We start from the raw sequence: 250,989 nt of genomic DNA, 5'->3' as shown, positions 1-250,989 counted from the left end.
GTGTTGAGTTAATTGAATCCTGTTTGTTTGGTGTGTTTGGTGCGCTAGGAACATGCGAGTGTCGAAGAGAGGGGTTTTTTTCTTTGTGGATGGCAGATCAAGTTCGATTGAGTTGTCCGAACATTGGTGAACATCATTCTATATTTTTTGTATTATTTTTAAATACTTTTCTGACAGTCTATTGCCCGAAACCAAAAAGGATGTAAATCAACACCCTTATTTATTCAACGCTTTTCCCACCACCTACCAGTTGTTGATTCTATCGCTCTCGTTTTCCATCCACTGAAAGAAAAAAGCCAGTCGAAGAAAAGAGGGAAACCAGTCGATCAAACATTCATAACACCTTTTAATGATGCTATTAAACGGTTTGCTTTTCCTTCGTACAACATTGCCCACTCCCACGCCCCCAAACTTTTTTCCCAAACTCTCACTTTGCACCACGCTTGCGGAACTGTTGGCCTTAATAGCCGTGAAAAGTGTGACGCACACGGACGGGTGCGTCATAAAATCCTTACCCTTGGAAAAACTCACCCCCCGTAGTAGGCGAGTGTTGGTGTTTTCGAATGCGCTCCTATTTGTACAACAACGACTGTATCAATCCGGGGGGAAAAAAAGGAGGGAAAATCCCGCCGAACACAAACAATATGTTTCTTATCGGTGCTAATGGGAGTTTTGGGAAAAATCCCTCCCCCCCCCCCCCTTGTTTCGCAGCATCAAGCGAGCAACAATCAAACATGGTGATTGCGGTTGCCGAACGGTTGCCACCAGCAACAACCGGTCGCATCAACGCCCACCAGACACAGGGCTGTTACCGCAAAAGGAAGGCTGGAAAATGGGTAATGAAATTTGGTTTTAATTTCAAATCCAATTTTTCACCAAAGGGGCTGGCCCCGCTTTTCCGAACTCAATTGTCAACGAACGAGGGAGCGAAGAATGGGTTTTCTCCCTCCATTAAGCAGTGATTGATGACGAGTAATGTGCGTGTGTTAGATTGTACTGGATTTTTATTAAAAATGTAATAAAATATAAAACAAAATCAAAAACGGCTTGCTATGATCCAGCAGGACATTCCGGGAAAAACTTCTAAATTAACTGTCATTTAAATGGAGGATGGAAAACAAGAAGAGAAGAAGAGGGACTCATGGCCTACTACAAGTAGAAGGAAAACATTCTCTCAAAGAACAAGTTTTTGGCCGTATAAATCAGTGAGGAAAAGTTTGTCTGAAGACCGATCCAGCATCCAGGCACCATATTCCTCGTTCAACGCACCAGAGGGATTTAGGGAACTGTCCTGGAGTTTCCACCTTCCACCGTTTGATGATTGGAAGCTGGAATGCAATAAGAGTGGAGCAGTGGTTTGATGCTTATTAGATTTGTTTTCTGTGAGCTGCCCGGGAAACGGTTGACATGAGCGTGAGTGAAGGGTAAAGCTGACTTAAAGCCGTCTCAATGTAAGGGCATGATGATGTTGGGGCCCACTCCATGCAACGCACTGACGGAAGTATTAGGTTGAGAAGATTGTCTTACTTTGCTGTAGCGGAAATGTCCAATAGAACGCTTGCTTGTGAGAGATTCAGAAGACCTGAAGGAAATGAGGCCCATAGAAAGAAAAGCTTGAAGGTAAATGCTTCTCCATTTGCATCTCATTTTCAGATGTAATTTTCTTAAACGTTATCCCGATGAAAAATTCGCAATAGGAATAGGAGTCCATTCACGCTCACTGATCTCTATCTAATGCCGAGCTTCTGGGCAGGACTTTTTGACTAACTGCTGCCTGCCTGCTCAAAGCCCGCCAGCCACCGATAAGCAAATTAGCTCCGAAGGACGGTGGCAACCAGCGACCGCAGAAATAATTAACCAAACACCAAAGACAGAGCGATCTCCGAGCAAACTTGCTTCTGCCCGGGATCGTACACCTTACGATTATCGACGATTATCGACAGCTTACCTGGTAGGGATGTAGATTGCTAATGCTTACACCAAAAACAACACAACAAACCCGATTTCCCATTGCTTCCGTGCTTTCGATCCAATTGGTGCCGAACTTTCTCACGTTTTTCACACCTTCCGCAGCAGTAAAACAATACATGCCAGCCAATGTGTCGCCCTGGCCCCGGGGCCGCCCTGGTGCTAAGCTTTTGCGGGTCGCTGGCAAATCCGCTGCTAAGAAGCCACTGATCCTTTATTACATGACCCTTGCTGACGTTGTTGTGTACGGGCGATACACATCCTTGGACTGCTCGTCTCGCAACGATTAGCGCGAATGGGTCGGACGGGACGGATCGGCAGCACACCAAAACACAGAGCGCAATTATCGGATTGAATTTCCGCAAAACGCAAACAGTGACCGCACGCTCGGTCGAACGTAAGGAGCGCAGAAAGGGCGAAAACAATTCCAACTGACAAACACAGACGATCGATGCTGGACCGACCAAGCGACCAAGGAGGTCTGTTTGGTTAGTTTTCCAGTGAAGGAAACTTTAACACTGGTTGATTGGTTTTTTTGGAGATTTTTTCGTACCTTTTTTAAGACATTCGCCTTCCTATTAATATCCTGTCCTGTGTTGCATCCATCTCAGCGAAACATGACCATCCGTCGGAAAACAACAACAAATAACGGGCGATAAGCCGCAAATTGATCCTATTAAAAGTTTTTGTTGTGTGGTTTTTTTACCTTTTCTTTCCAAACGGGATTGTTTTGGACATTTACTTACTCTTGCGAAATAGGTTTCTTTACTTTGGAATGCGATTTGTAATGCGCCTACGAGCTGAAGGGAAAAAGAGGGAATAAAAAGGTTGAACAGAAGTAAAAGAAATTGTAAAATAAATATTAAAGGTGTTTTCAATTTCTGGGCTTTTGAGGACAAATTTGAGGAAATCATTGTATGCTTTTTTTATATGAATTTGTGTATAAAAAATTAAACTCTTCATATCATCTGGTCCAGACAACATTATCTGGAATCGAGATGAGGTCATGCATCGTGAGGCCTTTCTAAATAGTTACCTTCAATGAGTCGCAATATGGAACGTTTTCTAGGCAATATGGGAAAAATCTTGAAGAAATGTTTCTAAAAAATGGTGACATGAATAAGGGTTAAATAAGTTGATCTTATATGCAGCGATTTCATTTCGATTATTTGCAAACCCTTGTACTTTTACAGCCTTAACTAGATTCATACTTCACAATGTTGTAGTCTTCATGCCAAGAGGAGTCTTCATGCTCAGGGAAGCATACTGGGACTCCTATTCCCGATGGATTACAATTGTACCAGCTCTGACGTCACTATACCTTGCTCTGAAGTAGAGAGAGATATAGACCTTCTTCTTCCACTCAAGCTTCAGTTAAGATCAACTTCTACAATTTCAATAAATTTTATTAGATTATACATCAGCATCATCAGATTGGACTCCTACAATTAAGCTATTAAATTGGCAGTAGACATAGGTCTAAATAAAGGTCACACGTGATGTATGTTGATAAGCCTAAAAACGGCTCATTGATGCTCCTTATCAGTATTCGCGAGTCAAATTCAGCCATGTCCTATTTTACTGATGTTTCATACGTTTAATAAATATTTTAATGTTGTTGATCTTTGCTTGTCTAAAAAAAATTAATTTGTCTAAAAATGTTTGCATTTTGAGACAGGGCATAAGAAATACTTTTTAGTGTTGTTCACGCCAAACAAGCTAGTTTCTTATCAAGCTTCCCCTCACATGTGCCTTCGATAGCTCAGTTGGTAGAGCGGTGGACTGTAGAGCAGAAATCGATAGAGTAATCCATAGGTCACTGGTTCAAATCCGGTTCGAAGGAGAGAAGACAATTACTTTTTATTCGTTTGTAGTTTTTTTAGTACTTTAATCATATTTTTTTAATTAGATCTTTAAGTAAAACAAAGTAAATATTTAACAATTAAATCGAAACGCATATAAATAGCCGTATCAATAATTTTTCACAAGCTTTTAATCTACAAGCTATTAGCTATTAATTAATTAATGTAAAAACTGATTTGAAAACTGAACTAGGAAAAGTATAAAAACTATATTAAAAAGAGTAAACCAAGAAAGAACAAATCGATACACCTTATAAAAAGCTCGAAAAGATCAGACTTAATTAAACAACAAGGTGTATTACAACACCGTGCTGATTTAGGACCGAGTGATGATCTGTATCTGCAGTTTTTTTTCCCTCAGAATTTCCCATTGTTTGTGGGAAAATTCTAAGACCCTGACCGCACCAACCAAACCCACACTAAATCATTATACTCATGGGAGCGACGTTTGATATGATTTTGGGTGATGAAAGCGAAAACGCACCGATAGCAATCATTCACTCGCTCGTATTAGAAAAGCTTTCGGTTTATGCGCTCAGTCGTCCCAAAAAAAAAATTGAGGTGGCTCATTTCGTATGCCATTGCGATACGACTTCTCCGTCGATACGCAGGAGAAGATTTATCTCGCTCTAGTTTATCACTTAATTAACACGTTAACACGTGTAAATGATCTGCTTGTTGATAATTAATTGACACCAGCCAGCCAACCAGCCAGCTCGGTCGTTTTCCCGCACCGAAAATCTGTGTTCCACCTTCGGCGTGTGTTTTAGCCACGGGGAATAACAAATGGGCTAGTCTAAGCTAGAAGAATGTGCTACAGTGTGTGTCAAAAATGTAGGATTAGTGATTTAAATTTTTTCAATTAATAAAGTTTTCTTGAAAATGTTAAAGATTTCCCCATTAAATAGAAAATCATAATACAAACACACAGTTTAACAATAAAAAAAATAATATAAAATCTTTAAGAGCAGCACTGTAAAATCCGGTGCTTCATTCATTTCTAACCCTCCGAGAAATCGTCCTCCTTCGCCAGCAATCTCGGCCTTACTCGGCAGCAGAACTCACGTTCGTAAGGGTGGTGTATCAAGCTCACCCCCTCCCGATGGCCTAGAGGGTGAACTCCATGCCATACGCCTTCTCGCCCTATCCAGCCGTTCTAACAACTTTATTAAATTTGTAGCAAATCCCTTACGCACCACAAGAGCCATCATCCGCACACCCATTTCCCTGGGAAGCAAACCACGCGTACGCCATTGCAATTGCAACAGGGGAAAGAAAACGAAGGCCAGAAGCAAACGGTGAGGTGTATTTTCATCAAACCACAAAATGAATATATAAATAATCCCCGAACGAATGGCGACCACCACCACCACCACCGCGTGCATACCATACGGAAATCCCTTTCTGCTTCTTCTGCTCTGCTTCTTCCACCGACGAAACCCGGCCAAAGGAACCAAAGGACGATAATAGAGTGAAAGGATGCTTGAACATTGAAAGGTACTCCAAAGTGGCCGGGAAAGCAAGACGGCAGGTGCCGGTTGCGTAGGCAAAAGAAAATGGCGCTTACGGGCTGGGCTGGCCGGAGGCTTGTGGCAAAACCACTCGGCAAAGTTGTCTCGGTGCCAAAGGCAGTGGAGCACACAGCACGGGCGTATGGAAGCAGACCGGAAGGAAGTCAGCCATTTTGGAGGTATCGCATTTGCTTACTGGAGCTTGCTGTGTTTGCCAAAAGAAAAAAACGCAGCGATTCTTAGCGATATTGATATCCCTCAGTAGGAGAGCTTACTAGCGCAAAAATCGATGAATGGAGTATTTTCTTTCGTCATTTTTTTCATCCTGAAGTCACTTCAATGTAGGGCTTGAATAGGAACTTTTAGCTACAATGTATCTAAGGACATTAATCGAACCTTAGAGACTTCAACTGAACAGAAAACGAACTTTATAGGAAATAAAGGTTGATAGGCACGACAATTAAGTCCTTCGTGCAGCCTGTTTAAAAAAAATAGAAAAGAAAAAAATAAAACTACAAGTCACCGAATAAGAATTTATGAATAATAACCGAGATTTTCTTGCAAAAATTTTTGGGGGTAAGAATAAACGGTAAGTGGTAAGATTTGGTGGTTAGAATAAATGCGGTTCAGAGAATGTAGGAACCTTGTAAGGGTTGTAGAACTCACTCTAGAAACTCACTAGATCACTAGAAAAGATCTATACTGTTTAAATGTTACTTTTTGCGCCTGTTCCTAGGCAATGCGCATTACATGCATTTAGTACATTAGTACTTAGCATGAAGAATACCGACAACGGAATTGGCTTCACATTTGCCTCAGCAAAGGCACCTTAATTTGTAATTAACAAGTACTTTTGTTAAATATTGTGATTATAACTATAATTACACTATAATTGATAGCAGAGCAACAAAACACAACCTTCCTTTACAGGATAGAACAACGGATCTTTAATATGCCTACTTCGATTGATTGGTTGGTTGATTCATCAACAATAAAAATGGACAACATAATAACTACTTTTAAAACCCATTTTGCTAACTTCCCCTTTTTATATTTCTTCTATGTATAAAGTAGGTTAAAAGCAGAAGAGAGGGATGCCTAAAGCTTTGTTCGGATTTGATAGTTGATAAATGCTCGAATTTTGTTGTTCATTATGTTTTGGTCATATTTGCAAGAGAAGGGCCAAAAGATACTCTGAATCAATTTTTTCATTGATCCAACGATAGAATAATTTTCAATTCAATTTTACAACAAAGAAATCTAACTCGCGTCGTGGAAAATCGGCATCATACCCTTAATATTATTATTAAAACTACCATCATTGGGCCACATACTATACAAAGGTCTTCAAAGATGTTCCTCTAAGTGAACAACAACTCGTGACTTTATCGACTCAGTATCAACGCCCATTTGTACATCGTTCATAAAAATCTTAATGATACACCTGCTAAGGCCTGAAATATCAGACGCCGCGGATGAAAAATCAATCCGATAGGAATGGTGTAGAAGTAAGGATACCAAAGCTGACTAATCGATTAATTCTTCTGTGAAAAAGAACTATAAGAAGGGATTTGTAAAAGTTTATTCAAAGCCCCATTCATGTGTGCATACAAACATTAAACGGTGGGACCAGCTAGATGTTATTTACTGTGAGCTATTATAACACGACGACGGCAGCTACAATTTCTTTTTTGGAAAGAAGCTATCACTTCTAATAAAATAAACTTTTTCAGGTTATTTACAAGGTAGTTAAGGATTAAATTAATCAAAAAAAATCCCAAATTTTAAATAACCTAAAGCCGATAGTTTCTTTTATACAGTAGATATGAGAAACATTCTTATAGCGAAGACATAACTAAGTCAGTCTTGTATGTTTTCTATCTTGAAAAAAAAACTCAACACTTGTCTAATGAAAAAGAAGAACTATTTTATACTTAATATTATAGTTGATAAAATTTCGATAAATTCCTAAGCAAAATATAAGATAACCTTGAATAAAAAAATATTTTCGAATCAGAGGTTCAATAGAATAATAATACAAGCTCACAGGACAAAAAAAACCCTTCCATTGAAGACCAACAATTGCGTCTAGCAAAGATGTGAACGAAAAGAAAGCAATCGACTAGCAGCCACCAATCGTTCTGCCGACGGCACAATTTTATTATCAGTCATGCGTAGCACCGGACTAAATGTACCATAAATTATGCATTCAGCCGTCGAACCAGCAGCCTTTTGCTGGGCTTTGCAACACCGGCACCGGGTCATCCAGTACTCCAACGACTCCCAAAGAGACAAATGATTAAAAGGACAGTTGCGCAAAGAAGTAAGCAAAAAACCGAGAAGATCAACCAGCAAATCAGGCAAATAGTAAAATATGCGTTCACTGTCAACACTGAATGAGATAGATGGCTAATGAGCATTAGGGGGCTATCACAACTGCAAGCGGGAAATGGACTGGTTTTTTTTGCGAGGAAAAAAGTCCTCCACCACCCGAAACTATGAGGGCGTGTAAAGAACTTACCCAAAATCAATTCACTCAATTGAATTGGACGTGTGTGCCTCTTTTATTTTTGGGGTTTGTGCAAAAAGTAGGGTGACCAAGGCAAGGGTCAAATAACTGGTAAAGTAGGGTGCATTAATAGAAAAAAATTAACTTAATAAAATTAGGTCAACAGAAGGAACATTTTCGATAGTTTTAACCTTAAAAAGAGCATTTTTTGGATAACCCTTTGCAGCACTGTTAGTGGCTTATCTTCACTGACGTGACCATAATACTACAAGCAGATGAAGGAATTCATCATCCCGATGCCACATGTGCGTCATACCGATGATGATGCCGTCCACAAGGACACGAGAACCACGGCCAACGACAGATTAGTATGTGTTGACCAAATAGACCGGAAAAAGTGATTTCTGCTCATCGTTTACTTCAGCGTCTCGTGTGCCGGTTTTTTACGTTCCCTTCCACGGTCCTACACGTGGACGCACGCATTCCGGACGGAACAATCCGGCAGTCAACAATAAATTCCGGTCCGGCCATTCGGCAGCCGCTGACAATGGCACTTTAGATCGCCGCCGGGTCGTAACGGGACGAGCTGGTACTGCTCCGGTGATGGCACATAAATTACGATCCCTTTCATTGACGGTCTAATCATGTGAGCGATTCCATCCTGCCGGCCTCTGCGGACGTAGGACCGTTGCCTTTTTTTTGGAACGGCCAGCGGTTATGGTCGAACGGTCGTTTGATTGTCGTTTGTGTCTCTGATGTTTTTTTTTTTTGTTCTGTCCTGTGAGACACTTTTTTGCTGTTGTTGCTACACTGGGGTTAAGCATTGTTATGGCGTATATCTACTAGAAACGATTATTACCAATGTTTGGATGTGCCCGTGCTATCGTGAGGCAGATAGGAGATGTTAGGCAGCATAAAGCGATGGAAGTCAATGAGAAGAGCAATGTGATAAGCGTAAGAAACTCGGAGATAATGAAAACTCGTTGAAGAGATTCTTAAGCAAACTCCAAGAAAAAGTGTAATAAATTGTAAGAAATGAAAGAATGAACTTTAAGAAAACATAGATGAAAAACAGTTCAAAAAGTAAAAAATGGAAATACGAACGAATAAGTAGAATGAAAAAAAAATAGCGACAAAAAAAACTAAAAAAATAAAAAATATTACATAAAAACACTAAAATAAGAAAGACTAAAAATAGATAAAAATAAACTCGTATAAAAAATCATTTTAAAATGCTAAAAAGTCTTTTTAAAAGTAACAATTAAAGTAAAACTTTGTAATGAAATAAGAAAACATATAAATCGAAACATAAAAAAAAAAACAAAACACAACAAAAACTAGAAGATTAAAAAAACCTTAAAAAATACAAAAACAAACAACTAAATTAAGAAAATCTTGAATAGAAAAAAAACGTCGCGGAATACCTATTGAATGCTAATAGTCTTATCAGACTTCTTAAAATTATTAGAAATTGAAGGAGGAATCTGTAATGTATAAACATGATCAATAGAGAAGAAAGATAAAGGACGTTTGAAAATTGATGTAACAGTGGACTTATAAAACAGAAAATAGAATAGAGCACTAAGAACAAAAGCTAAGAAAAATAAACTGATGGAAAATATCTCAATCATTAAAATAAAAAATGTAAGATGACCTACAGTGATAAAAAAGCAATAGAAGACAAAACATAAGAAAACAATATGAAACACAATAAAGAATAGGTGATTTACGAAGTGTCAATAATCAAAAACAGAGTATAAAACGAGTATTTAAAATATAAAACAGTATTGGAAATTTTGAGAAAACAAAAAAAAACAAATATCAATCTGGACCCAGAAAAACAAAACACAAATCTGTTTCGAGATTGAAAATATGAAAAAGTAAAAAGTAAATAAAAGAAAAGAAACGGATATAGGAGAACAAAAATAGAACACAAAAATGAAGGGTAGAAAGACGTAACAAGCGTAGTAAAAAGATAAAAATACATACTTTGAAAGTACCTCAATACGCAATTACGGCTTTTATCCCACAAAAGTACACAAAACCAATTGCTTTTTTCTCAACTCTGCCCCATAAGTGGACAGTACAGTAGGAGCGTTGAATGTCGGTGACGCGTGCCGACCATAACGCCTTGCGTTATGCTATGCAAACACGTAGCCTCCCTGCGCTGGTGATTCCGGTTGTCATCGCCCTTGCAATCTTCTCCGTCTCCGGGCAGTTCTCGGGTTGACAACAAATCTCCCTCCGCCGAAGCATGCTCTTTGACCGGATTCGGTCATCCGAATTGCTGTCCAGACGGGGAGAACGACGGGGTGTCATGCAGATTGCATACTCATCCATTACGATGTGTTCTCGTGTCGGTTGACTGTATTGCGAAGCAGTTAGTTACGATCCTCGATCCACTTCCCACACTTCTTTGTCCTACAGGGCGTTTTTTTTATTGTTGCAAATGGTCAAAACCGTCCCTTGACCTCGGGCGCAAACTCGTGGAAAAAACAAACAAATTCCGGGCTCCGCAAGGGTGTGTGTGTGTTTGCGTACATTAGGAAAATTGGTTTGTTTTAACTTTGCTGACACGCTGGGGTCACCGATGTTTGTTCGCGATCAAATTGCGATAGCTTGCCAGGGGGTGGGGGGGGGGGGGGGTGGAAACTGCCGTGCTGTCGATGGCCAGTTTTGGTGGATGGTTTTACGGATGTGCCGTGTGACAGTAAATATTGACTTGTTTTACGAGCAACAAATTGATTTGTTTTTTTTTCCTATTCGTTGTTGCTTTTAGGGGAGGGAGTGTCCCTGGAACTCGGGTGTTGTACAGTGGGGGGCGTTTTTTTAAGAGACGACAATAAACAAATATGTCGTGGATATTGATTTCGATGACACTTTGTTTTGGAGAAAGGCGTGAGAACTTGTCGTCAAACGAAATGGGCAGCAAAAATGGGACGATAAACTAGTGCCAGCAGTACAATTTATCTCACAGTACGGCACACTGCAAGGACATTGAACCACACCATGAACAGCGCCAGTTGATGAGTTGTCATAAAATGGTTAGCTGACGTTGAAAATGGTGCACAAAAGGACTTGGCAGAAGTGCTCTAAAAAATTGCTGATGGTCGAGCGCCATCCTCTGGCAATCCAAAACCCAGGCCTTTTTGGATGACTTTACTGGATAGACTGTTTGGTGCCATTATCATGACAGCCTGGCGAGTTTAAATCGCTTCACAATAATAAGGTTTTCGTGAAGCTAATAGAGCTCTATCGTCTTTTCACATGTAAGGGGTTTAAAATTCCTTCCGAGCATCTCCCACTCGACCGCGAAAGGAAGTCCAAGTGTCTCCAAGTCTTACTTAGAGGCATATTTAAGCACTGGACGCGAAGTACGCATCCGAAAATGGTCCCATCCGCTACCCTGTATAACTTCTTGGCCTAACGACGTCTTGAGGTCATGTCTGCTATTTCTGGCTTACTTACTGATACCGGATAGTCAGTCCGCACTATGGGGGGAACGACGCAGTTGGGATTTGAAACTCGGTCTTGCTGTGTAAAGACCGGCGCCGCTGTCGTCTCGGCCACCGGAACGCCCCTGGCTACCTCGAACTGGAGGCCTTGAATAAGAAGTCTTTTCAAGTTTAAAAGGCTTTGAAGGGGCCCTAAGCATTACGTTGAAAAACACGCAGACAGGATCTCTACTGTGGAGGGCTTGAACTGTCATTGCCGATAGGATTTTTGAGGGGAGAATTTTCCTCAGTCCAAAACTTCCACCTGATACAAGATACATGAAGTATTGGTCAACTTTGATGGTATGATCTTCTTCTTCTTCTTATATTATATTTTAGGATAATGGTATCTCCCACTTCAAGCACCTGCTACACAGAAAAGCTTCAAACCAATGATACCAAAGATGACCATCAAAGTATGCCAGGATCTGAACTCTTCTATTACAGGAGAATTCCACTTCCAAGTCTCGAACTGTTAGGACAGCATTACTCCAATCCATTTTATTATCAGGATAGTTTAGAATTTAGAATTATCAGGATAATTCACATTATTCCATTTTCAATTCAATTCAGCATTTAGTGAGCACTAACGAAGCTTTCAGCAAGCCCTCGCACCGTTGAACTTTCCATCACCATAGAAGCTTTCCAGCGAAAAAGACTATACTTTGACACGCCTGCCTTTGACAGCTGCCGTCAGCTGTTTGTCGCTCCACATTGTTTACATCGACTCGTGCCGTGCACCGTAAACAGACGCACAATTTATCGTATTTCGTGTTGTTTTAACTCAGTTTTCCCCGTTATCGTTTCGCTATGAGTACCACCGAAACAGTAGCCAACGTGCCGAGCGATGCACCGGCCCACTGTCCCGGCACACAGAGTGAGGATGCCGGGAAAGCTTCCGCGTGTGCCGGATGTCCGAATCAGCAGCTGTGCGCAACCGGCCCGAAAGGCCCCGACCCAGCAATAGCCCTGGTGAAGGAAAAGCTAGCGGACGTACGCAACAAGCTGCTGGTCCTGTCGGGTAAGGGCGGTGTAGGTAAGAGCACAGTGACGGCCCTTCTGTCCCGGGCCATGGCCCACCGCGCCCAGCACCAGAACTTCGGTGTGCTCGACATCGACATCTGTGGACCGTCGCAACCGCGCGTACTCGGTGTGCTGGGCGAGCAGGTCCATCAGTCCGGATCGGGCTGGTCACCGGTGTACATCGAGGACAATCTGAGCCTGATGTCGATCGGGTTCCTGCTCGGCAGCCCGGACGATGCAATCATATGGCGCGGGCCGAAGAAGAACGGCATGATTCGACAGTTCCTGACCGAGGTGGACTGGGGACAGCTGGACTATCTGCTGCTGGACACACCGCCCGGCACCTCCGACGAGCATCTGTCCGCGACGACCTTTCTCAAGGGTACGGATGGTTCGTGGGGTGCGATACTGGTGACCACACCGCAGGAGGTAGCACTGCTGGATGTGCGGAAGGAGATTTCCTTCTGCAAAAAGCTTGCCATACCGGTGGTGGGTGTAATCGAAAATATGACCGCCTTCGTGTGTCCCAAGTGCACGACCGAGACACGCATTTTCCCCGCCCGAACCGGTGGCGCCGAACAGATGTGCACGGAAATGGAGGTGCCGTATCTCGGGAAGCTTCCGCTCGATCCACGGTTAACGAAGTGTTGCGATGAGGGTAAAGATTTCATCACCGAGTTTCCGGACAGTCCGGCAGTGAAAGCGTTGGATGATATTGTCGCTAAGGTTAGACAGTTTTTTGGAGATGAAAAGGGACAGTAATAAAGCCCTTTAAATGCCTATCGAATCCTGCCAAGAGTTAGTGGGATGCGCCGTATTCAATTAGTAGATTTGTTGTTTTATTACTTGGTTATACGTGTGTGTGTTAGTTTTCTCTCTCTCTCTCTCTCTCTCTCTCGCTAATCCATTTCCCGTTCCGCAAAGGACAACCACTCCCTGGTCCGGTCTATGAGTCTACATTGCTTACAAAATCCGCCCACATTGGGGTCGATGAGGGGATGAGTCAGGGACGATGATGATGATGATGATGGTTGGGGAGTTGATCATTCACACACATATCGCCGATTGTTAGAAGCAGTAACACGTCCACCGTATCTCTCCTTATCGCGCTTGCGTGACCATGAAGTGCGTGTGCCGAAGAAGTCCGCTAACCGCGCAACAACCAACTTTCGAGTTTGATTCGACTTAAGGAAGGAAATCATACAACTAGCGGAAGAGGATTAATTTAAAATAAAATGACTATAAGTTCTACCAAAGCGTACCACCAACCGACACACACACGCACACAGAAGACACCTGTTGCGATCGGTTATCTTGCTCCACTGAGCCTTTTATCAGAGCACGAAGAGCTGTAAGTCATCAAGCGTGTATCCAAATGCAACTATCTTCCATCCAAGCAAGCTTAGTTATCTAAGCAAAATAGCAATCATCATCAGAACAAAACAGAACAAAAAGAAAATATTCTCATCGGTCATTTAAGTTTGACCAGGTCCGTTTGATTTGATTGATGATCCTTGGAGCGACAAGTGGCATCTCTGTGTGAGTGTGTGTATCGGTTATCGGAGGCACGCTCACATTTATTCGATGTTCGGGAAAACTAAATCAGGGTCCGGGATACAAACTTAAAGTAAAAGCAGGAACTAAAGAATAGGTTAGGGGGGTAGGGTACACATCAATTTTCTCTCTTTCTCTTCGTTGTATTATACTGGTGAAGGTAAAAGTATGGCTATTTCTGTTTTTAGGGGTTTTCTTTTTTCAAATGAGGGAGGTGGAAAAATAGATTGAAAAGTGTACTAAAATAAAAAAAAGGAACAGAATCCAAACTAAACGGAAAGGAAAAACTATGTAGAGGAAATACTTTGCTGCTGCTGCTGCTACTTAACACAAATGATATCATATAATAATATTAATAATGAACTTAGCATCCATAATTACACGCAATAATTACAATGCAATCCTGCAGCTCCTCTAAAACTCCCCTCCCTGCGATACTAAAACCATAAATTGCATTTCTACTAACAACTTACTTAGAAGGCGCGTTCATAGTCGCGTATACGCTTTTTCGCTTGCCCATTTTTTAAATGATTTTCTTCATTTTTGGTTGCTGCTTCTTTTCCCCTTAAAAAAGAACTTGTTTTTTTTATATTCCAACACGTGTGCGGATAGTATCGTATAGTTCAAAAAAATCAAAACCCGCCCGCTTCTTCCAATAAGCCCATTTTAGCCGGGAACACTACTATTGGAAGGAGTTTGTTGTTTGGGATTGAAGAAGGAAAAAAAAAACAAGGGAAAGCATTTGTGTTGTAGCACTAAAAGAAGGAAGGAAGGAAAACAAACAAACGATACAATCGAAACCATTAAACTCAACATGTTTTTTGTTTGCTACGGACGACGTAAGCACAAATCAATACCAGCGCCATGGGGGGATCGGTCCGCCATCGGTCGGTACTACTGCTGCTGGCTGGCGGTTCTAGCGAGATACCTTGGACGCGGACATCGTGGGAATGGTGAAGAAAGAAACCGTAACCGCACGCGACGCATCGAATTTAAAGAAAACACGGATTGAACGACCGGGCATGTGTGTGTGTTTGTGTGTGAAAAAACGGAACTCTATATGCTGTACAAAACGGATTCTATAGCGGAACGTCTTTCAGGCGAATGGAGAGAGGAGACTGTCTTACGGATGGTACAGGCTCTGTGACGACACGGGTCTCTCTCCACGTACGCGTGGAGTGTTTTTCTTCATTATGGTTTCCCATTCCCTGTCCCATGCTTTAGACGGTAGTCACCGAAGCAGCCGACGGCATGCCCGCCACCGCTGATGGGTGAACGCCCGCCAGAACCGTCGTCGTGGTTGGTGCACCGGCGGACGACGTACTGGCACCGGCTGGCATCGGCGACACACCGCCGACACCGGACACGGACGCCAACGAGGACGTGGACGAGGATGCTGGTAGAGTTTGTGCTTTTAATTGTCACTTTTCCGTCGCCACCGGCTGGTAGCGGGGCTTACTGTGGGTGAACGGCAGGTATCGGTACTTAATCATATGCTAAAATGGGAAGAGAAAACAGGAGACGGGTTTTAATAAACTAGTATTGGGACCGTAGGTATAACGTAAGACACGGAGGACCTTTTACGGCCATTTTTTGGTCAAGCCGAAGCATTGACCGATCACCAAAGGTCCTCAAAAAAGCCAAAAACACATGATAACTTCGTGTTTACAACCATTGCAATAGTGCAGGTGCCACCTATTTGCTGCAAGATCCTATGAAAAGTGGCCTTCAAGGAAGATGTTAGCTTAGCAACTGCACCCACAACACATACCTTTATCTGCCGCTTCATCGTAATGCAGAACAGCGTGATGAAGTAAAGCACCAGGATTGGCCAAAAGACCGGCACGTCGAACATGTCGAAAAAGGTGCAGACGATACCGATCACCGTACTTTTGCTGATGGCGTACCAGAATTTAAACTCCGGTAACCGCCGGATGAATGGTCGGAACTCTTCGTTTGCCTTCGTTGGCAGCTCGGGACCTTGGTCATCTGCGCGGGTAACAGAGAGAAGGAAGTTTAAAAATGTGCTCTAGGGAGAAAGAAGTAGCTTCGTTATCGTCATCTTACCGTCCAAATCGAATGCCGGATCGATTTTCGGCGTGAGGAAAGCGATGAATAGATTTAGATGATAAATGCCGAGCGCGTACGTGACAATGTACCAGCCCTGTTTGGTGAATACGCGCAGGAGAAAGAGACCTATCAAGCCGAGGGCGGCCGCCCACCGTACCTTCGTGTGCGGTGTCCATTTGTCCAGTTGAAGTTGATAAATCTGCAACCGGGTTGTAGCAGGATGCAAAAAGCAATTAAAATGCGATTACAACGGTCGCCAGCCAGCGCTCGTCCCTTACCTGTCCTAATCGCTTGAAGAATTGTGCTACCACATTACTGCTAGCCGGCGATGAAGATTCTTCGTTCATCATCTTGCGTGATGATACACTGTGCTGCCGTTAGTTTAGAGCTACTACCGACCACGCCAATGTGCTGCGTTCGCTATCGCACGTCAAGGGGAAAACTTAAATACGCCTACGGTGGTGGTGCGATGGTGCACACGGTGGCATAAATAACCGTGCAATCGCGCACAGTGTGTAATGCTGCAGCTGCGGTTCAATTTACTGGCCTTCTCGCTTCCCCCGCCCTCTGTCGCGGGCACTGTAATCCAATTATGTTGTGTGACGTTTCGAGAAGGGTGCCCCTACCCAAAGCGACCTGCAATCCGAGAGACAGAATAAAAACGGGAGCTGAATGAATTTATGTATCCGATGCATTTCGTGCATCAAACTTACCTACACAGACACGCGCCGCGATTGGTAGATTATGCAGGTTCGAGAGCAATGTAGATGGATCCCGGGGCAGTACAGAACAGAAATGGTTTACAGATAAACACACGATCAATATCAGGTCAGGTGTATTGTAAGAACAGGGCACAACAAAGCTTGCTTATTCTACTCTAGCCACGACTATCCCCTTGTAGAATCAAAACAATATGTAACACAATCAACGACAATGGGGTAAAGCAAGTGTACCGAAACTGATTAGATGTGAGTATCGGGGGGGGGAGCAAAAAAAAATCCGTACACCCAGGCTGCCTTCTTCTCGGCCAACTTCGAGCAGGCGAGCTGTTACATAGCGCGTTGCCTTTTTCTTCCACTGGTATGGGACCGGCTTTCCCTGCTGCTTCCCCGGTGGCCGCGAAAGATGGATCCGATAATTGCTCCGTTTTCCACCGTCGCGAATCGTGCGGGGGCGAACAAATTTTGGAAACAAATTGCACGGTAAATTCGCGTGATATTCTGGGAATGACGAAAAAGTGATGACCGTCACAACCACGTCAATCTTGCCGGAGAGCTGCGGTGGCTGTCAGTGCGATGTTTGCCGTGTGGCGTATGTCTGTTCTGAGAGCCGTGCGCAGGGAAAGGAGCAACGTTGAGTGTACGTTTTGCTTAGAAAAGGCATACTGGATGATGGGCCATTCAACAATACCAAATTCTGTAGAGCTGTCAAGTTGATGATGTGCGAGGAGCATGCTCGCGCAGTACAAATGAATTGTTTTTATGTTTAATTGCATAAATTTGTAATTTTTAGTGTCCCTGGGCTAGAAAATTACACATGTTCTGTTTCTTAAATTATATTATGATAAAAAAATGATATTTTATCAAGTAGACAGGCTTGAGAATCCGTACTATTAAATTCATCTGATGGTGGTGTAGCGTGTAATCACCACTTCAGCATCGACTGTGTCTGGCGTGCTTGTTTCTCTAGAATTTAGTGCCAGAGATTCTAGCGGACACTTGTTTGGGAAACATATGTAAGCCACTCGGCATATTCCAAAAGAAATTAAGGAAAGATAACCACAAAAGCAACGGAAAAACTTGGAAAACTGCCCTGCTTGTGCTGCGGCGCGACGATTTTGCGTACTGTCAAACGGCGCATTTGACATTCACGCTGTTAAAGGAAAACTGGTCAGAAAGAATCGAAGCGATGAAAAAACACGCAGAAAAGTGAAGGTGGTTCTGCAGAACGAGTGTGTTCATAGTTGGTAATAGGCATTTTTCATTCTGCTTCTTGTTTCCCCGAAACGATCGTGATAATCGTGATGTGAAGCTTTGGGTGAAGAAAAAGCGAACGAGTTAGTGTTGCGTGTGCATTGTGTAGAGAATAATTGAGCTTTTCGGGAAGTGAGGGTCCGGACGGGATATGGGCTGGTTGGTATGTTAAGCTGCGGGAAGCGTGCGTCGGTAGCTTGCACATTATGGTGATTTTCGGAAGAAACGAACGAGTTGGTGCATTTTGGTCTGCGGGCTGAATGAAGTGGTCGTCAAGCATTACCATGGAAAAGCAATTTATTTTGCATCAAATGCAAAATTAAATCGCTTCCATTGCTAGCAAGCTGAAACCTCACAGCCAGAAGACGGTGGTCAAAAAAGGAAGAAAATGTAATTGAACCACCGAAGCGAGCGAAAAGAAGAAGAGAAAGGGTCCGCGCATAGGCATGTGTGTTGGAGCGGTGTGCTTGCCCTCGGGAGGGTGTGTGTGTTTGGGCAAAGGGGCGGGCGGGGAGACGGAAAACGGTGCAAAACGGATCGATGCGCGTGCCAAAGGTAGAGAAAGCAGGGAAGCAGCAGCAGGATCCATTGCCCTGGAGGGCACCCGACACGGGAAGGGAAGATGGCGAGCAGCGAGATTTGCAAATACAATTCGCGCCGTCCTGAAGAGGGGTGGCACACGCCAACAAAGAAAAAAGAAAACAATGAAATGTCGTAAAAAGTTCCGTATAAAGAACTCGAAATTTGCTCTCAAAATCAATTCGCGCTTGCAATGTTTTCAGAAGCACCCGACAAAGTAGCGTAATACAAAGAAACAAGCGAGAGAGCGGATGGTGTTTGTAGAGCAAGAGCGAGATCGCACGTCAGGCAAGCCTGTGTGCGTGTGCGTTGGTATGTGAAGGAAGCTCGGGAGAGTGGTGTGGAAAAAAGGGAAAAATCGTTCAGTGTGTGTATTAGTGTGTGTGCGAGTGTGGCCCTAGTATATGTGTGTGTGCGTGTTATTAGAAGCGGAAAATATGATTGTTTGAAGAGAACATTCGATGCTCGTGCTTTCTCTCCCTCTTTCGTTCTGTTCTGTCCGTTTCGGATTAGTGTGCGTTAATACGAATGATGATGATGATTTTTGAACAATAGGTGTTCCTGCTCGCTCGCTCGTTCTCTTTCTACGCTGATGGCGTTTTTGGAATCACTTCCAAATTCACGTTTATTCCAATTCTTTTCTGTAATTTGTGATGCGTTTTGGGTAGAATGGCGCTGCCACCGAATCTTTCCTGGTCATTCAAGAAGAATTAATTGCAATTCGTGTTGCAAAGGGTCAGTGTGAGGAAAATGTGTGTTGTTTGTGATTGAAGGAAGCGAAATGATGAAATTAGAGTAGAATATTTCTTTTATTCCTACTCGAATTAGTCGTCAGGCGTTGTAGTGGTGCTATTACTATGTTAATACAATTCGTATGCAGCAAACGACAAGAGCGATAGAGAGAGAGAACGAGAAAGAGCATTGCGCGTATTGTGTAGCTGGTGGTGTTGGTGAGCTGTCGACGACGTGTTCAGCAGCGACCGTCGCTAGCTGTAGCGCAATATTATGCCATCCATCTCTAGCACACTGTGTACGCGCCCATGTGTGAGTGTGTGTGTGCGCGCGTGACAGCCAGTGTGTGCAGCGTGATTGTTTCGTCGAGTGCGTGTGTTTTCATTCTTTCCGTAGAAGAGCAAAGCGCTTGAAGTTTTATTGTTTGTTGTGTTCTTGTTTCGTCGGTGTCACCACGTAGGGTAAAAGGGCAGTGGGAGGAACATACGGGAAGTGCAAGGCAAGAGAAAAAGGAAAAGAAAGCGCACCGCTAACGGTGCCAAAAGCGTGCACACATACACTCGCAAGAGAGAGCGAGAGAGCGAGAGCAAAAAACGCAGTGAATAAAACCAAAAACAAAAGAATGGTGAAAATGATAGAATTCTTAAGATAAGCATGCAATGAACTCATAATACGACTTTTTTTTTTGTTCATTTTCAAAGAAGCAATAAGAAGTCAAACACCATTTCGTGTGTAGTTCGAGTTTGAAGCAATGAAAATGGTTCACTGCGAATGTTTCGGCCGTGTCAACATGGAAGTGTAGTGTGAAAAACAAGAGAAGCTTTTGGTGAATAACAAAGCAAAAAGGAAAAACACAGTGTGTCCGGCGTGGATGGCAGCTTCTCCGGTCATTTTCACGTTCTAGTGGGAGTTTTTCTCCGGTCGGTGAAAAACAAAGCCACCACCGCCACGCATTTCTCCCCCATCCATTCCAGTGTGTGTGTGGCGCCCGTCCGTTTGTGTCCCGATTGCTGTGGAGTCCATCCTGCCGGTGGAGGAGTGAGGAGGGAGCGCGTGTGTGTGTGTGTGCGTGTACCTCCCACCCGTTGGATTTTCTTTCTTCTGTCTGTCCGACCCCAACAACCGTAGCGCTGGGCCAATGTTCTGCGGTCGTCGTGGACGGTGTTTCACTACTACCATCACCATTACTTCGCTGGTAAGTTGTGTGTGGCGTTTTGTGTTGTTGTCACTTTGTTGCCGCGTCATTTCTACTACTCCTGTGGCATTGCATATGTTCCACGGCTTCCTATGGTTTTTTACAGCGTTTTGGAACATCGAACGGGAAATGAAGGGCCAGTGATGATGGGTTGGGGCTGGAAAAAGCTGGCCGTGGCTTGCTTTGATTTTAAATATGCTTTTGAGCTAACTTTGTGTTACACATGTTTAAAACGGTGATTGGCTGGAAATTGTCCTGTTCTGAGGAATTGCGCAAGAAAATAGTTGGAAGAGATTGTTCGTCGCCATTAGATTAACTTTGACATACTTTGTCCTCAGATGGTCCCATTTGCTGTGATGTCTTGTTTATCCAGTCTATTTAAAATGTTTTTCAATCCATCCAACAAGTGCCTTCTTGTTTAAAACAATAAGCTATATTTCATATGACACACACGATCCAAGTAATCGATGTCCTATAGTTGTTTTTTATCCCACAGTACATTGGTTTAAATATGCAGACACTTGTTTTATCATCCGAGAAACACTTTTATGAAGACCTTTTATTGTTACTAATTATTATTCAACAAGACAAATGCTTGTCCAGATACTGTTCAAAATGGAGCTATTGATTTATGAAACCTCTCTTATTAAGTTAATATATTTGGATTTTTTTCGCAAAATTTCTCCAATTCTTAAATTATTAAACATGTGCTTGGTTGCATTGTTAAAAGCGTCATTTAATTTCCCCCCCCGTTTCCAATGGACATGCAACAAAGAACAATGGAACTAAATGCGTAAAATATATCCTAAACACGCATTCACGCACGTGGTGGCACACACGCTCTATTTCTAATTGCGCCATTGCGTGTGTTTAAAAGAAATTTGCGTATTAGTTTTTTTTCTTCATCAAAATGTCCTGACCAGAATCTCCAGCCAGAAAGGGTCAGACAAAGGGTTTGATGAAGGTTGTACTGTTGTTTTTTTTTTTTGTATATTATTCTTGGAATTATTTAAAAGAACGACTGCCGTATTGTTTTAAAATTAAATTTAATATTTTTGTCTTGAAAAGATTGACATTTTGCGCTCAGCAACATCGTAACGTTGGCTTCCTATTGTCGAACTCGAATGTTAGAGAAAATCTGTCTAGCAGGCCTAAGCAGAGTTCGAGTCCTCCGATGTACAGAAAATGCTCTCTAGAAGATTTTGTTATCGGTTACAGCTTAGTTTTTGTCAGATTTCAACGTTTTTAAAATATAAAATTTATTACAATGAATGCGAAAGGTTACTGTCAGAATAATACAATGAGTTCTAATTTAACCTTGTGGATCCAAATCTTGCTATAAATTTGAACAACTCCGTTTTCCAAGTTTATAAAGATCAGAGGGGTTAGATTATTTATACTGTTTGGAAAGGATTTTTTAATCTAAAAAAAAAAGAAAAAGCTGTAGACGCTTCAACATGCTCTGTTTTTTGCGATGAACTCCAAAATTTTCTTGCTTATCGCAAGTCTTACGATCATTAACATAAAAGGGCATACACATTTAATAATTAGACCTAACTTAAAGATATGATACAGTTTTTTTTTTATTCATGTAGGACGGCCTGGCCGTATTGCTTGAAGACACAGTTTAACCGGTATAAAAATAACAAAATTCGTAGAGCTCGAAGCAAGACCGTTACGCTAATTGGCTCGACTGCAGTTCAAACAATTTAAGAGCCCGTAAAAATCGCTCGTTACAGTTTAACTATTGCTTCGGAACGGAAACGGGTTAACGATAGCAAATTTCTTCTTTGGCTGTTGAGCATTAAGAGTTTTTGGCCTGTTATTACTGGGCTGCCTTGACTTGATTTTACCCTGAGCTGGACTCAATCCTTACCTAAAATATCTGAACGAAAGTTGGTGTTCTTTAACCAAAAGGCAATCAAACTAAGTGTTTAGTTTCCACGTTAATTGCTAAAGTTCGTTCGAGAGTTCTCCGTGCGAAAACGGCAATACACACTTGGTAGTCTCTTTCTACCGGTTTCTTTTTTTAATTATTTTGGTTGCAATGGAACTGTAAAGGAGTTTAAATTTTTTGAAACAAAATGCTGTTTCTTCTTCAGGAAAGCAAATGATGGTAATTTGTTTCGTTTCCTTTACTTTTTTTTTCGTTTGCGCCTTACGCACGTCTGCGTCTGAGGGCGTAAAATTGGGCTCTCCTGGGAAGGAGAGGTCTTCTCGAAGGAGGAAGGCACATTGCAGTCATGTTCATGGGTGGTGGTGTTCTTCTTGGCCGTCCTTGTATATCGCCTCATGGTGGTGGCATAATGGCCGAAACGGTTACTTCCTTTTACAACACACCCGCCTTGGTTGGTTGGTAATGAACATTCTTTTGCTGGTCATGTCTTGGGATAAAAGGATTTCGTTTCGTGAGTCCTGCCGTTCTGCTATCGCTCTCTCTCTCTCTCTCTCTGTCCTTCCTTACAACCTGGCAGGTGTTTTTGTTAGGTCATTGGGACTTTCTTTACGGAAGGTTACGCTGTGATGGAACGTTTTCCATTTCTTTTCTGTATCGATAAGAAAGTTATCAGCATGGGGGAAGGAATGTTTCTCTATAGATTTTATGGTAATTTTTTTTAATGCTCTTAAGGTTAAATTGTATTGTAATGTAACCATTTTAAATTCGAAAAGAATACTTTTACATGTAAGGACTTCCCATTTGAAAATTTTCCTGCAATCTAAACATACGGCAAGGTTATTGATTGCCTGCGTTTGTAAATTGCATGATGGCGCGCTCTCCCCCGGTTTGTTCGTTCTCAAATTAATTGAATGTAGTTATTCCCATTCCTTGCTTCCCAAAAAAGTGCATACGGTTGAATCTTTAAGATAGCGAAAATAAAGCATGTGCGCGCGCACTCTCATCATGGTGCTGTTTTTTCTTTTTTATTTGGTCTAATTTATTCATCCTGCCGTCGTCTTCCTTCGGGATTGCAAGAGTAATTTTCGTACGTTGCAGTGATTCTGTTGCTTTAGTCCATCTAAAAATTTTTAATTAACGAGGAAGTCGATGGGCGTCGCAGGTTTTCCATCCTAACAATCGTTAGTTATCATTCAAACTAAACGAGTTGATAGAAATCGTTCTTAGAAGAAGGACTCATCGAGACAACAATCTTAAAACTAATGGCATACTCGAAAAAAGATGCGCTTTGCCCGAAAGTGCATTGATTGTGCACGTAGAATCTACATAGTTTTGGGTGTGTACAGAGCAAAAGTAAGCGTTAAGGAACCGTTCAAGTATTAGTATCTGTAACGGTAATGGTTATTACTGTGGCGTACCTTCAATATTCTTGTTGGCGAAAGACGAACGACGGGCGATGATCTAATAAAGCAAAGTATGCCTTGGAAAAAAAATGCTTACCATGAGAGTGAGAGAGAAAGTAGCTCTGGTTGAAGAAACAGCGAGGTTGTGTGTGTGTGTGTGTGAATGAAAGAGAAAAAAAAGAGAGCGAGAAAGAGAATGGAGGCAGGAAAACTGATGAAAATTGTGCCGATTTCCAGTGTTGCGCTCTTGCCATGTGCTGCTGTCCGCGCCTGGCATGGTGGTCAAAAGCGTATGCACAGGTGTATTTGCTTTTCAAATGCTATATGTGTGTGTGTGCGTGTAAATACAAAAATTGCAAAAGGATGTGCATCTCGCGCGCACTCGCTCCCGTATGCCGTTTTTTTTTTCTTTAAATTTTCCTCTCGAAGGTCTTCCTCACCTCATAAAGGGCGGCTTCTTAAGATGGTGTGCGTTACAAATCGCACTAAAGAAAACGGGGAAAATAAGATTCCCTCCTCAATTATCATCGCTCGGATGGATGTGTATGCGGGAGCAAGATGGTGTGAGAGTGAGAATAAATAATGCATCGTGCAAGTTACGAGTAAACTGCAATTGACTATTCGCATACACCGAAGAAGGGATATGATACACGCATACATAACACTCTCTCCTGCTTGAGAAAGTGCATCATCGCGCGCGCCCACTACACACACGCAATTGCAACGGTATGTGAGAAGCGCGTTAAACGAGACAGAAGCAAAAATGAGTGGTGGTGGTTGTGTGTGGCTCGTTCGTCGTCATCAGAATGCAGTATAAAGTTCCTTTGGACTCGTGATGTTTGCGGATCGGAGTTGCGGATTGAGCGAAATGGTGTTAAATTGATCGTAAGGATTATTAAATTAAACCGAGCAACAATGTGCGCGGAGTATGGAGAACGGTTCTTTTCACGATTCATTTACAACTGTACTGGAGGAGCCGACCATCTGCTGAGTTGTAGGAGTCCAAATGTGTAGATTCTTGACAACATGAATTCAGTCGTACTGGCTATTTCAATCAACAATAAACAGGGCTCGGGTATCGAATCTCAGCGTGGACTGTAGGCAGCGAGAAATGTAGACCAAGCAGCGAAGCGGGAAGCAAGCTGTGTAGAGATTGTCCTCCCAAATGTGTCTCCAGGATGCCCAATTTTGCACCAGAAATCCAATATGATTGCTCTTATCAGCAGTCCTTTTTCCTCACTTTTTCATCTCTCGCAATTGGGAGAAGTATTTCCTTGGCATGCTGCGATTACTCCATCCGAGAAAAGGATCTGTCCATATTGCTGTCTCTCTTCAACAACAACAAAAATTGCAGAGAGAAAAAAGCGATTATTCGAGAGGTCGTTGTGCGCCTTGCGCGCGTGTGTGTGCAACTGTGCGAAACATATTGGTATGCGTACAATCGTATACCACACACATTTGACAGTTGCGTCGAAAAGCCGGCAAACGATTGACAGTACGAATTCTTCTTAATCGTAGTGGCCATTGGTTGATTGCTGGCTGTCCGCACAACAGGGAATTGCAGATTTTGCAACATTAGTACTGAAGACGGAAATGATGAAGAAGGAGCTCAAATGCTTATAATTGTGCATTTAATATTGTTACTGTAGTCATTAATCTAAATGGGGCAATCGATTAGGTTGCTAAGTAAGATTTTTTTGTTACTTGTTCACTAAAGTTTTACATTCTGTCTGTTTCATTTTAGAAAAGTGCATCCAACAATGGAATGCGATGTGTCGCCCGTTCCATCGGTGCAGGCGAACCGTCCGACGATACAGCAGCAACACAGCATCGGTACAGTGGTGGTAACAGCGGTAGCAGCGAAAGGATCCACTAACAATGGCAATAGTAGTACTGGCAGCGGCAGCAGTACCACAACCGCATCGTCCACTACACTCATCACCTCCACCACTACTACTACGGGTACTCCGGACATCGGAACGGCCGACGGCACGGTGGCAGAGTCCACCACCATGGAACCCACGACGACGACGTCGGAAGAGGACGATGCGACACCGTCCTCGTCATCGGTGGTGGTGGTGGCCAGCGCGTCAATGGGCACTGCCGCAGAAGCCGCCGGAATCATCTCCGCACGGAAAAGTATCAGCAGCAATAATAGCAGTAACGCCGCCCGCAAGACACCACTCCACGGTTCCTCAACGGTGGTGGTACCGTCGGAACCGGTGGCGGTGATCGAAATCAGCGATCATAGTACGACGGACGACATTAGCTACCCGGAGCTGGTCTCCTGCGTCGATTCCGACCTCAACTGTGTGGTTCTGTCGGACGAGTACGATTCGTCGGTACCGCTGAGGGAAGACGATCCACTAAATGTTTCGACCGGTTCGATCGATATGCTATCGTCTTCGCAGTGCAGCACACCGGTACCACCGTCGGTCAGCGTCGTGGGAACAGCAGAGGCTATTACACCGGGTCGGACAAGGATAGCGACACCAACCATCACCACCAGCAACAGCAGCAGCAGCGCAGCAACACCGAAACACAATCACCATTTGCGGCGAAATCTGCCCCGAATGGCGGCGACCAGTAGACAGCAGACGGCGGCGAAACAACCGCAATCGGGTGCGGGCAGTCGGGGCGGTGCCTCGTCGTCGGAAAAACGTCAGCTTCGGCAGACAACGTCGGACGGGAGTAGTTCCGGTGGTGCTGCGTCAACGATGCGTGAGGTGCTTGCATCGATCCCGGGGTTTAGCATAAAGCCGAGGCGGCGCACGAACAAGAAGCTGTCCACCGCGGCCCAGCTCGAACAGACGCGCGAAGGTTGCGTCGATCTGGAAACGCCGGACTCGATTCTGATCCACACGAATCTGCGCGCCCTGTTGAACAGGGAAACGTTTCAGCTGCTGCCACCGCTGTATCAGTACAAACTCGTCCAGCTGCTGCCGCCCGTCGATCGGCCAACGCTACCCGAAGCATCCCAGTGCGAGCGTAACGGCATCCGGTTGAATCCGTCCGGCTTGAACAACGAATTCTTTGCCCGCGCCTGCCACGAATGGCGGGACCGGTTAGCGGAGGGTGAATTTACACCGGAGGCACAGCTAAAGATACGCTCGGAGGCGGAGCGCGAAAAGAGCAAGCTCGATCCGTGGAAGCTGAAACACTTCGAACCGATGTGGGGTGATAGGAAGTATGCGTCGGCGTTTTTCGGAGCGGCAGGCACGGTGGCAAATCCAACACCACCGACACCACCACCACCACCACCACCACCACCGACGGTAGAAGAACAGCAGGTGCTGGTACAGTCTTCACAACCACCCGTATTAGCTGTAGCACCGGCGCACCAACACCAATCGATACCGGTACAGCTACCGGTACATGCTCCCGTGGCCGTGAGCTGCTCGACAGCTCCGACCGTATCGATTGTTCCGATGTCGAAGGGTGCTACGATCGTTACTGTTGCACGACAGGCGCAGCAACCGGTAACGCTCGGGGCCCATCCGACCAAAGTTGTGCATCCCGCCGTGACAGCAAAGCTCGATCCAAGCTCCCGATCGTTAGGGAAAATGCAAGCAATCACCTTTTCCACTGCGGCCGGCGTTGTGCGACCCACGGCGAACGTTGCTAGCAGTAGTAGCATTAGTAGTAGCAGCAGCAGCAGCAACACAATCATCACGTCCTCCACCGGCACTATCATCCTTCCCTCGCGGACGACAATAACGGTCACTTCCGGCAGTGCGCCTAAAACCGGCGCTAGTGGCGGTAGTGGTGGCATGCTAAGAGGAAGTGCTGGAACCGGTGTGGCGAGCGTGGCTGCTGTACCGATCAGCAGCGGTATAACTGTGGTCCCTATTAACATCCTTACCGGAAGCGGTAGCAGTAGTATCAGTAGCAGTGGTGCAAGTAGTTCCATTAACACGAATCGACCCGCGCTTAAGACTACGATAAAGCTGCGACCAACGACAGCGATTGCTACGAGCACGACGGCGGCCGCAGCGATTGGTGAGGGCGGCAAACAGCATCCCTATGCCGTAGGTTGTTCGTCGAATGCAGCGGTTGTGATTGGAAGTTCCACGGCAGCTGTCGGAGGCACCAAACGAATTCTTCCGCCGGCTACGATGAGTGTTAGCAGTAGTAGCAATAATGGTAGCAGCAGTACCGCCATTAGCAGTACTAACTGCGTTGAGCAGAGCAGTGGCACAACCAGTTCGTTGCCGATGTCTCCGAAACGGTTCCGTACCGTGGGTGCCGTTACGCGATCGGCTTTGGCGGGCACGGGCACGCAACAGCTACCACCAGCGCAACACAATCCCCTGCCGACCACCACCTCGGCCGCGATGGCTGCCGGGTCAACGATAACGCTCGGATCTCGGCCGGTCGTTGTGAAGGTGGTGGAACCGTACCGTCCATCGGCGATGGTTCGTGCCGTCCCGATCGATCCGACGGTGATTCAGACAAGCTCAAGCTTAAAGCGAACCCGTGCACTAACGCCCGAACTCAGCAGCATCAAGATGTCGGCGAAGCGGAAAGTGGATGGCGACGATGGTGGCGGCCCGCCACAACAGCATCCGTTCAGCAGCAGCAGCAGCAGCTTGCAGCACAATAATCCGCGCCGAATGGTGGCTGTTGTAACCGGGACCGCGACTACAACCGGCGGGGGGGAAGTGAACAGCATCAGCATCGGCAGCAGTAGTAGCAGCAGCAGCAGCAGCAATGCAGCAATGTACATAAGCAGTAATAATAATAGTATCAATCGCCTTATCACCGCCACCGGCAGCCGCACCACTATGCCGGCCACCTCTACGGACAGCAGCAAATGCAGCAAAAGGAGCATCGGCAATGCTGCTGGTGGCACTAGCAATAGCAATAGTAGTAGAATCAATATTAGCTGTAGCAGCACCACTACCATTAACAGCTCAGAGGGCTTACTAATCGATCCCACCACCACAAACACCACCACAACCACCACCACCACCGCTAGCAGCCATGTCGGAGCTGGTGCTACGGCTGCTGCGGCTGCTGGGATCTTTCTGCAGTCGGGTGGCAGGAAGGGGGGACACAGACAGCAGCTGGTGGAATGTGATACACGAAAGACGGCGCCTCCGATGGATGCGACCAATCGGCTGGTGTTACTTGACGGAGGAGCGCACGAGAAACGACGACGAGGGCTGCTTCCGTACGAAGTCGTTGTTCCACCGGTGGCGGCTGTAGTTGGTGGTGGTCCGTCTAAGCGGAGAGTACCCCGCCAAGGGCTTAAACCGAACCGCAATCGGGCGGTGGCGACCACTCCAACCACAACAACGATCACGATAGTGGACGACGAGGTAGACGGGTCACCACCGGCGTTCGCGGGTCAAGCGGTCGAAGAAGATAGTCACGAGCTGGACGAAGCGGAAGAGAATCCGGAAGTGTTACGAAGAAGAATCGTAGCACCGATGGTAAATGGTGATGTGGCGGAAGTACACGAGCAGCGACGATCGTCCTCGCCGCCACTTGTCCCTTCGTCCGATATTATTCTCGAAGAAGCGATCGACTGTGGGGACGTTGCAGATAGTGGCGAACATCGGCTGAAGGGTGATTTCATCGAAGCGAACTCCTCCTCCCTGCACTTGCAGGACACGGGCGAGCAGCAGCGAGTGATGAATCTGAACCACCTGCACTCGATAAACGATACCGGTGGTACGACACAGATGATCTACGATCAAAACACCGGCCAGGTGTACAGTGTGATGTGTCTACCGCAGCCGCAGAATAACACGACGCTTGGTGCCGCCGGTGGTGGGTTAAGCCTCCGATCGCTTCCATCCTCGCTGACCGTAACGGCTTTACCGCAGCAACAGCATCCGCCCCAGCAACCGCAGCTATCGATTTCCAACGATAGTAGCAATAGTAGCAGCGTATCGACCACCGCCATGATGGCAGCGAGCGACAATCATCTGGATGGCGGGGCAGGCGGCGCCGGAGGAGGAGCAGGCGGTGCGGGAAGTTCCGGGCCGGGTTTGAGTACGTTTGAGAATGTGCTGCGCCAGAATGTGATGGATGGGTCCGAGCTGGTGATCGTTAACCATCATCAGGTACGCCCGGACCAGGAAGGTGTGATCAGTGTGAAGGAAGCAGATGAGGAGGATGAGGATGAAGAGGAGGAGGACGAGGAAGAGGGTGATGGAGAGCAGGTGCATACCACAACCACTACCACCAACACTGCCGACGAAGAGGAGGAGGAAGACGAGGAGGAGGTGGAGGATGAGGAGGAGGAAGGAGAGGAGGTGGGGGAGGAGAATGGGGAAGAAGATCCGGATGCGCATGAGCAACAGATCCTAAGGCGGCATGGGTTACAGCTGCACGAAGCATTGGCGGGGGCTTGTGAAGATGACGACGATCACCAGGCTCCAGGCGAGTGTTTTAATGGTGAAGTGATACGAACCGCCACCGGTGTAGCAGCAGCAGCAGCATCATTCGGCAACAAGCTGGGTAACTATGGGCCCGCGAACCTACAGCAACATCATCTGCACCTGCAGCAGCATCACAACAATCATCTGCACCACCGGGTGCAGGGTGCGATGGCTGGCGGAGTTGGCGGGATGATGAGCATGAATCTGACCGGCTTTCATCACGACCACGAGCTGCTGCACCAGCAGCAGCAGCAGCAACTGCAGCAGCTTCAGCATGCTACCACCACCACCAGCTCACCGTGCTCCGTGTCCTCGGAACAGCCGGAGGGGCTCATGATGATGGTGACGACTACCGCGGACGGTAACGAGGAGGACCCGGCTGCTGGACTGTCGTCGAACAGCGGCGATGTGATGGTGATGACGACGAGCAACTACTGTGATAATCTGTCCGCCGCCGACGAAGCTGACGGTGAGGACGAGGAGGAGGAAGAGGAAGAAGACGAGGGGCGACAGCTGGCCGAGGAGCACGATCAACTGCTGCTGGACGGTGGAAGTAGCGTCGGGATGGAGGAGGAAGCTGTCGGTACGATCGTGGATCAGTACGGCAATCATCACCATCCGAGTGATCTGAACCATCGTCACGGTGGTATGATGGTGCACGATGGATCGGAAGAGGAGGAGGAGGAGGAGGAAGAGGCCAGCTTCGTAATGGATCAGATGCAGCAGCAGCAGCAGTTGCAGCAACAGTTTCATCTCGCTAGTGGACAGAACCATCAGCAGCAGCTTCACAATCACCAATCGCTGGTGACGTCTTCTGGAGGTGCAGACGGAACGCAGATGCATCTGCACCCAGGAGGTGTCGGAGGAATGCTGCTGGATGGTGATGGTGCTGGCTGTGTGGAGGAGAGTTTTGAGAATGAAGATGATGTAGAGCAACATCAGCAGCAACAGGCCGAAGATGAGGCTCAAGATGGCCAACAGCTGTTGCAGCAGCACCAGACATCGGTTGTTCAACATCAGCAACAGTACACAAACAGTCACAGCCACCATCACCACCAACAGCAGCTAGTGGAGAAGTATATCGACGAGATGGACACTATCGGCGGTGGAGCAGCAAGTGTTGTCGGCGATGGAAGCGATCCTGGCGCTGGCTACGTCATGGATGCGGGCAGTGGCGAAATGATGCGGACAGAAAGTGAGTATAAATGTGGCTGACGTTTACTGAGAACTGTTACGGGCAACATTCGGTAAAGAATACTGCAGCGGTGGGGGGATGAGTTGTGGATATCATTGATTTACAGGGTGTTCGAGATAAATTTGACAGTTCCTGAGGGAATAGGAAAGTAATTTTTATCAAATTTATGTTAAATATTAAACCCGCTTCCGGAACTGCGCGCAAGCCCGGACAACCATGTCTCTGGGGATGACCGCAAACACGGCCTTTATTCTGGCCACCAGCTCCGCTTTTTGGTATTGCAGGACGCCCTGTTGGTGTCCCGCTCAACTGTGCCCCCACACAAAGTAATCCATAGGATTAAGGTCAGGGGAGCTGGGTGGCCAAACGTCGGTGCTGGTGTATCGGTCGAAATTGGCAGTGAGCCATTGGCGTGTTTTTACGGCCGTATGGCATGGTGCAGAATCCTGCTACCAAACGTGTACGGCCGCCCATTGGCCACCGTCTCAATCCACGGCTTCGCCACGGTGGCCAGCAGGTCAATGTACCCGTCAGCATTCAGCCACAGGCCCTGGAGGAAGATGTGAGGCGGCATCACGTCTCCCTCCGGCGAGACGCACCCGAACACCATCACCGTCTGAGGAAACTTCATCTGCGGCACACGGGGGCACATCAGCAGCACAGTAAGCGAGCCAGCGGTTGTTCATGTACGTTGTGCTTCTGGTCTTGACAAAAGTTCTTATCGTCAGAGAAAAACCACAGCGTGCCTGGCCGCTTTTCGCGCGTTTTTGCTGTTATGGGCTGTCCCCTACGTCGCTTGTACGACGCATACCGCAGGTCCTCATTTAACGCCACCTTGACGGTGCTCGGGGGCCACGCCAACGTCTCGCGCCAGGGGCCCGAATGCCGACGCCGGGATCGGCCGTCGCCCGCTGCTGCAATCCGGCCAGGAACGCGTCCGGGTCATTTGTTTACACTTGTTCGCACCAAGGTGTATGTATTTAGAAGGTGGATTTTTATCGATTTGACAGGGCGACATTTTAGTCGAGTTATGTCAGAGTTTGTTTACAAAAACATATGGTATGGGGCAACAAACATGAACAAACAGCCTCGATTCTCAATCCCTTGAGCAATTTCGCTAATTTATGGGTCATCTTCGCATATCAAATGTTGTTCCACAGAAGATTGACGATATTTGGTTGCATTTTTCGTCAAAAAATCGCAAGCGATGCCACCACCGGTGGACGCTGCCATCACTCTTCTCAAAACCCTTCCCCTTGATCACCACGGAACTGTTATGTCAGGTCGAGAAATGTCAATTTGCTCTAAACAACTCTACCTTCTATATCCATATACCTTGGTTCGCACAGCTTTTAGCAATCGAATGACATATCAATCATTTCGATACGTCAACTCAACCCTGAGATATAAACCCAAAGGTCAGATGTCAAATTTATCTCGAACACCCTGTATAACGTTAGGTTTATAGGGTTTGAAACGTTGGTGTTGAGGTTTGGAGCTGTAACTATTGTAGCTGCTCCGGGTGATTATTATTGCCTGATATCTCCGGAACTGAGGTTTGTCTGTTGAGAGTTGAGCAGTTGATTCTGGTTCGAAGGTCGAAGCAACAGCCGCGTCATATTCGGAGGAACATCAATTTTCTCAATGTGCAATTATTCCTGCTTACTTTTTTTCTGCCATACTAACTAAAGCTGATTTCTTCATTGTATGCACTTGGGATTAACCTTAAAACGGCGACGCTCAACCGAATATTTGCCTCCCTTCCCCCGGTTCTGAGTGTAGTTGTGGTGGAGCATAATCACGACGATCACGGGACGATAGCGTTGGAGCAGGTGGGGACTCTTAATCAAGAGGAACACGATGATGTGGGAGATGGCAGGAATGGTGCTTCCTCTTCTGTGTTTGATAATCGGTACGTCAATCAGTCGGACGACGTTGGTGGTCCGATCGTGGAAGTCGCGCACGACCCTCGGCACCACAAAGCACCGGAATTTGATGAATCCGACGATGGAAGGGGGGAGATGATCGATGAACGACGCGTCGTGGACATGCTGGAAGAGACCTGCGCCGAACGTGGGATGATACAGCAGTCCGTACCACGGGAGCATCTGCCGACACTGCTCGTACCGGTGTCGGGTGTCGCTAATGTGTCGTCACAGTCGGCCGAAAGTTCGTTTGCAGCGACGATGAGTGGTGGTGGCATGCCAGTGCTGGCCACCAAACGTACCACCATACTGGTGGTGGAAGATTGCATATCAACGAATGGGCTGCATTCCCCGTACGGGCCAGCGCCGCCATTCGCTCGGAGACGTTCGCTGAACGGTGTAGAGCACGTACTATCTTCGATGCAGAAGTACGAACCGAGGGAGGAAGACACGGATCATGATTTACCGTCGGGGAGGAATGGTAACAACGATCTTTTTCACGGTGAGGAAGAAGGTTCAGGTGCACCGGAAGTGGATGAAGATGATGGTGGAGCAGGACACGAACATAAGGGGGGCGGCGGCCATGAGGAAGTACTTGCAGCATCCTCCTGTGGTGGTAAGTTTGGTTGAGAAGTGCCAACATGCACACTCCAGTGCAGTCCACAGCGCGCGGCATCTTCTCTCTCTATTTCTCTCTCTTTCTCTCTGTGCCTTTGTCACTGTTGTTTGTGATGCGGTCTTGAACGATTTTGAAACGTTTGATTGGGATGGGGTTTTCAAAATTTTCCAAAATTCTGAACTCGGATCGGATTATCGGTTTGCGTTTCCTATTTTTTTTCTAGTGTTTTGTTGCTCTGTTTGTCTGTCTCTGTTTTATGTATTGTTTCGCTACGTTTAACAGCGAAAGGGAGCATGAAAGAAGGATATATTTGCTTGTTGTGGTTAGGTTGGTTTCGATTGGTTTGCTTTTTTTTTTGTAAATGGGAATAATGTTGCTTGTTACTGTTAAACTTCATCTATAGAATGGTTAAAATGCACGAAACCCGTCAAAGCAATGCAATTAACACAGTTTTTCACTGATCTCTCGTTTTAGATTGGCCACAGTTCAAAATAGAAATGATGGGTACAACGAAGATGATGGTAGTAGATCATCATCAGCTCGTAGATGGCAATAACAGTATTATCATTTCACCGCTCGGCACGCCAGGATCGGCCACGATGATACCCTCGCCCGGTGCAACAACACTACAGCAACAACAACAACAACAGCAACCGCAGCACCACCACCACCAACAGCAGCAGCAACAACTGCACAATTCTCAATCGCTTCATCAACACCTAACAACAGTGAATCAACAGCAACGCACGGCACTACAGCAGCCAACATCCATATCGATGGCACCGACCGCAACGCTCGTGCAGCAGATAGCGCCCCACAATCCGCTTCAGCAGCAACAGCGCCCCCCGCCGCAACAGTTGCATACATCCGGGGGCGTTAATGCGGCCACCACGACAGCAGGGATCAGTTTTTTAGCTCACCATACACAGCCCACCGTACCAACCATGACACCCGGAACAACCGTGCTAAACTCGCCACAACAACACCAACCTCCACAGCAAGGCTTAAGCATATTTCAACTGCACCCGCAGCAACAGCAACACCACAGCCCGCAGCAGCCGGTGCTAGGGTGCGGCAACAGCACGATTCAGCTGACAACAGAGGCGAGTCCGGTCATACAATTTTTATTTTCTGTTTCCGTTTATGATTTGTAGAGTGTTTATTTGCGGGATTTTCTTGTATCGTTTTATACGTATTTTTGAGGGTTTTAGTTAACAAATCGTTTCGGTGCTTTCGTTACAGATTAAGGATGGCATTCGGAACAGTATGGTGAAGACGGAACCGGGCGTTAGTTACACCACGATCCGTCAAGGTAATCAGCTCGTAACGCGCATCAAGATGGAAAATGATGATAGTCAGCAGCAGCAGCAGCAGCAACAGCAACCGACACAAACGACTCAACCAACCTTTCAGACGCAACTGCCCAAAGTGAACGTGGTGACGTCTTCGCCGCTGATATCGATCGGGCCCGGAAGCAGCAGTCAGGACAATTTGTCACGCGTGATAGAGAGTGTTGCTGGGAATTATTCATCCGCTGCCTCTCCTGTGGGTAGTCAGCAGCAGCAGCAGCAACAGCTTGTCACACACCAGCAGCAACAGCAGCAGCAGCAATTGATACAGCACGTGCAGACCGCGTCCGGGCATCAGCTACGCTACGAAATGGATCCGACCACCGTCATGCAACAGCAATCCGTGTCTCCATCGCAGCAGCAGCAACTCATTGCACAACAGCAACAGCCAAAGTTCATCATAACGTCTCGACCGCTCGGTGGTGCGGTGAATGCTGCTGGGTCTGCGCCCGGCACCAAGCTGCCCCTTACTGTGCAGGCCGCCACCAATGTGCTACCTCATATGCAGAGTCCGCAACAGTTTATCCAAGCGCAGGACCAGCAGATGCAGCTTGCAACTCAACCCACCGTACCGCCGCTACAGAAACCGATCCAGCTGCAGAAGATTATTATGGCAACGTCAGCGATTAGCCAGCAGCAGCCGCAGCAGCAGCAGCAAAGACCCCGATTGCCTCTACAGCAGCGTACACAGTACAGTGTGCAAGCTATTCCCCAGCAGCAGCAGCAGCAGCAGCAGCAGCAACAGCAACCGCAGCAGTTCCAGCAAGCACCAAAGGTACCGCCACAAGCTGCTACACCTCCAACCCAATCGCAGCAGCGCTTTCAGCAGAAATATGTGACGAACCAGCTGATACGTGGCCAGAATGCGTTTCTCATGAACAATGTGCACCATCTGCAACAGCAAACGCAACAGCAGCAGGTCGCAGGTACGGTTGGAGCGAATGTGATCGTTGGAGCGACGAGCATCAACCGAGGTAAACGATCGAACGATGTTGGTGGCGGCTCGTCCACCGGACCGCATGCTGCTACAAACTCGACCGGTAATGGTAGTGGCAGTAGCAGCGGATCCAGCTCATCGTCCAGCGGCAGTAAGCAGCGAGGTGGACGCACGAGCAGCTCACGGTTACCGCCCGGTGCGGTGAATCTTGAGCGCAGCTACCAGATCTGCCAGGCCGTAATACAGAACAGTCCGAACAGGCATCAGCTGAAGGCGCAGCTAAAGTCACCGCAAGCGTTTCTGGCCGCTTCAAACTCTAATTCGAACAGCAGCATTAGCAGCATCGGTAGCACGGGGAGCAGTAGCAGCAGCAGCAGTAGCAGTAGTAGTAGCAGCAGTAGCAGCGGTGTCTCTGCGAGCAGTATTATTGGCAACAATACCAAAGAGGATGCGAACAGCAACAGCAGTGGCAACGGTAGCAGTGCCTTTGGTGGAGTGTTGGGTATTGGAGGAAATAAGGTAAGCGCCATCCCCCTTTTAAACGGTGACCGGTGCAGTGTTAAAGATCTGCTTCTTTCGCATTCTACCTCTCTCAGATGTCCCGTTTGGTGAACTCGTCGAAGCGCACCGTCTCGGCCGGCGGCGTTCGACCGCATTCGTCCATCGTTGTGCGGCAGGTGAATGCGTCAGGTGGGTCTGCCGCCGCCGCTACATCCGCTTCGTCGGGTCAGTCAAACCCAATCAGTATTATCGCGGCCGCACAATCACAGCACCACCAGCAGCAGCTCCATGCTCTCGCCGGTGATCAGCAGCAGCTTGGTCAGATCATCAGCGTGAGTGCTGCTCCAACGATCGTGCATGCTGCGGGTGCTGCTTCCGTCGCTGGTAATAACAGCGGGGCTAATGCGCATTCTGGCGGTGCGGGTGGTGCTGGGAACTTTGCTGCTGGCGGGAAGTATTTGCTGGTACAGCGTACAGCAGCGGCCCACATCGGGGAGATTGTAACGCCACGGGCAGCCAGTGCACCACCGACACACAATCAGGTAACTGGTTCTTTGTTAAACTTCTACCCCGTTAAGAAGATCCTCAACTGAAAGGTCTAGGTCCTGAGCGAGTTTTTCGTTCAAATAATACTTCTGGCGAAGATATATCTGGTTAAACACTGACCCAGATCTCCATATTTATTAGCTGCAGCAGGTTCCTATGAACTCGGTGAGCAATCTCGTCTGAGCCGTAAAGAGTGCTCTGCGCATGCCCGCGCCTTCTTTACCGCTGTTGCACTGCTTGGAATGCGCACGGCTTTTCCATGTGATGCAGCCACATCTGGTATTGTCCCCGAACCGGGTGGTGGTGGGAGTTTGGTGTTGCCATAGCTCATAGATCATTCTGCCATTCGGTCGGAGTACTTTACTTACTTACTTATCAGGCGCTACAACCGCTTTGCGGTCTTGGCCTGCTGCAACAATCCTCGATACCGCTCACGGTTCAGCGCCGTCGTCTGCCAATCCGTTATCCCGGCCGTTCTGGCGGACGCATCAACGCCATCACTCCATCTTAATTTGGGCCTACCACGCCTCCTCTGTCCTTGTGGACGGCCTAAAAGGACTTTACGGGCTGGGTCGTCCGGTGTCATTCTCATCACGTGACCAGCCCACCGGAGCCTGGCGAGTCTAATGCGCTGTACGATAGTGAGATCATCGTACAGCTCGTAGAGCTCGTCATTGTAGCGGCTCCTCCATTGTCCTTCCACACATACGGGGCCAAAAATCCTTCTGAGCATCTTCCTCTCGAACGCGGCTAAGAGGGCTTCGTCAGTTTTGGACAGAGTCCATGTCTCAGAGGCGTATGTGAGTACTGGGACTATAAATGTTCTGTAAAGTCCCAGCTTCGTCCGTCGTGACAGGTATTTAGAGTGGAGAAGTTTCCTCAGGCTGTAGTATAACCGGTTGGCAGCCAGCACCCGTGCGCGTAACTCAACATCAATGTTGTTGTCGGTGCTGACTTTTGACCCCAGATAGGTGAAGTTTTGGACGACTTCGAAGGTGCGGTCACCTATCTGTACATCACCCCTGCGTAAATCAGTGTTTGTTAGCAGGGCCGCTGGTGGTGCCACCATCATTTTGGTTTTCGCCTCGTTAATCTCCAACCCGAGGTTCTGTGCCGCACGCTCGATCCTTTGATAAGCTTCTGCTACATAGGAGAGCCTCAAACCAATGATGTCTATGTCATCAGCGTATGCCAGGATCTGGATTGACTTATAGAAGATGGTCCCCGAAGTTTCCACCTCTGAGTCACGGATGGCTCTCTCTAGCGCCAGGTTGAAGAGGAGACAGGCGAGCCCATCTCCCTGGCGCAGGCCCTTGGTGGTAGCAAAGGGCCCTGAGAGTTTTCCATCCACCTTCACCTGGCATGTGATGTTGGCCATTGTCATTCGTACAAGCCTGGTAAGCTTGGCCGGGATTCCAAAAGAGCTCATTGCGTCGTACAGTTTTACCCTGGCTATGCTGTCATAGGCGGCTTTGAAATCAATGAAGAGATGGTAGGAGTGGAGCTGTTGCTCCGCCATCTTCTCCAAGATTTGCCGCATCGTGAAGATCTGGTCAGTGGTTGATTTTCCGTTTCGGAATCCTCTCTGATAGTTTCCGACTATCTCTTCAACGAATGGGACAAGTCGATCTTGTAAGATTAGGGAGAAGATCTTGTAGGCGGTATTCAACACCGTAATACCCCTGTAGTTGCTGCACTCTAGCCTATCTCCCTTCTTGTATATAGGATAGATGATGCCAAGATTCCAATCACAAGGCATCGATTCGCTATCCCATACCTCAGTAATAATTTGATGAATTTCCTGTTCGAGTGCTGCACCACCGTTTTTGATCAGTTCGGCTACTATTCCGTCGGTGCCTGGTGCCTTGTTGTTCTTGAGCCGACGGATGGCCATTCGTGTTTCATCTATGCTAGGTGGCAGTAGCATGATATCATCTGCTAGTGGAGCCTCTAGCTGTTCGTTGAACTGATCATTTAGCAATTCATCAAAGTACTGAGCCCATCGCGAGAGGACCTCTGGCTGGTAACTGACCAGATCCCCATCCTTATTCCGACAGCAGGTCACCTTAGGTCGAAAGTTATTTCGGCGACCTGCTATCTCCTGGTAAAACTTTCTTCCTGGTCCGTAACGAACTCTGATTTCTTGAGATGATTTCGTCGCAGTACTTTAGACATTAGTTAATTGTCCTCTGCAGCTACAACACGTGATCTATCTGGCCTCTGTAGAAGTCTTGTTCCAAATTAAATTTAAGAACACAATTTATTTGTTCAAAAAAGGCATATGACTAACATAAAAAAACCCATGCCCGCTCTTTTCCATCAACAGATACAACTTCACCACGTTCCTGCACCGCCGCAGCAACAGCAACCGCCGCTCCACAATCCACAAATGGCCACCGTGCAGCAGCAACAGCTATCACACCAGGTGCAGCATCATATGCAGCAACAGCAGCACCAGTTGCAGCAACAGCAGCAGCAGCAGCAGCTAGCGGTCGGTGCGAACGCCGTTGCGCCCGCCACCACCAGCCTACAGGCGGCAATCACCCGCCGAATACCGTCCACCCACGGTGAGTATTACCCGCCGGGAGGTGGTGGTGTACTTCGGTGAGCGTGAACGATGTGCGTGTCGGTGTGGGGGTGGGTGGGTGGCGTGTGTGTGTGGTTGAGTTGGTTCGTTCTTTTCCGATCTTATTTGATGAAGCATATCAGGCTGGTCCTTCCTCTAATATCCCTCCTGTGTACAGTGAATACTACTACCACCACCACCGACACCATCTCCTACGGTCAGGAGGAGGATACGCATCCGATCGATCCAACGGTAGCGGCGGACACGGTGGCAGCGCCGCCGCCATCGTCCGATGGTGCTGAAGAAGAAGGTACGATGGCGGATGATGACACGGGTGATGCCGATGCACACCAACAGGAGCAGCAGCAGCAGCAGCAGTACTATCAGCAGGAAGGAGGAGAACTTTTGGACGCCGGTGCTGCTGCGCACGAGACAATGAACGGACAGGCAATAGAATATGCTGTCGAAGGGAACGAACATCAGCATCACTTTGCGGAACAGTTGATCGGTGGTCAGCATATCGCACAATCACACAACGATAGAATGGCCCTAGACGACGGTGTGGATGTGGTCGTTGATGGATTCATCAATCATGATGATGCAGGAGGCAATCATCATCACACCGCTACAACCGCAGAGCCACCACACCAGGACATGGCCAACGGTACCGACGCGTCCTGTTCACCGCAGCTCGAGACGGACGACTACGATGACGATGATCGGGACGACGGTACGGCAGACCCAGCAGCCGGGGAGGAGGACGACGAGTGTTCCTGCTCGCTCAATGCGATGGTCATCTGCCAGCAGTGTGGTGCCTTCTGCCACGATGACTGCATCAGTGCAACGAAACTGTGCGTGTCCTGCGTGGTACGCTAGGTGTTGTGGGGGTAGGAGATGTAGCCCGGTTTGAGGCCATCGGTAAGGAACTTCTTTGGAACATCTACACACACACACACAGCTTCAGGAAAGTGTGGTTGAGCAAGAAAAGGACAGGGAATACATAATACGGTTTTTTCTTCCAAATTTTGAATTTTTAACGAGCAAGCAAAACTGAATTTAAGTTTGCTTTTACGCAATTATTACGGTGCTTTCGGAACAGGGGACAGTAGTTAGTGGAAGCTGTAGTGGTGGCACCTTGCGTAATTTTCTGTACACAATGCCTTGCGTGAAAGGCATGTCCGGTCTCTGGTAAAAAAGGGAAGAATTTACTTGAATTATCGACATCATGAAGATAAGAAGATTTTTTGCTTGTTTTGTCCTTTGTTTTTGTATAGTTTGTATAGAAGAGGAGCATATCAACAGGAAGTGAGGAATCGGGACCCCGACCGAAGTAGATGAGGTTCAACATTTCCGCGCTAGAGAGAGAGAGAGAGAGAGAGCGATTCACGATTGGTCCGCTTAAATAATTTCGTTCTCTAGAAGATGACGAGTTTTCGCGCACACCGTAATGAACTCAAAGATTAATGGAAAAAAGTGTAATGCAAAGAAGACTTTCGCGTACTTTTTTCCCTCCCTTTCGCTTTCGTATAATGTATTTATTATGTTAATTATTACTGGTTTATTTTATTAGTTCCGTATCGCTCGTTGATGATGATGATGAAGGGATTGAATTTTACTCCTAATTTTCTCCTACTGGCTCATTATGGCACGGACCTATGTGATCACATCCTCTGGAGAAAGGAAGCGAAAATGTGGGTGTGGTGGGTAGGGACACGGGGGTGCGAGAGGAGGGAGGGATACGCTATTGTCGTTGATATATGTATATCTTCTTCAGTTAATGTTTTGCAAAGTTAATGCTACGCCCCGTCATACACACACACACACAAACACACTCATCCCCCCCCCCCCTTTGTATGATAGTAGGAAAATTGTGTTTCCATGTACATTTTATCCATTAAAAAAAAAAAGAAAAACTCACATCATGAATCTTCTTTGCGCTAGTTTGCCGGGGGAAATAATGCAAAACGCGGGAAGATTAATCATTTGTTTAGAATAACTTAAAGATACGATTAATCTAGGGACGCAGTAGTGGTTAGAAGAGCAAAACAGCAAAACGAAAAAAAAGGAAACACAAAGACAAGAAAACGGCTAACGAGAGAGAGAGAGAGCGAGCGATGATTGCTGAAAACCTGTGGTGCACAGTGATAAAGCAATTTAGGAACAGGAAAATAAGCAGCGGGCGGCGCTCATTTGCACAAAAAAAACGATGGAAAAGAAAAGAAAAGCCGAGAGATTAGAGAAAGAAGATGTTGCAAATAATGCTAACGACAAAGTAAGGTAATTTATTATCACACTACTGTGAAAAAAAAACAAACACAGCAGAAGAAGCCACACACAAACGATACAACAGCTAAAACTGACACAATAAGCAGAGAAGCAAAAGAGAGCAGCAAACTGATAATAAAACTCGTGCGAAAAGTATGAACAAAACAAAACGAAGCAAGAAAAACACATAAAGTGAAAACAACGGGGAGAAGAAAAGCTACATTTGTGGTAGCACGATAAGAAGAGATTCATAAAGAAAATATGTAAAAACGAACACATTGTTGTGAACCACATTTCGAATTGAATCAACGAACAGAAATGAAAGAACCGCGGTGACACGAACTCAGCAGCACGTTGGAATGTTTCGGTGTGTAAGTTTGAATGCATTTCTCTATCTGTATGTTAAAACAATCATCCCTGTTCTAGTAACGTTTCGCGGACCGTACTAACGATCGTGTCTACCTCGGCCATCGCTCCCAGTCCCGTATCACCGCACATGAGCGTTTTCGCGATGCACGGTATCTCCCGGTGGCCCCATGATTTAAGCGTCGCTATCTGCGCTCCCGTAATCGGATGGTCCCACATGCGCGTGTTCATGGCCGGACAGAAGAGTAACGGTTTCGCCGGATCCCAGGCCCGGGTGGTGCAGAGCAACAGATTGTCACACAACCCGTTGGCCATCTTCGCTAGGCTGTTAGCATCGAGTGGTGCAATCACCAGCAGATCGGCCCATTTTCCGAGCTCGATGTGTAGTACCGGGTCACCGCGCTTCTGCCAGCTGGTCCACTCTTCCTCGTCGGTGTGTAGGGTGACCGTACCGGGAAGCTCATCGGGGGTGAAGAAATGCCGCGCACGTTCGGTTACTATGACGTGTACTTGCAGCTCAAAATCGACCAACTGAAGTAGCTTTTCCACAAGCAGGGGAAGCTTGATCGTTGCCACACTGCCGGTACATCCGACGAGAATGTTTTTCTTCACTTTCATTGTGTGTGTGTGTGTGTGTTTTTGATGATTTGTTGGGGGAATATTTACACGGTGATTGAAGGGTTGAACTAGGATTGTTCTGGTTTCCTCTTTTCCGACTCACTGTAACCTAGCTTGGCAAAGTCTTCCTTTGCCATCAGGTCGTTATCCATACGGCACTGCAGATAGGCTTTCGATTCCTCCCGGCATGCAGAATTATCGTCGGCGTTTTCGCGCAAACAGCGCATATAGAACAGCATCAGCTTGCGGCACTGGCCGCCGTGATCCAGCGGGAAGCTTCCCTTATCCGGTGCAGTTGGAATGAACTTTTTCTGCCCAAATGTCATAGACGTCATCGTTACGGTGCAGGAACAAGTGCTGGAATTGAAATTAAAAGCAGATTTAAAGAAATATTGAGAATGAAGTAAAGAAGGAGAAGAATGGCAATACGGAATGGGTTGTTGTGAGACACCCTGTGGCTGAGGTTTGTTTTGGGTTATTTTCTGTGCCATGAGGAGTACAATTTCTACAGCATTTTTTTACATGAAATTAAGCATTTTATGTTGATAAAAGCGTTGCCAATAACGGTAAAGGGTTAGAGGGAAACGAAAGGTATAAAACAAAAGATGAGAAAGCATTAATAAGTATTTACTTACATCGTGTTGCCCAATCGCTGGCAATGTTACATAAATTTCATGACTTTTTCTATGTTTGTAGTTGGATTCGGTTGATTTACAGCAAATTTAACTAAAGTAACGCTTCACCGCCCACCCCAAGATGCTTAACTATCGCAAAAACCAGTTTCAAGAACGAATTTACACAAATCTCTTATTTTACTCACTGCAGCACACCACCGAAACGATTGCAACGCGGGATATTTTGTGGGGATGCTGTGACGGCCGAAAATATCCCTGTTTGACGCGCGAGAGGGAGCAAGAGCGAAAAAACCCGACGGAGTGAAAGAGACAGTCCAAACGTCTGACACTGTCAGATGGTGGTGTGCAAACGTCTGCCACAGGCTAACGTCACCTGTCAGATTGTGCTTTATTCGTCGCCGTCGGCCGAGTATTTTGTGTTGTGCGCGTGTTTATTCTTTTTTCAGTTTTGTGCATGCTAAATTGTTCCGGCATGTTTGTTTCGCTATCGTTAGTATCGGAATGCGGCGTGTTTAATGCGTCGTGCATGTATTAAATCGAAAGCGGTTACGCGAAAAAGACGCCACAAGGCTAGCAGTATTCGTTGCCCTCCACAACACATATCGTCCCATTCGTTTGATGTGTGCGATCGTAGAGTGCATTGCCGAGCGCGAACAACGGATTGCACTGCATCGCTTTCTTTGAGGTGCACAACAGAATCTTGATTGAATTTCGGTTCCGGTGTGTGTTACGGTACAAATTTCGGTGCGTTTCCGGTTTTCTTCGGCAGGGTCCCCCCGTGTGACGCATTGGTGGCTGCGTTTGTGCGTTTGTGTGTGTGTGTGCGCGCCTAGTTTTGGTGAGAGTACCGTTTTGATCGTTGGCCGCCGTGTTGCATACGTACGAAGAGCTCTGAGCACAAGGTGTCACAGTGTGTGGTGGTAGCATTTGTTTACACTAGCGACCACGGTCTTTCTGCCTTTCGGATAAGGGAATGGTGATAAAGGGCATAAGCCCCCGGAGCGGTCATCGTTTTTGGTGCAAGTGAAACGTTTAGTGTGTCCGGATTTTGTTAGCAAAATCACGAAACGAAATGATTTTTGGCTAACGTCACAAGCAGGGTAAATTTATCTAGTAATCATCGTTTGCTGAAATTTAGACTGTGCCGGTGATGGTGAGCAGTTTGATATTGACCACCTGTTAAACGCATCCGAACAAGCGTTGTGACGTCATCCCATCGGAACATTGGACGCGACGCGGTGAAGAACGCATTCAAGGTGGTAAGTAATAGTCATCGTAATAGTAGGCGAAGATTACCAGCAACTAACTACTGCCCCACGAAAAAGACTCATTTCAGCGGGCTATCTTAGAAGCCATTTTTTATGGGTCAGTTCCTACCGTTCCGGTACGGTGCATTGTGCTTGCCTCTGCCACTTGTGTACAGAGAGCAACGCCTACTACGACTGCTGGAAGATGTCGTACGGTGTGCGTTTGTTGGTGTGTGGGATTCGTTCCATCGCTTCACAATGGTTTGTTGTGATCGATGATGAGTCAGAAAATTGCATGAAATTATACGGAAGCAGAATAGGGCTGATCGACAGCGCACTGAAGGTATTCCAGTCGCCTGCTAATTGCTAGTATACATAAAAGACGGAAGAATATTAATTACAAAAAAAAAAAACCATTCCCAGTGAGAGTTGATCACGGATGGCTATTGTAATTATTGGATAAATGATTGATATTGTCTGCACAAGGGGCGTTTCGTTGACCGAGAAGGTAGCGGCGTAGATCTTTACAGGGCAGGATCGGAAATCGAATCCCGTCTAGACCGGTAAACTAACCGAGGCCTTTCGAAGTCAGTTTTAGGTTACTCGATAGTATTTTTCAAAGTTACTTGAGAGAGGACCAAAGAGCCTTATCGCTGTACACGTTGCACCCGCAAATATCAGAGCATTCGTCCAAAAAAATACGAATTTCCTGAATAAGATGGGCATTGTTATACAAAAAACTCCCAGTCGAAAACGACCGTGTCTGAGCCACCCTCCAAATGGAGAAAAGACAATAGCAGAGTTTAGAGGCCAAGTGGAAGATATTATACGAGGCTTCTTATGGAGTTCGGGGACTTCCAAAATGATCGAATCTTCCAGGACCTCACAACCTGCTAATAGGAAGACATTCCTTGGGGCCTCTTGAATGCTCGGGGTTCCCATCCATCTACTAAGTCCTGGCTTGGCTTGGTCCGTCCAAGAAGAAATCCGTTGTGAAGAAATATCCTTCCGATAGTGAAAGCGTTTTCGATAGAAGATACTCTCAAATCACCAAAGTTTTTCTTGGAGATTCTAGAGGATCTTTGACCGTAATGTCACCCCAGAGATGAGAGCCACTGTTTCCATGGAAAACTTCTCCAACGTTGATTTCGATTGTCATCAATAATTTCAATTAATACTGACCAGAGCAGTTCCCAGCAAAGCTAACCATTTACTCGGTCTTTTTATACTGCAAACCTTCAGTCTTCCTGCAGTGACACAATCACCATCAAATGGGTTAATTTTCATTTCTCGCTAGACGCTCTTCTAGATCGCGTGTCACCGTGCAACAATATCCATTGCTGCTAAAGGGTACAAATGGCACACATCTGCTGGAAGGCAGTTGGAAGGTGGCGACATATCCCCTTCGAAGCTCCACCAACTTTCCACTGCACAAACTCCCAACTCGAGCTGGTACAGTACCGGGAGTGTAATTTATTTTTCTTGCCTGCTAACCTACACACATTCAGGCATGCACGGATACATACAAATGTATGCTAGCTGTACGCAACAGCGAGTGTAGATGAAGTGCAAATAGGAAGCCACACAAAACAGAATGAAACTTAAAGTACCGGTACACATACTGACTGGCTGGGCTGGGGTACATATTGCGGTTGCAACAACGCTGGCCCGTTCGTGTTGGGTGGCTTTGTGGGAGTGGGTGGGTGTTTTATTGACCCGGCAAAGAAAGATAGTTCTTCTTGCTGCCGATGGTTTTCATCGCGCATTTGTGCTATTGGTTTTTATGCACACACAGACGATAAAGTGCCTGTTGCCCGCCTGTTGCTAACATTCTTGCTACAGCTGGCCGCATAAGAAAGCATTAGAATGTAAACGTTATGCGAAGAAAGAGAGAGAGAGAGAGAGAGAGAGAGACGGAGCTGATGGGGAGAGTGAGACTGGAGTGAGCTGAAGCGGGTGCCCATAATTAGTACTCCGTTTTACAGCAGGGCCACAGTCCAAATTTTTGTGCTGGTAATGTTAGCTAACCCTTGAATGGACCTGTTAGGAAGTATGATCATGGTTTTCAGTTTATTTTCTCTTAAGTAGGTGCAAGAGCTAGCTCAAGTTTCAAGCTCTTCGGAATGGATTATGAGTCCGTAGGTGAGCTGATTTTTTAGCTCGAACAGGTTGGAAGCTGGACTACAACTCGCACAACCTGATTTAAATTACCTTAGATCAATTTCACAATTTAGTAGAGAAAGTGGCTATAACTCTTTTTAAGGGGTTCGGATAGCTCTTGGATGTTCTAATTCCTTTTCGATACCATTAACGCTTTTTAAACAATTATATTTTAAACTAGCACAGGAAATGTTAAGCATTCTCAGCCCTAGAACGCTCGAGTAACAGCCTCATCCCTCAAGAACTTCCAAGAGCTCGCACAAGCTCGTAAGTGACAGCTTCTCAGCCAGCCAGCCAGTGAACATAAAATATTTACAATGTCTGGTTTCGGTGATCACTTCTTAATTTATTTCATTTGTTTTAAATGAAAATATCAATCCACTCAAGGGTTAGTTCTACGGTTATCTGTAACGTTATTCATCATGCGCTGGTGGGACCGTTCCAACAGCAGTATTATTTGAAAATGTTCACCCATTCTGGGAAGCAATTCACGGTTATCGTTTGTTGGTTTAGTACGCAGATTTTCGCGCTGTTTCGTTCACAGCAGAGCACACCATCCGCATCCTGCTGGTGGGTGGTTTGGTAGCGGTATGTTGCAGCGAGCGAGAGATTCGCCATTAAAAGTAGCTTGTACACGCTTTTACGGACTACATCCATCTGTACGTAACTTGTGCGAATGGTGGTCATGATGAAAGGGCCTAATTTTAGCGAGTTTTATGGAGGCCTATTTTCGGTATTAGTTATCAAAGAGCTTTTAATGTTGTGTACCGTGTATGGTTCTTAGCGGTATGGAGAAAGCTGTTTTGTGAATACATGAAAGTTGAACTTGGTTCGTTGAATTTGGTCTTAAAATATTGAAAAAATAGGATCATAACAGCAAAACTCGTTAGTCGGCGAAAATAGAACACAGCAATTAACATTCTAGTGTTAACCCGCATGTTAGGCGAACATTCTACTCTTCAGCATTTGAATATTGCCTACCAAATGTCTAACTCGGTTTCCGTATTTTATTTTCCTTTTCATTTTAGGCCTTTTTCCATCGGAACACCGGAAGACTTCACCACGTCAGCCCGTCATTAGATAAGAGTGACCGTGTGTGTGTCATTTATTTGCCTGCGCAACTTCGGCGGGAACGAATGCGATTATAGAACGCACACCTGTTGGACATGGTATTTGCACAGTGGCGTAACTCTTGACACTGTTTGATGTATCATTGACGGGACATTGAGGAAAGCATATCTAGACTTAAAAGAAACGAAGACACAGTATTACTCTTACACATCAGTACACTCGAATCTCTCATTCACGGCATTAGTGATGTTACTGTGCGAAACAAATTGAATATTAAATCGGGCGTATTTACAAGGCATTTCATCGCGGAAAGTATTATTCTTCAGTTGTTTTGTGGGCGTCAAGCTAAGAAGTTGCCACCACGATGCCGATCCAAATCGCTAACGAGAGCAACAACAGTGGTGGCGGAGGTGGCGGCGGGCATGAGATAAAGGTGAAGATCGCGTACAACGGTGAGGTGATGATCACCTACATCGATGAAAGCATTTCGTACGAGGGTCTCTGCCGGGAGATGCGGGAAATCTGTCGATTTTCGCCAGATCAGGTAAGAAATTTGAGGAACAATATGCTTTATGGATATGGATGATGAAGTATCGTTGTGGTGGACTCGGTTTTGCAGGTGTTTACGATGAAATGGGTGGACGAGGAGAATGATCCTTGCACTATCCAGTCGGACATCGAGCTGGACGAAGCGATCCGGCTGTATGAGGTGAATCGTGACTCGGAGCTGGTTATTCACGGTGAGTGTTTGCGCTTAAGATTTCACGTAGAAGGATTTAATGTCGAACAGTCATTATTCTAGATCCAGAGCAGCACATAACTGCTGCAATTACGATATCATCTGAGAGCTTTGTCTGAAATTTAGGAGCCTTGGACATTGCTAAACTGTTGATTAATATTAACATGTGTATCGTTGTAGTATATCGGTGACATAACCTAATATTGTCAATCGCCCTCTTTCGGCTTGTAGTACGTACCAGGATGTTGCACCCAGTGGGGTCCTCATAAAACTCCTCCTGGTCCTTTCTTGATGCTTCCCACTACCGCCACAAAAGACACTCATGGGTGAAAAATTTGAAATGGAAAATTGCTCGTTTATTTGCTGTATGAAAATCATCCGGGCCACGTTGTTTTACGCTGTCGTGTGTCGCGTTTGAGGGTTTGGCTGTTGCCGTATGGAGGACTACGGGAGCTTGGACTCGTTGCCATGAATAAATATGAAGCTGCTAGACACAACGAGCCCCCGAACGCAAGACGCCAAGCAACCATCCGTCTGCCGAATATATGCACCCTCATTGTACATAGTACAGGCACCAGAAGTCCGGTTTCTTTTTCGCATTCCCACCCGGATATGGTGTCTCCTGGGTTCGGACGCTGCTCCACTTTTTTATGCAGCGTGAAGGAAGCCACCGGTTTATGTTTATCCTTTTTCCCTCCCCCCTGCTCGACTGTAGCAACCAACAAAGGCACTTCTTTTTTTTTTGGTTCGGTGTACCTGGATTATGTGTCCAACAAGGACGAGTTTGGGGACAATAGTTGTTCATGAGGGCGCGTCCGTACATATGTCGATCCTTCGCGCTGTGTACTGCCGCCCCGAGTCTTGTGTGTTCACCTTGCTGACCATTTATAATCTCTTGATCCCTTTTTGGATGTGCATAGTTTGCATATTTTGCTTGCCACTTGCACGGGCAGCGAATTGTTGGAGTCGGGTTCGGTTACGGAAGTTTTTATTTTGGCCTTTTTCTTTGGCATCCGGCGGGGAAGATTGCAAGAAGCTTTTGTTTAGAATTTCTCTTTTATTTCGTGGATGTGCTTTGGAATATGATGCTATTTACGATTATTTTTCTTTTACTTTATAAAACTCTCCCCAAACCGGACCGGAAAATCCTGTAAAGAGCATAAAAAACCCATCTATTAAATGGAGTTTGCTATGGAAATTGTATTGTATTTCTCTCAGTTTTCCGGCCAAACGGCCAATGGCTGTGTAGCAGACTGGTAGTGTGTGTTCCAGTTTGGAACGATCTAGGGAATCAACTGCGGATCACGTATAATGGTTGATGGCACAGGTCACCCAATCCCATACATTTGATGGCCAGAGCATGCTGTACCGGATTAAAAATTTGAACTGGTCCTGCGGTGCCTTTCGATTTCTTCTTTGGAATGTCTCTTGAATGAATTTTTGGCTGAAACACTGGAGACCATTATAATGATAACGCAAGAGAGAACTCTCATTTAATATTTCCACCATATCATATGAAATTTGCTGGCAGTAAGATTGACTCGATGGATTTGTAGAGGCATTTCTTCTTCTGTTTCTTTGGTTGTAGGAGGTAGAACCTCAAATAAGTTTTAATTTGAATAGTCTTGATGAACTTCATGAAAGCTCAAGCTCATGAAAATTTGTTAGAATTTTTCTCTAACGCTCGAGTTTAACAATAGACACCACAGGGTGTTCACATTTTCTTGAGATCCGTTGTGAGGTTCTTTGTTTAAGAACTGCTTCCGGCTATCCAACGTCACTTGTCGGATATATTCAAGACATCCGACAAGTGCGTCAAGACATATGGATGGTTTTCGAAAATCAAAATGCGTTATCAAAAATATGATTCAAAATGAGAAGAATTTACAAACAAAATCTTAAACTTGAAACAAAGGCTTTAATACCAAACAATCCACAATCAAGATACCGCGTGGTAGTAATTAGTTTATATTGCTGTAATAAATTCCGCAAACAATAATTACCCTTCCAATTTCCGTGCTTCCGATCGATAGTATGTAAATGTCGCCGAAGCAGAAGCACTTGTACGATAAGACATCTCGGGTAGGTCTTATCGCCGGCTTAAGCTAGACAAACCAGTGCATTGATATCGTTCCAAGATCTAGGCTAAAGAAACATTTACCCGACCGATAAGCTGGTGGCCCAAACTTATCGCGCGGGAACATGTTGCCCCATACCCAATGTAACGGCTGGCTAGGGGCGTCAACTGTGTTAGTCGACGTTGTACCTAGCCAAGAGTCGTTACAATGCCAAAGTTGCGACGGAAAGACGTTACGTGATCATCGAGCACAGTTTTGCGGTGTCTGTCTGTGGGGTGAGCTTCAAGCTTGGTGTCGTTTTTCGCATGCAGATGCAATCGGTGGTTTGCTAGTGCTGTACGCCTTACATTACGGGGTCCTGACGCGAGCTCTGCAGAGGAGCTTCTCAAGTTGGTTGAGGTTGAGTGTTTGAAGTGCAGATTGTGGCAATGTGAGAAAGGTGAAACGGTGCGAAAGTTTTCCAGCGGTTTTATACAATTTGGTGAATGCGTGTGAAATGTGAAATTTCAATGTCATTCGTGTGCGTTGTCTGTGGCTCAAGATTTTGAATATAGAAGAATTTGTGGTTGAAGAGTGGTTTCGTGTCCCCTACTTCATCAACTAACGCAACGAAGTAACGATGGCTGCTATCTACAGTCTGATAGGCGAGGTGAAGCTGATAAAAAATCTCCAAATGCAACAGGCAGAAGGCGAGTAAATGTTTATCTTACTCGTAACTATAACATCGCGAGGGCTCGGCCTGCACATTTCAGACTTCCATGATTTAGTTTTACCCGCCGCTGGATAGTCAGTCCTGCGTATGTGGAATTTAGTAATGCTTATTAATTTTAATATATTTTTGAACGTCATGATGTAATTTTGTGGATACGTTTGTGTGGAACTCAGGAAATTTCTATCTGGAAGCTCTCGGACCGCGAAGTCTCCATTAGTTTGTCTACAAATCCTACCACTGTGTCCTCCTATAGCTCTCTGTTGTGGGATATGATATGAGGTTTTCCATAATAAATTCAACTGCGTGGACACCATTTAAGATATCAGCTTCAAGCCCGCAAACCTCCGGAACGATGTGCTGCTTTATGTGTGTCAAGCGTGCGTTCCTGTATAAAGTGGACGAATGCATCGCGCGCTCAAGCAAAATAAGCAAATTCGCGCCCGCAGCATAATAAATGGCACAGAAAACTATCCGGATGTGTTTTTTTTGTTGCCGGTTCGGCCTGGGGTTTTACGGTTTTGATTTCTTTTCCATTTGGATGATAATTTAAGGATTTTATTTTCCGGATTATCTTCACCGCGCGCCAACCGACGACGCCGACCGGTGGTGGCTGGTGGTGGTGGTGATGTTTTGCTTTCATTCTGTGGTTTGCCTTGGGGAGGTTTATGTCGTCGCACTGTTTCGTTTTCTTGTGCGGGTTGTTTCTGGGTTTTTGTGTTAGCATTTTTTTTACAACTGTTTCGTGTGTGTGTGTGTGTGTGTGCGGGCTACTATTATATCACTAGCGCCTGTCGTAAACCGATGGCGCCTGCCTGAGGATATTTTCCGCTGTTTTTCTTTTTTGTTTTTTTACCTTTTCTTGTATGTTTTATACACTGCACTTAAGCTTTTCTCGCGAAGGACTTTTGTTTTAACGCGCGGTGCTAGAGGTTTATGGGTTTATGGTATTTCTTCTCGTTTTTAATTTTGCCATTACACTGGAGTAGAGTTTGAGATGGTGGTGGCTGGGGCGATTTGCGGGTTTGTAGTTTTTAATGTTTCCTTTTTGATTTTTATGTTGGTTTAATATACAATTCCTTTTTCAGTTTATTTATTGCCTAGTATCTTTACTGATGTTGGCTTGTTTTATTTTCTTTTTTCTTGTTTTCTTTTTTTTTATTTTTCCTTTTTTCTTGTTTTTTTAATTTTCCTTTTGTTTCTAGTTTTTTGTTTACTTTTTAATTCTGTTAGTCAATTTTCTTTTCTTTTATTTTGTTTTTTTTTATGTTGTTTTTTATGTATAGCGTTTAAAGTACTTATTTGTTTTTCAATCTTTTTTAAAAACAATTGTATGTTACTTATTCTTTATGATCTTGCACTTTTTATTGATTTGCCAGTGTTTGTTAGGTAAAAAAAACTTTTTCAGTTAATTTTTGGCACGAGTTTTGCATGACTGTGTGCCACTCTTCCGCTCTAGTTGTTTGGCACAAATTTGTTTTTGGTCTAATTGCAGGGAGAACTAGTTCTCTCTCTCTCTCTCTCCGCTTGGTTACTGTGTTTTGATAATTTATATTCATTTTGGTCATTTTATAGTTTGTTATCAGACTTATTCATAGCCCAATCAGCCTTTTTTGAGATTCGAGATTCGATACCCGTGTTTGGCATTAGAAAGACCGGTTCCACTGCCGTCTAAGCTTACGGACCACTTCCTCCGGGTTTCGTTGCGTTCATTGTTTTATTATCATTAGATGGAACAAGTAATTTATTTCAATTACGAATAATTTCACTTTTTATACTTTTTTCCATATTTTACTCCATTTTTGCGAGGGAAACAGTCAACAAAAACACATCCTTCATGGCAAGAAAAAGCTTTTCAAACTTTTGTTTTCTCGCTCATCACAACCGATCTTCATGTCCGTAAAGCTCGCTGCAATCTGGACCCGAGCACCATATTTGGTGCACCTTATGTTTTCTTCCTCTTCTCAGTGCGTGGTTCTTTATTTCTAGAGGATTATCTTTCCCTTTAATGACACTGTTATTTCACCCGAGGATCTAGAAAAAAACAGCTAGACGGAATAAATAATTTTAGAATTAATGGAGTGGAAACTATCCCATTCTCGTCGTAAATAAACTAAAGAAAATCACGCTTCTTTTTATAGTTGAGTAAGGTGAAGATCGTCCACCGTACTCACATACTTGAAGCAACAGCAAAAAAAAGTGGAGAGCGAGTAGCATGACGATGCAATGAAAGTAATGCATTCAAAACCATATTTGGTTGTCATTACAACCGCAAGCATGTGCCGTATGGTTGCCAGAGTAAAAGCTCCCCCGAATAAAAAGGCTTAAAAGGTGGACGAATAGACCGGCGATAGTGTATAGTACAGCGCGCGGTGGGTTGACATTAGGAAGGTATTTAAATAAGTTCGCCCTTAGAAAACCTCGTTCGAATTCAGTATGCTGCTCGGTGCAAATTTCCACATCATTTGTGGCACGAGTTTTTTGGTTATCCAAACCCCCGTTTTCCCTCCCCATGGATTGCCCTCTCCTGCTCGTTTGTAACTTTTATAAAACGAAGCTTCCAGTTCATTCCCCAGATGGGAAATGGTTGACTGTCGCGTCGGTGTGATGCAGGTGCGACTGCTGTACACACCGTTTGCAGCGCCACGAAGATAGTGAGATGCACCCGGGTGGAATGTGTCAGGTTGTACGGTGTGACAGTCGATGAAAATCCCCCAAAAAGGCGGTAGGATGGAAACCGAAAAAGACTCTCAACAACTCGGAATGTTGTCCGCTCGGTGTGAGGGTCGGGAGATAAAATCCCACCGAGAGCTAATATTGTCGACTACCTCCGCTTTTTTTATCGGGAACGGACCTGTGTTTGAATTCTGTTTTCCCGCAAAACGTGCGCTTCCCCCAATACACGTGTGCGGATAGTTTTGTCAAGGGTGCCGATGGGAAGGTCGCACTAGTTTGAAGCAGCTTTTGGGCTCTCGGTTGTCGCTAAACTGTCAGCAACATTACGTTACCGAGCTTTTCCTATTCTTTTGCGAACCCTTTTTTCTTTTGGCTGGTCGATTGCGACACATTCCAGCGGGACTTGACCTTCTTTTTTTTGTTCGACGTCCGACGGATGAGAAGGAACAAGCGAGGGAAACGACGGTGTGCACCGGTAGCCATCGGTATCGAACTGTGAAAATTCGTTCTGTATGTAAATTTGTGCCAACACTTCGCTGGTCGATATGACGCGGTACCTTCTTTGCACCTTTTTGCTGCGCGGTGACGATGTTAGCAAAAGGTGATGATGATCGTTACGTCTTTCTCTCTTTCTCTCTCTCTGTCGGTCCGTGTGTCCTTTGCACGTTACACAATTTCTGGGCGATTTAAGCATGTAACACACAATGGAAAACAAAACAAAACTAGCAAGAACTGCATCGCTAAACTTGTGGAGAAAATAGTTGGAAGAGCATGGGGTTTTTTTTTGCTACACAAACCAAGCACAGAAGAAGACAAATAAATAGAGCAGGAATGTTGGTATGCTTCTTCGGAGTTGAGATAAATTTTGGTCTACACTTTTGGCATTTTGTGGAGGCAGAAGTTTATTTTCTACCATAACATGGTGAAGTTTTTTTTTCTTGCAATGCAGATTTTTAAACTGCTTTTTTGTTGTAAGTTAATTTTTGCTACTGTCTTGTGCAACTTTATTGTTACCTTTACCTTAACCTTTTGGGAATTTTGAACAATCTTTTGTTTTTTTTTTCTTTTTTATTGTAAATGTTATCTGTTATTTTTTATATATTCCATCAGGTGCTATAATTTGTTTTTTTTATTTCTATTAATCTTTCTGATGAGTTCATGTTATATACTACTTTTTAATAGACATTTATTATCATTATTATAATTTATTTTATTACTACTGCTAAACGTTTTAATAGACATTTGTTGTTATTATTTTACAAATGTTATGATTTCATTGTAAGCTTCGCAACCAGCGCAATCAAGTTAAATAAAAGCAACAACTTGGCTGGCAAATCGTATTATCCATCGCATGCGCGCGCCCATCAAAAAGTAAATTGAAAATACGCAACGCCAAATTGAACGATGCTTTTGGGGATTATGTAAAATATTTTCATGCCATTTTATTTCTTTGTCGGCCGGGTCTGGTGACGGGGGGTGGCTTCCCTTTTTTTCTCTCTTGGCGGGATGGACAAGTGGGGGGATGAAATGGAGGTGTGAATTTGAAATTAGAATTTGCTTGAAATTGTAGCTAAACGAAATCAATTTGAAGAAAAGCATTGTGGAATTGTTGATAACAATACAGAGGCCGGTTGAAAATGTTTGTTTGGTTGATATTTGATTCGCTTGAATACAGTGCTTGGCAAAATTATATGAGTATTTGGGTTTGAGAATACCACGGGCACTTAGTTACTTACAAGGTCTCTTACTCATGGTCTGTTGCGGAGGTTCTCGATATCGCTCAAGGTCTAGCGTTGTCGTCTGCCAATCTAATATCCTGGCGGACGCCTCTACGCCATTACTCCAACGTAGTTTCACCCTTCTTCTGACTATCTTCTGACGGCCTTAAAAGAGCATTACGGGCTGGGTTGTCCGGTGTCATTCTCATGACATGACCAGGTGTCCTCGGAGAGCCTTCTTCTTCTTTCGTGGCCTAACGACCTCTTCGGTCATTCCTACCTTTTCTGGCTTACTAGACTTGTTTTTACCGCATAGTTGGTTAGTCAGTCCTCACCTATTGGGGAACGGCTCAGATGAGATTTGAACCCCGGTCCTGCCGTGTGAAGACTGGCGCCGCTCGCACATTTACCACCGGGCCACCCCATGGGCCCCCGGATCCTGGAGAGTCTTATTCGCTGCAGGATGATGAGAGCATCTTCTAGCTCGTAGAGAATGTCATTGCTGAGGCTCCATCAATTTTCTTTCACTCAAACGGAGCCAATAATTCTGAGCACGATCTTCTTCTCGAACACGAGTAAGGGAAATTCATCAGTTCAAGACAGAGTTCATGTTCATGTCATATCAATTCTTGTTGTCGAAATGACAACCCGAAATAGGTGAAGTTTTGGACGACTTCAAAGGTTTGATTATCTATCTGTAAACCGTCACAGCGTAAATCAGTGTTTGTTGGTAGGAAAACTAGATCATTCTTTTGGTTTTCACCTAGTTTATCGCCAAAACTTGGTACCACTTGTTCGACCCTTTGATTAGCTTCTGCTACATACGAGAGCCTCAAACCAGTGATGTCTGTGTCATTAGCGTATGCCAGGATCTGGAATAACTTGAAGAAGATGGACTCCGAAGCTACCACCTCCAAGTTTCATGTAGAGTCCGCTTTCTAACGTCAGATTGAAGAGACGATAGCCAAGCCCATCTCCGTGGCGGAAGTCCTTGGTGGTAGCAATAGGTCCGAATAGAATTTTTTACTAAGTTCACCTGATTTGTGAAAATGACTCGGTCTTGGTCATTCTTACTAGCCCGACTTCCTATAGTTTTAGATACAATTGTAGCATTAAGTTAATAAAAAATAGGTGTCAGTGTAGTTTCGTTAAGCACTGTACGAAGCTTCAATTTGTTTTCAGTCTCTTGTTTTCTCGTCTAAAAATATTTCGCTCAAAATGAATTCAACTCAAATGACAGAAAAGGCAACTCAATCAAATATGTTATCACTTTAATTCTTCTAGCAAATATCATCCATCTCACAATTAATACGGTCATATTTATCTTGCTCCAATCCCGTGCATGCTTCATACACAGCAATATGCACCGAATACCTTCATTGCCCTGCCCGTTCGGAAAGCGGAAAGTTTTCCAAACCCTTGTCCCCGCGAAGGTAAAAAAAATGAAACAGCAAACAGCAACAACAGTAGCAATTCATCTGTGTTAGCCTTTTCACTTTGTGAAAGTTATGCAAATGCTTCCGATCGTCGGTCGGACAGGAGACAAGGTAACGTACCTCACCGGGATACGTCTCCGGAAAAAGGGGATATGAAACCTATACACCGGTACGGGTGAATTAAGCTCAAGTTTAGCCCCACGAATGAAAAGTTAGCATCGTTAGTACGATAAGCTGGCATTTATTTCGAGAAAAGTCAACTACTCCTTACGGCCCTGTCGGCACTGGTAGAGCCCCGGACCCAGTGTATCACCGAACTCGTTTCGGATATTAATTTAAACGTCAACGATTGGTGCTAATTTGACGGATAAATATTAACGTGCAATGCATAGTGTGCAATGGTGAACGTTTGCTGTAGGAGTTTGAGTTAAGCGTCCGGGAAGCTGGATAAATGTTGCTCATTTAGCATTGGAACTTCAGCAGCAATGAAGTTGGGACTTTGTATGACTTTGCACTTGCCGAATACTAGCATGATGACAATGGGAAAATAAATGTTCCTATTGCTCTGGAGCAGATACGGTTGTGTTTTCGCTACATTGTCCATGCATTTAATATGTCCTTGGAAAAGTCTTTCTACTCGGCAAAGTCTTTCTACACTGCTCATTGTTATTCAGAAGATAGATGAAGAAAAAAAAGTAAGACTTCGATCGATTCTCGCCATTCCCTCGGGTCCCTTTTCTATCGTGCTATCGATAGGAATAGTTTTCTTTACATTATCATCTCATCATCACCTGGAGCCGGAGAGGAGGTCCAACTGTTTGTTGGAGCTTCTTTTTCCGCTTTTTTCCGCCACATCTGGAAATTGGCTTCACATGGCGTACCGTCTGCATGATTGGTGGCGAGGTGAGGAATTGTCCTCATTGTACAAACATTGCATTTTCAATGTAATGCAAAGTTGTCCGACATGATACCGTGCGTATTATGATGGATGAGTGGGTACGTGCAGTACGTTCTCGGGAGAATTGCGTTTTGTTGCAAACCAATGATGAGATCCAGCTGCTAGATAATTCTATTACTTGGACATTTAAAAAAAAAGGGCTCTGCCAAACCATGATGTCCAAAGATCGGGTGATTTAGACGTAGAGAAACTTATGTGACTGATGTTCAGGGCTTTGCAGAACCAACTATCTAAAGACGATTTGGTAGGTTATACGAAACAGGGCCTTAGGTTCGCCCTAAGTTATTCGAAAGCCCTGAGAACGAAAAAGGCCTCGGACTCATAGAACACAACCAAGTCCCTACCATTGCCGGTCGGTGTGCTGATAAATATTGCATGCCTTCATTTCGCTTATCTTGCCCATGTTACATGAGCAGCCAGAATACCATCCGTGTCCCTATCCTTTCGATCATCGGAGACCTCCTCGGTTCCGCAGTTCTACGGGGGGAAAGCCGAACCCCATGTGCTTCACAGTTCGCAGTGCTATTCCATGTTCGGCACATCATTTTGCCAGGACTCCGGTCGGTGTTCCCCGCCAGTGCCTTACTTGCCGACAACGAGGACGATGCAAAGATAGGGTACCTCGGGACAAACTGAATTCTGATGTCTTAGATTGAATTCAAATGACTGCCGGTGTGGGCCGGTCGGAAGGTATACTTTGCAGTGCTTATGCTGCAATAAGGTTTTTTTTTGTTGCTCTCTCTCTTTCTCTCTCCGCTAACCGGAAACCCTTGAGCGTACCTCTCGGGGTTCTTATTCATTCAGTAGCGCCAGTCCAGCCCCCCCCAGTATCGGGCTCTCGCTGGCAAGCAGCTCCAGTTTAGAAAAAAGCGAATCATGTGATCGGAATGGTTCGAGGAAAGCGATTACTTCAATTTTTCGATGTTTGCATCGATAAAACGGGAGCATCCTCCACAGCAAGGGTAGTAGTACAGTAGTACCCTTAACGAACTTCAGCCCCTTGCACAATGACTCTGATCCCGGGGTACGGTTGTGAGCGAATGTCCAACAAGATTCGTGTTTTTTTTTCAGGAACGCTTCTGTGTGTGTCTTTTAGATTCTAGTTCGTTCCATCTTCCCACCTAGAGTGGGAGCAGCTTCTCGGTTCTCTTGGAACCCATTCCGAGCTTAAGTAAATAAATAATTCATTTGGTAATTTCTTGGTTCGTTTCGCTTTCGTGCCATCCACACGATGTCTGAGCTTAGTGAGGTGGTCTCTGTGCGTGTGTGTTTGCTATGTCAGGACACTCAGGGGGGGGGGGGGGGGGGGGGTGGGATTTGATAAGGTTTGGCAACAACCGACAGAGAAAAATTGGGGTAAGGGAACAAGATCTTGCCTGGGAGAATGAGACATCAGACAGGTCGGCAGGCAGAATCTCCCCAATGCTGGATGAGGCGAACTTTGTGTTGGAATTAGTCGTTCAAGATTGAAGAAGATGATGGTGGCCGATTTTTTTAAGGCTAACCTGCTGGTGGGTGCTAACGTATCTCTGCTGTAACTTTATTTTTATCTTCCCATCACTTCTGCCCAGCAGTCTCTTATTGTTCTTTACTTTGTGTCTATCTTTCGTAAGTTCATTTTGCTCTCATTGGGATAATCCTCTATTTTCGGGCAAGGTAAAATTAGCGAAATGCATTCTTGGAAGAAGATATATATTTTAAGCTGCAGGTGGATTTTCTCTTTTCATACTCAAAAAGATGCTTTCCAGACATGTGATAAATGGTGTGTCTTATAGCAGAGGAGAGCTATCTTCATCATACCTCAATATCTAGATTTTGTGCTATTTTTGTAGGAAGAATTCCTCTATTTTTGTTTACTCTGTTTGGCCTAACACGCATAGGTGTAGGTGTCATCGTTTCTTCTTCTACGCAACTTTGAAAGGTCTCGGCCAGAAATGGCTTCTGTGACTTGATTTTACTGTACTTGTAAAAGCAAAGTAGTCAGCCCTGTGTACGGTGAGAAGCGATCTTGATGGGATTTTAACCCAAGTCCTGCCGTGTGAAGACCGGTGTCGCAGTCGTCGTCGGCGAGGGTAATCGTTAGAGGACCTTACCTTCCTTACCTTATGTATTGTAATTGCTTCCTAGGCTTACTCACAACAACATCCAGCGGCTAAACAGCCTGTCAATGTTTACGGCGAAATGATTCGGACGAGATTCGATACCAGGTCCCGTGGTGCGAACGAAATTGAACGCTGCCACAAAGCCACCGAGTCACCTCTCTTTACTGCTGCTAGCATTGAACTTAAATCTCAAGACTGCTGCAATGACCCGTCTGTACGAATCCAACCTCTAATCCTGGGTGACAATTTTAGTTTTTCTTCAAACATTTGCCAAATGCGTGCCCATCTAAGTCTTGCAACATATGTGCGAAAGGCTCGGTCGTATCGAATCTAGAAGTAAAAGTTTTTATTTGCAGCTGCGTTGTTTTTTTCACTTGATTCACCCGATACCTCGCTTTCTATTCTACACCGTCGTACGTACGTTCACACTGGTTCGCGTTGATCGTTGACACTTTGCAACTTTTGGGATGGCCAGATTTCTATCACCACTTCAATGCTTCCGCCAGCCTTACCGGCCCGCACCACCAAAAACTCATCCACCCAATTTGAGCCCAAACGAACACGAACGAAACCCGACGGCAGCAAAACTGCGGACTGTTGTTCTTAGCAGCGGCAACGTTGCAACTGCTGTGTCGCTTTCCAGCTCGGCTTCGAGCGGTGGGCTGGTTGTGGATGATGCTATATCCTGCAGCGAAAAGTCCTGCGCCAAGGACAACACCGGACCGGATGTACAACCACCCGGCGGGTCACCGTGACGATACCTTCACCACCGGAAACGCAAATGCTACACATCCGGTCCGAAACGAAAATTGTTCTTTTATTTGTTGTTGGTGCTTGAGCCTTTTTTTCGGAATCCCGAATTCGGTCCCGTACGCTTCTATGGTTCAGTGTTTGTGTATCCTGCCTTTGGTCGTTTCTTGCCTGCTGCAGAATTCTTTCGCAGGACTCTGTGCTTATTGCTTGCCTTTGCCGGGATTTTCACAGATTTTCAACTTCTCGACCGGTTTAAAGCGAATGCAACTCTGTAAGGTCCTCCTGATTCATTGGGCAACAGCCTGGTGTCTAAGATGTGGATTGGGGGGGCCGAAATTTGTAACGTATTCGGGGAAGAATTTTCAATCAGCGATTTTCTCGCTCTTGGAAGAGAGACATATTTTTTTTTTTGTTTTTGGAAAAGTAGAACGAATCCTGAGTAAAACGTTTTGTATGGATTTGAACGTGGATTGGATATACGATTCTTTTTTTGTTCTCTTGGATGTAAGTTATCTTCAAAGATCGTTGCTGTACAATACAGTCATCGAAGATTTGAATAGTTTTTCCTACTTCAAGGGTTTAAGGACCTGGCCATTTATTAAAATATCTTCATTAACGCCATACTCGTTTAATAGGTATTGTTCAACGCTCTTAAAGTTTGTCTGGTGCCTTCTCTTCTCGGTAATTCATAATTAATCTCGCTTTTCTCCTCAAATTTAAACATTTATAATTCACGTTGTTTCAATAAGATTACGATCACGATTAACTCTGGCGCTGGCTGGCTCAAAAGATGATCACCGGAAAGAAAACGGCTTTCAATATCGGCACCTCCAGAGAAGTACAGTTTAAAAAAATACAAGCCCACAACTCAAACTGCCGCTGACCAGCTTTTTGTCGATTTATTTGTTTAACCAGCGGGGCTTATGCGGCTTTTTCCACCAATCGTCGTGAGGGCGACGGGAGGAAAAAAAAAAATCTCTCACACCGACGAATATGAAAACGCTTTTCCGGTACGCGAGGAAAGCTTAGCACGTTTATCTTGCCGAGGTTTCTTTTGCAGCATTCTCAATTTCCGTCGAAGGGCCCCCGATCGTAACGCAGGGCCCAGTCGCTGCTCTGTCGCTGCAACGGCTGTCCGGAACGAAATATATTTATCATTCCCTAGCACTTTCTTCCGTGTGTGTGTGTGTGGCCTTCCAACGTTGAGCGTGTGGCCTCCCTGGTGCCTGCATTTTCGTATGACGTAGCTACTACTGTGCTGCAGTTAGGTTGCCTGCTTACGTTGCCACCGGAGAAATCCTGAGCGTATCGCGCTTTTTTTGTTGGCGTGTGCTTTCTCTTCATTTCCTTATTCCCCGCGGGTTCGCTGTATCCCGGGTGTCCGCAATCCCGGAGGGCACAGGGAGACTTAATTTTCCGCACAAATATTAGTATTCGTGAGCGTGTTTGAACTTTCTCCAGGCCCACCTCCTTGCCTGTAGTGTCCCCGGGATGGGATGGAAATCTTTCCCCGTTTGGCGCGTCGGTTGTGGAAGGCTTAGAATGGGTTTTTTTTCTTCCCACTTTTTCTCTTTCCATTGCATTCGATGCGGGTATATTGTGGCACACATGTTGGGCATTTGTGTGTCGTCTCTGTGTGTGCGTTTGAAGGAGAGATTTCCTTGAACGCTGGGATTTCTTGCTGTATATAATGGCGGGTAAATTGGAGATATGATGCAATTCGCATCATAAGCGCATTATGGGTAAAGGTTCAATTGGGGATTCGCTGTGTCTCGGGTATAATGGTGTTGTGTGGTGACCGCAAGTGAAGTGTAATTGGAGCTTTAAAGCTTGAGGGTCTTTAGGTCAGCTGGAAAGGAATTGCGTTTTACTTACACTTTGACTGTCGCATTTACAACGATGACACCATATTTAATGTTGCAAAAAATGCGTATTTTGGAAATTGTTCTCTTTTAATTTGGTTTTGGTACATCGCAGTTTGGCAGATGGAGGTCAGGTTCCTCTCCATGATATTTTGTGTGTGTATCTATTTATTTTCATTGGGAGAAGCGTCACCGTATAATGTTTAAATGCATTAAAAGATTGAACAGTGGGTGTAGTAAGCGAGACCCACACCCTTGTTGTCCTCATCTACCAAGAGGCGATTTTTCCCGACAGACACCAAGAGACCTTGCGTTCGAGGGACCATCGTATTCCAGGGAGTTTCGTCCTTCATGTAGGTCATCTGCTTCATCTGCTATAAGATGACATAGTCCTATGGGTTTTGTCGTCCAATTCTCGTTTTAGGCATCCAGATACCTTATAGTCGCTGGCATATCCAGCTTCAAGTTGATCTCCCCATCCTTGTACTCCTAACTCTCTACTAAGCGATTTCATAGTCGACGGGGTTAGGGGAAAAAATTGCTTGTAGATACCAAGAGACCTCGTAGTCGAAGGGCCCGACCGTTGTCTTCCAGATGATTTCGACATCCTTGTAAGCCTTAGCAATAAGTTTCATAGACTAATGGACTTTGTTAGTCAATTCTCCTTATAGACACCAAGAGATCTCTTAGTCGATCCTTCAGGGGGCCCACATATTTCAAAAGATCTCAACATCCCAAGACCTTTTCATCGAATAGGCCTCATTTCCTAAAAGCAAGACGTCTTTTCGTCGAAGTCTAGTTTATCAAGAGACGCCTACCAAGGAATCTCTTCTTGCTAGTGGTTTCATTCTCGTAGGACCTGGCTCTAACAAAAAGCCTCCAAAGTATCTACCACGCATCCTTGAAGATGAAGGTCCTTCGGCTATCTTTTCATCAACAGGAGACTTTTTCGTTCAAAGAGTCCTTTTTACAAGATATCTTTACGTCGCAGGGTAGAAGAGTCTACTTGTAATCGGGACCAAAAACGCTCCAAAAGTCATTCTCAGAGTCATTCTCCCTACGGACTTTCTCAAATTTTCGATCCTTCTCTGTCTTAATGTAGTCTTCTGGCACTAATAGTAAAAGAAAACCATTAGTAATTAATAAATTTCAATTCAAATGTTGTAGCCATAGTTAAGCTCATTTATTTTTATGTCACTGCAGCATAAAGGAATCCTTGAAACCTTGAAGACAGACAATTAAGAAGCGTTAGAAAACTAGACACTGAGGTAGAATGTAAATTTGTTAATTTCTCAGGTTCGACACGTGTCCTCATATCCCTATGCTTGTTGCCCAAAATATAGTATATTCTGAGAGGTCGTTTTCGGTTGGCCACAAATGTAATGCCCGAAGCCACGGCGCGTTTGCTCCATGCTCCATTTAGTGATCCATTACGTTCACCTTTCACCAATGGCCTTCCCCGTGCTAAAGGTAATCAGTAGGATTCGACACCGTGTTTTGCAAGCTCAAACGCCGATCCGAGATCCGATTGCCGCAGTCCGAACCAGCCACTGCTGCTGTGCCTTACGGTACGGGCGGAACTCTCGTCATCGCCCTTGATGATCATAATCATCATTTACGGTCGACAAAAACCGAAGGAAGGAAGGTGTTTTTCTTTTGCGTTCGTGACGTCCGTTGTTCGGTTCGGGCTCTGCGATCCATTTTCTCTCCTTCCCTAGAAAATGTGGGTATATGTGTGTTTGAATCGGTAACAGCGACAACCGAGAGCCCTTCGGGAGATGATAGCGTTTTGTTACAATAAACGGGAGGCAACTCCTCTTGCCGAGCAACACGGGACGGTTCGAAAGGCCGTTCGCGCGTGGCTGCGGCAGCGAATGACCACGTACGCGCCATAAACGCAAATTTATGACCGAAATACATGTCATAATCTGTCCGGCGTTTGCTACTAGCACAGGTTGGGAGGTTTTTTGGCTACGGCACGGTGATGCAGAACGGTGTGTACGTTGTCTAAGGTAAAACAAGGTGTGCAAAAGCAGGTGGTGAAGGAAGGTCGTGCAGAGAACGAAGGACAGGAAGTGATACATTTTTGATTTTGAGTCAAAACTCGGAGGTCAACCTGGTATCGAAGGTGGATTTTTTTAATGGGAAACATAAATATCTGTTTTTTTTTTTACAATCGGATGTAATTTATTGAAAAAATCAAGAAAAAAGACGGTTATGACTGCTAGAAATCTGTCGTAAGCTGCCGTTTGCTATTTTATGAATTTTATGACGGTAAATCTCTTGCCAAGAAGCAATTTTTTGTGCGTCGATGCTGTATTGCAATTGATAGCAAATTATTTAAATTCGGGGGTGATCATTTTTCTTTAAAAAAACTTTATATTTTAATTTTTTATAATACTTTTATTTATTATAAAAAGTGTAGTCTTCTAGTTTAGATTTTTTTCTAGATTTTTTGTCTCTACAAGCGCGAAATATTTTTTTTTATATATTTTATGCCTAAGCGACGCAATGCCACTCTATTCAAACAGCAATTCAACCCCTTCATACAAAACACAACACCCTAGAGCATCGCCAAAAGGATTATGCGCAAGGACAATGGAGTTTTATGATCGCAACACCAGCATCTCTCCAGATTAAACTCTCGCTCGACGATTTGCGGGTCGATTGGTAGAGGAGCTTTTCGTTAGGTTTCTTGGTAACGTTATTTTATGGTTTGATGGGCAGGAAAATCTTGGCGCAAATCGTCAACGAGCGCTTTCCTTGTGTTATGCGCTGCGTAATGTGCTGCGACGCTTTTCGGAAGTCTTGCTGGTTGTGAAATTGATTCAGCGTTTATGATTGAAATGACATTGCCGGGCATAAGTTTGATTGTTTATTTGCTTTGCATTGGCTGCACATGACACATATCACTGGAAATACTTTATGTAATTGATATTCAATTTCTTTTTTATTCGTCTCGTTACAGGTGAGTGTTTGATTCTGGTGCTATGCATAAGATAAAATAAGTAAAAATTCATGTTGATTGCTGTATGTAAGTATGGAAAAATGGTTCAATTTATAATGGATTTATACAGTGTTCTTCAGGGCTGAAAACAAGTCTCTACCTGTCTATAACGATAAGCGATTTTCAATCACATTTCTTGACTGGACAATCTACCTCTTTTAGTTGTCTGTTTTTTGGAATGAACCCCGTAGAGAGATTTGCATTTGCACGACACGCTTTTACTGTAGGTAAAGCTCGTAAAATGCTCTATTAAACTTAATTCTTTGCGATGGAGACGCATGGTCGCTCACGTGAATCTTCGCCGCTAAACCTATAAAATGGAAGACAAATCAGCCATCTTGTTAACTTAAACCTTTTTGTTTTCTTTACGAAATGAATTAAGTGTAAGACAAAAACCAAGACATTCCACACTTTACCATTTTTGTTGCGAGAGCAGGCCAAATGTAAACAAGCAACAAAACCCCGGTCTACACAAACGCTGCTTCCGATATAAAAATGTTCACAATCCCTAAGTGCATCGGACCGAAACAATCCCAGGTCCTTCAGAGGGCCCTTCCAGGGTGCCCAGCATCTGGCCGGCAAACTGACAAAAATGTCAAGCAGTAGCAGCCGAAACTTTCGCTATAAAGTCGTTTGATTAAAAAAGTTTACAGTGTTACTCCTTGGGAGCTGTGGAAGCCATCGTCTTAATGCTGTGTCCCTGCAGTGGGTGTACAGCACTGACCGGCATGGGAAAAATGCAATTCGATTGGAATTTAACGAGAAGCGCTGTCTACCGTATTTGGATTCAATTGTCACGAAGATAGTTGGACTAATTTAAAAATTTAGATTCTAGTTTATTTTTCAGTTTTTTTTTAATTGAATTATAAAATTTAAAAGGAATCTTCTGGATTCTCTCTGGATTCTAAATTTCCACTCTAATATATTATTTCGTCCTTGGCGAAACTACACTTTCTTTCAATGAAAAAAAAAATTAAATTTTCAAATCTTAACATACCATTCACACTGAACAGTACAATTTATGGCTTTATAAATAGATCTCGTTCGCGTCAATTTAGAACCATTAAGACCAAATCAATACTCGGCAAAGCAAGATATATTTGAAAAGTTTCCCTTTCAAACAATCGCAATCGGTCGACTCATCGGTCCGGAATGTAATTACGTACAATACGAAACATTTAACCTTTCGGAACCGTTTCCTGCGCACACGAAACATTCATCGTAGATTGGCGGAGGCTCTGTAACGATTGTATTGTTGTTTAAATATTTCGGAAACCACCTTCAAAACATTCCTTCCGAGAGTCTTCTCTTACAATTTTATTTGGTGCCTAAATTCCACGATCGTACAAATTTTGAAACAATTGACATCTAGACAAGCGTTGCGTTTACCGACCAAACAGCAATTGTTTGTACAGGTCTCAGTAAAAGGAAATGAAATTTATGAAGAACAATCTTGTCCGATTGCGAATTCTAAATTTGGCCTGTTTCTGCATATCATTTTCGTCGGAAAAACGATAAAACAATTGCCTCTAGTAAATAGCCGAGTAAGAGGCAGATTAGGCCGAGTAAGTCCTTGCAATGGGAAAGGCTGCAACTGTGTTAGTCTGTCACCTGCAGCTCTTTCCACGCGGTGAGGATTTTGTTTTATGTTTAAGTTGGAGCGTAAAGCTCTCTCACTCTCTCTTTAACATACTTCTCCTGTTTAAGGATATCCCATATTCCCTCCTACAGCCAGTTATGACGCAAACCAGGCAACCGTAGGAATGAATGACAGATAGTAAACTCTACCGCTAGCCGAACAGCTGAACTGTCAAAGTTGTCCCCCTTCTGGTTGGCTACACGCGACCATGCTACGCGTTTGCATGTATGTGTTGCGTTTGTACGTGTGTGAAAGGAGCTTTCAGCAAACGGCTGGTAACACTGCGCAGTGTCACACTCTCTTTCGCAGCTAGCACGGCTTCTTCTCTCAGCTCTTATTTGTTTGTACAGGAGCCAGCCATCTGGTGGCCGGTACTGCAACTCATCGCACATCCTTGCAAACACCTACATAGATGAAGCTTCTTCTCTCTGTCCCCCGGTGCACATGTGCGTGAGTGTGTGGGGGGTTCGATTGCGGGCAACTGGCTTCCTCCCCAAAAAAGAGATCTCGCTGGGAAACGCTCTCTGTTTTCTCCAAAAAACCGTTTGGGACCACCAATACAGAGCTGCTTGGTTTCGCCAGTTTAAAAGCAGCATGTCCGCAAACGTGTAGTACGTGCGGTTTTGTGCGTGTAGTGGTGTAACGTGATGGTCGGACAAAAAAAAAAAGTTTTGAAAGCACCCCGTGCGTAGCAGCAGCAAAAGCCACACAGTCTCTCAGCGACACAGTCTCGGGGCAGTTGTCCATAGATCGGGAAACCAGGGAAAATCTTTCCCACAGTTTAGCCAAAACGCCTACCACCCATCCACTGAGTCACATCCGATCCGTTAAAGTTCATGGGCAACTTCCCGAAAGTTTAGGGGGCCAGTGTAAAATTACGCCAAACATCCGCACGTGTCCCGGATACACTATCCACAAGCTTTGGCAGCTCGAAGTGATCCCGGTTCCCCTGGTGGTTATCCTTATCAGTCCGATATCTTGTGCCCGTATCTCTGCTGTGCTTCGTGCTTACAGTTCCACAGTTTTTGACACAACTTTAAACAGGGAAAGTGTTGTTCGAGAAAAAAAAGGTTCTATCTGTGCTGGTGTGTATTCGCTTACATTAGCTTCTAGTGTAGGATAGTTTCGGTTGTGTTGCGTGTGGTTCACCCTCTTCCTATCGAGTTGAAGTAAGTGTGCTTTTGGTGGTGTTGTGTGAGTTTCGTGTGTGTGTGTGTGTGTGTGTGTGTGTGTGTGTGTGTGTGTGTGTGTGTGTGTGTTTTTGCTGTGTAAAATCAGTTGTCAAAATAGTTCTTTTACTGAAGAAAAATATTGAAGTTACCGTAAGGACCTTGGAAGTTGGAAACCGTGAAGAAATCGTGCTTTAAGTGAACCCGAAGGAGCTACTCCTAGTGTGATAGGATTTTTCCTTTACAAAACCATAAACGGCTTTAACTGCTGCAGCTCCCCCCCTTTCGCACCTCTCTCATCTCTGCTGCTGCTGCTCCATCAGAGTGTCCTCGTAACTCTGCGCCCAAAATTTTCGGCAATACGGCACACCGTTTCTTCCCACTGGTGGACGACGGGGTGTGGTACGCGTCTGGTGTGAGATGATCTGTCGTGTGTTGTGTGGTGACCTGTCAAAACTAGAACCGTTCACTAGCGCCCCTGTGCGTGTGTGTGTGAGGCAAAGTGAGAAAGAGAGCGAGTAATTTGGAGAGAAAATTTCGGCAACCAAACAACCCTCCGCTAAATCTCCATGTGAAAAACAGAAGCATCTCCCAGGCGAGGATGTGCCTTGCGATGTGGACGAAGAGGAGGAGGCCCTCGTTTTAGGTCCTCTTTTTATTGTTTGCAGTTAAAAGTGTCTTCAATTGGAACCGATTATGCTGTTGTGTGCGAATTGCTCCGGTGTTTCTTTTTCTTTACAGCTCACTAATTCTAACGCGTGTTTGTGAGGCTCCAAGGCTTTAAATTAGTGATGAATGTCGTACAGCCTGACAACTGACTTCTCGCAAAATTTAGACATCATTTTCTACTAATCCAGCTCAATGTTACAACGAGCTAGGATGATGGTATGATGAAGCCGGTGCTTTTCTGCCGAAATAAAAACAAAGTTCAACCCTAGTTTTCACCATTCGACACCCATGCATAGCAGGAATGTGGTCGTTTGCCGATTTCCTTCCAAGAAATCGAAAATGAATATTTATTTTAGGAAGGGGTTTTAGCAATGTTTTACACCCGCCAAGAAGGAAAAAAAAAAACTCTCACCCGAGAAAAGCCGCTTTTACGCACTCAATTTGTTTTGTTGCGAATAATTTCCCACCACCGTGTGCGTAGGTAGGTGCGGACGAGAATTTTCCATCCTGCCCTGTTGGTGCCAGTTGGTGGAAAATTCAAACATTTGTGGGATATTTCTGATGGGAGAAGGGAGCTGAGATTGTGTGTTTGCGTTTGCTAGTAGTAGGAACTGTGGTGGTAATTCAACAGTTCCGAGAAGCGCGGTGGCTCAAATCCTTGCTTATGTTTACGCGATGAAACCCCCCTCCCCTGTTTTTCGCTCACAGGGACGCAGTGCGCCAAAAAACATGGTACCAAAGAAAAAACAAATTCAGCAGGAGAAGGAGTGTTGGCTTCTTCCGGAAAGCAAATCAAATATTGATCGTACAGCAAATAATCAGCTAATAAGTTATGTTCGCCGGATGTGTGTTTGGGTCGTCGTTTTTTTATTAGTAGGATTCTCTTAATTTAGTGTGTGTGTGTGTGGGAAGTTTCTCGTGGAAAAAACTGTATACACAGTTCCATCATCTAATTAGACCGCGGATTCAACGCCTTGCAGCGGGCACAATCAATGTGTAATAACGCCAAAATTTAATTTAGCCAAAAGATTAACAGCTCGTGCGCACCCTTCTACTCCGTGTCAATTTTCCCTCCTCTCCGTGTGAAAAACGGATCATTCTTCCGGTTTGTTTTGTGTTTGAGCATCGCGGAAAAATAAATCATTAATTTTCCGGATGAGTCAACCTAAACCCCGGTGTAAGGTGGGGTGGGCCACATTTTCTCTTCACCGTGGGCGTGGGGGGGGGGGGGGGCGCATACCGCAATGGGAGGAAAGGAAAAGCTGGGGTAAGCAATGAAGGTCATCCTTTGACCTTATGGGGTGGAAGCGAAGTTGTGTGCGAAGAACCCTAACCGTGAACTACTGTAACTGCTGCTTTTCCTTCGGGGCTTTTTTTTCGAGCATTTTCCTTCGCCACAACCGGAAAATGTCATTCGCTTTTCCCATCTCACCCCACCGGCGATCACCGAAACACTCTGGACGAACCATAGCCCAGCATGGTTGCAGTACCACCAACCGAAAGGGGTCAATCGTTACACTCGGCCTTGATATGTGTGTGTGTGTGTGTGGAGTCATTCTTTTACGGTGGACTTAAAAGCTTTGAAGAGTTCTTAACCATGACATCACTACGAGGGGTACGGTTTTGTTGTGCTGCCTTTATTTTACGGCTTCCGGAAGTCGGCCGGGCCTTGCTGTGTGAACGCGCTGCTTTAAAACTGACCTAACTGTGACCGATTTTTCCCCGAGCGCGCGTTAGTTTCCTGTGTAGCGCTAGAAACATGGCTAAATGGCAAAAGAAACCAGGAAAAGAGGCATAATAATTATCCGACGTGAAATACGAGTTTTAGGCATGGCTACTGTTTTTTTTTCGCTTCTTTTCTTAAGGACTCGGTTGTGAAGAAATTCAACTGTTGACAGCTTTCCGCAGCGAAAGCATGGGAAAAAGAAATTCGACCTGCTAAGGAAGAAGGGATGAAGGTTATTCTTTAAACCGTCGCGAAGAAGTTTCGCCTCGAGATGAAATTCTCGCATGCTTTTTTTGTGCTTCCCTGGTGAGCTGTTCGAGCTGCTCTGTTTCCCTTGTGCATTTTGTTTTTGAGCTTACTTTGAGTCTTGGTCCGCTGTTAGTAGTGGACTGGGTTGACTTCTCTTCAAACCACTCTTACTAACCATTTTGTTTTTCTCCTGCTGCATCACTCTCAGCCAGCTTAACTCGACAGAAACCTTCAACATTTCTTCACAGCTACACGTGGAAAACGAAAAAAGAAAAACCCGAAGGAGTTGTTTTGTTGTGTTAAAAGCATTTCTTTTTCGTGTTATTCTCACTAACGCCTCCCTCCCCTCGCCGCTAGCTTTCTTTTAAATTTTATTTACTCTTTATCCTCAGCCCCGGTTGTGCTTCCCGTTGGGTGAAAGTTTTTCGCAGGAAAATTTTATTCGCAACCACAATCGCAACACTTTCTCCATCCACCGGGTTTTCCAACCCTCGTGTTCGTGTTTACCGCCGGGAAAATTTAAAGCTCTCCGCAAGATAGAATTATGAAACAACATCGTATTGTGTGTGTATCGTACGGTGCGCGTGTGTGTGACTACACTTTCTGTTCGCATAAAAGGCGACGCCAAAGGGTTATTAATTTTGAACTTTATTAACCAACTTTTGCTCAAGATAAATGGGTTTTTGGGGTTGGCAGCTTTCGAGGGTGTGTTTGTGTGTGTGCGTTTTGTTTTTACTACGCTTCACCGTGGCTAGCTTTTTCAGGATATTTAGATGGTTCCACCTTCTGGTGACGCTTTTGTCGCTTTGTTGTGCAGAATTTAAATTTAATCGTCCGAATCATAATTGCTTGTAGAAGGGTGTGCTTTTTTTTGTTTTGCTCGGAGAAGCTTTTTCATTGCGAATTCTATGATGAGGGCAATTCAAAGAGAGTCCTGTTTGAGTGTAAAATCCAGAGCTATGGTTCCTTGCTCTAGTTTTGTCATAGTTTTGGGAATTTTTAAAAAGAATATTGCAAGTCCGCTGTGGAATTTTGCAATCATCTTGGAATCATCAGTCATCACAGTTCCCTTGTTGTGTTGCAAATATGACCTAGCTGTATGCAATATTCCATTGTATGATTGCAAAGCTCCATAATTGACGTGCAATATTCCACTACTCATATGAAGCATTTCCCTGAGTAATTCATTTGCCATTATATGGATCAAAACCCTGCATATTGATTCGCTAGTTGACGCGGTTACGAATGATATATAAATATAGGGAAAAAAAACTTGGTAAGAGAGTATCGTATTGTCGTTATTTAAATGGTAAACTATGACCCACAGTATTTGTATTTGCATTGGAAGCGTTATTTAAATAGGGCTACACATCCCAGCACTGTTGGCAGGCAGCGTCGTGGAGTGGACGATGCGCAAGTTTCGTTGAAAATGCGATAAATTGAACTGTGAATTAGATGATGAATGATTCATCCGATGGAGGCGGTGTGTGTGTTAATATTGATGAGTGATTATTTCCACCAGTGCGAAAGTGGCTTTCACGTGACCCGCGAGAACTGTACGCATGCACATGCTGCATTTCGCGGTGATTGTGTAATGTGAACACTCAGCATCTATTGCCGATTTTACGTATCACTGAACGCACTGCTAGTGATGGTTAGCGTGTCGGGAAATGGGGGAGTTCGTTATGGTTTGCACATGATTAAAGCGGACATTTAATATGCAATCAATGTTTCTCGGTAATCACCATCAGTGAGTGATGCGCAACGTTTTTTTTTTGTTTCTATTATTTCAAACTGTAATGTACACCATGTTTACATAATTGAGTAGGTTCAATTTATGGTTGGTTGCTGTTATTTTTATCCTTTAAATATGTGCTTCATACTGAAATGTTTAAAGTACAAATTTCCTGCTTAACCCTTCCAACGGATCCTTTTTTGGCATGTGGAAAAATTTCACCTGTTCAAATATTAGAGATTTTACAGGGTTTTCATGGGAAATTATTTTTTACTTGCTCTACGACATCAAATTGAACATTATGCCTGAACTTATCAATAGCGCGCTGAACATGCGGATAAAACCCGCGAAAACCCTGCATTTATTGGTGAGCAATTTCTAGAAAGCTTTCCGCTTCGAATTATCTTGCCGAATGGGGAAAAGATGTAAATGTATCTTGATTCTTAGGAAACCCCACAATAAGAAGAACTATTGTGGCAAAAGAAAAAACAGCATCCGGTCAGAAGTACCATTGTTGGCAACGCGTTCTAGCCGATGCAGCCCATACCCTCTAATGGATCGCTAGCCAGAAGCATTACCTTGTCACATTAACGATTTAGGTAAGGGTTAAGGGATCATTTCTGTGACCGTTTGTGCGATCTCCTTGCCCACTTTCACCACGTTTCTTTCGAGCTTTCAAAATTGATTCCCTATAGTTTCCGGAAGCTTTCAGGACCGATTTTGCCCGCTGCATCCGTTCTACTTCCGGATCGCTCGAAGAGGCACATACACACTTTAGGCAACGTTTTCGGTTCCACATCCTTCCGTCACGTGCGGCGCAGCAAAAGGATCTCTACCAGGGGATATAAAATCGAAATGTGTATGGAGATTGTATCTTGTTCTCCTTTTTACGAGGGGTTTTCTTACTTTTCCAAGGAAGAACAGGCTTTCCTTCTGGTTTCGGGAAAAGAATTTCCATTTGCTTATCCGAAGAATTCGTTTGATTAGGGAACATTTCATTGATTGTTGGGATGGTTTATGTGTTACGGTGGAAGATGGTTACAGTGTTATTTTGAATAAATTTTTGGGAAAACAAAATTGCCAAGAAAACAATTAACAAATAAAAAGTATTGAATAAGGGTTGCTGCTTATGAAATGGAGACGCCTGGTCATTCACCAGAAATTCAGTTGTAAAAATACCAAAATATATTACTCATTTCTTTACTATTGAATGATAACAATACTTCTTATTTTTTTAAACACGTACATATTCTAGGCTAGTTTTATGTTTCCGCGATAAGTGTATCAGCAAACTGTTGTGTCGCTGTTCCCCTAACAAGCACGCCGTGTATTAGCTGGCTGGCCTCGGCAAGCCTCCGTACGGGTTCGTATATGCAGCCAAAGCCAAAGCACCACTGCTGCTGTAGGAAACAACTTTGGCCTGCACAACTAGGTCAAGTGTGTTTTCTCCCCTTTCCCGGCTGCTGACATGGCTGAGGGCAGGAGTGAGTAGTTTAGCTCTGTGCGGTCCGACAAAAAAAAAATGTGCAAAGAAAAAACAAGCACCAAACGCTTCGGTGGTAGTGTGTTCGCTCGGAATGTGCTGACTTTTCGATGCCAAATCGATGACTGTTTGGCGATAACATTGGCACACATCGCAAAGCATCGAAGGACACATCATACACCTCCCCCCCCACACATACACACACACATTCACAGTATCCGGACGAACTGAAGCTATTGCTACCACTTGCTGCGGGATTGACCGGGCCCTTAGTATTGTGGAAATATGAAGCGGGCAGAAAACTTTTCGGCCGATTCCGCTGCTAAACGAGAGCGAGAAGCGAATTACATAAAGAGGAACAGCAAAGAAAAAGGGGGTAGCAAAAATCGAACCGGGAAAATTGTTACATCAAGCGATGGCGTTGTGGTTTGTGGCTAGTGGCGCTGAAAGAAAATTGGATTGGAAAAGTGGCAAACGTTTTTGAAAAACTGTTGCCAAACAGTTTTGTGATTTATGGGAGGGTTTGTTTTTTCATCCCTCACACAATTATCGGTTGAAATTAGGATAACACTTTTAAGTGGAGAGTTATGTTTTGGGGTATGATAAATTTATTGGAAATTACCCTTAAATTGGCCCTACGTTGTGCTGCTTCGTGGCTTCAAAAATGCATTTAAGGAAATGATATTAAAATTTCGTTGATATCAAACCAACCAAAGGACATTTTGAGCATATCGTAATGCAACTTGAGCTGGAAAATAACTTTCAATTATTAAAGGTACCACTTACGGAAGCCCGCAATGCCGTCATTCAATATTTTGCTACAAGTTATGCTTCAGGCCGATTTTTGTACCGATAATTTAGCTCACGAAGGCGCCCAGTTTAGATTTCTTTCCTCCTTGGGCCATTTATTGAAGATTTTTCGGTCCTTCGTCCGAAGGGTTGGAGCTTTTTCTTTGTCGGTAGTTGTTTCCTCGCAGTGTGTAATTCGATCGCAATGCGGTTGAAAAATTCGTGGATCCAATAAACCCTTGCTCTTAAACTGGCTCCGATGTTCCAGAGCCGTTTAAGAATGGATAAATGTCCTTAAGAGATGAGAAAAAAAGGTGCTATAAAATAGAGTGTTTATGGTTTGTTGCTTATTTTTAAAAGATCTATTGAGCTACATTTATAGCAAAGTTTCCTTTGCTGCTTTGTTTCTCGTCTGGAGGAAAATGAACTTGTTATGTATTAAAATAGGAAGTTATAAGAAATTAGTTTTATTTTGGGGGGAATCTCTTTTCCCAATTCCATCGTCCTCAAACTTCAGCCACGAATTTGAACTTTAAAGAGAAGCAAATACACCAATAACCACATACGTAACCGCACAGGTCCTCTGTAGCACATAATTAACGTACGTTTGGCAGACAAAAAATAACATCTGCCAGGGTGAGATGAACACCCGGTGGGTGGATAAAAACTTTTAGAAAATTCATGACCATTTGTAAGCGTGGTGAAGGGTGCAACCACCCCTCCCAGTTCGAAGGGGCAAAGCGAGACAGACTGAAAATTTGCCAAGTCATACTACTCCGCGCATCGGTGGTCGGTCCATTAGTGTTTTGCTCCCGGTTTCCGGCAGTTTTCGCGTCGGGTTTTAGCAAAGTAAAAAAGGCAAATGGTAGTAATTAATTCTGTAACATAACCTCAACGCGCGAGAATCGACTGTGGTCGACGTCGCCCTCGATGTCGGTCCATTGCAATATCCTGGCCCAGAGCTAGCTGATTAAACTTTGTGGTTCGTTTTCACCCACTTTATTTTAGCAAAACTGGAAAAAAACTGGGTTTGTACTGCTATGGAAAGGGAATAGTAGAAGGGATTGTTGTGGTGAGTGTATATATCTTCAAATGCTTGGAATCTTTACATTGATGACACCTTGTTTGTTTGATTTGCACAATTTAATTAATTACGATAATAATATGAAAACTGCAATGGCGGACTTCCGTTATAAAAAAGCGAGCAAAAACAAGCAGCATTTAAAATCACTTTAATTTTGGGTTCAATTTATCCCATTTCCCAGACTAACTTTCCCCGGTTCACTGAGCAACTGACTTCACCGCACCACCTTTCACAGCCAAACGGGAAAGCTTTCCTTTGAACGGGGGAGGGGTTGGTTTTAGGGTGCAGGGGTTTGCAAATTCCTCCTCAAACACGAAATCTGCTCGAGTTTTAACACCTGCTCACACAGACACACACACACACAAACCATTATTATCGCCCTCAGTGTCAGCCCGCGGTACTTTGCGCCATGCCGCTAATCACTAATGGTATTGAATGGGTTTTTGCGAAAAGTGTGGTGAGTGCAAGAGGGGGGCTAGTGTGGCGGAAGGAGGGTGAGAGGAGCCTCAGCTTGTTAGTAAGCTTTCCATCAATCTATCGAATCAAGTTTGGTGCAAAATGGCACAGGTTTCGAGGACGAGAGCTGCTGCTGATCAGACTCTCAGACACACTGACTGCGAGCTGTTTGGCTGTGCTTTGTGGTGCGGGGCTGGAGTGCAGGAAAGTGGACGCAATGGGACGGGAAAGATTGCCTTTTTGTGGGGGACAGCTATGGTAAAGCTCATTCCGCCACTAATTAGTATCCCCGGTATCGGTCCCTCTCCGCTACGGATGATGAAGATGATGTTGATCAGGTTGACGATTGTCGTCCAGCGGCGTTAGAGGCGGGATGGGTGGTGTGGGTCGGTGCTAGTGTCGGAAAATTCATCGGAACAGATAAACTGCCGGTGCTGGTGGTGCCTGGCTCGAAATGGTTAGAATTTCTCGTGGGGCTGTAATTAATTACGTGTACATCAGCTCTCCTAACAACGGCCATTGTGGTTCAGGTGGAATACTTGCGGTAAAGAATGATCCCGGACTGAGAGTGGTTTGGGAGAGGGATGGGGGAAGTGTGGAATGGCGGGGTGCGGTGATGAATCGATTTTGCACCTCTGGGATCTTTGCAGGTTGGTGGGGGGCCGTGGGAGTCTGGGGAGTCGGGTGAATTAGTGTGAGGTTTTTTTTCCTTTCACCGTATCTGTGTGGCAATCCTCTGCTCATCCAGCTAAAAGCGAGGAACGAAATGGCATTTGCCCATCGATCGAGTCTTGTTAGAGGGTGGAGGAATACGGTTCAATTATTTGTTAATTGAAATTGAATGAAATTAATTCTATTGATGGGAGTTATATGCTGGTCCTGCGTGCGTTGGTTGTTGTTTTTTATCGCTATGCATGATTTGTTTTTTGAAGTTTAAAACTAAAATTGAGCTAATTGGACAAGGTATTTGTGTTGCAGTAATTTGAGAACTGTATAAACCGAAATGACAGTTTGATCATGGTAACAACATACATTAAATAAATCGCTTCGCAATTTTTAGACATTTACTTACTTACTTATCAGGCGCTACAACCGCTTTGCGGTCTTGGCCTGCTGCAACAATCCTCGATACCGCTCACGGTTCAGCGCCGTCGTCTGCCAATCCGTTATCCCGGCCGTTCTGGCGTACGCATCAACGCCATCACTCCATCTCAATTTGGGCCTACCACGCCTCCTCTGTCCTTGTGGACGGCCTAAAAGGACTTTACGGGCTGGGTCGTCCGGTGTCATTCTCATGACGTGACCAGCCCACCGGAGCCTGGCGAGTCTAATGCGCTGTACGATAGTGAGATCATCATACAGCTCGTAGAGCTCGTCGTTGTAGCGGCTCCTCCATTGTCCTTCCACACATACGGGGCCAAAAATCCTTCTGAGCATCTTCCTCTCGAACGCGGCTAAGAGGGCTTCGTCAGTTTTGGACAGAGTCCATGTCTCAGAGGCGTATGTGAGTACTGGGACTATAAAAGTTCTGTACAGTCCCAGCTTCGTCCGTCGCGACAGGTATTTAGAGTGGAGAAGTTTCCTCAGGCTGTAGTATGACCGGTTGGCAGCCAGCACCCGTGCGCGTAACTCAACATCAATGTTGTTGTCGGTGCTGACTTTTGACCCCAGATAGGTGAAGTTTTGGACGACTTCGAAGGTGCGGTCACCTATCTGTACATCACCCCTGCGTAAATCAGTGTTTGTTAGCAGGGCCGCTGGTGGTGCCACCATCATTTTGGTTTTCGCCTCGTTAATCTCCAACCCGAGGTTCTGTGCCGCACGCTCGATCCTTTGATAAGCTTCTGCTACATAGGAGAGCCTCAAACCAATGATGTCTATGTCATCAGCGTATGCCAGGATCTGGATTGACTTATAGAAGATGGTCCCCGAAGTTTCCACCTCTGAGTCACGGATGGCTCTCTCTAGCGCCAGATTTTTAGACATTAGGCGTAATTATATAGCCTCACCTTGGTGTTGTATCCTTAGAAGCTGTTGAAGTGTTTTTTTCAAATTAATTTTTTACTGAAAAACTAAAAACTTTATTCATATTTCTGCGATGAAGCGAGTCTGAATAAAAAATTGGGGTTTATAAGGCGCCAGAAACGCTTTGTGTCGTTGACTGCCAATTTAATAACCCTTGCGGACGCAACGACGCCATCACTCCACTTCTGTCTAAGTCTACTTCATCTCTTCTTTTCACGTGGACGACAAAAAAAAAAATCAAGAGCAGGGTTGTCCAGCGTCATTCTCATGACTTGACTCGCCCCTGGAAGCCTAACGAGGTATAGCAGTGAGATCATCCTATAGTTCGTAATACTAGTCATCGTCTCCTTCATTGCCCTTCGACACTTGTAGAACCATAAATCCTGTTTTTTCGAATCGTAGATGATTTCGTCAGTTTTCCATGTGTAGTCTCAGAGGTGTACTTTAGCACTAGAACTAGAAAGGTTCATAATCCTACAGTCAGAGGTATTTGGAGTGAAGTAGTTTCTCCAGACTATAGTATGACCAGCCTCTTAGCATGAGATTTGATTATTTTAAACAAAGTTACACCTGTACAAATACATTAATACACCGACTTGGAACAATGGTATTAATACAGGAGCATGTCATTATGCCTAATGCGTTGCTGGTGAATAGCGAACAGGTGCTCTCTTAATTTTATCACTTAGAGTTGATTAGAATAACTTCCCTTACCGAGTACGAATGAAATATGATGGTGTCCTGTTCGAAAAAGGCTCCCCCTTTAAGCTTCCTGACGTTTCATTATTTCGAGTCTGGTAAAAAATGATTTCACCCCTAAATCTTGAGAAAAAAAGCTTCAAGCGCAAAGGGTACGTGAAAGCTTCCCTCAATTGCTAATTTGCGCCAAATGAACTCCTTGTTGTGAGCGATTCGATGTGGGTAAGGGATCGTTGGGGCTTCGCTACCTCTTCGGTGGAGGGTTTTTGCATGTTTCCGGTGTCTTGACTGATGCGCGTCCCAGTCTTCAAACCCCCAAATTGCTGCAAGCCAACGAAGCGAAGCGTACAACCAAAACCAGGGCGCACTCCAGGCGTTTCATATTTTATGCTCACTCTCCTACGAGAGCTGGTGCTTGAGTGGCAGTGGAACGCCACTTCATGTGTTCCATTATGTTTCCCGGGTTGTTGAAGTTGCTGTTGCGTACGGGGGAGGATAACAACAGTGTGTGTGTGTGTGAGAGTCTGGCGAAGGATTAAACTTGGCGCAAGTGTTTAACAGTAGTCGCATATGAGCAGATTACAGATGTGTTGATGGGTATTTCAAGGCTCAGTTCGAATACTTGCATCACTTTAAGGAGCTGTTGTGAATATTTTGATTTATTACATATTAATACATTGTATACTTTGCAAAGAATTCCTATCCCTGGTCCTGCAGTTTTTAGCATACAAATCTAAAAATATTGAAATAATCTGTTAGGTCCACATTAAATATTCTTAAAACATTTATATACTTCACTTTTTAGTAGACGAAACCCTGGAAATGTTACAACCATCATAATATGTAGTCGACTGTTCCAGGCAAAACTGTGATCCTCATGGACTTCAGGCCCAACGTTCTGCAGCACTGTTTCCCCCAGTCGAACGCACACATAAGCAGACGACTCTCCGTGGGTGCATGTGTTCGACAAAAAAGCTCATCCAACCGTATTTCGGATGAATGACAAGGCCATTGTGAGGCCCATTATAGGGTGCAAACGGCACTGCAGGATGCCACCACCATATCCTGCCTGCGCCGTACGGGGCCGCCGGTTGCGTTCTATTTCCGCAAAGCACCAGGCCCCAGGTTCACGCTGAAGTATAAATAAACAACCTTTTGTTTTGAGATTGATTTTTCTTGCACATCCGTGTTTTTCACCTTCACCGCAAACAACTTCCATTGTGTGCACGCTTTGGAGCGCCGTCGTCGAAAAGTCGTTTCACTGCGGGCGTCCTTTTCTTCGGTAATTTTCGTCTCACGTCGTTTGGTGGTGGTGGTGGTGCTTGTGGGTGTCCGCGACTCTCTATGTATGGAGCCAGTTAGTGCTCTCGCTTAAAACTGCACACACACACACAGGGACGACAACCTCGAACCCCTGCGCACGTGTTGCAGACGGGTTTTGCAAATATCCAAGGACCCGATGCTTTATTTTCACACGAAAACAACCGGGTCTGCTGCGGGTTGCTATTTTATTTTTCGTTCGGTTTGAAGGATGGATAGAGATGTAAATGATGTTACGCCGGTTGGTACGCTTCGTTGCGCTCTATCGGGGACAACAAGGAGAACGTACAGTGTGTACGCTGTGTTGTGGCTTTCTTAAGGGGCGGGCAAAAGCATGGAAGCGTGAGCGAGGAGACAGCCATGTAGATGGTCGGGATTGTTGGAATCGTTGAAATTCGTCGAGTCGAGCGGTGCGAGCTCGCCCGGAAAGGCAAGGACAAAAATGGGACGAGAGTGACTTTGAAGTTGGAGTGGTACAAACTGCATGCATGCAATTGAATTCCAGACGCGGGCAGCCATTGAATCAACATCACAGACAGAGCACAGAGGCACACATGGTAATGGAAGGCGGGTGGATCCGAGCGAGGAAGAGGTGGAAATTTGTAAAGTCTTAAGAGGATCACTGTGGGTGGCGACGTTGCGGACGTGGAGTGCGAAAGAATGTTGCGCAAATTATTAACTGGTTGCAAATGGGTCTTGAAACCAACGTTCGTTGGTGTACCGGTGAGCGCTTGCTGCCATTGTTGCCTGAACGGTGTGGACGGTGTTTCAGGACCGAAATATTAATGATTCACTTTGTTTTGACTGGGAAAATGGAATGTTGTTGTTCGGTGCTTAAGGAATTCATGGTATGAAAGCGAACTTGAACGTTGCACTTGATTGTTTTGGACGCAGTAACACACAACCACCACACATTTTAAATGCATGGTTTGAGTTATTGAGCAAACTTTTTTGTTGAAAATTTCCATAGTTGTAAAGCAAGCAGTCTCTATCATTGTTCTGTAGCTTGATTCATTTTACGGACTAGGCATCAAGAGGTCACGTTAGGTGTTCCCATAAGTATTCTGGTGAATAGTACCGTGAAGTACTGTTGTGTTGGGAGTTCTTATTTTTTTTTATCTTAGGATATCCTCAAACAGAGTCAACAAGCCTTGGACATGGAATTTTAGAAAATTTCCATTTGGTGATTTTTTTGTTTTGGTTATGAACTAGGTGCATGAGTTTTCCAACGGGTTTGAAAATGAAGTCTTGAGAGCATCAAATACCGAATATCCTATGGTCACTATTGAGGTGTAATCGCGTTATTATTTGACACAATTCAAATTCTGGGGGAGTTGTTGAGAGGTAGACGGTTGGTCCTGTCGACGTTAGACCTCGACATAGACTATGTCTTGAAGTTTTGGCAACAAGAGATGAGTAAGAGAAAGGACACTGCGATAGATCTATTTTGATTCATATAGTCATTGCATTTTTATCTTCTAGAGCTAGAATGGATCATATTGCTGAAGTCTACACACTCCAATTTAAAAAATAAAGTAAACCTATCAAAGAAATTATCCCGGTGTAAAGGACTACTTGAAAATTATGTGTATTAAAAATAGTGACATTACTTTTGGGAACACCTGATATATGACGCACATGACGTTGTCAGCTTGATTCAACTAGCAACGAATAAAAGCGGTAAACGAATCACAAGCTTTTGATGGGGAGCAGATTTACAGAATTTTCAATGTATGCTTCGGCTTTTTACGCTCCTTTAGGATTCTTTTCAAATTTCCCAGACATCTTTTGTTCGTGGCTGCTATGTATGTATAGATACCCATCATCACGGTCGTGAAATTGTAGCTTCTCAATAGTAGCATTATATGCACGCGCTTAAGGTCAATAACCTTCATCTTCCGAACTGTATCTCACTGCCATCAACCATCCACCCACAAACCATCTGTCACTAATTCTGACGGAGCGCGTAGTGGCGCTTCGTTGCGCCTGAAAGGGCTGCAATACACAACACATTAGCTTGGTTACAGTGTGACGAAGAAAGAAGCGAACGACACACACACACACATGAAGCACACAGCGGCAAGCAAAAGAAAACGCATTCACGATGAATAGTGCCAGGCGTGTGTAATGTCGTCTAGCCCCGGTGGGGTTTCCTTTTTCCAACGATACACACCCACACCCACGGCTCTGTGGCGTCTATGCTGCTTCAGGACCTGTTTTAGCCTTGAGCTTGAGATGAGATGTGATATGCGTGTTGAAGGGGGAAAAAAAACGAGCGGTGGAAAATAGTACACCGACGAGAGGGCAAGAGAGGGGACGAAGAGGGAGAAAGGAGTAGACTGCATGGGGTGTGTGGTACATTCCACATTTGATGATGTGTGGCTAAAGCCACTATTTCAGTACGTTCCATTGCATCGCTGGAGTCGAGCGACTCGGATACGGTGCTGCGGCATTCAGCCCCGACAAGGATTCGCTTTTGATGATGCGTTGAAAATAAGGATGGCTGGTGATGTTCCAGTGGCTGGGAAGAGCGCGGGGGGGGGGGGGGGAGGGGTGCCCGACTGCCTGGCTGCATACGAGATGCACATCATTATTGCAATATTTATTATTCACGTCGGCGTCTGTGCTGCGTCCACACACGGTGTTCGCACCGTCGAGGGAGCGCTAACGTTAACGTACCGCTTTCGCCCATCCGTTTCGTTCTTTGACCGTGTTTTGTTTCTGATGCACAATATGTATTCTTATTGCTATTTCTATGTGGCACCTTGCAACAGAAAAGGGGGTGCGCCAGAGCTATAGTAGATAGGTGGTAGCAGTGTTATTAAATTTGCTCAGTCCACCAGTTGCGACGGTACATTACTGGTGGTGAGCACAGATTGGAATAAAGTTATTACAAGCAGGTGTTTGTAGTGAGCTGTGTAGTTAAAGCTCACGTGTAGACTCTGCGAAGACGAACGATTGAGTAAGGTGCGTTTAAAGACTGTGCTTAAAGACCAACAACCGTCAATGTACTGCTTTATTGTGGAAGTCCTGATGAAGAAATGGACTTCAGGCTGGACATAAACACATCTGAAGCAAATGACAGGTGGTTACAACTGTACGTTTTTATCTTCCTAGGTTCTGAGTAGTCGTGAAAAGCAGTGTGCGTGTGTGTGTGTGTGCCTGTAATTTAGCAAGTGTGGTCTGAAATTCTCCATTCTCCCTCAGAATATAAGCAAAAAGCGTCGGCTAAAAAGCTTACTAAAGGTGCACACATCACGGTGTGCCAGTGTTGCGAGAAAGTGTTAATTAAATTGTTGCAGTGCTGAGTGGGCAATAGTGTGCGTTTGTGTGTGTGTGTGTGCGCGCTAGGTGTTTACCTTTGGAGCTGGTGAAAAAGCGTTAGAAAAAAAAAATGGCCTGGGGATACTGGAGCGCAACGGCGGTCGATCGTGGTCGATCACCGCGGCGCAATACACAGCTACCGCAAACCCAGTACCATGTCCAGGGCTATCAGCAGCCAGTACAGCAGCAGCAGCAGCAGCAGCAACACCAGCAATACAGCCTGGCGTCGAGCCAATCGCAGCAACCGTCGATGCACTGCAGTGCCCTGTCGCTCAACACCTGTCCGCAGGCGGTCGAACTGCCGACGCTTCAGCAGCAGCAGCAGCTCATCTGCAGCAACGGTTCCCAGCCGCAGCTGCACCAGCAGCAACAGCAACAGCAGCAAATCTGCTCGAGCCCGTGCCACAGTCCCTGTCACAGTCCGCAGTTTATCGAGCAGCTACCGCCGGAGCTGCCCTGCACCCCCTGTACCTTCTCGCGTAGACAGTCACTTGATAGTCCACAGGTAGATCGATGCCAATCGCTAGCACTACTGGGGCGTGCCGAGGTTTGTTACACGTTCGTGACGCGCTGCAGATGATGGGGTTCTGGGGGGGGGGGGGGGGGGGGACTTTTCTTCGTACGCCGATGTAACGCGATGCTTTGTGCACTTGCCACAGCTAAACTTGATAAGCGCTGGAAAGCTACACAAAACACACGATGTGCACAGAATGCCTGGTAGAATAGTACATGTAAAGATTCACTCAGTGGCAAGATCATCGGGCATCGGGGTCTCGGTTTTGAAGAAGTGTTTACTAATCGTAGGTGATAGTTGTAAAGTTGCTGTCATACTCAAGCGATGAATGCTTGGGTTATGAACTGTACCAAGAAGTTATTGAGCAACATTTTTCTTCAATTTTAATTGGATGTCCAAAGACGCTGATCAATTTTCCTCGACGCAAATAGGTTTCGACATTGTCTTGACAACTGTATTCGTTGTTTGGAATGGTGATTGGGTTGGCTGCAACAAATATCAGTATCTTGATGATTGATTCAAAATTGGAAAACAAAATTATATATTTGTATTCAATAAATTCTACGGCTCATATCCATCCTGTGAAGCTAGGGCTATCAAGGTTTGGACATGCCCTCAGAACGAAAATCAGCACGACTGGACTAGTGCACTACCGTACGTTGATCTTTGTCTTTGTATCCGGATACGGATTCTGATTCTCTGACGTCAATAATCTTCGATTATGCAATCTGTGATTACAAACATGTTTATCTTCCATCTGTATCGTACTTGAGGCCTTCCAGTGGGCGGTCTTTCCGATAGAAAAAAGAAACAGGCAAACCTCCTCCCACTGGGGGGTATGTTTCGATCGTTCATCAATGTCGAACGGTTGGACGAAAAAGCAATACATCACTTGAGCTCAGAAAAGCGGCACTTAAATCGAACCATGGATTTCGTGCGAAAACCGATGCAATCACGCACTGTTTCCGTGGTGGCAGACGAGACCGAGACCGAGACCTATGCCAACTCCATCGTATTCTACTTCCGCACCCAGCTGGTCGCTGTATGCGCAGCCAGGGAGGAAGCCCTTGCGAGAAAGAGATATACAGAGAAAACGTTGGAGTAGGTTCTTAGGAATGCCCGATGATCTCTGCCTGCTCCTGCATTCATTTATCCTTGGACTATAGCAATGGCTCCCTTCAGTGGGCTTCCTGATGCTTTTTTTTGGTTCTTCCGTTTTAATGTTCTCCTATTTGTTTGATGGTTTCACGACAACTTCCACCTTACCATTCCTCCTCATTTCTTTACAATCCATCTTAGTTGACCTTTTTTGTTTTGTTCCTTCGCTTGAGTTCAATTCTTGTTCTGTTGGGCGTCCTTTTATCCAACCCCGCCCGGTCCCATGATCCCATGATTCCTTCCCCGGGGTTCAAAGTTGCTGCTGTTGCTGTTGCTACAAACACGTTCTTTGTTGTGTTCCCCTATCTCTCTCTGTGCGTGTTTATGTTACGTCATGTGCGACCATCTTCAGGCGAACCAGCTTTCGGATATCATCTGTCGGGCGACGCAGCCTTCGATCCAGTCGGCGGGCAACACTTTGACGCGTGGGACATCGTTGCGCGATACTGGCGATTACGCGGTACCTCATCCACACCCGCACACGCACCACTACATGTCCACCTCGGCGACGCCGCCCTCGCTGAGTCGCGTCGGGTCCTGTCCGGGTTCGACGGGTGGATCGGGTTCGGGGCACGGGTCCGGTTCCGGCTCCAGCCCGGGCGGTGGTCCCGGGAGTGGTGGAGGAGGCAGCGGTAGTGTGGGTGGTGGTGGCGTGGGCAGTGGGGTGGGGATCTGCGGTGGTAGTATACTGGGTGGTAGCCAGGGCCGGTTGGAGTACATCGAATGTTCGCACTACGATCGGATGCCATTGCCGATCCCGGTACAGATACCGATCGTGCCACCGCCGCAACTACACTCGGAGGACGAAATTGAACCGGCGTATGCTACAGGTAAGGATGGTTTGAAAGGATTAGAGTTTTGAGACGATAAAAAACCATATCTTATCAATTTTTGTACTTCAGTTTTATTAATGCTAACCTTGTGAGAAATTATGGGAAAAATATGGGTCGTCGTCGTCGTCTTATATTATTGTCGATTCAATCTTAAGAACCTGAGCCATGGCCAGGTCTTGGTAGCCATGCTATTTTGCATGATAGGGAAGTAAAAATCGTAAAGATCATGAAGTATAGTGCAGAAGACATTAAAGTATTCAGTCCGGGATATCACAACAAATATCTTGGCTCGATGGTCCTAACGACTCTCAACAATTGACCTTAGAATGCATCTTTGCCAAGGTTCTGTTCCAAAAACTTAGTGGCCAATACCAGCCTGAGAAGTAAATCCTAATATCTCTCGGCTGGACATGGAAGATTTTTTGTTGAAGCCTCAAGACAAAAATCAAGGAAGTTCGCAAAGCACACGGCAATGGAATACACCTGCTTAATATCTCAACAATCTCTGCAAAAGAGCTTTTATAGCTTCCAGAAGTTACAGAAATGCCTCATCGCTTTCACGCATACAGGGAACCCATTTTGTTAGTATCGTTTCGCACCATAAAATAGCATGCATTCCGGCTCGGTACCCACGCGCAGAACGAAAAACTGATGAATTTATAGCTAACGGTTTGCTGTGTTCCAGTGTTTATTTGGCAAGGATCAATCGTTTTCGAATTTGTGGACCGCCCCCGCCACTGTACGTAATGGGTTTCTTTTCCAAACCCCCTCACAAAACTCGCCCGAATGTGAACCGAAACCGAAGGAACCAACTATCGGAAGCGCGAAAATGGCGTGGATGGCACGGTGAATTTGTGGAATGTTTTCCTGTTGCGAAACAAATCGTGGCGCCCATCGAGGTAGTGCAAGAGAGCGAGTCGCGAATGGTTCGAGGATGCGTTTCGCGCCAGTACACACAGCATCGCCGACTGGACGACATGTTAATGTCGGTCGTTGTTGCAACCGTTGCTGCAACGCTGGCTGCAAAGGGAACGTTTTCGCTCCAGTGAAGCGTAATCCTTCTAGTACGCTCGCCCGTCCAGCATAATGGGGCAACTGGACGGGCTGTTCGCGATTCGTTACGTAAAGGGTCGTTCCGATGCAAACGTGCAGAAAAATAGTTCCAGCTAGGGGATCAACCGATGCACTTGCAACGCAACGATGTTCAATTAAAGCTTGCCGGGGTTTTTTTTTGCGAAGCTCTAGAATAATTCTAGATACATCGTTTTCACACAAAACCGCTAATTGGGAATGATATTTGCAACAGTTATCTAATCGTATTAAATTTTAAGTGGACAACGTAACGTAATGATTCGCTAACAAAAGAGATTAAAGTTGAAACATTACGCAACAACGCTTCATACGGATATAATGCTAATCTCGCGAAAGTTCTTTCACGTAGCCTCTTTTGTGTACTGATACCGTATCCTGTATCCATTTTGGTGATGTTCGTTAGGCCGCCAACCACTCGCCAGCGAGCATTCTCCCTTGTGCGCTCGGTACGCTGCAGGTGATTAAAAAGAGAGGTAACGTTTGATGTTAAGTCGATAGACTGGTCGAAAAGGTTTTGCACAACAGCAGAGCAGACACGGAGGTTTTATCGTGCACATGTGGCATCAAGTACTTGGTACAGGACAGTAGTAGCCAAGGGAAAGAGATTTATATGAACAAGCGGATGAACACGGGTGAACACAGATCGCCTTTGTATGCTATTACATGTTGTGTAGAACAATCTCCGGTGACAGATAATATAGCATGGAAAAAGTTGTTCATGGGTTGCGCCAGGCCATCAACTGGCAATAGTTTCGTTGTTTAAGAGCAAAGTACGGAAATTATAGCATATTGAGATTGTGTGTTATTATAATGCACTATATTTTACTATCGGGAGCGGTTCGGTGGTAGAAGCGACAACGGCGCCGGTCTTCAAACGGCAGGACAAGGGGTTCAAATGCCATCCAGACCGATTCCTCGTACGTAGGGCTGATTACTTTACCACAGGTAAAATTAAGTCACAGAAAACTAGAAATGGTAGGCCGAGAGCTTTCGAGGTTGTAGTGCCCATGAAGAAGAAGGTTCTTATTGTTCGCTCCTTTATTTGAGAACATTTAAGCCCTGTCGGAATCATTTTATAGACATTTGTGAAAGGCGTCTTTGATTGTAATGAGTGATGTATGAAGCTCTCAGCTAAGTTTTATTAAATGAAGTTAGAAAATCTAAATTAAAGTCGTCATCTGTCAAAACTTTGAGCAGTTAATGTTAACTTACTTATCAGGCTAAAGAGCGGTCCGGTGGTAGAGGCGATAACGGCGTTGGACTTCAAACGACTGGAACGGGTTTCTAATACCATCTGGACCGTTAGCTCGTGGTGAGAATTGACTATACGAGAATTGACAGTCTAGTAGTAAGTCAGAAATGGCAGGCATGACCTAAGAGGTCGTAGGGTCAAGAATAGAGATACTTTTCCATCCTTGATACTAGTTGATATTCAAAACTCTAGCCTTTCTGGCGAATACATCAACGTTATCATTCCATCTCAGTTTCGGCCTAGCACGCCGCTACTGTTCATATGGACAACCTCAAAGCACTTTACGGGGCGGAGTAGTCCGGTAGCATTCTCATGACATAACTAGCACCAAGGAGCCTGGTGAGATATTTGCTCAGCCCGTAGAGTAGAGATCGATGTTGTGGCGACTCTTACATCGTCCTACCACAAATATGACGTCAAAAATTCTTCGGAGTTTCTTCTTCTCGAAGGCAGCTATGAGGTTTTGGTCGGTTTCAGATAGAGTCTATGTCTCAGAGGCGTATGTGAGAGTACATGAGACTATAATGGTGCTATACTGTTTCTGATTCACCCTCTAACTTCTTCTTCCTGGGCACTAAATCTTGAAGAGTCTCGGCCTGTCATTTCTATCAAATGGCAAAATGTCCTAATGTGTAAATGAGTACAAAGCATATCCTAGGCCCTCTCAGCATACAAATCAAAAAACAAATTTTGTTTTGACAACAAGCAACATTTGCAGACATTTGCAAGAAAAATCGACGTCCAGCAGAACTCCTTTTCACCGAGGAGACTTCTCAAATTAATGATCACTCACCTTGGTAAGCCGTTTTTTTCGGGGTCGGAAAAGCAAAACTTCCTTCAGGGAAACATGATGATTGTTCCACTCACACACACGAAAAGAAAAAACATTCTCTTCTCGATACAAGTCCAACAAAATACAACACCCGCCACGATTACCTCGTTCGTTTTCGTCGAATCGGAGCACGAATAAATATTTCAACCATGACGCGCGCGCTTCCGACCGGTTGCCGCATTTGCCGGGAGAGCCAATTGTCGCATCGTTAGGGGTTGCCCATCGGGGGCCTTTCATTCCGATTTCTGCGTTGATGGATTGAAATATTGGCAATTTTGATGGTTTCCTTGGCATGTATCTGTTGTTGTATTTTTTCTTTCTTGCCGAATTCTTCTTCTTCTGCCCGCTAAAGTCTCACACGATGGGTGGCGCGAGTGTGCGTATTTTTGCTTCAATCTCAACCGAAACATCTCTATTCCGGGGGAGAGGCTTCGGTAGGGAAATATTCAAATTTTATTGATGGTATTTGTTTCCTTTGACTTGGGTAAGGTTTTTACTTTCCCGGCGCGTAAATGGATCCTTCGGCCGGTTCTGGCGGCGAGGGCTGGGCCGTTGTGTGCTGCCCGTGCGAAGATGGAGGCATAACATGAGACATTTTTATTCGTTACAGTCAATTTCATTGGCGTAAATGGAGATGGAGAGAGAAAGAGCTTTCCATTGAGCTTCTCATATCGATGGTTTCCCATTGTCGCTTGCCAGCTACTTGCCACGGTGTCTTGTTCTTGTTGATGGCTTCAACTTAAATGTGCATACATCCTTTTTCGCCTCTGTGTGGGCGTCGAGAGAATGTTGGCCGATTTCGACTTCCATACGGTGTGACAGTAGACAATGTTTTTACGTGACAGGTTTTGTACACAGTTTCACCAATTCTTCTTGCTGCTTGCCCATAGTGTCCTTGAGCATAAAACATGAGAAATTTGATCCAAATTGTAGCCCACGGTCCTACATACACACCGTTGACAAGCGCGCGTGTAGGCACATTTGTTTCGGTCCGTTTGGTTTCGTTTAGCGCCGGTACATGTTCCTTTTTAGTTTGGCAAAAGAAAATCATGATGCATGAAAAACAGGCCCACAACTGGAAGGTCGCTTAATGGGCGATGGTCTATACCTATAACCGGCACGGGGGGGTTGTTCCCTCCCGAGCTTTTAAGGGGGTGAAGCAAGAGAAAAGCGAAAATCCCGGTGGAGAAGATAAATCATGCGGAGGTAGCGGGCCCCCATTCACGTGGGCCAAAGTTTTTCGCTTTGAAATATGAGACGCTTTGGCTTCTATATCGGGTCCGTCGGAAGAAGAAGCAGAAGCGGTGACATGGGCTATGGCGATGAAGGTGATGGAAGATTTGCTCCCAATTGAAGTAAATGCTAGGTTCAGTGAGAGAACAAACATAGAAATGTGCGTACAACTCAGGCATCCTTCGTAGAACTTCGAGTTTCAAGGGTAAGCTGGAACGCCAAAAAAACGGGGTCTTTCACTTTTGACGTGTAGTTGTAGGCTGTCAAAGTTTTGCTGGGAAGTAGGGAAAAGAATGGAACTTAGCAAAAGCAGCAGCAGCAGAAGAAGAGAGTGATCCTGCTTTGTGTTTATCATTGCCGGCTGTAATGATCATCGTCTGAGCCGGTTCAAATTCCTCTAGATGAAACGGTAATTGGTAGGAAAGGATGTACAGAAAACCAACTAGAAACAGCTCAAAACAAACGAAACCATTACTCTGTGCCAAAGAAAAATGGGGGAAAAAACAGCCTAAAAGTTTCTAAATTTGTCATGACAGTACGCTCGTTAGCTGACGTTTGTGTCAGACGTTGGCCTTGCTATCGTTTCCTTATGCGTCTGTGACATTTTCCGTCATTAGCCTCGCATGGATTTGGTTTTGCTGGTAAAATCTTCCATGGTTACCTGTTTCGCTTGCCACCCTTTCTTTACCACCGTGTACATTTTTTAATTCCAATATATATTTTGACGCGCGTGATACCGGCCAAACCCTCGCTCGCTACGGGTTATTATGATTTGCAAGCAGTCGGTGTGTAAATCATGCCGCGTAAGCCAAGCCGTTCGGGGAATGTCTTGGAAATTATAATAAAGTAATATTTATTTCCTGCTGACTGGTTGGGATTTCTTTCTGTTTCTCCGTTTTCCGCTTTTTATTCTCGTTCAGTGCCATAAAGGATGGGCCTGGATAAACAGGGGTTTTTGTTTTGTACGCGATGCATGTGGACGATGAAGTGAAAGCTTAGCTTGGAGGAATTTTTCGTTGTTTTTACTTTCTTCGCCCTAGGTTAGATGGATTCTACAGTGCTAATCATAAATGTATAACCATTTTTATTTTTTCAAATTTATTGTATATTGTGGTGATATTGTTTTAAAATTAATAATATTGTAGTTCATTAACACATTTAACACATTGGAGAATCTTGATATATGTTCTGAATATCACTGTTATTTTTTAACGTGTGCTTAACTGTGTTATTTACTCTTTTATTTATTAATATATTTTTTCGAGTGACTCAGTTCATTCTGTCTGTGGTTAGTATCGGTATGGATACTTTATGTATTTATATGTGTATGATGAATAATTATTTAAAAATAAGTTTTATCATGGCGCGGTCCAGTGACCGATTCGATAATGGCGCCGGTCTTCACACGGCAGGACCGGGGTTCAAATCCCACCTGGACCGCCTCCCCAAACGTAGAGCTGACTGCTTTATTACGGGTAAAATTAAGTCACAGAAAGCCAGAAATGGTTGGCCAAGACCTCTCGAGGTTGTAATGCCAAGGAAAAAGTAGATTATCATAGAATAATATATGTACATTGCTTTACAAGTAAACTGTTCTTTTACTGGCCGTTATTATAATAATTTAAACGTCTTTCCCGACATTTGCGTTTAATATTTTATTTTGGAGCATTAAATAAGGTTTAAAAGTTTGATTTTTTTTGTTGTTGATTTGATCTCAAATATTATATGGCCGGAATTACGTGAATTCTCATTTTTACTTAGGCTTAAAATTAATATTGAATTTGGAATTTTGAGTGGTATTATTTGTCAATGATCTATCTATTTTTTTTGTCAACATTTCGTTCATTGCAATCATACGATGTACAAGAAAATAGATAAAGATTGCGATATTAACTGTTCTTAAAAGTCTAATGTGCTTATAGTTATGTTGCAGACTGTAAAAAATATATAGTGGAATGCTTTTAAGTGTTTGTATAAATCTTTCAAAATGAACCTTGCTGTACGATGCTGAATTTAATTGAATTATTCGTCAATAAGCTGTGAAATATTCAATCAGTGCAAGGTGGAAACATTATAGTATAAAATAATGCTTTTAAAGCTACCCGAAAAATGCCACAGAAGGGTAGAAAATAATAATAAAATTAATCATAACCGTTCGCTTAACTACACACCATCCAACCATCGCTCATGCACTACCGGCCCACCGGGTAATGATTAATACCAATTGGCCATTAATTATTTCGTAACATAATTTTTATTATATTATCGACGATCGATCATCGATCTTCGCCGGCGTAACCGCCCAAACGAGGGGGGCGTGTACTTTGTCGTTGTGATAAAAAAACCCTCCAGCCAGCATCCCTTCAGCAAAGTTGGAAAAAAGAACGAGTACAAGAGAAAAAACAATGGCAATTGCTAGAGGCATCGCGCTTGGAAACACTTTCATCCTATCAGACGATTCTGGCACAGTTCATTTATAACGATTGGACAGTAATAATTCGTTTGTTGGGAACAAATAATTCACGTCCCTGTGATCAGATGGTTAATGTACGAGTGGTTTTTTTTTACTCTCTCACTTCCTACTGCACTTGTGTGCCTTTGTATTCTTGGTGAGCATATTTTTGTTCAGTATAGAATAGGTAATAGGGGGCCGTTAGAGAGAAGTTCATTGTTAAGTAACAGCACATTAAAATTCCATTTTTATGAGCTAAGTGTGATGCCTTGTAAATGTTTCTTTTCACATTGCTTTTACACACACTTTTTTCAAAGAGCCCTTAGAAAAATGCTGGGAAATGTTCTTGCATTGCCATTAATTTTCCACCATTATTGCGGTTGTACGATCGCTCTAGGGAAAGTCACTTGTTTCCATCTTCACTGTGTCTGTCTCCCTTTGTGTACTACACTAAATAGCACTTCATCAGCATTAAATCAACCGAACCTTCGACCGGTCAGAGGCTCACACAAAAGAGGCCCTTCATAAACCTAGAGTATATGTATCTGTGTGTGTGTGAGAGAGACTATTTTTGTGTAGGTGTGGAAGAGGCATAATTGATGGGCCATACGGAAGAAAAAGACTCTTCAATTCAAAGTAGAAGAATTTAAAACCTTGAGAGGCCTTGGACTACCATTTTTGGTAAGATATCCAGAAAAGAGACTCTGTAAAAAAGATCTTAAATGATAATTTAATAAATACCTACGTGAGAAAACTAACAATGTGAATAATTAAAAAATAAAACTAACAATGTGGATAATCGTTCAGGTTTCTACAAAAAGACAATCACCAGGAATCTCTGTAGTACTAAACATCTTGTCTATGACCATGGATACAAGACTATCATCGGGGCCAGATGTTTTAGGGGTGTCTTGAGCATATTACGATCAAACGAAGTCCATCGGTAATAATAAACGTGCGACTTCTAGAATCATTGCGACTTGTGGACTTCAGACTTCTAGAGCAAGAACTTTTTACTCTAGAACGCTGCGAGTCAGAGTAGCTGAAAGGTCAGAGTACAGACTCTGTCAAAATAGTTATGTGTTCGGATGTTTTCTTGATTATTAATTTAATAAATGCTTTGCTAAGAAAACCAACAACGTGAACAATTTAATATAACTTTCCTAGAATTTCGCAAAAAACCGCAAGGACCAGGAATCTCAATAAAACTAACCAAACACACAAGGATGCGTGACCATCACCGGACCCAGAGGTGTGTTGCCCACGGCCAAGAGTCTGATGTCCACGGTAGACACAGACAAAAAGAATCCCCGAGAAAATGTAATTTATTTCCCATTCTTTTCCCAAACATCATGGCGGCTACCCTATCCGTTGTGATGAGCCCTTCACGTCTGAGAGTGACGTGATGTGTCGGCGAAGGTTAGGATGATGGTTGAAAATTGTTGTACCCGGTTGTCTGTCCAATGTGGGCTAGGATGCTGTTGTGTTGTGCCCTTTTGGCGCGTATCTTCTTCGCACGTACCGTACATCCTTGGTTTATTGTTGCAATTTTCTCTTCTTTACTTACGCTTTAACCCCCCCCCCCCCCGCCCCCCTCCAACTTGAGGTGTGTTGTGGGAAGTAACAGGAAAAAAAGCGTCCACTTTCAGCACGACTTTACGGCTGCGAAATGTGATCGTGGTCACGGTAAGGTGTACATTTTCTCGCACCGGAAACCGTTCACGCGTCCTGGTTGGGATCTGTTGGAAAAAAAATTCTCACAACGATCGCGTGTAACGCTCGGGAAAACGCGAGACGTATTCATCTCGCAATTGCACACTGATTTATGGCTCGGGGGGGTTTTTTTCATCCCCACCCGTGACTCATGTTCGCGTTCATATTCAGCGCTTGTCCGTGTCGTTATGATGGGTCCGGTGTGGCTTTGTTTTGTCCCTTTTCGTCCCCAGAAGGGGTCCAGTCCCCTGCGATAAAGGTAAATAAAAACTCGGAAAAAACCGGGAAGATCTTGTAACGTGAACACCGTAGTCACCGTAGTTTAATTGTGAGACGGAGCTGAAGTGATGTGTACGGTGCAAAATAAGATCAATTTCATTGGCGAGGTTCCTTCACCAGCAGGACGAGAAACCATATTACATGTGCACGGAGAATGATGCATTGTTTGTTGGGAAAAAGGATGAGTTTTCACTTCGGTTTTCTTTTTGGTAGGTAAATTAAAACCTCCGTCACGTTTCCAATAGACAGGGCATTTTTTATTCCTTTTTTTGCTGTTGTGAACCATAGAAAAGAAAATTAGAAGTTTTTGTTAATAAAATAGACCAAAAACTGAAATTTTCTTTATGAGTATTTATATTTTCACCTTATCGCGATGTTTCACAAAGCTCAAATAGGGAATAATAAGGAGAAATCATTTTCGCTAGTTATGATGAAGGATTCTTGTATTTATCCCGCTGTGTGTACGATGACACGGAACAAGAGCAAATATCATCGTTTCGATGGAGGCGCCTGGTGGTTGAAGGTTTGAAGGCAACCGTGGTTACTGTAAATGATCGCTGTAAGAGCAACGATTCATTTTGTGGCACGAAGCAGAGCACACCGTTTGAGCTTGTAGTAGGAGCAATTTTTCATTTCGCTCTCCGAAGTCAATTCGTTTCGTGTTGAAGTCAATTGTGAAACGATTAATTTGGTTGATGCTGTTTTAGTTGGTTTGACCGTAGCTGTGTGTGATTCGTATCGCTCCGACTGTTTGTTAGCCATATTTTAAGTATGTTGCCCCTTTTGATTTAGATGTAGATGAGTTGGTGCTCTTGGTGGTGCATGCAAATTTCTTTTCAATTTGTCACATTGAAGCTGTTTCGGCTATTAACGACGATAGGTTATATCTTGTTTTCCCTTCCAAGAGAGTTTTTCTCCTTGAGTTCTGACTATAGAGTACCATTCGTTTCATTCACGTTTTTCATCACAAAATCTACTCACCAGATTGGACGTCCGTTTTTATTCACACTACGAAGCCACATAAATTTACCCCAACGCAAGAAGAAGTACACAGCTTACATCCGATTCTGTTCATTTGTCTTCCAGCAATGGCGCTTTATTATTCTCCTTTTGCATTATGGCCGCACGGTTCTTGGGTGGTGATGAATTTTCATTTACTTTCACACCTTCTCTACGCCTTGTTGACCGTAGTATCACGTGGTCAGTCCCGTACCGTACCGGTGCCGCTAGCTAGTTTCATTCTTACCTGGCGCGTCATCAACACAAAAAAAACGATACGTTACACGTTTAGCACCCTTAGCTTCGCGAGCTTATGCACTGGGGAGTGGTGTTTTTTTTCTTCTGTTTTGTATGGCTTTGGTGCATTGTCGTTTCTCCGTTTCCTATGCACATCGTGATAAAGATCGATTGCGAAACAGTAATAACAATAAACTTTCCTTGGCGCGAGCGTTCTTTCTCTCTCTCTCTCTCACTCGCTAGTTGGGACTGGTCTTTCGCTGATGTGACTGTGATGTGGAGAGATAGAGAGAGAGAGAGAGCCGCCGACGATGCACAACTTTTAGAAAAATTACTCGAGCAACCGGTCTGGAATAGTAAATAAATCGTACACGAAGGTCATAAATTATTAGCTCAACAAATGAAGAATACTGGTCGGTTTTGGGATTCGCCTCCTCAGGGTACCTGAGATGGGTTGGATTCGCTTCATGCTTTATTTTCCAATTCCAATCATTCACGGTTCATAATGATGATTAGTCACCGTGACGGATGGCTTTCAAGGTGCACTAAATCAATGGCCTCTTAAATGATTAGTTTTTAACGCGTTATTTGAACTCATTTATCACCGGTTAAATTTATCGGCGTCGTACTAGAGTAAGCATTTGAATTACTGTTGTTTAATTTTATTAGTACTACCAAACATGGAATAAACTTCTTATAAATACTAAACAATGTATTTTTCTTTTTCGTTACAGGTATGTTAAAGAGCACTTCAATAATCGATATTAGAATCGTATCTTAAGCAAGTATTCTTTGAAAGCTGTCAATAGTAAGTAGCTTGATTTTTTTCGACATGGAAAATAGAGAAATTTTGCTAGAAAATTGAAACACTTACGTTTGTCCGCTAAGAAATTTCTCCTCAGAAATAAGCGCCTGAATTTATGCAATACACGCAGACAAGCTGTAAGTTGGCAGTCGGTTACTTTGGGACTACTGGGCATTTTAATTACTTATTCTTAAGATAAAGTTAACAATTTATTGGTAGAACTGAACTCTGTCACATAAACTCGACCCTTGTTAAGACGAGGCGGACAATTTACCGATAGAACTGGTCAACCCCATAGCAAAATAATGATTTTCCATCTTGCAAACCCTGTCCTCCTACTTTTTAGTTCGAGCTGCTCTTCCCCCCACTTCGTAGAATCAAACCCCTCCACGTTGTAAACGTTGACATTTTCCGGCAGGTACTGACCGTTCAAGTCTGTCTGGGAACCAGACAATTGAATACACGGCTCGATTGCTCGCTTTGCTGTCGGAACCGGAACCGGAAAATGGTTAAACATTTGAAACGATCCTTCCCGATTCCAACTTAATGTGCTGGAGTTGGAAGAATTAGACCAGATTTCGCTGTTGGCAAGTTGAAGCGATGTTGATGTTATCATATCCGGTCAGTGGACACACTCAGACAGTGGAAGTGCATTGGGAAAGAAAAAAGAAGAAGAACACAATCAAAACAGGTTCGGGAAGTTTTGATACCGAAAGAATTCAAGTTCCTGTGTGGCGCAACATTCGTAGGAAGTTAGTTTTGCTTTCTTGTTAATTTTGAGACGCTCATTAAGAGACGAACGTTGTTGAGTGAAGTATCCGTTCGAGTGGTAACAAGAGAAGTAGTTATCGATCGAGTATTGTTTTTTTTTTTTCTTATCGAGCGTCTTCAAATATCTGTTTATGTATATTTAATCTCTGCGTGGAGCTCTCCAGAAGCGTAATGACACCAATTAAATGAAAGGTTCGTTGTTGTCTGGTGCTTTCCTATGTCTAGGCAGAGCTATTGAGGGCAAATCTTATTGCACCAACTCATTAACAACTGTAAAGGCTGAAGAATCAATTGTTATCTCCGTTTTTTTCCCGCTTTATTTCTTCAAGAACTTCTCATCCCGATAAGCAACACCGACATACTATCGACTGACTTTGTCCTAGATTTGTTTTAATTATGCTTTCCCTTGAATCTCTCTATCGTTGGCAGGACTAAGCTAAGTGGGAAGTGGAAAACCAGGATCTTTGTTGTGTGTTTGCAGCAGAAAATGTAATCTACACGAGATCTCAGGGAAAACCAGCATTCGTTTTCTGCTTTAATGACGTACAAAATGGTGGTGATTGCACTCAGCTGTAGATTGCATTCGGTTCATTGATTTTCTCACCATCTGATCTCTTTTGGGTCGGATGCATATTTCTTGGTCCTGTGCTCGAGAGTCGTTTCATATTACTTCGATTTAAAAGAGAAGAGTTGGAGTGAAAGGAATCCAGTCTATAAGGATTTAATGAGTACGACGTTTGTCAACTTGGCATAACCTAATTTTAATAAAATCCAAAACTTTTTATTGTCTGTACTTGGCTTGGTGGAGAGGTACTTTGCGCTCCAAAGCTCAAAAATTCTTGACCTGAATTACTCCTATCTGGAAAAAGTCTTTTTGCGTTAAGGAGCATGGTCGATATGGGATTCGAAGCACAGTGCTATCGTGTGAACGATTGACGTCACTAGCACATTACCTCCGAGCCTCGCCTTCGTTCTGTCTGCTTCATGTGAACAAAATCCTCATGCAGACATCGGTTTATGATAATTTAATGGCCCAATTTATGGGCCATTAGAGCATCACAAACTGGTAAAAAAATAGAGACAGAAGCACAAAAATTTCAAAAAAGTAATAAAAGTCCCACATGCGTGTAGTTGTTGTAAGGCAGAGTCGCCAATGATTTTAGCTTAACCCATCACTCAACTCAAGATGTGTATGTCCCATCCTCCGCCTAGTGCTGTATGTGTTCTGCAGACGATTAATCAGCGAAAAGCCACTCTTATGTTTACTCCCGTGGCTCGAAGTGTCGTGTGTGTGTGCCTCTCGCTCGCGCGTTTGAGTAGCTTTCGAGTGTAATTATATTCAATTTCATTAAGTCAAGTTCGATATAGCACCACACTGTCGTTCCATCTCTCTGCTCGTCTGCCAAACCTTTAACCCCGGCTGAAAGGATAATGGCAGCCACGTCGTTGCCTTTATGGGTTCGCCTTTTCGCACCAGAATCCGATCGAACCTCCTCGGACACTTGAGAGCGTCGATGTGCCTGTGATGATACCGTGCTTGGTGGTTGCTCTGCTTAAGCGCATCCATCCTCTGGAGATAATCAATATGGGGTAAAGTTTCTTCGTCCCACACCGATGGGTGCGCTTACGAGAACCACTCGGAGACCAGAGAGGACATCGACTTGAATCGCTTGCTTGTTTGTGTGTGTGTAGTGCCTGAAGGGTATTCCGTTCCACTCGAAGCGCGTGACAACATCATTCAACCTCAATTTTCTGTCACGCTTAAGAATGGTTTCTATGGAAGCGTTCGGGACCATAAATTAGCTCAACATGTCCTTTTTTCGTTGTTGGTTGGCTTCCTGGTGCCGCGTACCATATGCCTGTTATCAATATTTCTTGCTATAGCTAGCCATCAGCTCAATACAGGGGGGACGGGTTGGTTGGAATTTATTTATTGTTGGTGAGATCACTTTTACACTCATTAAACGGTGTCGTTCGTCTTTCTTTGTGGCAGAAACCCTGACGAAGCAAGGCATCGTTTTTCGTGAGTGTTTCGTTGTTGAAGAACTAAGGGTTGGCAATGTTGTTGCGTTTCCAGCTTAAACTGGCAGCCGACTGACTAACCTAGACCATCGTCTTCGGGCCAGGAGTCGGTTTATGGTTAGTACTTCTGGTGCGGAACTGGGCTGCCATTACTTGGCGTCAATTTATGGACCAATAACACACACACACACACACACACACATGTATATGAATGTTTGCCCTCCGGTGTAGTGTGGCTTAAGTTTGCGTACGCCGTTTTATGTTTCGTTCGAAGGGTGGTTAGGTTTGATTTTTAATAGAGCCTCTTTTTTGTTGGCTTCGTTGCCCCCCGGGCAAGCAGTGAGTGAGTGTGGCTATGGCACGCATTTCCTGTTTGTAAGAAATGGAGCTGTTTGGTTTTTTTTTGTTGCTACTACTACCATCAATGCTGGTTTTAAATTGACGCACATCCTGGAGTTGACTCGTGCTGCTAGCTCTGGAGAGCATATGGTTTGCTTAAGGCATTTGATTTGGGTTTTAAAACTTCAAATGAAACTTTTGGTTAGCTGGATATAAAATCGATAGGTTTCCATAATGGAGTGTAAACAGTATTAAATCGGTATACTGTTAGAAATAGTCAAAATTACATTGAACTTCTGGGCATAAAACAAATGAGTCTGAAAAATTAAGTATTTGTGCATACAATTCCTAAGATCTTCACGCTGCCTTAATCACTATTCTTTAAAGCTTACTTGTTTTTGTGTGACTATTTATATTTTGAACTCGCAGTTGTTACTTTTAATCTTAAAAAAATGTTTCTTCATATTTTTTTAATGTCTTGGTTTTTTCTTATCTTTTGGCGAGGTTCTAGTTTTCATTTATGTTTTTGATGCTTTTTTTCATGATTACCATGTCTCTTTTGCTTAATTATGTTTCGCTTTTTATTTAATTTAGTTTTCAAGTAATTTATTTTTTAGTTAATAAATTAAAGTTTTTTTATATTTATCATTGCTTTTTATGATTTACTTTTTTAATATTTGTTTTATTTAATAACTATTTTATTTTTTGCTTTCATTATTTTCTTATTGGTAGTTTCTGTTTTAGAGTATTTTTTGCTCTATTTTTATTAATGCTTTATTTTGTGTATGACCCTATTCGTTTGCTTTACCTAATTTTAACCTTGTTCCAACGAGCCACACCTAAAGCTCTCATTCGCTCTATTTTTATCCCAGCCCATGTTAAACATCGGATGTGCTCTAGTTAACAGCGTGTTCAGTTCTTTTCACCTGCCCTTTGAACAAGCAAGAAAAAAAGAGCTCAACCCACTTCCCTTTAAAACCTGTAATGAAAAATGATATAAGGCGGCATGTCGATGGTAAATGTAAAATATCAAACCAACCTCCTGGGTGCGCTCGGGGGAGTCGAGCGCAAAAACGCAACAGCACCACCAGAAGCAGTCGAAAACTTTTCCCATTAAAAACGTACCTTCAAACTTTCGCTTTTTTTTTCGCTTGTTCTCTGGCGGTGCGTTTTTGCGTCGATGCTTTTGGAAGGTGTGCATGGTAGGGGGAGGGTGTTGCGTGTTTTTTTTCTCTCTTTCGTTCATCCAATTCCCCAATGAAATTACTCCCAAACCGGAGCCGGCTCGAGAGGATCGTCCTGGAGGATGCAAGAAGTTTAAAACAGAGGCTCTTGAAGGTTCGGCAACGGGATGGAAAATGTGGTTTTTAAGCGTTCGAGTTAGAGGAGTGAACGTTTAAGGGGAAGCGAGAGTGCATCAATGAATATGGTAAAGCAGCTAGATTTTTTTTTTCGCTTTCTCTCCCCTTTTCTCAAACCCGGGGGGTTGGAAATGAAATGGGCTCATTAATGGTATTTTTTCACCATTTTTAGTCGGGGTGAAATGTTTGAAGGGCTGCTGTGAAGCACCGCAGAAAGAATGGGGTAGAAGGCTAAAAGCTCTTCCTGTGTTGAGTAGTAGTTGGGGGTTGGCGAGTTTTTTTTGTCCTGGTGCTTTCGTTGAAGTGCTTGTTTCAGAAGGCAGTTAATAAGCGAACCTTTACAGAATTTGCTGGCGAGAGAAGTATTATGGTTTGATAAGGTTTTTTTCTCTCTCTCTCTCTCTCTCTCTCTCTCTCTCTCGTGTCAAACAACCTGTAACTATCAATTAAACTTTGTACTGCATCATTTTTATGTCATTTTATAGAATTGTGATTAAATGGAGAATGTAACGTACGTGGCTATTTAGGAAGAAGCACTATGTACAGTTGGGGTTTTTTGTTCTGAAGGATTGCACTGTGACAAATGCAGTGTTTCTCTGGTCATACGGCAAGTGTTTGCTAGTTTAAGTCTAGTAAACCAAAAATGGCAGGCATGACCTAACAGGTCTATAAACCAAGAAGCAGAAGACTTTGATTGCTTGGCTCGTTATATCGAAATCGATTATTGCTTTCAATATGTAGAAACGTGTTTAATATGAGCGGCCCGGTGGTAGGTGCGACATGAGCGCCGGTCTTCACATGGCAGGACCAGGGTTCAAATCTCATCTGGGCCGTTCCCCCATAGTGAGGACTAACTATCGAATTATGTGGTATCAATAAGTCTGGTAAGCCAGCAATAGCAGGCATGGCCTTGAAGGTCGTAACGGCAATGAAGAAGAACTTGTTTGATAGACTGAAACACACTTTAATGGTTTGATTTATAAAATTACCTTAGTAGAAGTTTTTTGCGATTTTTTTTTTACAATCCAAACAACAACAAAAACTTGGTGGATAATTAGTCACATTAAAATTTTTGTATAACTATCTAGACGAAAGGACATTTTTGCCAGCAATACTGCTAGTCACGCAAAAATTAGATTAAACATATTTTTCGTGTAAACGTTGTGATAAATCGTTAATCGAAGTAATTAATTTGTTACAAACATGGAGCGAGAGTAGGATTGGAGCGCCCAGGTTTTTGCAAATTAGCATCCAATCTACGCCATAGCTTAAAATACAACAAGGAGTTAATTAGCTTCTTGTGTTTTTTGTCGGTAGTTAGACTAACTGATAATATGAGTATGGTAACATGTTCCCAGTTTCAAATCATTCGAATTAGAAATTCGTATGGGCTATGACAGCTTAAGCTAAAATACTCAAAATTTGAATCGTAATTACCATCGCTGTCAGGAGATGAACGTCAGAGATTTGAATCCTTAACATGGGACTTAACGCCCAAAATAGTTACCTAAAGATTTGCAAAATTATCATGACGACTGATCAGGATAATCTAAACCCTTGACCCTTGACTTAAGGTATCCTCTACATCAGAGCTTTATTTATTCCAAGTTTGTGATAGAAACAGTCGTTATTAAAATATCAAGCAGTAGCTTAAGACCTATACAAATGATCACTCTATCAAAATTGCCTTGTTGGTATAAAATCGATCCCATTTGCACAATATTTGAACTCGGGCTAACGTCCCTCTCTTTCTTCCCACAAATTCTTCCATCGGTTACAACGGTGCAGAATTTTCGGCGTTTGATTAAAATATTTTATCCATCAATTTCGCTCATCCGGTTCAATTTCGCGATACCGCACGGTTCGGGTTCGGGTTCTCTCATCATCGTGGTGCCGAATACGAATGACCACTGCTAGAAGTTCTGCATGAATTAATTCATTTGCATACATCAATATTGAATGTGGCTACCATACCTACGTTTACCGATACGGATCGATAGCACCAGGCGCGCCAAACCTGGTGCTCAAACGCTGACTAGAGCACTGTTTGAGTGATTAGAAAATTACAGCTTTTGTCACTGGAGAGCTCCAGTACTGCTGTGGCATTTTTTGTTACGTGCGTGATTGGGCGGGAACGCCACATGAACATCCTATCTCACATTCCCACGGGACAGTGTGTGCGTGTGTGTGGGTATGTGTGAACATGACCAAGCTACTCACTTGGTGTGTACTTAACCTGCTCTTCCCTTTTGCTCGGGAAGCAGGGTTGATAAAATCCTGCATATATTTCCCCTTGTTCGGAGGCACACACTTTGAACGAATTTCCGGACCGAACCTGGGGCGCGCTGCCTACGGTGGAAGTGTTTAATTTGTCGTCCGTGCCGGGGTAACCCTGTTGCTTCTTGTACTGCAAGCTTTCAGATCTTTATCCGGAGAGGCGTATGCACCTAGGGCAGGGGCTTGTTTTTTTTTTTGCAGGCCCCGGAGCTGGAACATCATGCTACATTCCCGTAGGTAAAGCGGTATAAGCTGAGCCGGAGTAAGAGCATGACAGGAGCAGGCAGATTGACATTAAGGGTGAAGATGTGTGGTGTCACGAATGGCTCCGGGTGTCGGATTGGACGGTTACAAATTACTACACGACGTAATTGGTCCCGAAAAAGGTGACACCTAACAAATGTTCACCGACCCCCGTTCGATAGTACACCATTTTGTTTGGAGAGGCTTGAGGATGATGGTGTGTTTTTGCTCGGATGATGGCCAACGATATGCAGAGGCTAGCTGCTGCTGCTGTGTACGGAATGATGGGGTATCCATGGTACGGACGCTTTTTGGGAGTTAATATGGTGAATGCTTCGGGCATAGCAAATGTTTTGGGAGATTGGCAAAAGGTCTGATTGGGGCGATAGTTTGCGTACCGAAAAGTTGAACTTTGTTATCTTGCAATAGTGTGCTGATGTGCAACTTTTTTTCCGAATATTTATGGGGCTGAGTTTTTTAATTGTTATTAAGTTTTCAAGGCGTGCAAAAAATCTAGTTATTTAAAAATAAGTCAAATAAGAGTTTTGTAATTAGAATACTGTATTATGGTGACGTATTTAATTGATCATTATTAGTTCTTTTAAATAACGTGGTTAAATAAGGTCAGATTTTAGAGCAGGTAATCAGCGAAGAGTGGTAGAACCTTGACATCAGAAGAATGAGGACTGATTGTTCTTCTTCTTTTTCTTCTTTGGGCACTACAACCTCGAATGGTTTCGGCCTGCCATTTCTAGCTTTCTGTGACTTGATTTTACCCGTAGCAAAGTAGTCAGCCCGGCGTACGGGGAGGCGATACTGAAGGGATTTGCACCCCGGGCTTGCCGTATGCAGATCGGCGCCGTTGTCGCCTTGGCCACCGGACCGCCCCGCTGGGCTGATAGTTCAGCTATGTCTGAGACTGGTAGGGAAAGTTCTCTTGAGGTTGGAAAGCCTTGAGGGATGAAGATTGAACTAAAATAAGTGAAATAAATGTTGTAATTGTCTGGCCTAAAGTATGCCTAGTTCTGAGGTCTCTTAGTGATCTATACGGCAGTCCAGTGGCTGCGAGGTAGAGATCCAGTATTACACGGAATTGATTATCGTATCCCGTATTGACCGTTTCTGAGTGGCAAGCAATTTGTGATTAGTTTTTCAAGTACCTCAAGTACTTCAAGGCGTTTTATACCTAGTCTTCTTCTTCTACTTCCTTGCCACTAACAACCTTGAGAGGTCTCGGGTCTTCCATTCATGCCCCTACCTCTACCTAATCCAAGCCTGCCTGCCATTTGTTGGCTCTCTGTGACATGATTTTACCCGTAGCAAGGAAATCACAGCCCTGCGTACGGGGAGGCGGTCTTGATGGGATTTGAACCCCGGTCAAATCCTATCAAATCCGGCTGGTAGATGTGACAGCAACGTCGATCTTTACACGGCAGGACCAAGGTTCAAATCTCACCTAGTCCGTTCCTTCATAGTGAGGACTGATTTTTCAACCATGCGGTATCAATAAGTCTCGTAAGCCAGAAACGGCAAGCATGACGCAAGAGGTCGTTAGGCCAAGAAAGAAGAAGCAGAAGATGCCAAGACCTCCTAAACGTAGAGCCAAGGATGAAGATTAAGGGGATATTCAAAAACATTGAAAGGGGGTTTGACAGAGTAGAATAAAGAGCTGCCGTAGCAAACAATACACAGTTGTCACAAAATCCATTTCTCCCAGAAAATTGTCATGCACGTTCGTAACTGGGAAACGTCAAAATAATCAATATTTTTTAGGCAACCGAATGGCGCTTTTGTTGCTTCAACTGTAACCATAAACACCATCACCACAAACGAAACGAGCGTTCAGTTGTAATTTCGATAATAGTACGATTTCAGCTCTGTCTAGCTTCCCTTTGAAGCTTTTCGTTCATGGCATGGCATCCATTTTTAACTGCATTCACACCGCATTGTCTCGCATCGGTTTAGGACCAATTCTATTCCCGTTGACTGACGTGGTTGCCAATCGTTAGGAAATCTAATTTAAATTCTTAATTACGTGGTACGGGTGCCGGCTGGGTCACATGTCAGCATTGGGAGCATTGATTTGTGTCAGCTCGCAACGGGCAATGGTGTGTAATTTGGTTGACTCACGTCGGGACACATTAGAGCGGCATGATCCCATCGGGCGTAACTTTGCGGCCACGTGCATCTGTGTGTCGGTGTGTTAAATGCTCGGCAATAGTCAGTTAAGTAGGATTTTCTATTTGACGCAGAGACTAGAAACGGGGTGGATTGGGAACAGTTTGCGAATTTGATTGTTTATACGCAATGCATAGAAATTGGGTGATTGGGTTAAATCTAATTTTATTAGGCTTTAAGTAGCGTTGTAGTTAGTTGTTCGCTATTGAACAGGGTTTCCAACGAAATTATATTTTGAAGACTTTGTAGCTCAGTTTACATCAGTAATAAAAAAATAGATAAAAGATCCCTCATCATAATATCTTGGAAAGATGCCAGTATTTCATGTGGCTAGGTGACCTTTCGCTGTAAAAGCTCACCATTTTAGCAGTCGTTACAAAAATTTCATCATCATAAAGGAGATCAACGGTAGTAAAGATGTGACGCACCCCCGTCAGCGTTGTTGAACACACCTGGACGTTAGTATCGTTTAGCTCACGCTCGTCTCTCTAAACATCGGTTGTTTCACGTTAGCGTGAGTGACGATGATGATGCGTTCGTTTTGGGCTGTCCCGGTAGATGGCATCGGTTTTACATTGGCATCAGCCGGAAATTGCATCCAGACCCCGCTCTCGATCTCCGACTGGCGATGACAGCCTGTGCACTATCGACGTGCGACGGCGTAACGCATACGTTCATGAATGATTTTTTCCTAGGAACGTCAAATGATAGCAGCGAACCTGAACTAGTAGGACCAACAGCGACAAAAAAGGACATCGAAAGGTTGTGTTTGCCTCTCTCTTTAGATGGGGATAAATTTCCGGCCCAACGGACACGTTGTCTATATCACCTTTCATTTTTCGAATGCGTTCAGGTGTGCGGATCCTGTCCTTTTTTTTTTGTTTTTGGGTGATCAACGCAAAATTGGAATTGGTGTGCGTTCACGGGAAATGACGAATTTTGTCTAACACGACAAATGAAATGGTGTGCTCTTTAAAAATTCCTTACCGATTTATCGAATGTGTTCATGATGGGATGAAACGGTAGCAAATGATAGCATTATGGTTCATTTTTATAGTAGATATTTTTTGTTCTGCTATGAACGGTTAGAAAACCCTGTTTCTCAGATTTTGTAAAGCTTCGAACATATTTTTGAATTCTCTCTCCTCATTTGACCATGTTAAGCTACATTTTTAAATTCATCTGAATGAAAGAAAGTTTTTAAGCTACATTTTCCTTCCTATTTTCTACGACTTTAAAGACCACACAGGGAGTTACAGGGCTTTCGCGAATAAAAACTTGACGCAATGAACCATCGCGCTTCGGACGGACGTGCACACAGTAGTCTGCTCAGTCGGAACTTGACGCAACGCTGTCATTTTCTGCCTCGTTCTCTTTCAATCCATCGTGAAGTTCTACGTGAATTTCTTGTTGCTTTTACGCATACTGCGCTCTGCTTGCAGGGGCCGGAATTTTACTTAGAAAACACTTACCGTTTCACGTTTCGAAAGTTTTCTTTTGATGAAAACGAAAGAGACAGAGAAAGAAAAGGGGCTTGCAAATCGTGTTACTCCGCCAGTACGGTACAATTGTCACCGTGAGCCAATAAGTCAGGCGGACAGGCAACTTGTGTGGCATTATCCGGTTGGCGTTGGCGGAGGTAAACTTTATGCCGGAAAAGAATATGTAAATGGTCCGGTAGGGCTTATTCAAAACTTTCCCTTCGCTTGCTGTCCAACTTTAGGGAGGGAGGGCGGGAAGTTGCTGAAGACCGGCGCGCTGGGCACGCTGGCGGAGTGAAGACAAAGTTGATTTTTCATATTAATTTCTGTCAGCATGGTGCCATGGTCCTACACCTTCATGCCGATGGTAGTGGACCACGTGCGATGGTGGAGTCGACCATGGTCAGCAGGATGGAGCAAGGGGGAAAAAAAACTAATGTACATGCTCAGTTGCTATTTTTGAACGCCTGCAGGAGTAATGAATAAAAACCAGGGAAGAGAGAGAGAGAGAATGATAAATGAATTATACAAGATTATAACTTACTTTCCTTATAGGCTCCGGGTGTTGTGAACCACTGTTGGAAGATAATGAAGTAAAAGCAACAGGATGGTTCGCTATGAAACGAAGATCGCAACCCATGAGGAGAATTGGATGTAACGATTGTAATCTTAACTCTACGGGGGGATTAGTACATGTTTTTGTCAGTTTGGTTGAATAGCTCCGTACGGGGGGATATACAACTCCGAATATAATTTACATTCCGAAAACCTTCGACCAAGGTCCATTGGCAGTGAATCGAGCAATAAAGATAAAAGGCAAACACTGAGCGCATCCTCTTGAAAAAGTTTTTATTAGCCCAAAAGCCTTCCCTGCACGGGTTCGCTGTGGCGTTGCAGGGTTTTCAGGGTCTTGATAATTTCGGCTCATAAAGAGCTTTCAAAGTCGGCCAACAAGGAGGTGGCCGGCGCGCGTCAATTAACCGATCAAACGGTTCACCAAACATCACTGCTTCGATACCTGGAGATACCTCTCCGTTTCGGAGCCTTGTTGGCATGCACTCCACAAAGCTGACGGGTGCCGAGTGGCACACCTTGCCGTTTGTACAACAGCAGACCTTCGTGTACGTCGAGTCGTCTGCACACTTCAACACCAGAGCACATCGCTGCCACTCACACTCGACACTCACCTCGCTCAACGCACGTCTGCTTGGAAAGACGATCATCTTGTGGGAAAATAAAACAAGTGGGAGAGGTTGCCAAAATATGAGTGATATTCTCCCCCCGCCATAACGGTTGCACTTGGCCCTGGTGGAAGAAAGGAAAGTGCTTTGCGAAGCAATAAGGCCACAACACAATTGGTGGGCAATAATTTCTTCGGCCCAACAGTTCCGACCTCTTCCGTCGTCGACTGGTTCGATGGTTAGGAGGTTTTGTTTTGCTTCGAATTTCTTAAATTCGCCTAACAACCGTAACCTTGAACTAATAGCCGGGTGAAGCAGTTGGGCGCGAACACACACCATGCGGCTGTGTGAGACGCGTGGCGTGTAAAACAATGCTCACAGTAGTAAAGACGGAAGCGGAGGTTTGATCCGAGCGTCGCAGGCAGCACACATGCTGTGGAACACAAATTAGTCGTTTTACATGGGACGTGTCTCTTAGGAGGTGCCGCCCTATCCACACAAAAAGAAACCTGTTTTAATCAAAGTCGTTCGCTATAACGAGCCCAAAACCTGTAAAAGCTTAAAACAGAGACCACCGTTTCCACCGTCACGGCAATAACAAATCTATCGCAGGGCAGGGGATTAACAAAAACCGACGCTTAGCATATCAAGCGTGTGTAACTCTATGAGAAGTGGGGCCCCAAATTGAGGAAATCGTTTTCGGTTCAAAAAATTATAGATTTATTGCAACGTCGCCACCACCGTGTGACGTTTGATCGACTTTAAAACGTTTGCGTAAACCGTTTCCTGTGCCCTAGGGTTGCGGTAGAAGTCCCGATGGTTGAACCCTTTGTACAGTGTCTTTTGCAGTTCCGCCACTTTTGGTAGCTTTCGGGCAAGCATTTCAACGCCACGCCAGTCAACGGTTTTATCCTTGTTGCCGTAGTGCAGCGAAATCCGGGCCGTCACATCCCACAGACAGTAATCTGGTGGTGGATCTCGCTTGTAGCGATGCAGGTTCGCCGAGTAGCCGTAATTGAATTGCTGGAATCGTCCGCTGGCGATGATTTGACGGTAGTGTTCGAGCTGCTTCAGGGAGACATCCTCCAGATCGAAGCATCCGTCCCGTGGGCGATTCGCCGGTCCCGGCGAGCGTTGCGTCCGTGTGCCGTTGCCATTGTCATTCATCTGTCCGAACAGTGAACAGCATTCGTTGCGGAAAAGTGTACAGATCTGGGTCGGCAGCGCATCGCGCGTGTAGTAAACGCTCCAGGGGAAAAGCTTCCGGAACGGTTCCACCATACGCGCTATCCAGGAAAATTGGCCGTACTGCATGAAGGCCGGTGGTGCGAGCAGTTCCACACTGGCCATCTTCCTATTGTACTCGGGTAGCTCGGACAGGAGAGCGAGTACCGCTGAGCCGGCCTCCGAATATCCGACAAAATGTAGCGTCTTACGGCCGGTCGCCGCCAGTATGTGATCGATCACTGCCGACAGATCCTCGGTACCGATCTCGTGGAAGCTAAAGTCCCAATAGTGATCACTGTCCCGATCGAGCCGCTCGTGTCCGTCGGTTTCCGGTGAAGCGCGCGAATTGCTTAACCACACATCATATCCAGCTTCGTACAGTTGATAGGCCAGGGATCGCTTGGGGCCGAGAACCGTCCACATGTCACTGGACTGGCGTATACCGTGGTGTAACAGGACCGCACCGAGCCGTGACTTCTTGGGCTGCATACGATACACCGTCAGCAGATAACCGTCTGCTGTACGCACTTTCAGCCGGTCCGATGCGTAGCCATCGTTTTGCAGGAGTATAGCCTGCAACGGTGTAGCACAGAGGGAAAATCATCACACCGAGGTCTTTGCCGATTGACCTTAGTTATTCACTTACAGTTTGATTTCGAACCACGTTCCTACTGTCACGTATCCAGTTAAAAGTGATCTCCTTTCGCACCTGGTAGGCGCTCGCATGTGGAGCTCCCGAAAGCAAAACGATCAACAGTAACGCTGATACGATCATGGCTAGGAATTTCAAGTTCTCACACGCACCTTTACTGCACTCCTACCCGGGGGTCTCGAATCGGACCGCAACGTCCGCACCGGCCCAGTTTACTAGCGCAACTGACAGGACGATCGGTCGGTGGACCACAGTCATCGACACGGATGAGCAGCAGCGTCTTGGGTACATCTTCTTTACGCTTCTTCTTCCTCTTCAGTGCCGATTCAGAACGACAACTGGTCTTGTGGCGGCGAATGACGCTGAACCGGTGCGAATAGGTATGCGATATACCGCGCGTCACTAGCACGAGGGAATGTTTCTTTGCCCGGGGGCCGGTTGCTACAGGGTGTTTCGTGGTGAAAAATTGAATTGAGTTGCGTTCCATGTCCACCTAACTATATCTTTTTCGAAATGATATCTTATTAATCGAGAATTTTTCTAGCGTTTGTAACCTCAAAGTGTGAAGGTACAAAATATTTTGATGACACCCCTAAGCTTCTTGCGGTGTACCGCTGCATCCATCAATCACTGTACCGTATTGGCGATTAACACGCATGATGGCCCATTCGCTACGTCACAAAACTGGTTATTGCCCATTTATCGTCACATGGAACCGGACCGATCGAAATGAATGTTTTCGATGCGATGAACGGCCGTTGCAATGTAAAGGAGAATGAATTTCCGCACCCTTCTCTTCGCACTGCTTCCTCAACCATTTTTTTCTTCATGTTGGTGTTTGGGTTTGCTATCCACCGGGATCACCCCTAGCTGGACAATGTGCCAAGTAATCGTGTTCCCTACCATGTTTCCTTTACACATTGTGGAGCCTTGCGACCTTGAAGCAAAATGGAGCGAAATACTACATCTTCAACGATTCGCGTGCCGCTAAGCCCAATTACGCACAGAGTGGTCCGCCAGTGGCTGAATGACTTTCCAGTTCCAACAGATTAAACCGTCGGTACCCGGGCTTTTGGTTCGTTCTGCTGTTGTTCTGCTATATTTGTTGAAGTTCTGTAATGCAGCCCATTCGTACCCATGTTACGATTGACGCCAGTGAAGAATTCACGTCAGTTATAATGTATATTGCATCATTACGGGTTCTGGAGGTTGCTTCGAATTATTCGCAGAACAACTCAATAAGTGCGTCAAAGGGTAAATGATTGGTGGTCCATTAATCACGGGAATGATATTTTCAAGCTGTCTGGCGAGTGGGTGTGATAAGAATTATGGCCTATAGTATAAATAATTTAAATCAAACGGTTTTGAGCACTATAGGTTTCGTTCATATCGCTTCGTTCTCGCTAATCTCAAGCTAACGCTGTGAGCCTAATCCTGGTTAACCTTTTGCTCCTTTCGCTTTTCAAATCGGTTTTGCAGAAAAGATATTTTTAAACTTAATCGCTATGATGTCGCTGCTAACAGAACCACCAAATCTAGGGAATGTTAACCAGTTTTTCGGTTTTGGGAATTCCCAAGCTCGCCATTTATAGCATTAAGATCTCGCAAAATGCAGAAGATGCGTGTGGAATATCCAGAGCCAAGGAAAAAAACTTTTGAAAAAGATAAAAATTCTTGATACAGGAAAGAGTCTAAATTATGCGATGCAGTAGAATCTAAGCGAAACTTGAAATGTGGAGAATGAGGCTAGAATTCTGATGTCTAAAAATTTTTGGGAGATGTTGTATATCGCCATCAATAACAGATCCAAATTTCTGAATTTATTGATTCATGGTGGACTGTGCGATTAGTGAGTTTTTCTGAAGATGACTCTCACCTTGAGATTTCGTTTTTTAATACTTTATTCATGAAAGGGATAGCAGTTCGTCTGAAGGCCGTTCGGCTTGACTATAAAAGAAAGCATCCATCAACAGCTTCAGTTTTGCATTTCCTTTCCGGAATAAAATAACGTTGTTTGACGACTTGTGAGACTGATTGGTTCGGAAATAAATTTATTCATTTGATTTGATGTCTCTGATTGTGACTGATGCATTTAAATTAAGGGTCTCCAGATCGGTTTCTACTATCCACTTCAATAATTTGTTTTGAATTTGAAAAGTAAAACTTTGTTCGTCAATGTTATATCCATTTTTTACGGTACAACACTAATTGCTAATAATGTCCCATTACATCAACCACAAGATTATGTTAGAGCAGCCGGTAGCTTAAGGCGATAGATATCCCGTAAATTGTTCCCATTCCAAGCACGGTTCATAATCGTTTCGATAAGTCATACATCTTTTTGCATTTCAGTGAGGTGTAATGGGAAGCATTTTGCTGGCCCGGATGAGCGAGACAAACGATTACGCCGCAGGCTGAAATGATGATTTATTTAGTAGCAAAAATCCTTTCGAGCGAAGTCGTGAAGTTTACAATGGTGAACGCCGGTTCTAAGCATTACCATAAATCTTAGTTTGGGTTTTGATTAAGGGGGAAAAATGGGAATGCATGGGAAAAGAATTTGGCAAGAAGCAACAGAGTGTGGCGCAACTGTTGTTACTAGAGAGGGGGTAGAGAAATGTTGCCGGACTGGTGTTTAATGATGAGCCTTGGAGGTAGCGTAAAGTAGACCTTACTAAAGTATCCGACTAATGAAAATAAATTGAAGCATGTGAAAGTATGAAGTCGGGTCGCTCGATGAGACGAACTGAGAATCATATCTCGTCCATCCTAGACCCGGGAGTGACTATCCGACTTCGGGTAATATCATGTCAAGGCAGCCAGTAACTGTAGATTAGAGTTTGACATTTCTGATGCAGAATTTGTGCGGAATCCATCCCCCCGCCTTTTCGCGGAAACATCGGTAATGCAACCCGCTAAGCACAACACTCATCGCTTAAGTGTTTAAAGCTTTACTTTCCGCATTGATCGTGGTGTTGTTTTGTAGATAACCGTCTTTATCAGCGCTGAGCTATATTTCCTCTTTTATCAGCGTCTGTGAACGAGGAGGAGGCGATTCGAACACTATCGAAGCGGTCATGCAATCCGTTCGGTACGCGATGCGTGTAATGGTGTATCGTAGTATCGTAGCATCGTTTGACACCTGTCACCACACCTTCGCGTTCACTTTCGTTAAATCTGTGTTGGAGTAAGGGAGCCTTATCATCGACCGATTTTTTTTTTAGTGTGTTTGCTGCTTAGATTGGTTCAAAGTGACATCACATTGCAAGGTTTCTGTTTATGGGTATGTTGTGGCCAGTTTGGTGATAACAACGACCACACGGACACACGCTCTCGATGCTTTGCTACCACGTTCCGGACGTTTCTCTGTGTGCGTTTTCGGGGCCGCGGTTAGAAGTAAGCCAAACAAATGTGTGTGAGATTTGTAGGGCCTAGTGGGTATTAGATGTGAACCTGCACTTCTGGATCTACTTATCCAGAGGGTTTGTTGCTTCTGTAATGCGATAAACGATGAGCGTTCGTTTAAGGTGCGGGATCACCGTTCAATAGTTTACAGTGTTCGTGTTGTGTTTTCTTCCATTACGAGACGCTTCCATCGTAGATATAGTTTAGATACGTCTACGTCTACGGGCTATGTGAAGGAAATGTAGCAACGGGTGGAGCTGGTGGTGGTAGCATGAATCATTCGTGAGAAATAGCGGGCTGTGCATAATCGTGAAAACAATAGGGCGCTAAGTGTGAAAACCGATAAGTCGCGTGTGATATACAGTTGTTGGTGCATCAACCGGCCGGAGGAACGTGAGCGAGATGTGGAACCTCATGGACGCTAGTCTCTACTATGGTTCGTCGTACTTTGTTGCTGCCGTGACGCCGTCACCGGTCGTTGCTGCTGGAGAATGTTAGTATACGCATCGGCTTGTACTAAACAATTGGTTGGTTGTACTAAATCGGTTATAAAATTGCATACTTTAAGGCGCGGATGGCAATGATCATTTGTTAGTAACAATTTTAACTGAAAAAAAAAAAATTGGAGAGAAGTAAAACCCGAAAGTGTCCCGGTTACTCACACGAAAAAGCCGGTCTCAAATCCCATCTTAATGGCCTCACCGTACTCAGGATTGACTATCGACCTTGACAGCTTGAGGTTGTACTGCAATAGAGGTGGACCAAATGCAGCAATTGCCGACCAACAATCAATCCATCACGCGTTAGCTTTTAACATAGTATATAGAACAGTTACTTCGTGATATCACACGATGCAACATACATTAAATTAAACGGCCCGCCTGCCAAACACCATCGCACCGGAACCGAGGATTAGTATTAGAAACTCACATGACGCGAACCATCTGCGAGCGGTGGCGGATTATTCTCGTCGGGCATGTTCCTGCATGCAGGCTTCTTGCAGAAATCAAATTACCACCGAAACGATTAGATGAAGTGATCCGATTAGAAGCGGAAAGTGTTTCCAGCACGGGGTGTGTAAGATCTCAATTATAATTACCTCCCTCCTTTCGTTACATCGATCGAAGCGCTCTATCGGTCCATTTTCGGGCTTGTACGGGCCTGTAAGCTTCGATCGACGTGCGACGAGGTTTCGATCCAAATTTTGGTCTCTAATTATCCACCGACTCTCGCTCTAAGTCCCTGGGCGAGCAAGTGGTAGCAGCACACACAGTAGTCGTCGGTTTGTACGTCGTTACCGTCTCGTCGTGCGCTCTATTGACTCCAAATTGATGGTAATCAATCATCTATGCCGAGCCAATGTGAATGTGTGTGTGTGTGTACAAGTCGGTAGTTCTGGGGCAATCGGCACCATCCGAGGGCACACACTGGGTAGGCGAAGCAGCTGGGACCGATTGGGGCGTGTTAGATTGAGCTAATAGCTAACAGTTTGGTGGGATTTATTTACCGATCAAATTATCTTCTATGTGAGTAACGATGTGTTGAACAGATTTTTTTTTTTAGAACTGGTGGTGGTTATTACGGTCGCGTTTATTTCGAGATGTAACATTCAATAGATATAAAAAGAATGTATAAATTCGTGCAGGAGTGTAAAACTATTTTTTTTTTTCTATATTTTCTTCTCGTTTTAGGTATGTGGATGGATTAACAATTTTAACAAGGCGTGCAATTTCACTAAGTGTGCTGTATGCAAACCTCAATCGATAAGTATACATCACTAATCCACATGGGCTGGTTTGTTTGCAGTGAAAACAGCTATCAAAGACGACCGGTGTGGTCTGGTTAGAATTAAAGTAAACACATGAGCCTAGGTTATTCTTATTTGCTGTTGACCTAGCGATATCACTCGTGTAGTGCAAACTAGCAATTATCGCACAACATGAAGTAACTACAGTGTGGGATCTGTAGCATGTGACTGTCGGGTAAGGCTTTGATGAATATTCCTGTCTTACTGGTGCTGTCGCTGTGTTGTTGTGCCTGGTGCTCGCATCCCACTAACAACGTGTACTAATCGGCGCATTTTTGCCTTTTTAGTGTGCCACATACACTCTCCGATTGCTCGTTTGCGATGCGTGTCACTTTTACTTGACAAACTGAAGCAGAATCGTCAGCAGCGAGTAACTTTTCTGCATTAACTGGGCGAACCGTTCCATGGAAATTCCACCCAAGCCTCCGTACGAACATTGGAATCCTTTCTGCGAACGGCCAATGACGAGCATGAGCGTGTGCCGTGCCGTTACATACTGGGCTCGAAAGCGCACGTTGTACTGTAATAATTCGGGCCAGTTAAAACCCGCGTACAGTGCGTGTCCGATGGCTTCATTCTGGAAGCGTTGGTAGGAAGCGGTCAGGTCGGAATTGAAAATAACTTTGAAACGAAATCGTTCAGATAGCTTACCAGATCGTTTATCTTCTCGATGCCACGGCAGATGATGAACGACTGGAACACCAGTACGGTGACAAATATAAGGTAGATCATACCGTTCGTTGAGAGTCCTTCCATTGCAAGGATAAGGCCACAGTCGGCGATCAGTGCAAAGGTGCCATAGTACTGGACGAACGAAAATGGGCCAACTATCGTGCTAAACTCTTTGAGATTACTAGAGGATATGGAACAAACTGTAAAGACGAATAGAAAAAAAAGGTTCAGGAACAGAATTACTTACTCCAGAAGGTTGACATGCCGTGAGATGTGCCTGTTCAGTTCTGGCTGTAAAATGTCCCAGAACACTTGCTGCTTCATTTGCGTTGAATGTCCCGTAGCTTCCAGAGTTGCGATTTGCCGTCCTGCTCGGTCGATAACCGTTGACTGTACGCTTGCTATCCCATCCAGCAAAATGCTCATCTCCAGTTGCAAGATGTTCATAATGATGTAGAAAATTGCGAACGAAAGCACATAGATCATGCCCCAAACGTTGCACAGCAGCCCGTAAACAATTTGCACCGAAGCACTCTCCACTACGTGACCGTTAATTTGCAGCATAAACGCATCTCGGTTAAATAGCTGCGTCGTCATGAACCAGGCCGCTATCGTGAGCATTGTAGTAACGAGTACGAGCTGGATGCGATTGTTTGCAGCAAACAGGGCAGCACGTTGCTGGCGTACCAGCGCATCTTGCTGCCGGTAGGTACGATCGTTCAGGAACGACATAATGCTGCACAGTTTATCGTACCATAGTTCGATGATAGCGATGCGTAGGGTACCCTCGGTGAAGCCCCAAATCGATGCCACAATTACGGCTGCCGAGGTGTTGTCCTCTGGGTGTATGATGATCCGGTAGGCTTTGTAGAAGTAGGATACGTTTACCAGGATCGGTAGGAAGCGGTAGACGATCCAGAGTGTTCGATCGAACCAGCAGTGTGCGTCGTAGTGGATGGCAGAGATCGTTGCCAGCGTTCTGTACAGTGCGAAGTAGTCCGACTGATCGGTGAACGTAATGTATCGACGAAACAGAAGTTGAACAACATTCCGCTTCTGTTGATGGCACATCTTGAACTGTGCTGAGTAGATGTTCTTACGTTCGAAAGTGACTGAAGTTCCTTACTATCTGAAGTCTATATAGTGCTTTGTAATGGTTAGTCTAATTAACAGGCCATAATTATCGTGACAAATAATTGATCAAAACTAAAAAGGATAACTGGTGAGCTGCAATACAAACATGAGAAGGGTCCAACTACGCTGATAGGTGTCTCGACTATAAATTATGAATTTCTCATTCCGTGCTCCTTGGGTCGATTAGGTGAGGTCTAAAAGTTTTACGAGCGCATCAACATCAAAGAAGTGGTTCGGCAAGTGTTTTGCTTTGCGAAACTAATCAAACTGAGCAAGGAATGTTATCAGCGAGTAAATGCTTTGGACCAATTCACCGAACCGATGCATCGACAGGGACCCGAACTCCCCATATCCGAGGCCCAGCGGTTGTTGGCACCGCTGCAGTACGATCAGTATGCTCCGGCGAAACGATCTTTGATCGTTCTTCGATAGACCTCGATCGGCTAATCGTAACAGTGCGGGCCAATAGCCGCTGTACACTATATCTCCGACGCTGTTATGCTGCAAATGCATTCGGAAAATGGCTGTAATTTGATGTAAGACCCTTCCCATACTGCTTGCTCTTACCAGCTCATTGATGTTATCGATGCGTTTGCAAAACAGCAGTGTATCGATCATGAGGCACACGGCAAACACGACAAAACTCACGACGGTGGATGAGAATTGATGATGCATCACGAAAAAGCAGGTGCAGGTCATTATCACCAGTGTGCCGTAGTACACGAACATACCGAAAAGGTTGAGCATTCTTGCAAACTTGGAAAACATTCTGCAATAGCAGTAAGCAATGTTGTTGAGTTATCGTTTGCTGTTACGAGAGAAATTGTGGTAAACGCTGATAAACGTACTGCAATAGGTGGGTATGTCGTCGTATGTTGGCGTAAAACTGTTCGCAAAACAACTTGTACGCGATGTGGGCGTTGTGAGCTTCAAGTTCTCGCTGCTGTTCCGTATCGAGAGCTTGTTTGAAGCTGTGTACCAAAATCTTCAGCTCAGTTTGAAACAGCTCCAGCGTTACATGTATTAAGCTGGATGACACAAACAATCCTAACGCAATGTAGCAACTGCAGAACTCGATAATAGTTCGAACGATGGTGGGAGTCACCGTAACGCCCCGGAACTGAAGCCGGAACTCTGGATTGTGCCAGTTGGTGCCGATGAACACGAAGTGATTGATGATACTCCCCAGCATGAGCGTGATGATCGTCCAGTTCCAGCGACGATAAACAGCCGCACGGTTCTGGTGGGCCCAACCGCAATGCTCTCCGTAGGTGCGATCTTTGAAGAATAATCGCAGCTCCTGTAACTCCCGTCCGAACTTGTTAAGCGTCCAGATGCGCACAATCGCCAGCGTGTACAGCAGCACAGCTCCAACCATAATAATTAGCTGAGCAACATACGAAGGATGAAACAGTTGCCAATAGACTCTGTACACGAAAGAGGTGTACGAGAGCAAGACTAAGAAGTGGTAGAGCTGCACCAGTACCCCGCGAACACTGAGCATTCTTCCCAAATACGGCACGGGGTTGGCAAACAGATGCAGCCACTTGAGCAGTGGTTGAATTAGCACAAAATAGTCAGCATCTTTGGTAAACTCAAACGTACTACCGAACCACACAGGGACGAACGATGCCCAACGATCTATGTAGGACATTGTTTTCGTTGTGAACTGGAATTGGTTATCAAGCTTCGGATGATAGAAAACTAATGTCAGATATGTCGATGGAAGTGGTTGTCCTCGATGGAAATTCCATCGAATGTCAATGCTGCTTTGGTGGTAGGTTTGATGTTGAAGTAATTTACTCATCATACCTGTCTAGTGGCCTTTAATTAAAAGTTTCCAGAGGCTCTTGTGGTATTTCATTATGTATATTGCATAGGAATGCATTCTTCAACTCTCTTCTATTCCATTGTACTTCCTGAACCGGAATAACTGGGATCCGTTGGACATGAAAGGAATTGGTTTTTGTTATGACATATGTCATACCGCAGCAAACATCATTATTCCTGGAGGTTTATTATAGCCATGTGTAAAAAATTCCATGCGATTTTTTATTCGCAAAAAGATGGATTGGCTGTGAATCGAAGACTGAGCCGTTCGCACTCGTAACTGTCTTCATAGCGGCGCCTAGCATTTTAAAAGATCCGCTTGGTTCAAACGCTTGAAGTACCTAATAAAAACTCTCTTACTTATATGCTTCAAGAAACAGATCTGTAACATTTAAAATGGCAGAGCAATATATTTAATCACACGCAGATGATTCGAAAAATTTATTACCAAAGTCTGCCAGTGCTGCACTCAAGCAAGCAGTGAAGCTGATAACTGCTATCGAATGCACATTTGGCTCAAATTTGTCAAATCGGCGACAAATGATGATGATGATCTCCCCCTTGAAGAAGAAAAAAATCCTTCCTAGTGGAACGAATAAACGAATGCTCGATGGGATTTTAAACCGCCGGTTAAACCTTTCCCAGCGGTTCCTTACAACAGCGAGACAGAATTGATCGTAAGTAGCAAAAGTAAGAAATTGACAGTAGATAAATGCGTTCCTTTTATGCGTTTTTTTTTTGGTGAAGTTACTGCAAAAAGGAAGGGTCTTCGATGCAATGGATTGCCAGCAATTTGTTATCGAAGCTTTTAAGCTTCACTTATGCCGATTCGGTCTATCGAGAGCGAATCGAAAAGTGTTGCTCTTTTAGGAGGAAAAATTAAATATAGTAAGAGAATTTTGTCTGGTAGCTCTAAATAGATACTAGAAACCAGTTTAACAAAACTTTAAAAAGCCCATCAAATTATTTATTTGAAAAGAAACCGTAATAATGTCCCTTTTTGCCCTCAGAAGCCCATGGAGACTTAATTACATAAGAACAACTCTGCGGAGATGCTGGCAAAGTGTGGGGGCGCGGGTTCGAGCGAAGAATTTTCGCAAAACTCATTCCTCGTGGGATATTTCGCCGTCCCTGCTCTTGAGTACTGAAAAGTCAAACAGGTAAAGTGGGTAATGAAACATTGGGGCAAAGTTTCGCACCAAACGAACCGCGACTCGTGGCACGTGGCAGCCCCACCAGGGAGCATCCGCCACGACTCGGATGCACTCGGAACTGAGATGCGAAGTGAAACCAATTTTATAAAGTATTATTTTGCGGAACGTCCTTGGGCCGGGTGGAGAAGTTAGAGGTGGTTGGGAGAAAATAATAATTTTTGTGAAGCTCAACCTCAAGTGTGCTCAGTGAGTTCTTTGAAATGAGATTTTTTGAGAGTCTCGCGGAGTATAGAATTTCTGAAGATCTTAATGATATACTATAAATGTTATTATTTCTATAAATGTTTCACTTATATATAGCACTTAAAGAGTTCGTAGTTATACCCTAACAAATCTCCTTGCTTTCTAACGGAAGGAAACCTCCAAACCAATCAGCTAAATACACACTAAAACGCTTTTCTTCCATATTGTTTCGTTCCAGTATTTCCAAATGTGCCGTCTGCTCCGGGATTGTCCTGCGTCGGTGAGGACCGTAAGTATCTGCTGCACCACGGTACCGTTTAATAATAATCGTTTGTTAACATTGCTCCGTAGAGTACCGAGCGCTCGGCGCTGTCGTCTCCTATTTGAAGATCGCTTTATCTACACTTGCCCGGCTCCATTCACTGGGTGATAGCAGTTACTTAACATTCCGCCAGCTGGCTGGGGACGCTGGCCGGTGGACAGGAGCAAGCTGGCGGAAATTGAAATGGTTCTTCGCCAAAAACCACGCGCCGGCCCGAGAGCATCTGTGTCATCTCGACCTAAAAATAATGGTCAACTGCAATCGCTGCTGCACACCCGGCTAGACATGGTTCGGGTGTGGTGATGAGGACTTTTTTTTTGGGGCGCTACAATGCTTTCCAAATATTGCTCGCTCGATGGCAGCTACTGCTGGTCTCGAAATATGGCAACGTTGGCTTCCGTTTGCTCGGAACGGTGCACCATCCGCCATCAAATTTGTGGAACGTCGCCGCCGCCGGTCATAATCATAAAATAGTCAACTGCAACTGTTACTACACGACGGCTGCTGGGTCTGTGTCCGACGGCTTTGGGCGGATGGCGAAGCGAAGAGTAACGACCGACAAGAGGGCTCATAACTGGCTTCATGATCTTCATTAGAGTGAAGAAAATAAGCTTTTAACCAAGAAAATGGGGGGGTCGTGCTGGATATCGCATCCAAGCCTCCTCGGGTGGATTTACTGACCGAGTAGTAACCGTGGTGAGTTGTCGTCGCAGGAATTTCCCGGTTTTTGCCAGCCATCCTCAGGAAAACGTTCTGTGTATGTGTGGATTTTTTTCGGTTTTCGATAGCATATCGGCAGCTGTATATGCTTCACGGTGAAACTACGCCAAATTCTGTGACAAGGTTTGCCAAGGGTTGTTAGGGTACGCGGTGGTCTGGAGCTATAAATTCTAGTTTCGAAATAAATCATAGCAGTGAGTCCCCCCGGGTGCTGCTGCACCGTCCGTACTTGGGCTGGTTTCGTTGCAGCTGCTGGCAAGACAAGCAGGTGTAGCGAGAGAGAAAAAAGCCGTGCCTCCGTTGTTCGGTGCAGCTGGCAAGCTCTAGCGTCTTGACGCAATCGTGCAATCGGTTTTGCGTGAAAGTGGGAATTTCTATCGTCGAATGGTGAGGGTAACGATTTTCCACCCTGCCGTTGTGATTGGGTTGGAGGTAGGGATAAAAAGGATAATGCATAGAGGTGTTATTTGCACGAACAGCGCCACGCAAGGTGACGTGATTCATCGTCTATTTTCTGCCTTTCGATTAACGCCAACAGCTTGCTGCGAGTGGTTGGTGGCTGAGTTTTCGGTGGCTGCCGTTACGCTCTGAAACCCGTTTGCTGTAGATATAAATATTATCTTCTCTTTGCTGGTCCCTCCAGAAGACGGAAGAAGGTGGTAGATTTTATAAATGTGATAAAAAGTTTATAGGGGAAAGGGGATGAAGTGTACGTCAAGTAAAATTGGAGCATGAATTATTGTTGAAAAAAAAGGCAAGAAGAGGACAATTTAAATTCAATCAAATGTTGTTGTACCAAGAGTCAAGAGTCGATTAGGAATATTCATAAGTGTTGCTGTAACTCAATTCTATTTGGTGTGGTTGCTGATTCTTGGCTTGAACAGAGATTTTCGTGCGAATCGTAGAACTTGCTCAATTCATCATGCAGACTCTTTGTCCGGTTTTCGCAGCGATACTTATAACTCTCCTGATCGCCTAGCACAGTTGGTACTCTTTTCGTCCAAGAATTGATGCTCTGACAACTGTTTCAGCTTCATCTTGAAGTTCAGAGGTAGCCCTGGTTTTCAAACTCTGTTTTGACACGTGAACCTTAATTAGCCTTAGTTTCCTAGGCTGTTATGCACGGGTATATAAAGGCTAATTCTGAAAAAAAAAAACTGCCATTGGTCCTGGTACAAATATTGAGCCAGTAACTGTAATGGTCTAGACAACCTAAGAGTTCAAGATCTGGAAAGTTTGCAGCCCACTTCTGCTTTGGCCTAACGATCTCTTAGGTCATGCCTTCACGACTTATCACTAGACTTGTCATGAAGTTGGATAGTCAGTACTAAAGTACATAATAGTATTTAGAATCATATCTATAAATCTTAAAAGAATCCTACACGCCCACATCATTCTCTAGTAAAGCATTTCTGCTCATTAAGACCCTTTTCAACAACCCTTTAGCCTTAGGACAAGCCGTCAAACGGACAAAAGTAGTTTCGGAAACGGTTATTGATTTAGTGCATTGATAAGTGTCTCGAATAATTGTGTGTTGTTTCGTTTATTTTTCCTTTTTCCCGAGCTCCGCGCACTGATCGATCATCCAACACCGCTTTTACGCAATTACGCCGTGCGACAATGGCAGGAAGCGTCTTAATTGCGTTTGTTTGGTGGTAAGGCGTCAACTAACGCATGCCGGTGAAGCATTAGCGTTCTGTACACCATACCGGATGGCGGGAAGGCTAGTGTTAATCTCACGCGAATCACTGCGGTACGGTTGTGCATGCTTCAATTAACCTCGTTTTCGTTCGAGGAAGGAAATGCGTGTAGATTTCGTAGATTCCTTAACGCACGTGGGAAACGTAACTCGGGGTATAGGCGCACGCAATGCAAATTAAACGCAACGCACCGGAATCGGAACATCCTACTGCAATTCCATGCGTTATTGTGGCTCGGTTGATTTGGATTTGGAATGGCATTTAGCACTGAGTAGGAAGGAGTTCAATTTCATATTTCCCTTATATGAGTCATTTAAAATGATGTTAATCTCTCCCTCTCTCGTTCTCTTCCTCTATTACATATCCTCCAAGAAAAAAGAAGGAGCTCTGACAGGAAATAATAGCAGATACAGTTGGTAGATAATGCGGTAGGGACGTCGAAGTTGCAGCAATCCTGGAGCGCTCTAAAGAATCCATTGTTAGAACCGCCTGTTTGTCTATAGGTGAAGTGGTCAATAGCTGGTGAAATAGCCACCCGAGAATGGCCGAACTCGCAGAGACCGTATCGATCATTTCGTCCTTTGAAGTTGAATCCCAAACGATAACGATGACTTCGGGCCATTGGTGCGCGGCTCTTTCTGCAACCGTTCCAACGTTAGGTCGGTCTAGGCACACATCCCTATTGGAACCTTTGGAAGAGCGTTGCGGAATGCGATCCGATTGAATCCTAACTATCGTGATACGTGAGATGCTTGCCCGTGTGCATGCGTGCGTTAGATTCCATCGCAAGACTTAATGGACACGCAATGGATTCGACGCTTCCTGGTTGGTAGCTGTATGGTGCAATGTGTACGCAGTACACGGATAGGCCTCACGTCTCCGCACGCGTATCCATTGCGCTCAGATCCCGACAGGGGATTTTCCAGCTGATTAAACCGATTCCTTTCCAACGCGCTAACGAGCCTCACTGTCTGTGCCTGGCGACACAATGGAAAATCAGTGGCGCAATCACAGCAGCGGCCGCCTTGTTTTCCCGCTTGCTCTCAGGAGACGCCGGCAACCGTGGTCTAGGATGCGGTCCCTGCTGGTCGTGGCAGGGGGGGGGGGGGGGGGGGCACTCTCGAGTGATAGTTTATTCATTTCTTGGGCTTTAGACACCGGTGGGCAGGAACGTGCGCGGCAGGTCTCTGCTACTTGTCCGCGTGGAATGGGTACTGTGCAGCTTACCGATTGTGTGTGTGTGTGTGTTCGTTGATTTACATTGACGTTGATTGGTATCGTGGCAGCAGTTTGCAAACGCCACATGCCTTCTTGCTCGCTGCATTCGCTTCGGATATCGGGAAGCGGGCACCGACCCTGCATGGTAACACGTGGTATCACCGCGGGAACTAGTGATCCAGTTAACGGATCCGACGGTTCGTGAATGTCCGGGCTACGGGGTTTCTGTGTAGCTGAGTAGCTTGAAAAGAGCTTTAATGTAATGGAAGTTCGTGGAGAGCGATATGATTAGGGTGGCACACACACACGGAAGCAACCATTTGAACCACTTAAAGAGCTTCCAGCTGTCCTTGGTGGGTGCCATTGTTCGGCGAAACAATGCACCGTGTGTTGTTACGCCTTCGAGTGACTTCTTGAGGGATTGGTTTTGTGCGCTAGGAAAATTACATCTGGGATTTCTCGGGTGGGCCACACACATCCATGCCTCAGGTTCAGGTAGGATGTGGTAGATAGCTGGAAAGTTAATTTATTGACTACTTGCGGGGCAGGTAGGATAGCTTCAACTAGATTGCCCGGGCTCTAAACTCTTTGGATCTGTCAGAATTTTGACGCATACTAGCACCTTTCTTAGAGATAGAGTGAGGTCGGTCGGCTGGTCAATTTTAGCTTCATTTGATGGACTTTCGGTGTTTGCAGTGGTTATGTTGCAGGTGGCATGCTGCCGCACCAGATCCGGGGCACCGTTCGTTATAGGCTTGAAATTGTAATTAAATCATCTCTCTGTCTGTGCCTGCCTGGCAAAGCGAAGCATGCATTAGATTATGCTGACCAATTTTCCGGAGCTGCCTGTGGGAATGCGGCATCAAATCAGAAGCAACCGAGAGATAAGTTGCTAAAGGCAGATGTAGAGGATGAACACACGGCTGGACTGTCCCTGTCCCCGGTCGGTAGTAGGCGAGACGAACCGAGCGTCTTCTATTTGTCTAAACAAGCTAGACAACTTTGCCAGCGGAAGGAAGTAATCTACGCATTGTCTTAGGCAGATTGACGAAGGTAGGCTCCTTCGTGCGGATTTACACCACCCTTCCGGCAGCCATTTTGTGCTGTCGTGTCGTCGATATCGTTCTAGGTCTAGGGTGGTGTAAAATTACAGGAAATTTAGCAACCATTTCTGTTGGTTGGACACAGTCGGGTAGAAATGTTGCTCAGTCATCGGATCGTAATTGGCATGTAGCGTAATTATATGCGTACGATGCGTGGGAAGATGTGGGAAGAGAAATAAAATGTTTCGTTTAAGGTTTGTACAAACGAGAAAAAAGTTAACACAAGCGATTATAATATTTTTACTGATTTTACAAAGAATTGAAATCAGAAAAGGCGAAGGACTTACACTACACAACACACCATTGCAAACATTTGTGTTTTTCTATGATAAAATAATTACATAGAAAAATCCATAATTCTATTTATAAGGTAGACAAATAATAAATTACACCTATTCGTAATTTTATTTTATTTTTTCAATAATATAGGCTTGGTTTTTTCCTGGTCTGGGTTCTTATTGGTATTTTTTACATTTTTTTTAAAATAACCGTTCAGTGTTTCTCAGCTCATAAAATAAGTGTCTCCGTGTTTAAGCTAATTTAGCTTACATTTAGCTACGCCGCTCTTGATTTATCGTTACATTACAATACAAAAAAAAACCGTTTAAAATTTCCTCGTTTGACCCTAAAAATTCATCCATTTTTAAACTTAAAATAATTTTCACCAATGAGTTTGAGTACCTTATCCTTCTCTTCTTCTCGTTGCTTGGCGCTACACAACTTTGAAAGGTCTCGGCCTGCCATTTCTGGCTTTCTGTGACTTGATTTTACCCGTAGTAAAGTAGTCCTGTGCACGGAGCGGGTGGTCTTGATAGGATTTGAATCCTGGTCCTGTCGTGTGAAGTCCGGGGCCTCTAAAACCGCCCCTGATCCTTACCTAGCAGTTTTCAAGGTCTTGCTAGGATAGGCATATGGAAAGGGTCTAGATGTGAAAACTATTTCGATTGTTTTGAGGAAATTTATTGTCAGGTGTTTAAAAACGATATATTTTTATATCAGCTTTGTCCGGAGCAAATCGATTTTTGATTAAATTTGTATTAAAATGTTTAAATCCATTTTTTCAAATTTTTATTAGGCTCTCAAAAAAAATAAATAAAAATAAAACACGTTCCTAAAATTATGTCCAGCACGGTAGTATAATTCTCCTGTTCGATGCTGAATGACAGAAAAGGGTGAAGCAAAAAAAATTTGTACCCTTTATGGAGGAAAAATTAAAACTCAACATTGTTCCCCCCTATTCCCTCCATGATATCGCACGATTTTTCCTGTGTAAAAACGTGCACAGTGGCTTAAATTTAATTTAAGCCAATCGGGAGAGAGAGGAAAAAGAATATTAAATAAATAAATTAAACATCACCAGGATCGGAAATGTTATTTTATTTTATTTATTTTTCTTTTTAATTCCTTGCAGTAAATTCGCTCCTGCGTTGCTATCTGCACCGTGCACGAACACGTGCAAATTAAACATGTCGCATATTGATTTTAATTCGTTTACCATGTTTGGACCTTCCGAACGAGCCCGCCGCGTGCCTTTCGCGTCCCGTATGGAAGCTAAAAATGGAGAAAATGATCAGTATTGGAGGTGGACATTTTTTTGTGTTTGTCTAACGTTGTTGTTTCTCGTAAGCTGTCACAAATTGGAAAGAATTACGCTTTTGTTTTTGCTTCCCTGCCAGGACAAGATCGATTTTTTGTTGAATCGCGATGCCACAATGGGCGCTCCCGTCACGCTTACTTGTGTTCACTGACGTTCGATGCACTACCGCTACACGCGGTTGGGGATGTTTATGTTTGAAAAACTCTTTCCCGGTGGTACAAACCGTTGCTGTTAAGTCGCTTATGCCTACATGACATTTCTTCAGCTTGTTTGGTTTTTAGAGAGAGAAAAAAAAACATGACTTTCTATGCAGTTTTGCAATGTTTTATTTCATTGCGTTTTTCTAAACACTTCCCACTATGTGTCACTATGTGTCGAAAATGAGTCAAAGTGCTTAGATCGGTGTTCTATGTGCAGATAAAAAAGAGGACCATTTTGTGTCACACTGCCTCTATGCGTATGCAAATTGTGCATAAAGTTTGCCCGGAGCTTCAACGATGAAAGCTTATCTAGCGTGTGTGTGTGTGTGCCTTCTGCACTACGTATAAAAATGTGTGAAAAATAACAAACGGGAGTCGAACGGAAAACAGTAAAAAAGGAAGGATAAAGGTTCATTTTTTGTTTTGAAAATCGTCCTTGCTGGAGGATGGAAATGTATACCACGCCGGTTAGGATACACTTCGGCCAGCATAAGGGAACGGGGGTTTTTTTTTTCTTCCTTCTCCCTTAACTATCGGGAAAACTCGGGTTCTCCCACATCTCACATCATCGGTTTCAGTTGGCCTAGGGCCAGTCGGTACGATTACCAACCAAACCCGGAGATACCGACTAAATGCACAAAATGGGACAAAGTTTTCGCAATAAAGTGGGTGGCATAAAGGCCCCGGACATGCGATAGAGAGAGAGAGAAGGAGCTCGCACACATATACCGAAAAAAATCTGGCGAGCTTTTGACTCGAAGTCGAAAAAACTTTGAAGGTGACAACAAAAAAATATTCCGAGAGTATCTCTGGCTCTACTACCCTACACGTTCCAATATGTTTATCATCCATTAGGGTAAAATGTGCGAATATGCATGAGAAGAGGCTAGCATGTGTGAGAGTTTTTTTTATCTATGGGTGTTTGTCATAGGTACATTCGGTGTGCTACAACTGCTTTGCCCCGTAGGCCCGGAGCATATAAATTGCAGTGGAAATTTGTTTATGACACTTTATTTGCCGGAAAGGCGAATCCTCGACAGCCGCACCGTATAAGGGTAGGATGTGGGAAAAGGAAGCGTTCGTAAGAGAGAGAGAGAGAGCGAGAGTCCTTAGATGTATGTAGATAAATCAAATAAAGTGGTTTCTACAATTGATGTGCTAGTGGCGATTTTTTTTACGAGACCTTTGGCCACAGGAACGTGACAGTGTCGTGAATCAAATCGTTAGAAAAAGCCTCCACATTACATAATGTGATTTGCTGTGAACAGGTTAGGTGAAGCCTGTTTTTTTTACTTTGCAAATTGCAACAAAAACGTAAGCATTGAGTAACTCTTTTCCAAGAGCTGTGCAAAGCTGTTCATGGAGATTTCCCCTATGCCTGCAAAGCTGAAGTGAATCGGTTGGTCCGATTGGGCTATAATCAGCAGAAAGGTACGCTTAACGTGACGATAGTGGGATGAAAGGTTGGGATCGTGGGAGCATTGCATCTGAAGCATCCAATCGAAATCGTACAGTACGGAGGCTACGCGTGGTTTCTGGCGAGGGAAGAGAAGAATGAGAACTGTGTCACTTTTTAAACGAACTCCGCTTTTAAGGCTACTCACCAAATTTCTAAGGTTTTCCACGCTATGACAGAGAAAGAAGGATTCGGTTAGGAACACCATCATGGAGATGAAATAGACGATGGAGTAGCTGGACAGACCGTGCGATACCACAATGAAGCAACAGTCCGCAATGACCAGATAGGTGCTGTAGTACTGGACGTAAGCGATTGGTCCAATAACCTCCTTAAGGTGTTGAAGATTACTTGGGACAAAGTATTGTGCGTTAGACCACCAGAGGTTCACTGCGTCAACTTTTAGAAAACTTACATTGATAAGTCCTCCAGTCGGTATATGTGTGGTCTTAACCGGTCGATAATATTATCCCAAAAGGCTTCACTTTCGCGTCCAGAGCGTAGACTACGACCAACATCTTCCAGCGACTGTATCAGGATGTCAATTTCCAGCTGAAAGATGCACATCAGCAGATAGCACACCATAAACCCCATACAGTACGTTCCACCCCAGAACATCGTTAGCACACCGTACACCACCTGAACCGGCCAACCGCCCGCAATAGCACCACGGTACTGTAGCATAAAGTCTTTCAGCTTCATCACATTCGTTGCGGTAAAGCATACGATCTCGACAAAGTTGATGGCCATAACGGCGAGCACCAGTCGATTGGTTCGGCGATAGAATTGTGCCCGCTTGGTGACTATCGCCGGATGCGAGCACTGGTATGAGTGATCGTTCAGAAAGGTTTGCAAGCGTTGCATTAGAGGGTAGTGCCATTCGAGGATAGCCACACGTAGTATGACGGCACTAAAGAACCACATTACACCGAGTATGTTCGCACTGCTTAAGCTATCCTGCCAGTGATGCAGCACCCAGTGAGTTTTGTAGATGTAGCTTAGGTAGATCAAGCTGTAGAGAGCTCGATAAAGGTACCAGAGGGTACGATCGCGCCAACTTCGAGCACTGTAATGGATTGCGTATATTTTCTCGAAATATCTCTGTATGATGAAGAAATCCGCGGACTCGGAGTAGTGAGAAATGCGGTCGGAGAAGCTTTGAAGCCACATGAAGTTCATCTTGTTCACTGCTTTATCACACTGATTGTGATGTATGGATTTCGTAGCGGATATATAAGGATGCATTTGTTTATCGGCTGTCATAGTAACCGCAACTCTTGTATATCATTAGAACGGATTGTGTGTGAAAGGTGTTAAATGTCACACTTTGTTTTATTGGTGGCTAAATTAATTGCTGCGAACAAGCGTTTCCATCTAGCGCTGCACGACAACCACTATAATTAAAGTGTAGCCGGGTGTTGCTCCACACTTTGATCTTCTGATCGTTTGATCTTGGTGTTAATTAATAGCGGGAATAGTACCACCACCAATCTGGTGCTTTAATATTCTCTCTAGTCCACTTTGAAATGACGTTTGGACATGACGCTGACGAAGTAGAAAAATTTAAAAAATATCCCGTAACAGCTTGCGTGGTAATTCTTCATCCTAAGCCATTAGGGTGTAATGCTCCATTAAACAAAGCATTCCGTGTTTGGAGAAAATCATTTATATTCAGCGCAAGACAAATCAACACACCGAAGTTCGTAGAATCTGTTCCACAAACAAAGCGAAATGGACGAAGTATTCGAATCGAATTTACGTTGTTTTTTCCCCCGCTTGGTGTATTTCCGCTTGGTTCAGCAATTGTTGAGCCAAATTTGAGCCAGTTTTGCGGTGCTCGACCCCGCATGAAGCTGGTTAGCAAGTGGGGAAGGGGAAGCCGCAGCAATACTTGTTGCTGGCCGAGAACGAGAAAAATCAATTGAACAAATCTGGTTCTCGCTCCAGCGGCAAAGAGCAAATTAATCAGCCAGCACAAACATCCGGCGGAATATTTTACGATGCCGCCAACCCTCTCCAGGTACTGCGCGTATATCCCAGTCGGACGGCCGATGTTCCACGGCCAAAGACAAACACAACAAGCGCTTCCGAAAGTTCCTGCCATTCCCGGGAGTTCCCTGGGTTTGGAAATAAAAAGCTATCTCCAAAAATGGATTTCACCCCGTACTACGGTGTGTTCGCGTTGTGCTGAGATGATGGAGATAGGTGGATGGATGCTGGGATCGACATTTGGCGCCTGTAGCCGGTGTTGCATCTGTGTTTTCCGATTGATTGTTCTATGTAAATTTGAACCAATCGCAATTTGAACCAGAGAGCCAGCCATCGGCCACGAACCACGGTGAAGTCTTGGTGTGGCCCGTTTGTAGATGGTTGTTGATGTTTGATTTGTTAGTCGTGGATGGGTGAGTGCTGCCACTCTCATCCAGCGAACGGTGGGTTTCGCCCCCGCTAGACGCACGTCAATCCTTTCGTAAGGTTTTCTTTTCGACCTAGCTGTAACACTAGCAACTGGTGGTCTTGTGTCGCAAAGACGATTGTTTTGGAATTGGTTCTTCGGGGCCGTCCTCTGCGAGGCGTACTATTATCCTAAATCTGAGCCCTTCCCTTTTTTTCCTCAACGTCTGGTACGGGTTTGTTTGTAGTACGAATCTGTGTGGTCTGATTTTGAAGGGGTTAGCAACAGCTTTTTTCGATACGGAACAAACCTTCACATCTGCAACTTCCAACAGGTGAAGCAATCTGCGATTCTGCAGAAGATATCGATCGACTCTCGAGATTCTTCTGTTTGGCTTTGGCAGGTCTGGGTGCATCATCAAACACTGGACATTCGCAGAGCTTGCCCCATACCTTCCATAGGGCGTGATGATTTGTTTTGGCGTTTTCCATGAACTTTTACCTGTGTATTGATGAAGTTCTTTCCAGTAGATTAAATATACAAGGCCGTGCTGTGATGTAACGGAGCGTGAAGCGGTTCCGAGAAATTATAAATATCCCATTCCGTTTTCCGGATTGTATGGCAGAAGAAAGTTAACGAGAGCTGTGTATTTAAGATAGCAAGAATTTGCTGCCGAAGCTCTGAACTTTATCAGAGTTGTTGGTTGTTGAAGCTACCCAACTGAGTGGTCTATTTCCTTCGACTTTCGTACTTCTTTAAAGTGATATGCGAATTGTTTCCTGAGGACCACTATTATCTCCAAGGAATCCTTAGACATGGATATTGCTAACAGTATAGGAACAGAATGTAAGAATTCAGAAGCATTATTTGACATGCTTCAAGAAGAATTCTGGACCAAACATCTTCAACAACTCCGTATCAACCCAGCGGGATTAAAAAGACACTGTCAGACAACAACAGCTTCATACACCTTTGACATTCATCTGTCGTTCTGAAACAGTGGCGAAAGTTCGGTTCCCTGTTGTCAACTTTCTCATCAACAATTCCCGGCAAATGTTCGGATGAGTTTGGATGTATGAGAAAATGTTACCTCCACAGACGGTAACGGATGTAATCAAAATTTCAACAACAGATACGGTGCCGTTTCATGCTCCGTTTGGCGAATTAAAGTTGTTGCATTACATCATGTCGGGCAAGCTCGGGTCGTACAACAGTGTATCGAGCATATGGTTTTAGGTTTTGCCACACGCGTCAGTAATGTGTGTGTTCATGTGTGTTAAAGAGCTTTTTTGCCTAAGCCGGTCGTCAAGCGGGTGCTGTAGCTGAAGTTTATTTCTCGTGAGCTTCGTTGATTCGATGGCGATCCTACACAGCCGACAGCCGACCGTGTGTGTAGGTGGTGAGCTCTATACGCTGCAGCTCATAAACTAAGGGTAGTAAAAGTTGGTATGAGTTGCAGATATGATGATAAATTAATTTTTCCTTCTTTTTTTTTTTGTTCTTGTGCTCTGTTAATTGTAATCCTCCCCCCCCCCCCCCACCTCCCCCCGCAACCCAGCAGATGTGGAACCCATCCTCAAATCAACGCAAAACTGCTCGTTGTGGATCTCGATTGTCGGTGACGATGGAATAAGAGTGAGCACATATAATTTATGCACATAATACTTTCGCCAAGCGGGGACCAGGAAAAGGCTTCGGTGAAACCTGGTGGGCGCGCCATGAGAATGAGCGCAAAAAGTGGTTGCCCCTGTGTAACGTTTTGATTGTGGCTTTCGTTGAAGGGAAACGCATTAAAGAGATGAATTACCGTCGACAAACGCCAGCTGGCGTCTCTCGCTCAACTATTGAAGTTGAAGTGAATGGCGAAAGCTTCAGAATGTTTCCCCGTTTCAGCTCCGCGCTCGCCAAAACTGCAGCGGAAAATCCTTTTAACCCCGTTCGTCAGATTTGTCGCTCCATCGGTTGGCTTGACTTGCTGACGGCCAAACCGTATGGCTACGGTTTGAACGTTTCCCTAAAAGTATAAGCTATAATGTGGGATTTGTGACGAACTGTTACACGGGTGGACCTGTCGTCTGCTCTCGATGGAGCCCTGCTAAAGAAGTCGCCCTTTTCGAGGCAAAAGGATCCAGGCCGCAGCCGATGGCACATTTAATCCGCATCTCGCCGGCAAAAAGGGATTATGAATTTAGTACCTGCCATCAAACGAAAAGAAACTTTCGGCTCGGTTCCGAGTCCCTTCCCACTGCAAAGCTACCGAAGCCTCTGTGTGTGTGTGTATGTTTGCCGGCATGGAGCATCACAATCTCGCCGTCTCTCCGGCCTTTGCCCACTAGGTTAGGTTTTGAATTTTTAATGCATAATGTACTTAACACACAGAGCGCTGCCAGAGCGCGCCCAGCAAAACTTCTTCCGAGCGGGAAGCGATGACGAAACCCCGTTTGTTTTTCTTTTTTGAACGTTTTTGGTAGATCCCTTGCATAATGTCGTACCGGGGGATCATTTTCGTTGCGAAGTGTTCCTGGTGGAAAAGGGAAAAGGTCGCTAAATCTTGTTATCAGTTTGTGAAACTAAAACAGTTTGCCACGGGACGGGAAATTTAAACGAGTTATAAGCACAGAACGATTAAATGTGGACGTCGTCGTCAGGGGTATGTTTTTTTTTGTTTTGACCATCGGAACACGGGTTAAACTTAAGGGGGGAAAATGAAGGGACAGTTAAGCGGTTTTTTTGTTGGAGTAGTTGGGGAAGCTTTTGTTTAACTACTGCTGGTACGTAAAAGTTTACATTCGATAAAGTTTGGGGACGAAAATGTGTACATCCCTCTCGAATATGGAGTCCGTTGAAGCACAGTGGGCGCTGCAGAAGATGTATAGGTCAAAATGTTATTCTTATGTGAACTAAACATTCACTAAGAGATAAAAGCATTGGCGCTTTGGCATTTGACAGCTGATAAGATTGGGAAACAGGATATGGAAAAAAGTATATTAACCTTTGGGGTAAAATTTTTTTTGCAGTACCCAGTTTTATAGAAGTTTTTACAAATTTTTTTCTCACAACGTGTTCATCTGTAAAACTGTTGATTATCTACAAACAGCTGAATAAGTCGCATTCAGCAAAAAAAAAAAACAGATCATTATCTCGATGGAGTCGCCTGGTATCTCTAGTTTGTATTAAAAAAAATTCATAGCGGATAGTTACCAGGATTAGATATGATATCATTGTTATTTTTGTAGGTGTCAAATTTATTTTTATGCTGTGTTAAACTTAACTTTTTAAAATTTTGTTGAATAAATTTTGAATTATACAGTTACTTGGGAAAAGGAAACTTTACAAGGCTTTGGGAAGAAGAATTCCATTCCATTAGAAACAAGAATTTTAGCTGTCGAAAACTGAGACAAAAATAAGTAATTATTATATTGTCGCATGTTTTATCACTTATTACCTTGCCTGAAACAATACGGCTACGGACTGTTCTTCAAGAAGAAAATAAAATAATTTTGTATATTTTTTTTTCTTCTTCAGAAACTAATGCATCCCTTGTTAGTTAATATTACGAATAACTCTAGACAAATCCGTTGGTGTTTTCCCGCAAAAATAATTATTCACTAAAAATCTCGAATCTTTTTGACTTTTCGCTCTTGCTACCGTGCACGTTGTGCGAATCGGAAGCTTATTACACCCCCCTGGGGGCGTTAAAGATGATGAATTTTATGGTGTACTGTTTTTGTTTCGATTTAACAACCGCATCCGTACTATCCAAAAGCCACCAATGTTTCAGTTTACAGTGGTCGGCGAGATGATGGGATGTGATTCATAATGCAGCAGTAGTCCGGCCAAACGAGATTACATTATGTGTACAAGCAATTATTAAAATGTGGATCATACTCGAGCGCCCATTTTTAAATGGTTATTAAATGGGTGGTTTAAAAGGCATGGAAGGGAATCCGTTGTTTGCTGTGTGTATTTTGTGTATGCTGAACTAAAGAATCCGGTCTCCCAGTATCGCCCCGGCCAGCTACGGGTAAACTAAGTTCATGGAAGCCAGTATTGACAGACCAAAACCCTCTTGAGGTTGCAATGCCAAGAATAAGAGGAAACTGCTCGTAACTAATAATCACACTACGGTTTCATGTGCATCCTGACTCCTTACTAAAATCCATGCCTTGAAACAGGACGCAAAGCCTAATCCTGTGGTATAATTAAGCTCCAGGGCAAACACATAGAATGGTGATTTGTAATGCTTCTAATGAGAGCAGTATGACTGCAGGAAAAGTTAGTCTAGTTGAACAGTTTTGTGTTTGTCTTTTGTCCTGATACGCTGTCATAGCGCTATCTGATTACTGTCCCGTGTTTGTATAATAAGCATGGTTGAAATGTGCATTTAATTTGGGAAAACTTTTTATCACTGCACACTGAACAATTTAATGTAACATTTACACGTCGCGTAAACGAACACACGCCATCTCCCAAATTACATTCACGTTCGAGTGGGTACGGGGCCTGCCTTGATTAAGCAAAAAATCTCTTTACTCACCGAAGTATGCATGCCCGTTTAAGCTCTCGATAGAAAATCGCACATCGGTACGATTATTCTGGGAACATTTAAGCTCGGGGGAAACAATGATACGTGGCAGGCGGAGAGAAAGGATACCCGGACACGGTGGGTAACGAATGGATAACAGTAATGGAATATTAATTTTTGCCTTTAGCGGCCCACAACAACACTACACATGCCCCCTGGCCCATGGCGGCATCTCCTCCCCATTTGGTCGTGAGTAAAGCAGATAAAACGCATCCCGGCCGATGAAAATTGTAATCAGAGTGGGGGTCGTTGGGCAAATGCGGGAGAGTTGGAAGGGAAAATGGGAATGTAAAATGTTAAATATCACCACCCGGAATGTACTTTTTGATCGTGGATAACGAAACGAGTGTACGATGTACGTGTGTGTGTGGAGCTTCAGGCGGCCAAGGGAAAACTCGCCCGGCCGTGCCAACCAGGGGCGCAAATTTTTGAAAATTAATACCACAACCTCTGGAGAATTTTAAAATGAGTTTGTGCTTTGCTTTTTCCATTTTGCTCTCTAAATTACATGTGTATGCAGCTTTGATAGCACTTCCATAAAAGGGTTAAGCGGGACCACGGATATGGGACCTTTTAGGCGAGTGTAGTTAATAGAATAAATTGCACGCCTTATCGAAACTGATGTTCTCGATGATTTATTTATAGTTTGTGGATGGATTTGTGGTGTAGACGGGGGCATTAGTTGACATGAAGCGGTGCCAGTCTTCATACGGCAGGACCGAGTTTTGAATCCCTTCTGGGACCGTCTAGACCGTACATACAGAACGATCTAGCTCGGTTAACATCAAGTCCAGGGAAGCCAGAAATGACACGCAGAGAAGAAAAAAGAGAGAAAAAAATCAGAAAAAGTATAAGTAAAAAAGAGGGAAATGGAAAGGAAGATGGAAAAGTATAAGAAAATAGAGGAAAAAAAAAGAAAAATAAAAAAGAGAAAGAATAAAAAGGGAAGAAGAAGAAGAAAGAGGAAAAACGTAAAGAAGAAAACGAATAAGAAGCATTGTGCTATTTTAAATATTGGACAACCAAACTAAAGATAAAAATCTATTTGTTGGTTTGGTAACAAAGCCTTGAAGTTTAAATTACTAAAAAATCGTGAAAACCCTGCAACTTAACAGATATATATTTTTTTTAAAAGAGCCTTCGACAGAGGTTTTAAAGATGAACATCCCAACATATCATAAAGTAGATACAAACTTTATAAAATTTATTTAAAAAAAATAAAATTGAATTTAAAGCATTCCGGTTTATATGGCAGGTTCTCACACTACCAGCAACGAACCTTCACGAAAGCCAGAAATCATCAATCATTTAATTTACCCTCTCACATTTCCCCCTTTAACCGTTTACACAAAACATCCATTGGGGGAACGGTGCTTCCAATCGTAGGGAAAATATTCCTTGATTCGAGTTGAAGCCGGTCGTGTCCTGTCGGATTCCGGCCGTTTCCCTGCGGCAACCACGCGTCTCTAGGCAGTTAACAGCTTAATTGACTTAATCCAATTATCCTTTCCGTTGGCACCGGGATGTTGTTGGTGAGCCTGATACGCGCACTATCAGTGCGGTTTATAGTGAAGCAGCAGTACCAGACCGAGATGCGCATTAAGCCCCCCCGCCCGATGTACATTCCGCCGGAAGGCTCGGTTCTTTCGTGCTGTATGTGTGTGTGTGTGTGTGTTTGGTGCCTCTTTTCCAATAACATCGACAGTCTACCTTTTACTCATCGTGCTAAATGGCTTGGTCGGTGTTGATGGTCAAGCTCCGGGACTAAGTCCTCAGCGCGCGACCAGAGCGTTTTTACAGTCAAGCAGATTTGCCGACCGACTAGTTTGCGTTTATTGGATTTTCCAGAAGTGAAGTGAATGTGTAGTTGAAGTCAACTTCCTCTCGCTCTCGCTTGTAAGCTCCGGTACGGGAGGATGATAAACGGGATAAGCTTAAGAGGATATGGAAATGGTCTGTTTTTATTTCTTAGAAATTAGAAACATATTTTCCAGCGTAATACTGCAACATTTGAAAGGGAGCTGGAGTAATGTGTAATAATAATGTGATTTTGTCCCTTTTATTTTAATGATATTTTGCTTTCGGCTAACAGAGCGTTATCATCAGATATATCTGATGTAACAATAAACCTCTCGCCTTAAAAGCTTTTCCCCATCTTTTTTTTTGCAATTCACTTAACTGTGGCTAACACATGTCCCGGCACAGCATCCTTTCAAAGGCTGGCCTGTTGCTTCCATATCATCCAGACTGTGGCTGCGATTGTTAGGTGATGTCACCTTGGTTCTTGGCATCACCAGCATCAACGGATGTGTGACCGAATCTAATTTTATTACGTTGTCTGTCTTGTGTACATAATGCTCTGTAAAATCTGCTCCAAAAAGCAAATATTAGCATCTGCACCGTTGTTGTCGTCGGTGTGGTAGCGGACCAGTGCGAAACACACCGTGGCTCAGAGAATCCGCGCGAAGCTTGTGGTTTTGTGTCCTGTTTTCACCTGTTCGTGTGTAACAATCCTGTTGTCCCAACAACGACGTGGTTGTGCTGTACTCAGGCACGTCTCTATTCAAGAATTGTGGTTGCAATACTGAGCTCAGGAAGCATCCATGTTTTGAGGGAACAAACTTTTGAACTCGTCTTTGTGGACAACATGGCTGGAGAAAATTTGATGCTTTTGCTACTGAGTCTTTGGATTTGCATAGAATTACTAAGTTCGCGAGACGGGAGTTCGCTCGGTAACGTCAATTCTTTGGAATAGAACGTCACCAGATGAACTTCCAATTTCGCTAGTGAACGACCCTTGAAAGCATGGTAAAGTTTGTTGCTACTTGAACTCCACTTTGAGATGTACATCTCACGGTTCCATCCTCAAATGTTGATCTAGTGAAGCTCCTTTGTATCTATCAAATAATGTTCCGTGAATATCCAACTTGTATATGTAATTGCTGATAGGACTTCGATATATTGTGTCGAAATTATATCTCAATTCCCCCCTCTATGTTTGGCTCCATTTCTTACAGGAAGCATCTACCGAAGAGGAGCTCGAAGATGGCGCAAACTGTACCGGATAAATGGACACATCTTCCAAGCGAAGCGATTCAATCGAGTAAGTATACACACCCAACGACTACCGCCAATCTCTCATTTTAGCCATCGATCGATCCAGCATATCGGAGAAGCTGTTCCGGTGGCAACTTAATCCTATCAGCAGCAGAAGCAGCGGGTCTCGAGCTTGATTCGGTCTCGCTGTTTTGCTGATGCAAGACGATTGGTGTGGGACGCCCGAACAGCCCGGCAGGAGCAGCAGCAGCAAGTACCTGTTCCGTTCCGGACTATTGAATTTTCTTCATTAGACCTTGCACGGTTAATGTTCAACCATCATCATCATCATCGGGCCCAGCATCCAGGAGCGCGCTCTGTGTGTGGGTGCACGCGTGCCGATAACGGTGCCGAAGATGAAATTTAACGAGCAACAAAATGTGCAAGGAAAAGCATTTTCCACAGACTTGATTTTTCACTCGGTTCGTAGCGCCACACACCACGTGAACGTGAAACGGTCTAGCCTAGCCCACATACCTAGACACGGGGTAAAACCTCATTAGTCCGTTAATTTAAAGCCGTCAAATTTAATTTTTATCCTCGTGCAAAGCAATGAACGCTTGCCCCACCGCGGGTATACCTTTTTACCTTAGAGTCGTGTATTTTTTTTTGTTCTCTCGTTCGTTCTACGCCACCACCAGTTTACATGTTCTTTTTCCGTCTTCCTTCACAGAAAGCCTTCTGCGCCTTTTGCCATGACCGTATCTGGGGTCTGGGTCGGCAGGGATTCAAGTGCATCCAGTGCAAGCTGCTGGTGCACAAAAAGTGCCACAAGCTTGGCAATAAACCGTGCAGCAACGAGCATGTCGAACCAGTCTACAAGGAGCGAGATGTAAGTAATCCTGGGCAAATGGGTGGATGGGGTTTTTTTTTAGTGAGCGGTAAAGGCATGGTGATATCACCAATGTAGAGGAAATAGTGATATGAGTTCCGAGCGGATGTGAGGAATATTTTTTTGCAAATGTAAGTTATACACTCCTACAACAGCTGGCTAAACCCATTAAAGGTCTCGGGCTTATCGTCAGAATAGTTTTTACTGAGGTAGTCTCGTTTTGAATTACATCCACCGAATCCTCGAGGGAAAAGAAATACAGGAACAAGCGTTCTCTGGATCGTGGACTGGGAACGGCAGAAATGCCCATGGTGCATAGTAATACGCTTGTGGTGGGTTGGATGAATGAAATTAAATTCAGCGCCTCATGCTAACCGTTTTTCCCGATCCGCTCGTCCATCTGTCACCGTGGACAGACGGGATGTATATCCGGGTGATGAAGTTCTAGCTATCAAAAAAGCAGGGAAATTATGTTGGACGGTTTGCTCTGGAATGTTATTAAGGTTTACTTGTGCTTCGTTTCCCGCGTCCACCTGTAGCACCACGATCCAAATGATGAGTCCAGCGCAGGTGACGTCATTCAGGCCCCGTTGGATTATCCGTCCGAGCTGCATTCGAGTGACGGTTGCGATCAGGTACCGGTGGAGGTGAACGACAACGTCGAGGAACCGCTGGAACCAGTCACTCAGCGGCAATACTCGCTGAATGATTTCGAATTGATCCGGTAAGATTATTGCTGGAATGTTCGGCCTCTGATTCTGATTATTCGATGTTAATGCTCCTCCTTCCTCTCTCGCCGTACAGAGTCATCGGTCGCGGTAGTTACGCCAAGGTGTTGATGGTGGAGCTGAAGAAGACACGCCGGATTTACGCGATGAAGGTAATCAAAAAGGCGCTGGTCACCGACGACGAGGACATCGATTGGGTGCAGACGGAGAAACACGTCTTCGAGACCGCATCGAACCATCCGTTCCTGGTTGGTTTACATTCGTGCTTCCAGACGCCATCGCGGTAAGACGTTGCGAAACCACTGTGTCCGGCCGGCATTGGTTGTGTGCCGAATGTCTTAATTTGTGGCTTTGCTCTCGCTCTCTCTCTCCCCTGCCTCAGGCTGTTCTTCGTGATTGAGTTTGTGCGTGGTGGAGATCTGATGTTTCATATGCAGCGACAGCGCCGCCTGCCCGAGGAACACGCCCGGTTCTATGCGGCCGAAATAAGTCTTGCGCTGAACTTCCTGCACGAGAAGGGCATCATCTATCGGGATTTAAAGCTCGACAACGTGTTGCTTGACCACGAGGGTCACATCAAGCTGACGGATTACGGCATGTGCAAGGAGGGCATCAGACCGGGCGACACGACATCCACGTTCTGCGGTACACCCAACTACATCGCGCCGGAAATCTTACGCGGAGAGGACTATGGTATGGCGGGGGTTTTTGGGGGGAAAGTGGGGAGGGCAAGACCTTTTTGAGAAGACAGGACAGAACAAATAATATCGCAATTGTGTGTGTGTAGGTTTCTCCGTCGATTGGTGGGCACTGGGGGTGCTGCTGTATGAGATGTTGGCGGGGCGCAGTCCGTTTGACATTGCCGGTGCTTCCGAGAATCCGGATCAGGTACGGTGACCTGCAAGCTATCCAATAACGAACCATAAATTCTCAACAGATTGTTGTTCGCGTTTCCTTCTTTTTTTTTTGTTTCGTTTCATCATGTCCGTTCTGACGTCCGCATGACAGAACACCGAAGACTATCTGTTCCAGGTGATTCTGGAAAAGACGATCCGTATACCGCGTTCGCTCAGTGTGAAGGCCGCCTCCGTGCTGAAAGGTTTCCTGAACAAAAACCCGGCCGATCGTTTGGGCTGCAACCGCGACTCCGCATTCCTGGACATCATGAATCACTCGTTCTTCAAGAGCATTGACTGGGAGATGGTATGTAGGAACGGAACGGGCGCACAAACGCTACACATTCTGCCCTTCCGGTGTTTTCACTCTGTACACTCTCTCCATCTTGCTGGAGCGTGACAGTTCCAAGAACCAGCATACAGTTCCCTTATTAATTTTCGTCGAAACAGTCGAAAATTAATAAGTGACCAGGAAGCAACAAAAAATCATACAGAACAGAATACTTCCCAACAATTGGATTGACAGCAGATAGTAACATTTGAATCCACCGTCCCCTGGGGACTTCATCATCGTTTCATGTGCACGCTGCTTTTGCGTTATTAAGTTTTCTTTGTTAACTCCATGTCCGTTCTGGTAGTAGGTTTTTTTCTTCGGGTTGTTGCTTTTCGTTGTATTCACAATTGTACACTCATTCGTTTATTGGTGCGCTGGTTTGTTTCTTTATTTTTTTACGGTTTCAATTTTCGATTGATTTCGGTTCAGAGAGTTAAGCGTGAAACGAAAGGAATACGTCCGCCAATTTACCATTTTCTACCCATCCACTCATTAATATTCACACCCATTTGCCGGCATTAAGTAGTCAATTTCCGGCGTTTCCTTTTTTATTTATCGCGTGAAGCTTTACTCCTGTCGGGGAATCTGTGTCGGGGTGAAAGCGCAAGAGTGTGTAAATTTATTTTTCATCGACAAGAACTCAAAATGATTTCCCATTATTGATCACGGACCAACCTCTCATGCCCGCGTTGATTATCGGTGGTCGCCCCATATGGCGGTTTGGCACAGGGTTTTGCCTTTGCCGGTGTGCGTGTGCGTGTAGGAAATCGTTGGCGAGGCGAAATCTGGGCAATTTTAATCCAGCAGCCAGCTTTTCGCATGCTGATGCTGCCGTTGCGGTTGTGTGATGTAAAGGGATTTGCGGTTGTGATATTAAATACAGCCAGCCTGCCTTGTCCGTGTACCATCATCCCGTGTGATGCTGGCGCTGACTTACGGGTTATGCATTCATTTTTAATTGAACATCCATCCAAATGACACATGGTGGTGGTGGGTTTTTGACAGAGCATTTGTTACTTATTTGTGGTCAGAGCAGCGCCTTTGGTGAGGTTTAGTCGGTGGATAAAATGTGTCCATTATGCGTCCGGTCGGCCAGCAGAATTCATTTGACAGTTGGTTGGCGTTATCTAAGAGCAGAATGAGCATTAGATGGAAGTTGTAATGAGTCCATTACAGTTTCACAAAAATAACCAACGTAGCATAATGATGAACCCAGTTACAGTTAAACTCCAGCTAAAGTGGAGGCTAAACATCCGTAAGCGAGCCAGAAACGTTCGGGTCGTATTCTTAGCTCTAACGAGATTGGGTTGACTCGAGGGTGCAACGAGTTCGAGTCGACCCGGAGGTGCAGCGAGTTCGGATCGACCCGTGACTTTGACGAGTTCGGTCTAATGCACGGATCGTTTGATAACCGATGCACACACCGGTCGACCCGAACCTACCGGGTCAGAGCCATCCGTAAGCGACCCAGAATCGTTCGGGTCGTATTCCAAGCTCCAATAAGTTCTGGTCGACCTAATGATGCATCAAAGCATACGCGAGTTGGAACCGTTGGTTCGAGTAGACTCGGGAGAGCAGTGAGTTCGGGTGGAACCGTGAGTTTGACGAGTTCGGTCTGGAACCGAATTCATGTGTCGTTCGATAACCGTTGAACACACAATTCGTCCCGAACTCGTTAGACCCACGAGCCGACCCGAACCTAAGGTTCGAACTCGGGAATGCTTTGCTGCACCTACGGGTTGTACCGCACTCGTTGCACCCACGGGTCGAACTTGATTCCCATACGAACGAACTCGACTCCGGGTCGATCCGGGAAAAGAGTCGTATGACCCATCACTACATGGAATGGTAACAGAATAATCATTAAATGTATTAGAAACTTAAAGTGAGGCACTGCGAATAGTAAGGATTAATGTGAATTGTGTATGTGTATCTTCATGATGTGGCCCTAGACGTGAAATATGCTCAGCAAAAGGTTTAAATTATTTATTCTCCAATAATACGCCGCCATCTTGTCGTGCTCAGTAATAGTTTATGCTATGTTGCTATGCTATGCCGTAAAATAGAAACAAAGGCTCTGTACATGACTTTGACCGTTTGTCCGTTGTCATAGTTGATGAGTAGGATGCGAATGTTCTAAATGAACGTTGAACGTCAACGTCGGTTTGCATTAAACTTGCGTAAATGATAAGGGTTGATAAGTCCAAATAGAAATGGCTTTTGGAATGAAGTCACCGCATGAAACATCATTCACCGCAAAAAAAAAGATTAACCAAAAACCCATCTTACTGACAGTTTGAAGGGATGAAAAATGAAGCCTCTGCACCAGTCTGGTCTAGTTGCCAGCAGCTTCCAAATTCTGGTTGTAGTTGTTGTTGTTGTTGTGGTAAAGTATTCGCCAAAGTGCTCACCATTAGTTTGATTGTTACCGCTAATGGAGGCGGTATTTTGATACGCACCAAACAGCATTAGCAACAGCAGCAGCAGTACGTACTGGCAGCAGCAGCGCAATAGCTTATGTTCCCTGCGTTCGGATATTAATTTTGTTATTTTCTCGCGTAACGGAGAAATCTATGGGCGGGTTCGGGTACGGCGGGTCTGCCGTCGCCCAAAGGCACCACCAACTAAACCAGTGTGTATGTGTCGGTGTGCGCAGGATTTGCCACCGAAGATAAAAAGCACGAAGGCAAAGCGGCACTCTTTTGCACGGTTTTGCTGGAAGAACCATAAGCTAACCGCAAATGTCGAAAAGGAGCGCAGATATAATTGGATTATGGCAGGCTATTTATGTTGGTAGGTGTATGGGTCTGGTTTTTTTTTCTTCTCTTCTTACGGTGGAGTGTATCGAGAGCTTTTTCCCAGCCACGTCTGGGCGTAGTACTGGCATAACTAGCTTACCGGCATCGACCCCAAACCGCAACCACACTGCCTTTGGGGGTGGTTTTGGTGGTAAAGTATTTAATTGGATCGGGCGATATGAAAACAGAAGGACACACACAGAGCGTCCCAGGATTCGGAGATGGAAAGCCGGCACTCAAAACTTATCGTGTGCAGGAGAATTTTATTTCCTCCTTTTTTGCTGTGCAAGGATATATTGTTATCAGATAATATCCTCCTGATAGCATTAGTTTGTTATGAGGGAAAGTGGATAGTGTATAAAATGGTAATGGACCGGGACAGACGATTTAGAATACAATGTCTTTTTTCATTTGCTTGTAAGTTATAATCTACTTTCTTTTATTTTAGTAAATAAGTTTCAAATTATTCTCACATTATCATACACATTATACAGCAAATATGACATAGAACACACATAATAGTACAAAATTGGCAGAGCTTACACAGTATCTATTGAAGTATTAATATCGTTTACTTGCAAACATTAACCCACAATACATAGAATTTATTCATTCTTCCCACGAGACGGAATAACATTTTATTCGTACGAAATCGTTTGAACCGGCTTACATAGAAGCAAAGTAAAATTAAAGTAACATCCACATTAATGTTTAATATAACGCGACACATTATTATATCGCTTACCAATCCCTCGTATCATCCCGTGTGTACGTCCGTGTGTGTCGGTGTATTTCGTATTCGGTTTTTTTTATTGCTAACAATAATAATTCAATTCGCATCTCCGGTATCCGATGGGGGGGGCCACCACGTGTGATAATCTAACCGGAACCGCCGGGACATTGCACAGCTTGCACAAAAGGAAGTGACGCCACCGTACATCCCTTCGTTTGACGGGTGCGATCAGGACATAACCTGTCACTTCGATCCGCAGTTCACGCGCGAACCGGCCGAGCTGACACCGGACGATCCGTAAGTTGTGTTGGTGGGAGAGTGCAAATGAAGATACAAAATAAAAAGGATAACGTTACCGGATCCTCCTGCGGTGGTGCGGTGGGCTTGAAACACTTGAACAAAGTCGTCGTCGTCGGCGTGAATCTGTGGAAGCAAATGTGTGTTACTCTAATACGTTCCAATTGTGTTTCGATCCTTGTAATCCTCGTAGTGCATGCTTACGGGACTCCTTATTATTTGTAGTGCTTGGTGATGGTTTGGCTATGTCGGTGTATGTTTAAAGTAGATGGAAATTTTGTGGTAATATCAGTTCTTGCAGGGTGTTTCAGTTGATAATGTAAAATCTTCATCATGCAAAAGGACCGGCTTCAGATTCAGACGCACTTACACGAGCGCTGACGGATCGTGCTCAATATCATCGGCTCCGATTACAATATCATCTGCATCATATCAGTAACATCACAATAAAAGTAAATAGATTCCCCTGTCATCTGAAGCCCTTCCGATGTCATCTAACTGTGTCTACCATTTCATGTAAGGAGCCTAGGACATATGGCCAAAGTTGCCGGTTCTCATTCATAGAGGTATTAGTGATTACAAAAAAGAAGAAGATTTAAGGAACCTTCAAAAAAGATCAATGCTTTTACATTTTCAACTGAAACCCCCTGCAATAACGCCATATGTGTGTGTTTGATTTTTTATGTATGTTAGTTGATGCTTTTTATATTTCACACTTTACCTTTCTTTCCTTACTATAGAGCTTTTTAACGATAATTTTTGCTTGTTAATGATTCTTTGCTTTCAGCTTATTGTATTTTTTTTTGTTTTATGAAGAATTATGTTTCAGTTGGCTGTTTCCACATTTTGTTTGCTTGTATTGCGCCTTTTGCTATTATTAAGTTATAGTAAGTGTTACAAACAATTATGGTTGTAGATGTATCTATAATATGTATGTCAGTAATTCTCTTGCTTTTCGCCTTCAGTATTTATATGTACGCATTGCACACGTATCAATGGGCATGCTGAAATGTCTGCAATAATGCCAACTGCAGTTATTGTGCGCACTCTGTTTTCGATCCATTGTTTGGAAGATCCGTTTAAAGTGATGATACAAAACAAATAGTTTCCCAACTGACCAGCAACCGTTGGCGCGCTTATTTCGAGATTAATTTTTATTTATACAATGTTTTCTTCTTTTTTTATTCTCTTTTTCGTTGGAATGTTTCGTTTTCTGTTTTTTTTCTTCTTCTTTCATTCCTGTTCGTGTTTTGCCCGCTCTTTCTCTTAACTACTGCTCGGGTGAATTTGGTTTTTATGCCGTACATTTAGCTTGAGCAAAAGCAAATTACGCCACCGTTCCGCCCGCGGCTAGACTCGGACCGTGATTTGGCAAACTTCCCGCCGGAGTTCACCGACGAACCGGTTCACCTGACGCCGGATGATGAGTGAGTATTTCATGGTAACGAGCACCCGGTTACCGGGGAGGATCCAGCAACGTTTCCTCAACGTCCTGCGTTTGTGTTTCTTTTTTTGTCCAATAGCAATAGAGGATGAAGTGTGTGGAAAGCACTGAGCTCTTTCCAAATAATTAATCCTGGGTTTTGTGTGTTTGATCTCATTTTAGCCGCGTCATCGATAAAATCGATCAATCCGAGTTCGAAGGATTCGAGTATGTGAACCCGTTGCTGATGTCGTTGGAAGACTGCGTTTGACATCACGCATCCTGCGAGCTGCATCCATACAACATGCAGGTAGGTTTTGGGATTCGCGTTAGAATGCTCCATTACACTTCACACACACCACATCCTGCACAGAAAGAGAGAGAGAGAGAGGGAGATCGAGCATTCGCATCACACGATTCTCATACATTATCTGGCACAACACTAACACTAGATATGGATATTAGTTCACTTAGTTCAATTGTGTGTGTGTGTGTACATTTGATTTAAACGAATTTTAATTAATACAATCAATTTAAGGAAATTTCTATTCCTATTTCTCACGTTTCACGAGAGAATGCATTTTACAACAAGTATTTTTTCTTCAATTAAAAAGCAACAGTGTAATCATACAACAATCAATTTGTATCCTGAACGCGCTCGTATCCTTGTGGTGTCCTTTATGTTCTTTCTTTCTCTCTGTGTTTGTCTTTTATCTCTCCGATGTTGTTTCATCCTAAATCATCATCAACCACCACCTCTCCACCACGAATACCTTCCACCATCACCTCCATTCACCTACTACTGCCACCAATTCTACGTTGCTGGTAGTTTTGAGAGGGCAGAGATCAAGTCAGACTCTTTACGGTACAATAGCGCAGAACGGAATCTGTTGAAGCGGACGAATCGTCCGCTCGAAAGGAAGAAAGTAGTGATAGAGTCTAATAAGTTTAAAAAAAAATAATAAAATGGCAGTTAAATCAACAACATGACCTCACGTGGGTCACTAGTAGCAGTTAGCGTTACACAGATGTCTGTTGGTTGTTGTCGAGTCCGCTGATGACTTAACATAACTACTATACTGCGAGTAAGTAGTGCTTAATGTTGATTGTTTTTCGTATCAAACCACGGAATGTTTGCAAACAATTTAGTGACTTCTTATTGAATTGTGTTCCATTTTCTACCACTCACTTTACTAACCTACTACCGTTGTACCGCTTCGACTATCCCTTAACTGACTCTCGTTCTCTCCCGCTCTATTAACTCTATTTCAAACACAAATTTGTCAACTGTTGTTGTCTGTGTGAAGATGTTACGTTTTTCCCATGTTTCTTTGAAGTGGATAACATTTTCATTGCACCATTGTTTCATTACTTCATTTCTTTTTAAATAATAGAACGTTCGAGTATTGTAAATGTGTTTGTGTAATATCGTTTTCTTCTGTTTTTATGTTGATTCACTTTCTCTCTCTCACACACTCTCGCACTCACTATACGAACAATGTATGGTGAAACAGTTTGATCGAGAGATGGGATTAGTTTCTATCATAAATGACGAATAGAAGCGGGATAAAGTAAGTGTTTATCTTTTCGGTAGTTTTTTGTTTGTTTGTTTTCCTTGGAAACCTTCATTATGCGCCCAACTATTTTGAATTGTGTTGTTGTGTGAGTTATTTTGTTTGTTTGTTTTTTTTTTCGGTCGTTCGTTTTGATTGTTTCATTCCTTTGTATTTTAATGCAATAATGTATTAATATCTATGTTTTGTTAGTTTTCTATTATGGTTTCATTATTTTTTCCTTTGTTCTGCATTATTTTTCATTAATTTTTTGTGTTATTTGTTTTTATTCGTTTATCAATTTTTCTTAATCACTTCCTTGGGAATTGTGCGTGTTGTGTGATTGCTACCTTCTTCTTTATTTTTATTTTTATATGTTTAACATTACATCAAATTTATTATATTTCAATATGCATTTTCTCATTGATTGATTGTTTGTTTAAATTGGTTCTTTGTTAATGTTGTTTTGTTTTCTGTTTTTTTTGTATTACATCAAAATATTTTTTAATTTATTTAATTTAAGATTTCATAAATAAAAATAAATAAATCAAGATATTTTTTTCTTTCTGGAAGCCTTGCGAATCCAAGAAAATGTGCCAAAAAAGAAACCATCATATGCGTCTTTTTAAAAATAACGACTTTTTTGCTTAGCAGACAAACTTCTCACTGCTTGGACATGAATTATACTGTTCGTTAAAGTGTTACAAATTTAATTCTATTCACTGCTGCATGTACTAATGCTCTTGCTCGTATTTTAAGCTAATCAACGGAAATATCTCATTGTAAATTCAAATTCAAACAAATAAGAAAAGCTTTCATTTCGGCTCTTGATGTTTTTTTGCACCTACATGTTTGTGTGTTGGTACGAACTATTAAGCATCCGTTTACCCCGATTGTAACCGACCGTTTCACAATCATTTTATCTTCTTGATGTCAGCACCGTTTAAAACGTTTTCTTATCTACTTAGTAAACCTATGCTCTCCCATGTACACTTCTCTGTAAATGTGCTGCTCGAGTTGTTTCTTCCCCTGTTGCTGCATTGTTATACTACAATTTAACTATTGCTACAATCAATTACTACTACTACTTTCAATTATACCCACCTTGAAGTTACTCAACTCAATCCCACAGTTTACCCCCACACTTAAACTAAACTAATGTGTATCTTCTTATCGATCACTCTATTTTGCAGCTATACGGTGACGATTCTAGCGATTACGATTCCGTTGTGGATGAGCTAAGCATTCTTCAATTACCTCCACCACCATCGAAGAGTCTACTGCAGCACATGTTTTGCCTTCCATTGAACTAGCCACAAGTTTAGCCACAGCCAAACTGCAACAACAAAAAAACCCCACTAGCGTGAGTGAGAAAGCAAAGACGTGAAGACGGCGATTGCTTCTGGCTGACGACGATATGACGAGACCGACCGACAGCATCAAGATCGACTTCAGCGGCAACTCGTTCCAGACAGCTGTTTTGTATTTTTTTGGTTGTTCTTCGAGATTATGTATTATCTGTACTTAATATTGTTTGTTTAAAAAAGAATATTCTGCGTTACAATGCTTCATTGGAAATGGAAAGCCTTTGTGGGAGTGCTAATTTTGTGTTCGATCATAAATTTTGTTCAATTAATCAGAGAGATGGCAGTGATTTAAAAAAATGCAATTAAATTCAGCAATTAGAACGTATCATATGCCAGCAAAACGCCGCTAATGATGATGTTAAATCCAACTGCCGCTGGTTCGATGACGCTTACAGGAAATGTGCCACATTTCCAACTTCCCTAACTCTCTCTCTCTCTCTATACGATTAATTTTCTTCTTGTATGTTCATATTCTACAGTATCTTCCACTCGAGTATGCACAGTATTTTTGTCTTAAATAAGTAAAGAAACTGGCAGAATGACAGTAAAACCCCCAAGAACAAACTACCACGACAAGGCGGCTCACTGAACAATGATGAGGATGATGATGCTCCGTGATGACAGTAGCTCATTCGATGTAAAAGGCGGGCAATGGTTGGCAGTAAAAAAACACACACACACACAAACTTTAATCTAGCATATATAATACTAGACATATTTAACAAGAACTTATCATACAACGTAAAAGAGAGTTTCAAAACAAAACAAAACAAAAAATCAAACAGGCCCTACATATTGAAGAAAACAAAGAAACACCCCCGGGAAGGAATTATATAGAAATTTGCAACAACAACAAAACTTTTAGAACATGCAAACAACAGAACATCGGTTTACTCCAATTTAAAGCATTCCGCTCTACCACACCTTAACAACCATTCGTTTTTTTCTCCCTTCCGCGGGTGAGCGCCTCACGGACACAGAGCCACACACGTGAGCATAACTTATATTAAACAATACGTTAGTTAAATAACAAATCAGAGGCAGCATGTTATGAAGTGAAAGAAAGGGAGTTACACACAAACACACATACAATTGCACAGTATCGTTAACAAATGTAGTAGTGGAAAAGGAAGAAAAAAATGACAGCATAATAAGCCGTGACTCTGGGCGTGATAAGTAACGGGCGGGGGGGTGGGCAGCAAGGCTTATGCAAACAAACAAACAAGCAAACAAAACCAAACTGGATTGAAGAATCAAAATTTGAACGAAAGCACGCTAATGCCCGACTGCTGCAAGGGAGGGAGCGGAGAGGGAGCATTTGTTGCATAGCTGATTGCGAAGAGATGGATGGGTGTTTAGGTAACAAATTTATTATTAAGAATTACTACAACAAAAGAAATGGGTGCCCGATAAAAAGAATGTAGTTGAATTGTTAGGCACAAGGAAACAAAAAGAAAACAACGTTCAACGTTCAAGAGCAAGGAAATAATATGGGAGGGGGAAAAAAGAAAGAAAACTCATAAACCGCAAAAATGGGAAATTTTAAAAATTTTAGACTCGAAACAAGGGAAGCTGTTAGAACAAAGATTGCGTGTTGCTGCTCCTATATTATAGCCAGACAGTTAAGCACTTACATTGATGATCGGCTTCGGTTCGGCAAAAGGGGAATGTTAATATTGATGCAACTTGGAAAGCTCTAAACCACACTTACACACACTCACAGCAAAGCAAGTAAAGCAAGTAAAGCCGGAACATCGTCATACTGTAGTGGACCGTTTTTTTGTACATGAGTTCACAAGGAAGTATGATAGCAAAAAGAAGGGGGAAAACAAACAATATGAATAATTATTGCAATGCAAAACTCTCGTAGAAGCGCACCGGTAAAAAGAAGGGGAAAAAAAATCTAACAAACATTACATAAAACGAAATCACTAAAAGCGGGGGGCAGCGATTGGGATAGAAAATTGTAAAACTGGAAAAAGAAAGAAGCAACTCGTAAGGAGCATTATTCCGCTGGAGGAACTGTGTGAGTGTGATGTTTTGCAATCTTGTTTGCTTGTTAGTGAAGGTGCGGTGCGTCAGGTGTGTTCTTTGTTTACCCATTCTCCATTACAGGGTTTCTCATGGCCAGTGTTCACCATTGTAACACGTACGTATGTCAACAGTATAAAATGCTAATCCCGACATCGTATATGGTGTTGAAAACCCTTCTTTAATTTATTAAACACTTTAAATCGTTGAGATGATTTGTGATGATTTTGATGCTAAAACTTCTATCGAATTTTTAAGAAAAGTCAGTAAGACTTTAATTACTTATGTTGAAATATTCCATAAAGCATTCTTCTTCTTCTTTGGCACCATAACGTTGAACGGTCTTGGCCCGCCATCGCTCTGGCTTTCTTTGACTTGATTTACCCGTGGCTGGATACTCAAGTTCTGTCTACGAGTAGGTGGTCTGGATGAGATTTCATCCCCGGTCTCGCCTGTGGGAAGATCGGCGCTACAAGACCTCTCGATTGGAATGGTACGAGAGTTAAATTATTTTTCATTGTAGAGTTGTAATTTTACGAAGTTGAATATTTGTTTTCCCGTTGTTGAGAAGGTTTACAAGGATGAATTGCATATACGATAGCGGATCAGCATTTTATGCTGCTGACATATAGTGCTACAGTGTTGAACTGGCCATGAGAAACCCTGTACGTTGCATTTGTGCTTTCAAATCAAACGATGAAATCGGCTAGGAAGAGATTTAGAAGAAAAAACACGAAACCCTATTCTTTAAATGTACCTTGTAATTGTTCGTAAAATTCAAACCTATTTAACGTGCTTTTGTTTTAACCCTAAAAAACGATTGTAACTAAAATTCACACACCTTGTTTTCGGTTATTTGTTGCTGGTGATAATGTAGGCAGCGAGCTTTTGTGTCGGCATTTTTTTTTCTCAGTGTAAGTGTGCGCCAAGGAAAGGGATAGGAATGCTATAAAGAAAGCAACACTTGGAATGAAAGGCAAACCGTTCTTCTACGGTGAAGAAAACAGATGCAAACCGTAACGAACAAAGAACAGAACATTCGTGGCGAAGCCTTTTTGTAGAGATAGTATCAGAAGAAAGGGGAAAACATATTATCGCTAAATGCGGGTGGCTGCGAAGCGTTATAGGGGTGCGTTGTGTGTGTGAGGTTTTGCATTTTCCCTAATTTACGTTTCAATTATTTGCATTTTTTTCTTCTGCTGTCTACGCGCTTTACTTTCTATAACCCTTTACCGTATTCCTTCACTGCATACGAACAGATTTCCGTACGTTTTCATTCTTTCCATTACATTCCTGTTTTGCATTTCCACGTTTTAGTATATTACAATAAGTAACTTTATTAGCAAACGTTACATATAACACACTGATCAGTATGAGTTGTAATGTTTAGTGATTTTTTTGCTTTTGCGCACTTAGGTGTATAGTTTATTATTATCACTATCCTTAACCTTGCGATCCTTAAGTGTTCCGTTTCGTTTCTTCGATCCCTACCCTCTAACCATCGCCCTTGAAGAAGCCCCTGAAAAAAGAGATTGTTTTTTCCTTGTTCGTTGAAGAAAAAAAAAAGAATACAAAAATACGATTAACTTATAAACTGACACTAAGCAGTATCGAGGCAATGAAACTTAAAAGAACAAAGCAAAACAACAACACAGAAAGGATCGCTGAAATTGAAACTATTTCAAATAAAAAATTATAAAATCAATTTTCAAACGAGAAGCGTGGTGTACGACATTTCCGAACGTTCCGGGGCCGGCTGGCTAGATCATCGTCCCAGAATCGGGCACATCCGTCCCGTTTACGGTGAGCCGGTGGACGATCCCTTCCCGCTTGTTGCCGCTAGTACGAGCGCTCAGCACGAACGTGTTGCCATCCTCGACGAACGTTGTATCGGTGCCACCCTCTACAAACTCACCCTGGAAAGAATGCATCCGGCAATAAGGGGAACGGATTAATGGATTGGAAGCTTTTGGCTTGAATAATTTCTATCGAGGTACGTACATTTTCCTCAATCAGCTTTCCGTTCACGTAGATGTTAAGCGTATTTTTCTCTGTAAAAAACCCGTTAAATTCAAATTTTTATTCTTATTTCGCTTTCCTTAAACACTCACACCTACCTAACACAATCCGGTAGAAGTTATCGCCCAGCTTTGCCTCCCACGTTTTGAGCGCTTTCGCCTGACTTTCGGTAAACTGTTCGTACGATTTGCCGTCCACGAACAGTGCGTAGCTGTACCGAAAGCCGGGCAGTGGATCGACCCGTATGATGCACCGCTTATCCTCCAGCTTAAACATATCCTCGCCCACGAGCTTGAACATCCAGTCGCGGCGAAATATTTCCTGCCTATCGATCCACAGCACACGCTTCCCGCTGGCCGTACCGTGCTCGAACTCAATCTCGTACACTTTGCCGTACATCGGGACACGCCACCGGGCGACCACCTCCCGGTGCTGGGACGGGTCCTTTCCACCGAGCGGTGGCATGTTCGACAGGATGTCGGTGTTGTTTAGCATCGTTAGTTTGCTCATCTGTGTCGTATACTGTGTTGATTTGGATTTAATATGAAGCTATAGTGTTGCCATTTTATCTGTCGAGGATAGAGAAGAGAGTGTGAGGTGGTAGGATTTGTTGGGGACAAATTCGTCAAGCTTTTTTTCTATCATGATTTGAAGGCCTTGTAACACTCGTAAACTAGGTAGGACGGCTCGCTTATGTCTTCAACAGCTTGTTCCAATAAGAGGTTTGCTAAGAAGACTGTCGAAACTTGAAATATTGAAGTGTAAAGGCTTTTTTGATTCTTCACGACACTAACGCTTGCGTTTTTGGTCCTCCAGAGCATGTCTATCCGGGATTCAAACCCCAACCAGAGCACCTCATCGTACGCAAGGCTCACTACTAGAAACTAGAAGAAGGATTCGTCTAATAGGATAAGATTTCGTTATAGACCCGGTTTCCGTTTCGTTACGATAATTCTCCCTTGGGTAACATTTTTCAGTTGTTAAGTTATGCTTGAATCTGTAGTTATGCAGACAGTTATGACACGACGAGGCCTCTCCTGAATGACATGTGCGCTTCGCAGACAAAGCCTATTTGAGCGACCCCTGGTGAGAGCAAGACCTTAAACGGGAGTTCCTGGACGAAATCAAGAAATGAACTTGAACTTGGTTGAAGCCTTGGAGTACGTCCACGTTAAAGAGCAACTAGTTTTTAGTTTCTTGCTTAAGCCTCTATTCAAAATAGCTCTTATTTATTCATCTGATTCCATATTTAAGACCTTGTTGTTTGAATCGGGTAAGATCCTCAAGCAGCTCTTTTTGGATTTTGTATTGCCAAAGAACAAGACAAAATGATATCTAGAGAATTGTATTTAAAAAAGCAATCCCATAGATAATATCTATTCCCCTCAAGCAAACATACCTAAAATAGAGTTTTCATTTGAGTTACAATCGATGACAAACAGTCGATTCTAATGTTGGTTTATCGAACGTGTTCTAGCCACTTTATAGCCCTTGTCGAGCTGTGTACAATAAATGTAAGGAGCATCATCGTAGTATAGCCCTCTAGTAAAACGACCTTGCATGACAGTCAAATAAATTTGCACCGGTAGCTTGCACGTATAGTACCCATGTGTAGTGCAAATATGGTCGATGATTGAATATCAGCAAATGGCATCCCCACTTCAGCCGCGCTTTCGTTGTGCCACTCTGTTGCGCCACTTGTATCCAATCAAGTCGCAGAAGAAGAACAGCAGGCAGCACCAGCTTGTGTGAAAGTGATGATATACCAACTGGAACACACCACCTTCTCTTCACGGGGGGACAGTTGTTGAAGACGAAAATTATGACACGATTGCATGACGGTACACGCACGCCCGTTTTTCACAAGACACGTGAGCTTTCCTTGGGTTGTGTTAGAAGCTTTTGACGAATGACGCACCTCAACGCGTAACACATGCACGGATTAAAGAGTAATTTCATTTAGCTTCTCACACAAAAACTATTGTACTTTCCCTTGAATCACTAAATTAATTTATGCCACGGTAATACTCCAGTTCGACAATACGAACTTCACGCCGTAGAAATCCGTATCAAATCGTACAGAAGGGCATCGTAATCTCTTCACAAATCAATGTAATCTCTCGCATTCATTCACGGCTGTTATTGCACGCCAATGAGCAAACATGCTTTTAGCGGTCGGCTCTCAACCGAGCAGTCGTGGCCGAGTGGTTAAGGCGTCTGACTCGAAATCAGATTCCCTCTGGGAGCGTAGGTTCGAATCCTACCGGCTGCGGACACTTTTGCTGCTTTTTTCTCCTTTTTTCAGTAGCATTTGGTTTGAAGCTTGCTTTGTTTAATGCTTCTAGGCTAGTTTTGTATTAAATTGTGCTTGTTGACGTATTTCTGGGTGATAATTCTTAGTTATTATTTTATACAGAGCACTTTTAGTCCACAATTCCCTCACTGTTTTGTATTCTGCACACTCACTATAATTAGGATTTTTTTTTTCATATTTGTTTCTGATGGATGTCTCCAGGACAAGAATTCCCTTTTTTCCCTCAGGGGATAGGAAACCGTCTCCCGCCAGGACTCAAGTTCATTTACCATTCTACACCTTGAACTTGACGGCATTAACACCTTATTATTTTTTCGCACCTTTTGCTCTCCTCAAAAACAAATCCCCCCAAATAGCCCGAACTGTTGACGCACTTTTGCACTTTGAGCAAAACTTTGCTAAAAACAAGTCCTTTCAGAGAGTTCGCCAACAGTGCTGGGTGTTGGTGGCGTTCGTCGTCGTTCGCGTACCACCGACAAACTGAACGAAGGTGGCCTCCGAGGTTTAAGGTCCAGCCAGCCAGTTGTTTAGTGTGCCTGAGGTGGTCGTTTCGCGTATCGTGTGACCCCGACCGCCCGACCGACCGGAAACTAGGGAAACACCATGCACCAACACAGTAAACAGCACAAGAGGGTGGGTGGCATTGGAGTGGGGGTGAGTTTTTTTATGGTTTGGTGTTGGCAGGGAGGCAGGGTGCATGAAAACAGGATCGATTCCACTATCAGAAACCATTCCGGGGGTCGGTGGGGACCCGCGTGGACCTAAGCGAAGTTTCAAGAATATCTTGTTACAGTGGTTGCCATATTTTGAATGCAAGGATGGGTTTCGATGGGTTAGTGAACTTAATTGAACTTCATATTTTGAAAAAATTCATGTATTAATTGCGCAAATTTGCTCAAATCATATTTACTACTTTCAATATCACTATTTTATATTGCTTGAATTTTAAAGAATGAAGGTAAAAAATTGTAATACTTTTATTTTTATTTTTTTATTTACTTCTTTTTGTATGAAATAGTTGATCCAGTTATCTTGAGTTATTTATTTTTTTGGTTAATTTATTTGTTATTCAGTTAATTTCTTTATTTTTGAATTCTTTTATTTAAATGGGGCGGTACGTTGGCCGAGGCGACAGCGGCGCCGGTCTTCACACGGCCGGGGTTCAAATCTCATCAAGACCGCCTCCCCTAACGCGCAGCGCTGACTACTTTGCTACGGGTAAGATTAAGTCACAGAAATGGCAGGCCGAGACCTCTCGAGGTTGTAGTGCCAAGAAAGAAGAAGAAGATGATTTATATATTTTTGTCATAGTTTTACGGTTCAACATCATATTTTCGATTTTTATGTTTGTATTAACTTTTTATTAAAAGTATAACTTATATATCCTATTTCATTTATTTATTTATGTATTTTTTTATTTTAATATTTATTTATTTTAATTTTTGTATTTGAACTTTTATATTTATTTTTTGATTAACAGTAATGACTTGACAAAAACTTCTTATTCTAGTTCTGATTTTTCACATCCCGGACACACCATTTTAATTCTCATTTTTATTTATTTTTTTATTTCATTTTTTATATAGTGTTATTATTGATTTATACATTTGTTTGTTTCTTTACCCTTTTGTATTAAACTATTTTTTAATTGGTTTATTTTTTATTATGCTGTACCTTTGTGGATTTTTTGTCTGTTTTTTTTCCTAGTATTATTTATTTTCTTACTAATTCATTTATCTATGGGCTTTTTGTATTTACTCCGTTAATTCTATTTCTTTTCTATTTTATTTTCATAATATTTTATTATTTTTTGTTTACAATTTTTTCTATTAGAAATTGGGCAAACATATCTGCACCGCACTGTCCTTTTTTCTAGTCACACGCAGTCACACTCATACTCACATGAGCATGTCGGTGGGTGAGAGTGTTTGAACCGGGTCACGGTATCGAAAAAATAGGCATAGACCGACCCCGTACCGTTAAATCCCCGTTTCGAAATGCAGGAAATCACCGTACGACCCTGTTTTGCACCCAACGAGGGTCCCTTGTACCTCACTCCTGGAATAGGATGAAATAGCTACGAAAATTTGGAAGCATATTTCGGTATGTCCTGCCATGATGAAGGTGGTGCTATTTATGGGAAGAAGGCCTTACAAAAATGCAGTTTGACAGCAGCAATGCAGGTCAACATGAGTGAAGCGCCAAAAAAAATGCTTGTCACCCTGAGGACAGTATTGAGTGCCGAAAATCATGTCGATATTTCATTGTGGTTGCGAGTGCACTGGACCTGTCTCTATGTCCATCAGCAATGGCCCTGGATTTTAGTTGGAAGGTGATCCAGGACCCTATCGGCAGTGACCACTTGCCGATAGAAATTTCCTACATCAAGGGAGGATGTCCAGTAGAAGGAATCCCCGTTAAATGTGACTTAACGAGGAACATCGACTGGACGAGATACGGCGAATTAATAGCCGCTTCGCTTTCACTTGACTTGGAAGATTTGTCTCCTGTCAAGGAGTACGAAAAACTTGTTTCAATCATAAACAAGTGCGCCCTTGAGGCCCAAACAAGGCGCTCCCACCAAGCAAGGACATTTAAAAAACCTCCCACTCCTTGGTGGGACAAGGATTGCCAAGCGGCTTTCACCAAGAAGCGTGAGGCATTTAAAGCCTTCCGGGACACGGGCTCGAGGTCTTTATATGAAAAATATAAAGGACTGGAGAGAACGTGCAAAAACCTGTTGAAGGCGAAGAAAAAGGGTTATTGGCGTAGATACGTCAATAATCTAGACCCTGCCACTTCACTTAATTCGCTTTGGAGAATGGCTAGAAGGATGCGAAACAGCAACAACATCAATGAGAGCGAAAGCTTTTCTGGCGAGTGGCTGTATGAATTTGCCCACAAGCTTTGTCCCGATTTCGTTCCTGCGCAAAGCTTTACACAACATGCGCCTGGTAGTGACCCTAGGATGGATTCACCGTTCTCAATGGTAGAGCTGTCACTTGCTCTCCTATCAAGCAAAAATTCCTCCCCAGGTCTGGATCAGATTGGTAGCAAATTGCTTCAAAATCTGCCCGACATAGGGAGGAAACGTCTGTTAAGCATCTTTAACAATATGTTGGAGGTCAACAGCGTTCCGCAAGAGTGGAGAGAAGTGAAAGTTGTCACTATCTTGAAGCCTGGCAAACCGCCATCAAGACACGATTCGTATCGGCCAATATCGTTACTGTCGTGTCTGAGGAAACTCCTTGAAAGGATGATTCTTTTTCGGTTAGAAGAATGGTTGGAATCAAACAACCTTCTCTCGAATACCCAGTTTGGTTTTCGTAAAGCCAGGGGTACTAATGACTGCTTAGCCCTTCTGGTAACAGAAATAGAGCTTGCTCGTGCGCGCAAGCAAAACATGGGATCTATTTTCCTGGATATACAGGGGGCATTTGACTCAGTATCACCATACAAGCTGAGTCAAAAATTAGAAAATGTGGGGCTGGGTCCAAAGTTGAACAACTTTCTGTTCAACCTTTTGTCGGAGAAAGCTATGTATTTCAACAATGGTCATGTTCAGCTAAAGCGGACCAGTTTCCATGGACTAGCACAAGGGTCCTGCTTGAGCCCCCTGCTATATAACTTCTATGTCAGTGAAATAGATTCTTGCCTAGCTCCGAACTGCAGCATTAGACAATTAGCAGACGACGGCGTAATATCTTTTGCAAGCAGGGACGCCGCCGAAATACAACTGGCTTTACAAACCACTTTGGACAACCTTGCCGAGTGGTCTGAAAACCTTGGTATCAAGTTCTCTGCAAAGAAAACTGAGATGGTAGTCTTTTCTCCTTTCAGCGACACGCCGAAAAACAGGGAGAAAAGACTATTTGACCCGAAAATTGATGTCTTTTTGTACGGTGAAAAGATATCAACTACCGACAATTTTCGATACCTTGGTGTTTGGTTCAATTCAAGGCTGAACTGGAGTACACACATCACCCATCTGGTGCAAAAATGCAGTAAAAGAATCAACTTTCTAAGGACAGTCACAGGATTCTGGTGGGGAGCACATCCATCAGACGTCCTGCGACTGTATAAGACAACGGTACTATCCGTGTTGGAATATGGCAGCATATGCTTCCATTGGGCATCCAACACGCATATCCTCAAACTGGAGAGGCTACAGTATCGTTGTCTTAGACTCGCACTAGGGAGCATGAAATCAACACACAACATGTCCCTAGAAGTGATGACCGGAGTGATGCCGCTGAAACTACGTTTTGAAATGCTGTCGCTTCGCCTTCTAGTCCGTTCTTCAGTATCAAATCCCTTGATCGAAGAAAATTTTAAAGCGCTTCTAGAGACAGGTTCTAAGAGCAAGATCTTGAAAATCTACGAAGATTTTGTTGCCCTACAAGTGCATCCTAGCGCTCCACAGGCATTAAACCGTGCTGCCCTTCCTGAGACCTACAGTTCCCTTTTAACAACAGATTCCTCGTTGCACGAGGAAATTAAGACCATACCGAATGATCTTCGCCCGATGGTAGTTCCGGGCATTTTCAGGGATAAGTATGGTCATTTAGACCAAAGAAGCCAGTATTATACTGATGGATCATCCTCTAAGGAAGGCACCGGCTTCGGCGTTTTTAGTGAGTCCGCCGAAGCATTTTTCAAATTGCGGGAGCCGTGTAGTGTCTACACCGCAGAACTAGCCGCAATCTTGTACGCACTATTGATTATAGCAGCGAGACCTTCGGATCAGTACTTCATCTTTACAGATAGCCTTAGCGCTATTGAAGCACTAAGATCCCCGAAGGCTGTTAAGAGCCAGGATTTCCTTGTCATTAAAATCATAGAATTGCTTGGCTCCATGTTCGACAAGGCGTTCAGGATTTCGCTAATTTGGGTACCTTCTCATTATGGAATTCCCGGCAACGAGAAGGCAGACTCACTGGCCAAAACAGGCGTCCAACAAGGCGCATTTTACGACCGTCCGATCTCGGCCCGAGAGTTTCTTCGCCTACCACAGCAACTTTTCCTGTCTCGCTGGCAGAGCATGTGGGAGGCGGATGATCTCGGGCGATTCCTTTTCTCGATCTCTCCGCAAGTGTCCCTGCGGCCTTGGTTCGGTGGGCTCTCTGTAGACCGGGCATTCATACGCATGATGTCTCGACTTATGTCGAATCATTTCGCGTTGAATGCTCATCTTCAGCGTATAACTCTGGCTCAGACGAAGGTGTGTGGCTGCGGTGACGGATTTCACGATGTGGATCACCTTCTGTGGTCCTGCGTGGAGTTTGAAACCGCAAGACCCTCCTTGTTGAGCGCAGTCGAGAGCATCGGCAGACGACCGGGTATAGAAATAAGAGAAGTGTTGGCAACTAGGGACCTCGCCTACATGAGGCTCGTCTACCGATTCGCCAGAGACAACGGTCTTATCCTTTGATTCCACATCCCTATTATCCTTCCAATCCACATCCGCCACTCCTTTTGTTATATGTTGTGTTGTCTTTGTGGTAAGTGTTTTATGTAGTGCAACGGGTATTGCGTTGACCGGGCTGTATAATTCGAGGGCGATGTCCATACTGCCGTAAAAGGAGGCAGGCTTTTTCGTCTGTAGCAGTGTGCTGCAAGTTAGCCCAGCTTTGATACGGCGGGTCCACCTGTGTTGGTGCTGGGCTCGGGAGTGGTCGGCGGGTACAGCCTCGTAAACAGTGGAGTCACTCCAGCTGTTGCGAGATGGAATCCGCCGATCGCTTTTGAGTCCGATGCTGACTTGGTCGATCATAGGCTGTGTCATGGCTGGGCTACTTGGAGAACATTGCACGCAGAAAAATTCATGTTTGTACTGTCCAAATAACTGTGCTTGTTTGTTTCAGTCCAGACCCACATCACACACTTCAATAGTCAACCGGAGCGAACCAACCCCCATCGAAGCCATAGCCACAGCAATAGAACCGGACCAAAAAAAACTTACAACACACACACATACCCTCACAATAGAAATGGACAGCAACCACCCATTTTCCCTGCACAACCGAGCATGCCCGGGATATGGCAAATACCTAGGAGGAAATGCCTAGTTAATTTTGTTAATTGTTTTTTATGCGTGAATATAATTCACAGTCACCACATGCGGTGGTGACAATACGGCATCGGACCGTAATACTCAATAAATAAATAAATAAATAAATAAATTTCATTGTGGTTCCTTAAAGTATTAAATTTTAAATATTTCCTGTTATGCTTTGGTGTGCATTTTTGTTGTGGCCCGGAGGTTCCTTACGTCGCTATGGAGATTGCACTCGGTTCGAAAATTACAGGGTGAAGGCCACGATGTCTGTGTGAGTGTGAGTATCTGTGCCTGAGCGTCGAAAGCCCCTGAACTTGGCCGATATGTGCTAAATAAGAAATAGGAAATGGATTTGGTATTGATTTTTCCAGAACATACAGCAAAAGAGTATCCTTAATCGATTAAAAAATAGGATGTAATAAGATAGTTCCACCAAATAACCCATAGTGGCGTAAGCTAATTAAAACATTCAATCGTAAACTTAAAATGAGCAACATTGCTGGTAACCGATGATAAGGGAAAAAAAACGGGTTGGTTGGCCACAATCCTGTGGGTTTTTCTCGCAAAGAAGCTCTGCGCACGCCACCAACCAACGGCACACGCCCGGAATGTCATCGCGTGCCGTTGCTCAATTTTGTGGCCAGCAAAAAGGCCAAAGGATTCTCCCCGCTACGGGACAGTTTTCGCGGTGAAGCAGACTAGAATGGCAGCAAAAAGGGGAGAAGTTAAGTTAATTGTGAAATAGTTTCTGGGGTGTGTGTGTGTGTGTGTGGTGGAGGACGGTTTTTACGGCCAGTAGTTAGTTTTGCGATGCATATGGCGGCATGGCGGCTGGCAGAGAATAGTTTAATCGTCCGGAGCGCTGTCGAACAATGCGCGATGATATAATGTCGTTTCGGAAGTTTTTACAGGTGGGTTTTACAATTTTTTAATCTAATTTGTAACTAAGAAAATTCTAATATTCTGTATAAATATTTTATCCGACTTTTGAGGATAGTTTTTGGATTTTTTTGAATGCTTTTTTATATTACATTTGAATAAATATTTTGAATGCTTTAGAAATTTATGTGAGAATTAACAAATTTTACTCGGCATCTCCAAGGTTTTGTACACTTTTTCAAATATTTTGATTAGATTTTTGATAAATTTCCAGATATTTTACCTTTTATAGCATTTTTGTCAAACAACTGTTTTCTTTTCATAATATAACAACTTGATGTGATAGATAATAATATTGCTCTAATAAGTTAATAAGAATAGAATTACAATTATTTTTAATAATTTTTAAGCATATTTTGAAACACCCTTTCAATACTTTTTTCGTTTTAAAAAAAAAACTTTAAGACATATTACAAAATATTGGAGAAATCTCAAGAAAAAACTGGGACCGAAGCTATATAAATTACCATGAATCGTCAAATAACTATTTGCCATTGAAATTGGCTCTTTTATATCACAATCTAGTGTAACCTTCCGAAAGAAAAAAAAAATAAATAGAAAGAAAAAAATAATTTTATTACGAGATTTATTCGAACTAAACTTGCCCACTGTGCGTAGTGAGCGAGTGAGCTGGAGGTATCCGTCGCTTCTACTCATAAGCGCAATGCTACTACGATCTTTGTCTTTGAATTGTATTCCCGAATTAGTAGTGTTGCTGTCTTTTCGGTGGATGCTACACCGATGTCGAGAGAGTGTGATAAGCGGCTAGCGAACCGTGCTACCTGCTCCGGTGCATGATCTCCTGTTAATCGAGAGAAAGGACGAGGACGGTACTGAGCGCGCTGGGATATTGCGTCCTCTTCCACGCGTCTTGTACGCATGTAGAAAGAGATAAACGATGATACTACACGCACCATCTGTCTCTGTCGCACACTATCAATCACCATAGATCGCTTACAAATGATAGAACTGTGTGGTAGTATTTAGTACAGTTTGTCGCATAACTATAAGTACTATTATTTTTATTTTGCTTAAACAAAAAAAAATAATCGTGTAATAGAATAAATGTATTTTATAAAATAAAATGCAATATCGGAATATTAATGCACGCTTTAAAGCTTTTAAGTATATGCAATATGATGACAACACGTTTTGGGATGTAAGTATGCTACTGAACAAATCCGAAATGAACGGTATTTTCTTTGAAATGTGAACAACATGAGGCGAAACTATGTCATATTTATGCTTAATGCCTTCCAGAAAGCTTCTTTTAACTATTCATTTAAATTGGATTGAAAATAAAATAAAGAAAAAAATGGGATTTTGCATTTCTTTTCTATAATGAAGTGAAAATAGCATAAAGTTGGTAATATACGAGTTTTCTAAAAGAAAGAAAAATATGGAAAAAAACAAAAGAAATGCTCTTACACTTATGCTATGCACTGTACGATCTGCTATCACGATCGCTGATAACGTGCGAAAAAGGGACAGTTCTATGCTTCGGGTGCCAGGCAGCGGTGGAACCGGATTTTGTACATACCTCCTCAAATGCATGCTCTCTTGGTATTAAAATCGGTGAAACTGGTCGTTTTTGGAGGATTTCGAGCATCCCAGGCGATGGGAATTTTTCGGTGCTACCTCCTGCGATGAATGCTCTCCTGGTGTACGAATCGGAGCGACCGATAATTTTTGGAGTAAAATGGAGCGAGAGAGGGAGAAAATTTGAACCAGGCGCGCGCGGCGCGTTTTGGATGGGAACAGCGTTACCTCTTTCGATGGATGCTCTCCTGGTAGTCGAAATGATGAAACTGGTCGTTTTCAGGCAGGATTTTTTCGCAACCGAGCTCGGCGAAAGATTTCGAGGAACGGACAGAAAGACGAAACGAACGCAATATTTTCCAACGGTTGTCACAAACGAACTGCCTCGGGGTTTGAGCACATTTTTAAGGCGATTTTGTAGCAGAATGAACGAATTGTTTAATTGAGTGTACAAATATTTTGTTTGAATTTTAACAACCTCTTTCAGCATCTTGCGCTTGCGTTGCGTCGACAAGAAATGGAGCTCTTACTATTTCGCTGTCCGATTATTTTTGAAACAATGTTTTTGTTTTACTTACCGTACAGTACTACTAAACTACTACGAAATTCTTCCACATCAGTTGTGTCATCAATACTTATGCATAAAGTTAAGTTAAAATAAAACAAAACTCAATCATGAAAACCATTTTGCGTATTGATAGCTCAGTATATCCTCTTCAAAATTCTTTATTTATTTTCTCTTAATTCTATAAAACAACTTTTAGTAAGTATTCGACCTCTTTTTGATAGAATTTTTTTAACTACACGCAAATAAAATTAAATACAAAACGGCTGCGGTTAATTTCAAATTAAACGGCAACGTATGCAGCCAACGATATCACGTACGCAGCCAGTTGTCTTTCTCTATCGCACAACGCAGCCTCTGTTGCAAGAGACAAAGTAGGCGGAGCTATACAATACCATATGAAAAAACGCGAAATGAACGTAAACATTTCGTGAATTTAAGCCATTTTACGATAAATTCTTCGTAATTTGAGAACTTAAATTGTATTATTTCTTTCAAATGTTCATTTAATCTTTATTTCCAGTACATTTAAATCACAAATGCGTGTTAAAAATAAATTTTAAAATAACATCCTTTTTAACAACAATCAACAAACGTTCCTTCTTATACTAAAGAAATTATTATTCAATTGCTCCGTGTCCTGCCTGTCTGAGGAATATTTCTATAAAATTCCCATCGGAAAGACCGAACCTCGCCAGAGATATGGGCAAACGGTACAGAGCCCGAAAGAAGAGAAAAAGGTGTGAAATGTCAATAAACAATAAATCAATAAAAACTACACAAACAATCAGCATTCCAGGCTCAATCTTTTGCCCGTAGCAGAACGCATCAGATCTCACGGCGGCGCAACCGTGGCGGGAAAGTTTCAGTTGTTCGGGCCCGTTTGCTTTCGGTGCTCCTTTGCATTGGTCCTGGCGCATGGTAATTATGTGGAAATCCGCACCGGAATGACCCAGCGCGCTCGGTCCTCGGTGGTGCTTCCTGCTGTCGGTCGATCGCAGGTAGAGGAGGTGGTGGGCGAGTGATGCGAGAAGGAAAGAAAGAAAAAAAAGGCCCGATCCGGGAAAAGCCGGCGCTTCCTGTGTCAATAGAGGCATTACATTACATATGCAAAAATCGTTTCATCTATCCTTCCGCGTCTGACGAGACCGCTCCAAGAGACGCAGTGTCTGAGTCGTCAATCGTTGTAAAGAGTGTGCAGGATCATGGCGAGCGTAACAGTTCCAGGAAATTTTGTGCCACTTCCTGCAGGACAAGCATTCCTGACCTTCGTCGGTCTGTCCCCGGTGGGATAACCCCGACCTATGGGTAGCGGGTCTTACGTTTTCCCCAGGGGGCGCGGTGCTACGAATTTTCCATATTTATCTCACACGCTCTTATCCAACCGTTGATAGGGTGGTTACGGCCGTGTGCGGTGAGGCGTTGTTGCGAAAGCCAATCACATATGGTGTTCTGTAAGTAGCGAAAATATACCAAAAAAAGCTTTAACAAAATTCAATAACAAAAAAATACTCTTAAAAAATATTTGCAAAAAAATCAAAGAACATACAGGGTGGCTCGTTTGAGTATAAAAAATATCTCATATTTTTAAGGAAAAGATTACATTGATTTGTACTGAACAGTAAGTGTAAGTAAATGTATTTGTATGAAATATAAGGATATAAATATTATCAATTACCGGCAACTAATAAAAAATATTTTCAAAATTTAGAAAAAGCTCAGTTTATTAAAAAAAAATAAATGCGAGATACCACTCGTTGAAAGCTATATTATTGACGACTTTTATTGAGGCTGGATTACTGATAAAATGCAAATACGTAGCTCTGAGGGCTATGAAAGATGGATTAATAGAGGATATGTATTATCTTCCTCCGGATCGGAGCACAATTTGCCTCCAGACCACCTCTTCGCAACGCAGGACAGAATATATACCTAGGGATTAAGTTAAAGAAAGTCTTGTAATGTTTAATTTTTTAAAATGAATTAAAGGGTATCGTATAACAATTTTGGAGATATTTTACTTAGGTAAATTGAACATTAAAGCTTATGATTTGGCATGAAGAAGAAGGGTATTCAAGAGCATCGCACATACGAAATTCCTAGAGAAATTCCACGCAATGAGCTTTCTAACATATTGAAACACATTTTAAACGTATTGTGGCCATTTATCAAACTACATGTTTCATTGAAAAAATCTAAAAAAATCCAATAAGTCAACAATTAGCTGGGCCACCCTGTATCACAAACTAACAATTAAAACATATTTTTAAAATAGAATAGGTTCTACTTACATCTCTACGAAGCATATCTCATCGGTTTAGACGAAAAAAGTGAACGATCACCAATTTTCACACGATAGTACCGGGATGAAATCTTCACTCTGCAAGCCTCTCTTCGTGTAGTGCTTGATGTGGTACGGGTTGATATGAGTCAAACCAAGCAAGCAATGCTAAATCAAGAGTGTCCTTAGATACCTCCACTGCCTGAAGAAGGAGGAGAAGAAAAGGAGAAGACGAAAACATGATTAAATTTTTTGCATAAAACATTCCACAAGAATAAACAAAAACTCTTTTTTAATACATGAGAGAACCGTAAACATAATACTATAGCCAAAACAAAAGTTCGCCATTAAAACCGTTACAAATTCAAAATTCACTCCCCGCCGCTGGTCACAATGCGCATCATCCTGAACGTGCCACTCAGCGAACATCCTCCCCCTTTTATCACCCGGTTCGCGGTCGCCAAAAACAAAACCAAGAGAAACGAAAGGTGTGAACGAAAGATTGTCTCCTGCGAAGAAGAAGTTCGTCCCAAAACCCATTGCCAAAGACGATGCTCGTTTACTCCACAATGCACAGTACAGTGATGCCGATTCTCACACTTTACTCTCTCTCTCTCAGAAAAACGAGAAAAAAGAGCGAGAGAGAAAACGCATCCTCAAGCGATCGGGTTTTCCACGCTTTCCGTGTGAACCTACTCATTCCTTGGTGCGCGAGAAACGATCCGCACACGATGATCGTGGCAGACGATCGAGAGCACCGTGTCGTCTCTGGTGGCAGTTAGTTGGCAGCAGTTCACGAACGCGTGTGGATGTGACGGTCTTGCTTCTGGTGACTTTCGTGACTGTCTAGACACTATTGATCACATACTCACTCACCTGGGAACCTGGAGGAGTTGGTTGGTTGGTTGGTTGGTTGGTTGGTGGTGATGAAGTGAAGGCCCCCCCGATACGCAAAAGGTCTGAAAGAAGACGCAAATAGTAATAGTACGCACGATTAGTGGTTGTGTGTGATTGAGTGAAAGTTAATTGCTTAAATTGGGGGTGTTTTTTTTTTGTTGGTGTTGGTCTGTGTATGGAACGATCGTACTTGAGTGATCTTGCGGCTTGCGGTGATTGTGTGTCTAGCGGACTGTGTATGTGGCACTAAGTTTGGTGCGTGGTAAGCTATGTCCGGTGTACGATCGTCAGGTTCGCCTATGCTCATACTGGATATTAGTGGGGCCGGTCCCACCGGCGGTCCTGCAACCAACTCGTCGGCGTACCCCATGAAGAAGCCCACACACACTACGGTGGCTTCGGTGAAGCTGGAACAGGAACGGTACGGTGACGATGGTGATAAGCAAGATCACCTGAATGGGACGTATCAGCAGCACCAGCAGCAGCAGCACCAGCTTCACGTTCGTCCCTTACCCGAGCTACACCCGATCCACCAGGGACAGCATCATCGGGAGCCCGAAACGCAACCGGTGCATCAGAATCCCGACTTTGGCGTACTGATGGGACAACCGACGGTGAGTGTAGCGCCGGCCACTTCCCAACCTGCGTACGTGTACCAGAGCAGTACAGGCGAGATGAACCCAAGCGGTCGCATTCCCTTCCCCGCACTACAATGCTACGGTGTCCAGGGGGCGTTGGATGCGCAACCACAGCCACCCATACTGGAGTCCCTTCCATCGATCCTGGCCACGTACTCCTCATCCTGCGAGAGTGCCAAGAAGCGCCGGATGCTGGATGCGGACTACGATTACGAGTTCGATCAAAGCTCGCTAAGCCCGGATGGATATCAGCCCGAGAAACGAATACGGTACGATGGGAACTACGGCGGTTGGGCTTACACTCCGATGACGCCAGCGGGCCAGGAGTACAGCCACACGGCTAATGGCGCCAACGGACCGATTTCGTACGGTGGTCCCGAACTGGTAATGGCACGCGGTAATGGCCCACTCCCGGTCGCATCCATGAACGGGCTGGATGATGAGTCATCCTCCAACGGTTCCTGCCACATAAATCCCTGCCACTGTGCACCATCTCCCGGGAAAACGATGATGTGTGCCGCGGACAACAATGGAGCGGGGTATGAATCGTCCGGCGTCGTCTATTACTATCACCCGGTCCACGATCAGGAGCAAATGCCACCGAACTCGCATCAACTGCCACCGATCGATTCAACACCAACGCACAGCCCCATCGGAGCGGACAGTTCCCTGTCGGTGTGTTCCAGCTCACCCGTAAAGCTGGACGAATCGAGCTGTTCCGTCGGCAAGTATGGGCAGGAGCGTGTGCAACCAACAACGGTTGCGATGCTGGAACCTTCCAGCGGGCAATCGGGATTATCTCCCACCAGCACTACCGGGCCGGGTCAGCAGGGAAACGGTGCGATTGAAGCGCCAACACAGAGCAAAAACGCCGCCACATTCGGAGCGGGACGCAAAGCACGGTCCGCGCGGGTTCGGAAACGGGTGCTGAAGGAGTCGGTTAGCTTCCAGGAGGTGCAAAACCAGCGGGTGATTGCAAACGTGCGCGAACGGCAACGGACGCAGAGCTTGAACGAGGCGTTTGCATCGCTGCGCAAAATCATTCCGACCCTGCCGAGTGACAAGCTGAGCAAGATACAGACGCTGCGACTAGCCTCAAGGTGAGTTTTTTATGGCGTAACTAACTGTCAGACGGAAGCTGGGACAATTTTAGTATTATATTCTTCGAACCAAAACATCGGTGAGGTCATACTTGTTACTGTAATTAATGACCTGTTATCTTGATGCTCCTGTATCCAAGATGTCCTCAAGAAAGAGTTTGAGGACCTGGATACTCCTCTCATATGGGCCTACTGGAAACAGTAAAGATGATAATCACCTAAGATCAAAACTCTTTCCAGAGCTATCCACAGTAGAGGCAAGCAAATTCAGTTCATCTTCGACTGTATCTCAACTGTCAAAGCTCATCTCCACATCTCTAACATCTCAGCAGTTCAACTCATAAGTGATCTAAACAGTTCCAGCTCAATAGATAGCTCGATTGGATGCATTTTACGTTATTCAATCGAGATCCTTTCGAGCTGTTCTACAATGAACCTAGTTTTGAAGGGAAGAAGTAGGTGCTTTCGTTCCCGATAGGGTCGTTTAACTCCCAAACTCTCTTTCGGTGGATCTACATTTATAGGTCCTACCGGACGCGGATTAGGCTTGTCTCCTATATACCATCAATGCCTTTCTTTACTTGACTCTGGCGATGATTCGGTACAAAAATCGCTTATTTTGTCCTGTAAGACTTAAGGAGCTGTCACTGAAGGTGTTTTGGCAGGGTATATACTTAAATCTCACAGGAGTGTCGTTAGTGTTTCTGGTTAATTTTTTCCCAAATTATGTTCAACTTTTACGACATCTTATTTACACATCACAAACAAATCTCAATATCAGCTCAGCTAATTGACTTCGGGCAATATTACAACGGTCTCAGGTGTTAGTTAGAGTTAGTGGCGGATCAACCTAGGAGCAGAAAGAGTGGCCGCTCGGAGTCTCATCGGTTAGGGGGGCTTCGTCGGCGAGGGAAATCCTGTTATTATCTTCTAATATCACAATAGACTGCCATTCCGCACGGGGCCTCCAAATATCTTGACCTACCACTGGTTAGAGCGTATCTCCTCAGAACAATCACAGATAGGGTAAGGATCGGGGTATGATAGAGACGACGGCTATGTTTCAGGTTTAAATTATTATTAACTTTTTATTTGATTGAACATATTTTATTAGCTGGTTTTACTTGTAAATTCGTTATTGATTTTGAGACAGTTGGATATCCATTCTATGTTCATAGACCCAGCAAATAATGTTTGGAGCAAGGTTTTGTATTTGCTGATATTAGTCAGTTTGAACAGAGAGAAAACTTATGAATGCCAGCCCAAAGTGATGTTGATAAATGGGATTTATCAGTGTTTTACTATGTGCGAAATACTGTAAATCTATCAAGTCACTTGGCGCAATCAAGTCAAGGAAGCTATTATTGGCTTCCAGCCCAAGATTGTCTCCAGGTTTAATCTTGCTAGTGCCAAAAGAAGACTATTCTTCTACAGCATTCTGTTTAAGAATATTTTTGAATGCAACCCAAATTTTCCCATCTACAAAGCGTTATTATTTACGAGGAAAGTTACACTTATATTACACTTGTTCCCTACCCCACCTACCGGTGTGGTCCAACTCTTTCCCTCCCTTTCCTTCCCCTTACCACAAGTGTTTCGAAAATCGATGAAAAATGATCACTTTTATGATCATTAATAATTTTCCATCTTTGGCGAGCTCTCATTTGTAACTCATCCCTCACGGCGGGGTGAGCATGTTCATACAGTTTTTCGGGAGGGTGTTAAATTAATGGCAAAACGCAACGACTCTAAGCGCAAAGCGACTGCTTCTGTATGAACGCGACAGAAAATCTTCCAAGCGTGGGGAAAAAGAATGGAAAGCGAGTGTTAGGTGGAAAACCCCCTCCCCGAAAGTATCCGGCTGTTGGGCGCGAGAAAAAATAAATAGTCTTCCACTGCCTCGTCACGCTGTCACAAAAGAAGAGGGAAAAAAGCCAGATCGCGAGATCCAAAATGAGCTCGGAATAATGATCAATGGATTTTTATCGTGCGAATGACATGCAGATGGCGATGCCATGCCATGTCTTTTTTGTTTGAAAAAGGTTTTTTTATCACGATTATTTTTCAATAGAATAGAATCGATCGAATCGTACACAGTCGCATGCGACTGTGATTTACAGCGATCCGTTTCGAACGAAATTAGTTTACAAAAAAAATCATATTTTTAAATAAATTCTATCGACCTCTCGACGCACAGCTGCCCGTGTTTGTAGCTATAATCGTAGTGAATAGAAATGGAATTAGTGAATGATTTATACCACGCAACCGCACCGCGACGACGGAAGCGTAAGTTTGTGAACGATTTATGAACATCTTGCCGAACAAACGACGTTCGCCTTACGTACAGTGCGCTCCGCTGCTGGGCAATGGGAATGTGCTCGTGTATAGTGTTGCGTGTGTGTGTGTGTTTGTGTGTGTCAAAGCGCCATTTGAAACCATATCAAAGCAGCAGCACAAGTCTGCTGCAAAAGTCATCGATTTCAGATTCGATTAGTGTCAAAAACGGGGCCACCGAGATCAGTCGCCAGACGACAGACGGTGGAGACGCCTGGTAGGTTGTACAAAAAAAAGGGCCGGCGAGAGAATGTTTAAAATTTTCATTATGAAACAAACTTTAAATTTTTGATTTTTGGCCTTTTTAACGTTCGTCCATTAAGACCATTTTTGCACTCCAGCAGCATAAGAAAAAGAAAGAGCATTGCCCAAATGAGGGCAAACGAAAAACGAAACAGAACGCGCCTGTTTTCTCTGTTTGAAGCGCCAGTGATGGTGGCGTCTTTTTTTGTTTTGTTCATCTCACTCAGCCTCTTGTTGGCTTCTGAGTTGACACACACAGACACACAATGCCGCCAATGTATGCCGAGTGTGTGTGTTTGGCTTTTGCGCGTGACAGACAAGTGGGACATAAATTAAAAACGAAGATCCGTCCCGTAGGTGACACTACGAGTGGATGGATGAATGAAAGCAAGCAATAGTGAAGTGAGCGTGTGTTGGAGATATTTGTTGAAATTTGAAACACCAAAGAAAACGGAACCGCAAAATAGAAAAAAGAAAACGCAACGACACAAAAGAGTGAGCATGAAACTTAAGTCCTCAAACTACTTTCGAGCAAAGAAGACGGATCTCTTTTGCTGGTCTTTGTCGAGAAGGCATTATGAGCGTAAGCTGGATAGGATCAAACAACCTAGCCACTGGTTAATGCTGGCTGCAGGGGGTACGTACTGGTCTTTCGTTTTTTTTTAATTTTTGGTTTAATGACTTGCAAGTGGAATGAATTATTACTTCATCCTTTCGGATGCTGTGCGCTTGTTTAATTTCATGCTAAAAGTTGCGATTCACCGTCGCCATTAGCTTGATGTTTAACGTCTACGCATATTAATAGTTTTTGCAAGAAATTTCTACTTTAATTTATGAGGCTGGGGGTTGGGTTTTGTTTGAATAATGAATTTTCGTTAATAAATTGAAGGTCTTTTGTTTGAGAATATGATGAGGTCTTTTGTTTGAGAAGCATGATGAACCTTGTAAGCTAGCAAGCTACATTGGAGCGTTTAGCTAGCCATACGCTCTTTCGCGTTAAAGCGCACCATTTTACGGCACTCTTCCAAAAATTCTTACTTCTAAAGCCTCGAAGACCTCCCCTTATTGCTTGATCGGACTTTCTGCTGTTTTACAAGTCACATCCGCCGTGACTCTCCTCGTCAACTAAGGCTGGAAGTACCATCCTCCATCGACAGTATCGCAGTATCTATTCACGCCCTCAACAGTATTGAGCTAATGAGCTAGATCAACGAGGATTATCTGTGAGCCTTTCGTGTTATACTCCTGACGGCTTTAATGAAGCTGGGATTAGTGAGCTATACCTCTGATAGCTAGGCTACGAATCTTTTACTGGTTTGGTTTTTGATTGATCTGTTATTTGGTTTAAATAACACTGAAATATGCATAGCTGGATAATACTTTCGATGCTGTGGAGTTGGTGAGGCAGTACAGCAGCCTGACGTAGATTTAACTTAATACTTTGCCAATAAAAACCCAGCTTAAGTTACAACAGCTCATCGTTAAACGCAATGCGCTTAGCCATCAATACTCTCAGCCTAAGAACCACTTGACATAAGCTTCAACACTTCAACTACGAGCCTGTTCCATTCTAACCCTAAGATAGATAATTGTGACATGATCAGCAACATGAATCGATCGCTTGTAGCTTCAAGTGGGTGAACAGGTTTTCGATCGACACAATATCCAACGCACCAACCAAACCTATCAAGTTGCGACCATAATCGTAGACAAAGGCACACTTTTCGAAGGGTGCTTGGAGCAGCGCGGGTTTACATGACAGCAAGACACAAAAATGCGTCACCGTTCGAGCGCATATATCGCCTCGTGTGAGCGTGTTCGATATGCCGAAACCGGCACATGTGCACGCGGAACTTTGGTGGGAAAATCGGCCCGTTCCCGCGCTTTGATGAGCGATGATGTCATGAAAAACACAAAAAAGGGCAGGACTCTCTCTCCCCCCCCCCCCGCCCCGAACTCACCACCCGGCTCCCGTTTGTACCCTCGTCTTCCAGGAAATTACGTCGAACAAAGAGCAAACATAAACAGCAAGCATAACGGAACCGGGGTGGAATGTTCCGATCCGGGAGAGATGCCGTTGTTGTTGCTGTGGCTCCGGCGATCCCCCCCCCCCCCCCCAACTCTTAAACGATTCGCGTTCCACCATTCGCGCCTGGATGGAGATGGGGGGCTGAAGGTTTTCATGCGTGTTCGCTTAGGTTCGTAGTATGCGCGTCCTCCCCATTTCAGGGGGAATGAATGAGTTACGCCATCTTAATCCGTGAAGTTTGAAGTACATATACGAACGGTGCCGGACACGAATGCGATACACGAAACATGTGTGGAGTTGCTGCCCTACCGTGAAGTAGAGTTTGATCATGATGATCACGTCATTTGAAACATTTATTGACCAATAACTTAGATGGCTCAAATTTATGCTCTTAATGCATGTCTTTATTGCGAACCAAAAAAAGACAATTAAATCTCGAAAGTCTACCATTCCTATGCAATGCTTTGAGTTATCTCTCGTTTCACTACTCTTCTCGTTCGCATTTCGTATCCTTAATCCTTCTTCTTGCGCACGTGTGAGAAAGGGTTTTTTTTTAAACCACAACGATTAACAGGGAAAATACACCCATAAACTCTACCAGACCAGACCAGTGCGTGAGAAATTATGTTGCAGTTTTGCATTACTTCTCACCATGCGATGTACAAGAAATGGGACAGGATTGAACGATACAAGCATTCTTCATGTCCTCTCCGCTTTGGGGGACGCAAACGCACCGAGATGATGATTGACGGACGGACGAAGCAGTGAGAGCACCCGGCCTGGGTGCTGAATGCCTCGCTGGCAGTTAATTAACATCACATTTTATGGTAACCTCGAAAGGAAAGCGAACCAGTCGAAAGGAAGAATGCTACAGCGCAGCAGAAATAAAGTATAGCCGCTTATGCAAACATTCGTACTATGCGTGCGTGTGTGTGTGTGTGTACATGTTGGCAAAATAACCTTGTCTCTTTGCATCGATCGGAAAGTGGTTTTAGAGCCTGAGCGATATGTTTTTGTACTTCTTTTTATTCCTCTGTGTTTGCCTGTCTTCTTTATGCATTTTTTCAACCTGTAAGGAAAGCTTTGTTTTCTTTTTTATGCACTTCTTGGCGGGTAGAAAATAAGTTAGAGTTTTTATTACTATTTACGACACTTTTTTATATTTTACCATCCTTGGTTTGTTTCTTTTCTATGTTCACACTCAGTTTTTCACATTTCCATTATTTACTGTTTTTTATATGTTTCTTTTTTTCTTTTCGATTTTCGTTCGATCTTTGCGTAAAATTTTATTATTGTTAGTATTTTTACATATTTTTTGTGTTATCACTATGTTATTAATTTTTTTTCATAGCTGCAAGCCCTGTGCTGTTTTTTTTTATTCATAAAGAACGGCCTGGCCCTGTGCTGGTATGTTTTTGTATAATTTTTTGTTTGTTTTATTGTTATTATGTTATTTTTCTTCTGTGATTCATAGTATTGTTCGGGGTCTGTTAAAATTCCACGACGTACGAGGTTTTTTGGAGAGCAATGAACAATAGGCAGAAGATTTAAGTCATTTTTGGAATGGTTAAGATTATTAAATTATTGACTATTGGGGCGGTCCGGTGCAATAACGGCGCCGGTCTTCACACGGCAGTACTGGGATTCAAATCCTATTAAGACGGCCTTCCCTTACGTAGAGCAGGCCGAAGCCTCTCGAGGTTTTAGGGCCTAGAAAGAAGAAGATTACTGAAGCACTACTCATAGCTTAGGATGAGAATCACGAGGCACACCTTGAAACCAACCATTCGAAATTATAGAGTCTAATAAAAAGAATATAAAAATTTGAACAAATTTAAATTTAAAATTTAAAATTCATGAAAAAATTGCTTCTAGCATCATCACCTTCCCTTTATCATTTCCGTAAAAACAGCACTAAATCTGACAAGTCTTATTTCATATTGAACATATCATTTACAATGATTCGTTAAGAACAAAAAAAGAACACTTGTTCAAACAGAGCATGACATCATACCCTCCAATTCCGCTCCATTTTCTTTCTTTTTCCACCCACTTTTGGAGTCTGTGCGCGTTTCTTCCTCTCCTATTCTGAACTGAAATAATTAGACAAATAAAAGCTGCGCTTTGTATCGTTCACCGAACCTGTCATCACTCGAGCCCGACACGTTGATGCCTGCGTGTCCCTAGCGTGTAGCGCGTGATTCGTGCCACCGTCCAATGTGTGTCAAGGGGACCTAAGACATTCCGGAGCACACTGCTTATGAGTGCGACGCTAGGCAACGTTCTACCGTTCGGTTTGCAGTCAAAAGCCGTGGAAATCATAACGAGCAAATCCAGCAGCGTAACGCGTGATCGCCTCCTAAAACGATCAGCTCCGCCGGTAGGGAGATGGAGAAGTTTAGTATCGGTTCGGTTCCGACCGCTCAAGTGGCCGATAAAGTCAAACGATGTGAGGAAAAGTGTGAGCATCGGTGGAAATTTATCACCTTCCGACACACCGAATAGAAGAAACAAAAAAACCGTTCCTTTTACGTTAGGGTGAGGAGTTCCGATTTTCGTTAAGAAACCATACCTGTCCTTTGTCGGCTTTCTGTCGCTTGTCTTAGGTTAAGAGGACTTCCCCAGAAGGTTGATCCTCGTCGATCATTTTCACAAGGGAGATTCAACCGGTCCGGAGGAGGCGTCTTCCATGGGAGACAAACGGCGCGGATGATTTCCGCGGGAAAATTCGAATCAAGCGTGGAATGAGTTTTCGTTTTTTTTTCGTTCGTTTGCTTCTATTCCAGCAAACGGTCGGCAGTTCGGCCCAGTGCTGCCGCGGCAGAAAAACAAGTGTCAAAAACGAGACAACTCTCCGCTGGGACCGACGCGCAGAGGCACAGGCAGGCGGAAACATCTGCAGCTGGCGCGGACGCAGGCCCGAGAACGATCAGCGTGATGATTGATCGCTTTACACACCACGGCTATTGGAGAGGGTGAAACACGATGAACGGTTTTTAATTGACTTTTTCGGGAAGTAGTTTGTCCCGGGCATAGGACCACCATTTTTCACAGCGCTTTTGGGGCGGCATTTGTTTCCGCTTTGTTCGGTCGAGCAGTGGTCGAGAGAAATTATGCGTTTTAATTAGCTTTTGATCGGTTTATTTGGTTTTCCTGGGGGGTTGGAAAAACTAAGTGGAGACGAACGGGCAGATCGATCGGGCACGGTCATGCGTGGAATTTATTGTTTCTAGAAGGTAGTAGAATTGATGAATGGAATAATGAGCCGCTCGGTTTGTTTATTATTGTAGGAGAAAATTTAATTTTCCTTCTTACTATGAGCAGGCGAAACCCCGGTTAACAGAGAGTGTATTTGCTTTGCTAGTCGTTTTGTAGTCCGAGTAAATGATCGTTCTCGTCGGCAGTAGTCGTACGCCATCGAGCAGACACCGATGCCTGATGGTAACCGACTTTAATGGCATAGTTTGGCTGGTTGCTCGCTTTGGGGGCTGCACCATTTCCGGAAGCTGTTAAAAGTGTCTCTTTATGGGGTGCAATAAATTTCGTGTGTTTCGTTGTCGCCGTCGCCGCAGTGACTTTGTCCAGCTTTGTCCGCGCGCGGGAAATGGCACGCGAGATCGCGACAGAGACATTAACCCGACGGGTAATTTTGAGTGGCAAAATGACAGCAAATGAGGAGTTGGCTTGGAAGCGTGATGAGTCATCTTGATCGAGACTATGTGTGTGTGTGGAATGTTATCTAGATGCTAGAATGCTAGAGTACATTTCATACAATAGGAGGATCCGTTTAGGACTTTTTGGAGGTTGAACTAACTTTCTTTAAAATGTACATATCTATAGACTTACAGCAATAAGGAACAATCAGTTATTCCTCACAAAGCCTTAAAATCAGTTTGGATAAAGCTATAATAAAAGGAGGTCCTCTGCTTCAAGCTTGTTGAACATCTTCAGTTAACCGAAACTGAAGGACATTGAAAAGATCAATGATGTTCGGTGAAGTCTTTGCCGAGCTCAGTGATATCCAGTAACGAACGCAATATTACTGCAAGTTCTGAAGGATAGGAACGCAAATTCTGAAGAAAAGAACAGCAGAGAGGACTCCTCTTGGGGAACTTCGTGTTGGTGATATATTTGATGACAACATTCTCGACTAATAGTTTCCGGACTGCCCGATACGTTTCGCCACTTCGCTCAGACATTAATGTTCTCAACTTAAGGCAAAATACCGCTCATCCTGTCTAGGAATCACTTGAACAGTTTTGGTGAAGTCACCAGGGTCTTAGATAACCTCAGATTTTTTTTAAAGTAATTGAATTGAAATATACCTGGACCGAGTCTTTATTAGACCACCATTCCAGAAGAGAGCAATTATATAACAGCTCCTATTGGATATTATTGGAGTTCGTGAAGCACCTCAAGATCTCCATTTTATTCATTCGACGTTGGTTTAATGTGTCAAAGAGGCAACTCTCCACAACGGAGTAGATGCTTAAAACTATTGAAGTTGCTTACGTCTTCTGCGAAGCTGCATTAAAGTCAGCTTGTTCTTCTGAAACATTTAGCATTAAAAACTTCCCCAAAATCCGAATCCAGCGCTGTAAACAGTAAAGCAACCTTTACTTCCCAAAACTTCCCGAAATATTTATTTTTCCAAACAAAAAACCCATCCTTCGAGGAAACCCACATCAAAATCCCGGCCCCGACGAAAAAACCCCCATCCAATCGCTCATCGAACTTCCCCGACCCGGTTATACCCAAGGGTTCCGAGTTCATTAACCATTAACCGTCGAGCACCGTTCGGGTGTCCAAAGAAGGCTGCACAACAAGTAACAGGATTCTGGTGGGAAATCCTGTTATCCTGCCACAGTTCATACCTGTACATCGGTACAAAAATGGCCCCTTTGATTGCGCACTACCCGACATGTAATTTCCCGCCCGGCCCTTCGTACCCCTTGCGATAGGCGTTCGATGGGCGTCTGTTTGTTTGTTTGTTTACTTTACGGTTTATCTGCCACCTGATGTTTAACGTTGGTCCTGTTCGATCTTTCCGTCCGACAGGTACATCGACTTCCTGTACCGGGTGCTGTCCAACAACGAGATGCCGGCGATGCGCGAAGAGCACAAAAACATGGCCGTTTCAGGTGGTAACCTACAGTTCAGCGGCAGCGGTATACTGGCGCACGAGAAGCTAAGCTATCTGTTCAGTGTTTGGCGCATGGAAGGTGACTGGAGCAACGGGTCGTCCGGTGGGGAGGGGATCGGTGAGGTGGGTGAAACCGCGAATGCCGGGGGCAAGGAATGACTAGGCGGACGGTTCCGGTTTCGATGAAGCCGGAACAGACGCGGAGGTGACGATTTTTTTTGGCGAAGGAGCGTGTGCCATTTCATAGCGGTAAGGATAAACGTTAAACGTTTTGGGGTTTGGGGTTTCCCAAGCAAAAAAGGTTTCCCCACAGTTAGGTTGGCTTTCCACAAAGAAAAGTATTAAACATTAAACATTAAGAAAGGATGGAAGCTAGTTAAGGTTATTGTATAACATTTTTCCAACAGCTGTAGGAGGCAGCACAAACGCAGTATGTGCATGTAACGCGTAACGGCTAGTTTCCAAAGAGCATTATGTACGTTTGGTCTTTTATTTTCATCACCCTTGTTTCCGGTTTTATAATACCAAAAAATGAGGACAAAAGCAAAGTAGAACAAATTACTTTGGTGAACAAAAATCCAAAACTGTATCAAAATCCCGCGAAGTACGAACGCACACTACATTTCCATACGTTTAAGAGGCCCAGTTAAGGGATTTAACATTAAGCAAAAGCTTCTTTCACTGAGAAGCAAACGAATTGTTTTATTGCAAAGGAAAACAAAAATCTAAATTATGCAACGGTAGTGTAAGGATCCTGCGTTAGCATACAATACAGTCTCGTCGATTGAGATGTATTAGTTATGATTGATGCTTAAAGAGGATGTGCTAAGTAAAGTTAGACCGATCAGCCACCGTTTGCATCGAATTCAAACAGTGAAGCTGAGTCGTGGCCGTTAGCAGCTTAAGCTTGAATAGGTTTCGAGTACGAGTTTCTTAATCGTTCTGCTTAGCTATCAAGTTTCGTTTACTTCTCTGTTCTCTACTCTGTACAGTTTAGTGGTAAGCCTTTCATCTTTTTTAAAATGTTCTACTTTCCATTTAAGAGTTTTGTTTTTAATTATTTCCATGTTATGTTTTTTTTTATTTTCTCTTTAAATTGAGCTAATAAGAGCAAAGAAGATAAGTAAATGAAAACATAAAAAGTTTTTTTTTGAAATAAAACCTAAAATTCCACAATAAATGTTAAGTAAGCTTCCGATCGAAGCAAAAATAGTTGATAAGAATAACGACAAACAAGCAGGAATACAAAATTGTATGGAAAGAAAAGGGAGAGAACAATAAAATATAGGATTGAAAAATTAAAAAAAAAAGAAACGTGCTTGTAATGTTTTTCAGGCGTTTTTGACCTTGGAGGCCTTAGAAAAGCGAGCGGAGATGATCGGTTACAAGCGAAGCAATAATTGAAAATATCCGAAATTAAACTCACCGTGAACGGTTAAGTCAACCCCGCCCCCCCCCCCCCCCTTCCATACAGCGGTTCTCCCCATTACTAATTCGAGAAAATGAACCGAAGAAAAAAAATCCGTTCTCGAACGAATCAACACAATAATTGTGAAAAATCGACGCCCGACAGCGTGCACGTATCCGCTGTTAAGACGAAGGCGTCGTACGCCCGCTTTTTTGGGGTTGCTTTGTGGATTTATTATTATTATTTTGGCAGGAGAAACCAACCTAAAAAAAAAAAGGGGGAAAACGGAAATCTCGCCTCATCCATGGTGCGGGAAGCGAAAATGGGTTGACTTCGTTTACTGCCACCAGCACTGAGAGAACGCGTCCGTACATTGGACGGCAACCCGCCCCCTAAATGACGCATCCATCAGCAGTGAAAACATCATATTTTGGCTAATGGATTGAAGGAGACTGTTGCTTTTTTGGTCGCATTTAAAAAGGTGAAGTTTTGAGGTGAAGAAAAGAAAATAAAGCTCGCCGTCAAACCTGGCCAATCGGTAAGCCATTTTAAATGTTTTCCTAAACACAATCATGGCCGTTTTATATGAAACCAATCGAGAACGTACAAGCGAAATGGAATGATACCGTAAGGAAACGAAAAAAAAGGTAAGTTAAAGAGCATAAAGAAAAACAGGAGAAAGAAAAAAAAACTGGAAAACAAAGAAAACATATCAAAAATGGCTGCACCAAAACCAAACCCGAAAAGGTAAAAGGCAAAGGAAGATAAAGCAGAAAAACCAGAGCAAGACAATCAGCAAGACCGTTTCTTTTCTTTCCGAGGCGTTTCTTTTGACTTGAGGTCAACATTTTAAGGGCGAATATGCCTTTGCATTCTCGGAAGGCAACGGCGTGGTTGCTTCGGTCGGGAAGGCGCACCCCTTAAAAAGGACCTGTAAAGGGCAGGCAGGCAAGACAGGCAGACCGAGACAGGCATTTCCTTTAATGTTCGGGTGTTTTCTTTTGCTGCATCGTTCTTCGTTCTCAATACAGTTCGTTTGATGGTGTTTCTTGTTCGTTAAGCTTCCGATGTCGGAAGATTCATATTTTGTTCATGTTGAAAATTAATTTTCATTTTTTTGATCTTTTCAATTATAACTTTCAGTTTATAATTCTTATTTTCATTTTTTATTTTTAAATTAAAATAAATTCAAAAATTATCATAAGTATAGATCCTTTAACACTATGTTCGCCAACCGAACCCTTTCAACGGATTGTACCGCTTTTTTTCGTTCATCACTGTATCCAGTGCGTCCTCCGCTCGTGTGACCTTAGTGTGGTACCATTTTTAAATAAATCATTCATGCGCATTGTTAGCCCGCGACGATTGCGCTACCGGGAGCGAACAAATCCCTGGGTTGCTGGTAGTTACCCCCTACGATCATGTTTCGTTCGCTGCACCCGTACAGTGGTCGCCCTCGATACGTGTTCGGTTTTCGGTGTAGGTTAGGAAGCAGCAAGAGAAAAAGGTCCAAAAAATAGTTTAATTAACTTCTAAGGTTACTTCATCCATGGTGTGTCGCTGCGTGCATGGGTATGAGCGAGCGAGTCCGTTCAAACGAAACCCAAACAACTGATCACCGATGGTAATTGTGGTTCCGTAAACTACCATACGATGGTTTATGTGCATCGAATATGGCGTCTCGATCGCTCGAGAACTTGATTTATTGCGTATATTAATAATTTAAAAATTACTATAATAATGTATAATTCGTGAAAATATATACTAATTAAAGCTTAGCCCTCATACACGCCTTCCAGGTTGAGCTATTACAACGGACGGTTTAGTCCGTGTGTGAGCTCATAGAAACACTTGTTCTATGGCCTGAAACACACTGTAATTTATATCAAAATAAAAAAAGGAATCAATGACCTAATGCAAAATGAACAGAAAACCCCAGCATAAACAGTAAATTAAAATGGAAAGTTATGATTTATCGCCCTTCGATTTTACATCGCAAAATTTTAATTTATTGCTGACGTGCTGTACATAAAAACGGACCGATCGATATTTATGATCTGATCGGGTCCGATCGTGCGTATGGCGTTATGAAATGTGTGCTCTACAACAAAATTTTCTCATATTTTCTTTCCCGACTGCCTCCATCTAGACGGTGAGGCGCATATCTTCTTCCCAGCGAACCCACCCTCCTGATAGAAGGTGACATCGGATCAAATAAACAACTTCTGTAGGGAACATGATTCAGAACGAAGAGAAGAAAAAAAATCACGCTTCTGCCCTACAGCATACAGCTCATAGTACTGATTGTCCGTTTGTCTTCCATGTCTGATTGAAGGAAAATCAGAGAAAAAACTGCCGAATTTCCACTCTTTGTTTACATTTCAAGCCGGCTTCAAACCGCGTCATCCGAGAGCTGTTCGAGGTGGGAAAACCGTAAGCCTGTGCGGGTTCGGGCCGCATTAAATAAAATTGTGGGAAATTTTTCACCCCTTTACCGGCCCTAGCATTGCACCACCGCCCCCACTTCCTCCCGGCCTCAGACCGTCCCACCCGCCGTGGGTGGAGCTGTAAATATTTATGAAAATGGAGAAACCTGGTGTTTAATTAGGTGCCGTCGTTGTTGTCGTGCTTTTTTTGTTTCTTTCTTCTTCATTCTCTCCATAGATTGCCTGACTGACAGTGAGGCGCTTGTTGATCCGTCATCGTTTACATTCTTGTCCTGGCGCGTTAGTTTGATAGGCGTTGGGCTTTTTTGTTGTTGTTGTTGATAATTGTTGCGTGCGTACAGTTCCAATTTGAACGGGTATTTATCATGCAACGAGGAAGATAGAGTTTTGATGGTGGTAAAGCATTGGAATGATTCGGCCAGATATTAATGTTGTTGTCTACCATGGTTTGAGCTTACATTTTTATTAATATAAGACATGAAACAGTCTTCTTTGCTTTTTTACAAAAATCAGCAAAGAAGAAAAGCGTGGCGTGTCAGGATGGCTCTATTTATATTGAGTTAACAGTTTCCTTCACAATCGGAAAATAATACCTTTTACAAAGGAGCCTTCAAACAAGACATTCACTATATAACTGGAACATCAGGCTTCGATTAGGAGGCTAGACTACAAAGGTACGGTGATATCTGTGAGGCAAGAAATTGGAGATCATAAAGTTCGTCTATCCCCATAGTGAGGACTGACTACCCAACTATGCGGTATCAATAAGTTCAAGAAGGCATAAATGGCAGGCATGACTTAAGAGGTCGTTAGGCCAAAAGAGAAAAAGAAGAAGAAGAAGAAGGTTCGTCTATGAGTGCGAGGATTTCTAAGTCTAAATTGGCCCATCGTATTATAAGATCGTGTATCTGCAACAGACGCTGATGAGGCTAAAACCCGGAGGTTTTAATGGTTTATCACTCTGCCGTTTGGATCAGCCGCTCGGAGCTTTATTGGTCTGTCAAGTGGAGAAGTTGCTGAGCAAGATAGACGTTATCAGAAAATCACTCAGAATTAGCAGAGCTTTTGATGGATAGTGAAGAATCCATGAGAACAGTAAGCATACCATCGACAATGCATCCCAACTCCTCTCAGCAGCGATCGATAGTTTTTGTTTTCGAACAAACTTCAATCAGAGGACCAATCCCAATCATTGATAACCCAAGGAATTAAAAAATGCATATAGGCAGCATTGTCTTCTATTTAATTTGATATCAATACTACAATAAGAATTACAAGATTTTGCTTGATCGAAATATCCAAGAATATCCAACATTTCTAACGAAGACATCATCCCATACCGAAGATCAAAGGACAACTGGTAACTTACGACCAACAAACTGTAGCACTCTATATCTAGTGCTGTAGTACATCAAACAACCAATGTCTTCTCGATATTGTTATTAGCCCCCCCCCCAGGATTCCGGGCTAGACATTAGGGAAAACATTTGCGATCAATGCTGCATGTTAGCGCAAAACAAAAAGCGACACACTTTGATCTGCACTTAAATTTTGATAATAAACAAAAGTAGCCGGCTAGAACGGAACTGTCTCGAATAATACCTACAGCGCAAGCGGCAAACATTCGTCCACAAAAACATTATTCCAGTGCAAGCAAACGACTGTGCCTTTGAATGTTTTGCATTGAACTGACTGCTCGGAAGCATCGTAACAAACATGCGAAGAAGCGGAAAAGGAGAACAACACCCGACCGAAGCTACACATGTCTCGGGCACTTCGCCACTACAAACGCGTGTAGACGATGTTGCATCTTTTGTCGGAGCGATCGAGCGATGTTGGGAAGTCTGCCGTTTACGCAACCGATAAGCTGTGTGTTGGAGTGCTCTGGGGTAAACGCGCTGTGGTTTGGGATGGAGGTAATGTTGGGTCGAGACGCACTGACTGCACCTGCACCAACTGCTATAGACGCTTGCCGCTAGACATTCGCCTTGCAGTGTGATGCTTTTGTTTTCTTTTGCTCTTCAGTTTTTACATCCGAGCTGCCAGCGAAACCCAGCGAAAACTGTGTCGTAAACATATCCGGTCGGTACCGATGCTTCGGTTTTATGTCTGGACATAGGGATAATATGGATCCATCGGATGGAACGATTTGTATTGAGGGATGTGTCACTTCGGTTGGCAGTTTTTATGTCTTAGCTGCAAAACCAGACGCTAATGCATGACGGGCAAGAGGTCTTATTGTTGTCAATTTGAGCAAATTCTTAACTCTTCTTCATGTAAACTCGCTTCTTGTCGGTTGATAGCTTAAGAGTGTTCCTCAGAAATCTTATTGAAGTTTCTTGACTACTATCCTTGAGTACTTGACTACTACCGGGGGCGGCCCGGTGGTAGAAGCGACAGCGACACCGGTCTTCACACGGCAGGACCGGGGTTCAGATCGCATGTAGGCCGTTCCCCCCATAATGATGACTTACTACCCAACAATGCAGTATAAATAAGTCTAGTAAACCAGAAATGGAGACATGACAAAAAGAGGTCGTTAGAACAAGAAAGAAGAAGAAGGTCGCAAAATAATTGTCCACATGTTTAGAATAATATCCAATACAAACAACATAACAGCATTAGCGACTATTAAAACAATTTCTCTACCTGTTTTTTCAAGAACCTAAAATTTTACTTTAAATAAATAAAATTCATTCTTTACGTAACATTGAACAAGTCAAACTAATCGTCAAGATTGTATTTTACTAGAACAAAATCAGTCTTTTTGACCGGAAGCATTGGCCCCAGATCTTATTCATGCAGCAAGTAATATTATTAAGATGTACATTCTCACCGGTGCAGTTGGCTGTCAGCAAGATCATATATTCATGTAACGATCCCATTAACCCAAGCAACCAAGAGACGGACAATTCCGGTTCGCAACAACAGATGCACCTTTGGGCGTATAATTTACATCCGCTGGTGACATTTAGCAACAAAAATGTCCATTGCACACTGGCGAATAGTTCTCGAAACTACTAAGCCATACGCTCGAAATGTTCTTGTTTGTGGTCCTAAAATATCTCTCGTAACAGTCAATCGTCCCCAGCCAGTCGATCGACGGTGATCGGCAACACTTGTTCTTGTACCAAGCCAATGCATGTATCCACGTCTATTAAAAAGTTGGTACACCGCTGGTTCTGCCCAGTGTTCCGGGGCCAGCAACGCTAACACCGAGTAGTGACAGCGGTCTCGGGTCTCGGCTCGGGCGCTTTAATGGAAGTTGGAGGCCTCACCCAATGGGATTCGCCGATCGTTTCGTTTTGCAAATTTTTTTTTATTGCAAACATCTGGTGTCCAGCTGAAGTGGCGGAAGTGTCCGTGGATGAGAGAAGAAGACGTAGAAACTGATGACGACGACCGTGCAGGAGGGATTTCGGTCTTGATCGGACTTTGAAGATGGGCAGAGGTATGCGATAGTTAGTTTTTTTTTGTTCTGCGCATGTTGTCTTTCGCAACAGATCATGCTGTGTGCGTGTCTTTTATTGTTTTATGCTTCGCTCAGTCTTGAAGTGATGCAGATTCGGAAAAGTCGGCATTCAAGATCTTACAGACACATTGGCAATACACTGTACAATAAGAGGAACGATGCTTGAAGAGATGTTGGTAGTCTATTAACTTCATCCAAGTAGCCCAGTCCTTCACGGATGAACCCGAAAGGGTTTCGGGCCGGGCTAGACAAAACGTAAACTGACCCAGGCCCCAGAAATTCACCACAGTTGACAGAAGCATTAAATGGATGGATTAGGTTCCGGTATTTTCGGCCGGAAGATCACCAAAGTGATGCAGGGCGCCTAGAATTGGGATGTAGAGAAATCCTTACAACAACAAGCACAAGAATGATGGCGCAGACTCATAAACATTCCTTCGAGGGTTCATAGGAAACCGGAACCTTGATGCGGGATTTGTTGGTGAAAAGATGGGTTACATAGAAACCTCGTAAAAATAATAGACTTTACCCCAGGCCTTTCTGACGGCGTGATTGACATTGAAATGTCGGCCATTGTTGGTTGAGAGCTGAAGTTAATTTGCATTTCCCTTTTCTTTGCTGGATCAACCTCCCGCGTTGTCGGGTTTCAAGTTATGGGATCTTTATAACCTCGAGAGGTCTTGGCCTGCCATTTCTTCCTTTATTGACTTGGTTTTAGCCATATTCAGAGCCATCAAATCAACCCTGCGTAATGGGATCAAGGGTGCAGAAAAGAGGCAAAACCAAGCCGTTAAAGGATCGCCAGATAAGAATGCAATGTGAGTAAGACATTTCAACGTTATAATTTGTTGCTAAATTTTAGTATCTTGCTACATGCTCTTGAATGTTTGCTTCAAGAATGTTCTTCAGAATGACAGCTTCCAGGCGATCTTTAATCTTCACATTTATTTGGACCATTTCCAGCCACGATAAGCAAGCAACGCTTAATAAATGGAGAGCAACTTTAATTTCTGGCTGTTCTCAGGAGCTTCTCCTGTAAAAAACAACATCTTCAAAAAATTCATATATTTCTCGTGCCAGTCAGCAAGACTCGAAGAAGGAAGGATTTTAATTGTGGCATTTGTGTGCTGTTTTCCAAAGTGTTTCCTTCATTCCACGATTTTCCCATCCACACGAACCGGTGTAAAACCGTGAAATGTAGCAAAGGAAGCAAGAGAAAACACACAAAAAAACTCGCATTTTTTGTAATGAGCTACGGATGATAAATTTTCGTCAAGCAAAACCGTAAACCTCTGCGTCGTCTTGGCGAAGATGGAAAATGAGGGAGCTGATGAAAAACAAACAAAAAAAAAACCCTGCGATGCATTTCGGGGGGATGAGAGATAGAGATTCCATTGCACTGTTGCACGAAGGGGAGTTTTGTGCCTAAACCCTACGGAAAGCAACGATCTTTATGGATGTCGAAGTTATCCCTCGTTGGTCGGGAAGATGCTGCGGTACAATTATGGTCGCCGATTGTCAATTACAAGGTGAAAAGTCGAACGATTGGAAAAAGGCAGTGGGGTTGTTTTTTTTTTCTTCACCACAATAAAAAGGGGGAAAATGATAGAAACAATCGTAGGATGATGTGATGAAGGGTGAGAAGCTTAAAAAACAATTAGCACTTGATAAATGTTAGGTAAACGTACATAATTTGTGCTTTTATTGCTTGCACTTTACCAAAACCGGGAGTGTTTATGGTGTGAAAACACAAAACCCTGTGGAAAATTGGTTCCAGATTGTGTAAGAGGTAAGACATGAGTAGCTTGAACGGGTCAACGATGGGATCTTTATAACTCGGATTGCGAAGGTAGGTTGTGCGTACGGGGCCGCTCGGTTCAGATGAGATTTAAACCCAGAGCGGACGTGTTGATCAGTGTTGCTAAAGGATCTCCCGATAAATAGTAATTATTTGTTACCGAAAACCAATCTTAAATTTGGCTATTCAGTTCTTCAATTTTAAATGTCTAAAATAATTTCAAAATAAAATTTGTTATGCCTTAATTAATCAAATTTTTAAAAAAATGTACCCCATCTACAAAAACAAAACTCATCTAGAAATTTTCCCCTCAGAAGAGGACAGAAAGAACTGCTCGAAAAATGTCGATAAAGCACACTGCTCGAATCCCGAAGTTTCCTTAGGATGACACTAGATGGCGCTTTATCTTTGCACTGTGGCTCAATTTAATGCTAGCAAAAGTCATACAATTTACAGCAATTATATTTTTATTTATCATAATTAATGGCTATGGCAAATCGATAGGAGTTTCATGATAGATTGCAATTAGTTTAACCTAATTTAATTTTAATTCTATTTCCTAATTAAATTGGGGTATTTTCTAAAACAATCGAAATTATATACATAAGTAATTGTGATGAATTAAATGTTTAATTTAAATTTTACAAACATATGGTACAATAAGACTGTTCAATGTGCTATCAATCACTGAGACACTTACACTCACACAAACACTAAAATGGATTTGATTAACCAAAATACTTCACAATTCGGCCATTTCATTTTGGCACATGTCCCTCGTTTTTTCTCTTTCAAGGCACTCAAGTAATGCAACAAGTGGCATGCTCGTAACTCTCACTATAAAAACTTAGCTCCATAAACATCCCAATTCTGCAGGTGTACAAAGTTGATGTAGCCCCAGCTCCACCTCTGAGACGATTTCTCTTTATCACAGCTTCTGAGGAACAACTTGTTGGTGGAGAGATCCGCTTCAAGGCATCGCCCAAGATGGTCCTTACCGTGGATGATCATGTTCGATTCCTGACGTGAAGAATTTACGAAAGAAAAGTTAGGACAGCCCGATTGCACCGAATTTCGCCCAGTTCTACTCACATAATCATAGCGCCACATTTGATTGCCCTGAGACTCGTGGCAGCTAAACAGCACAATCTCATCGCCCAGCTTGGACGCATCCAAACACTTATCGTTGCTACGCACTCGTATGTCCCGATGGTAAGACAGCGTAAAGAACTGATTGTTCTGTGGGTGAGTTTTGTTTGCGGCACACGCGTACAGTCCGATCGGTTCCTTCGCCTGATGGTTCAGCGAGTCTAGGCAAAGCTTCGGATTGGCCATACTCTGCACCCGGCCGGATGCGAACGGTTGTGGGTCGCGGGGTGGATAGCGTACGAGTAAATCCGGCGCTACCACCTCCAGGAACCATTTGAACGGTTTGCACTGCAATCGGTCGCGTAGCTCCCGCTGGCTAGCTAAATCACCCGGATCCGTCTTGGCAAACTGTGGATTACGCTCGTACAGAAACTGGCTGTACTCATCCATCCACACCTCGGCGACGCGCTTGAAGTTGCGCACCACAAAGTTAACGCCCCGTGGATTGCCGAACGGTGCGTACCCACGGTAGACGTGCCCGACCCGGGAACAGGGTGCATCGACCAGCCGTCCTCCACACTGCCAGATTTTGAAGCTCAGCTCGTACTGCTCACCGCCCCAGATGTCTAGGCCCTCATCGTATCCACCGAGCTCCCAGAAGAATTTGGCACTGATAGCGAACAGTCCGCCCGCCATTACCGGACTGTTGAAGGGTTTGGTCGGATCGTCAAGATCACCGGGCAGCAGTGGCAATCGTTTGTAGTAAAACTTCCAATCGAACGCGCCACGTTTGCCCTCGTCCTGTGAGCGGTACTGGAACGTGTCGTGTGCGATCACATCGATGAAGGGACAGACGCAGGTACGGTAGTCTTCCGCGATGGGTTCTGCAATAGATCAGATTAGGCTCGTAGTCGTTGTGTGATATGAATGCGTCCTCAAACATACCCAACAGTGGAGGAAGCCAGTTAGTGTTGACTTCTGTATGAGAATCCAGCACGATCAGCACATCGCCCCGTGCTTCCCGAGCTCCAGCCATCCGAGCGACAATCAATCCGGACCGCTCCGGTAGATCCACTAGCCGCACCTTTGGGCTCAGCTCCGATTCCACGAACTCTCGCAGCGGCGTCCAAAGGAACGGTTTCGTACTGTGATCGTTGACCAGTATGATCTCCTTCAGCAGCGCTGGTGGCGATCGATTCAGCACGCTGTACACCGTCCGCAGCAGAGCACTCCAGTGTTCGTTGTAGAAGATGATGATCACACTAACCGTTGGAAGTTCCTTCAGATATTCCTTTGTGCGGCAACTTGAAAACAGATGTATCGATGATAAGGGGATGGGGATCTATCATGGGCACACGCAAGCTACTTACTTCGGATGCCGTATGTCCGGTACCGAGCGATTAAGCGCGATCATGTCACTAACGACCGCCGAATATCCGTTCTCCTTGAACAACTTATCGTTGAGTGCGATATCTCTTTCGCTCGTCAGCTTGTACGGGCGGCCCTGCTCACCCGGTCCCACCCGCTTCCGCTCTTCCTCCATCAGTTCATAATTATGCCAGTCCATCTTTTCGCCGCCGATGTTGCGAGGCAACGCAAAGAACTCATCACCATCGTCGGTGTAGCGGTAGTAGAGCGTACGCTTGAAGTTATCCAAATTGTCGTACTTGTGAATGATCAGCAGCACCGTGATTATAATGCAGCAAACGATGAACAGTAGCTTCACGATCAACTCACCGAACAGGGGCTTGGGTACGGTGATCGATCGAGCGACAGAATGTTTAATGAAAGCGAAAACAAAAAAAGTTTCATTACGACAGAGTGGACAGAGTGTTAGAAAGGTAGGACAAAACCACGATGACCACGAGGACCAGTTATGACTACGGTTTTTTGGCGGGGTTGCTCGGGGAAACATGTCGATTAGGGAAAGGCATCAAGAATTTATTCAAAGCATCATCATCTCAACCGCTTGAGTGTGGGCAAAATCTCACGATCTAGACGTGAGCTGGCGTCATTGCTGTGTAAGAGTTTTTTCATTGTCTAGTTTTTTTGGGTTGTACAATTGTTGATTCATTGTTGATTTAGATTTTAACACACAACAAAAAAACGAACTCTTTGTGTTTAAATTAACGTTCAATTATGATCAATGTGAAGGCCCCTCTTCCTATCGTCAGCTGGTTGGAACGATTCTCAATTCTAACGCTTCACCATCTGACACTAATTGACAGGAATCGGTCACTCTGTGGGCAGGTGTGTTTGTAAGGGACGAACGAGCGAGAACGATCAATCGAGAACTGAAGCATAAATGGAATAATTGGAAAATCATAATACGAAAGAAGACATTCGATAATTGAGAGAACAAGCGCGGCTGATGCTCGCCGGCTGTGACCTTGAGGCAACGCGTCAAGGCAACGGTAGCAAAGCATCTCCTCCATGGGTGCCAAAAACCAAACCAGCCTGTACTAGAAAATAACGTCATATTGTTATGCAAACTAAATTGCGCTTGGTGAGATACACGGGGACTTCGATAGAGCGAATTGTATATCTTAATTTGGGGTACACTTTTTCTTCCTTGGCACCACACAACCTCGAGAGGTCTCGGGCCTGCCCATTCAAGGCTTTCTGTGACTTGATTTTACCCGCAGTAAAGTGGTTAAGCTCTGCGATGAGACGGTCTGGATGGGATTTGAACTCCGGTCCTGCCGTGTGAAGACCGGCGCCGATGTTGCCTCGGTTACCGGACCGCCTCCAGTTGAGGTACAACAGACGACTACTCGTTTGGAGAGAGTATGCAGAGCAACACACGGTAATTGAGGTTAATGTGAAATATGTTAAAATTGGGCTTGCTGTTGTAATAAATTTAAACGCTATAATGAGGCCAAATGTCCATTTTTTTGTACAAAAACACAAGACTTAAACGATCGCAAAGACAGCCACAGACCGACGCGTAATGTAAGGGCTCTCGGATGTGTGGCTTTTTGCGTTGAGGTTTTATCACCAGTGATGCTAGATGCCATCATAAAACTTGCCATCTAAACATGGCCTTGGTGGACTTCAACCGTAATTGCACGAACGTTTGGTCGTAAGGTAGTATGGGCCGTGTAGTGTAACAAACACATATGTATGATGCAAGCACTTCCAGTAGTCTATCTCTCAGTTAGGTCAAGCAAAAAAAAAAAAATAATTGCATCACTTAGCTTTCTTTTCGACATTTCAAGAAGAACCTTGAAACCCCAGGAATACTTTCTACAAAGCCGTCCGTCCAGTTCCCAAATCCGAACCTCCTTTATCAAACCACTCTGAATGCATATGACTTATCACTATACTCCTCTTTCTCTCCTACTCTCATTTTAACGATAAAACCTCAACTCGACTGCCTTGCGATTGGATTGTCGCCCATTGTAGCAGCCACTTGATAGTGACATCCGTCCCGTTGCTTGGACACTGGGGAAACCAAGGCAACACACGCAATGTTTGCGCCCACAATCCACCACTGCCGGCGGCGCAATAAACCCAAACAACGACACACCGAGGGGGGAGGGCGATAAAATCTGATTTTATTAATTACAACAACCTGCCCTTATCGGCGAGCTTCTTCGTTGTACAGCCCTTCACAGGAACACACACGCACGCACTTGCGTCTCCCAACAGAGCGCGATTGATGGGCGTATTTTTAGGGTAATTTGTAGCCTTTTCCCCCCTTTACCGGTGAGATAGTTCGTGACGGAGCCGTTAGTTTGCCCGGTTGGCGTGTGTGTGTGGCTTATTGGAGAGAAGCCCCAGGAGCTTAGCTTTATGACAACTACTTAAGCCTTAAAGTTCACCCCGAACAAAAGGCACCCGTTGCCGTGGTTAAGGTGAAAAGCAAACATTAATCATTCCACTACGGAGACGACACTCCGGTGACCGGTGTCGAAGGTATTTTGACAGCAAACTGCACGGTTGAATCGTGATTGGCGCTAGGTGCAAATATCTGACCGCCAACTGTGATGCGACAACTCGCTTGGTAAATAAACACAAAACCATCCGAATGGAACGTCGGCGCATCAGAACGAGATGATCAAGTCCCCGGGAAAGCCACACGAAACTTCAGAAACATCATCAACGTCCAATATCCGTATTTTGTCTCCCTTTTCTGGCTACGTTCTTGCCTCGTTTTGGTTTCGTTTTAGGTTCGTTTTCGTGAATTAATTAATTAGCAACGGAGCAGAAAAAGCGTTTTTTGCACCAAAAAATCAGCTTTAAGCTTAAGACATCGACCAAGAAATACACCAATAAAACTTAAGCCGGCATAAGCAAACACATACACACACACACTAGAGAGGGTTGTGGGAAATTCGCGGACAAGGTCGCAGTAGACGGGGGGGACTCAAGAAGATGGTGGTGAATTTCCTGCCACTTTCCGTAACTTGCTGGCCTCATGCGCTCATTCGCTCTAGAACGTTGTCTCGAGTCTCGGTTTGATTTATAAGGGAACCATGGGTGTGGATGTATGTTGGAACGAGTTTTGTTTTAAATTTCGTCGGTCTAGACGCCCGATACGCGGTCGGTATGACTCTGCGCCACCTCTTCGCTATACTCGGCGGCAGGTATCATCTTCGACAAGTTTTATTGGGTCTTGGGAAAGAACAAGAACGGCGGCGAGAGATCAATTTTGCATACGAGGTTAACGCGGTTAGATGGGATAGGAATCACAAAACGTTGAACTGTGTATCGTGTACCTTTCGGTGTGAGGAACGCTTAAACTGTCGTAAAAATCTTGGAACGCGCATGGTGATCGGTTTAGATCTCGGGGATGCCGCTGTTCCACGTGCTCGAGACACCCTATAATGCGCCCCTTTCGTGTCACTTATTTATTTTCACATCTTTCCGATATTTCAACGCTCACGATTGTCTGTACACACGCAATACAACAACAACAAAAAAAGCTAACACTATCCGCCACAAATCGTCTCCGAAACACGTCCGCCCAACGAAAGGCACCGATAAAAACTGACGCCAACCGCGCCAACTCGAGCTGCCTTCGCGGGCTATCGCCTGCCGTAGCGCGTAAGGGCCCGCCGTAGCTACACGGTGTGGTGTGTCCAGTGTGCGTGCCTAACACACGTAGAGGAATAAGAACCATGGAGGAAAGAGCAATATCATCTTCGCGGAAATAACGACACGAATGCTCCTGGGCCTTCATTACTGCAGGTTGACAGTGTCTTGAGAGGGTGAAGGGTTTCTCGATGGCATTTTTTGTTTCTTCATTCTTTGGCTTCCAAAACTCCATTCTGTTTTTGGCAGGGGGTTTCTCGTCGAGCGTTAAGCGGCGGCAACCGTTCTCCGATTCGATTATGTGGTTACCGGGCGCACAGCCGCATTGTGTTTCATAAAATCGCGAATTTCGTAATCAGAACGAGTCCGATCGAAGACGATCACCGGGCCATGGGGGGGGGGGGGGGGGGGGTGGAGGGGTGGGCAGGGGGCGGTATGCGATGTACGTCCGATGTGGTCCAGCTTTTTTTTTTTTTTGGTGATGTCCTACAGTCGATAGAATTCGTTAGTGAAAGTCGAACAATGTACAATCGACTCCTACCGAATCAGAAAGGTGGTTCAATGTGTGTTCGTAGTTGCTTTTACTCTGATCATTCTCGATCGTGCCATGTCCTTAAGATATCTCAAGCCTTTCTACTTGGTATAGTTTGTGAGTAAGGGTGAAAGGTTTTATTTTATTGCATCTCACCTTTCTGTACATATTGTACACTTGTTAAAAAGAAGAAAAAAACCTGTTGGGTATGATTTATCTTTTTGGAAGGTATCGTTCCAATTTAGGGAAAAAACATTGCTCAGAAGTTGCAAAACTACGAAAGCAAACCAACCCCGGAGAAATGTATACGCGAATCGTTTTCCAATAAGGTTATCGAACATGGGTAAGTTAACAATTTGTCATTTTTTGTGGACAACAGAATGGAAACTCGGGGAGGGACACACGCATGTACGGTTGAGGAATGTAACACATGCAAATGAAGTCATTTGTTTGCCACATTTGTTGCTGGAACAATTTCAATGAGGTATGATCTCATTTGAATACTTACTGACTGCCACAGCAGCCCTCGATGCCGCTCGCTGTCTAGGGCTGTCGTTTGCCAATCTAATATCTCGGTCATTCTGGCACACACCATCACAGCACGTGCGTCTTTCGGTAACAATCGCATGACATGACCAGCCAACCGTCTCAGAGTCCTTTTCTCAGAGACTTTTGTAAAGCGTTCGTGGACTAAAAATGTTCAGTTCAGCTTCAATGTAATTGATTATTCGAAAAAAATGTGTTTTTTTCTCAACGGTTATTAAAATAATAAACAACCATAGCGTGCTAACAATTTCAAAAATGAAGTTTTATTTACAATTCAGAAAATTCTTCTGATCTAAATCATATTATGCTCTAATAAAATGAAACCAAATATTCCAAAAAAAAAATGTTAAATAAATAATGAATAATCTCATATTTTTCTTATTGCTTAAGAGCTTTTATTCTAAACCAATTTGAACGCAAGAGGGGTAGGAATGACACACGTAGAAAAGCTTTAAAGGGTAGGAAAGAAACTGACGTTGGCCATTCGGTTTATACAGCCGTGCTCATGAAAGTAGCAGCGGCATTCAAAATGTATCACAAACAATCATATTTATATTTTTGTGTTGAGTTACGACTGTGTACAGGTTGAATCTATGTACCTTTTTTTTAGATAAATGGAAAAATTATTCACCATGTGCTCTAAAATATTGAGATAGGTTCAGCGCATAGCGACCAACCAGACACTGGCCCGCTGCTACTGTCACGTACACGGCTGTCACAGCGCCCGGTGACAGTACAACCAAAACAATGTCAAACGGCACCAGCGTAGCCACCGTCGTGCTAAACCAGTTCGTAAAAAACAAAAACATCGTTTTGCGGGTGGCGAAATTTTCCACCCGTTCCGGAATGTCGTCAGAAAACAAATCCCCGTTGCTGGAGCGGGCCCGCAACATAGTGCCTCATCTCGACACGGACCGGCACAAGGGACAGGCGGGCCGGATCGGTATCGTGGGCGGTTCGCTCGAGTACACCGGTGCACCGTACTTTGCGGCGATCAGTGCACTGAAGGTGGGCGCGGATCTGGTGCATGTGTTCTGCCCGGATGCGGCCGCCCAGGTCATCAAATCGTACAGCCCGGAACTGATTGTGCATCCACTGCTCGACTCAAACAATGCCATCATCCAGATCGAACCGTGGCTCGAGCGGCTGCACGTGCTCGTCATCGGTCCCGGGCTGGGCCGGAACCGGCAGATTATGCAGACGGTCGCGGAACTGATCAAAATCTGCCGCCAGCTACAGAAACCGCTCATCATCGATGCGGACGGGCTGTTTCTAATCACGCAGGACATTAGCTTGGTGAAGGACTACTACGGCGTCATCCTCACGCCGAACGCGATCGAGTTTTGCCGGCTGTTCGGGAAGGATCGGGACCAGATAATGCTTTCGTTGGGCCGGCTCGGGGCCGGCGTGACTGTGATCGAAAAGGGCCTGAACGATCGGATCTACGACTCGCTCACGCTGGAAAAGTACGAATGCCCGCAGGGTGGTTCCGGGCGGCGGTGCGGCGGACAGGGCGATTTGTTGGCCGGCTCGCTGGCCACCTTCTACTACTGGGCGCTGGAATCGAAGCAGGAAATAAGTCCGGCAATGGTGGCGTGCTTTGCGGCCAGCACACTCACCAAGACGTGCAACAAGTATGCGTTCAAGCAGAAGGGACGCAGCATGACCTGCAGCGACATGATCGACCAGATACATCCCGTGTTTGACGATCTGTTCGAGCACAAGAAGGATTAGGGCCGGTCGCACCGGAGCTGCCATCATTCGAAATGCTCGACGGTGGTGCTCATCTATCGATACCTCAGATCATCGACACGTTCGCTTCCCGTCGCCACCGTGCTCCTCGCTATCGGCGTCGGTGTGTTCATCGTTGTTTCCGTACAATTAACTACCGGCAGCAGTCAGTTTTGACGGCCAGCATTTCCTGCGCCAGGCACAGCGATAACACGGTGGAACAATGAGACGGAGAAAAACAACGATCGGAGTCAATTTTTGTGTGCAACGAACGTAACTGACGACCAGGAGCACAGTTCGGATTGGCGCGCGTTGGTTACTGTGCTGCTGGGTTCTAGTGGTGATGGTAATTTTAGGCATATTTAAATAGGGCCAATAACCTAAAGAAAGGAGAAGGATAGGAGAGCTTACATTTACGGACGCAGTGTGTCTGCAACGTTCAAGTCATCGGTCTCACATGTACTCACGCATCTCACCTCAGTACGGCTAGGCCGGTTTGTAGTAATCGGTTGTATAGTTGCGTACGCATTTACATTCTTGCACGGTTTTATATTACACTCAATCAAGTGGTGTGGAGAACTCGCAGTGAGAGCACAGAATGTACCACGTAAGGCTTATCTAGGGAAAGGTAACAGCTACAGCATACCAAAGGTACGAGAAATCTAATAAAGTATACTAAACATTATCTGAAACGAAATCACTGAGCGCATTCTGCTATGGCACCAGTATTGAAATTTTTATATCTAGAACTTTAGCCTGATTTCTTCTTTTCGTGAATTTAATTCACAGTCACCACATGCGGTGGTGGCAATACGGCATCGGACCGTAATACTTAATAAATAAAATAAATTTAGCCTGATTTCATATAACAATGAGCGTAGTGTTTATACTTTACATCACTCACACAACCTGAGAACCGGGAAAGCTACGAAAGTCCGAAAGCCCGAAAGCTTTTGAAAAGCTCGCACGTGCATGTTCGAGGCCGTGGTGAATTTCATCCTGTTGAATAGCCAGACAGATTTGGTGATTTATGAGCGTAGGTCATAAAAATAATCTTACGTGAAAAACGCTTTTAAACCCAGCCAACAAACGATCTGCCGTGCTGAATCCAGGGAATAGATACGCAGCCCACAGCTTTTGGGTCATGCGAGCTTTCGAGCGCATTCGAACTTGAATAGCTCTGACATGTGGTGGGGAGATGATACAGTTTTGACAGGTTGATCGCAGCCGGTATTTGGAAAAGAATTGTGAAACACCGCAGCAGCACGTATCAGCTGCACATCACGTATCCCGTACTTTACCCCATTCTGATTTTCTGGATCACGTTGTCAGACGTTTTCGATAGTTAACCTTCCGGTGTTGGTTGAAAAGTATACAAGAAGCACAAAAGGTTGTGGGATGAAGTATTCATTTATTATCGGTGCATAAATAGTGAATTGTAAATATATTACGGTAAAGTAATTTAATAACGGGGTTAAAGGGCAAGTGTTCTACAAGTTGTTTGAGGTGTAAAGTGCTCGTAAACTACGTATTGATTTCATACCACATCAGGAAATCTTGAAAAGTCCCCAGCGCCCATAGATCATGCGGTCGAACCATGATGAGTCACGCCGAGTAAGTTGTTTACTTTCTGCGTTAGGGGGTGGTGACGTTCAAATAAATTGCTTTTAGGCCACCAACAGACCAGACCCTAACTATGTTAGACAGATTTTTCGACAAGCACGTGTAAATCGAATCCCTACCCAAAACTCCCCTAACAGCTTAATTACTAAAATTGTTAGCTGAATACTAACATAAAAAAATGAATAATTGTACAAAATGCGAAAGAGTTTTTGTTGATAGCCAATGCATACTTTTCATTGATATTCAGTAAGCATATAACTACTAAAAATAGCAATACGGCCAGGCCGTTCTTTATGAATAAAAAAAAAAAACATAACTACTAAAAATAAAAAAAAAGCAAAATAATTAATAGTTATGAATAATTTTGTAATTATGAGTTTTTTTTTATTTAATTCTAAGTTTTTTTTTATAATTGCATTATCACTCGAGTATCTTTTAGCAAATAAAACGCCATCAAACAACAGTTCCATTATTTCTTCTTCTTCTTCTTCTGTAGCACTACAACCTCGAGAGGTCCCGGCCTGCCATTTGTGGTTTTCTGTGACTTAATTTTACCCGTAGAAAAGTAGTCAGCCTTTCGTACGGGGAGACGGTCTGGATGGGATTTGAACCCCACCCATGCCGTGTGAAGACCGGCGCCGCTGTCGCCTCGGCCACCGGACCGCCTCAACCGGCCACCGGACCGCCGTTCCATTATTTACGGCCCTAAAAATAGACTGGAGCCGAATCACGCAGCAAGCGATTGAGCGCATGCGTGAGCGAGAAAGTTTAAGCTGCGTGTAGGAAACGAGACGTGATGATAGCTTTACTTGACAGTCGGCATCTTGATTTGCAACCAGTGAGGTGTGTCTTCTTGGTCGATCGTGCAGTGTTTCAGTGTCTGGTCCAGCAGCAAGATTCGGAGTGCGGCGTGTTGAAGTTGGTTAAGTGTATGCCGGGTGTGAAAATTAAGTGATGACTCAGTGCATGTGCAACATAGAGCAGCGCGGGCGAACACGGTTCTGTGGCATTAAAATCAGTGAGAGCATTTCGCCAAGGTAAGCGGAAACCGGGCGATACTGTACGCAAGAAATATAGTAGAATTATTGCATTGGCGCTAAGCGTCAGGTGTTCAGGTCGATAGATCAGGCCACTCACGTGAGAACAAAAAGAAGCCGTCAATTTTAATTTCATTTTAACCGTGCTCAGATATCGGCACAATGCTTCGATACAGTGCTTCGAATCGTTTCAATAGCTTTCATATTCGTTTGATAGTTATGCTATCAATCGAACACTGCAAGTACACTTCTACTAAAAATAGACTGGAACACAACACCGCATCATCAAAAGCCGCGTATGCGTGTGAATGGGAGAGCTAAATATGCGTGAGGACAAACATACTGTGCCGCGGGGGTTAGCTTTATCTTCGTTTGCAAACGTGCCAAACCATCTCTTTCGTCGAAATTGTAGTGATTTAATGTCGACTGTAACCATTTCTGGGAAGTAAGTGATTGGCTGAAATTTGGCTGTGAAGTACGTGCCGCATTAACGGCTTTTGGCAGAGAGTAATAATGCTCGCGCAGAAAAATATTCTATTGAATAAAATAAGTAAAAGTAAAAAAAATATAATATATGATTGTTTCATATGATGATCGACCAGAAAGAGATCGTGGTCGTTGATAATCAAGCAGGGAAGCCGTCTATTGAATTTAATTTTGTTTTGTTTTCATTGTTACCGGCGCTAAGGGAATCGGTCGTTAGTGTTCTTCAATGCGTTTTGCTATAAATAGTCATGACTGAATCGGATAATGAATGACCATTGGTTTCGTAGATGAGAGGGTGTTTACGTTTAGATGTTTTGTTTACGCTTAGACGTCACATCATACTTGACGAAAGCTAGTTTCGTCAAGTTTTTGATAAACGAAATATTTCAAGTATACAGTGAGTAAGGATGAGTGTCGCTCGCGTGGGGGGCACTCAGAAAGTTTATAAATAGGGCAGAAAACACAATTATAACTCTCTTCGAATTTGGAATCTGAACACGACGCTTGGTAAATATTGCAACCCACATCGATCCGAAACTCAGCGAATTCTTCATGGTGCCGTGACCAGGATATAGCTCGAATTTCTGGTGCTTTCGCGAGTTTGATCGACCCATCGTTCACCGTTTTCTGTGTCGTACCACATTTCGTTTGGATTTTCGTGCACCGTACAGCTGTTTTTGCCGCATCACGCATTACACTGCAGGTCACTCACTCACACGCACATACACACACACGATTGCACAATGCCCGTACCACCCGTTGTTTTGGCGTCCCGTCGGACAATTTTGTTGGCGTCCCTTACTCGGTACGAGAAATTTTTGGATAGTTTCGTTCACGCACGGGATCAAGTACAAGTGGAGGTTCGCTTAAGAAAATTCGAAACATTATGCAAGGACCTAGAGAGTGTTCAACAAGAATTAGAGGATTCCGCTTCCACGCTGGAAGAAACAACGCAGAATGCTGCATTTCGAGAGAATTTCGAGAATAGATTGATTCGTGTCCAATCTCAACTGCAGGCAAAGCTAGCTCCTACCGCGCACCCGAGCACTGGATCGAACTCACTCAAGGGCATCAAGCTTCCCACCATCGCGCATCATACGTCACAGGGTCACGAACTGAGTCACTCGCGGCGAATAACCTTTCCGCGTCAAACTAAGTTTGGTACCACGTCACATGAAACGCCAAATTGCATTTTATGCAATTCCTCGCATTCATTGCTAAAATGCCCACGATTTGAAGGAATGGAGCCTAAGGATCGCTATCGTTTCGCGATGACCGCGCGTTTATGCACAAATTGCTTACGCGAGAATCATGCGGCTCGTGATTGTCCGGCGCACTACAAATGCCGGTATTGTAATTTGGCACACCACACAAAACTGCACTTCACACCGAATAGCCCTAGTTACACAGCTCCGCCACATCACACACACAACACCGCTAACGATCACACAGCCACCGATAACACACAACCCCCATTTGCAGCAGCACTACAGCAAGCACCCGAGCAGGTATTGCTCCAAACTGCTTTCGTGAATATTATTGATGATTTCGGAATTGCTCATCCTGCGCGAGCGCTGTTGGACAGCGCATCGCAGCCGAATCTAACTAGCGATCGACTCGCTAAACGGCTAAGTTTGAAGACGAGTAACGTACACGTTACCACGCTAAATTGGATTTTGTCACCACCCAACACCTGGAAAACCGTTGTGGCTAATCGTGTTGCTGAGATCCAGAACTTTTCACGTCCTCGTCAGTGGAAACACATTCCCGGCTCAACAAATCTCGCCGGCCTGGTATCTCGTGGGATGTCAGCAGTGGACATGCTGAAAAGGTCGATATGGACTTGTGGTCCCGAGTGGTTGGGGCTACCTGCTTTTGATTGGCCAATATCGAATCCATTGCTGGCTGCCGAAGCTGATATTGAAATTCGTCGGACACGCACACAACAATCGTCACAAGTTAGTTCATCCGCGATCACACCTAAATTCCTGGAAGCAGCTAAACTCACATTATGCATCCTGGCGCAACAAGACGAGTTTTCATCGGAGATCCGGTTGCTGAAAAAGGGAGAAACTATAGGGCGGCGCTCACCTCTACGGCGCTTGAAACCATTCCTCGATGAGGAAGGAATAATGCGAGTGGGTGGCCGATTGAAGCTTGCACAGCTTCCCTACCAGTTCAAACACCCTATCCTACTTCAAAAGAACCATCTGTTTGCTCGTCTCATCGCATACCACTTTCATGAAAAGCTGATGCATGGCGGGGGAAGACTATTACTTTCCCAGATTCGAGAAGAATATTGGCCGCTCGACGGACGGAGATTAGTGAAAGGAGTAGTCCGTAATTGTTTTCGTTGCATACGACAGGATCCCGCCCTAGTGCAACACCAAACCGGCCAACTTCCGTATCAACGCATCACTCCGAGCCGGCCGTTTTCTGTTACTGGAGTGGATTACGCCGGCCCATTTTGTCTTAAGCCGACGTACAAGAGAGCTGTCGCTGCCAAGTGTTATTTGCTTTTGTTCGTTTTTTTTGCAACCAAGGCGGTTCACCTGGAGCTGGTCAGCGATCTCACCACTGCAGGGTTCTTGGCCGCTTTACTTGGCCGCTTTACGCTTGACCGCGGGCTACCGTCGGATATACACTCCGACAACGTAAACAACTTGAAGGTTCGTCACACGCGCTAAAAGAATTTTTTGAGTTATTTCAGAGTGAGCAACAGCAAAACATCATCGCAACCAACTGCTCTGACATGGGGATTACCTGGCAATTACTCGTGCAACGTTTCTGGAAGCATTGGACCACTGAGTATCTGCAGGAAATGCAGAAGGACAATAAGGTTGCGGTTCGGTGCGAAATCGTTCCCGGCAGACTGGCCATCCTTGTGGACGATTCCCTCCCCATCACCCGCTGGCCACTGGCCATCATTGATGTACACCCTGGAGAGGATCAGCTTACTCGTGTAGTGAAGCTGAAAACGGCAAAAGGATTAGTCACTCGTCCTGTTACGAAAATTTGCGTTTTACCTGTTGCGAAACCGTTCTGTTAGTACCGCGTGTTAGTTATTTTGTTATGACATTCTGTCATGGGGGGGAGTATGTTTACGTTTAGATGTTTTGTTTACGCTTAGACGTCACATCATACTTGACGAAAGCTAGTTTCGTCAAGTTTTTGATAAACGAAATATTTCAAGTATACAGTGAGTAAGGATGAGTGTCGCTCGCGTGGGGGGCACTCAGAAAGTTTATAAATAGGGCAGAAAACACAATTATAACTCTCTTCGAATTTGGAATCTGAACACGACGCTTGGTAAATATTGCAACCCACATCGATCCGAAACTCAGCGAATTCTTCAGAGGGTTCTGTTTTGCTGTGCCCAAAATGCTACCCTAACCCACACACACTCCCATTGAGGTACTTTATCTTTGCGTCTAACAATGATTACTAATTTAATCAGATGTCACGTGCTAGTAGATAACAAAATATATAGATAAGATAAAACTAACAGTATATACTGTTTTGCAGCACGAAGTTTTAATTTGATGATAAGACGGGGATTTTTATAAAAACGGATCATCAAACCAGCCATGGTGTGGCTCTTTGGTATCAACTACTTCCTAGGCACTACAACCTAGAGAGGTCTCGGCCTGCCATTTCTGGCTTTCTGTGACTTAATTTTACCCGTCGCAAAGTAGTCAGAGCCGTACGTACGGGGAGCCGATCTGGATGGGATTTGAACCCCGGCCCTGCTGTGTGAAGACTGGCGCAGCTGTCGCCTCGGCCACCGGACCGCCCCGCTATACCCGCCATCTTTGCTTTACGATTCTATATTTACCAAGCGTAAAATGGATGGCGTAGTGACTACTTTACTACGGGTAAAATTAAGTCACAGAAAAGCCAGAACTGGCAGGCCGAGACCTCTCGAGGTTGTAGTGCCAAGGAAGAAAGTGGATGGCATTTTTATCATTAGTACGATTACAAGTTTATAAATAATTTCTTTTTAAATAACCTTTTTTTTCTTCTTCTCTTGTAGAGCCTAGTGTGGCAGACAAGCGCTCTACTACTAAAAAAATATTATACCAGTGATATTCTTTCATGTGCCATATTTTGGCGCTACTTACAAGTTAGCGAACATAAGTGTGCTTTTGGTATTTGGTGTGATTCAGTTCGAGTTCCCTATAAAACAGTGTTCGTTTGTGTTTCTGTTGGTGGTGTAAAGCCAGTGCTTTTGTGTGCAAATCGAGTGACATAAGAGTTGCTTAAAATGTGTGCGATTAAGTAGATAAATTATTTGTATTGCTTTTGGCATGAACTATACGACGCTTATTTAGAGCTGTCTCGTGGTAATCACATCATAAGAAGCAAAGCAGTGCGTTCGCCCCTTGTGAACAAAGTAATGCTGGAATGTGTGGTGTTTTGGTGATGAAATGTGATTTGTGAACTTATACGGCAACATCAAATAGATAACCGTGTGCCGGGACAGCTGAAAATCGAATTGACCGCTTTATTATTTATTCGTTATCATGGATCGGACATACACATATGTACTCAGCAGCTCTATTATAATAATTCAATTACAATTCTTCTTCTTCTTCTTCTTCGGTGGCACTACAACCTCGTGAGGTCTTGACCTGCCATTTCTGGCTTTCTGTGACTTGATTTTACCCGTAGCAAAGTAGTCAGCCCTGCGTACGGGGAGGCTGTCTTTGATGGGATTCGAACCCCGGTCCTGCCGTGTGAAGACCGGCGCCGCTGTCGCCTCGGTCAATTCCAAAATTACAATTGATCGGTACTATATTCTTCTTCTTTTTGGCACTACAATCACGAGAGGTCTCGGGCTGTCATTACTGGCTTCCTTGACTTAGTTTGCACCTACAACTGGATTATTAATCCTGCATTCGGAGGACGGGTCTCCTGCGGGTAATCCTGCGGCCGACGCGGTTAGCACCAGGTATACCCGTTGGTCGCAAAATTGATCCATAGCCTTTTAATAATTCGATAAATAATTTACCGAGAGCGAGAGAGACAGAAAGAGAGAGAGAGAGAGAGAAAGAGAGAGAGAGAGAGAAAGAGAGAGCGAGAAGTATCTGATCGCTGTTTAGTGCTGCATTAGTACACGTCAAGTATACAATTTTATCTGGATAATAAAAACCTTTACTTCCAACACGCAAATACCATCATGGATCCTGAGGAAGTTACCATCACCGAAAATAATCTAGACAATCGTCCGGTTGTTGAAGTGTTTGGACGGCAAATAGATCTTAGTTCCATATTATCCAAGCTAGAGACTGTGCTTTCGAAAAACCCCCAAATTGAGGAGGTTCGTTTCATTGCCGGTACAATCTTCAAGATTGATGCAAACCTTGAACAGGAAGTATGGCGTGGTCGAAATGTCGTGGTTCACGCAAAGGAGGTTATTGTTTGCCAACCGGTTCACTGGAACGTATCGGGAAAGGATCGTCTCCATACATACGAGCAAACTGCTGGCACTGCAACAGACGGCAACGGGTTGAATGGTAAGGATGGATATGCTGGAGAAAGTGGTGGCAATGTTTTGATAACTGCTCGCAAAATTAAATGTTCAGATAATTTGACAATTACTTCCAATGGCGGAAATGGTAGCAATGGTCAAGATGGCGGCAATGGAGTAGCGGGAAAAGATGGAACAGGTATTTCCAAAAAGGATTTTGATCTAGCGTTTCCTCCTGCTTGTGCTCCATCGCTTATCTATGTGACAAATTTAGTTAAAACATACAAAAACGTACAAAAATTGAGTCACACCGTTTTGAAGCAATGGTTGAAGGAGACAGTGCTTTTCTTCTCCAAAACCTACACCAATAATGTATTCAACATTATCACTTCTTCAAATAGTGCTGACTTGTATGACGGTTTTGTCAAGGGTAGAACGGAGGAAGGACACACAATAACATTTTCATATCAGAGTGGTATTGGGATAGACAACTGTCAAGCATTTTTATTGGTGGAAGGATCACCAGGAACTCCGGGAAAGACCGGAGGGGAGTATGGTTTGGGCGGGGAAGGTGGTAAGCCCGGAGAAATAAATATTTTGGAGGGTAATCACCACATTGCTGCTAAAACTTGCACCAAAACGGGAGCTGATGGAGAGAATGGTAGAGGTGGTTTTGCTGGACGTCATGGCAAAAGAGGATGGGATATGGCGTACATGGACTATACACTGGGAAGAGCGTCCGGTTCGTGGCCTAAATATTTTGGAACGGATGAGACAAGTTCACTCAAGCTGGATTACTATGAGAACAGTGCAGATGACAGAGTACGTTGTCCGTACATGAACGACACAAAATGGCGATACGCAGGCATAACAGTGTCAAGGCTCGAAAACAAACATACGACATCGCTGGGGGAAAGAAACAGTAGTAGATCAAACAACGAACGACAACATCATGCTAAAGCCGTGGGAAAGAAAACTATCTCAGCACAGCGCGTACTGAACGCCTACTCAGAATTTATGAACACCGTAGAAGCAGAAATTAGAGAAGCAAAAGAGAAACAAGCCTATGAAGAACAACAAGCAGAACAGGCAAAAAGAGCTCAAGCAGACCAACTTGCTGTTGAAATGCAGAAACTAAAATTGCAGAACGATGCTACAGTTGGGATGGACCAGGATCAAGGACAACAACTCTTCTCTGAACCTATAGCGCAAAAGCAAGAGGCGAATGAAATGTTACAAGAGTTGAACAACCAGCTCGAATGCGACGAAGAAGAGAGTGAATATGATTCGGCACAGGAGGAGATCGATCAATCATTGGGAGACAATATACCGTCAAGTGAGTGCAACAACGTAGAAGACGATTTACAGGAGCTTTCAATAAATCGTCACGTGCCATTCAACCCAGGTATGGAGCACCGTAAGGTGAAGGTTACATTGAGTACCTCAGGTAAAGCTAATGCTGGTGAAAGGACTTTTACAAAAGCTGATTCCACGGATCTAGACGATTGGCTTGAGCTGAACACATTCGTTATAGATTGCGACGGTTTAAAGAAGCTAATGCACGATTTCACCAAAGTTAAAGCTAGTTTGAGTGGCCAACGTTCCAAAGAAAACACAACTAAAATGGAAATCATAGACGAAATCTTTGTAGCCAAATATAAGCTAGCTGCCCTACAAGAAATGACACACAGATTGGGATTGAACCAAACAGTCAAACCGCAGATTACGGTTCAACTGCAAATAGCAGCGAAACATCTGACGGAATCTAAAGCGAAGGACAATTTGTCGGGACATACAGTTTTGGGAACGATGAAACAGTACATATTTGAGAACACCCAGCAGCAACGGGACAACCTTGCAGACTATGTAGAACAAGAATTGAAGAATGATAACATATCCTTTCAACGTACAGTAAAGGTTTTCGTTCTGGAAACAGAATACGAGGAAATGCTCAACGAAAGCCTAGAAAGTTTGCGCAAAGAACTCCGACAGCCGCAGCACGCGAATATACGTCAGTTTTGGGATGGATCGGACGATAGACCGCTAGAAGACGCAGTCCGGAAGATGTTGGAACGCGATGAGACATTGAAGAAACATTACGATCGATGGAATGGCATGAAGAGAAAAATCGCCCAGTATGAATTCGCTGACAACCGGTGTGTGGAAGAAGGTGTTAGACAAAAATTTATAAAACACATACGGAGTAAAGGAATTACCGCAAAAAGTTGCAGGGCATTGTTAGCCTATCTGTACAATGTTAACCTGAAGGTGTACGAGAGGGATGACGATTACGAGTTAGTTCTTCGCGAAGATCATAATTCTTCTTCGGACACAAGCAATCACATCCTGTCCAGAGGCAACGACTTTGGGCAGCTTCAGGTAAATGAAGAGTACTTGAAACTAGAGCAGGATCGTTTACACAGCGATAGAACTTATGGGAAAATTCTTCACGAGATTGATACTCTCAAAAGCATCAAGGAGATTGACAATTACTTGCACAAAAACTGTGTGCAAGTTTTGCAAAGTAACTCTGAGATGATTGAGAAATATCATTTCGACGATAGATCTGCTGCCGAAACGATAGCAGCTTACTTTCCACTCGAAGAGCGGGATGAAATAAGGCCAATGTTGGAGAAGGTGTCGTTCGAAATTTGTAAACAGAAAGGCATTTTGCAACACATGTTAAGGCGCTTTTCCTGCGAAGGGAAGCACGTATCTTTCAATGAGCTTTCCTTCATCATAAACACTGTACTGGACCATTTTGTTAACGATGGACAAGAGGAGTACTCGTTCACTTGGATTGTAGCGGCTTACAGCCAACGTTACTGGCTGAACGAAGTTATACTGCTTCAGCTGGAAACCTACTTCAAGCAACAATTGAAACACAAGCAACAGTGGCGAGAATATATGCGAAGGATAGACCAAAAGGAAGTTTTGATGGAATTTTCCACCGAACTTCAGTACAGTGTGTGCACTGAGGAGTGCGTTGGTGAGATTTTGCACCTGTTGAGCAGTGTGTCGATCGAATCGATGGATTTCGACGGCATACCGCTCTCAGAGTGGGGATACTTTCTAAAGGAGCACTATTGGACGAATAAGTTGAGCAATGTGCTAGAATGGAAGGATGATCGAAGCTTGGGAGATGCTACTTACTACATCCGTTCTGTAGAGAATACATTTGGAGGTTCGAAGGCAAATGAGTTGCTGGACAAAATAAAGAGAAAAGGCCAGCAAATTACAGCGACCATATTGCTTGATATTCTCTTGAACTTACATAAACAAAAATGGAAACTATCCGACGAGAACATTCGGGTGCTAGAATGTGCTAGTAGCTTGCAAGAGTGGATAGCATTCATGGAAGAAAAATATAAACCTACTCTAGACGAACTGAAGATAGAGCAACTGACAGAGATAATTGAGAGTGATGGAATTTCTTCTACCGAGATAATACAGCATCTGCCAGGAATACGAACGTCCGTTTACAATGTCTGGAATAAAAACGTCATGTACAATGAAACGTCCGTAGCATCATTTACGGAGTCCGAGATAAGATCGTGGGTTAGCGAGTTTCGTAACAAACTGGACCATTTGCGGAGTTACGGTTTAGAAATATACGAGGAAATGCTCGCAGTCATTGATAGAGCCATAGAGCTCAAGAGAGGTTTTCGACTTCGAGACACCCAGCGACTCACTGTGCTACTCTTGCTCACGAACGATCGCAGCACACTGGCCCAAGTATCAACTGGTGAAGGAAAATCGTTGATTGTGGTAGCGCTCTCACTAATAAAGGCACTCCTAAGGGAAAAGGTAGACATTATAACAAGTTCACCGGTGCTTGCAAAACGTGACTCGGAAGTGAACAGCGATATTTATGGATTGTTCGGAATCGCTGTATCGCACAACTGTAGCGCTAACATTGAACAGCGTAAAGATGCGTACTCGATGCACCAGGTAGTGTACGGTGATTTGGCCAACTTTCAGCGCGACTACCTCTTGGACAGGTTCTACGGCAAAAACATATTGGGCGATCGTGATTTTGCAAATGTGATCGTCGATGAGGTGGACAGTATGCTGCTGGACAAAGGGAATAACATGTTATACTTGTCTCACGATATTCCCGGCATGGATAAGCTAGAGTCGGTGTACATTTTCATTTGGCAAATGGTGAACAACTCCAGCGAGCGTCCAGAGGACGTAGATATCGATATGGTAAAAGAGGAAGTACTAAACGGCATGTATAACAGAATTAAGTTAGACGATTTGCTGCAGCTGGATAAATGCCTGAGCCTACGAAGAGTGAACATGATTTGGAACTGTTTAGTAGATGGCGGAATATTGAATCAAGAAGGGCACGTAGTCTCTGATACGATTGATTCTAATAGACTGCAGGAAGTACTTTCACCTGAAGTGAAACAGTACAACCATCGACTCAACTTTCTCCTAAAGGAATGTGTCGAACGCGAGCTTGCTATCAATGTTCCTAACCATTTGAAAAAGTTTGTGGAAAGACATCTGACATCCTGGATAATAAGTGCTATAAATGCATTGCTGATGGAACCTGGACAATCGTACGTGGTAGACTGCCCCAAGTCAGGTTCAAAGGCATCTCGTAACCCTGGTATTATCATTCTTGACAAAGATACCGGAGCGGACCAGGGAAGCTCGCAATGGGACGAAGCGTTGCATCAATTTCTGCAACTCAAGCATGGTTGCAAGCTATCGATGCAAAGCTTAAAGGCGGTTTTCGTGTCCAATGTTACGTACTTCAAGATGTACAAACTATTGTACGGTTTAACAGGTACGCTCGGTTCGCAGCGAGAAAGGAATTTACTCAAAGAAATACATCAGGTAGCTTTTGTTACTATACCGACTGCCAAGTCGAAACAGTTTGAAGAATACGAACCCATCATTATTTCGGGACATAGGAGGTGGCTAGAAAGCATCCAGATCGAAGCGAACAAACTCATCAATGAAGAGAACAGATCAGTTCTTATCATCTGCGACACAATCAACGATGCCGAATGCATAGGCAACGCTTTGAAGGAAATGTTTGCAAACAACATGCACACCTACACTAGAGACTACCAAGAGTTTGAGGTCGTACAGGGAAGTAAGCAGCTGCCGCAGGGACAGATCATCATTGCAACCAACTTAGCAGGACGTGGTACAGACATACGAATTACGGATCAGCTCAGGAGAACTGGTGGGCTGCACGTGATGCTAACATATCTGCCGGAGAACATTCGGATCGAGGAGCAAGCTTTCGGTAGGGCAGCTAGAAGCGGCGATAAAGGATCGGGAAGATTGATTATAACGGTTACCAGCCAAAAGCAGCTCAAGAAATCGAAAATAATCGACTTAAAGAAGAAGCGCGATGAGCAGGAACTGCACCGCATATCGGAGATCAAGGCATACTATGAAAAGACGATTAGGGCCGAGGAGATTTGCTTCGACGAGTTCAAAAAGGTGTATGAAGTGCACAGGAAAAGCCTCGATAAGGCTGATGCTCCTGCTGAGGTGAAAACCGTTTTACAGCAAACTTGCCTAGATCAGTGGTCGTTTTGGCTGGATGAGTATAGTGACTCGATGGAGGACATTATGAGTGACTGTGACGACAGCGCCATTCCAACGGTGCTAAAGAATTTTCTATCGAAACTGTCTAAATTCGACACTGGAGTCGAAGGTGAACGCTTTAACAGCAACCGTTGGCAAGATTGGGTGGCAGGGAATCCAATGCGCATGGTGCAGTTGGCGAACTATCTATCGGAGTTTCATGTCAAGAAAAGTGAGGACTATCGCAAAAAAATGGCCAAGCAAGCTGTTAATGTGGTTCGCAAGGGTACATTCAACATTGAGAAAGACGTTACACTGGCCTACGAAACAGCTATGAGTTTGTATGGAGAAGTGATAAAAACTGAACCGCACTTTAGTGAAGCTGCGTATTACTATCGTGCCTACACGTTGATGAAAACTATCGAGTGGGAAAACGATACGAAAAGTACAACCAATCGGCAGCAATTAAAAGCCTTTAAACGGGATTTGCGGGAAGCCATAAGGCTTTTTGAGGGACATTGTACGTTTGCAATGCAAGCGGCAGCCACTGTAGACAAACTGAAAAGAAACAGTTTTTGGCATGAAGACTATCAGGCACAGAAACAATGTATGTGTCAGTTGTATCAGTCCTTCATACGGTCAATAGAGGATATTTTTGGCCATGCCGTTACGTCTGGCACTTTTGTTACTGAGAATATAAAAGAACATCTGTCCGATCGAATCTTCACCAAGCTGATCGAAGAAGGTGCCATAGCGCGTCCAAAGGTTCGAAAAACCATATCGGATCGACAGTTGTACAGCATTCATAAAGACTATGGCATTCCGATTGAGGCTTTGAGAAGGTTCCTGACAGCACACGCAGGACCGATCGATGTAGATACATTCCTGGAAGAGTTCAGAAGATCATTCCCCCTCCCGAGCAGAGAACAGTTTTGGGAAATTCTGATCGACCAGAAGGTACTACATAGTGTTAAAAAGTATGTTCTAGTCGATACCGTCAAGCTGGAGGTAATCGATCCCTCGCTGACGGATGCCTTAAATGCAAAGGTGCGCAACAAAACGTTGGTCAAAGAGTCTATCGAGCGTGATAAAGATCAGATTGTTTTGTACCACGAATTATTACAGATATACGACACCGAAAATGGCGATCCGCAAGCAAACAGCAATATGGTAGACATATTTGAGCAAGATAATTTTATCACCTTGATCGGTAGGGAAAAGTTTGTGATGCTGACAAGGAAGGGTATAGTTAGATGCAATGAAAAGGCAAATATAGACAAACGCATGATGGCGGCGTGCAAGTTCTCGTCATTCGATTCCATATCGGCTGAGGACATTGCCTTTAAAGCAAACATAGTAATCGGTGAGGCGCGGTTAATAATAGAGGAATTGGTTAGCCGAAAGATCCTTGCACGAAATGGGGATTCCTATGTAATGACCGACGAAGTAAGAAGCTCGGAAGATGATCTAGTACCAACGTATCCCGTGTACGAAAGCTCGATTGAAGCTATACTTTCGCACTGCCTTTCCTATCGATCAGCTCTTAGTAATATAAAAAAACAACTTGAAAACAATGACCAACCACTGCGCATACCACTGCAGTGCAATCCCTATCCAGAGCTATTCCAGAATTTGTTACAGCAAAACATTATCAATCCAATAATAGTGAAAGATGCCAATTTGAAGGACACACTAGATAGAGCCTTCCAAGTAAAACTGTATGTAAATTCGAATGGTATCATCTATCGGCAAGAGATGGTGCCATTGTTTTCCAAATCATTGTACATATCAACAGCTGATTCTGAGCGACTTTACGACCATTTCGTCGCGGATATCTTCGCTAATATACGGAAAGCAATAGAAAGGGCTGTGACCATCTTTAATCCATTTCTATTCGTAACGATTGACGAAAAACCTAAATCAGACACCAAAATAAAGTTTGAGCCGCTAAATCAAGCGGCTGAACGGTTACGATACGATATGGGGAAAACTGTAGAGGTGTTTCTTGCGCAACAAAAACAGTTTTATAAAACAGAAACTAGAAGCCATGTTGAGAATACTCTCAAGCAGATGAAACCTGCACTAGTAGGCCTGAAGGTTCCCAACATACAATTAAAATCAATCCAGGAAGTGACCAAATACGTAGAAACTAACTTTGGAAACTTTGAAGAGGAACAGTTATTCTATCTGAATGGTTTGCCACGACTGTTGCACCTGGTGGAGAAGCAGTGGTCTGAGCAAATGAATACCAATTTAAAGTTGGTCTGCGGAATTGCATTAGCGCAATTTGCTGCAGCAGCAATCATAGAGATAGCGTCTGCAGGCTTGATGACTCACGTCGCTTCGGGACTGATGAGTGAAGGCATCAGTGACTTAATGTATGCGGTAAGTAGCTACCGGTCAGGATATTTCAGTTGGGAGGATTATAGATCAGAGAAGTGGAAAAGTGTACTGCTAACAGCTGTTACTGCCGGTGTCGGAGCGTACTTTTCCCGCGGTACAAAGGTATCACGGATTGCGAATAAAGTCAGTGGTCCCGGTCTAATGAAAGATGGGAAGGAAATCGCGACGATGACAGGATGGGGAATGATTAAAGAAATCGGAGGTACAAGAGTGTTTAGTGAGACGGTAAAACGGATCGTAATGAAAACCGCACAAGGTTTTGCACAAGGATTGGCAAATGTAATAGTCGACAAGTTTACCGAAGATTATTTGCAATCGTTGATCGAAACCATCGCTGCGGATATGCTTGCTCAAACAGTGCGTAAGGTGGACGATCATAAAATCGCCGACAGTCTGAAGAAGATTTATGATGAGTTAGGGGAGGAACAAACGAGAAATCTTGTACATCAACTGCCTGCCTTCGGAAGTAATGAGCGGGACACGTGCATATCGTATACCAAGCAAATCACAACCAGCTTGTCACAGGGTTTCGCGAGCGCAATGCAGAAAAACCAGAGCGGTAACAGAACGATGAAAATATTGAGCAACATTAGTACGGTGTGGGTTTGGACCGAACGGGCAATCGAGATAGGCAAGCTGACAGCAGTGATAGGAACATTTCTCGATAATTTAGATAGCCAAATGAACAAGAAGTTCAACGCCATGGCCAACAGTTCATCGGTAGCAGAGAATGCCCAACCAAACGAGGGTAGCAATTTCGAAAAGTTTAAGGCTGAAATTGTAAACGAATGGAAAATGCAACTGACAGAGCATGTTGGACGAATTATTGCACAGCATATAGTCAAACCATTATTAACCGATGCACTAAACCGGGTGGGCAAATACATCAAGCGGATCCCGCGTAACATCAAACAGCGAATGTTGAGGCGTAGAATGCAAAGATTGCAGAAGAAACATGACGAGAAAATGAGGAACAGAAGCCTTACGGACGAAGCAAAAGCAAACCTGAAGGCAGAACATCAAGCCAAATTGCTGAAGATAATGTACAAGACGAAGAGTCCGTCTCTGTTTGCGGACATTATATTGGAGAATGTACCGATGGATCTGACATGTGCAGCGGCATGTACGCCGCTGGTACACGCGTTACTGGCGAAAATGGGGAAACCTGTGGCAGGTATAACAGTCACCATAATGGGAGAAAACGGTATACAGCAAACCTTCTGCACAGGGTCGCTCGACGGAGGAGAAGAAAGGAAGGTGGTCCTGCAGTTAAAGGACAATCATTTTACATTTTCCGACAGTCAGCTGAATGCTTCGAACAACAATTGTTTTTATGCAGCATTAAGCGAAGCTATACCGGAGCTGAAGAATATAGGTGCAGACGAATTCAGAAAACAAATAGCAGACACCATTCGGCATGATTCGGACGTGCAACATCGAATTCGACAAGGTTGGCATCGGTATCCGATAAAACAATGCAATGCAGTCGGAGGCAGAGCGTTGCCGCCAAAGCAAAAGACTAAACGCGTGAAGCAAACGCCTCAGCCGAACGTTAAAGTTGTTGTACCTAGAGCAAGTGAGGCGGAGCATTTAAAACCTTTAGCAGCTGAATTTCTCTCGCCACCGGTATTCTGCCCCGAGGCTAAAAGTGCTGCTTTGCATCTGTACTCTCGTTTAACCATTTATGAGTTTGAGTTTGCAGGAGTAATACAGGCAATAGTTGCCAAAACTGGAGTCCCATTTGAGAAATTGATGGAAGAAGGAGCTAGTAACTGTACGGATAATCTGGGGATAGTGAAAGGAGGTAAAATTCATCGAGCTCATACCATCAGAGTGAAAATTAATGAAGATGCACTGAAAGATCATCCGCATGAGCTGGCCATACTAAAAAAGTACGCTGGACATCGAGAGTATGTCTGTAAGGAGGCGAACCAGTATGATAAAATTGGCGGGATTATTGATAAGAGCCAAATGAACCGGTTAAAGAAACTTGTAAAAAATCATGATTTTAGTAAAAAACCTACGGCCGAGGACAAAGAAATCATGCAAAAACACTTGACGGACACGGCGAAGTTGATGGATCATCATAAATCAGAAATAAAAAATGAAAGTCCAAAGGATGATAGTGCGACGAAACAGCAAATCAAATCAAAAATCAAAAATGAAAGTCAAAGTCCAAAGGATGATAGTGCGACGAAACAGCAAACCAAATCAAAAATCAAAAATGAAAGTCCAAAGGATGATAGTGCGACGAAACAGCAAATCAAATCAAAAATCAAAAATGAAAGTCAAAGTCCAAAGGATGATAGTGCGACGAAACACCAAATCAAAGCAAAAATCAAAAATAAAAGTCCAAAGTATGATAGTGCGATGAAACAGCAAATGGAAGTGGCAAAGGGTAAAATATTAACGATAGATGTTGATAAGCTTTACGAATACGGTCAATTCGGGCGTAAAGCGGTATGAACGTTTATCAATATTCTTCAAGCTAGAGTCGAACGATTCGGACGGGCAACAATGCATTGGCCTAGTTTGACATCAGATTCCGATAAAAAAAAAACATAAACGGAAAATTTTCGGCTAAAGTTTGAATAGATGCCCCCCCCCCCCCCCCACTCACGGACACTCATTTTTGCAACTGAGTTACCCAAAAGGGTATATTTTTCAGACTTTTTAGTTTAACTATTTATTTAATTATTATTTATTTATTATTTTTAATTATTATAAATAATTATTACAACGATTTCTCACATTTTTGCTTAACTTTTACCTAAATTTAAGGTAACTCAGTAGCGAAAAGTGAGTGCCGTGAGTGGGGGGGGGGGGGCATTTATTCAGACTTTAGCCAAATTTTCCATAACCTCAATGATGAGAGGTACTTAATGAGAGTACCAGCTTTTCTGCAATTTATCTTTAACTATGTATCGTTATTTATCATTTTGAACATTTTTCTTTAATGCATATTTAATGAGCGAGCGTAGGAGACAGCGGAAAAAGGAAATAAAAATTATAGAGAAATACATTTTGAGAGATAGAGTGCGTGTGTGTTTGAGAGAGATAGAGAGGTAAAACTAGGAAGAGATAGAAAAAAAGAGAGAAAAAGAAAGGAAATACAGAGAAAGAGAAGAAAAATAGAATGGAAAAGTGGGGAAGGAGAGTGAAAGAGATCGTGCTAGCTGAAGATGCGAATGTGGAACACATTTTAATCGATGATGCTAAAACCTGCTACAAAACGATGACTGTTCGCGTGGTCCAGTAAGTCGATACTGCTGCCAATGAGAAAGTTACATCAAAAGTCGAAGGTGACAATAAACGTAACTGTACACAGATACTACATCAACAACCGAGCATGCGCGCTGCAAACAAACCGGGAGCCTGAAAAGGATAGGACCATCCACAGCACTATAATACGTTCGGTAGCATAGTCACGTCACGTGAATGACATCGAGAGGTCTGGCCTGTATTCAGACGGTTCAACAGAACAAAGGAAGCGTGGAATGACAAATATTCCACGACGAGTGCATACGGCGGCCGAACGGATGGAAGAAACTATCCTTTATGAAAGTAGGAATGCACAAATATTGTGTGACATTTTGATCTGAAGCGCTGATGACATTATTCACCAGACGATTAAGGTATGCCAGCCATTCAATTTTGTTTAGCGTAATACAGTTGCATTAAAACGTTTTTGCTGTAACTATTCAACAATTTTATAGGTTAGCTCGAACTCGCGTGCACTGATAGTTGAAGAATGGCGAGCAATTCTTGTGTACGTATTCGACCTAGTTAACGAAAACACCAAGTGATACTACGCTAATTTACGATGCTGAAACAGTTGTAAGGATAAACTTATGGTGCAAATGATGGAAAAGTTATGTCATATTAACACTGTCATTTTCTTACTCTTTTCTCTCAAGCGTTGATTGCTCGGATGCGGAACTCTGCCACGGTCCATCATCGATAAGTCAATCCAGATCCTGGCATACGCTGATGATAAACACAGCATCGGTTTGAGGCATTTCGGTGTAACAGAAGCTTATCAAAGTAGCAGCATCAAGTGGCACTAAACCTCGGATTGGAGAATCACGAGGGCGTAAGGGTGCTGGCTACCCAAACGGTCGTACTACAGCCTGTCGACAACTTTTTCACTCAAAATACCTACCGTGACGGCATTCACGCCATGTCCTGGACATTTGTTGCCGTTGCGGTTGTTGATGCATCGACAAGTAAGGTCAAATCCTACATTGGCAAACAACAGCGCTAGACCGAGAGTGGCATCGCCAATTTCTGCAGCAGGCGTAGACCTCAATCAAAGCAGTTGTAGCTTCCGATTGGTAAGAAAGTAAGTACGTTGCGTTAGGAAGTGGCAGTTGGCGAATGGATGACAGAGATTGAATCTAATATGGTCCGAAACGTGTCTCTCTGCTCTCTTCCACGATACACATTGAACAGGACACATCAGATGTATGTTATTACAACATTTAATTTAATTCTTACTCAACTATACAGTTATGGGGTAAACATTGAACTAATCCATCATACATGGTATGGTATATGGACCAATTTTAGGCTAACTTCAAAAGCAGTATCCAATACGCTTTCGTAGCTATAGTAGACAGTAAAGTAATCTTGACGTAGAATGAAGCATTTTTTACGTAGGCACATGTGATAGCAAAATTTAGATTTGTATAAAAACAATATTTACGTAGACTTTAAAGTAGATAGAATAACCCAGGTAACAAAACCGTCATGCTTTCTCGCTCTATCTACGTAACAAGTAAAACTACCAAAGCGAGAAAGGATGATGATTTTGTTACGTGAGAAGTTTGTTATTTTTAAAATGAAACATGTCACTGCGAAAAGTTGCATTTTTAATATTTCACCTTATATGATAAATAAAAACCAACAAAAATCGTACCTTTCCAGGTCTTCCCTTCTTTAGTTTATTGTTGGCCAAGTCGGTTATTACGGCTGGTGTAAGATATCGTTAGCCTTGCTTGAAAAATACGTAACTACTTTATCAATGCAATGGAACACACAGGAGCACATCACACATATCACAAACAACGGTGCGTAATGTTAATTGAAAATGAGAAATCTCAATGTTAATCATGGAACCCACGTTAGAAATTCAATAAGCCACCGAGAACCCTATAAACCTGGTGTAATGCCAAACACTTCTATAAGGTACCGTTTTTTGGTGAAGCTTTAGCAAAAACAAAACCCGCTTTTCTCAAACATGCCACATTCTGGACATCGTATTCATACAACTGCTCGGTCGTTAAATTATTCATGATGTCCTCCTATTTGTAAGGTGCTGCCCTTTACACACAGTATGCCAACCAACCGAAACCGAATAGAGCTCATACCAACGGCTCTGTAGCATCTCCCGTTTCGGAATGAACCCGACGACCATGAAGAGTGGGTCATGCCACTACACGCGTGCACAGTACAACATTGTGTCGGTGACGAGTGGACGTTAGTTTTCTCTTGGTCCGAGCCGAGTTTGGTCGACCTTTGCCTTAACGAAAAAAACAAAAATGGTAGGTCTGTGGTATGCTTGGATCGTTTGTCTCGTAGCAGCTCCTTGCTCGAGAACTTTGCTTTTTTCCCCACTCTACGAACTGGTGACAGATGAATGGTCTCGTGGTGGTTAGACACAGAGATTTTTAAATAGTGATTTACAGTATGTGTGTGTACACGTTGGAAAAAACATCGTACTCCTGCTTGCGACGAGCTTCTGCGTGAGTGTGTGTTTGAGTTTTTATCGTCGAATAGGCTTCTTTCACCAGCAACAAGCACTTTAATTGGTGAACGTTGTATTTTTTATCAATGAATCTTGATAAACTGTTTGATCACCCGGTATATTGGTGTGCTGTGGTGTAACAGGCACGTCTGAGCCGATCTATCGTTGTTTAAGCTAAAAGGGTTATTTAAAGTTTGGAAACCTAGAATCGTACCCCAAGTACTCTCGCGAGTTAACGAAAAGGTAGCGGAAAACAACTTTAACCGACCATTGAATACGAACAAATCGCTCAAGAAAGCAATTATCAATTTTAGGTCAGTCAGATGTCATGATTCGACATAACATTATTACTATTACAGATGAAGTAATGAAAGTAAATCAAACCACAATAAAACAGAAATAGTCGGAAAACTGTTTTAAGGACTAGGATTTTTAGTCCTTACTTTGAACTTTGAAGCGTATTGAATTGATCTGATGTGAAGGTTAACAAATAATTTCATTCAAAGTTTATTTAACAATGCTGTATGAGCCATCTTATGTCTTGGCTTGCCAGACATGAAAGTTTTGAGCGAAAAGCGAATGCTAAACTTCTTCTTCTTCCTTGGCACTACTCCCTCGAGAGGTCTCAGGCCTGCCATCTCTGGCTTTCTGTGACTTAATTTTACCCATAGAAAAGTAGTCAGCCCTGCGTACGGGGAGGCGGTCTGGATGGGATTTGAACCCCACCCATGCCGTGTGAAGACCGGCGCCATTATCGCCTCGGCCACCGGACCGCGCCCAGCGAATGCTAAAACCCACTTGAAAAAGATCTAACAATCGCAAGCATCTCCTTGATCTTTGTGTCTTCATTATCGTACAGGAAGTCTTCTGACTAGGATAAGGATTGTCTCTTTAATAGTATGATTTCAATAAGACTTCAATGAATATAATTTTGCAGCATCGCAACGTATGCACCCCAGTAGAGGCTAAAAAGAAAGTATTATTAATATAAATAAAGCTACTTTTCCCAACCAACAGAGCGTTGGTTCTGGGTTTTAGACTTGACGCAACTCAAATCCTGACGACCAATTTCTTTCAAGAGCTTTGCCAGCCCCCCTAGCCATGGTAAGGCCTCAAAGCCTCTAACGAGCCAGTAAGGGATATTCCTTCTGAATGTCCAGAGTTGCCTGGCCGAATCAACGCCAATGAGCTTCGAGTGTCCCCCTTCCAAAGGTAAGGCCCGAATGGCTCTAACGTTTCTGTAAGGAATATTCCCTTCCGTAATCTTCATGACTGTCTGGACAGTCCAAATACGGAAGAATTAGTACTGTGTGATACGGCTCACAGATGCGCTACTTGCCCCGTCGAAGAAGTTCCACCAGATTGTTCCGACAACAGGTCGACCGTGAACATTTTCCCTATAACATGGTGACCGTTTTTCCGTACAATAGTAGGACATTACGTTGTCACGTCACTTTACCAAAATTGCACAAAGCTATAGCTTTTCCATAAGCAATACCTGACGGGGAAAAATTAAAACAAAAAGCTATCCAGAACGTTTCTATCCAGAACGCGAAGCTTTAAAATCCTTGCACGTAACCTAGTGTGGTCTAGCCGACCTCTCCAGCACGCTGTTTGCTGCGTACGGGAGCTGTCACGAATATTAATTACGGCCTGCTAAGTAGGCCGGAATGCGGAAGTGAAGCTGCCTCACTAATTCGATGACTTTTCAGCCGGGCCCAGCCGACAAGTGGTTGGCGTCCCCGGATTTACGTACCCAAAATGTAAACCAGTCGGGTAAAGAGCAAACGGATGCAGAACGCGCTCAAAAATGCGTTACGAGTGGAACGCGTAAACATCGTGTGCTTGGCGGATAATGATCGCACAAAGCGCTAGATTAAAATGCTTTACGAACCTAAAAGCGTTTCACTTCAGCACCTCGGCACCATATCTAGCTCCTGCCGTAGCGAAAGTACGTCCCCGTGGTAGCGTTGGAAAGCATCGATTAAAATGCCTTCTTCGTCACCGGCAGACCGTAAATACGAGAGTGTCCTCTTCATTGCTGTGAAGAGCGTAGGCTCGCGCAAACCGTCCCGCGTTACTGGCGCGGCATGCATTCGCACCCTTGATAATGTAAATGTCGCGGGCGTAACGATAAGCGGTTGTCCCGTCGACATGAAAGTATGCGAACGGTAACTTTGAATTTCATCGAGCGGTTGAATTATTTTGAATAATGCCAAGGATCAGCTACCGTGTCAAACCGTCGTCACGTTTCAGGGGCTTTGTATGCGGGCATTTTCGGTACGGTAAATTTAGTGTGCGCGGGATGAGCGGGATCCCGCGAGTGAGCTGTTGCAATAATCAAGGTTAAAAACTTTTTGTTTGTCTTGCAAGGTTTCGGTGGATTTCGTGGATTGCAGTTTTATAACGCGGTTACTTGCTGCTGAAAGTTTTTTCTTTGAAGCTTTTGTCAATTTTGTTCCGCTTACAATGCATTTCTCTAGTAGCTTTAGCTCAGACTTCAACAAAAAAAAAAAAAACATTGACAGCAGGGTTAAGGTGGAAAGCAGTACGAGAAGATTCGCATCAACCGCTCTACGGTTTACACTTCAATTAAGTTTAACTTTTCACCTTCCTGCTGTTTTGACGATAGCTCCTCACCTTCTAAGAGCGGTCGACGCCAAATGAAGGCGACGGCCCCCCTTCCCATTATGCTGAAGCTAAAGATTATGAACTTCCGCTCGTCGACACATACACCCTTTCCGACACGGTTCAGCTGCATGCGATCAGATAAATCTTGAGCTTGAAATTCACCCATCTTTCCGGTGGTATCCGTGCTTTGCGCTATTCTTGGAACAGTGGTTGTTACTAGGATGAGAGAAATGCTTTGCGAGTGCGTGCTACAGTTTAGTAACAACCGTAGCACGGAATTAATCATAAGGATTAAATAGCTGGCGGATAACAGATTCCTAGGAAATCATCTCCCAGCATGACTTTCCTATTGTTACTTAATTAAAACTAGGGGTAAAAACAAGGAATGGTGCAAACAGCTAAGAATAATTTAAATATCGCTGTTACAGAGAAGATTTTATTGGAATAAATTGTTATTGAGAGGTAGTGGCCTGTCATTACGAGCATTCCTTAAACTGATTTTACTGTAACCCGATGGAAAAAAAGGTCCAGAGTCAGCGTAGGTGCTGGGCGATAATGGCTGCTCTGAAATAATAACTAGTGCCGCTACCACTTTGCCACTGTTCTGGATCGTGGGGTGTCTCACACCGGACTGTGCGTGTGCTTGTGGTGGATGCTGTCGAGTGAGCTTCCCTCGAGTGCGTAGGATACGACCCGAAAGATAGTGAACTATGCCTGATCAGGCCAACGTCAGGAGAAACCCTGATGGAGGGCCGAAGCTATTCTGACGTGCAAATCGATTGTCAGAGTTAGGAATAGGGGCGAAAGACCAATCGAACCATCTAGTCGCTGGTTCTCTCCGAAGTTTCCCTCGGGATAGGTGGCGAGCATTTCGAGCCTTATTCTTATCTGGTAAAGTGAAGAATTAGAGGCCTTAGGTTCGAAATCTCTTTCGGGCATAATTCGGCTTGTTCAAACATCATAGCAAACCAATGTATCTAAGTAATTGGTTATCATTTAAACAGTTAAAATCACAACTTTTACAGATATATAGAATTCTAACGTTTATGAACCTTTTTCAATCGAAGTGCATTTGAGTGAGTAGATTTGATTCGATGCACGTATGTAACTGTTGCACCGGACGCGATAATCTAATGCCTATGAAAATGACAGTAAGGAAATAGCTGACAAGGGATAACGTTTCGCCCACCGATCAAATAAAACTCTTCTAGCGAGTGCCTTCTCAACATCGAGTGGTGTCAGTATCAGATGCTATGGTACGGCATTAGTGCTCTGGCTTGATGGAATGTATGCTTCCTTCGCAGGAGGAAACGATATTCTTGATACGCATCTCGCTGTAGGTACTTGCAAATAAGTAGATATCAGCACCAGACAGTGGATTTCCGTGCTATATTTCTCGCCAAACACAAATGTTGCATGCCGGCTAAGCTTAGTCATATGTTTGATGCCAATAAAAAAAGGAAATTTGGTGAACTTACCATAATCGTAAGCAAAGCGTTTGTACTAGCGCTTGTACTGACTGCAACGATGTTTTTTTTTTCCTGCAAGCAAAAGGGAGAAAAATCAAATTAGCTTTGGTTTACTTTAAAAAGTCAAATGGAAGCACAACGGAATTAACATGAATAAGGACAAGGGAAACCTGTGAATAAAGTAGAAACAAGTAGGAACATTGTGGAAAAGTTGTAAATTGGCACCGTTACGCTAGCTCATTTCCCTTGCTCAAAAAGGTCAACGGGCTCGCCAGTGTAGTTGCATCATTAATAGTACGGCAGACGTTGAATGGGATGATGCTGCTTGCGACTGCTGCTGACATGGGTCTGACAGGTGTCCTTAAAAATTGGTGCAAATGAGGATGGTACCTTCTTTCGAGCGCAAGCATACTTAGCCGTGAAGCCAATTTAGGAAGTTTGCGAAAGTATCCGAAAAGTGGTAACCATGTTTGATTTTGATCGAAGATTTTAAATACATCGACTGTCTTTTATAGATGTTTTTGTCTTCTTCTTCGGCACTACAACCTTGAAAGGTTTCGCGCCTGCCAATGTAACACCCGTACGCAGGAGGCGGATGGCTGGATGTGTCTGTGGCCTCGTATAGACAATTCAACTGCGATAAAAAAAAATGACACCGCAAGGACAGTTTATTGAATGTGATACAATTTAAAAAAAAACACAGGTCCGGTTGCTGAGTTAATAACGACGCCGGTCTTCACTCGGCAGGACCGGATAACGAATCCCGTCAGGACCGTTCCCCCGTAGCAAGGTTTGACTATCCCGCTACAGAGTATCTAGTAAGCGTTGAAGCTCGTTATACCAGCAAGAAGAAGAATTTTCAAACTACTAGCTTTACGCTACTTCTTCTTCATGAAAGGTTTCCAATATCTTGAGTGGACTATTCTGTTCCTCCAAATGCCTTCCTCTTTCCTGCAAATGCTACCCACATAAATGAACAAATGTGTCCCCCACTGGCACAATTTATTACTTTCGTAAAAGAGCAAGAGTAAAGGGCAACACTTACGCCCCGGCATACCAGCAGCTGGCCAACCGTTAATGAATCAATCATTTTCTTCCTGTCTTCCAGCACGGATTATCTACCGATTTGTTCGTTCTTGTATGCCGTACAGCCTTCACTTTACACACACTGCCCCACGCTTTGCCGGCAGCATCACCTCGTAAGCACACTTCACGAAAAACCGCCCTGATGTAAGCAAATTAATTGCACTTTCCGGTTCGCTTGGTTTCGAGAAGGAAGGTTGGCCGGGTTTCTTGTTGCCATGCAATCACGGTTACCGCAGCTCGTTAGCATATAAAGTGCATCGGTTGCTGCGTTCATTTGCATGTGAGCAAGTGTGAAGGGTCGCTACCGATACGCGCTACGAAACTAATGACATTCGATTCCCGATATGATAGCGCCATTATTCAGTCTCGACCCCGGCGGTTACCGGTGCGCTGGTACGATGATGCAGGTCAATTGAATCTATCTTCAGCATATCCCTTACGCTTGCTTATCCAACCATCCTTTTCGTGCAAGTACTTCGTTCGTTGTCTTCTTACAGCCTCCAAGATCGAGACTATTCGCAGTGAAAAGGGCAGCGATAAAAAAAAGATTAAAATTATGGCAATTATGGTAAACCATAATATTATATAGTACGTTTTACAGTGCTGTTCCGGATGAACTAGAGTAAGTTGCAAATGAACTCCGGAAGCAACCGGTGGAGACGGTTGAATAAAAGGTACACGAACCAGCTTATAATATGGAAACAATCCATCATTTTACTATCAGCAAACCGTTTACACGGTTTCTCGACAAAGTGGGAAGAGGGATGGTAAGATAATAAGCATGTCCTCGAGGGAGAAGCGAAACACCTTGCTTGTCGTGTTTAGCGACGAGGAAATGGACAATAGCCACCTCATCAAACATTTATTTCCGTGCAAAGTTTGCACCTTTCATGGTACGGTCCAGCAAAGAGTCATTAGCGAATGGGCCAGGGATTTTGGTTAGATAATTTGACAGCTGGTGGATAAGTTTCCTGTTTTGTTTTTGCATTGACCTGTCCATCATTAAGTATACAATCGAGCTAACCAATTATAGCAAACTGACAGCAACGTTCGATTATTGGTTGTGGGACGTTGGTGCGATGCATTCAATCAATATCGAGGCAAGATGAACGTACAGGACCTTGTTTCCGAATTTTTATTGTCACAATTCAGGATATAATTCTGAGTAAACTCACGGAAAATGTTTCCAATTTGAGCTGTCAAATAGCTTTCATGCATTTTTATATCTTTTCATGTAAAATATATTGGCCCACTGGGAGCCAGTAAACAGAAGAGCTAGAAATTATTTCAACAATTTGGACTCTTGATTATTTCACTGAAAATGTTTCGATCTGAAACCTTCACACACAATTTTCTCCGAAACCTTCAAACTTCAAGTGAAAATTTTTGCCATACTTCCCTGCCTGCCTTTACTTGGCTACCGGTTTGTCACTGCACCATTTAACGGCGCAGCACTATTGTTGCATCCACACGCCGGTGTGCAGCGTTTATGCACCTCTAACCGGCGATTCGTTTGCATGCTTAGCGAGAGCGTGGTGGGCTTCGGGTGCAGGAATTTGCTTCCCGCTTCCCGGTACAGCTTTCGGTTTCCGGTTCACCGGTTTCTCAGTGGAACCGGAACCATCGAACGGTTCACCGCGCACCAGGATCGCCTTTGATCACAGCCGCTCACGAGGTACGGCAGTTGCCATCGAAGGCGTGCCCCCATCAACGGCAGGTTTGCAGCAACATTTTCCACCTCGTAATTCTGGTAATCGCATTAGTGCAAGCATTTCGCGAAAAACCTATGCGCCTGGTCGATTCTCCACACAACGGGACGACTTAAAAGGGTGGTTGCTGCCGAGACCTTGATGCAATACTGAGCGTGTTTGAGTGTGACTGGTATCGTTGGGGAAAATATTGTCGGATCTGTATCACCAATCGAACGCGTTACGCGGGTTTTGCGACTCGTGTGCATCAAGGGTCGCTGTGGTTTTTAAGCTAGCGAGCAAAAGTTGCACAACCTACCGCTTAGAAGAGTGATTTAATTGGAACCTGTGTGCGAAAAGTGTGGTCAGTAAAGTGTGTTGCTCATGGTATCAAGTTAGTAAAGCATTTTTTGATTAACCATTCAAATTTACTTGCAACTGCTTAATACTCTAGCAAAATGAACGATTTGTTCGTCTAAGCCTCAAATCATGACTTCACTTATAACTTCAACTTTTTCAAGCCCCATTCACCTTCATTACAAGCTCGAATCATTATTCTCAGCTGCAAACCACTCAGCACTACGCCACACCGAGTGTCCCAACAGTTGCTCTGCCAAATGCTGTCATCAAACTAGCAAGACAATATACGCTTAAGAAGAGATACGCGGGCGCATAAGTTGCTGCATGCCACTACCATTCTTCGCACCGTGACGCGTACCGTGGATTGCTGGCTGGTGAGGTTTGGCTGACAAAGTTTTATACAAACAATTTCCATCAACTGCTATCGTCGTCTGCCGGTGCTAGCAGAGCAGAGCTCTAGGGTCGGGCACGCCATGATTTAGTAGCGTAGAATTTTTGTAAAGTCATTACCATGCACCCCGCCACCACGGTCGTACGCAACCGAAGCAGGGGAAAAGAGGTTATGTCACAATGTCACGGTGCATGGTGGTTCTGGGCTGCAGTTGATAGAGTCACGATATTACAACAAACTTGACTGCAGACTACAGCATCCTGTAGACAATCGTCAATGAATATAGGAGTAGTGTTGAAGCTTAACAGTGAGGCGTGTTAGCCAAGATAATGAAACTGTGACTCTTTAAGGACCTAAGTTACATGAAGCTCACTAAGCTCGGGTCAACTTTTTATTTCCTTAAGTTTTTTTTTATCGAAAGCATGGGATAAATGCTCAAAATAAAAAATATTTGCATTAGTTTAGCCACTTTTTATATTTCATAGCAACGCTAGGAACCTTTCATGAATTAGCATGAACTCTTATTATTGAATGAACTCTGACGAGTGAATTATTTCAACGGACAAGGAATAAACAACATCTAACTGAAAGGAAAGTGAGCAACACAAGCTAATCAAGCGCAAATATCACAAGCCCCTTCTCGAACCGGATCAGTGACAATCCTACAGTTACTCTACACATGAGTTCGTAGAATAATTAAAGCTGTGTAAAGGACTACTGTATTGTTTGTGTGTTTCCAAAAACGGGAAAGGTATTTAACCCTCTTGCTCCGGTAGACATGTCACCTGACAAGAGATAGTATTTCTCGAAAGTTTGCACTTGGATTGGAGTTTGAATTTAAAGGCAACAAAATATCACTCGAAACTTGAGAAGAAGCTTTGTGAGAGTCTGTTTGACTGACTTCGGAAAGTAAAGGAAAATTATGTACAAAAAATGTATTTTGGGACGCTTGGGTGTCACTACGGCGGAGTGAAAAAATATTACCAAAAAAATGGTCCCCCCACTTTCCCCCCAAAGATCCAATTAGGCTTCGAATTTATGCTTCCTGAACCCTCTATATTTTATTGAACCGCTGGCAGCCCTTCAACCGGGGCGCCAACGTTGGGTGCAATTAAAAATTCCTAATTAGATTTTACCTGTTCGAAATGGAATTAAGCAATTTCCTCGTCTCGTGCGCTCCCCTTTTTTTTGTGTCACGTCACTTCTAAAACTCTTTCACGTTGTAGGTTTTCTTTTCCACGTAACGTCACCTGGACACCCAATACCGGATGGAAGGAGGAGAGTGTTTTTGTTTTGTGTTTTGTTTCTGAAGATTAATTTATTTTCAATAAGTAATCTTTCATCGGCAAAAGATGTCCACCCGAAGTTGTGAAATCGGTAAGGACTTGTTGTGTTTGTGTTTTGACCTTTTTTCCTCATTTAAAATTAATTATTAACATGAATTCCAAGCATGTGACCCATCATAAACTTGATCCTACAAAATCCATTCATTATGGTTGTTTGCCCCACAAGTAGCAGAGATAGAGTGACAGAGAGCGATAGAGACAGCGAGAAAGAGAAAAATGACAGAGGAATATTGAAGAAAGCTTCCTGTTCGGGGTTTTAAATTGTAAACAAGCATAACTTCAGCCAAAATTAAATACGAGAAATTGAAATATTTATAGACATATTTTAAAACATGCCTCAACTTCAAATACTCAAAGACTTTAATAATTTAGGACCAAGGTTTACTTAAAATATTTAGTTGAGGATTTTACGTTAGAGAGGTAGATTTTGAGAGATGAGCTATTTGAAGCCACTTGAATGAATTGTAGTTTGAGTAATAGAAAATAATTGTGAGTTATTAACTTCATTTTCGGAGTGAAATTCACATGTCCAATGACAAATCCACAGGAAGTTTGGGAGTAAGTTTTGAAAAAAAAAATGAATTTGTTTACTGAGCAGTTTCATGGAAAATTCGCGGTGCTTAACTAGGAAGATCCTGTGGAAACAATATCCCTACCTGCCTTCTTGGGTTCGATACGCGAATCGAGGAGTACGTGCTCTAGAACGGTTCTTCTAATCAATTTACTCAAAAGTCCCTCACAAAGGCTAGGTCTTCCATACATTTTAATTAAATTGTAGAACCTTTTCCCTTCCGGAGCTGCCACCATACAGAGCATAAACAATCATTTAACAATTTCGACCTGATAGTATACCATCCATTCAGAGCACTATTCTTACTCTATCTCTATCATAACACCAGGCTCAGACACCATCAACAACGCCGAAAAAATCGAAAGAAAAACACTGTTCCTGAACAAACACCAATAAAAACACACACACTTTCTAAGGTTCCGTCAATGAAGTGAAAGATAATCAAATCAAACCAGGCTTATGAAGCGCACCCCTTTAACAAATCTTCACCATACTCCGGATCGAAGATCATTCCCTTCATCTGCTAGAACTGCAAACATCGAAAGAAGATGGGCAACCCACTGAGATGGGTGTAGCTACAAGATTCTATTCATCAGCTCGTAGCAGCACACGGTCAGTTCGTTAGTCGGCAAAACTCTCGGAGTTGGAAACCTTAGCAGTGAGAGTTTGCAGTGAGATGACCTACCAGGACTGCTTCTCGAAGACGGAATTAGATTACTGGCTCGCCGGTGTTATCAGAAGCCAGTAAGGCCAGAGAATGGATGCGAATCGCTTCGTTTCGGATAAGTTGTAAGCAACAGCTTTACACAATTTTCTGCTCCGGAAAGCAACAGGATTGCCGTTGCCAGGAACCAATCACGATCCTGGGGCTGAGTGTGGCGAGTGCCTTGTTGATTGCAATGAGGTGAAACCCTAACCATGCGTCTGGCATCGGAGGTCCGGGGGGAACTCATTACGACAGGCGTTTGAAAAGTATCAGACCGGAAATAGAATTTGCCCGGAGTCCGGAAGAGCCGGAACACTTGAGTGGTATCTTAAAGCGTAAGGCGTGCATGGGATGACACAAGGACATATTTGTACTTCTTTCACTTTAAGGATTTTTAATTTAGAACCAAAAACAGTTTACTGATACGTGGTTAACAAAACAAATACTTTCTTTTCAATTACAAAACAACAGGGGCGCTTGCTTGACCCATGTACTAAACGGTGAACACTGTAACTTCAGCAATAAATAGAAGTCATTCGCCGCTTGGCGTACCGCGTGGTCATCCCTTTACACACCAAACACACCGTAAATCACGCCACCCGAAACATCAACAAAAACTCACTTCCATAACCGCCGCGCAAGTTTCGCATCCCCGAGCAAGAGGAAAACGAAGCAGAAAGACTGTGGTCCTGTGCCGCTCAAGTTTATACACTTGGCTACCAGGTTAAAGCGCACCCATGTCATCGTCGTTTCGCATTGTCATGGATACACGGCACGCCATAAACTGCAGGCTCCGGTGTCCTGCTTGGCAAAGTGAAAACTTACTTCACCGTTTGAACTTCGCCGAGGCGACAATCCCCACGGCCGGATGTTTCGGGCGAAATATCAGTGGCCGTGTGCTTGTGTATCCCCATTTCTTTCTGCTTTCCATTGAACACGAGGTTCCTGGACGGATGGTTGCAACAAAACGGTGCAAAAGGATAACGGGTTACAAATAGAGGAGAGCATCATGAATAATTTATGGAGCAGTGCGCCCTGCACACGCACATACACTGGGAATGGTTTGTATTTTCCACTTTCCGTTGGTGCAACAGACGCACCCCAGGTTGGGTTCGCACTTTCAATCGTTTCCTGGACGTTATTCAATCCTTTGAAATTGGAATTGCTTGCTGGAAGTGGTTCGTGGTACTGTAAAGCGTACCCACCGGGAATGTGATACAAAATGATAGATTTTATTAGGGTAACACAAAAAAGGGGTGAGAAAAGCAGTTGCATGAAATTTGAAAACAGTCAAAGTTTATGGGAAAAAAAAGAAATAAAAAAGAGAAAACTTAAAACAACTGGTACAATAGATATATTAAACATTGTACTATCCTTACAGGGCAGTACGATGATCGAGGCGTCAACAGAGCCGGTCTCCATAAGGCAGGACTGGGGTTAAATCCCATCCGCACCGTTCCCCCATAGATGAGGACTGACTATCCAACTAAGTGGTATCATTAGGCCTTTAAGCCAGAAATGACAGGCATCATGACCTTAGAGGTCGTTAGGCAAAAGAAGAAGAAGACTATTCTTAATCTAATATATTCTAGTATCTGAGAGATCTACCACGTCCTCTACTAGGACTCAATCTATCGTTTCTCGTTACCCTGACTTGATTTTACTTGAAAGCTCTTGAGGCTTAAGACTCCAAGGCTCTTGGGGAAGCTGACCAAAAAAACAACGCTTAACAATTAATTGACAGGACACGGCTACTTCTACGGAGATAGGGGCCATCATCTGAGCGGTCCCACTCATCAGCGATTACTCCGATCAGTAAAAACAAACAAGAATAAAGATTAAAACGGTCGTTAGGTAGACCAACGGAATAAATTAATTACTCATTATGGCATCGATTAATTAGATGTTTTTTATTGATTCATTTCACACATCACTGATCAGCAAAGCTGTAAAATGTGCTTGTAAAGTGGAGAGTGCAACCGAAGCGTTGGTGGCTCACATATCCACGCACAAGGGGGCAGGTGAAGTAAAAGCTGTGTGCTAGTGCAATTATTGCAGGTTAAACCACCAACAAACACAACCTTTAAACTGCATGCCCCTCCATCAGCTAGGAGGCAATTTCATTTTTTAGCTGCAGCATCAGTGCCATAAAGGAGTAGCTGCTGTTGAGCAAATCGACGAACCGACCCCTCGAAATCGTTCCCAGCCCGTTGATCGTGAACGATAATGGTGACTGGGTGCGAATGGCGATGGTCAACAGTGACGACCGAACGTGCCGATAGTCCGAAGCAAATCGTTTGGAAAAGTGTAGCTTATTGTACCATTCCATCGCATACAAAACCATTCCAATTTTAGCATTCTGCAAGGGAGAAGGCAGTTTCTGTAAGGCGAACTAAATGCAGCAAAAACTGCCAGCAGAAACTTACAAACTCATTGATGTTAGATATGATGTAACAGAATAAAAAAGACTCCACTACCAGAAACACTATGAAGGCAATGTAGACGACGGTAAGCGAAGTGATACCCTTGTACATGATGATGAAGCAGTAGTAGGCAATCAGCACAAACGAACCGTAATACTGGACAAACGAGAAGGGTCCCAAAATCGAGCGAAATACAATCAGATTTCTAAGTGAGATGAAAACATTAGAATAAACACAATCATTTTCAGCAAGCACCACACTTACTCCAACAGCTCCACGTGTCGTTGGACGTTCTTTTTAAGAAGATTCCTTAGGTCCTTCCAAAGTTTGCGCTCCTCTGCAATGGACGTCTCAGACGCGCTGACGCTTGGACAGTGCTGGTGAAGAATCTGATTGATTTGCTCAAACGATTGCACTAGTATGGACATCTCTACCCGAAACGCGTTCAGTATAACATAGATAAAGGAAAAGATGAGCACATACAACGAACCCCAGTAGCACGTCGCAAATCCGTAAAGAATTTGAACCACAACACCACCGACAACGCGCCCTCTATACGTGAGCATAAATTCCGGTTGCAGCATCAGATTCGTGCCGGAAAAGAGGAACGTTTCTAACAGCAGCGTTAACGCGGTGCCCACCAGATAGCGAGTGTTCTGCCGCTGAACGGTGCGACGAGCAATCGTAGCAGCAGGTTCATCTCCACGAAAGCTACGATCGTTGAGGAACCGTTCCAAGCGTACGAGCACGGAACGATCGAACAGCATTCGCCGCACCAGAGCCCCACCAAAGATCCAGATAGTGCCGATGATGTTGAACATGGGGAAGGTGTACGCTCCGAGGTTCATGTGCCAGTATGCTTTGAGGCAGTAGCTGCTGAACACAAGCATTAGCCCGGAACGATGGCAGTACCATAGTACGCGTTGCCACATGGCCAACGGTGAATCGCACCGAATGGCGTACAGGAACGTAAGATAACGCAGGATAACGAACTGATCAGGATTGTTGGCGAATCGGAGCTCGGAGTCGTGAAACTTCCGATAAATCTGGGACAAAAACAGCTCCATTGGAATTCGGGAACGTTTGCACAAGCTTACGATTATTCCTTTCCGAACCGGTCGCAACCACGTCTGGCACAGGTATGGTAATTTGCCGAATGAGTAATCACTTTGGAGGTGTTCCGATAGCAGAACGGCAATTAAACTGACGTGTTGCTTGTTGGTTTAGTTTAAGCGATGGCTGTGTGGGACCTACACAGGACCTTGAAGCTGCTATAGTACGTTCGCCATTGCGATCGATAGTTTCAAACTTATGGCAAATGTCTCACAGTGAAGACATTTGAGGTGATACCTAATTGTATATTGCTTCTAGTAGTATTGCAATAACAGTCATGAATAATTTATAATGTTTGTATATACAAACGCAGTGAAAGGAAAAATGCATTATATTGCTAAGAAATTCTAACACTCTAATTAACGAGTTATCCATTTCCTAAAGAAGGCTTGGTGTTGGTAGAAACATTCCTTCACAAGTCTCGCATCAAATTCCATCCGGAATAGTTAGTAGAAGAATTCAAATATTCTTCTTGGTCCATATACTTCTCTTAAGCTCTCAAGAAATTCGGTCCAGAGCTACTTTACTACTCCACCAATGACCGCGACCCATTTCCAAGATTTTTGTCTTGTTTAAATCCAGAAAACTGACTCTTCTTTGCACCTCGTTCCGACATGTGTCAGACATCCTGATCACGTCCCTTCTTCAGGATATTAACTGGAACATAGAACGCAGTTCATCATGCTTCTGCCTTCCATCATGCCCTGCCCATACACTTCGACAAAGATAGTCCTTCGAACTAGCCGCACGAAAATGGCGTCCTGCACCAGCATAGTCTAGGACGTCGTGTCCGTAGAGCCTTTTCTTTTGGTATTAGTTCAATGTCAATAGCAGTTGAAGCATCCTCATAAATAATGTTGAAGCTATACTGGATATCGCTGCTTCTCTTTAATACAAGGTAACGATCGTGCCAAAGTAGCAGTACTACAACCTCGAACCTTCAGTCTCAAGATTTACCCAAAACAAATTAAAATCCTTGGAGCAAACATCCCATTACAATTAATCGCTTAACTTCTGTATTAAAGTTAAAGCTGAACATTAAATCCCTTCATACACGAGCCGTGGGTGAAGTAACGTTCATCACTCACATTTTAAAATACGCGCCTCACACCTGTACCTCACACATAATATCTCTCCTTAAAGCTCACATACATTCGGCCTAGGTAGTAGTCGGAGCGGTGGCTAAATCTTTCCCATCCAAAAACCCATTAAATGGCAACACACGATGGGCAACATTAACGTTTCACTTAGCATCATTAGTGGATTCCGTCATATATATACACATTTTTTCTGTTCTGCACATCCGCCAACCCGAGAATTCTCCATTTACCGTTCCGATCCGTGATAACCGCTGTTCCCTTCATTGTGAAGAGAGGGAGTTTCCCATTTCCATCTGAGGGATATAAGTGTTTGATTCCTGCTCGGAACATTCTCTGTTTGGCATTTTATAGAGCAAATTTTATGCCTCTCACAGCACGCGAGCGCGAAGTGAATTAACGTCGTGAAGTGCTTGAGAGCGAACAGGGCACTCTGCGGGGTAAAAAGGATTGCGAGTTGAAGTTAAAGTAGTGCATTACATTGTTCGAGCCAGTGCTGGTTAAGAGCTAAAGTGATGTAACAAATGATTTACTTATTGTTGCTTCCGGATGTGGCTAGCACCTCAGCGGCAAGCGTTCGACAGTTAATGCAAGCTTAAAAGAACAGTTTGTGGCGAATCCATCTCGTTTGGTCGGAGAAATTATTGAGGAGAACTTCTGTACCGTCTCTCCAAACTTCGCACGATAAAATGACCCAATTTCTACTGACCCATCTCTGCCCGGTCATTTCCAGTTAGCGGTGGACAAAATTTCTTCCAAAAGTCATTTTTACTTCAAGCCAAACGACTATCACCAACACCTTCTTTTTGCATGCCGGAATGACAAAAGCTAGGATTAGCATCGATTTCACCATCGGCAGGGTTTCAAAATTACATCCGATTGGTTTGGTCGCACCAGGGCTTAGCTGGTGCTTCGGTACGATCATCGTCTCCGGGATTATATTGCTATCGGTACAAGAGCCGAGAACGAAATCGATTGTTTGAAGCGAAAGCTAGAGCGATAAAAAAGCGATCCACAGCTCAGCTGGTATGTCCGTAAGGGATTGAGGCAGGGCAACAGCTCGAAAAACTGGACATCGGTGCATTTTTCTGCGAAGCCGAAACATTGACATCCTGATTGTAATGGGAAGATGGTTGCCGAAAAGCATATTAGAAGACTAACAAGCATACTACCGTAAAGGGTTTGATATGAATTTGTGACCGAATTAGAATTCTGGGACTGTGATTCTCTAGTGCGGATATGACGAAGCTTACATCATGTAATTGGAATGTCGGAATATCATAAAATGTTCGTTTGAATCGTAGCCTGAAGCTTATATAGCTGCAAGAACACGTTTCGGAATAAGTAATGGGAACCTTAAAAATGTTCGTACGTCGAGTTGCAACGTTAGAAGAATATTATTATGAGTGCACTATTGTATTAGAAAATCCACGTTTCATCACAATTTTGCTACTTGAGTTCCAAGAGTTACGATATTAAAGACAGCAAAAACAGCTGTCCATTCATGATCCATGATAAACCAAAACAAATAAATCTAGCCAACCTAGGTCAAGTGCTTCCCAAAAAAGGGTACAATTATTTTACCCTCAGGCAATGAGAGGCATCCATCCAAACTCACCTTCGCCCCATAACTCCTCACCAAGCAAATCAACCCGGTAGGAACAAAATAATTGCTAAATCCATTTAACACTTGACCCTCTATTTTCTGCCACCCGGGGTGGTGAGAGTAGCCAGGCATTCGTTTGCTCCGAGGGCATCATAATTGCATTCCAATTAAAACTCAACCAAGAAGTTTGCTCGACCTTGCACAGCATGGCATGGATCGTGAGTGCTCTACCCCAGACGGCACTATGTAGTCACCTCATCCCCAGCAAAGGAGGCACTCGGCACGCGTGGCGAAAGCCGAGCAAATAAAACTTTTACGAATTTCTCACCTGAACAATCAAACCGAGAAGTTGTGTAATTCTATTTGACTTCTTGGCCAGTACGCAAGGGTGCTTTTACATGGGAAGAGGTGTTTTTTTTTTTTTGTGTGTCGTTGATACTTTTGTACGGAACGCAGGGTGTTTGTGTAGCAGAACCGCAGTATGTAAGTGAGCAAATTGAATCCACATCGTTTTATGGGGGTCCCTTTAAACTAGAGGTAAGTAAACAGAGTGAAATTCCGTTCAGCTGAGAGCTGCACATTTTTCGGTTTATTTTGATAACGAAGATTGTGATGTATTTCACATCACTAAAGCTGATGCATTTAAAACTTTTGTTTATTGATATTGTATAGACGTAGATCCAAGATTTAATCGGGAAAGTAATTCTTCAATCAATCAACCACTTAAAGTCTTAATACCTGGCTGAATGTCAAAAGGCAATGAAATTGATCTTGTGGAGTAGCGATGATGTCACAATTGTTCCTGATACTGAGCTGACGAGTGTCTTTGTCGTATTTTCAATTTTTATTCTGGTATTTTGCATTGTAACCCATTCTCTAGAATTGGCATCCATAGGCTTTAGTACAGTCCTTTAGTGCCTATGAGATAGTCATAGTCCTTCACTATTACCTATTCCAGCGTCAGCCGATTTCTTCAAGAAAAGGCTTCAAAGTATCTTGTGAGTTCACGGATTTGATCAAGTCTAGTCAAAACTTGTTCATTGACCTGTCTCTCTCTTCTTGGCCTAACGACCTTTTAGGTCATGTTTGCCATTTCTGGCCTACTAGACTCAATGATATCACACTACGATACAAACTATAGTTCACACTACGGGGGAACGGTCCGGATGGGTTTTAGACCTCGTTCCTGCCGCATAGAGACCGGTGACGTTGTCGCCTCACCGGGCCGCCCAATTATTCATTGATAGCATCGAGGAGTTTAAGTTTCCTGTACGAAACCGTAAAGAATACACTCATCGAAACATTGTCCAACGTACTGCAGGAGTTGACAGTGTTGAGTGACGTACATAACATAACAGTTGTCAGGGATAATTCTACGTTCATTCTAGACGCGTAAAAGGAAATCAAATAATTGCTTTTTCTTCATGGTTTCAGATCCCATTAGCATATAAAGTTGTGCCATATTAGATTCTGCATTAATTTACACTTGTTTCAGTATGGAACATTGAGGCTTCCAATATAAAATGGCGGTACCCATCTTACCAGCTAAGCCTATCGAACCTTGTCCCCTCCGTTCAAACAACTATCTCCGTGCCCAGGTACTTCCTAGAAAATCAACACTCGTCAAGAAAGGTGACACCGCGTACGATAAACCGTCATTGCTGACAGCTCATCAGGGAGCGCAGAAACGGCACGTCATTATGGAAACTGTCAAATCGGTCACGTTTCGTTATGGTTGGTAATTGATGTAAGGATGCAAGAAGAAAAAAGGGCCACCATACTATCATTGACATTGATGAAACCTAGATAAGACAATGACAATGAGCGCCTCGCGAAAGGACTTGTGTAGTACGACACACTTTCGATCGAAAAAGTTGATTGGTCATTTCGACCAAACTGTTCGTTGCGTACGAAAACGTTTCATCGTGAAGCGAAGTCATTTGTCATCCCGTGGGATGATATTTTCATTTGACAGCTGCTGGAAAATTCATCATCGTAGCAAACTCCTTCATGGTTGTTGAGCTGCTTTTATGGAACAAAAAGCTCTGGTAAAGCTGCTGTTTGTTTAATTGTTGTTAAACATCCCCTTGCAAAACATTTCTTTAAGCTATTTTGATCGCTTTGGAATTGTTAAGCGAACGGGACAACTACTCATTTATTTGCCAAACAAAAATTGAACAAATCTAGTTGAGAAAAAACCTTTACTCTGGATATCATTAGTAGCACTTACGATAGTTTCTTTTCCCCAGAATCCAGGATAAGATAAACGTTTGCTAAATAGTATCCTAGCTAATAAGACCAAAATGGCTGATGACGAATATGACGCCATGTTGTACCCGATGAGTCAACGTTTTCTTCCATCTCCTAGCACTAAAACTGTGAACTTGTGCAAACCGAATGGATGGCAGTGTTGAGCGTGAGCAAGGAAAATATTGTTGAATTCAACAATGTTTCAACACGATAACTAAAAACTTAAATCATCGTGTCATCAACTTTACGGCGTGAGTCGTGAAAGTGTCAAGTGTCAGCCTCTCAACCATTTACGGATAATTAACTTTATGTTTCTCGCCCACTGGAATCATGGCAGAATCATGATTTTAAAGCTAGCATAGCGATAAATTCTTGTAAAGGAAAATTTGGAGAACATGAAGATTTTTTTTTTATTGCTCAAGGTTGAATAAATTCCTCAGGAAATAATGCTAGTTTGGAAGTATTCTCATGCATTAGATACCCATGAGAAGGGCTCCATTATGTGATTGCAAAGCTCCACAGTGGGCTTGCAACATTCCACTCTCTATTTGAAACATTCTCGTGACCGATGGAACCCTATTAGTTCATGTGTAAAGGCATCGTCTCACATACAAAACGACGGACGATGAGCAAACGTACAGAATAGATTTAAAATGTGTGAAAATGGTATGCTGAACAACACATGGAATCTTTCCAGAAAAATATAAAAATGTTGAAACAAAAACAATACGACCAACCATGGGTAAAAAAAGCACAGAAATTGTAAAAATAAATACTTGCTCTTCCCATTCGGTCCCCATTAAGATACTAAACAATGCTCTCCCACCGCCACAATACTACCGACTCAAATGAAAACACGTATTGCATTCGCAAACAACAATTATTTGAGCCGGAGCAACAACAACAACAACAAAATCCTTCCAGTTCCGGTACTGCCCTAACGAGGCTCTTCACTGCCCGAAGGATACCTGCCTGCAAATGAGTTCGTTCCGGGGCAATACAAGGTATTCTTTCCACCAGCAGCGCGGCACTAATGTTGATTTTTCCCACCGCCTTTTGTGTCCGCACCACGTTCCCTTCACTTCTCCCGCAGGCGGATTTAGCTGCCGATGAAGCCGTATAAAGGTTAATTGCGAGTAATTAACGCCGTACGCCGCAACGTTCCGGTTCCCCTGTTTTCCCGAGAATCCCTCTGTGTGACCTTGCACTGTTGGGCGGTTGGGAAAATTTGCGCGATGTGCCGGTGGCTGTGGTTAGGCACGATACAAAATGATTGATATGTTTATTGTTTGTGTTTCCAATTAGCGTGCGTCGGGGTGTTGTTTCTTTTTTTTTCCGTGGAGTTTTTCACTTTTGGATAATATTGTCTTAATATGTTTTTTTCAGTTTAAACGAAGGTTTTTTGCTTTTGTGGACAATATTTGAATGCCAAATATCAGTGAAAAACATCCCAAAAACCCCACTGTGCTTGGGGCGGTCTGGTGGCCAAGACGGCGCCAGTCTTCACACGGAAAGCACCGGGGTTCAAATCCCATCCAGACCAACATCCCACAGAGCAGATTACCTTGTTATGGGTAAAATCAAGTGACACAGAAAATTACAAAAGACAAGCCGAAACCTTTCGAGGTTGTAGTGCCAAGGAAGGGAGTTTACAATGTACTTTTCAAAACAATAAAGTATAAAATTAAAAAAAAAACATTAAAGTACAGAATAATAACACAAAAAACCATAAACACACACACCTGGCTGAGCTTCTGACATCCACGATATAAGCGCAACACAAAACCGCTTCAATATACTCAATTTACGTTAAATGGGAAAAGCTTATTGCATCGCTCAGCGCGACACACGCTAACGCTTTTCCTTTTAACAATAGTTTTGCGAGTCCTATTGATATGGAAACGTTGAGCCGTCAATGTCGATGTAAGATTTTCCCCCCTGGCTGACACCCGGTAAGTTCAGGTAGCGGGAACCCGATCCAAGGCCGCACTTCACACACACACACACACCAAATATTATTGCAAAAGTTTTGATTGAAGTTTACCTCCAGAAGCAGGCCCAGTGTACTGCGCTGTACTGCTTTTCCCTGTACAGAATTAACTGCAATACGAGCTGCTCTAAGTCGGCAGCTCCTGTCAAAGCCCCTGCCGTCACACCGTATCCGTGAGACGTAGTGAAAAGTTCTGAACAAACAATGTTCATCTTCAGCACACGATGTCAACCACGGGGGTCTGGTTGATGCGGCGAAAGTTGAGGAAAAAAGCGGTACGCGCTGTCACCGAATAGTGCTGACTTGGTAAATATTCCAGTGCGCTTCCCAATACAAGGGGACCTTTCAGCGAGGTTGGGATAGCGTTCCATCTTCATACGGGAAGCAGCACACAGCATACACAATTAATGCGACGAGAGCAAATGTTGGCAGACCAGACTGTACCGTAGCTGCAGCCCAGACAGACGATTTGCATGAGGGTGCATGAGTGTGCACACACACACAAAATCAAAAAAGTAATTACACTAGACTGTAGGATTTTGGCGGCTGACAGTCCTTTCCGGTTGCATCTACGGTCGGCTGTGTTTGCACGAACTTCGTGGGCAAAAAAACAGAGTGGCACAAAACGGCAAATTACACCAAGGGACAATATAGTTCGAAGCCGAAAATGCACGCGTTCGCCAAAAGCTCGGCGATATCGGGTTTGATGTTGTTTGCAGTTTCTTTTAATTTCCTGCTGGAAGTATTCATTTCAATATTTTACACTATTGTATGTTGGATTGAGAGAGAGAGAATGTGAGACAGAATTTATAATTTTGAAATATAGTATAGCAAATATTGGGCTGATGTACTGATATAAAAACCAACAAGATTAGAATTCATCAAGAATTCTTGGAAATCTTCTCATACAAGGGAAGGGACCTTGAAACTCTTCTCAAGGGCCTCACGGGCCTAACACGCTGGGCAATAGTGATGACAGTTCGATGAGCGCACCATCATATCGGTTCTTGCACCTGTCCTTCCACAGGACATACGGCTACAATAAACCTTCTAAGCATCTTTCTCTTAAACGCTGTCTCAGATCGCGTCTCAACGAATTATGTGAGTACTAGGGAGATCTATGATCTGTAACTAGTGTCTAGTCCAATGTCTGAATGTCATTATGTTGAACAATCTTCAACATTATAGATCTGTTACTGGAGGCGGTCCGGTGGCCGAGACGATAGCGGCGCAGGGGTTTATATGGCAGGACCAGGGTTCAAATCCCATCTGGACCGTTCACCCGTAGTGAGAACTGACTCTTCAACTATACGGTATCAATAAGTCTCGTAAGCCAGAAATGACAGGCATGACCTTAAGAGGTCAAGAGGGAAGAAGAAGTGTCAAGGAAGAAAAAAAAACAAGTTCTTGTACTGATATTATTCAATTATCTACAAATAATCTACAAATTCCGGTGGGCGTCCGGTGGCCGAGGCGACAGCGGCGCCGGTCTTCACACGGCAGGGCCGGGGTTCAAATCCCATCCAAACCGCCTCCCCGTACGAAAGGCTGACTACTTTTCTACGGGTAAAATTAAGTCACAGAAAGCCAGAAATGGCAGGCCGAGACCTCTCGAGGTTGTAGTGCAACAGAAGAAGAAGAATCTACAAATTCCATCCTCATCCATTATTCTCATCCAGCTGTTTTGGCTGGTTAACAGCACTTCAGATTGAACTTCAAGGATATTGTAAACCATGGAAACAATCAGGGTAATCCAGTGGCTTAGATGGTAACGCGATTCTTTCGTGAAACAGAGTCGTGTATTGAATCTCATCAATACCGTTCTTCCATACACTAAAATGACTTAGCTGGTTCAGGTATAACCAAATCAAGTGAGCTAGAAATGGCAGGCCAAAACCTTTTGAATTTGATTGTCCACTTCTTCTTTCTTGGTCGAACGACCTCTTAGGACAAGCCTGCCATTTGTGGCTTTCTAGACTTATTGTTACCGCATAGTTGGGTAATCAGTCCTCACTATGGCGGAACGGTCCAAATAAGATTTGAACCCCGGTGTCTGTCGTGTGAAGACCGGCGCGGCTGTCGTATCTATCATCAGGGCCACCCTACCAGTATCCCTCCTACACAAAAAGCAAATCAGAAGTTCTACTTATTGCAGCCATCAAGGCACTAACAGATATTTGAAGTCATCCTTCTTACTTTGAATATTCTCTCTGTGAAACATTAAGAAATTAATTTTCTGCGCTTAGTTAAACGTGAATTCATTTTAACTGTTTTCTATGCTTATAAAATTCTCTCAGCCGTCGAATTCGCAAATATGCGAACAATTCTGATATAATGATAATTTATGCGACATTTTCGCTGTCATCTCCATCCCTCCATCCCATCTACAGCAGCTCCCTAACAGAGACACGGTCAATAAATGTCCTCTTATCGCAACGAAAGAGAAATATCCACTGCCCTCCGTTTTTTTCTTTTTTTCACGGAACCCGTCCGATTGAATCGAACACTGATTTCTTCCTTCCGGAATTTAATTTCATCTCTACCTCGACTCGCCGTCGGCTTGGCAGGGTTTTTTGCTCCATTTTTAGACCCCATTCGGCCGATGGAGGCTGTCTGTAAGCATTATGATTTTGCCCGATCAGGTCAGCCACATTCAGCGGCAGCTACCCGGTAAGTTCGTTTTGTGAAATTTCCGGTCGTCAATTTGCCCCGGAATACCTTTCATTCGCAATTTGTCCTTCGTTCGTTTCTTTCCGCTCCACTGCTGCTAGTGGATCGATTTGATTGTCCTACACCTTCCGCGATTATTCTGATCCGGTGCAACTTGTGCAGTGTGAATGAGTGATTGGGGAGCGTTTTGTTTGTTTGTTACAAAAAGAAATGCAGTAAAAGTATGTAAAATAATTTAAGCATCTTGGATCAGCTCCTACAAATATGACAGCTGGATAAGAAAAGAATTTTTTCTTGAAGTCTTTTACTCTATATTTTAAAAAAAGTCTTAGCTTAGACAAAAACTTAGATTTCAACCCATAAACTTGACCCAACAGTAAAAAATTACACAAAGAGAAAAGCTCATCGTAAACTTTTTACTGCAGAGGAAATACCAAAAACGTAAGCAGAAAAAACACACATTTCCGTTTGCTTTCTCCTGCCCTGTAAAAACAAAGTTTTTCCCAAAGCTTTCTGCAGCGAGAGCAACATGCAATTAAAAATTCCTAACTTGATATCGACCCGATCGGTTCTACGGTGGAATTAAATTATGTCCCTGCTGGTCGTTTTCTTTGCTCCCGTTCTCGTTCAGTGTCATTCGGGGCTTTAAGTTTTTCCAGAACCAAAGAAAAAACTTTTCCCAACCCCCGGACCCACTTTTAGCATTACTCTGGTGATCTTTTGAAGCAACACGCGCACACAGACTTCCTTCTAGGAATATTTACAAATTAATCGAATTTCATGGAGCTTTAATTATGCTCAATCAGCTACCTTGCTTCGTTTCGCTGGAAAGCTCCTCGCACTGGGCAGACATTGAATTTTTTTTTTGGCAAAGTTTACCCTTTTTTCCACCGGAACCCGCCCTCGCCCTTTTTCCAGACACCCATCCGGTTGTCTGTACACAGAATGTGAGTGCACACACACACACACACACTGAGTGTGAATCGATGGCGAACCTAAAAAAAAGGAAAAAGGTTCACCAAAGGTGCAAAGCCAAATTTAATTGAAGTTCAAATACAGTACCATCGCACATGAGCGCCGTATTTTAGAAGCACCTGAGCAAGGGGAAAGCTCTCTTTGTGCTGTTTGAACCGTTTTCAGCAAGGTGTTCACGATGAAGGAATGCTGCCTGTGAAGCATTAAGAAGCAGGGTTACGTATTCAAATGCTTCTGGTTGGGAAAACTTATCGGAAGCGAAATCGGATTTGGCAAAGATTTAATTTGATGCGAGATGGCAAATTTGTTATTCAAATAAAATCTTTTCGGTCGATGGGCGTTTTTCAATCAAATAGTGCGAAATGTGAATGGCAAAACGGGAATGAATTACGAGTGTTGAATGAAAGTTTCTGGATGGTTTATAATACGATTTATGCAAGGAAATAAAGTTCTCCGCCATAGCTGCTATTAATAATCAGGTTGAAAAAATATGAAGCGAATCTAGTCGCTATAGCGTGGCTTAAGCCCACCAAAAAAAGAAACCAAATATTTGACAAGGGAGTAATCATGTTTAGGACAGAATTTCTTTGAACATTATCGTAAGGGTAATTAAATGTCCATTTCCATGTCATCGCCGAGAATGACGGCTAAGGCATTCTTCTTGAAGGCGTTTGAAGGTTAACGCGGAGAAAACCTGTCCATAACAGTAACGCAAAAATTGATTAATGGTTCAGAATTCAGGAAAATGAAAGGGTTTTCATCAATCCTCAGAGAAATCCCGAACGATACTTAAAAAAACAAAATCATCGCTGATACTGATGCTTAAAATAATACAACCGATTTTTTCATTTAATACTAAGATGTTCGAATACCATTCTTCTTCCTCTTCCTTGGCACTACAACCTAGAGAGGTCTCGACCTGCCATTTCTAGCTTTCTGTTACTTGATTTTTACCCATAGCAAAGTAGTCAGCCCAGCGTACGGGGTGCTGGTCTGGATGGGATTTGAACGCCAGTCATGCCGTATGAAGTCCGACGCCGTTATCGCCTCTGCCACCGGACCGACCCATACCGAATACCATCAGAAGCATTATATTTTTACCATGCTAAACATAATCCTATTTGTTGAGTGTAGCTATATCGGGTATTCAGGAGGACTGGAAGTCACAAACGCCTCAAATATTTCAAAAAATACCCCTTGAAAGGAAGATGTTCAGAAGGACGTTTGTTCCGAAATATTTGCAAAAAATACGCAAGAGCTGCTACAATATCGAAATATCTTTTAGACTTGCCAAACATTGAGTGAGCTAGTCATGGCATGAAAATGACACCAGACAAACTATCTCGTAAATTTCTTTTAGACCATCCATCCCCATGAATAGATGAGGCGTGGAAGGCCCAAACTGGGATGAAGTCGTCCACCACAAAAAAATAAAAGAATATTGAAGAGCTTGACGGTGAAGATAAAGGTTGCCCCTTATCATTTTCCGAACCAATGGGGTTTGCAATTAATATTCACTCCTATCTTCAATCTTCATCCAAAGAAGTGTTCAACGTCCAAGTTGCGCCTCGTAAATGAGCACGCAACTAAAAAAAAGGGGAATGTATCAGCATCATTAAACTATTATCGGTAATGATCGGCCCCTTAAAAAAAGTGCACTTGATTCAAGGGTGCAGTTTTTGACGCCCTATTTTCAACATTCAATTATCTGTTGTGTAACGATTTAACGCGAAGCGTATGACACGCAAGCTATAATGGACAATAAAAGCAAGTTTAACAATGCAAGCGCTTAACCCAGATGGACGGAACGATGGCTTAATGATGGTTATGGTTTATCGTGGCGCACGATTATTCGGAACGGTATAATTTTGTGTGTTTGTGATGATGGATACATAATGATTCCTCGAAGCGATCAGACCATCTGTTCAAAGTTTATAATCGAAATAATAAAAAGTGGAAAAAATAACATTAGCTACCAAGATTCCAAATCGGTACAGGATGATTGTTGTTAAGTTCTTAAACAACAATTTAACAGGATATGGCATCATTATGTTGAGGAATTGCTTCACTATCAATCAAACAGTCTGGCTAAGTAACAAAACAAAATTCCCCACAATCATCTTAAGTCCTTTTTAACCTCTCAACTCTTATATTAAAGCTCATTTAAGTCACAGAAAAAAAAATTCGTTAGAAGTGTTAGAAATTAAACATTTCATGGTAAATCTTTTTCTGTACCCTTTAAATAAAAAAATCGCGGAAGATCGGGAATCCAAAGTCCAGAATCCACCAACAAAAGTACGAAAAAAAAGATTAACACTTAACCAAAACAAATAAGACATTTAAGTACACATTAACTTCAATTTCAAAGGTTGTACAATTGCCTTTTATAAATGGATATATTATGATGGATATATTATTAATGCGGGTCTCCCATAGTGAGGACTGACTATCCAACTATGCGGATCAATAAGTTTAGTAAGCCAGATATGACAGGTATGACCTAAGAGGTCGTTCGGTCACGAAATGAAGATGAAGTAGATGTAATAATTGCAAAAGCTTTCAGCCAGACATGATGTTAATTGACATTGCAATTCTAATGGGGTTCTCCGGTCAATAAATTCTCATTAGCTTATGCTGATGAACCTGTTGATGCTTGATGTCGCTTAACCCATATCGGAAACCATTTACTATGCTGTCAGCTTTTCAACAGATACTGCAAGCCATTTAAGTCCTGTTTTTTTTTATTCCAAAATTTATGACGTATGGCAAAATAGCTAACACATTCAATCGCTCAATATTTGAAGGGTGTACAGCAGGTACCTGTACCTGCTAAAGCCTAGAATCAACTAAATACGAAAGATAAACACATACAATGGAGTACCCACACGTTATTGCGCTAATACGCTACAAAGCTGTGTTTATTACTCATAAAAATGTCGCACATATACACTTCCACCGGCATATCCATTTTCTAAGCAAATACCCACTCCTTCACACCAAGTACAAGTTGGTCTCGCCGCTTTGATTGCATATGAATAAATGAAAAAAATAAGTCATAAATGCTCCGCACAATAGTTAGAACAGCAGCTGACAAACGCGACCCCTTCCGGCGGATGTGTTTATGGTGTTTGTGAACACGAGGGCACCATTTTGTATGACAAACATTAGCTTTACGGTTTACCGTTCCGATAGAAATTCGCCCTGTTTCGCCGGTAGATAAACGGGTACTGAGGCCTTTCAGCTTCGGGTTTATGGCAGTACCGATATCGCTGGTATCGATCTATTTGCCGGCTATAGTCTAAGTTAGTTTAACCTGGGGCATGTAACTGTTTTTTTATTTCTTGATGTAAATTTATCAAAAAAATGTTAATTCTAGGACACAATATGAAAAGCTGTCGCTAGAATATCTCAATCAGTTCGAATGAGCCCAGTGGGTGTTGTTTCAAAACTTTGACTCCCATCCACGCGACTGACCCGACCCGACCCCATCACTATTGGAGAGGATGGTTTGATAAGGTGATTTATCTTATTAAATTCAACAACCATCCGCACCGCCTGGTGTTGAAAATGTTCCGCCCGGTGACAACAACCTCACCGGGACCGCATGTGACGCATGTGACGTTTCCGTTGGGATGAATAAATTAACATCCTATAGCTCACACTCGGCTGCTAGCTCGGTCTGTTAAGGGTGGTAAAATCGTTAAGCCCACCATCACATGGGTCGTTAAATGTGTCCGGTCAAGGGCCGGTACGGTCACCGAAAAATAAACTAGGAGCTGCTAAGCAAACGTTGCCAATTTATCATTTGCCATCAAAAAGTCTATGTCCAGGACACATAACAGTATCGCAGGGATCTATTTTTTTACAGGATTTTTCAAAGTTTTATTATTTACTGTAACATCAAAAAGTCACTCTCAGTCAAATGAAAACAAAAACTGACCAAATGCGGAACTCGATAGAATAAACTACTATTGCCTATAAATTTATGTTTTAGCACGTCTTCATGGGTTTACCCTTCCGAGTTATGGCCTTTATTTGGGCAGACATTTTTATTGGTACATCATCTACTATGCTTGTCGTATACTCAACTAACCTTTTTAATTGCCATCAAAATTTAACGGTTTTTCTATGCCAACTCTATGCAAAAAGATCTGTTAAACGTGTTTTTCTTACAAGTAACTCCTTACGTACGGACCACTTCCAGCGAGAACACTTCACCGGAAAAATAGACAGACAAAAAAAAATGCATCTTACTGAATTCCTTTACATTACTTGGCTATCCCGCGTTCAATATTGGTTGTGGGAATTCCTGGACACGTACACTTCACTCAAATTTCCCGGTGGAAATCATTCATATTTATTCATCGATCGCAACATTCACCAATAAAACGCTGCGCAGCCAGAAGGAGCAGCAGAAGGGATGCGAAAAATCGAAACGGATATTTCTTTCCGCAAATAATGCGACATTCATCCATGCCATTCAGAGTGAAGAAATATAGAATGTTCGATTGGACCTCCGCTGAATGTTTGCTCTAAGAGTTTAGTTCCCTTTTTTTCGCTCTTCTCACGTGCCTCCTTGAGACCAATGATCGTTACAATCAATCGAGTGAACCTTACAATAAAGCATGATTTATAATGATTTTCTACCCACCGTTTAATGGAGCTTCTTTTACGCGTTCGGTTTGGGCGTACCATTCGACCGATAAATGATGCTTCTTGAGCTAGTTGAAGTGTCTGGCGATGGGTCTGGCGATGAGTCCAGTTTCCGCGAAATGCTAACAATAATGCTGGCAAGCGAGTTTTGAAGTGGACACGT

The 250,989-nt window shown here is 43.7% G+C and overlaps 13 protein-coding genes, 2 long non-coding RNA genes and 2 other non-coding genes across 47 annotated transcripts; 9 read left to right on the top strand and 8 right to left on the bottom strand.

Moving 5' to 3' along the window:
• The first annotated feature begins 3,719 nt into the window (after positions 1–3,719).
• On the top strand, positions 3,720–3,811 carry Trnay-gua. The gene is given in 2 exon segments: positions 3,720–3,756; positions 3,776–3,811. It is a non-coding gene; the product is annotated as a tRNA-Tyr (tRNA).
• An 8,198-nt stretch (positions 3,812–12,009) lies between these two features.
• Positions 12,010–14,169, top strand: LOC118503862 (cytosolic Fe-S cluster assembly factor NUBP1 homolog). Its single transcript, XM_036037592.1, has one exon. It carries the CDS (start codon positions 12,155–12,157, stop codon positions 13,127–13,129), a length of 975 nt encoding a protein of 324 aa, XP_035893485.1. The 5' UTR covers positions 12,010–12,154; the 3' UTR covers positions 13,130–14,169.
• On the bottom strand, positions 13,608–17,372 carry LOC118503866 (protein RER1). 5 transcript variants are annotated; one of them, XM_036037600.1, is made up of 5 exons: positions 16,705–17,372; positions 16,270–16,627; positions 15,989–16,190; positions 15,693–15,910; positions 13,608–15,417 (listed from the first exon to the last, which is right to left on the bottom strand). In XM_036037600.1, the coding sequence occupies exons 2-5, from the start codon at positions 16,339–16,341 to the stop codon at positions 15,343–15,345; spliced, it is 567 nt and encodes a 188-aa protein (XP_035893493.1). In that variant the 5' UTR covers positions 16,342–16,627; positions 16,705–17,372; the 3' UTR covers positions 13,608–15,342. The 5 variants fall into 5 exon arrangements, with proteins under 5 accessions (XP_035893493.1, XP_035893494.1, XP_035893495.1 ...); XM_036037601.1 differs by having other exon boundaries at positions 13,918–15,417; positions 16,270–16,659; positions 16,705–17,308; XM_036037602.1 differs by having other exon boundaries at positions 13,918–15,417; positions 16,709–17,308.
• Positions 17,373–17,580: 208 nt separating this feature from the next.
• On the top strand, positions 17,581–42,336 carry LOC118503857. 10 transcript variants are annotated; one of them, XM_036037573.1, is made up of 9 exons: positions 17,581–17,726; positions 19,977–20,470; positions 25,515–31,354; positions 33,137–33,895; positions 34,373–35,001; positions 35,141–36,703; positions 36,781–37,227; positions 39,558–39,798; positions 39,976–42,336. In XM_036037573.1, the coding sequence occupies exons 3-9, from the start codon at positions 25,531–25,533 to the stop codon at positions 40,671–40,673; spliced, it is 10,161 nt and encodes a 3,386-aa protein (XP_035893466.1). In that variant the 5' UTR covers positions 17,581–17,726; positions 19,977–20,470; positions 25,515–25,530; the 3' UTR covers positions 40,674–42,336. The 10 variants fall into 10 exon arrangements, 9 of the variants coding, with proteins under 9 accessions (XP_035893466.1, XP_035893470.1, XP_035893464.1 ...); XR_004905224.1 differs by lacking the exon at positions 17,581–17,726 and adding an exon at positions 17,733–17,957 and having other exon boundaries at positions 39,558–39,901; positions 39,976–40,113; XM_036037577.1 differs by lacking the exon at positions 17,581–17,726 and adding an exon at positions 17,733–17,957 and having other exon boundaries at positions 39,941–40,100.
• On the bottom strand, positions 42,048–43,960 carry LOC118503865 (phosphopantothenoylcysteine decarboxylase). Its single transcript, XM_036037599.1, has 2 exons — positions 43,682–43,960; positions 42,048–43,403 (listed from the first exon to the last, which is right to left on the bottom strand). Exon 2 carries the CDS (start codon positions 43,044–43,046, stop codon positions 42,474–42,476), a length of 573 nt encoding a protein of 190 aa, XP_035893492.1. The 5' UTR covers positions 43,047–43,403; positions 43,682–43,960; the 3' UTR covers positions 42,048–42,473.
• LOC118503867 (cytochrome c oxidase assembly protein COX19) lies at positions 42,425–43,403 on the bottom strand. The gene has a single exon (XM_036037605.1). The coding sequence runs from the start codon at positions 43,379–43,381 to the stop codon at positions 43,115–43,117; it is 267 nt and encodes an 88-aa protein (XP_035893498.1). The 5' UTR covers positions 43,382–43,403; the 3' UTR covers positions 42,425–43,114.
• An 89-nt stretch (positions 43,961–44,049) lies between the features above and the next one.
• Positions 44,050–154,966, top strand: LOC118503859 (atypical protein kinase C). Of its 12 annotated transcripts, none has more exons than XM_036037586.1 (15): positions 44,050–44,170; positions 44,451–44,940; positions 48,117–48,703; positions 48,779–48,899; positions 122,179–122,229; positions 140,254–140,339; positions 141,006–141,164; positions 141,704–141,888; positions 141,969–142,175; positions 142,275–142,585; positions 142,680–142,780; positions 142,901–143,095; positions 146,829–146,950; positions 148,557–148,683; positions 151,120–151,857. In XM_036037586.1, exons 3-14 carry the CDS (start codon positions 48,524–48,526, stop codon positions 148,642–148,644), a joined length of 1,806 nt encoding a protein of 601 aa, XP_035893479.1. In that variant the 5' UTR covers positions 44,050–44,170; positions 44,451–44,940; positions 48,117–48,523; the 3' UTR covers positions 148,645–148,683; positions 151,120–151,857. The 12 variants fall into 12 exon arrangements, 10 of the variants coding, with proteins under 10 accessions (XP_035893479.1, XP_035893478.1, XP_035893482.1 ...); XM_036037585.1 differs by having other exon boundaries at positions 44,072–44,366; XR_004905225.1 differs by lacking the exons at positions 44,050–44,170; positions 44,451–44,940; positions 48,117–48,703; positions 48,779–48,899 and adding exons at positions 68,557–69,005; positions 84,358–85,111; positions 86,589–87,066; positions 149,888–149,944 and having other exon boundaries at positions 151,120–154,966.
• LOC118503861 (lipase 3-like) lies at positions 110,513–111,942 on the bottom strand. The gene is made up of 2 exons (XM_036037591.1): positions 111,690–111,942; positions 110,513–111,616 (listed from the first exon to the last, which is right to left on the bottom strand). Exons 1-2 carry the CDS (start codon positions 111,816–111,818, stop codon positions 110,537–110,539), a joined length of 1,209 nt encoding a protein of 402 aa, XP_035893484.1. The 5' UTR covers positions 111,819–111,942; the 3' UTR covers positions 110,513–110,536.
• Positions 117,179–118,240, bottom strand: LOC118503863. Its single transcript, XM_036037593.1, has 3 exons — positions 117,827–118,240; positions 117,559–117,760; positions 117,179–117,484 (listed from the first exon to the last, which is right to left on the bottom strand). Exons 1-3 carry the CDS (start codon positions 118,198–118,200, stop codon positions 117,242–117,244), a joined length of 819 nt encoding a protein of 272 aa, XP_035893486.1. The 5' UTR covers positions 118,201–118,240; the 3' UTR covers positions 117,179–117,241.
• LOC118503864 (fas apoptotic inhibitory molecule 1) lies at positions 153,984–158,784 on the bottom strand. Of its 4 annotated transcripts, none has more exons than XM_036037597.1 (4): positions 157,978–158,784; positions 155,442–155,912; positions 155,326–155,375; positions 153,984–155,240 (listed from the first exon to the last, which is right to left on the bottom strand). In XM_036037597.1, exons 2-4 carry the CDS (start codon positions 155,851–155,853, stop codon positions 155,085–155,087), a joined length of 618 nt encoding a protein of 205 aa, XP_035893490.1. In that variant the 5' UTR covers positions 155,854–155,912; positions 157,978–158,784; the 3' UTR covers positions 153,984–155,084. The 4 variants fall into 4 exon arrangements, with proteins under 4 accessions (XP_035893490.1, XP_035893487.1, XP_035893489.1 ...); XM_036037594.1 differs by having other exon boundaries at positions 156,949–158,783; XM_036037596.1 differs by having other exon boundaries at positions 157,927–158,783.
• On the top strand, positions 157,534–157,615 carry Trnas-cga. The gene has a single exon. It is a non-coding gene; the product is annotated as a tRNA-Ser (tRNA).
• Positions 158,785–167,243: 8,459 nt separating the features above from the next.
• On the bottom strand, positions 167,244–170,018 carry LOC118503856. The gene is made up of 3 exons (XR_004905223.1): positions 169,916–170,018; positions 169,050–169,241; positions 167,244–168,210 (listed from the first exon to the last, which is right to left on the bottom strand). It is a non-coding gene; the product is annotated as an uncharacterized LOC118503856 (long non-coding RNA).
• LOC118503853 lies at positions 169,758–182,721 on the top strand. Its single transcript, XM_036037567.1, has 2 exons — positions 169,758–171,674; positions 181,339–182,721. Exons 1-2 carry the CDS (start codon positions 170,206–170,208, stop codon positions 181,580–181,582), a joined length of 1,713 nt encoding a protein of 570 aa, XP_035893460.1. The 5' UTR covers positions 169,758–170,205; the 3' UTR covers positions 181,583–182,721.
• An 8,267-nt stretch (positions 182,722–190,988) lies between these two features.
• LOC118503852 (N-acetylgalactosaminyltransferase 6-like) lies at positions 190,989–196,657 on the bottom strand. Its single transcript, XM_036037566.1, has 5 exons — positions 196,359–196,657; positions 193,008–193,384; positions 192,583–192,941; positions 191,641–192,521; positions 190,989–191,568 (listed from the first exon to the last, which is right to left on the bottom strand). The coding sequence occupies exons 1-5, from the start codon at positions 196,407–196,409 to the stop codon at positions 191,386–191,388; spliced, it is 1,851 nt and encodes a 616-aa protein (XP_035893459.1). The 5' UTR covers positions 196,410–196,657; the 3' UTR covers positions 190,989–191,385.
• Positions 196,658–198,474: 1,817 nt separating this feature from the next.
• LOC118503854 (ATP-dependent (S)-NAD(P)H-hydrate dehydratase) lies at positions 198,475–200,180 on the top strand. Its single transcript, XM_036037568.1, has one exon. It carries the CDS (start codon positions 198,500–198,502, stop codon positions 199,484–199,486), a length of 987 nt encoding a protein of 328 aa, XP_035893461.1. The 5' UTR covers positions 198,475–198,499; the 3' UTR covers positions 199,487–200,180.
• A 359-nt stretch (positions 200,181–200,539) lies between these two features.
• Positions 200,540–218,770, top strand: LOC118503851. Of its 4 annotated transcripts, XM_036037565.1 has the most exons (3): positions 201,482–202,143; positions 206,663–218,159; positions 218,280–218,770. In XM_036037565.1, the coding sequence occupies exons 2-3, from the start codon at positions 207,809–207,811 to the stop codon at positions 218,519–218,521; spliced, it is 10,593 nt and encodes a 3,530-aa protein (XP_035893458.1). In that variant the 5' UTR covers positions 201,482–202,143; positions 206,663–207,808; the 3' UTR covers positions 218,522–218,770. The 4 variants fall into 4 exon arrangements, with proteins under 4 accessions (XP_035893457.1, XP_035893456.1, XP_035893458.1 ...); XM_036037564.1 differs by lacking the exon at positions 201,482–202,143 and adding an exon at positions 200,540–200,935 and having other exon boundaries at positions 206,663–218,769; XM_036037563.1 differs by lacking the exon at positions 201,482–202,143 and adding an exon at positions 200,540–201,097 and having other exon boundaries at positions 206,663–218,769.
• Positions 218,771–218,864: 94 nt separating this feature from the next.
• LOC118503855 lies at positions 218,865–220,996 on the top strand. The gene is made up of 3 exons (XR_004905222.1): positions 218,865–219,690; positions 219,772–219,892; positions 219,973–220,996. It is a non-coding gene; the product is annotated as an uncharacterized LOC118503855 (long non-coding RNA).
• The last annotated feature ends 29,993 nt before the right edge of the window (positions 220,997–250,989 follow it).

The sequence above is a fragment of the Anopheles stephensi genome, chromosome 2 (assembly GCF_013141755.1).
Source record: "Anopheles stephensi strain Indian chromosome 2, UCI_ANSTEP_V1.0, whole genome shotgun sequence".
Classification (NCBI taxonomy): Eukaryota; Metazoa; Arthropoda; class Insecta; order Diptera; family Culicidae; genus Anopheles; species Anopheles stephensi.
The sequence above is the reverse complement of the archived record's forward strand: the minus strand, read 5'-3'. Positions and strand labels throughout refer to the sequence as shown.

Coding starts and splice junctions, on each gene's coding strand:
- LOC118503862 (XM_036037592.1), top strand. CDS start 12,155: ATGAGTACCACCGAAACAGTAGCCAACGTGCCGAGCGATGCACCGGCC.
- LOC118503866 (XM_036037600.1), bottom strand. CDS start 16,341: ATGATGAACGAAGAATCTTCATCGCCGGCTAGCAGTAATGTGGTAGCA. Junction 16,191..16,269: donor TCTTCAAGCGATTAGGACAG/GTAAGGGACGAG, acceptor ACCCGGTTGCAG/ATTTATCAACTTCAACTGGA. Junction 15,418..15,692: donor CGATGAAGCGGCAGATAAAG/GTATGTGTTGTG, acceptor TTCCCATTTTAG/CATATGATTAAGTACCGATA.
- LOC118503857 (XM_036037573.1), top strand. CDS start 25,531: ATGGAATGCGATGTGTCGCCCGTTCCATCGGTGCAGGCGAACCGTCCG. Junction 36,704..36,780: donor TGGGTATTGGAGGAAATAAG/GTAAGCGCCATC, acceptor TACCTCTCTCAG/ATGTCCCGTTTGGTGAACTC. Junction 39,799..39,975: donor CCGAATACCGTCCACCCACG/GTGAGTATTACC, acceptor TCCTGTGTACAG/TGAATACTACTACCACCACC.
- LOC118503865 (XM_036037599.1), bottom strand. CDS start 43,046: ATGAAAGTGAAGAAAAACATTCTCGTCGGATGTACCGGCAGTGTGGCA.
- LOC118503867 (XM_036037605.1), bottom strand. CDS start 43,381: ATGACGTCTATGACATTTGGGCAGAAAAAGTTCATTCCAACTGCACCG.
- LOC118503859 (XM_036037579.1), top strand. CDS start 84,635: ATGGCCTGGGGATACTGGAGCGCAACGGCGGTCGATCGTGGTCGATCA. Junction 142,176..142,274: donor TGCTTCCAGACGCCATCGCG/GTAAGACGTTGC, acceptor CCCCTGCCTCAG/GCTGTTCTTCGTGATTGAGT. Junction 143,096..146,828: donor AGAGCATTGACTGGGAGATG/GTATGTAGGAAC, acceptor GACATTGCACAG/CTTGCACAAAAGGAAGTGAC.
- LOC118503861 (XM_036037591.1), bottom strand. CDS start 111,818: ATGATCGTATCAGCGTTACTGTTGATCGTTTTGCTTTCGGGAGCTCCA. Junction 111,617..111,689: donor ACGTGGTTCGAAATCAAACT/GTAAGTGAATAA, acceptor ACACCGTTGCAG/GCTATACTCCTGCAAAACGA.
- LOC118503863 (XM_036037593.1), bottom strand. CDS start 118,200: ATGCTCACGATAGCGGCCTGGTTCATGACGACGCAGCTATTTAACCGA. Junction 117,761..117,826: donor CGGCATGTCAACCTTCTGGA/GTAAGTAATTCT, acceptor CATATCCTCTAG/TAATCTCAAAGAGTTTAGCA. Junction 117,485..117,558: donor TCGAGAAGATAAACGATCTG/GTAAGCTATCTG, acceptor CAACGCTTCCAG/AATGAAGCCATCGGACACGC.
- LOC118503864 (XM_036037597.1), bottom strand. CDS start 155,853: ATGAGCAAACTAACGATGCTAAACAACACCGACATCCTGTCGAACATG. Junction 155,376..155,441: donor CTTCTACCGGATTGTGTTAG/GTAGGTGTGAGT, acceptor GGTTTTTTACAG/AGAAAAATACGCTTAACATC. Junction 155,241..155,325: donor GAAAGCTGATTGAGGAAAAT/GTACGTACCTCG, acceptor CATTCTTTCCAG/GGTGAGTTTGTAGAGGGTGG.
- LOC118503853 (XM_036037567.1), top strand. CDS start 170,206: ATGTCCGGTGTACGATCGTCAGGTTCGCCTATGCTCATACTGGATATT. Junction 171,675..181,338: donor ACGCTGCGACTAGCCTCAAG/GTGAGTTTTTTA, acceptor TCCGTCCGACAG/GTACATCGACTTCCTGTACC.
- LOC118503852 (XM_036037566.1), bottom strand. CDS start 196,409: ATGCGCGTTCCAAGATTTTTACGACAGTTTAAGCGTTCCTCACACCGA. Junction 192,522..192,582: donor CTGGCTTCCTCCACTGTTGG/GTATGTTTGAGG, acceptor GATCTATTGCAG/AACCCATCGCGGAAGACTAC. Junction 191,569..191,640: donor AAATGTGGCGCTATGATTAT/GTGAGTAGAACT, acceptor TCTTCACGTCAG/GAATCGAACATGATCATCCA.
- LOC118503854 (XM_036037568.1), top strand. CDS start 198,500: ATGTCAAACGGCACCAGCGTAGCCACCGTCGTGCTAAACCAGTTCGTA.
- LOC118503851 (XM_036037564.1), top strand. CDS start 207,809: ATGGATCCTGAGGAAGTTACCATCACCGAAAATAATCTAGACAATCGT.